The 249,741-nt window shown below is 39.6% G+C and overlaps 2 protein-coding genes across 2 annotated transcripts; one reads left to right on the top strand and one right to left on the bottom strand.

Moving 5' to 3' along the window:
* Positions 1 to 40,442: 40,442 nt before the first annotated feature.
* Positions 40,443 to 217,762, bottom strand: LOC126235699 (E3 ubiquitin-protein ligase SMURF1). Its single transcript, XM_049944453.1, has 15 exons — positions 217,480 to 217,762; positions 217,255 to 217,293; positions 217,063 to 217,171; positions 190,460 to 190,593; positions 150,659 to 150,914; positions 133,464 to 133,955; positions 124,553 to 124,752; positions 115,961 to 116,201; positions 104,981 to 105,434; positions 76,650 to 76,868; positions 76,379 to 76,557; positions 66,799 to 66,936; positions 62,263 to 62,446; positions 52,143 to 52,281; positions 40,443 to 47,994 (listed from the first exon to the last, which is right to left on the bottom strand). The coding sequence occupies exons 1-15, from the start codon at positions 217,532 to 217,534 to the stop codon at positions 47,810 to 47,812; spliced, it is 3,024 nt and encodes a 1,007-aa protein (XP_049800410.1). The 5' UTR covers positions 217,535 to 217,762; the 3' UTR covers positions 40,443 to 47,809.
* Positions 217,763 to 231,349: 13,587 nt separating this feature from the next.
* On the top strand, positions 231,350 to 235,095 carry LOC126235698 (116 kDa U5 small nuclear ribonucleoprotein component). The gene has a single exon (XM_049944452.1). The coding sequence runs from the start codon at positions 231,496 to 231,498 to the stop codon at positions 234,409 to 234,411; it is 2,916 nt and encodes a 971-aa protein (XP_049800409.1). The 5' UTR covers positions 231,350 to 231,495; the 3' UTR covers positions 234,412 to 235,095.
* Positions 235,096 to 249,741: the final 14,646 nt, after the last annotated feature.

Below are 249,741 nucleotides of genomic sequence, written 5' to 3'. Positions count from 1 at the left end.
GCACAAATGCTGCGCAGCTAGCGCCATTCGACGGCCAACACCACGGTTCCTGGTGTGTCCGCTGTGCCGTGCGTGTGATCATTGCTTGTACAGCCCTCTCGCAGTGTCCGGAGCAAGTATGGTGGGTCTGACACACCGGTGTCAATGTGTTCTTTTTTCCATTTCCAGGAGTGTATATCGTGGTACCACACACAGTTCACAAGATACTATGTCATAAACACGGAGCTGCCCTAAAAAATGCTGCATCATGCTTGAAGTTTTAACTCATTTATTCTTTATTCTTAAGACACTCCTACAGACAAGTCAACTTAAGGGCATGCCTGACAAAGTAGTTCTTTCTCAAAATTGGTTTTTAACAAAAAAACTGTTCTGGAAGATTATCTGATGATATTTGCCAGATTATAAACAAACTTAAATTCACAACTCAAATTACAACTTGTTAGTAATAAAAGAATGACTAAGCTGTCCCAAGTCTATTGGCAGACTCACCCTTCACTTTTTTTCAACACTCTTAGGTCAGCATTGACCATTGTAATGGCATTTTTTCATGGAGGGGCTCCATGATGTGATGCACGACGCTGTAGACTCTGTGGCTACTTGTGATGATACGGTTTCATCATAAGATGGTCTTTCTTCAATGGACGACGCCACAAGAGTGCCTCTAACAAAAAATCCAAACACAACAAACCCAGAATCAGTTCAGTGCTCTTGACAAACCCTAACAACATAACTTAAACTTAATTGCTTACCAAATAAGTACGATCTCTCAATTATATCAGCTATTATGGGGAAATTGTCTCACAAACTCCCAAGTTATTAACTCATATCTCTGTACCCTTACATCTGCCGCACTTGTAATTGAGTAATCATAGTAATTTGTGATTAACTTAGTGTAACGACTATAGTATAATTACGTTGTTGACCTTACATATAATTTGAATCACATCATATACAGTGAACCCATCTTATCATGATTTGCTTTCCATCCATACTTAAAAGCAATTCCAGTCGAATGTACGGTATTAGCATTAGAATCCAGCATGTGCTTACTAATTGTGTAGCAGTCCCTTAACTTTACTTTATCCATATTTTCTCAATTAATACTACAGTAACATTCTATACCAAACTATACTATTCGAAGCTATCCTATCAGTGTTGGAAATTTCCTGGGTTGGCAGTGCCTCGGACTATCTGTGGTAACAGTTTTGACAAATGGGAAGGGGAAGAGGGAAGAGCTCATGCAATGGAGCTGTTGAATGGTGGAAATGGGGAAGATAAACTGGTACCCCAAGAGGGGAAGTAAGGAAGGAAAAGAAGGTTAGAAATGCTAGGACTGAAGAAAAAGAAGATAGTCCCAAAAGATAGGTACCCTTTCCACCCCCCATTCCAGACTCCCTCCCTGGAGGTATTTCACTGGTGGGCTGGAGAATAGTGACGACCATCAGTTCTACAGAATGGACACCAGCAGCTTCATCCCCACAGACCCTGGAAAGTTTGGTCCGAGCACCATACTAGGGACAGTATAGTGATTCGACCCAAGACTTCTGACAACTTAACACTAGTTTTCTGGACATTTTTACAGTTTAGTTAGTTATAACTGGTAAATAAACCTATGCATTTTTGGTACCAGTTAACTTTTTCAATTACCATCCTCTAGAAGACTGTATATACCCAACCCTAAAGTTAAAATTCTGCAACACACACACATCCTTCCCTCCATAACACATCCTTATCACTAAATACAGGATGGTTGTTGTACATTAACCATCTGTTCTTGCTACTGTTGTCTTAACGCTGATGTCAAAATACCAATAAAAGATCAGTACCAGAACCTCATTTATATTAATCCAACAGTCTCTATACATTGTTTAATACTGAGTCAGTGAGAACTATGGATTTCAGATGTGGCATCTTCGAAATTATGTAGGGTCCTTGATACAAATGATAAGACATACTTGTTAACTTGTGGGTTAAACTCTGCTTTTGATTCTTAACTAGAAACATGTCTCCTATCCTATACTGTTTTGCAAATGCTTTCCACTTCTTTCTGTTCTCCATTTCTCTGATTAATGACTCCCTGACCACCTCCTTTGTAACTGTGTAGACACTCATTTTCTGGGGACCATTAAATATGTTTTAGCATAGATTATCCTTCCACTGGTCTTCCTATTACCTCTGTAGGAGAAATGTGAATTGTTAAATGAGATATTTTGTTTATTACCTTTTCAAATTCTCCCTATAATTCTGCCCAGCTAGAATACTTGTTCTCATAATATGTCTAGCACACGTGGTTACGCAAAAGACCCCCGTAGCGCTTACCAGTGACGGTACAGGTAACAGGAAGCACCTGTCTCTTTGCAAGAATATGACCCTATGATAAATGATGTCATAAACCCACACCACACAATGACTTTTTCAGAATGAAGTGGTGCTGGTTGATTTGCATGTGGATTTTGCGTCACCCAATGTATGGAAGTGAAACGTGGACGATAAATAGTTTAGACAAGAAGAGAATAGAAGCTTTCGAAATGTGGTGCTACAGAAGAATGCTGAAGATTAGATGGGTAGATCACTTAACTAATGAGGTTGTTGTTGTTGTTGTCTTCAGTCCTGAGACTGGTTTGATGCAGCTCTCCATGCTAATCCATCCTGTGCAAGCTCCTTCATCTCCCTGTACCTACTGCAACCTACATCCTTCTGAATCTGCTTAGTATGAGGAGGTATTGAATAGAATTGGGGATAAGAGGAGCTTGTGGCACAATTTGACTAGAAGAAGGGATCGGTTGGTAGGACATATTCTGAGACATCGAGGGATCACCAATTTAGTATTGGAGGGCAGCATGGAGGGTAAAAATCGTAGAGGGAGACCAAGAAATGAATACAATAAGCAGATTCAGAAGGATGTAGGCTGCAGTAGGTACTGGGAGTTGAAGAAGCTTGCACAAGATAGAGTAGCATGGAGAGCTGCATCAAACCAGTCTCAGGACTGAAGACCACGACCACGACCACCACCACCACCACCACAATAACAACAACAACAACGTATTCGACAGTTCTGTGTATTGACATATCCTGTCAGATGGATGTGGGCTTCATTTGTCCACAGGATCTTCCACAGCCAATCATTTTCCACTTCCATGCGAGCAAGAAATTCTAAAGAAAAGGTCTCTCTTGCTGGTAGGTCAGTAGGAAGCAACTCGTGCACATGTGTAATTTTGAATGGATAGCAAAGAAGGATGTTTCGGAGGATTTTACGCTCCGTGCTCACAGGTATGTCCAATGTTCGGACAATTCTCCGTGCACTACACGTTCGAACACCACCACTCATCTCCTCCTGCATTGCTATGGCCACTGCTTCCACTGACGGCTAATCAATTCGTTTCTTCCCTCTACCTGGTTGCACACCAAAAGAACCTGTCTTTTCGTATTTCCGAATCATATTCTCCAGACCCAGGGCTGTCATCGGACCAATGCCTTTTTTCAAATCCTTCAGCGTCCGGAACTTCCGCAGAGCGACGTGTACACAAGTCATCATTCTTGTAATACAGCTTTACAAGCAGAGTACGATCCTGCATTGAGACAATCATGGCAAACATTGCAGACGCCAAAGGAGGAAAAGATGTGTATCCGGCATGTTTATACCAACTATAATGGGTTGTGCGCATGACAGGTGTCTTCATTTACATATTCTGACACATACAGCACCATTTAGTGATCAATTTTCACACTATTTTTTTTCTTCTACCATACGTTTTCCCCCTTCTCCAATAATATTCCATTGCAATTTGATGCCATTCTGCCAGTGGTGTTATTTCTATAGCATTCTGAAAGTTTAATTATAATCACCCTGTATATAACTCTTCTAACGTAAATAAATAAAATGTACAGTCTTGTACCAGGCCACGAGAGACGTCGCAACACTACTGCTTCCGGATGTTCTCTACCCTAAACCTTACAACGTCCTCCCAGGTTGGGAGTGAAGACACACTGTAAATCTCTTCCCTCTGCCTCTATGATAAACAATATTCCAACAATGGAAAATCCAGGATGGAATGTAACAATACGAGAGAAGGAAAGTTGCTACTCACCATATAGCGGAGATGCTGAGTCGTGATAGGCACAATAAAAATATTCACACAATCATAGCTTTCAAACCATTAAGGCCTTTGTCAGCAGTACACACACACACACACACACACACACACACACACACGCACGCGCACGCACGCGCGCGCGCTTGTAAGTGCAACTTGCACACGCATCTGCAGTCTCAGAGAGCTGAAACTACACTGCGAGCAGCAGCACCAGTGCATGATGGGAGTGGCGACTGGGTCGGGTTAAGGAGGAGGCTGGGGCAGGGAGGGGGAGGGATGGTATGATGGCAGTGGCAGACAGTGAAGTGTTGCAGTTTAGACGCTGGGTAGGAGAGAAAGGGGGGAGGGGGTAAGTAGCGTAAAGGAGGGAAATAAAAGAAATTAATAAACTGGGTGTGGCAGTGAAATGATGGCTGTGTAGTGCTGGAATGGGAACAGGGAGGGGGCTGGATGGGTGAGGACAGTGACTAATGAAGGTTGAGGCCAGGAGGGTTACGGGAACATAGGATGTATTGCAAGGAAAGTTCCCACCTGTGCAATTCAGAAAAGCTGATGTTGGTGGGAAGGATCCATATGGCACAGGCTGTGAAGCAGTCATTGAGTTGGGGGTATCATGTTTGGCAACGTGTTCAGCTACAGGGTGGTCCACTGTTTTTTGTGCCACAGTTTGTCGGTGGCTATTCATGCGGACAGACAGCTTGTTGGTTGTCATGCCTACATAGAATGCTGCACAGTGGTTGCAGCTTAGCTTGTAGATCACATGACTGGTTTCACAAGTAGCCCTGCCTATGATGTGATAGGTAATGTTAGTAACCGGACTGGAGTAGGTGGTGGTAGGTGGATGTATGGGACAGGTCTTGCATCTAGGTCTATTACAGGGGTATGAGCCATGAGTTAAGGGATTGGGAGCAGGGGTTGTGTAAGGATGGATGAGTATATTGTGTAGGTTCGGTGGATGGCAGAATACCAGGGTAGGAGGGGTGGGGAGGATAGTGGGTAGGACATTTCTTCACATTTTTGCCAGCAAAAATTATTCTAGCTTCTCTATGGAACAGATCTCTTTATCTTCAAAGCTCTGTTGATAATAACTGCACTATCCCAGAAAATTAGTGCTCATGCATTCCTGATCAGTTCCGCAGCTCAGATCCAGACTGAAAGAAGAACAGTGTAAAATGACCTTGGATGGTGAAAGGAGAATGGACTGCTTCTTAGTGGTTTGCTAGTAAACAGCACTCCTAAGTAACGAGATTATACTTCCACTTGATGAATACTCCAAGATCGGTTTTGAATAAAATAGTTTGTTGTTGTTTATGAAAATTTTCAGAATAAATGAAAAATATGAGATCCTCTTTAACATCGGACCCCCGCCTTTGACAAAATCCTAACTATGTCCTTGTCCTGTGCCAACATTTTCATCTCACAATAGCACTTGGAACCAATGTCCTCAATTCTCTGCTGGGTGTATTCCAGTCTTTGCCTTCCTCTACAGTTCCTTCTAATGCATGGAAGTTATTCTGTGATGTCATGAACAGATGTCCTATTATCCTGTCCCTTCTTGTGGTCAGTGTTTTCCATATATTCCTTGTGACAATTCAGGATCTATGCTTTGATTGTGTATATATCTTTAGGTTGCTATGGATGCTGTTATTCCTTCTTCTATGGACAGAATAAAGAATATGCTCATAAGCTGTAATAACAAATAATGATAATTTACCTGTAAAAGGCATAGGAAATAGTAGAAGAAGCAAAATGTTCTCACAGGTAACAAGAAAGCAGAATTAAAGTAGAGGATATCCTGTATGTGCCTCAGCTAAGAATAGCTCTACTACTGTTAGTAGAGCTGTTCTCTACTATTTTAGTAGAGAAAGGTCATTAAATTTTATTTAACAAACAAGGCTGTTGTATTTAAAATACATCCAAAAGTTTGGCTGCTAGTGCATCATTAGCAAAGGGTATGTACCAACTAGACCAAGCAAATAATCTAATTTTTGAAACAAAATCAGTATTACAGTCAAATAGCACAGACTTGTGGCATAAAAGACTAGGTCATCTGCATTCTGAAGCTCCGCATCCATGGTGCAAAGGCCTGGCTAGTGGAATTTTATTTTCAGGAGCAGTTAATACTCCTTGTGCTATTTGCTTAGAGGGTAAACAAACAAGACTTCCTTCTTCACAATCTGACTTAAGAGCCACAGAAATTCTTGGGCTAGTTCACTCAAATTTGTGTGTGCCAATACGAATTATTTCAATTGGAGGAGCCAATACTTCCTTACTGTAATTGATGACTGCTCCAGGAAAGTATTTTATATACTCTCAGAAATAAAAATCGGGTACCACAGTAGATTCGAGACTTCAAAAATTTAGTAAAAAGGCAACTGGTAAAAGGATCTGCACTCTATGCACAGATAATCACACAGAATATTAGAACAATAAACTGATAAACTTTTTCAGACCAGTAGTTATCCAACATCAGACTGCAATGCCATGTACATCAGAACAAAACAGAGTAGTTGATCACTATAAATGTACAATAGTAGAAGGAGTAAGATACCTGCTCTTCAAAGCAAATTTGCCAAATAAATTCTGGACTGAAGCAGTCCGTGCTGCAACCTGTTTAATCAATGATCTCTGACTAAGTCACTAAAAAGCAAGACTGCAGAAGCAGCTTGGATAAACAAAAAGACAGATCTTTGACATCTCAAAATATTTGGAAGCACGGCCTGTGTTCACATTCCAAGAGTCAACCGACAAAAATGGTACAAAGAAAGTACTGAATGTATCTTGGTAGGATACTGTGAAGAATCAGAAGCACACAGGCTTTTTGAACCTAACTGCCAGAGACTCGTAAAAATGAGGGATGTTATTTTTTATGAAGTTACTTCTAAACACAGAAGGAAAAAAAAACTGTGTCACAGGAACCAAGTCAATTGTTTCTCTCACTGACAGAAAATAAGCAAAATGAATAATGACTGAATTCAAAGAATTTGAACCTGAAGCTGAGACTGTCATGTCAAGTAGTAGTTCGAGGAGTACGAGCTGCAAAGAGCAACCAAGCACTGATAATACAAATTATGATAATCAGCAACCACAGCAACTTGAGTCAATATGAAAGTCATCCAGAACTCAGAAGCCAAAGAAGCTACATGATTTTGTAACTTATCAGTCTGAACAGTCATCCAAGACTGGTTTTCTGTCACTGGAAGAAGGAACACTGTCTGACAATGCTGAAAACTGGCTGAAAGGAATACAAGAAGAGGTACAATCACATAATGAGAACCATATATGGGAGTCTGCTGTCTCACCTTCAGATCAGAAGCCAATAAATGCAAAATGGGTGTTTAAAACAAAGAAAGATTTGGATGGCCACATTGTACACTATAAAGCTTGGCTAGTAATGAATGGTTGTGCTCAAAAGCAAGGCCTGGAGTATGGTGAAACATATGCACCAGTTATAACTCATTCAGATATTTATTTGCTATAGCTGCTGTGCGCTTTCAAAAAAATAATAGTAATGATGGTGTGGTGTGTGGCCCTCCACTACGTACCCACTGACTCAGTGTAGAAATATTAAAAGTTTTGGCTGGTTTCGTTGTCTAGAGGCTGGTATACATAGTTGCCGCATTACAAGCCAAATAATACCGAGTCTACAGTATACAAGATGAATATACACATGAATCGAATGGTCGAAGGTTCCTATCTCTCAGCAATCGCGAATGTAATGTAGAAATTTATAAATAAAAGATTGCAATAAATAAAATTTGCAGGTACTATCTTAACAACTTTAAATGATGAGTATGCTAGTAGAAGTGCTTTTGAGAATGTGGTATATTTCTGCAAAACACTTATTGGTGTCGATGGTCCAGCAATTAAATAAAATATAAGTTGAATAACAGGGAAACAATAGATTCCTACTGCATGTAATTAGTTAAGAATGACAGCATAGCTCGTGAGATATTCACTTCTAAACACATACTACGTCTTCACTGCACAAGCCACGGAAATCTCACAAGTTCATAAGTCCACACTCCAAAGTATTTCTATCTCTTGCAACCACATGCAAACCGCTTCACACTCCAAGTCTCTCTCACGACCGTGCATCCCTTGCGCCATATTCCAGCACCTCCCGTGTCCTGTACCGTACTCTCCAGCACTGCCGCACTGCCAGAACCACCTCTCCATTCACTACAGTAGTTGCCTCCCTTAGTAATGAGCACTGTGATTGGCTAGAGCACTCCCACCATGTCTCCAAGCCAACGAACACTCCCAACATATTGAAACACATACCAAATACTGAATTTACATTTCAATAACTTGAAATTAAATAAATATTTCTACGGCTGGACCATAAACATGCTCTAACACACATTATTAAATCCATAAACAAATCAAATAAACCTATATCAAAGGAATAGCAAGCAATAGGTAGGCCAGTAGCCTAATGTCTCTGTGATTTCTAAAACACAGTGAATATTTAACCAATTTCTTCATGAATATTATATATCGGATATAAACAAAGACATAGATGAATCAATATATTTAGAAGCATGCTGCTACTGTATCTTCATTTAACTGTGGAGTACTTATGGCCTGACAAGATCGATAGTAATCTGCCACTTTGACCTCCAATAACTCACGTACTATTTAAGTTACATGCCTTTAATTCATATCAATTTAGATTTACACTAATAGCTTTCTAAAGACACATAGATCGATGAAATCGGATGAACTGTTTAGATTTTGGAAATTCGTTGCTGGGTGTTACTTGTATAATTTACCGTCAGATACTAAACTTTAAACTAATAAAGATATTGAAAATCTGATTGCACCATCAGAATTGTCGTGCAAATAATGGTAATATACATGTTTCTTTTTGAGGTATCATGATTCATCTGGCTACTATTAATTTCTATATGAACTGTGAAATATCTGCCATTAAGGTTTCACAAAGTCCGCTGTCTTTCTCACTCCCTACATACAAGTCTCTTTCATCAACACAGTGTCACCAAGGAATTCCCAGCCATTCGGCCGATGGACCACGTGCTGGGGCTACCCCTCTTGTAACGGCCAATATCCGGCACCACGCAGCTGGCCTGCCGAACTCCGGCTAGCCGAGCGGCCATGCCAAATCCGAACTTAGAATATTTTCAGGGTGCTACACTCGCTCGTTACCTCACACTGCTAAACCCGACCCTTACATTGATCATCTAGATGTTGTCACAGCTTATATGAAGAGATTCATGTGAAAGTTACAAAAGGCAATGAAAGATACTGCTGTTAAAAAGACTGAAGAAGGCGGTTTACAGATCAAGGTGGTTGTTGCTGGAACTTGAAATTAGACAGTGTATACTGCTGAATCCAAGCTTCACAAGATCAACAGCTGACCCTTGTGTCGCTTACAAAAATCAGGGTTCAGACATTTTAATAGCTCCTGTTTATGTGGACAATGTGCTAATTTTCAGCAACAAATCACAAGAAGTAAGTTTTCAAAAACAGTTTAACAGAAAAAATTAAGCTAAAAGATCTTGTTGAAACTACAAATTGTTCACGTATCTGAATTTCTAGGAACCACAAAGAAGGCTATCTATGGATGGAGCAGACACACTGTGAGGAGAAAATTCTCAACAGATTTCATATGATAGGGTGTATGTAAACCAATATCTATGCCCCTTGACAGTAACCAAGTGCTCACTCATGACAAGTCCAAACACAGAACAGGAACAAGAATGTTGTTGTTATTGAAGATTTAGGTTTTGGCTTATAAAAAGTAATTTTTTTCAGTTACTTTCATTCTTGACACTTTCACAAACAAGTTACACTTAGCTTCTGAGCCGCATGCGGCAACAACGTAACTATACCAGCCGTGCCTCCCACGTCACATAAGATGTTTAACCTAACTACCGCCACACACCTCGTGCCTCACACCTCGTGCGTCACACCTCTCAGGTGCTTTCTGCATACAGTGTTAACATGCTCCATGGGTCTGAACTTTTGCAGTGTTCACTGCTTCAGGTTCCATCTGTGTTGTACCAACGCACGTCTGACAACACATCCATGCCAGCCACGCACTTTTGATCTCGTATGCCGCTCACAGAGATGGGGCGCATCTGCTTGATCAATCAAGCATTGTACATCTCCGTGCCTGACACGATGGGGTTTGAGCCACACAACACCGCACTTCCACCACTGCCTCATCAGTATAGTGCATTGGCCAAGGTCTATACTCCGTACCATGTGACATCTGCACCATCCAAGTTTCATGCTTCCGCATTGCCGCCAGACAGACATTTCCAAGAAACGCAGCAACTGCATACTACATGCTGTGTTGTTCCTGCACTGGGCGCGTCAGTCAACACTGTGCCCTGGATGGTCCCACATGTACAATCCACAGACAGTCTCGACACCACCCTGCCTAATTTTAGACTGCCACCATTTTGTACCAACCTTCCAGCAGTATGGTTCACTCTATGCTAGTGCTTGATGTCTGCCCAAGGGATTGTTGATGGCAACATAAGATTTGTGATCTTACTCAGCCACCTCGGTGATGACGTGGACATAAACCGTGACCTACTCCTGGCAGCACCCGCTCACAGCAAGTACGAAACGACTAAGGCTTTGTTGCTCTGGCACCTTTCATGCTCTCCAGAACAGCAACTACAGGTAGTATTGCACAAAGAAACTTTCGGAGACAATCTGCCATCCTCACTCTGGCGACGCCTATGTGTGGAGATTGATCCTACTCTGATGCATGATTTCACACACTGGACACTGGGGCTTTTGAAACTTCCCACACACATCCACACCACAGTGCTGTCACACAAGGATGACTCCTTGATGCCAGGCTTCACCTCGCAGACCGAGTTCACACCCTGGTGCTGCATTGTACTCTCATAAGCAGCTGCTGAGCCATCAGCAAGGCCATTGCCCCATTTGGCTACGAGGCAAATGAGGCTAACCGACTACCGCCAATCCAGCACTGGGCCCCTCCCACCGCCACACCACATGACCTTCACAGTGCCAACGAACAACAATCACTAAAGGATACAGCAAATACGATCACCTCCCTGACCCGCTGCCCTGCCCCAGCACTGTTTACAGATGCCATTCCAGAGACAACGCTGTCCACTGTTCCACAGCTAATTCAGGCAGGAGGCTAGCAACTGCAGAGTGCCTTGTGCTTACCCAAACGAGTACAGAGGCTGCTTGCCCTAGATGCACCAGGCCATTCTACAAACACAAGATGCCGTAATCAATCACACCTAAACAGTTCTGCCACTTCATATCGCCCTTCTGATAGCTCACACTTATTTGTTTACAACCATCTGACACAAATCTACTTCCTTGTTAACACAGCCTCTGTCATCAGCATCCTCCCGCTATTTCGAGCACGGACTATTCTCTCATTGTCATTGCAGTTTCTGGCACCGCCTCAATCACTTTGGACTTAGGGGCGGAGAGTCACATGCACTGGGCTTTCCTCGTTGCCAAGCCAGTCCTGGGAGCAGACTTTCTGCATCACTGTCAAGTGCTTCCTGATCTCGCCTACAGTTTGTTATTATGCTGTTGCAGTCAGCAGCCAATCACTGGAGTTGTCAGCAAAGCTCTCCCCAAACACTCCCGTCTATCTCCCACCTCTTCATCACAAGGAGGTACACCACTGGACCTCCTCCTAAAGTGCTTAGCACTCTTCCGTGAACTTTGCTCTCTGATGTCCACTATTCTTTGCTACACACCACAAATGGCATCAAAAGACATGGATCTTCAGCAGTGCACTGTTGACACTGCAGCATCACTTCGCGCTTCCAAGCACAACCTTGCTGTCCTACAATGTTCGCAACAGCCACACCACACATCTGCCTCTTCAGAGGATGCCACCGTACTTCCAGAGCCTCTCTGCAAGAAATCAGAACAGGTTAGTGAAGTGCTATATCTAACTTCAGTGCATGATTCTGATGGTATATTCACCACTCCACCCAGTGAGCCTGCTCTACTAAGTGGTGTGCTTTTGGCCACAGATGTGCACCCTACTATCAGGTTCAAAAATGGCTCTGAGCACTATGGGACTCAACTGCTGTGGTCATAAGTCCCCTAGAACTTAGAACTACTTAAACCTAACTAACCTAAAGACATCACACACATCCATGCCCGAGGCAGGATTCGAACCTGCGACCGTAGCGATCGCGCGGTTCCAGACTGTAGCGCCCAGAACCGCTCGGCCACTCCGGCCGGCCTACTATCAGGAAACATGCAGTTTGTGCTGTTCACGATGGTACTGTTTCGTTGTATAAATACCACACCTGCCCCACCTGTCCGACGTAGTCCTTGACACCTCCCTCCCCACAAACTTAGAGTTATGAAGGCCACCGTAGACACGCTAATGGAGGCAAGCATTGCCCGCCCATCAGACAGTCCCTAGGTGTCTCCTATAAAGCTCAAATGTTAGCTGGCACCAAAATACTCAGCATTATTCACTACAAAACAGCATACCTCCAGATTCCCATGGCAGAAGAGGACATACTGAAGACAGTGATCACTACACTTTTGTACATGCCTCACACATTAAAAAACACCTCACAAATGTGGCAACGTTTTATTGACAAAGTTCTGTTCAGTCTACCATTTTGTTATGCCTGCATAGATGACATCCTCACATTCTTCCCATCAGCGGAAGAGCACGAGGCTTACAACAAGTCCTTGTGGGACTAGCGTCCCGTGGAGTCACCATTAACAAAGACAAATGTCAGTTACAGCAAGCCCACGTGACATTTGTCAGCCAACACGTAGACACCCTAGGCATCCCTCGACACCAGAGAAGACAGACCAGATACGACTCTTGCCACCTCTCTCCACATACCAAGGGTTATGCAGATTCTTAGGGATCATAAATTTCTACAGGAGACACATCCCACAAACAGTTGAGACTCTCCTTCCTCTGACCGAAGTACTGAACACTGCACGGGAAGAATACTGTAGTAAGATGCAGCCTCAAATGGACATATCCTACGCAACCCACTTTTGATAAAAATCAGAGATGACTTACTACGTGTGACTAAAGTGGCTCATAGTCTCTTGATGCCCAACTTATTATGACAATGGACATGAGCGACCTCACTATCAGTGCTGTTTTACGAGGAGATAGCTGGCGTTCCCTAGCCTCTGCAGTTCTCCTCTTGTAAACTTTCATACATACAGCATAAGTGGTCAACCTGTCATTGTGAGCTATTCCCATGTATATGAGGCAGTCCACTACTTCTGAGAAGAGATATAGGGCAGACCTCTCACTGTTTACATGGATAACTGTCTCCTGGTTGGCTGACATACTATGCAACCCATCTGAGGACTCCTCCCCCAGGTGTTTTCAATACCTCAATTTCACTTCACAGTTCATGAGCAACATTCGCTGCATCGAAGCCACTGACAACATTGTCGCAGACTATTTGTTGCGCATTTCCTCTTCCTCCGCCTGGCTCGATTATGACCGGATTGCCGAGGTGCAAGACTCGGATCAACAATTGCAGAACCTCCTACATGACCCAGACACAGGCCTCAAACTTAAGCAACATACCTTCCATTGCTTCACCAAACCAGTTTGGTGTGATGTGTCCCACGACTGGGTCCGACCACTTGTAGCGAAATCTTTTCATGAACAGATCTTTTGAATCTCATCAACAATTCTCACACACCCTGTGGTAGAGCCCTCTGTATCTTTAGTGGCAGAACATTTTGTGTGGCCTCATGTGTAAAAAGACTGCCACATGGTCCAGAGTGTGCATCCCATGGCAAAAGAGCAAAATAGGCCGCTGTGCTGTCACACATGTGGCCAGTGATGTGAAACTGGATGTTGTGGAATTGTAAAGAGTATTAATGTGGCAAGAACTCTAGTGACAAGGTTGTGGTCTCTGTGTTGCATGATCAAACTCAACTGAAAAAGAGATTTTCAATTTTTGAGGCAGTGCTATTGCTTCATTCTTCCGTTTCCTTACCTTTTTAACTTCTCAGTATCATCATTAATTCGCATGTATGGGATGCTTACATATTCTTGTTTCTATTTTTTTCTCATCGGATTATTGTCTTAAAGACTCTGTGACCTCCTTGTCTAATGCTAGACACATCCCTTTTGCTTTCAAATATTTGTCCCTGTTTATCCTGTACATGAATCCCTGGATCTGAGAGCTAATGTTCCTGTTACCTTTGATTTAATTACACCACTCTGTTAAGTAAACATGAGTTGCCACTACTTTATTTAATTATTAGAGATGTTTTTGTCACTTAAGTTTATTACCAACAAATTTTAATCTCCTTGAGGACTGAAAAACTTGGTCTCGTTCTTCCAGTGTCTTAACTAACACTATAAGCATGTCTCACGCTCACTCCACTGTAATCTTGTATAATTTGTCTGACATATTATTAATTGTGATAGCTACAGTAGTTAACTGTGTGCATGAGCGAGGGAAGGGGGGGGGGGGAGGAAGGGGGGGCAGAGAGAGAGAGAGAGAGAGAGAGAGAGAGAGAGAGAGAGAGAGAGAGAGAGAAAAACCACCTTTCCCATCGTAGATTTGTAGTGATGATGCAATTATGAGTTCATGGGAGGCTCAGGACTGTACATCAATTGATTAAAATGTCTATGAATTTAATCCATTTATTTATACATTGAAAGTAATCTTCCCAAACCAACTGAAACCGTCAATAACTTGCCTAAGTGGAGGTCCACCGAATGGTAGGAGCACAGTAATTTTTGTGATCAACAATCATTTCATTCATAACATACACAAGATGATGTAAATCTGCACCAGTTTCCGTGACCTTTAGTTTCAAATTTAAGCTAAGGAAACGGGACAGTAGCCCTCCTGCAGTCACAGAACTGATGCCACCCCAGGACAACCAACCTGTATGTTGGACAGGCCGAACTGTTCCTTGACAGCCATAGCAAAATCTTTGCCACCACTAGTCAAGTTGCTATAGGTAGCTTTTTCTAGTAAAGGAAGTGCAGTGTCCAAGTAACAAAACCACTGAGGGCTGCCCTCTGACTCAGTCCCAGTTCTTGCTACTTACCACTTCATGACTAGCAGTAGTTGTCACCATTTTCATGATAAATGTGTTGGTTTCCACCAGCAACCATACATTTCTATGTTCAGCTTTCATTAAGATATTTGTGGTTGAATTCTCATAGCAAATCCTACCATGATTAAGATGCAAATACTCTGTTTTCACCCTAAGAACCAGCATTACAGTTTTATCAATATAAGAACGATAATCCTTTTTATTTTACACCGTTCCTGTCTGCATGCTTGCATTATGTATCTACTCATTTGGACTGATGACTCTTGTGCCACACAGTATTGAAAGCCAGAGTTAGCCAAGGAAGCAACTGATTCCATCTCATTACATTTGTTAGGAATCCTAAATAAAGGAGATTCATCTCTGATTTGCTTATTGATACTTTCTGTAGGGACTGAACTAATTATTTCTTGTTTCTATGTGTTTTCATGCACGTTTGCCTTGGTCCACAGCAGACACGTGGATCACTGTGTAGTCCAAATTCCCCCCCCCCCCCCTTTTTTTTTTTTTTTTTTTTTTTTTAGTCCGAGCCATATTCAACAGATCGCAATCTATCAGGGACAGAACAAGAAGAGGACATTACAATACAGCAAATGTGTGCCACCACATAAGACATCCTTCTGGATTCTCTGGTGAAGATGGCCAAGGTCCAAACAAGTGGCTGAAGGTATATGAGCATATAGCCAAATTTAACAAATGGGATGACACCGTGTTTTGGCTAACGTATTTTTCTACTTGGAGGGCACTGCCAAGCAGTGGTATGAGAACAACAAGGAGAAGTTCACAAGCTGGGAAGTATTCTAGGTGGAACTGCGCAAGTATTTCGGTGACACACAATGAAAGAAGTGCAAGGTTGAAGATAAATTAAAGTGCAGGGCACAGCATCCAGGAGAAACGATAGCATCCCACATTCAAGACATCTTAGACATCTTGAGGCTGTGTAAAATAGTGGATCCTTGAATGAAGGAGGAAGCGAGTGACTGCGTGTGAGATCGCTCTCTAAGTTTTCATATATTTTTAGGTTCCAGATACATATTTTAACGGTTTTTGTGATAATATTTACTATATAAGTGACGTATTAGTGGTTTCTTCATTCAGCTCTGCCTTTCTTCTGTTGTGACGTGATATTTGTGAGTGTTTCGTATCGAGCAACTTAACCTCTTGCCTGTGTTTACATTCCGCGCTGACCAGTTGCAGCTGTAGCGGCGCATCGAAAGCTAAGTACTAATTAATTGTTTGTGCATAGTGATTTATTTAGGAACTTTAGTAGTCTTCAACCGGTGTTCGTGGTGTTTTCTGGTGAAATAATTTCAGAAGAACCTTTTGGGAACTGTTTACAGCTCGTTACTGTGTGATTAGACGTTTGATTCTCTTTCTGTATTAGTCTTTTGTTATATTCACATTTGTTGTTTATTAATACTGTTAATAATAGTAGTTACTTCCCTTGTAGAGTAAGTTTGTGATTATTGTAGTCAGGTTTTTAGCATCTTCTTATTGTAGTAGCGGAACTTAGAAAAAGTAAAATTTTACCATGAGTGAGAAGTGTGGGCTTTGCCGTAGGTTCGTGAGTAGTGGATTGCGGTGTGACACTTGTTCGAAGTATTTTCACTGGGGGGAATGCAGTGGGGAAGCCAGTGGGCATTCTGGTGCGATCCTCTCCTGGAACTGCAGGTTATGTAGCAAGAGTAAACTGATAGAGGAGCAGGAGCGTAAGATCTGTGCCCTTCAGGTGCAGTTGAAAAACGCACAGGAGGAGCTAGATAGGATGAGGAGGGAGAAGGGGGTTGGGGAATGGGAGCTGGCTGTTGGCAAGAGATCTGCTAGGAGAAGAAGATTTTCAGATAGTTTTACTATTGGTGTTTACAATAGATATGACCAACTGTCAGAGTCTAGTGGAGAGGAATCTCTAGTAGCTGTAGATGTAGGAAGTATGCAGCAGACCTCAGTAGTTACTGTGCCTAGAACAGTTGCGAAGTCGAAGAGGAAGAAGAAGGTTCTGCTGTTAGGTAGTTCACATGGCAGAGGTGTAGGCCAGTGGTTGCAGGAAGTGCTGGGAAGTGAGTACCAGGTCACCAGCATTGTGAAGCCTAATGCAGGGTTGGCTCAGGTGACTGTTAACATAGGGGGGTTATGTAGGGATTTTACTAAAGAGGATCAGGTAGTGATTGTGGGTGGGGCTGGTAATAGTATTGGTAGGGATGGGGAGTATAACATAGATGGTGACCTGGAAAAGATAGCCACTCAGACTGGCAACACGAATGTGCATTTCGTGGAACTGTTTCAGCGTCACGATCGGCCTCATCTTAATACAGCCGTCAGGCGTAATAACATGAGACTTGGGGGTGCGCTGATGACAGAAAGCATGGGTCACATTTCAGTGGTGTCGGTGGAGTCTATCAGCAGGACGGGTTTCACTAGACACGGCCTGCACCTCAACAGGTATGGGAAGGGGAGGTTGGCAAAGCTTATAGGTGACAGCATAGGTGGGGTTGGTGGGATCACTCATGGGAAAATTCCTGCAGTAGTGTGTGTTAGAGCTGCACCTTTTTTAGATTGAAGTCAGCTGATAGGTATTCCTGCTTAAGGGAAGTCTCTCTAACAAGGGAATCACTTTTGACAAAGCTTAGGTATCCGAGTAATGAGGGAATTAGTATATTTCATCAAAATATACAAGGTATTAGGGATAAAGTTAGTGAACTGCTTATAGATGTTGACTCTGAAATTATTGGTATATCTGAACACTTCTTAAATAAGGAGATAATTCAGAGGCTTCCTTTACCAGGATACAGGTTGGCTGGCTGCTTTTCGAGGAGCTCTTTGCGGTGTGGGGGAGTAGCCATGTATGTGAAAAACGGCATCGCATTTGAGTCAATTGATGTTTCAAAGTACTGCACTGAAAAGGTGTTTGAATGTTGTGCAGGTGTGGTTAAATTTAACGGAGTTAAACTTGTAACTGTTGTTATTTATAGATCCCCAGACTCCGATTTCACAGCATTTTTGCTAAAGCTAGAGGAGGTTCTTGGTACACTTTATAGGAAATACAAAAAGTTAGTTATATGTGGTGACTTCAATATTAATTGTATAAGTGATTGTGCAAGGAAGAGGATGCTGGTAGACCTCTTTAATTCATATAATCTTATGCAAACCGTATTCTTTCCAACGAGAGTGCAAGGGAACAGTAGAACAACCATAGACAACATTTTTGTTCATTCCTCATTACTAGAAGGGCATTCTGTTAGAAAAAAGGTGAATGGCCTTTCAGATCATGATGCGCAAATTTTAACTTTAAAAGATTTTTATGCTGCAACTCGTGTTAAATATAGTCATCAGCTGTTCAGGAAAGCTGATCCGGTTGCTGTAGAGACCTTTGTAAACCTTATAAAGGAACAAGAGTGGCAAGATGTTTATAGCGCTGAGACAGTAAACGATAAATATAATGCTTTTCTAAAGACCTTTCTCATGCTCTTTGAAAGTTGCTTTCCGTTACAACGTTTAAAACAGGGTACTAGCACAAACAGGCAGCCTGGGTGGCTGACTAGAGGGATAAGAATATCTTGTAGAACAAAGTGGCAATTATATCAAAACGTTAGAAACTGTCAAAATCTAAATGCAGCAGCCCATTACAAACAGTACTGTAAGGTGCTTAAAAATGTTATTAGGAAGGCAAAAAGTATGTGGTATGCAGATAGAATAGCTAAGTCTCAGGATAAAATTAAAACCATATGGTCAGTCGTAAAGGAAGTTGCTGGTCTGCAGAGACAGGTCGAGGATATAGAATCAGTGCGTAGTGGGAATGTCCGTGTTACTGATAAGTCGCATATATGTACAGTATTTAATAATCACTTTCTGAATATAGCAAGTGAACTAAATAGAAACCTAATTCCAACAGGGAATCATATAGCGCTCTTAGAAAAAAGTGTTCCGAGACTGTTACCTGAAATGCTCCTCCATGATACTGACAAGAGGGAGATTGAGTTAATAATTAAATCACTAAAGACCAAGAACTCTCATGGATATGACGGGGTATCTAGCAGAATACTGAAGTATTGTTCTATGTATGTTAGCCCAGTACTTAGCCATATCTGTAACTTTTCCTTTAGGAGTGGTCGGTTTCCTGATCGATTAAAATACTCGGTAGTGAAGCCACTTTATAAAAAGGGAGACATTGATAATGTTGACAATTTTAGACCTATTTCTATGCCATCGGTGTTTGCTAAAGTTATCGAGAAGGTTGTATATACAAGGTTACTGGAGCATTTAAATTCACATAATTTGCTGTCAAATGTTCAGTTTGGTTTTAGAAATGGTTTAACAACTGAAAATGCTATATTCTCTTTTCTATGTGAGGTTTTCGACGGATTAAATAAAAGGTTGCGAACTCTAGGTGTTTTCTTTGATTTAACGAAGGCTTTTGACTGTGTTGACCACAAAATATTACTGCAGAAGTTGGACCATTATGGAGTAAGGGGAGTAGCTTACAATTGGTTCGCCTCTTACTTTAAGAACAGAAAGCAGAGGGTAATTCTCCGCAATATTGAGAGTGGTAGTGATGTTCAGTCCCAATGGGGCACTGTTAAGTGGGGCGTTCCCCAAGGGTCGGTGCTGGGGCCACTGCTGTTTCTTATTTATATAAATGATATGCCTTCTAGTATTACAGGTGATTCAAAAATATTTCTGTTTGCTGATGACACCAGCTTGATAGTGAAGGATCTTGTGTGTAATATTGAAACAGTAACAAATAATTTAGTTCATGAAATAAGTTCGTGGCTTGTGGAAAATAATTTGATGCTAAATCACAGTAAGACTCAGTTTTTACAGTTCCTAACTCACAATTCAACAAGAACTGACATTTTAATCAGACAGAATGGGCATGTTATAAGCGAGACGGAACAGTTCAAGTTCCTAGGCGTACGGATAGATAGTAAGCTGTTGTGGAAAGCCCATGTTCAGGATCTTGTTCAGAAACTAAATGCTGCTTTATTTACCATTAGAACAGTATCTGAAATAAGTGACACTTCAACACGAAAAGTAGTCTACTTCGCATATTTTCATACGCTTATGTCGTATGGTATTATTTTTTGGGGTAATTCTTCTGATTCAAAAAGGGTATTTTTGGCTCAAAAACGGGCTGTTCGAGCTATATGTGGTGTAAGTTCGAGAACCTCTTGTCGACCCCTATTCAAAAATCTGGGAATTCTGACATTGCCCTCACAGTATATATTTTCTTTAATGTCGTTTGTTGTTAGCAATATTAGCCTATTCCCAAGAGTTAGCAGCTTTCACTCAGTTAATACTAGGCAGAAATCAAATCTGCATGTAGAATGCAGTTCCTTGACTCTTGTGCAGAAAGGAGTGCAGTATTCTGCTGCATCCATTTTCAATAAGCTACCACAAGAACTCAAAAATCTTAGCAGTAGCCCAAACTCTTTTAAGTCTAAACTGAAGAGTTTCCTCATGGCTCACTCCTTCTATTCTGTCGAGGAGCTCCTGGAAGAGCTAAAAAATTAAGCAAATTCCAGTGTTACATTGTTGATTGTCTTCATTTAAACTTATGACTTGTCACCTGAATATTTTTTTTTTTCTATATTTCATTATATCTGTTTCTAATATCGTGTTATAATTTCATGTATTGACTCGTTCCATGACCATGGAGATTTCTCCTTAATTTGGTCCCACGGAACAATAAATAAATAAATAAAATAAATAAAAAGATAAGGTTGCACCTCTCATGAAGGGTGTTGCTGAGGACATGTATCAAGCCCTACTCCTGAAGGAGGTTTCGACAGCAGACAACTTGCGGACTTTCTAAAAACTATGCAGCTTCCGACTCAGAGTTACAACATTAAAAGTTTTGGCTAGCTTTGTTGTCGAGGGACTGGGTTACATAGTTGCCTCATTACAGGCCAAACAGTGCTGAGTCTATAGTACACGATAACAATACACACATGAATTGAATGGTCGAAGGTTTCTATCACTCAGCAATTGTGAATTATGAATGTAACATATAAATTTATAAATGAAAGATTGCAATTAAATAAAATCTGCAGGTACTATCTTAATAACTTTAAATGATGAGTACGATAGTTGAAGTACTTTTGAAAATGCGATATATTTCTGAAAAACACTTATTGGTGTCGATGGTCCAGCAATTAAAAAAAATATAAGTTGAATACCAGGGAAACAATAGATTCCTACTGCACGTAATTAGTTATGAATGACAACATAGCTCACGAGATATTCACTTCTAAACGCACACTCCGTCTAAGTCTCTCCGCGACTCCGCATCTGTCGCGACCAGCACTTTCCATGTCCTCTGCCGTACTATCCTGAACTACCACGAATCCTCTCCAGAAACGAGGCTCCTCCCCAGCCTCCATAGTCTCTCTTAGCAAAGAGCACTGTGATTGGCTAGAGCACTCCTTCCATGTCTCCAAGCCAAAGTTCACCCACAAATATATTGAAACACATACCAAATACTGAATTTCCATTTAAATAACTTGAAATTAAATAAATATTCCTACGGCCGGACCATAAACACGCTATCACACACATTATTAAATACATAAACAATTAAATAAACATATATCAAAAGAAAAGAAGCAAAAGGTAGGCCAGGAGCCTAATGTCTCTGTGCTTTCTAACACACAGTAAATATTTAACCAATTTCTTCATGAATAGTATATATCAGATATAAATAAAGACATAGACGAATAAATATATTTACAAGCATGCTGCTACCATTTTTTGTGTAACTCTGGAGTACTTATGGCCTGATGCAATCGATAGTAATCGGCCACTTTGACCTCCAATAACTCGTGTACTATTCAAGTTACATGACTATAATTCATACCAATTTATATTTACACTAGTAGCTTTCTAAAGACATTGTGATTGACAAAACTGGATGAAGCATTTATATTTTGGAAATTTGTTGCTGGTGGTACTTGTATAATTTACCGTCAGATACTAAACTTTAAGCTAATAAAGATATTAAAAATCTGATTACACCATCAGAATCATCATGCAAATAATAGTAATGTTCACCCACTGCTTGAATACTGCTCACCAGTGTGGGCTCCGTACCAGATAGGTTTGATAGAAGAGATAGAGAAGATCCAACAGAGAGCAGCGCACTTCGTTACAGGATCATTTAGTAATCGCGAAAGCGTTACGAAGATGATAGATAAATTCCAATGGAAGACTCTGCAGGAGAGATGCTCAGTAGCTCAGTACGGGCTTTTGTTGAAGTTTCGAGAACATACCTTCACCGAGGAGTCAAGCAGTATATTGCTCCCTCCTATGTATCTCTCGCGAAGAGACCATGAGGATAAAATCAGAGAGATTAGAGCCCACACAGAGGCATACCGACAATCCTCCTTTCCACGAACAATACGAGACTGGAATAGAAGGGAGAACCGACAGAGGTACTCAAGGTACCCTCCGCCACACACCGTCAGGTGGCTTGCGGAGTATGGCTGTAGATGTAGATGTAGATGTTTCTTTTTGAGATATCATGAGTTATCTGGCTACTATTAATTTCTATATGAACTGTGAAATGTCTGCCATGAAGGTTTCACAAAGTACGCCATCTTTGGCACTTCCCGCAAACAAGTCTCTTTCATCAACACTGCGTCACCAAGGAATTTCCAACCATGCGGCCGATGGACCATCTTTGGCACTCCCGGCATGTCTCCTCCATCAACACAGCGTCACGATGGAATTCCCAGCCAAGCGGCTGGACCGGCCATTGTGCAGCATCACATGGTTGCTAAGCTAATGTTCAGGACCATGTGGTTGCTGTGGCTTTGATGAGCATCCTGTGCAGCCATCCCATCTCTGAACACACAATATTTCCAGGGTGCCACAACTCACCCATTACCTCACAGACTTCACAAAATGGTGCCAGTATATTGAGACAATGCATTAAAAAAGAATTACACGCAAGAAGTTTGAACGCCTTCCAAACGTCGTTTTGATGTCTGTCATGGAGGAAGAAACTGATTTCGCAAGTGTTCATGAGATAGTGAGAGAGGAAGTTCAGAAGGCACTTGTATTGCACAGTGAGCTAAAAACCGAGATGTTTCAAGAGGTCATAAGGGAGGAACTGGAACAGACATTGAACCCAATTTTGTCCTTCACTTCCCTTTAAAACGGTGAAAAGGTTGAGACCCAGGCAAAGTTACGTTCATACAATGCCGCATGAGGAACCTGTTTGGGAACCAAGGAAGACTGACATCTGGAGGATCCAGGAAAACCAACCAGTATGTTTACACTGTGGATGACTGGGACATGTGGTGCGCTATCGTTGACAAAGGCAGCGGATATTTGATAACGCCCATGCTGGAAGACAGCAGACCGATCTTAGCCGAAGCCAACTCCGGGACAATGGAGATGTGGGTGCAGGACGATGTAGGTCGCCATCGCCGCAAGCTAGCTGCTGGAGAGGATGCTCCCCACCATGCCAATCAAGGCCTCCATCACCGTTTAGAAGCTCCAGCCGATCACCTAGCCACTGCAACCTGGAAAACTAAAGGGTGCGACCTTCCTTGGAGGTGAGGCCACCAAAGAGAAAAATCCTCTGCCGTCAATCACTACAAATATGATAGGAAACTGCGTCAATATCCTCACAGATGGTCAACCAGCCCAAGCTCTTGTGGACTCTGGAGCATCATATTCAGTCATTTCAGAGAAGTACTGTCACCAGTTGCAGAAAACCATATTCGTCGACAACAAAACATCTCTCCTGAAGGTGGCTAATGGGAAATATGTAAAACCTACAGGAAGGTGTGTCATCCGTGTGGGTATAAGTGGCCATACACAGCCCTAAGTTAGATTGTGGTCACTCTAAGATTATGCTAGACGAAATGAGGTACTGTGGACAGGAAGGTGGACATCTGAGTGTGTGGAGACTGTGTGCTGGATGAAGTGATCATTCCTGCAGTCAGCACTAGAAAGGTAACTGTTGTGTGTCATGCCATGCATCAACCCATGGATCTTGTAATGGAATGTAACACAAAATACCACTGAAGAATAACTTGGTCGTCCCAGCCTCTGTTGTCTCGTTTAAGAATGGATTCGGTGCACTGTGGATAGTTAACTGTTGCCGAGAACTGCAGATCCTTCCGAGACGCATGTGCATATCAAATGCTGAGATGTTAATCTGTTAATTGCAGAACAGCTAAGCATCAGAGAAACCTCCCATACCGAGTCTGTGGGTAATATTAGCAGTACCACCACGAGGCACGATCTTCCAGCTCAACTATCACCAGATCTCAGTAAGGAACAACAGAAGAAGCTACTTGTCATTCTTCAAGAGTTCTCTGAATGCTTCAATCCACAGGTGAAGAGCAAATTAGACAAATTGATGGTGAAGCACTGGAGACCACAACCAATATGCCAGACAGCATAACGTGTGTCAGCAACGGAATGTCAAATAATTCGCGACGAGGTAGAGAAAATAATGAAGAATGACATCATTCAGCCTCACAGAGCCCATGGTCATCACTAGTGGTTGTCATCAGGAAGGAGGATGGCAGTTGGCGCTTTTGTGTAGGTTACAGGAAGCTTAATAAGATAACTAAAAAGGACATTTACTCTGTTCCACGAATTGACGATAGACTAGATTGTCTGAAAGGGGCTAAGTTTATCTTAACCATGGACATGTACTCGGGATACTGGCAAATCGAAGTAGATTAGGCTGATCTTGAGAAAACTGCATTCATTACCCCTGTGTGCCTGTGTGAGTTTAAGGTAATGCCGTTTGGTTTGTGTAATGCACCAGCAACTTTTGAACGGATGATGGATAATCTTCTAAGTCACCTGAAGTTGATGGTGTTTCTGTTGTTTGGATGACATTATAGTGTTCTCAGAGACATTTGATGAACACATAAAAAGACTGAGGGCCATTATTAAGTGTCTCCAACAAGGTGGACTGAAACTTAATCCAAGAAAGTGTCTCTTTGGAGCAAAATAAATCAAAATACTTTGACACTGTGTCAAATGAAGGTGTGTGGCCAGACCCAGAAAAGGTGAGATCTATGATGGAATTTCCTATTCCTAAAAGTATTAGAGATGTGAGAAGCTTCCTCAGATTATGTTCTTATTACCATCATTTTATCAAAGACTTTCCTATCAAAGACAGGACACTCCAAGACTTGTTAAAAGCCAATGCTAAATTTATCTGGGGTGGAGCTCGACAAGATTCTTTTGACGTGCTGCGAAAAGCTCTGACGACTGACCCTGTACTTTGTCTGTATGATGAGAGAGCACCTACAGAACTACACACAGATGCCAGCGGCTATGGGATCGGTGCTGTTCTGGTTCAAATTTCGGATGGAAAAGAGAAAGTTGTAGCCTGTTTCTAGGACTCTTACAAAAGCCAAGAGAAACTACTCAACTACAGAAAGAGAATGTCTTGCTGTGACCAGAGCCACGTGCAGATTTTGACAGTATCTCTATGGAAGGCCATTCACAGTTGTTACAGACCATCATTCACTTTGTTGGTTGACAGGTCTTAAGGATCCAACAGGACGACTCGCTAGGTGGGCACTACGTCTTCAAGAGTACGACATTACCATAGTGTCCAAAAGTGGAAGAAAACACCAAGATGCCGACTGTCTCTCAAGAAATCCTGTACAAGACTATCAAAACTTTGGTGAAGATAGTGACTGTCTCACTGCACTCCAGGATCTCTCTGCTGAGCAGAAGGAGGACGCATGGCACACCTGAGGCCGGAGATTTTGGATTTATTAAGACATACGATAGGATCCGCAAGGGAATTTTTTGGCCGGGTTTATTTAGATGTGTCCTTCAATATGTCTTGCAATGTTGAGAGTGCCAGAGGAGAAAGGCAGTGCCTCAGAAACCACCTGGTCGTCTCATACCAATTCCACCCGCCAAAACACCTTTCCAGCGTGTTGGGATTGACCTCCTCGGACGATTCCCAACGTCTGCTAGTGGCAATAGATGGATTATTGTTTGCACTGATTATCTGACACGCTATGCCATTACAGAAGCTGTGAAAACAGCCGAAGCATTCAATGTAGCCAAATTCATCATAGAAGACATTGTATTAAAACATGGTGCCCCAAGGTTGTTAATCACGGGTCGAGGGTAAGTTTTTCAATCAAATCTTGTGACAGAGAAACTGCTGGTGCAACATTACTCATCACATGACGTCTGCCTACCATTCGCAAACTAAAGGGCTTACTGAACATTTAAATTAGACCTTGGCCGACATGCTATCAATGTTCGTCAGTCTTGAGCAGAGCAACTGGAATGAGATGCTACCTTTCGTTACATTTGCCTACACCACCAAACAAGACACCACACGATTTACGCAGTTTTTCCTGGTTCACAGGTGTGAGGCGGCGACGACAATGGACACTGTGTTTCCATTACATCCTGATGACATGGACGACGACTACATTGGACAGGTGTTAACCAGAGCTGAGGAAGCTCGACAGTAAGCTTGACTCCGCACACTGCAGGCTCAAAAAACGATCGCCAAATGTACGATGCGAGCCAGTGCCCTGTTGTCTACCAGCCTGGTGCCCTCGTCTGGATCTTCACTCCCATTCAGAAGGTTGATCTCTATGAGAAGTTCCTTAGGCGCTACTTTGGACCTTATAAGGTAGTACGACAGTTGTCTGATGTTATTTATGAAGTTGAAGATTTCGACCCCAACACAAGGTGACAAAAGATCAGAGGTACAGTCGACGACCTTCAAATGAAGCCCTATAAGGATCCTGCAACCCAGGGTAAATTCGAAGCTCCAGCAACAGGCAACAAGCGGAAAGGTGACGAAGAGTGTAGCAGCAAAGGAAGTTCTAAGATTACCACCAGGGTGAACATCAGGAATCGGAGTATGCAGGAATGATGGCTCGTTCCTGGACTAGGACGACATAACACCAACACTCTGTTCTCTTAAGGAGGGGGCAATGTCGCAGAAGAAGATGAGTAACACCGTCACTGCGGTGTAGCGGTTATGATACTAGACTGTTGCATGGAGATTCATGAGTTCAAAACTTACCTGAACTGTAAAATTTTAATTTCTATATTTGGTTCGAGGACATTCTAGAAGTATCCACAAATATCAAGAATCATTGTACTGGAAGTTCTGTAACTGTGTATATACTGTATGTGTTCTGGCCGGAGGCACTTTGCTCCGTACCCTTGTATGTGCACGTGCTGAATAAACCTTCGGTAAGTGAACTCAAATCACTGTGGGAGCTATGCATATGGGTTTTGGGTCAAATGACGACAGGTGGTGATGTACAGATGTAAGTCTTCACATATGGACTGAAATGGATGTGATGCATGGTCTGGTTACTACATTGGAGGTGCTGGGGAACAACACACCCTCTCGTATCTGTATTTTGAGGGAGGCTCTGATGGACATTGGAACAGTTTGTCAAGAATTCTAATTGTGATTAGCATTACACATTCGTTTAAAATGTCACTTTTTGGATGTTTTACACCTACATGTACATCTACGTAGATACACCGCAACCCATTGTATGGTGCAAGGCAGATGGTACCCTGTACCACTTCTAGTCATTTCCTTTTCTGTTCCACTCACAAATACAGTGAGGGAAAAATGTCAATTATTTATCTCTGTATGAGCCCTAATTTCTCATATCTCATCTTCATGGCCCTCACGAGCAATGTATGTCGGCCGCAGTAGAATCATTCGGCAGTCAGCTTCAAATGTCGGTTCTCTAAATTTTCTCAATAGTGTTCTTCGAGAAGAATGTTACCTTCCCGCCAGGAATTCCCATTTGAGTTCCCGAAGCATTTCCGTAACAATTGTTTGAACCTGCCAGTAACAAATATAGCAGCCCACCTCTGAACTGCTTTGATGTCCTCCCTTCAATCTGACCTGGTGCAGATCCCAAACACTCTAGCAGAATTCAAGAACAGGTCACACCAATGATCTGTATGCAGTCTCTTTTACAGCTAAACCACATCAACTTAAAATTCACCCAATAAACATTTGCCTTTCCTAGATTGTCCTCACAAGCTCATTTCATTTCCTGTCACTTTGCAATGTTACACCCAGATATTAAAACGATGTGACTGCGTCAACCAGTACACTACTAATGCTGCATCTGAACATTAAAGGTTTGTTTTCATACTCAATCACATTAACTTACATTTTCCCCACATTTAGCGCTAGCTGCCGCTCATCACATCAGCTACAAATTTTGACTAAGTTATCTTGTATCTTCCAAAAGTCACTCAACTTTGACACCTTACTGTACACCACAGCATCATCAGCAAAAAACCGCAGATTGCTCCCCATCCTGTACACCAAATCATTCATGTATATGGAGAACAACAGTGGTCCTATCACACTTCCCTGGGGTACTCCTGACTATATCCTGTCCCCAATGAACACTTCCTGTCAAGCACAACATACTCGGTTCTATTCTTTAAGAAGTCTTTGAGCCGCTCACATATCTGTGAACTTATTCTATATGCTCGTACCTTCATTAACAGCCTGCAATACGGCATTGCGTCAAATGCTTTCCGGAAATCTGTTGCCCCCCCATCCACAGTTCACAGTATATCACATAAGAAAAGGACAAGCTGAGTTTTGCCAAGTGATGCTATTGATTCATCGATATAAGCTTCTTGTTCTCAAGAAAATTTATTATATTTGAACTGAGAATATGTTCAAGGATTCTGCAGCAAATCAAAGATTGCTTTGAAAAAACTTAAAGAATTCTTTGAGGTGACTATTCCAAATCATCAAACAGATCATTTTTCTTGCTTCCAGCCAGGGTATTCTACTACAAATGTGCAAAGCTTTTTTTTGTCATCAGTCTTCTGACTGGTTTGATGCAGCCCACCATGAATTCCTCTCCATCTCACCTGCAACCTCCTTCCCCAATTATTTATTATTTGCTGGATGTATTCCAATTTCTGTCTTCCTCTACACTTTTTGACCTCTACATCTCCCTCTAGTACCATGGAAGTCATTCCCTCACATCTTAACAGATGTCCTATCATCCCGTCCCTTCTCCTTATCAGCATTTTCCACATATTCCTTTCGTCTACGAATCTGCGCAGATCCTCCTAATTCCTACCTTACCAGTCCACCTAATTTTTAACATTTGTCTGTAGCACCACATCTCAAATACTTCAATTCTCTTCTGTTCCGGTTTTCCCAAAATCCATGTTTCACTACCACACAATGTTGTACTACAGACGTACATTCTCAGAAATTTCTTCCTCAAATTAAGGTCTATATTTGATACTGTAGGCTTCTCCTGGCTAGGAATGCCCTTTTTGCCATTGCTAGTCTGCTTTTGATGCCTTCCTTGCTCTGTCAGTCATTGTTTACTGTACTGGCCAGGTAGCAAAATTCCTTATTCTCATCTACTTCATGACCATCAATCCTGATATAAATTTCTCGCTGTTCTCATTTTTGCTACTTCTCACTACTTTTGTCTTTCTTTGATTAACTCTCAATCCATATTCTGCACTCATCAGATTGTCCATTCCATTCAGGAGATCCTGTAATTGTTCTTCACTTTCACTTAGGATAGGAACGTCATCAGTGAATCGTATCATTGATATTGTTTCACCTTGAATTTTAATTCAATTCCTGAATCTTTCTTTTATTTCCATCATTGCTTCTTCGATGTACAGACTGAACAGTAAGGGCAAAAGACTACATGCCTGTCTTACACCCTTTCTAATCCGAGCACTTTGTTCTTAGTTGCCCACTCTTCTTATTCCCTTTTCGCTCTTGTACATATTGTATATTACGTGTCTCTCCCTATAGCTTACCCCTATTTTTCTCAGAATTTCAAACATCTTGCACCATTTTACACTGTCGAATGCTTTTTCCAGGTCGACAAATGCTATGAACATGTATTGATTTTTCTTTAGTCTTGCTTCCATTTTCAACCGCAACGTCTGAAAAGCGTCTCTTGTGCCTGGGCCTTCCACCCGATTTCATCTCAGTAAATGTGAAATGCTGACTATCTTTAGTGCATCAGCCAGTAAAATTAACTAACTACTTATGTGTATTGATGAATTAGACTCATCGAACCCAGTTGATATAATCCGCCTCTCTGAATATCATGTGACCACTGGTATAGATATGTTAAACCTTACTGAATTTACGTTAGCCTCTTACTTCTGTAGATAAAATATGGAGAAAGGAGGAGTTGCCACATTTGTTAAAAACAGTTTTAAATTTAAGAATATTGACTTTAATAAATTTTACTTACAGCAACACTTAGAAGCATGTGGGACAGAGAGAGAATTTCATAATAGGTCCTTTATAATAGTAGCCATATACAGAGCACCTTCAGGAAATTTCAACCTGTTTATAAACGGCCTTGAAGATTTATTATCTCATCTAAAATTAAAAAGACAAAGAACTAGTGGTTGCTGGTGATGTCCTGAGAAACACTGTCAGTGAACAGTTACTGAAATCAGTAACATTGTCATTCAATTTAATTTCTAATGTAAATTTCCCAACCAGGGTATACAAATGTTCTAAGGCTGCCATTGATAATATCTTTATAGACAATTCTAGGCAACTAAGTCACATTACAAAACCAGTAGTAAATGGGCTATCTGACCATGACATGCAACACCTAACATTAAATTTTGAAAATTGCCAGGGTAAAACATCTATCGGAACTGAGTACAGATGGCCAATAAAACAGTCAAAACTGAGAAATTTAGGAGATTGCTCAAAGAAATTAATTGGATGGATGTTTAAAGCATCCAAGACACAAATGGAAAATACAAAACATTCATTAATAAAGTTAGCACCTTATTTGAATATTGTTTTCCCCTGAAGGTAACTCAAATTAAGCAGAAGTCTAATAAGACACCATGGATCACACAAGGTATAAAGATATCATGCGAGACAAAAAGGAAACTATATCCGCTATGTAGGGACACCTTTGATACTAGCATTATAGCTCATTACAAAAATTACTGCAAAATATTGGAGAAGGTTATCCAGAAATCTAAACACCTGCATTATGAGAAGAAGATAAATACATCCAGCAATAAAATAAAAACAATATGGGATATAGTTAAGTCAGAGACAAGTAGGACCAAAAATGAGGAGGAACAAATAGCTCTAAAAATAAAGGAAACCCTGGTAACAAACGCATGTTGTGTTGCAAACCATTTAAACAAGTATTTTGTCTCTGTTACTGATAGCATGGGGTTGTCAGGTTCAGTAAATAATGCAATGGAATATCTGAGACCAGTGCATGCAAGCAATCTCAGTAAAACGGAATTGACACTTACTTCACTCAAAGAAATAGAATACATCATAAAGTCCTTGAAATCAAGCATTCTATTGGTTATGATAACATATCAACGAAGTTATAAAAGAGTGTTCTTGTGAGCTTAGACATATCTTAAGTTGTTTGTGTACTCAATCACTTGTCACAGGAACATTCCCGGACTGGCTTAAATATGCTGAAGTTATACCTCTCCACAAGAAAGGGGACAAAGAAATGTCATCATATTACCGACCAATCTCACGTTTGCCAGCTTTTCCAAAAATCTCTGAAAAGGTTATGTTCAAGCATCTACTTAAACACCTTTGTGAAAATAACATACTGTCAAAGTCACAGTTTGGGTTTCTTAAGGGTTCTAATATTGAGAAAGCTATTTACATTTACAGAGAAAATGTCCTTAATTCTTTGGACAACAAATTAGAGGCAACTGGCATATTCTGTGACCTGTCAAAGGCGTTTGACTGTGTGAATCACAGCATTCTTTTAAGTACATTAAAATATTATGGCGTCACTGGTAGTGCTGCAAAATTGTTTCAGTCATATCTTACTAATATAAAACAAAGGGTGTCATTACGTAACACTTCGGTAGTAGGCAATCGGACATCATCTGACTGGTAAGAAATTACATGTGGTGTTCCCAAGGTTCCATACTAGGTCCACTACGGTTTCTTGTGTATATCAATGACCTGTCATCTGTTGCGTTACCAGATGCCAAGTTTGTCTTATTTGCAGATGATACAAACATTGCAATAAATAGTAAATCAAATATAAATTTAGAAAGGGCAGCTAATCAAATTTTTACTGACATTAATAAGTGGTTCATAGCCAATCCACTGTCATTAAACTTTGAAAAGACCCATTATATGCAGATCAGAACTTCCAAGAGATTCCTTCTGGTGTGTGCATAAAATATGACGACATGGAAATAGGAGAAGTTGAGAGTGTAAAATTCTTGGGATTACAACTTGATAAAAAAATTCAGTTGGGAGCAACATACTAATGAACTGCTAAAGTGCCTAAACAAATCTGTGTTTGCAATGTGAATGATGTCAGACATAGGAGATATAAATATAAACAAACTGGCATATTTTGCTCATTTTCACTCCATTATGTCATATGGTATCACATTTTGGGGTAACTCCACAAACAGAGAAAAAATTTATACAGTACAGAAGCATATAGTAAGAGTAATGAATAGTGTAAATCCAAGAACATCATGTCGAAACCTATTCAAAGAACTGGGCATATTAACGACAGCTTCTCAGTATATTTATTCCTTAATGAAGTTTGTTGTAAATAATACATCTCTTTTTCCAACTAACTGCTTAGTACACAGTATCAATACTAGGAATAAGAACAATATACAAAATGTTCAAATGTGTGTGAAATCTTATGGGACTTAACTGCTAAGGTCATCAGTCCCTAAGCTTACACACTACTCAACCTAAATTATCCCAAGGACAAACACGCACACCCATGCCCGAGGGAGGACTCGAACCTCCGCCGTGACCAGCCACACAGTACATGACTGCAGCGCCTTAGACCGCTCGGTTAATCCCGCGCGGCCAACAATATACATAAAGATCTAAAATCACTTACTCTTGCCCAGAAAGGTGTCCAGTATTCAACAACGCATATTTTCAATAAGTTACCAGCAACCATTAAGAGTTTAGTTTCAGACAAGGCACAATTTAAACATAATTTAAAAGAATTTTTGGTGGCCAACTGCTCCTATTCCGTCCATGAATGTCTCAACATCTGCAGAACATTTTAATGAAAATTTATTATACTTTAATTTTTGACAATACTTGGTTGTAACAGCAAAGTAACTACCTACTGTGTGAATAATGGATGTATGGAAAGCAGATGTAAGTCTTAAGTCTGTAAATAGTGGAAGTTTAATTTTAAATCTTGTACATAATCTGACTGTTCTTAACTGAGGATCACTGAAATGAATAATTTACTGTAATTTTTGACAATACTTGGTTGTAATAGCCAAGAAACTAGCAAATGTCTGAATGATGGATTCAACACTTTCACTGCGGCTGACACTGATAAGCGTCCTCGCTCACTGTCGGATTACTCAGTCTAGTTGCAGCGTCTAAGCTAGCATCAAAGCGTGTAAACTTTCGTTTTGTGTGGTCGGTTATCGAATGTATATTGTTCATAATGGCAGTTAATGGACCTTCCAATGTGAAAATGGGAAGGAAAAGTGTTTCGCTTACTAATTTCTACACATCCGGGCATCCCCTGGGCATCTATGATAAATGTAGACAGCTAATTCTCTCACACCAGGAGCAAACATGCTACTAAATTGACGATCTCTATCAGAGTCAATCTTAAAAATGCGCATTTGATTTAAATCCAGTTTCCTTTTTTTCCTTCTTAAGAATGTGCGTTTTTTGTTACATTATCAACAAATCACGAACATTTGAATAACGCCTGTGACCCCTACAGGAGTCAGATAGCCAACAGACTTTAAAACATGACCACAATACAGTCGAAGCTTATTTGAAGTAATGCATCTAAGGTGTCATCATTAAGACAGTATAGAACATGATCCTACAGATCTTACAAGGTCATGACGTCAACCTGTAGCTGAGGTGAGCTTAGGAGCATCGGCTCCGAGCTGTACCTGCTGTTTCAGTGCGTTACCGGCCCGCACTCGAGCGTTACGAACCTGCACTCGCACTTGCCGGGCCGCACTGGAGAATTGCGCGCTGCACCGATGCCGCAGCAAAAGTGTTAATGAAAGCAGATGTAAGTATTAAACCTGTAAATATTAGAAGTTTAAATTTAATTCATGTACATAATTTTACTGTTTATTGACTGAGGATCATTAAAATTAATGAAACTAAAGTTTTTCTAATTACATTTTTGTAATGTGTTTAACTGACATTTTCCACACCCAGGAGGATTCCCTTTTTTATGGGTCTATGGAATGAATAATAAATCTAATCTAATCTACACACCAACATGAATAGTCATTTTGTTACCACTTCCCCCAATGATTTTAGAAATTCTGATGAAATGTTATCTATCCCTTCTGCCTTATTTGATCTTTAGTTCTCCAAAGCTCTCTTAAATTCTGATTTTAGTATTAGAGTCCCTACCTCTTCTAAATAAGACTCCTCTTTCTTTTTCTATCACAGACAAATCTTTCCCCTCATAGAGGCCTTCAGTGTACTCTTTCCACCTATCCGCTCTCTCCTTTGCATTTAACAGTGGAATTCCTGTTGCACTCTTAATGTCACCACCATTGCTTTTAATGTCACCAAAGGTTGTTTTGACTTTCCTGTATGCTGAGTCTGTCCTTCCAACAATCATTTCTTTTTTGATTTCTTCACATTTTTCATGGAGCCATTTCATCTTAGCTTCCCTGCACTTCCTATTTATTTCACTCCTCTGTGACTTGTATTTCTGTATTCCTGAGTTTCCCCAGAACATTTTTGTACTTCCTCCTTTCATAAATCAACTGAAGTTTTTTTTTTTTTTTTTTTTTTTCCATTACCCATGGTTTCTTCGCAGTTACCTTCTTTGTACCTGTGTGTTTCTTTCCAACTTCTGTGATAGCCCTTTCTAGAGATATCCATTCCTTTTCAACTATACTGCCTACTGAGCTATTCCTCACTGCTGTTTCTATAGCCTTGGAGAACTTCAAACTTACCTCTTCATTCCTTAGTACTTCCATATCTCACTTCTTTCCGTATTGGTATTGATTCTTCCTGACTAATGTCTTCGATTTCGGAATCTCTGTCTGACCATGAAGTAATCTAATTGAAATCTTCCCATATCACTCAACCTTTTCTAAGTATACCTCCTCCTCTTGTGATTCTTGAACAGAGTATTGGCTATTACTAGCTGAGGGTGGCCTTAGTTGCCCGCGACTTCAGTCATGTTTGTGTGAGTTGCGTTTGACTGAGTGTGTGTGTTTGTGTTTGCCATCTAATTCTGACTAAGGCCTTACTGGCCGAAAGCTATTATTTGTGACGGTCTTCTTCTTCCCCCCCACCCCCGCCCCCCACCTATCTGCGACTCAGCATCTCCGCTACATAGTGAGTAGCAACTTTCCTTTGCAGCATACTATAACTGCCTGAAATTTATTACAGAACTCAAATCTTTCTGTTATCTCATTCGTTGTCCCAAGCCCTTATTGTCCTTGAATAATGCCCTATTTAACATATTGCTTACTATTCAAGAAAACTCACAGAAGGAATATGCAGGTCTGAATTCAGTGTACATCTGTAATCAAAGTAATTAAGCTTGAAAACGACACTACAGGCAGATGATTGTGGACGCTCTGAAGAAACCATTCTGGCATTCAGTTGAATTGATTTATGAAAACCACTGCAACTTAAAGTAGGGTGATGGGTCCTGGATCTAAGCACTACTTCCCCTAAATATAAATTAAATATTTTGAACACCGAGTTTCCTCTCTAAGTAATGTTCAATCAACATCATTTACGAGAAGTTTGAAAAGCCATTATCTTATCAAATGTATCTATCTTCAAAACCTAAAACCGCATCCTAACACTAATGAACCCGATTCACTCACTCAATTAATATTTGATAGTCTAGCATACTAGCTAACAGAGCACTGCAAATCAATGCCAAATAAGAACAGTACAGCTTCGTGGAAGTTGCCAAAGAGGACCAATCTACCTTGGCTAATAACACAGCCCCTTGCGGAGATTACATAGCCACACAGTAATGCAAATGCCACAAAGTTGCAGTGCGTACAGACTAGAAATGCTTCTGTGGGCTTTGCGCTGTATTGTGGCATAGCTAACTATCACATTTCCTTAGCCTCAGGGAAGGGGCCATGTGCCTCTTATGTGGCATTCACTAAGTGCTTGGCAGCTTGTACTTCATGGAGAGCAAGTGATGGGTAATGAATGCCAGTCACTCACCTGTCAACACAAATGCACTGCTCCGCTAAGTAATTTCAGTTTGGTTTTGTGCAATTTCTTCTCTGCAATGCAGATGGCCTTACGACCATTTATTAACTGGGACCATTGCTGACTTAAAATAAATGATACTATGTTTCTCAATGCACATGCAGAACCATAGAAAATAGTCAAAGATATAGTACAAAAATGTTAGAAAAATACTCAGATTTAAAGTAAATAACTAAACATTTGTAAAATTTATGTTTACATGCTTGAGCTAACAGCAGATTTACAGCCACACATAGTACAGTGAACAATTGTCAACTGGTCAGAACCAAGAGTTCCTTCATTACACCAATGGTGACAGAAATGGAAATGTAGAAAGTAGTACATCAAGAATACAGGAGAAAAGGAAACAAGTAGAGAAGAAATAACATTCTCACAAAAGAAAAGAACAAGGAAATAGAAACAAAAACAACAATAGTAGTAAAGAAAGGATCAATCAGTGAGCAGCAGAAGGCAGTGCCCTGTTACAAGAGGCAGAAGTGAGGGAACAAAAAAAAAAAAAAAAGATTTATAATCCTAAGAAATGTAAGTAAATCATGCAATGTTTCTGAGTACAAAATCATACAGTGAAATTCAGGAGTAACTAGATCAGCAAGTCAAGCTCAAAGTGTAACAGAAACTTTTTTAAGTTTGTACTGAAATACTATCTCACACAAAACAGCTTGTGAATGTCTAAGCATAAGTTTCAAGTTGTACATGTATTTTGGTTAAGAGATGTAAGAACACTTATGAACAGACTTCGGTTGCAAAAAACATAGGTTTTTGCTGATTCATAATAAAGACAATGTCTTTGCTGATTCATAATAAAGACAATGTCTGTTGTGCATGTGAGTACTAAGATGTAACACAGTATACATGGTTTGAATGCCAAGAAAGCTGAAAAAATATTTTCTGTCTAAAAATAAAGTTCTGTGTCTTAGTAAAACGAAGTTTAACTTCATTTAAAATTTCAGATGAACATGAAGGAGATTATTCCTTTTCACACACTTCTAGAAGATGAGATCAAAGTATATGCGAACAGAAGTTTCTTACCTGCAGACTCTTGAATAATGTTGTTCATGCAGCAAAGTTGCAGAGGCTGTCAGGGTTAAGTATCACCAAAGTCTACACTTATGATAAGGGCATACAGTATGCATGGCTCGTATAAACATCCTGCCTGCAGCCATTCATCTTGGCACACAGGGACAGCCATCAGTAAGTGCATTACAGGACTGACTGTAGAGTTTATATTAATGGCTGCTGTGCAGAAGAGAGTACTTGTCACCACAGTGAATGCAACAGTTCGGCATCTCTCAAGACAATCAGGCTTTCTCCTGGCCATTAGCACGCCAGTCGGGTACACAATGGGCAACAACTGCACATTTGATTGTTGATAAATACTGGGCGTCTGGCACTTTGGACACAGTCTTTAAGGTTGTGAATGCACTAAGCTTTTCACGAGTCACTGTATGGACGTTGCATGAAGAGTATGTCAGTTCACGGGAAAACCACAACTGGCAGAAACATTTCAATGGCAGGAATCACCATTCATTACTGTAGATTGTAATAACAGGTAAGACAGGCCACAGTGCAGCAACTGCTTACCACTTCAATGCCAGACATCACCACCACCACCACCACCACCACCACCACCACCAACAACAACAACAAAAACAACCAGTGAGCAGCCATATCATCCACAATTACCTCCTTGTTACAACAACCATCTCACAAGGTAAAGGTCCGAGATATTAGCATGGACACAAGAACAAAGCCATTAGTCATTCGGTATTCCCAAAGGCACTATTTAGGTAGCTGGTGTAAATATTTACATGGGGCTCCTGTTATATACATGATGATCTCCTACCAGTGAACGATATGGGAACCAACTCTCAGCTCATGGGCAATTTTTGTTCACCTACAGCATGAAAATGCATCAAATAAAATCATAATAGTTTGATGAACACTCCATGGACATGAAGATAGTGCCCAATGAATTTTGGTTGACCCCAACGGTACTGAGCACACCTGGGATGACACATTGAGCACAAAGTGAACACCTTGTACCAGTTCACTCGGACCAAACACCGTGATTTGTGGATGATCATGGATCAGAATGGCCCCTACACCATGCTATGATGTGTTACTAACATCATTTGCGCAGAAGAAAATGCTCCGTTTCTATGTAGGTATTTCTGATTCATTTACTCATTAGGGTAACACACACCAATGGATTCTCATATCATAAAGTAGGTGATGTCACACAGATTTTTTTTTTTTCCATTTAATGAGTGAAAATGTTGGAACCTGTAATTGTGAGAGGGTGTGAGAGGATACTTTTCCACTGAGGCCCAATTTACCTGTGAACATCTGTAGGTAGTGTGGGAAGACAGTTCTAGAATGGTCCCTTTTCAGGACTCAGATAACAAAAATGATCAGTTTGGTTGACACTGCAGACCAGGATGGTAATGTCCTAAGCATACTTCATTGCTGTCTTGTAGGTGATTCATCAGTTCTGCATATCCTAGTCTGGAGTTAACAGGAACAATAACTTACGTATGATAGTAAACGTGTAGCGGCTCAACACCGCCTCTAAGTGGTGAGGAGCAATATATCCTTCCCATACTATTGTTATGTAGACAACAATTTTTCTCACTTGTCCACTTTGAATGGTCTGCAAATCTGTCTTGGAACTAGGCTAATAAGAACGAAGCATATTAAAAATTTTGGCATAAGTAGTACTGGAATTAAAATTTAGATGTGGAAGAAATATGAAAATTCTCTTAAAATGCCCCCCCCCCCTCTCTCTCTCTCTCTCTCTCTCTCTCTCTCTCTCTCTCTCTCTCTCTCTCTGTGTGTGTGTGTGTGTGTGTGTGTGTGTCGCCCTCCCTCTCCACAACTGCAACCTAATTTTATGAGTCTCCCTGTGTTGCATAATCAAATTGTTAGTCAAGAGCGCCAAACCACAAGACTTTTGAGTAAGTTGGTGTCTGTAAGTCATTTCCTTTAGTAGAATAGATACAGAATGTGCATCACCTGTATTTTAATATCTCCACACCCTATGAATACTCCTTAGTCTGATATGTTTTTTATCAGTACGTGATGTCCCCAAATCTTTCACAAGTAAAGCCAATGTTGTAGTGTATCAATTGAGTTACACACTTAGTTGTAATCCGCTGACAAATGTGTCTTCTACAGATATGAATCTTAATAATCAAAATGGAGACCTTATAAATTTTATTCCCATTGGAATTTGGCAGTATTTTAAGTTTGAAATGGTAAGAGAATGAAAGTTTTCACTATATGCTTGCAACACTCTGCATGCTTGACCATTCTGAGGATTAGTACCTCAATTTTTCCATGTGAGCAAACTTGATGTAACAGCATTTCTAATGCTGTAGTTTACACAATGAAATTTAGAGCATTGTGTGTCAGTTTCAAACTTGAGCTTATTGTGGTGCAGGAGTAAAACAGAGAGCAAAATTTAAAATTAGAAAATCAATATATTTATATATAATAGTATTTATAAGTTATCACATTTATCAGATTTTTACTGTAATCTAAAATATCTAGCTCTGGATAATACACTATACATATTGTTTTCTTGGGCTGCTATCAGTATAGAGATTCTCAGTAAAGCAACACATTTGCTTGAATTTTTCATAATTCGTTTGCACAATGATCACACAATAACTCATTTTCTGTGGAAGCTTTCTTACTCACTATAAAAAGTTCGCTGATGTACAGCATAAAATCATTTTCTAACATCCAAACCGCAATTTTGTTTTTACAAGTGAAGGATTGCATTAAAAAAAGTTAAGCTCAATGGACCACATTGAAAATGACAGATGACAGACATGTACTGAGGAAATAAATTCTCTTTCTAAACAAACAGTTATGTAATTTGCTTCTCAAGATAACAGTACTCAAACACAACTAGTCACTGTGCTGTATCTCATGCCATCCCGAGTGAAGAACTCTTAGAAATTTAAAACTAGTAATGTATTGGGAGACAACTATTCCAAAGTTCAGCAACCTCTCCCCCCCCCCCCCCCTCCCCCCAAAAAATTTACAACAGGTTCTTGCCTTTTTTTTATATAAAAGCAAGTTTTTTAGATAACATCCTCCTCCTAAAGTTTACAAGAAAAATAAGATTCCATTATAGTTAGTAATCTCTCAAATGGTATGCAGTACACATAATTTACAAAAACTAATCCCTCATTTAAGCTTGAAAAATATCTAAGTTAATAGAGCAGAAGTAATCTGATATGAATTCTCCGAATAATTAGAGCCAACTAAGGATTATAAAGGCCTCTATTAATCCAATTATTCTGAAATCTTCTGTACACTTAAATAACACAAAGCCCAACTTTTAGGCTAAAATTTGGTGAGCTAAAGACTTCTGGACACAAGGTACAATCACTACTGATCAAATAAACCATTTCCATAGGGCAGTAGTAATCTCAAAACCTACCTTAAACAGTCACAGTTTACTTTAAAACCTCTTATGCAAGAGAGGAGATTAAATCAAGTCAAATATAAGATGTTCAAAGTCCCTCATTCAAAGCAAATGCACTACTGAATCATGGCATGTAGATAGACTGAGAAGTGGAGGAATCAGTATGTGGAAGGGAATAGATAGAGCAAGTTGTATAACATACAATGCATGATGAAAAAATAAATAAATAAATAAATAATGATGGACAAAAAAAGGATGCTGACATACCAGGGGAAATCACAAGAATGTGTCAATGAGATGCATCTAAATTATGTGTATTACGAAAGATTGTGCCTTGGAATTAAAGGGTATTAGTGCTTGCAATAATAATTCAAACTGTCCACATTTCTACATGACTGATTAATACGACACTTTGCAAATTAACAGCTTTAGTTTCCATAACAAACTATATTGCAGCACCATTCACTCACATACTTTTGTATTATTATCTGTGTGAATTGCAAAACTTGATTCTTTAAGGTGCGTTGTACAAGGCGCGACCGCAACTTGCGGCAGTGAAAAAGGGCTGACTGCTCCCTCAAGCATACAACGATGCAACCAAATTTAGTCCGCAGTCGCAGCTATTTCCCAAAGCACAGCTGTGGCACCAGTAGACAGTCGGCAATAGGATGGACAGAAATGCGACTAAATTGGATGTGACCCTGAATTACTTAGATATTTTGTTACAAGATGAAGAGAATGACACCATAGTATTATTGTCGCTCCTCAACTTTATGAAGATGATGAAGATTAATAGAATTTTTGTGGGACATGACAGTGAAGGTTGTTATAGCGTTTTTATTAACAGGCATCTTTTAAATGACAAAACCATATTCAGACTTTATTTTAGGTTACTTTACCCATATTTTGTGTCTCTCAAAAAAAAGTGCAACATGTTCAAGAAATCCATTCTGCAACTGAAAAACTCATGACGACAGTAATTTTCTTCTCCAACACACAAATTTTTGGCTAAAATTATTAAAATAATTTTTCTCTTTGTCCACGTTGTAATAGTTTAACAACCTGTAATGTTTTAGCACATCATGGAAATTATTTAACACATCATAGAAATTAAGTAATTCCTCATTTATTATTAAAAGTGAATGTCTTCAGATGGCAATTGCAACCCTACCTGCTACATGCTCACACATTTCTCCTTTAAGGTGAAGACAGTGAAATGCTTGGAAAATAGAGATTTGTTAATGCTCTTGCATATTATGTTGGTAATAACTTCTGCATAGTATTGAATCAATATGGTAAGTCCTTATTTACTCTCCCAGCATTGACATGTCTACAGCAACAGAGGTGGAGAGAACTTAATATAAATTGCATTCATTAAAATGTATGTCGTAAAAAATTAAACATTTTAATTTTATATTACAAGGAAATACATAATGCCCCTGAGATCATCAGCCTCAAATAATGTCAGTCTGTTCTGACACACTCTTAAACCTTTAGTTTTTATCTGTCATTTCATTCCTTTATTCCATAAGCTTTTTTGACTCAATCGAAAAAGTGGAGCGGGGTGTTCTCATAGCCATAGCCATAGCCATGCCCAGTAGAAATCAATTTATAAATTTCTTCTTAGGAGCCTCTAGGTATTTTGTTTTCAATTCTGCAGATGTTTTCTCCCTTTCAGTCTGTCTTTTTTTTTTCCCCCCTCCGAGCTGGAGATACATCGTTTCTTCCACCCTCATTTTCTTCCTGTTACATAACCTTGTGCCACTGGGATCAAGACCTTTGTTTGTATGCATGAAAGTTGTACGTCCATCAGAAACATATAATGGAGCTTGCAACTCTCTCATCTGAGGTGCTCCCTTAAGTGATATGGATATAACTTCTGTATTGCCTCTGGATTAAGTTACAATGTTTGAAACAATACTGTTGGTCTTTTCTTCTGACTGAAAGAGTCACATATTGGAGGCAGATCTGCAACACAATATTTCTTGTTTTAGTTCATTAAATGTATCAATAGAGTGCTTGCAGAAAGTTCCGGGAAACATTTAAATTTTGCTGAATCCACATGTGTCACCTAAGTAACAATATTTCAGTCAATTTTTTACATGATGTTATTAGAGATCTGAATTACGAGTTTATACTTAAAATTTTACTGCTCTGGCTCTAGTACTTTGGAGATTTAATGTTTTTCCATTTTGTAAACAGAGCTAAAAAATCTGTGTTTTTCTAAGTTACATGTTTTCTTTCTCTAAAACTGCTAGCTCTACTGCTACGAAATTTTTAATGCCATTTCATTACACCATAGCAATCACAAAAATAATAATACAACATTGGAAAAAAAATAGTACTGATTTGGTTACCTCTCAAATAAGATTATTTTTCCCCAATAAATTCGGTGGCAAAATGGGCAAGTCTCTTTTGCAATAACTATCACTTGGCGACATTTAGACAAATACTGACCACATATTTGTTTTTTCTGTCTCGTTTGTAATGGTTATACAGTCAAAATGGATCCAACTGGGCCAATTGGAAGTTATCATGGAACGAAACTGCCCAATTCTGCCACTGAATTTATCAGGGAAAAATTATGTTCGAGAGGCTATGAAATGAATAGTTAGTATTTGTGTGGTTTTTATGCTGCAATAAAACAGTACTAAAAATTCCATCTCCCAAGGTATTAAAGTTACAGAAGTGAAATTTAACTGAAAATTCATAATTAAGATGTCTAATAACATCACATAAAACACTGACTGAAATGCTATTGCTTTAGGAATGCATTCAGATCAATGAAATTTAGACTTGTCATTACATTTCCTGCATGCTCTTTAACAATCCAAATTTATTTTTCTTGAAGGCAAAGAAGCAGATGAAAGCAGTATGCTTAAAAATTAAGAAATTTACTTAATGTTCTCTATGTTGAACTTTACACAAGGAAACCTAGTGATCATACAATATTCATTTATTTGGTTTCTCCGAGACATTTGATCCTGTTCCAAGCATTTCTTGTCTTCTATTACTCCGACATAAGCCCCTAATGTTTCTCTCTGTGTTCTTAGGATGCCATGAAATATAGACTTACTAAAAATAATTGTGTAATAAATTAACTGTTTTTTTTTTTTCAAGTTTTTTGCAACAGGAGACTCTTATTCACCTCGCATATTTTCCTTCAGGGTCTCTAAAAAATAAATCGGCAGAATTGTGGTGGTAGTACAGTCCGCATTTGTCTACAAACTCTCTTATTTATTTCCCAGTCCCTTGAACAGAAAAACTTTTGGAACAAGCAAAGGAATTCTGGACCAAATGGCAGTTTTCCAAATGTGGAGGTGCTGGAACAAAGGGCTCTTGTACTTACAGTGCTTTAAATCTAAAGACACTGATGCTGAGTATTAACTTGTGTGAGAGTCTAATTGCAGTTATCTTTGGCTGGACATCATGCCACAACACTACTCCGTTGCATGGCTTCCATCGCAGCACTGATCACTGGTACAGTGCTGTGGTGGCATTCACACCAGTCACGCATTGCAGCCCAAACTCAAACTCAGGCAGCCGCTTTTGCCGTAGGGGATTCCTGTTGCTGTTGTCGCATACTAGACAATGTACCTTTAGTCCACACACCGTTCAATGAATGTAACAGGGTTACATTTTCTAAAACAACATTTTCTATCATTTATTTTTTACTTACAGTGGAATATTTTCAGTTTTCTAGCCTACTTATTGAAATATTGAAAGCAAATTTGGAACCATTTGTTGCCATCTTCAATACTTGCAGCACTTAGTCTTATGTATGCTAAGTGGCTGGACTAGAAACAGTCAGTCCGTATTCTGGTTTGAGTCCAAGTGTTAGACATATAAGACAGCTGCTCATAGCACCTGAGAAACAGCGTTAGCTAATTTGCCAAAATTTATGCACAAAAGTGAACTGCCATATACACTGAAGTCCCAAAACATAACTTCAATCAATCGAGCCAAGAAAACAAAAATTATATCGCATATTACTTACAAATTATTTTGACGATGACATTAATAATAGTTGTTTTTAGTGCTGCAGAAATATTAATGAATGTAAGGTACATTTTATTAGTATCACTTCTCATTATTTTTATCACGAAACTAAACCAATGTGCCCAGCTTTTCCATGTTATAACCATTTGCAATCAGAGTACTGACTGTTTCGATAAATAAAAAACTTGTCTCAATCTCCTATGTGTACAGACAAAAAAATCTAAATCTCATTTGCAGTAATAAATTTTTTTGACAGTGTAAGAATAATAGATATTTTCAACAAATTCCAAGAGGAAACTATTATGCTTCATGGAAAGTGTTACTTTATAAACAACAACAGCATATATTCCATAAAGATCATGATAAATTACTTCCTCTCATATACATAATCTGTAATAGTGGTAGAATTATTAGATGAATTTGGGTTTATACATACACATTCTTCCTGGATTCTATCCAAAAAAAAGAGTAGTACAGGGGGATGTAAATAATGCTGATATACTATACAGCCTTCACTTCACACTGCCTGATGCACAGATGTAGGTCTGTAAAAGTATTTAAGTGGCATTTCATAACGACTCCTAGACATTCTTGTTATGTCTTCTGTACTGGATTTATAAGTAAACAGCATTATACCTTTTTTTCAGTCAGCCTGTCACTGTACAACAAATTAAATGGAAGAAAATTTATGCTTACAAATTAGCTACTAAAAAGTTATCCTGCAACATCAGTGCTGCAGCAATTTGGTAGTCAAAGATTAAGCATAACAAAAAAGCTATGTTCTGCAACAAATAACAACATTTCCATGTACTTGTGGAACCAAGTACTTTATCTATTGCTGTTATAAGGAACATGCCTCTCAATACTTCTCTTATACAAAATCTAGGAAAACGCCAATTGGAAGGAGTGCTTTCTACATCTATTATTGTCTTTCTGCAACAATAACCACATTTTATCAACAACTGCTCTTCTGAGCTACTGAGTTAAGGCCTGTATAAAATATTTCAAATTTAACAGCAATAAAATATTGCACAATGCCTTCCATTCTCACAAAGCACACACAAATTTTCCTATTGCAGAGAATACAATGATATGTAGATTTTGCTACAATACATTGAAGGCATTATAGCTGTGTACAAAAATATTTTCATTATTATATAATGGTTTTACACTTCAAAAATTAGCATGTTATGCAAATTGTATATAAATCAACAGAGTATTATGAAAATATAGAAAAGGAGTGAAACAACTTCCAGTTGGTTTTGAAAACAGTTCTCTAGTTTTTAACAATTATACATTTTTCTAAAATGCATCCATGTTTCTCAAAAATACATATCTATTGGTACTGTTGTTAACAACAGGATCACAAATACCATCCACATTACAAATAAATTTTGTTTCTTGTTTCCTTTCTTTTAAAGCTATAACTTATTTGTCAGTTTCCTAGGAAACAAATTATAATAGTGACAAGGAGGTATTTTTATAGAGACCGTAAATAATGCTACGTAACTCTGTAAAATGATATACCACATAGTTACATAAAAAATGAGTATTGCAAGGTACTCAATCCTCAAAACATAAAGAATAAAAATGTCCCTGATAACTTAAATACATATGAAACAGTTGACTTTTAATTGAATGGGGCAACAGAAATAGGAAAAAGCACTATGTTCAAGATGAATATGATGGTCCTTGTTTTTATGACGACGTATACACACAGAGATGAATTTGGCCTTTATGTTCTCTGTGGTAGTTTGAGTCTGAAAATGTTGAACTTACTGTCTAATGAATGGAGCACCTAATGAAGAGTTTTTACTGAAATTTTTGGAAAGTTCTTGGAGAGTAAGAGTGCACAAACAGTTAATAAATATGGAGTTTCACTTTTTGCTCCAGTACCACGGGATTCTGTGGACTGCAACCAATAATACTGGCTTTGTTTGCACAATGATCTTATTCTCATCTGATCTAAATGACATTTTTCCACCTCATTGTGAAGAACTGCTTCCTTCTACAGTCAACATACTTTTAAATGAATAATGCTAATATTAAACTAGATCCCGGTTCTCCAAAAGCTAGCAAATCAGGAGTTCAGGCATGGAAGTCACATTATACTGGAGGGTGCTACATGAGGCATTTCCACTGCTGCCATACAAACATTTAATAAATATGAATGACATCTCTGCTGCAATCTGCAGTAATATGAAATATTAAAATACAATGGTGAACTGCTGAGAGTAAAACTGAAGCAAGAGCACATTCAGATCTGGTTTTCAGCGCGTCACTGTTTGTGAGTCATGTCGCAGCATGTGTGCATGAGAAGAGTACAATGTTAAATCAGAGAAATCCGAGCAACAAAACACTATCTACTTCAAACTGGAAAACTGATCTAATTTATAATTGCAATACCTGTTAGTTACAATTACAACAATACTGTGAAGAACCTTATCTTAAACAAATGACATAAGGCAATTATTGTTAACATAAATACTAAAGCAACACACAACATGTGCATATCTGTGGTGGTTGAATTTTGTGCTGACAGTTCAACTGCCACCTTTTTTTTAAAAAATAAAATGTGCAACATATATAATGGGCAGATTTTAAATCACACCATGAAAACAATACTAGCTTATATCTACACAGTAGACACAGGTTCAATGTTTTTAACAATTGGTTAAAAAATCTCAATAATACACCATGTGATGCATATTTTAACAACAGCATACAACAAAATAACTCTGTACAACAAGTGAATTGTATCTAAAAAGAAACTAGAGATCATACCAAAACCATATGATCCTAAATATTTCATTTCACCGGCAATGAAGCTTTGCAGTTTATCTGAATCTTTCAGAGGTGTGTCATGCAGCTTCAATGACTTGTGAGGCCTTTTGTGCAAATCAATGTGCAAACAATAAATTTGACTATTTATCTAAAAATAGTGCAAATTGACTCAACCTCTAAAATTAAGCTATTTTATGCAACACGTCATTCAACAGCAAAACCACATGTCTCTTCCACAGCCTGAGTAAGCTTTTCAAACATTTTCTGATATGATTCATAAGGAGGAATGTCAATTCTATTAAAGCATGTATGGGCTTTTGGTAGATTTTCCAAAGGTGCATCTATAACATGAATTGTAAAAAGTCTTGGACCAGCAGCACCTGTTGAACCTGGAATAACAAGAATATGTTATCAATCACAATTATATCTAGATGTGCAATATCTAAAATCAAGAGCAATGGCTTGCAATTAGTTCATATGTGAGCGACAAACACCATGTGAAATATGAATTACTTTAAAGTTCTTGTTGAAACTAAAATGTTATTTTCACATTTAAAAACTCACAGCATACGATACTGATGCCACCACAGTCACATTTATTTCGGTGTTCCTTGGAGGTAGCTTTCTTTTCTTTCTTTCTTTTTTTTAAAAAATTTATTGTGTGTCCATCATTCACTTCATTTTGCTTTTGTATTAAGACACAATAAAAATTGTTCCTTATCATCCTGTGTTGTATGTTTGAATTCCACAAACCTTAATACATTTTGGACCCAGTTTACTCACAAACTTTCAGCACAGAAATTTATTACATCTTCTGTTTGACATGTGATTTGAGTCACTTAGTGTTTCATTTTTGTGCCATGTCAGATGCAGGTATCGCAAGAAGCATCATGAAAGTCGACAGATTGAATTTCCAGCTATGGAAATTTCAAATTTGGGCTTAGTTTGATAGTTAAGACATTAGAGATGTTGTGAATGGCCTGAGAGCAAAGCATGAAAATTTGACAACTGTGGGTAAAAGACAATGCTTGTGCCACATGCTGCATTTTGATTGTGATCAACTACTTGCAACTTGAATTTTTGATAATGTTTGCTACTGCTCACGAAATGTGGGAGAAACTGTGAGTGATTCAAGAACATACATTCAAAGTGAACAAATTCTCTTTCATGCAAAACTCTCATGAGTACCAAATGAACATGAGTGATCAGATGTTGTGGCATATCAAGATCATCATGAACAATACAAGTCAACTCGAGCCATGAGTGAAACTGTGTCGGACATAGTGATCATGGCCAAGATACTTGGAAATATTCCAATGAAATTCCATGTCCTAGCCATGGTCTAGATCAGGGATCAGCAAACAATTCTAAAACTCAAAAAGCAGCTCATCTGCGAAGAAAATGGATTGAATAAGATGGGCGAGGCATACAATGTCTTGGCAGTGACATCATTTTGTGGCTGCAAAAAGAGCTTATGGCCTTGAAGAAGAAACCAAATCAGGCAAATTCAAGAGTAAATCAAACAATGGAAAATCCAGGCTGGAACGTAACAATATTATGAAAAGGAAAGTTGCCACTCACCAGGTAGCAGAGATGCTGAGTCGCAGACAGGCACAACAAAAAGACTGTCACAAATAAATATTTACTTGTGACAGAGTCTTTGTTGTGCCTACCTCGACTCAGCATCTCCGCTAGATGGTGAGTAGCAATTTTCCTTTTCATAATGTTGTTAAATTCAAGAATAAAATTTAGCTGCTGGGCCTGGAGGACGGAAGTTCATCCACCGAGAAACTGTCATTCTAAGAAGAAGAAAATAGTGAGCAAAATGGAGGTAATGTAGTAAACGTATTCATCGTTACCAATGGGGGTCATATGAGAAAGTCCTGCATAATAAAGTGATTTGCAAGAGTATGCTGAATACTAATATAAACAATGGTTGGATTACTGACAGCAGGACATCACGGCACATTATATTTCAGGGTAAATGGTCTAGTGAAATTCATGAATGTTACAATATTGCAGTTTCACTTGGAGATATTCCTAAAGGCGAAGTGAAGGGAATCGGATCAAATAAAATAAAGAAATTTGTAAATGGGCATTAGTGCGGATGAATTCATGATATGCTGTATGGCCCAAAAATAAGGAAAAATTTGTTGTCTAGTCGGTGTTTGTACAATGAAAGGTTTTGAGGTGAGCGTTGTATATGAGTTTGTACACATTTCTCGCAATGGATGGGTCCTTGCCCAAGCAATACAACAAGGAAATAAGATTTGCAGAACATTATTTGTATCAAACATCCAATGTGATGTGAATTTGTCAACAATGTATAACAAAACCTGGGTCATAAAAATGTCAAATTGATTGTCAATTTCATCAAAACAGAACTAAGTGTGCCTGATGTGACACCATTCTTTTGTGAAGAATGTCTATCTGGAAAGTCTCACTGTTTGCCTTTTAACAAGAAAATCAAAACAAGAAAGTCAGGAATTACTCCTACATTAACCGACACTTTGATACAAGCATCACCTCGTCTGAGACGATCATATCAACTCCAGAGAAAACACCTGACAACACTAATGAAAGAAATGTAAGAAATAAAATCATAATGCCAACAGACAATGAACGATAGACATCAATGGAGATGAGACCATAGATCAGAACCTGGGTATTGCGAAAGACAAGGTAGAAGCTCCCTTATTTATAAATGAAGAGTTGGAAACTAACTCCCACCCCCTACCTTCCTAATGAAAAAGAATTAGTTATGTATCATGAATAATAAGGTACACAATACTGTATGTATAATTTTCTTTGAATGAATGGCACGAACAAGGCAAAACTTTAGTACTTTTTTGCATGGAACACATTATTGTCATTCATATTAATTTATATAGGATAAATTGTTTCACTTAAGGAGTGTTTCGCATTAGGAGTAAGAGTGTGGAACGAACTATGCGTGGTTCCACTGTACTACTATACAGAGATATAATCAGGGATTAACTTCATACACTGCATATTTCTGAGTTCTGCTTAATCTGAGGTAACTTTCTGTGTTAATCTAAGGTCAAATGCTTTACACAATGGGTCATTACTGTTCACGGCGTTGTACTATGCACACTGCCTGTAGCAATCATTGACCCTGTAAAAAATGGTGATTCCAATGGACATCCACCTCTTCCTCACCCTGCTCGTATTCAGTATTGTACTGTATGTACAAATGTATTATATGACAACTGTAATAAGCCAGTGTACTTTTCTACTGAAGAAAAAATTTTTTTTCATGTAGACACAGCTTGTGAATAACTAGCATAATGCTTTCCTTATAACTTCAAAGCCAAGCAGTTTCATATAATTAAAATTTTTAATTTTAATTAGGTTTCGAAGAGTAAGTGCAATTCTGGAAAACACTATTATAACAAGAATATTTCACAAAACAACTTTTGTACATCAAAAATTGCAAGAAGATGGCTATGGAATAACATAGCTCTTCTTTGACACCATTTTATCTATTTAAACTACATCTTTACACACATTTTACTTATACTGACCATATATACTACTGTTAGTTATATAATTTTCTCTGCATGACTCAAGTAATGTATCCATGCATTGTTTGATGAACCTTTGTTCTATTTTTCAATTTTCATGTATCTCAAAAATTTGAATGTATATTAATTAATACAATGTATCTTACTGGATGTATGTATGAAATAAAATAAGGCTGTACATGAAGGGTGTATCAGTGTATATAATAACAAGGCAAAGAAACAGTTCAAACACAAGTGAAACACATACATAAAATAGAGATGTGGAGAGCAAATGATCTCTTCAGTGTGGACGAATGCCAGGTTTGAACTCTTACAGGAATTGGCAAAATGTCCAAGTAATGAGAATAACTGGCAAGGGGCACTACATTAGTAGTGTGTGGACAAATTGAGAATGTGGGTTTGACAAGAGGTGTTCTAGGGTAGACCATGCGGTTGAGATGATGGCTAAGTGGTCACAGCATCAGCCTAGTACGCAGGAGACACAGGTTCAAATCCCGGTTCAGCACAAATTTTCAACTTTCTCCACTGATTTAAATCAATGCCCACTCACAGCCAATGTATGTGATTCTTGTGCATCTAAAACATATATGTTTCAGTTTGGGAAACATTACAAAAATGTTAATAATATCTTGTTTTCATGTAAAGACACACAAGTGTTGATTTGCAAGTACATGATAAATACACAATAATTGCAAACATCCAATTGTTAGTAAAGAAATTTCATATAATAAGCACAAAAAAGGATGGCAAATGTACTCTCAGTGGGAAGCTGATGATGGCAATCATTAAACTAGGCACAAAAATGTGTCCTGTTACGTTTTGGAAATTTTGGTAAATGCAGCATCTCAAGTCCAAATAAACTGATCATAATACTAGTCTATAAACAAAAGCTTCCCAATATGATATGTGGGATGATCAAATTCCAGTTTAACCTGGTACATTTATTTGAACCAATGGGAAACTATAATGCTACTGCTTCAAGTTATTTTTACCTTGCAAAGCTTTAAATCCTTGTAAAGGAACCCTAGAACTTCCTGTTACAAACTGTAAAAGTCTTGCCCTCATTTCCTCCGAGTATTCTTCAACGATCTGCCAAAACCACTTTACAACTGGTGTTTCGGGAGTGCAATGCTGCAAAAATATGAAAAAATATGTTTCTTCAAAAATGTTTACATGTGAAAACCTCCACTTATTAATAATTACCAAAGGGTAAAAAGTCTTGACACAATACACTCATAAGCATTAGCTACTTACAAGCAGTTTATATTTGTAAAGATGAGTACTTATAAGTAACACAAATGGCTGGAAGTGTACTTGACAGATACTCAAAGTGGCTGGATTGCCAGCTATCCAAATCTATGTCATTATAGTCTGCAAATTTATTCTTGCATGCACTGGTCCCTTGTTCTAGTAGTAGTAGTAGTAGTAGTAGTAGTAGTCAAAGTATTTACAAGTTTAGACCAATTTAAAATAAGCTAATTCGTACACACACACACACACACACACACACACACACACACACACACACACACACACACACACTGGTGATCTCTGTGCCATTTTCTGTACCACAACTTTCCATTTGCTACCCTGTACAACAGAGTCAGCATCCCTCAATAATGAGTGAGAAACTGAGTCAGCATCCCTCAATAATGAGTGAGATGTTGAGCTCAGAAAGAGGAAGAGATGTTAGTGTTGTGCTATGCATAGCTTGGGGGGAAGTATTTATAGAAAACGAAAAAAGAAGGAAAGAAACAGTGTGTAGATGTTATGTGGAATGTTGGATGTTTTAAAATCATTATTATTATTATTATTATTATGAATTTGTATAACTTTTTTTTACCAAACCCCTACTCTGTTTTAGCTAAGTAATACTTCAATGTATAAAATGTATTGCATAACAGCTACTTTTTAGCTGCCTTATTTAATAAGTATTTTTGCAATTTCTTTAATCCGTTTTGGTAATTTATTGTACAGTTTTATTCATTGGTAGAAAATGCTGTTTCGAGTTTTATGTTTATTTTTTATTGGTAAATGTAAGTTGAGTCTAGCTCTTGTTCCATGGTCATTGACAGAGCTGTTTGTGTAGTAATTACCAATGTCAGTTTTAATGTGTACAACTGACTGGTAAATGTGTTCACATGGTGCAGTTAACATCCCCAGTGTTTTGAACAAATCTTTACAATGAGCTCGACTACTATTTTTGGTTATTAATGGCTCTTTTCTGGAGTTTGAAAGTGGTGTTCATATTTTCCCCAAAAAAGAATGCCATAGCTAAGTACTGAGTGTACATATGAACAGTATGTAAGTAAAAGACACTGCATGTTACACACTGATGATAGGATTCTAAGGGCATAACATGCTGATGACATTCTGTTTGGAAGTACTGTTGTGTGTCCACACCACTTCAACTGAGAATCAATAGTCATTCCTATAAATTTTGCATTTGTTACACAGTCTATAGAGGTGCCTCTATATTTAATTTAACATTGTCATTTGCCCTCTTGAAACTGAAATTCACGGCATTAGTTTTCTTTATATTCAATGTCACTTTATTTCTTATTAATCGTAAACTTCCTTGAGAGTTTCATTTGCTTTCTTCTTGAGGAGTTCTCTCGTTTTCTCAGTGACTATAATATTGATGTCACCAGTGAAGAGAATTTTTGCACAATAACACTACTGGGAAAGTCATTGATGTACATCAGGAATAGTATTGGTCCTAATATGCTACCTTGCGGAACCCCTATATTAATGTATTTTGGTCCTGATAAGTGTTTTAATACATGTTTCGATTTATTTGAAGAATGTGTTATCTCTACTCTTTGTACCCTATCTGCTAGGTATGATCAAAACTAGTCATTAGCTACCCCTCTTATTCCTAATGTTTCTAATTTATTTAATAGAACGTTGTGCTCTTATGTATCAAAGGCATTAGAAAGATCCAAAAATATGCCTATGACACACACATCTTTATCAAGAGCATCAAGTACAACTTTTGTGAATTGTATTCTTGCCACCTCAAAACCAAACTTTAATTCGATTAAAAGATTGAATTTATTCAGGTAATTCATTAATATGTGTTTCATAATTGCTTCTATCAATACCAGAGAAGGAAAGTTGCTACTCACCATATAGCAGAGATGCTGAGTTGTGATAGGCACAACAAAAAGATTAACACAATTATAGCTTTCGGCCATTAAGGCCTTTATCAGGAGTAGACACACATGCACACACATGCACATACACACTCATGCAAACGCAACTTGCACACACCTCTGCAGTCTCAGAGAACTGAAACCACAATGTGAGCAGCAGCACCAGTGCATGATGGGAGTGGCGACTGGGTGGGGGTAAGGAAGAGGCTGGGGCGGGGAGAGGGGAGGGATAGTATGGTGGGAGTGGCAGACAGTGAAGTGGTTTTCTTCCTTCTCTTGTACTGTTACATCCCATCCTGGATTTTCCATTGTTTGATAATTTCTTCCATTATTTTTGATAATGGTGACAGCAGGGAAATGGGCAGGCAATTTTCTATGTCTTCTGCATTACCTTTCTTAAGCAAAGGTACAACTCTTGCCTGTTTTAACTGCTCTGGAAATGCCCTGATGTGAAGGATTCATTATTATATTTGTTAAGGGGCCTTGTATAATCTCTATGCATTGTTTTAGTACATGCATTGGTACTTCATCTAAGCTTTAGTTTTTGAACAGTTTTATTGATTTCATTCTCTGTGGTTGGAAGCAACATCACTGTATTTAGTGCAACATTATTTACAGGTGCTATATTTGTTTTGGGGAATTTCTGCTGTAACTTCTCTTGCAATACTTGAAAAATGTTCATTTACATAGTTTGCTAAGTGTTGTACATCATTTATTACCTTGTCCCCCTCCCATAGCAGTATATTATTCTATGTTTGATGGCCTCTCCCAATTTCCTTTTTTATAACATTCCAGACTGCTTTTATTCTCTGCATTATATATTATTTTGTCGTTAAATGACTTTTTTGCAGCAATCAGCACCTTCCTATAGATCTTTTGTATCTATGATAGAAATTTAAGAATTCAGGATCATTGTGACTTTTTCATGGAATTGAGGTACTCAAGTGTTTGGGAGGACTTCTTAATAACTGCTGTTATCCATCTTTTTGTGTGATCTTTTTCGAAACCCATGCTGATTCCTACAGAGCAGATTTCTAGTCTCTAGAAAAGTCATTATACTCAAACATAATACGTGTTCCAAAATTCTAGAACTGATCGACATTAGAGATATAGGTCTATAGTTCTGCACATCTGTTCCCACATCCCTTCTTGAAAACGGGGATGACCTGTGCCCTTTTCTAATCCTTTGGAAAATGCATACTTTTGGAAATGCCTTTTCAAAGTTCAATTTAAATAATGTGGAGAATTTAGAGAATGTCTTATTCACATTGGTTTTCTTATACACTTCATCCCATCTTTGTTTTGATAGTTCTTTTGAAAAATCTTTTATTTTGATTTCTGATAGATGTCATTTGTAGGCTTGTAGTTTATGTAATTTTACTGTTGTTATTTGACAGAGATGGTCTGTTAGTCCAAGATCTTTTACATCTACATCACATTTTTCCCTGTCCATATTTGTGGCCACATGGTCAGTTACTTATGAAGTCACTGTAGTAACCTTTGTTGTTAATTTATTAAAAAAAGTGTCTACACTACCACTGGGAGATCTGTACACACACAAAATGATTAATTTCTTGGTGATATCAAGCCCTGTTAATTCAATACATGATATTTCAAAGTGTTTGTCTTCACTTACTGTACTGAGGACGTGTCTTGATTTGAACTGTGTTCCTTTCCTGATATAAATGCATTACCCCCCCCCCCCCCTCTTGAAGCAGTTCTGCAGTAAGAATTTGCCATTTTATACAATGATAATACTACATGTTGGTTTTCTGTGTCTCTACGCCAGTGCTCAGTAACACAAGCTACTGTGCAGTTCAAAGATTGGAACACAACTCCCAATAGTTGTATTTTATTTTTTATTGATTGCATGTTTTGATGGATGATTGTTAAGTCTGTGAAATGCCCCATGTTACTCTTTCCAATGGTTTGTTTTTCTTTGTGACATCTGGTATGTGTGATATTTTAAGTGTTAAAATCTGTCCTGTGAGTGGTTGTTTCAGTGTTGTTGAACTGCTGGAGATATTCTTTAGGCAGCGGAACCTGTTGTCTGGATTTATCCTAAAAAAGATCTACTTCTCCTATCCATGCCAACAGGTATTTGACCATGTGTGGCCCGAGATCCACCCCCTATACTTTCATAAATCAGCTGTTCAATCTCTCCTTCCCAGTCCTATTTAGGCCATGCCTAGTGAAATCCCATCTGTTGTTAGTCCCAATGGGCACGAGAGAAAGATGAGCATAGCTGGCTGCCCTCAAAGCCATCCCTAACCCCACACTGATTCGCCTCACAGCTCCATCAACGTGCGGTCGATCATAATGCTGGAACAGCTCAACAAAGTGTACGTTGGCGCCATGAGTCAGGAAAGTTATCTTGTCGAGGTCACCACCTATGTCATATGCCCCATCCCTGTCCAAACTGTTTCCCGCCCCACCCACTATCACTACATGGTCCTCTTTCGTAAAGTTCTTACATAAAGATCCTACGTCCTCTATCACATGACTCAGCCCTGCTTTTGGCTTGTAGATACTGGTGTCCCGGTACGCTGCCCCTAAACCTTCCTGTGACTGTGGGCCTACATCTCACCCATGGCTACTACCTAGCAGCAGCACTTTCTTCTTTCTAACATTTTGTATATTCCTAGAATTCTTGGTCTCGGTTGAAGTGTGCAGCACATTTCTTGCTCCTCATTCTACCTGAGACTCTTCTCCACTTAGCTCTGGCAATGGTAGAAACCTGTTTTTGGTGTTGTTGATAAAACTGTCAGATCACATTCTCTTTCTTTCTATCCTCTTACCAGGTGCCAGTTACCAACCAAACCCCCCCCCCCCCCACCCATCTCCCTTGATCCTTATCAGTTCCTTCCTTGCTTCCTCCAACTGTGCCTGAAGGGCACAGATTTTCCTTTTCTGTTCCCCAATCAAAATGTTCCTAGTACATACTTTGCAGTTCCAGGAGAGAGCCTCTTCTGTTCTTCCAACATTCTCCCCACTGCATCACCCCCATCACCCCCCCCCCCCCCCCAGTGAAAATATTTCCTACAAGATTGGCAACAAATCCCTATACTCACTATCCTATAACAGCTCTCACATTTCTCACTCATGGTCAGTTTTGAAAGAATAATTAAGTTTAAAGAATGTTTTAAATTTGTCAAGGATGTGAGACTGGCTGTATATAAACAAAAAAACGACACAAAGGTCTTATGTGTGGTGGTTGTTGTTGTTTTTGTACTGATTTAGAGATACAATGACAGAAGAATGAATTAGTAATTACTTTGCTTTTAGAGAATTTACGTTATCAAGCGTGTTTGGTCAGGTTTTTAAATGTTTATAACTCTGAAAATGTAGGCAGACATCGCATCTATCTAACTAGTAAACAATACCAAATGTGTTAATTAAATACGATTTAGAAACGTTTAGTTACACTTTCATTGCAACAATAGAACTGACGAAACTAGTAGCTGTTTTTGTTAAATGTATTTGGCACTATCAAGAAAACTTGAATAGAATTTTTTGTGTTATGTCACGCAAAATTTTGGTTTATGTTGCAATTATCGGAACTCCAGACAACATGAAATTTTTCAAAAATAAGCTCTATTTCCTCTTAAATAAGTTCTTTTAGCGGACGAAGAAAATACCCGTGCTCTCACTTGGTGACCATCTTGTCTACAAGTTGGTAGAAAACTGAATACTTTGGACTGCTAGCACTTTGTGGCCACTGCCAACATTAAACAGCAGCACTTTTTTAGTAGTTCTTAAATTATTTTTTCATTTCACTGTGATGTGTTCAAGTTGCTTGTGCCGTAAAGAGTGATGCAACATTTCCTAATCCATATCTGGTATCACCTAAGCCAGCCCAACATGTTGTTCATCTAGAATAAACATTTCACTTCTTCCTCCCAAGCCATTGAAAGATGTTTAAGTAAAAATGTTATTTACGTAGTTAGTATGTAGATAATTTCCAATTGTGCATGCACTGGATTGATAAATGTGCAGGTTTGGAGAAATACATGAGAGCACAGAACATCGCCAAGGTGTGGCAGTCTATCCACCTGCTGCAAAAAGGTCACTTATGCTTTGGTGTTGCAACTTGGCAGTGTCTTGAAAATCAAGGAGAAGAGGGGCAGGCAGTAATGTCAACACCTGATAAACAGTTGAAGAAATATAATGTAAAAGTCATTCTTTTCTAAGATTCTATTCAGGCATGATGTTCCGATCTACAAATTAATAAGAATTCCTTTCACCCAACATTGTAATCTCTATGTATAAAAAGCAATGTTCTGACTGATTTACAGTTCATCACCTAACCCAAACTGCTAAGGATAGAAATTTGAAAAAGGTGAGCATCTTATACTGTAGACATTGTTTAAGAAGGGATTTTTCGAAATTCCATCCCTAAGGGTCTTGAAATTTAACCTTATGGGGGTGAAATAATGGGTGAAAGCTTTTTTTTTAATATACAATTATTAAAGAACTACTTGAGTATTTTTACAGCTACATCTATGAACATTGGTATTTGACTTCTTGGTTAAAAATAAAAAATGTGTATTTCAATGCCTTTGGAAATGAACCTCTATGGAGGTGAACTTGAAGATGAGATCTTTTATGAAAATATTTTATCATGAAAGCATTTTTAAAGCTAAATCTATGAACATTTAAATTTGTCTTCTCTGTAAGAAATAAAACATACGTGTTGTCAATGTTTTTGAAAATTTAACCTCTAAGGGGGTAAAACAGAGTCAGATTGATTCACTGACTCATCATAACCCAGGCCAAACCGCTAAGGATAGAAACTTGAAGATTGGAGAGGCTGTTGAGCTTATACTGTAGGTATGTTTAAGAAAGTATTGCCAAAATTCCACTCCTAAGGGGGGTGAAATAGGGGATGGAAGGCTTTTTGAAAGTATGTCACTAATGAGGGAATTTTTAAGCTAGAACTACAAAAACTGGTATCAGGCTCCTCGGTTAGAAAATAAAAAAAATACGTTTCAGCATTTTTGGAAATTCAACCATTAAGGTGGTAAAATAGTGGGTGAAAGTATTTTTGAAACTACTAAAGGATTTTTAAGGCTACATGTAAGACAATTGGTATTTGACACTGATGGCTGACCCGCTTTAATTCTTCACTTGTTTGCTCTCGGTGTTGACGTACTGGGTTGCTACGCTGGCTGAAAAATGGGGTTTGTAATTCTGACACTGACTAGTGTAAATAATGTAGCCGACAAGTGCACAGTTGCATTTCACAGCACTTTCATTTCGCTGTTCACAATCCCCCAATAATATACAGTTATACGGCCAGTGCACTATTGTTTAGCTTTCGATAAGCCTCATTATTAGTTTGCACGCAAACCTCCACATACTGCTACAATAGTTTACTATTGAACTTCTATGAGCAGTAAAAAATATAACCACATAATTCACAGTTCTTTCGGAATAATTAGGTACGTATGGAACATACAGTCATTTTTTTAACACACGGCCTAATTTTGTAACACTTATTTCACAGTTAAGTTGAAGCATTGCTGTTGTTCTAACCAACACAGGTTTGTCGTCTGAAACTTGGCTGTAGACTAACTGTCTTGGGACCAAAAATCGGACCCTTAGATATCATCACAATCACAGGTGCTGAAACTACACATTGTTGGAAGTTTAATTTACAGAAATTCCAATTCAACTTAACTCGTTAAATTAACTGAATACATCGAAACATTGGTTCTTTTTAACAGTTTCTTTTACTAGAAGAGTTAGGCTGAATTATTTGTTTAAATGATGGAATTAACATACATATGATTATAATAGAGGGAAACATTCCACGTAGGAAAAATATATCCAAAAACAAAGATGATGTGACTTACCAAATGAAAGTGCTGGCAGGTCGACACACACACAAACAAACACAAACATACACACAGAATTCTAGCTTTCGCAACCAACGGTTGCTTCGTCAGGAAAGAGGGAAGGAGAGGGAAAGACGAAAGGATGTGGGTTTTAAGGGAGAGGGTAAAGAGTCATTCCAATCCCGGGAGCGGAAAGACTTACCTTAGGGGGAAAAAAGGACGGGTATACACTCGCACACACACACATATCCATCCACAAATATACAGACACAAACTACAGCTGCTGCCACAGAGGTTGAAATTAACATTATCGCTGGTAAGAGAACATCAATTACTTGCTTAACAGATGAAGAGTGTAATTAATCTAAAAAACTTGGATTATCTCTGATAGGGGTGCACTAGTGCATAAAGAATTTGTACAAGTGTAAGAAAAATGCAATAGTTATTAATATATTACATCTTTAAACGTAAACTGGAGGGATTATAGAGCTATTAAGTAAAGGTTTCATAACTTATAATTATTAAAAAAGATGAAATAAATATTAACAACAAACATAGAAGTGTGCTCAATAGAATGTGGGGAGCTACTTTATAACATATGCAGCAAGTATTCATCTTAACAAATGAAGAATTAGGTACATTCACTCTTTACAACTAGCAATTTCTTGCGGTTTTTGAGGTGGGTGGAATGCAATTGCTTTGATAATAAACAAACATTATAATTCAGGAGCAATAAATAGATCACTGGCGAATAACTTTTGACAACATATGCATGAATGTTACGCATAATAAAAAGGAAAACAAATGTAGAAAGAATAATACACGAGAAGGCTCTTTATTACATAGTTAAAAAGAATATAGTGTAAGAACCGTAGGTAAAAAAGAGGAACTAGGAACTGTGTTTGAAATAACTGGGTAAAGTTGATATGCTGTGGAGAAACTTCATCACTGGCAGATATATAAAGTTAAGGGTCAGAGTCCATGCATTAAGTTTAAAATTTTTAAGGTAGGGTAGATCCTGAGTTTATGTAGGTATGGGAGAGAGGAAGGGTGGGAAAATCCAGGGAAGGGATGGTATATTCGCTAGTCAGGTGTATCCACAGAAAGAATGAACTGACCCATTTTTGCACGGAACGATAAAGAAGGGGACACTCACGTCAGAAAGACAACAATGAATATACACAGTATCTGTCTGGAGGATAAGATTTAAGTGCAACTATCACAGACATAGCAAGCTATAAAGTGACTGTTAGTCACACTAATGAAGTGTTCTTCAAAGTAGAACAAGATTAATAGACTTACCTGAACAATGCCCATTTTCAGAATTTATGTTTCCATAATTGTACGACTTACCACAAATCTGAGACTTGGAACTGTGCAGATTAGTGTTTGTTAAAATGTCAGCCTGTAACTCCTTATAGTAAAGAGAGACTTAAACCTTTTCTATCTCAATAACTTTGAGAACCTTGTGCTGTTACAAAACAATGGTTTACAAACAGTGTAAAGCACATTATCTGTGGGTAAAAGCAATGTGATAATGATCGAGCATGGTTAAATAGGACAAATATCTTTCATAGATTTTCTTTACCTATGAAAATCTAACAATGTACATATGAAACTGCTGGATAAATCCTAAATATAAGTGTGTGTGTGTGGGGGGGGGGGGGGGGGGGGGCGGCACGCCTGTGCAAGCGTGTATATGTTTCACATCTCATATCATCAGGTTGACAGATCATTTGTTGAAGTAAAACACCACTTTGGCTTAGCCCAGTTACAGGAAGTGGATGTTATATTATGCTACAACTCCTTATGCTACTATTCACACTGAGAATAACTACATCTGCACTTCACAAGCCACCATACAGTGTATAGTGAAGTGTACATCATATACCTCTATCATATCCCCTTCCCCATTCCAATCAATCACAAATTGTGCAGAGAATGGATGTATTTCAAAATTAAGATCTGATAGCTCAAAAAGACCCAAACAAATATTCTTTACAGGAAGAAAATCATTATTTAAATGGAATTTGATGCATGAATTTTAACCTGCCATTCATTCTCAACTGAAACACATTATTAAGACACTTTTAAGACATCGAAAATTAGAGGAACATTACCTTTAACCTTGTGTGATTTCGCCAATCCGTAATGTCTATAGAACCGAGGCCACCAATTATCAATTCAAGTTCACGTTCATCAAATGCTCTAAGAAGATTGTTGGGTATTAATTCAGTGAAACCTTTCTGTAGAGCTAGGAACTGTTGCTCAATACCTCTCATAAATCTGTAGTTCACGTACAGCCTTGAAAAGGAACACAATTATTAGTTTCCACAGGAAGATTCACTTGCAACTTTAAAAATTAAATATCAAAACTGCAGACAGACACTAACCCACACACATTATAAACATGTATGTATATATCTATGGTCCACATCTCCTACCAAAACCACTGGACTCATTTCAGACAAACGTCTTACACATTTCAGTTCCTGTCTGGAAAGAATCACTGTGAGGGTAAGAAACCATCTATCTATCAAAGGGATAGGGGGTGAAAATGCAGTGTAGCCCACAATGTGTGAATGCCCGTGCTTCATTCATCCAGCATTTGAGAATGAGAGTACCTGATCTGATTTTAACAGGGAAGCTAAAACAGTTTAGGTTTAACCCACCACTGGCTGCACCAAAGCTGAGTTTATTGTGTGGTAGTGAGAGCACTTAGTGACTTGCAATAAACTTTACACATAATTTCAAACTTTTATGAAAGTTTTTTCTCGCTGACAACACCCACAATATAACGAAAGGGAGAAAAAAGTTTATTGCTTATGACATTTTTGCTGTTCGTGCAATAAAACTGCCACATCATGCAAGATATTTAAATTTATTTCTTTTTTGTTACTAATTACATTCACAACACATTTTGCAGACAGTGGCCACATATACCACTGGATATATCTGCAATATTGTATTACTGCATGACACACAATTCAGGTGATAGAACATTGTAAACACTGAGCCATGTACAAATACTTAAATAGATTTGAAATCTGTGTATACATGCAAAGCCATAGGTAAAAAGCTCACCCTAAACTCCTGAAACAATATCAACCAAATTTGGTACAAATCAAATAATGGAAAATTGGAAAATACAGAATGGAATTTAACAATATCATGAAAAGCATAGTTGCTACTCACCATACAGTGGAGATCTGAGTCACAAAAAGGCACAACAAGAAGACTGGGAGTAGATGGACACAGTTAGGGGAAACGAGGAGGCAGAAAGAAAGAGGGGGGTGTGGAAAGGAAAGAAAGAGGGGGAGGTGGAAAGGAAAGAATGAGGGGAGTGGAAAATAGAAGGAGAAGGAAATGGACAGAGAGAGGAAATAGGAGATCGGCAGAAGGGGGGGGGGGGGGAATCAGAGAGGGGGGAGGAGGGAGGAAGAGGTGGGCAGAGAGAGGGGAGGAGGAGATGGGGAATAAATACATACTCAGGCAATGCTGGCTTCTCAGCTAATTAAAAATAAAATGGGTGAATTAATAACTTTATCATGAAGTCTGAGCAGAGCCTTGCTTCTATTGGACAGTTTCCTACTTAACTTCAACTATGTTTCATCAATAATGGGAAATATCCAGTACTGCCAGAAGTGGCAGTGGAAAGCTAAGAAGATAAGATTACAATTCACATCAATATAAAGATGAATTATTATTAACATTTGGTAAACAAAGTTCCATAAACCAAGTCACCTTTCATAACCATGTTATAACGCTGTGGTAAAGCATATAATTGGTTCATAATTCAGTCAATTCTTCATATTACTCATGTTTATAAAACAAATAGCTTGTTCTCATTGTTTTTATGGATATTTTGGTATGTTTCAGAACAACGTGTTTCCTCATATTGAATGTCCAACGACATTAATGAGAAGGTGGCAGTCTTCTAAAGAACGTAATTATTACAATGGAAACTGACCCATTTCCTAATAGATGTTTGCTACTAACTACTTTTTTTTATTTTCTTTGTGACTTTAAACAGTTACAAATATCCACAGAAGTATATCATCATTGATGTGAATGTTTACATGATAAGACTATTGGGGATTGCAGTCAGCTGCATCATGTGTTGACTGATTATGTATCTGTATCCAAGAACAGGAACTGTAAATTTCAATAGCAAAATCATGCCTACCCTCTACTCACATCCACACAGCTTTGATTCCCATTTCACTTACATTTAGCACACTGGCAGTAATCACATTACTAATCATAGAGTTTTCTTCATGCTTACAATAACGCCAACTACATTGTCCATAAATAAAAACTATGTTATCCTTGTATGGCTCCAGGTCAACTAACTGTATCCACATCCAAGGTCAAAAATTTGTTTTGCAGGTTATTCATATCTAGAATATACTTTAATTTTCAGCACTAAACCGTAATTTCAGCACACAGTGAGAGAGATCCTGGATCTCTTTCCATGAAAGAGCCTTTCAGGATGTTTCAATATTCCTGCACTTCCAGTCATTCGAAGCAGTCTCCAATTGTGGGAAAAGAAAGTTCTCAAGCATATCAAGATACACTATGTGATCAACAGTATCCGGACACCCCCAAAAACATACGTTTTTCATATTATATGCATTGTGCTGTACTTACTGCCAGGTACTCCATATCAGCGACCTCAGTAGTCATTAGACATCGTGAGAGAGCAGAATGAGGTGCTCTGCGGAACTCATGGACTTCGAACGTGGTTAGGTGATTGGGTGTCACTTGTGTCACATGTCTGTACGTGAGAATTCCACACTCCTAAACATCCCTAGGTCCACTATTTCCAATGTGATAGTGAAGTGGAAATGTGAACGGACACACAAAGTACAAAAGCATACAGGCCGACCTCGTCTGTCGACTGACAGAGACCGCCGACAGTTGAAGATGGTCATAATAAGTAATAGCCAGACATCTATCCAGACCTTCACACAGGAATTCCAAACTGCAGCATGATCCACTGCATGTACCATGACAGTTAAGCAGGAGGTGAGAAAACTTTGATTTCACAGTCGAGTGGCTGCTCATAAGCCACACATCATGCCGGTAAATGCCAAACAATGCCTCACTTGGTGTAAGGAGCATAAACATTAGACGACTGAACAAAGTGAAAACGCTGTGTGGAGTGACGAATCATGGTACACAATGTGGCTATCTGATGGCAGGGTGTGCCAACATTAAAATCCAGAGGTGGTAGTGTTATGGTGTGGTCGTTTTTTCCATGGAGGCGGCTTGCACCCCTTATTGTTTTGCATGGCACTATCACAGCACAGGCCTACACTGAAGTTTTAAGCATGTTCTTGCTTCCCACTGTTGACAAGCAATTCACTGATGGCCATAGCATCTTTCCTGCTCATAATACACAGCCTGTGGTGGTGTGGTTACGTGACAATAACATCCCTGTAATGAACTGGCCTGCACAGAGTCCTGACCTGAATCCTATAGAACACCTTTGGGATGTTTCGGAACACCGACTTCATGCCAGGCCTCACTGACCAACATCGATACCTCTCATCAGTGCAGCACTCCATGAAGAATGGGCTGCCATTCCCCAAGAAACCTTCCAGCACCTGACACTTGATTGAATGTATGCCTGTGAGATTGGAAGCCTTCATCAAATCTAAGGGTGGGCCAACACCATACTGAATTCCAGCATTACCGATGGAGGGCACCACGAACTTTTAAGTCATTTTCAGTCAGGTGTCCGGATACTTTTGATCACATAGTGATGTGTTTCCTGAAAGAGTGTTCTAAACAAAGAAAAATGGACCACACACCTTTTCCTGTGAAACTGCACAAAACACATTAAATTTTGGAGAATCCCTTTCATGTTGTACAACTTCATGTGGTTGTTCCGTACCCCATATTCTCATATTATGACAGTTCACCTTTCCACTTAAATGGAATGTTGCCTTATCACTAAACACTAAGTGTCGAAGAAAACTGTCATTGTCCATCTTCCAAGAACGAAATTACAGAACTCCACACGTTGTTTCATTCAGATAGATTACAAGCATGCACAAATCCATCTTTACTACAGCTGAACATGCTTACAGTTGTTCTCTACTAAGTACAGAATAGTTTGATAAATTGGTAAAAGAGTATCCAAATACAGTCGCTTATGGCTGTTTCCAGTAGCAGTCAATTGCCACTCTTGCACCAAACCATATATTCTCAGCTTATGGCATTCTCTATACTTTACTACAGAACAGTAGATCGATCTTATCTTTTCTAATGTCCAACTTTTTGCTTATAAAGCCTACAGTTCTTCCTTATAGGCCTGTTAAGTATCCACTTATTCAGGTTTCTCCATCACCAAGAAACATCTGACTGCTCAAATTACAAAAACTAGAGATTTTTTAAAAACTATGTTGTTAAAAGGTTGTGTTATTTCAATAAATATTCAAATACCATAATTCTTGGCTGATGCACTGCACTTACAACTTTAATGATTGGGTCAAATTTATCACATGCACAAAAACTGCAGAAATTTACAAAATCTTCCTGCCACAGTTATTATTTCACAGCATATTAAATAAATAAAATACCCACTGAGAACATAAAGAATCTTCAGAATATAATTTTATTGTTCATGGTAAACATAACTTTCAACTTACTTTACATATTCTCGTTTGTTTTCTTCTGTTACGTTAATATCCTTTCCCCCAGGTTTCAGCTCATGCACCTTCAATACTCCAAAGCTGTTGTGCTCCACAGCAAAAGTTGTATCAATGACACCAGTGAGGCTGTTTTCCCTAACAAAATAAGGCATACAATTAACATCTTAACACAATCAGATTTATATAAAAATTAATTATCATGTAACATGTAGAATGAAATTCTGGAAATTGATCCTATGATTATGATTCTTTATGGTTTAGCAATATTAATAAAGCACCTGTGTGTGTCATTACAAATTGATATAAGGTATAACACATCTGAATTCAAGTGTGCGGACTTCTGGTCACGCCTGGTGAGTAGGGTCTCACGATTTATTATAGATAATGTGTTTTCAGAACTTCTCAAGTTGGTCCAAGGGAGGGTTTTAAGGAACTAAAAGATTTGTTGCTAAAACTACAATCAACCTGTTTGGTTCATGCAAAAGTGGAACTGGAAAACTAAATGGAATTGTTATTAGAAGAAGGGGGGGAAAAGAAGAAGAAGAAGAAGAAGAAGAAGAAGAAGAAAGTTTCCCAAAAATAATGCTGCATACAGTTCATTAGGACAATGATTCAGGGCTGCATAGCCATACTCCCCCGGCTTTTATAAGTAAAGGGAACAGAAAAAAGTGACAACTAATAATGGTGTGAAACTTCCTGCCAAACATTTTACAGCTGGTTAGGTCAAACACTCATAGCTTCCACAGTATTATATTTCAGTGGTAGTTACACTACAGATTGTCACCACTGCTGTTACTAATTGGGAAGGCCTCCAAACGTCCCGTTCCTAGCATGCATTGTCATTTACAAACAGTTTCAGTATCATTTGTCCAATTCTCATAAATATTCAGAATGTCCAGAGAATATTTTACCTTTTCTTTTTTTATTAAGTCTGACATTAAAGCAGCCTTCTTTCGAAATTACATACTGATAATTTTTAGAATATCAGTAATACACACACACACACACACACACACACACACACACACACACACACACACACACAATTACTTTCTGATAAAAGGGAACAATCTCTAGTAATTTGTCACAGTAAAGATGAATACATAATTTCTGTTAATATCTTTGAGGCTTCACTCAACATATTTGCTCTTTTTGTTTCAAATTCTTTGATTTCAGCTTGCTTTCATTTGTTTAATAATCATTCCTCCTCTTCTCTTTCACCTCCTTTCTCCTTATTTTTTTTATATCATCTTTGTATTGCATCTGTGCGCCTTGTGAAAACAGTTAAAAGCTTCTGTTGGTGTTGAAACTGACAACTCCATTTGTGCCCAAAGTGTTTCATCTCTCTCTTTGAGCAACAAGGCTTTTTTCTTTTTGCTTTACATCTATAATTTTGGAGTTTACAGAAAAGGCTCACTCAAAAGACGTATTTCAATGTGCGATTACCGTATTATAACAATTTGCAGAAAATCTCTCAAATTTGGGTACGCCTTTGAAAATAATTTGAGTATATCAAATTCAGAATTTATACAGGATTTCCACTTCTTTTGTAAGATTTTATTCCATCTTCAATTATTTTTTCTCTGCAACTCAAAAATTCAAGTCTGACACAACCTGCCTTTGAACCTGACATTCTTCTATTTGATGTCAATCTTCTCTGAGTTACTTTGTGGCTTAGTGCGACTTCAGGATTCAAGCAGGAAAATGCACATATTATGTTGTATCTGAGAGGTGATCTTTCTTGCAGCTTCTCTACTATGACAATAATGCATGTTCGCAGGCTTTCTTTTGGCAAGAATATTTCTTCAGATACATTCTTTCTTAAGTTCACATCTTGCAGCAAAAGCCAGCTTGAACTGTCTCACTCTAATTAGATTCTTTAACATTCTTCAAGTTGATTTTCATTACAGATGGGTTATGCTTTTTGAGACACCAGTTTCACAACTCTTTACATCAAAATGTTCATAAGATTATGTATTCATAATATAGAAATGGAGGCATCAGAATATCATTCTTCAAATCAAATGAAAATAGCACCAAAAAATGTGCTGTTGAACTGAAGAATTTCACTTATGGAGCTAGCAATTTGTCACTGAAAGCTTCAGCAGCATTTCTGAAACTTTATAACTGAGGAATGGTTCTCGGCATTTTTATCTCATAACACAAGTTCGAGTGCGTTCAAGACTTTTCACAGCTCTTTCAGCTGCACTGGCATTTTTGACCAATCTTCTTCCACAAAATGACATAGGAAAGGATGAAGATTCGGTTATCTCAGTGTATTGTGACCTCTGTGCAGACAAATCATGAAATAAATAATACAGGGCTCTCAAAAATGACACAGTTTCCCACTTAGTTTTGGATACATCCAGGGTTGTCACAAGCTTCCCCAAGTGAAATTCCCTGTCATTTCCCTGATTTCCAGGCAAGTTTCAGCATTTTTCCATGACAAATTTTGAGATCTCAAGGGTGAATAAAGACATTAATTGAACAAAAAATTTAGGGGCTTCTGTATTTCTAAAAGTGTGAGTAAAAACTCTAAGTATGAACATCAACGATTTGTAATGGACTATTTAGATGGAGAAAGCATGCCAAATGGTGTATGTGTTTCATTAAGACCAGTGATGTTATTTTATTTCAGTAAAACAAAACATATTTGCTGACAAAAATACACATTTCCTTAGAGTCGCAAGACATATGTTAAAAAACCTTCACTGATTTCAGAAATAACCTCAGAGAAAAGTATACCTCCTGAAAGAAATGTATAAGGCAGAGAAGAGTTGTGTAAACCAACACTACAGGTGACCGCCAATAAAATGTTTGTTCTACTATGTACGTTACTGTTAGTTGTACCCACTGTGTTATGTCTATTATTTTAGTGGTATTGTGTGTCCACCTGCTTAGATGAATGGTAATGTATTTGCCTACCACATAGCGGGCCAGGGTTTGATTCCTAGCCGAATTGGAGTTTTTCTCTGCTCGTCGACTAGGTGTTGTGCTGTCCTAATCTTCATTTTATGATCACCAACATGCAAATCGACCAATGTGGCATCACCTGCATGAAGAATTGCAACCCGGCTGCCGAACTTCCATGAATGGGGCCTCCAGCCATCAATGCCACACGATCATTTAATTTTACAGGTATCGTGTAATTTTTCTTTGGAGGTATATATGAATGCACAGCGTACAAACCACCAGCAACTGCCACAATTTTCTTCTTCTTATTGTTCATAGTTTTTAATATACAAACTACTTTCAAAGTGCCAAAATGTACTAGAATAAGTAAAATGTCTATAAAATGCCACACTGTTCAATGCACTTGCAGTGAGACAGTCGCAATTCCTGAAATCCATTGCCGATGGCCTATGGTCTATGGCCTGCTGAGGTGCACTGCAGTCCTGGGTTCATGCCATATACAAACAGGCCTGGCCTGCGGGCAGGTTGGTGAGATTAGATCCAACAGGCAGGGCCTTAACATTAGTGGGAACCGAAGGACTTCAGATCGGCAGGACCAATTCGTTAGAGATACCACCAGAAATGGCCTACAGTTTTGGCCCATCGAGGAAGTACACTCGTGTGGCCAGCTGTTCAAGAGTTACAGGCACCATGTTGATGACATGAGACCAAGGTGATCAATCCAAGCAACAGGTAACTTGTGCAAATACTCTGAGAATCAATCCTAATGAGGATAGGTAGCAAGTCACCATGAAGATGATCGCTGAGCCGCAGACAGGCACGTAGAAAAGACAATCACACACACTCAACTAAATTTTCAGCCATAGCCTTTGTCAGAAAACGAGAGCGCACACACTTTCACATAATCACTCAGACACAACTGGTGCACACATGACCGTTGCCTCTGGCCGCTGCATCAATAGTCTCTGAGAATCGGATCCAAACAAACCACTCCTCACAACTCCCTGCCACTTGTCAGTAGCTGCTAGACTAGTGGCGAGAAGTGGTGGCAGAACTGACTGCAAGCTGGAGGGAATGGTTGGGAGGGGAGGAGCAATAAGAATGAGGGAGTAGGGAAGGAGTGCACGTACTCAGCTGCCCCCAGCCAGCTACGATACACGACACCTAAGTATACAAACCATTTCATCTACTGAGATTTTTCCTGCATTTTTCAAATTTCATCTACTGAGATTTTTCCTGAATTTTTCAAATTTCCCTGATATTTCTTCTTGGAGACATGTCGACGATACGTTTATAGTGTGGCCACGTGGGAAGGATGCTCTGGATCATTTCATAGATGATTTTAATTGTCTGCATCCCACTATTAAGTTCATGATGGAAGTCGAAAAGGATGGAAAACTTCCATTTTTAGATGTCTTGGTCTACAGAACAGATGATGGGACATTAGGAAACAGTCCATGCCTACAAACCGAAATCTTTGTGCATCAAGATGTCATCCATCGTACCAACGCAAAGGGGCCCTATGTACATCGTTAAAAAGAGCTTATGCCATCTCAGATGAAGGTAGCTTGACACAAGAACTGGATCATCTAAAGCAGTGTTCAAGCAGAATGGTCATACTGACAATCAGATCAATCATGTTCAACAGATAAGACCTTTGCGGGAACCAACAGAAGATACGAGCAAATCAGTGCGGTTCCTGCCTTTCATGGGAAGCAAATCTTCAAAAATAGGAAGAATTTTACAGAGATTTTATATCAAAATTGTATTCCGTCTGCCAGCTAAGACTAGAGCACTGCTGGGCTCAGTGAAGGATGATTTGGGTTTGAGGAAGCTCAATGTCTACAAAATTCTCTGCCACTGCAGGAAAGCTTATATAGGACAAACAATTTGTACAGTCCAGGATCAATGTGTGTGGAGCACCATCACTACACATGTTTATTTCAGCCAGTAAAATTTGTGGTTATGGAACACTGTCTTACAGAAGGACATAAAATGTTGTACGATCAAGCACAAGTGGTTGCCCATGCATCAAATTATTGGGACCCCGTAGTGAAAGAAGGTATTGAAATCTGGTTATATATAAACAGAGATAAGGTGTATCCTTTAAGTAATAGCTGGAACTTTTTTGTTTGACATTGTTTCAATGATTGAAAGGTGCCAACAGTGGATGATATCGATTTATAGTTTCTGCGAGTTTTCACCACACGTCTGCTATCGTGCTTTGCACTAGAGAGCAGTTGTGTTCACGCACACATGGTGGACCTACAGGTGGTGTATATAGGAGCTGTCACTTTGTGTTTGATTTTTGTTCTGGCGAGTTAGTGCGATGTAAGATGGCGGTCAGGCGGACTGGTCAAGATGACATTATGTTCGGGCTGGAGACCTGATTTGAATATCATCAGTGTTACAACAAGCTTAATTTAATTTCAGATAATGTTGTAAATTGAAGATGAATACCTCTATAAAGTGCTTTTAGAAAACTTATTTCTTCTGTGTGATATTTCTACCACAGCAGCTGACTGGTACCTTGAGCCTGACTTGGAAGCAAAGAGTTCTCCCCACCCTCCTCACCTCTCACCTGGTGTCACAAATCACCTTCCTCCGATCCCTACCTTAGGTGACTGCTTGACAGGTATAAAACAGTTGTGAATCTCTGTGTACACATTGGATAGCCAATGGGTAATATGTTTATCACACATACCCTTCCACTGAATATTCAGATGTTATTTCAAATATTACGTACTATTTAAACAGATTATATATCTGTTGTTGTTGTGCTCTCAGTCCACAGACTGGTTTCATGCAGCTCTCCATGTTACTCTAACCTGAGCAAGCTTCTCTATCTCCAAGTAACCACTGCAACCTACATCCTTCTGACTCTGCTTAGTGTATTCATCTCTTGGTCCCCTCTGCAGTTTTTACTCTTCACGCTTCACTCCAATACAATATCCCTTGATGCCTCAGAATGTATTCTACCAACCGATCCCTTCTTCTAGTCAAGCTGGACTACAAATTCCTCTTCTCCCAATTCTATCCAGTACCTCTCAATTAGTTATGTGATCTACCCATCTAATCTTCAGCATTCTTCTGTAGCACCACATTTCGAAAGCTTCTATTCTCTTCTTGTCCAAACTATTTATCGTCCATGTTTCACTTCCATTCACGGCTACACTCCATACAAATACTTTCAGAAACGACTTCCTGACACTTAAATCTATACTTGATGTTAACAAATTTCTCTGCTTCTGAAATGCTTTCCTTGCCATTTCCAGTCTACTTTTTATGTCCTTTCAACTTCGACCATCATCATTTACTTTGCTCCCCAAATAGCAAAACTCATCTACTACTTTAAGTGCCTCACTTCCTAATCTAATTCCCTAAGCATCACCTGATTTAATTTGACTACATTCCATTATCCTCATTTTGCTTTTGTTGAGTCCATCTTACATTCTCCTTTCAAGAAATTGGCCATATCATTCACCTGCTCTTCCAAGTCCTTTGCTATCTCTGACAAAATTACAATGTCTTCAGCAACCCACAAAATTTATATTTCTTCATGATGGATTCCTAGACCAAATTTTTCTTTTTTGCTTTACTGCTTGCTCAATATACATCGGGAATAGGCTACAACCCTGTATCACTCCCTTCTCAATCACGGCTTCCCTTTTGTGCCCCTTGACTCTTATAATTGCCATTTGGTTTCGGTACAAATTGTTAATAGCCTTTTGCTCCCTGTATTTGACAATTGCCACATTCAGAATTTTAAAGAGAGTATTCCAGTCAACATTATCAAAAGCTTTCTCTAAGGCTACAAATGCTAGAAACATAGGTTTGCTTTTCCTTAATCTATCTTAGAAGATAAGTCGTAGAGTCAGTATTGCCTCATGTGTTCCAATACTTCTACAGAATCCAAATTGATCTTCCCCTACGTCAGCTTCTACCAGTTTTTCCAATCGTCTGTAAAGAATTCATGTTACTATTTTGCAACCATAACTTATTAAACTGATAGTTTGATAATTTTCACACCTGTCAACACCTGCTTTCTTTGGGATTGGAATTATTGTATTTTTCTTGAAGTCTGAGGGTATTTCGCCTGTCTCATACATCTTGCTCTCCAAATGGAAGAGTTTTGGCATGGGTGGCTGACTCAAGGCTATCAGTAGTTCTAATGGAATGTTTTCTACTCCCGGGGCCTTGTTTCGACTTAGGTTTTTCAGTGCTCTGTCAGATTTTTCATGCAGTATCGTACATCCCATTTCATCTTCATCTAAGTTCTCTTCCATTTCCATAGTACTGTCCTCAAGTACATCTCCTGTGTATAGACCCTCTATAACTCCTTCCACCTTTACGCTTTTCCTTCTTTGCTTAGAATTGGTTTTCCGTCTGACATCTTGCTAGGTCAATACAGGTGGTTTTCTTTTCTCCAAAGGTGTGTGTAATTCTCCTGTAGGCAGTATCTATCTTACCCCCTAGTGATACATGTTTCTACATCCTTGCATCTGTCCTCTAGCCATCCCTGCTTAGCCATTTTGCACTTCCTGATGATCTCATTTTTGAGATGCTTGTATTCCTTTTCTCCAGCTCATTTACTGCATTTTTGTATTTTCTCCTTTCATCAGTTAAATTTAATCTCTCTTCTGTTACCCAAAGATTTCTGCTAACCCTCATCTTTTTACCTACTTGATTCTCTGCTGCCTTCACTATTTCATCTCTGAAAGCAACCCATTCTTCTTCTACTGTATGTCTTTCCCCTGTGTTTGTCAATTGTTCCCTAAAGCTCTCTCTGAAACTCTCTACAACCTCTGATTCTTTCAGTTTTTCCAGGTTCCATCTTCTTAAGTTCCTGCCTTTTTCAGTTCTTCACTTTCAATCTACAGTTCCTAACCAATAAATTGTGGTCGGAGTTCACATCTGCCCCTGGAAATGTCTTACAATTTAAAACCTGGTTCCTAAATCTCTGTCTAACCATTATATAATCTATCTGAAACCTTCCAGTGTCTTCAGGCCTCTTCCTCATACACAACCCTTCTTTCATGATTCTTAAACCAAGTGTTAGCTACGATTAAGTTGTGCTCTGTGCAAAAATCTTACCAGGTGGCTTCCCCTTTCATTCCTTACCCAAGTCCATATTCACCTACCACTTTTCCTTCTCTCTCTTAAATTCCAGTCCCCCATAAGTATTAAATTTTCTTCTTCCTCAACTATCTGAATAATTTCTTTTAGCGCATCATGCATTTCTTCAATCTCTTCATCATCTGCAGAACTAGTACTATATAAACTTGTACTACTGTGGTAGGCATGGACTTAAGTGTCTATCTTGGCTACAGTGATGTGTTCACTATTATGTATCTATAAAGACTGAATACACCAAAAGGTTTTTTTTTTTTGAAATCAAGGTTTTTGAATAAAATAAAAGGTTTTTCCCAATTTTGAAAGTTCCTGGCTCTTCTGCATATTTCAGAATTTGGTGGACATCCTGATAATATCACTGAAAGCATTATCCAACCAACCTTGCGGCTGCCATGATAATTATTCTTGATTGCTGAGCCATCTCAATTTGTCTCTATGAATGTCATTTAAATCTCAATTGTTTCCAAGTCTTTGCACATAACAGTCAAACCAAATGTTTTCTCTGTGTCCCTAATACATACAGAGCATTAGGGGTGTAAGTGCAGGCATTTCTATCAATGGCTGAGGACAGTGTACTGGACAACATTACATCTTTATTTACTCTATTTTCTGACTAATGATTATAGCTGTTTTTAGACTGGTTAGTACCTCCAACTACTTGTAGCACAAGCAATTCACGAATGTTTATATTCCCTTGGGCAACTAAGCAACTATTCAGGTATTGAAGTGTCGACACACCTATGCAAAATTGATAGTCTATACTGACATGCATAATCTGTTTCATGGTGCAGTTCCAATTGAGCAGGAAACATCAGGTAGTAAATTATGTGATCTGTTAGCAGGAAGACTGTGAAAAAACAACTAACACACTGATGTGGGTACATACTAAGTTTTCAATTATCATGATACCTGTACCCATACCCCTAATACACTGTATTCTATACTTTCAGTACCGTATTATGTGCCCCATCCTTAACATAGGTGTGTTCAAACCCACAGAATAGGCATCACCATAATGTTCCACTTGATACATACATATCAGAAACAAATTTTTTCCTTCCTTATTGAATACCTGAGATCACTGACATAGATGTAAGCATATACACTAATCAAACAACAAACTTTGATTTTTCTCTGACCATCAACTTTTTTTTAGAACCTTTGTATATTTAGAAGTCATTCTATGTCCTACTTTTCCTCCTATGGTGCTAGTCCCAAAGAATGCAGGAGTGTCTCTTTGAAGTTTGGAAAGAGGAGGAATATATTGGTAGACTGAAACTTTACACCAATACTATAGTTTTCTCTGTATAGCTCCATCAGTATGGTGCTGCCATGAAAGGCATACAGTTCCTAGTCTTGAGCTCAACATGCAATTTTAATAAGTTAGGATGTTTCGTTAGTTTATATTCTTTTCAAATATTGACAACTGTGTATTTGTACACTACTGTAACATCAGACAAATTTCTAAATTATTTGAGGTACATTAACACATGTTCTCAAACAAAAATAATGAGAATGTTCTGGAACTTACAGCATCCATGTTAAGCTCCTATGCAGTTCAGGATCCACACCTTCAATATCATCCAGTGTTATAGGTTTATTAAGCAACATCTTATAAAATGGCATTGTAAAGCCTCCATCAATGTAATGACCATGGAAAACAGCTATCCCAATTACACGGCCCACAAAGTGAAAATATGATAAATGCTCCTGTGGAGGAAATCAAGTTACAGATTTTTGATTGTGAATTATCAACCACATTTGAGAAAACTATGTATGACATGACACTGAAAAATACTTACAGGATTAATGCTGCTATCAGGATTGATCTGCAAAGTGTAATTATCTTCACGTGAATACTGGAAAAGTCCGTACTGAGGATTCAGCATTTCATGTGACAGAAGGTACAGCCACTCACGAGCAACACCTCCATAATCTAAACCTTCTTCTCCTCTGAATTTAACCATTAGGCGTTTGCGCATATCCTTTGGTCTCATTTTCATCACTAGTCTATATGACTCCTGTTTGCAAAAGCATGTTATAAATTTAATATAGCAATAAAAAATTTTAACATTTTGAAACACAGTATAATGTGACAAAAAGTGAAAACTACGTTTTATGTGTGATCACGTAACTATTAATTCAGTAATAACTGAGCAAACGTAGTACTGAACGTTTTTATTTACAGCACATAGATAGGTAAATCTTAACTTTGATTAAATACATGAAAAGCTTCTTACTGCATCCAATAAGAAGGCCATTTCATGCAGAAGAAAAAAGAAAAGGTGGGAGGGTTTAAGAAAAAGAAGGAAGTTAGTGAAAATCTAAAATATTTAATCACAATGTCACTGTACCAAAAATTCTTCCAACCGAAATGTTTCTGTCCAAAAAAATGTTAAAAACACACACACACACACACACACACACACACACACACACACACACACACACAATGAACGGGGTAAATAATGTAACAAACGTAGCATCAAACCTGAAATAAAACATTTGCTTATGACACAAAACGGTATTAATGATGTAATGCTCAGCTCAGAGGTAACTGGTTTGAATTCTGTGGGTGGAATAAATTTTTATCAGCAGCATTTAATCTGCAAGGAGCGAGAATTATTGTTGTTGTTGCTGTTAATTTCCCGATTGCCAGGCTTTGCACAAATGTCCTGAGTTGAACTGCAAACCTCTCCACAATGTCTCGTGGAGTGAGGTCATGAGACTGTTAATGGTGATCCACCTATCTCATGGGGCAGTAAGCACCACACAGCTGATGGTGAAGAGGTTGCATTGCTTTTGAGGACACCCCATCAATTGCATTGCCAGTGAATTCTGAATTATCAGGTAGTATGCCATACCTTTTTCATGCCAAAAAATATCTGTTTCAGGGTGAGGAGCTGTGATGGCACTTGAAAAGAGTTATAAAATATTTGAAAAAATGGTTAAGTTCATAAAATATTTCAAAAAGATGACTGTGTCAAATTATTTCAATACACACATATAGCACAAATGAATTATTTTCATCTTGAATAATCCCCGACCAAAAAATCAGGTTAAGAACAAAATAAATTTCTCTAATATGATCCTCGATGGGGTACAGCAATTTTTTTCACAGAAATTTATTAATTTGGTAATTTGATAGACATAATTCAATATTGATGACTGTCATAGAACAACAAAATCTGCATCACAATTTTACACCTCATGGCATCCTACACTTCAATACTTGAAAAAGATTAACAAAATATTTTTGGATTACTGTGTCTTAAAAATCTTAGTAAAAAATGACAATTATACTATAATTTTTAATCAAGATTTTTATGATAGGTTTCCACCTCATTTTCTACCGCTTTCATGATTTGTGTACTTTAAGCATACCATGGGCACATTCTGCTGCCTTTAAATCATTTTTCTTCTTTTCTTTCAGAAAAGCTGTCTACAGTCATTTGAATTTCAGGTTATTCATCACTTTTTAAACTCGTTGACTGCACCTTATGTGGTGGGTGGGGAGGCTTGTGAGCTTTGAATGAAGCTGGGGGCTATGCCAGTGGTAGTGTAGCTACTGGTAGGATCACCCAAACTACGATGGCCTCAGCAGAGGAGCCAGATGAAAAGTGTCACCCAATACAGAGGGAGGGAAGGGGGGGGGGGATGTCTACAGACTATGTCGTCAACCTCTCTGTGGGAGATAACCCCAAAATGAAAGCCTGGTCCACCAGGTTGGGGTTGAGCACAGGGCTGATACCCTTGCCTTGTAGAAGGTCTATTATCATGAATGTGCTTACAAAGATGCATTGCACCAAGGAACAGGAATAACGATATATTGGTTTTATAGATTAGATTAGATTAGTACTTGTTCCATAGACCATGAATACAACACTTTGTAATGATGTGGAACGTGTCAGGTTAATAAAAGGTGTCTATACAAGATATTACATTAGACAAAATATTACATAACACACTTTTTTTGGGGGGTTGGGAAATTACCCACTTACTATATCCAAAAATTCATCTAATGAGTAGAAGGAGTTGCCATTAAGAAATTCTTTTAATTTCCTTTTAAATGCTATATGGCTTTCTGTCAGACTTTTGATGCTATTAGGTAAGTGACCAAAGACTTCTGTGGCAGCATAATTTACTCCCTTCTGAGCCAAAGTTAGATTTAACCTTGAGTAGTGAAGATCATCCTTTCTCCTAGTGTTGTAGCTATGTACACTGCTATTACTTTTGAATTCGTTCGGATTGTTAATAACATATTTCATAAGTGAATATATATATATTGTGAGGCCACAGTCAAGATTTCTAGCTCTTTAAATAAGTGTCTGCAGGATGATCTTGGATGAGCTCCAGCAAGTATTCTGATGACACGCTTTTGTGCAATGAACAGTCTTTTACTCAATGATGAGTTCCCCAGAATATGATGCCATACGAAAGCGGAGAATGAAAATAGGCGTGGTAAGCTAATTTACTCAGATGTATATCGCCAAAATTTGCAATGACCCTAATAGCATAAGTAGCTGAACTCAAACGTTTCAGCAGATCCTCAGTGTGTTTTTTCCAGTTCAACCCCATCAACGCATACACCTAGAAATTTTGAATATTCTACCTTAGCTACGGATTTCTGATCGAAGTCTATATTTATGAATGGTGTCATTCCATTTACTGAGTGGAAGTGTATATACTGTGTTCTGTCAAAGTTTAATGAGAGCCCATTTGCAGAGAACCACTTAATGATTTTCTGAAAAACATCGTTTACAATTTCACCAGTTAATTCTTGTCTGTCGGGTGTGATAGCTATACTTGTATCATCGGCAAAAAGTACCATCTTTGCATCTTCGTGACCTTGCGGCACCCCATTCTTGATTGTTGCCCAGTTTGAGAAATCACCAGCTTTTTGCATATTATGTGAACTGTTTATTTCAACTTTCTGCACTCTTCCAGTTAGGTATGATTTAAACCATTTGAGCACTGTCCCATTCATACCACAGTATTTGAGCTTATCTAGAAGTATTCTAATAAATTTGGTATGTGGGTAACCTGCTGCAAACAGAAGCTATGAGTAGTACTGCGGAAGAGATGTTAAGCTACAGAATGGAACTTGTTGCACTTTAGGAAATCAGGTGGAAAGGAAGAGGTGAGATTCTAAGCATAAATTCTCCCTATATTATTCAGGAACAGATGATACATGTAGATCTGGTATTGCTTTCATTCTACATGATGAAAGAAAACATACTCTGCATATCAAAGATAAATTTCATAATGTGACCGATGTACGGTAACAGAAGAATCAGACGAAGGTATGCTACATGGTTTATACGATCAACTACTACAGGAGGTTTGTAATAGAATACCTAGATATAGCTCCAAAATAGTCCTTGGTGACTATAATGCCAAACTGAACAAAGAAGAGGCTTTCAGAAATGTGTTTCTTAATGAAAGTCCGTACACTGAAACTAGTACAAAAGTATGAAGATTGCAGTTTGCTTTTGAGGCCAAGTAAAAGGCAGTAAACACCTTCTTCCCAAGGAAAAATATCTACAGAGACATGTGGAAAACATGGAAGAAATAAACCAAACCAGTAGTACATATACTGGTATCAAAGAGATGTGTACTGAGATGGAAAAAGGGGGCCACTTTCTGAGGAGATAATTCTGATACAAAATATAAGATCAAATCAAGGATTATAATTATAATGGAAAAAGAATAAAGGTAGCAAGGGCATGTGGAAGTGGAATAAAGGGAAGCCCTAAGGAGACAGAGAAGATGGAAGAGTGCTACCAAAGGAAAGAGAGCACAAAATTTTATTATAAAATTAAAGAAGGGACTCAAGAATATAGTCCAAAAATAAAAGCACTTAAGGACAGAGAGAGAGAATTTTCCACACAAATTGAGCCAATAGTGCAACGGAATTCTGGAGGGCAATTCCACCAGAAGTGAGCAGCCGCCACTCTTCTACACGGCAGATCTAGAGACAGAAGAATCCACATACAGGATGTACTGAAGGTAGTACACTGTCTAAAAAACCTACAAAGCATCAGGAACTGATGAAATTGCTGTAGAGCTGTTAAAAAATGGTGGAATTAGTCTCCATAAATGAATCCACAAACTTATCAAACTTAGGTGGAATAAGGAAAGAATCCCAGAAGGCTGGAGCTTAGGTGTAATCCAAATAATACATAAGAAAAAGACAGAAATTTAATTGTTCGAATTACTGAGGGATTACCTTGCTGAATGTAACCTGTAAGATTCTCTGTATTATTATCTACAATAGGCTATTTCCACATGCAGGAGATATTCTGGGAGAATATCAGTTGTCTTTCGGCCTAATAGGTCTACAACAGATCAGATATTTGTGCTGAAGCAAATACGTGAAAAGGCATACAAGTTTAAAATTTGGCATCGTAATCTTAAAGTAAATTTCAAGCATCCTTCAATGGTCTTGATAAGGCAGAAATGCTAGATGATTTGCCAACACTTGGTATACCAGCACGGTATGTTTCACTTATTCAAGCAACGCTGGCTGGTCCGAAGGCTGCAGAGTGAGTCAGTGGTTTAGCATTAGCAAAGCAGTCAGACAAGGGGATGCCCTTTCTGTTATGCATGTTTAATCTGACAGCTTAAGCAGCCATTTGAAAGGTTCAAATATATGGTTACATAAACACAAAGTTAACCCTGATATTTGCATATGTAGATGTAGCAATTATTAGTAGAAGTGTTTTACTAGAGAGAACAATATGAAAGCTGAAAGAAGACACAGTATTTCAGAGGCCCTACTATTAATGAAATGAAGATTAAGCATATGAATTTCATCAGGAAGGAAAATAACAACTTGTTCGATTTTGATCATGCATAGAACTTTGAATACCTGAGATCTAATATTAATATGAAAAATTCTATGTCAGCTGAAATAAAATTTTGTGTCCTAAATGGCAATAGACGCTTCCACATGTTTAAGAAATTATTGACCTCTAGGTTATTAAATCGACAGCTGAAACTGGAAATTTATAGGGTCATGATCAGGCCAATTGTAACCTACAGATGCAAAACACAGACATGAACAAATAATGTTAACAGCAGCTCAGGACATTTGAATGCAAGGTTCTGTGAATGATCTATGGGGCAGTTCAGGGCAACAATGGTTTCTGGAGATTTAAAATGAACACCTCCTACAAAGAGATGACATTGTAAGAACAATAAAAAATAGAATAGTCTGGCTTGGACATGCCTTTAGGGTGGATACTGGAAGAAGAACAAAAAATGTTTTTGAATGGAGGCCAACAGGAATAAGAGAGAGGAAAACCAAGAAAGCAGTGGGTAGGCAATGTGGATGATCATATCTAATCTCTCAGAGGCAGAGGATGGCGGAGAACTGCACTGGAGAAGGCAGAATGGAGAAAACTTGAAGAGGCTAAGATCCTCAAAGTGCAGTAACATCATGAGAAAATAATTAATATTTTTAATCTCCTCTTCAAGATGCCTTTGGTTTTGTACCTCATTTTGCTTTTCTTCTAATTTAGGTTTTCTTTCCTTTCACATTCTTCTTTACAAGCCTTATAATTTGCATTTGCTTGCTGTCCATACCTAACGAGTTGAGAGTCAATCAGCAAAAGAAGAAAATGGGGGTATTGTCCCAAATTATCACTCACAGTCAAAACACACTTTAAAATTCTTGTGGCCATCGCTGCCTTATCTTTTCCTAGTGTATGGTTTCGAACAGAATACCTTCTCTCTATATCCACATTTCCACGAGATAGTGTAAGAGAAGCCTTAACAAGTTTTGAAGCCTTTGGATATTTTAACTCTATGGATGACAAATCTATTTTTGAAATGTGCTGCTGCCAGTAATTGCAAACACCTTTGGCATCTAAAGCTGGGTAATCTTTTTCAAACTCTAGAACCTTCCACGCATCTGCTAAGCAATTTCCTGGACACTGAATGGCGTCATTTTTGCAACCTTTAACATGTCACTGCAATTTCTCCTCATTATTCTCTCATTGGAGTTTAAAAACCTAACACTTTTCAGTGGCACCCTTGATAAGCACATCTTTTCCACCCCATCTTTCCAAGCTGCAATCTAATGAGTTTCAGCATTATTTAGAAACCACAACTTGACAAGTTCTTCCAGTTTACTAAGATCTTTGGTATTTGCCCACTAATGACTAGTTTCTCAAGAGAAAGAACATTATCTCACGTAAAGAGTTCATTATGAAGAACATCAGAAATAATCTCAGTTTTTTTCAAAGTAGAAACCTTTATAACATGAGCCAAAAAGATCTGAAGTATGTTTTATATTTCAGTGTGCAACTTATGAATCAAAGGTGTTTGGCTTTGAAATGGTTGCGTGAACTTACTGAATAGTTCTGCAGATGAAATCATGAAATTAAGTTCTGCTTTCATTGGAGGTTTTTTAAAAGCACTCATAATGGCATTGTCGGATTTGGACTGAACAGTATCAGTATTCTTTTTTAGAGGTATACTAGCGGCAATGTCCCCATGTGCCTGGGATGTTTACTGTCTGCCACACGAAGTGATTGGCCCTGTACCTTGTTGATAGTCATAGCGATTGCCAGGCACATGGGAAACAGCAACTGCTTTAAGTTGAATGGCATATTTGAGTCACTGGGTGTCAACAGAACACAACAAATGAACACGTCTTCACCTGCAGCATTCACAAAAATTGGGTTGTGTTTCCAGTCTGACATTCGCAAATATACACCAATTTCAAACCAAAAGTTTAGTAATGACAATTATACCATAGATAACTCTTTGATTTCTTATAAATAAGTATGTCACTGTGTTTTTGGAGATTAGTCTTTTATTGTTTCCACTCAGTTTTCACTGTTTCAAATAGGGCTGTGTTTGAGCACAACTCAAAATGTTCAAACAGTTTATGCCACAGTTCGTAAAATATTGGGTTCTATGCAATCTTCTGATTGGCCCATGATCTAGTGACTATTGTTGGTACTATATCCACAACTGTCTTAGTGTACGTATGGCACCATGGATTTTAATAATAAAAGTAACTGTGAAAAACAGCCTAAAATACCTTCTACGCTATATGTGATTTGGAACACTGGCAACTAATGAATAAATTAAGAGTTCGCATCATGTTTCTGTCAAATTCTGGAGCTTTTGCTCATTCCGTAATCTAGTAAAATCTAATGGCACTATCTTCAAGACGGGTATTGTAGTTGTAATTTAATCTCATATTGGCATAATGATCAGTTTACCACAATATATTTCCTTTGTCAAGCATTCGATTTTTTATTAATTTTCTTCATCGTTTCATCTGAAAGCAGAAATTTGAAGTAAATCGGCCAAGAGCTTTGAAGATTACAAAATCTTACATAGACAGTGATCTTTCTCTTGTCTTGAAGGTAAAGTATGCAAAATTTCATCAATACCAGAATGAAACTGTAGACTTGTATGAATTACAAACAAATTAACAAACAAACACTCTTCCTTATATACATTGATGCCTAAGAAACTAATATTGAATACCACTTTGATGTTCCAGAATCCTGTTGGCTGAATCTCCTAAAGTAAGTCACTGTGGTCATATACATCTAAAACTTGTGATGTGGATTGTTAAAATTTAGAGCAAATTTTCCTAGCAAACAGGCCAAACATTAGCAGCTTCTTCAGAATGCACTCACACTATAGATGATTAAAAGTTTTTGGCTGCAAGCTACAGCCACAACACAGCCACAGGGAGATGACAAATTTTCTTGGAGTGGGGGCAAGAAAGATCTTTTTGTATCCTTAAGTAGGTTGTAACATCTTCATCACTTTTTATCAAGATTAGCGAGACAAATCTACACACTATGCTAGTTGTTATGTGACAGGCACAGTTCTTGTACAAGTTCAGGATTGCAATGAAAGATTTATTGCTTATGCCTCCTGAATGCACTCCAAGTCCGAAAGGAATTACTCTATAAATGAGAAAGTGTGCCTTGCAGTTGTCTGGGCTATCAGTACGATCAGACACTATTAATGCAGCAGATCGTTCACTGTTGCTAGTATTCACCATTTTTCTTTATGCTGGCTGGCAAGCCTGAAGGAACCATCAGTAGAACTGGCTGCATGGGCACTAAAGCATTGCGCTACTACATAGAAATAAATGCAAACACAAGAGTGTTGACTGCCATTTGCAGAATCCACTGGAAGAACATTTGCTGGTGATATCCCAGCCATTGCTGTAGCTAACCATTTTTTACGATGCCTTCTTTCTGTTCAACTTAGCATATGCACTTTCATACAACAGTGCATGCAGGCATGTGTATTTGTGTGCGAGTAATTTCTTTTATTTGGAGGGCATGAATAATAGCACATTGCTCCTCACGTTAGGTGGGCCTCTCTTGTGCTGCTCAGCAAACAATAACCACGTGCCGCCCACGTGTGTTTTGTTGATGTGTCATGTCTTGAGGTTATGCTTGAGGGTAATTTTTGTGCAATAATGTCTACTGACTCCCAAGAAAGCAAGCTGAACTTTAGAGATGATTACTGAGAAGAGAAGCCATGTGGTATGCTGCTTCTACATATTATTTCAATAAAAATATGAGATATGTTGCCCTGAGAGTCAAGTATTAGATAAAAGGTTTCCAATCACATTACTGTCTGAAAGTAGGGAAACAGAGGAGGAGGAGCTTTCAAATTTATGAAAAATGCATAAGAAAATTGTGGACAAATATTCTTCTTATGGTTATTTAACAGCCCAACATGAGGAATGAGGTATCACTCAAAATGGTACTGGTAGAACAGGGCAGCAAAACTTCAGTCTCAGCTAAAAAGCAGTTGCATAACAACTCAGCATTTAAAGAATGCAAAAAAAGTGTGATAAAAGGCATCCTCTGTGTGAAATGTAACTTCTGGTTACATGAAAAGTGTGTGAATGAGAATCTCAGGTTCATAAATGTTGATATTAGTTGGTCATGTCTTAACTGTGTTACTGATGAATTTGAAGATCTTCTGAATATAATAAATTCAAGAGACGAAATTATCAAGTTACTGAATAGTGACATCGAGACTCTCAGAAAAGATAGTAATCTGGAAGCAAGAAAATGCGAAACTATTAAACGAATAACTGTTTACGGATTTGCAAAAGCAGTGAAACAGTGATGGAAAATGGCCACAAAAATAGTCAAATTGAAAGTGTTAAAAGTGATATGCAAACCAAAAAACATGATGATAATTATGAGAAAGAGGTATAAAATATGTCAAACCTAGAAATAAATATAAGTGGATAGTTATGTACTAAAAATAGAGGAAGAAAGTATCAAGAAAGTAACAAACAGCACTGGAAATGACTTCTTAATAACTAGTGATGCACTAATTAAAACTGTTGCAGTACATCTGGCCACAGATAAGCACACATCAATTAAATAATCATTTCAAGAACAGACGGACAACAAGACAAAACACACTTCTGCTGGTAAATCGCAATGAAAACTGTAACAGTATTTTCATGCATGTGGGGACGAACTCACTGCAAACCAGCAGCAGAGAAAAGATCGTAAACAAGGCATGAAATCTAATCCTGACAGTGAAAAATGTACACCCAGCATCAAAGTTAATTTTAAGTGGTACTCTGCACAGAAAATTGGAAAGTGATAAATACACAGACAGAATAAACGATCGCATCAGAGAGCAATTCAACAGACTTGGTGCAGTTTTTGTGGATTCAAATAAATTTATTAGTGATAAGTGTCTACGACAAGATGGACTGCTTTTAAACAGGCGAGATTCGGCTACATTCAACATTATGTATAGTGGTATTTGTAAGATCATACTTGGTAAGGGAAACTAATATGCAGAGATGTTGTTGTTGTTGTTGTTGTTGTTGTTGTGGTCTTCAGTCATGAGACTGGTTTGATGTAGCTCTCCATACTACTCTATCCTGTGCAAGCTGCTTCATCTCCCAGTACCTACTGCAACCTACATCCTTCTGAATCTGCTTAGTGTATTCATCTCTTGGTCTCCCTCTACAATTTTTACCCTCCACGCTGCCCTCCAGTACTAAATTGGTGATCCCTTGATGCCTCAGAACATGTCCTACCAACCGATCCCTTCTTCTAGTCACGTTGTGCCACAAACTCCTCTTCTCCCCAATTCTATTCAATACCTCCTCATTAGTTGTGTGATCTTGGGTTGTAAAAATTGATAAAGTTGAAATGAAAATACACAGTGTTTCACCAACAGATATCATTAAGAATATTCAAAAAAGTAACAACACGTTCTTAATGCACCTTAACATAAATGGGTCATATTCAAACTATACAAATGGCAGAGAAACAAAACTTAATGACTTGCAAATCAAGTTGTCAGAAATACTAAATACTGAGGCTGTATGCTTGAATGTAAATACTGAGGCTGTATGCTTGAATGTAAATACTGAGGCTGTATGCTTGAATGACCACTAGCTTACAAAGGAGAGTACCAAAATCTTAAATAACCTTTATCATTTTTATGTTGCCAGCAGGTTTTGTAGGAGTAATTTAACTCAAGGAGAATTGTGCATGCTTGTGGAAAGATCAATGGAATATGAAGCAAGATAATTTTGATTCCCTTTATGCAGAATGCGTATTTGAAAGCTGCTGCTTAGAGTTATGGCAAAATGTTATTTTATGTGTGTAGAACTCCATGTGCAGAAACAAGAAAACAATTTTTGTTGAAATTCCAGTGCCTACTGCAAAAAGGTCAAAACGAAATCCAAGCAAAGAACCTTAATAACTGCTGATTTCAACATAGATTTAGCCAGTGAAACCAACAACTCAATAAAATTCCTTGATATGATTCAAGTATCGGGGTTTTGCACTTATTCCACTGATTTTAGTCAAGTAAACATAATGTCAGCAACATGTACAGATAATATTTTAACCAATTACATTTATAATGAGGCAAATAAGTTTTGTTTAGATTTAGGACTTTTTGACCATTGTGCTCTCTTTACAGAGTCACCAAAAACAATAGAAACCTGCTCCAACGAACCTACACCAAACGCCAATTCACCACAGAAAATATAAACTTATTCCATCAAAGATTAAATAAGGTGGAGTGAGCTGTAGATCATAGTATTTCATGTTTTCAAAATTTTGCTTCTTTCTTTGAAAACTTCCAACACATTTTTAATTAAACTTTCCCCCTTACTGTGCATAATAAAAATGTAGGAAATAAACTAGTGGATTAGTGGATTACTGAAGGAACAAAAATCTCTACTGCAAGAAAAAGATAGCTACATAGGGATCTATAACATAGGAACAAAAAATCTAGTGCAAGAAAAAGATAGCTACACAAGTCCTGATTTTGTTACCTACGTAAATAAATTACAAAAATATTTTTAAAAAAGTTGTAAAGGCTGCAAGAGAACGGGCAAATAATAGATTTTGGATAGTGAAAACAAATCAAATGCATTACGACCAGTGATCAAAGCTGAAACAGGTGCCACAGCTAGGGGCCATGATATTTCAGAAATCAAGATAGAGGACAAAACTACTGTAAATACTGCTCAAATTTCTGAATTATTTCATCAATTCTTTATAAATGCAAACAAATCAAACATCAATGTAGAAACGTACCAAGATACTGTAAGTTTCTTTAACACTGGGCAATTTGAAGGTGAATTTCAGTACATTTAGCAAAACTACTGTAAAAGATAGAAAATGTGATACTATCATTACAAAGTAAAACATCAGCAGTATGGGATGGGATACCAACAATAGTGTTAAAAACAGTATCTAAAATAACCGCACAGTCACTTCCTACAATAGTTAACCAGTCCCTTCCAGAAGGTTATTTTCCAGACACACATAGGCACACAGTTTAAGCCACTGTTCAAAAAAGGCACAAAAGAACTTATGGGGAACTATTGGCCAATCTCTCATCTTACATCACTATCAAAAATATTTGAAAAGGTAGTCACCATACAAATTCAAAATTTCATACAAAAATTTAAAATAACCTCAAAAAATCAGTATCGATTTCAAAAAGGCAAAACCATGGTATCTGCTATAAACCATTCAGTAGATAAAATTAGTTCCTCTCCTGACAACTTACTGCATACCACAGGAATTTATTGTGGCCTATCAAAGGCCTCTGATAGTGTGAACCACTCTTTGCTACTCTGTGAACTGGGAAAGTAGGAACTGTGGGCAATGTGGTTTAAGTCCTACCTAACCGACTGAAGACAGAGTGGTTATATCATAGAGAGGAACTTATACTTCAAAATGTAAAACCATTTCACAATGAGTACCCAAAGGTCCTGTTTCAGGTCCCATTCTGTTTCTGTTTTATGTAAATGTACTTTAGTACTGAAAGTCACTTAGTTTTATTTGTAGATAACATCTGTAATTATTGGAAGTAACAATACTGATCAAATTCACCAAACTGTATTTAAAACTTTAGAAAAATTAGATACCTAGCTGGATTTAAATGGGTTAAAATTAAACATGAAAAAGACTCAGTTAATACAGCTGAAAGCAAAACAAGCAAAATTAAATGATATTTAGATCAGTCACAAAAACTAGGATTTGCAGAAAGCTGTGTGAAATTCCTAGGAATGCAACTGGATAAAAATCTATCATGGGGCTCACATACACAGTACTATGCAAATAAGTTAAATAGCCTAGCATTTGCAATTAGGATATTACACAATGATACCAATATGGACATACGAATAATAGTATATCACATCTACTTCAAGTCAGTAATAAGATATGGAATTACATTTTTGGGGTAACTCAAACCATAAGTGTCGCATATTAAAATTTCAGAAAACCATCGTTAGAAATTTGCACAATGTAGGGCGAAAGAAATCATGTCACCCACTCCTAAAAGATCTAAGTATATCAAGTGTTCCCTCACTACACATCTATGAGCTGATTTTCTTTATTCATAGTAACCATGATTTACATGTAGCAAATCATTTTCAACATGATTACAACAGAAATAAATAAAATTTATGCTGCCCAACCACCATTTAAAATTTTATGCTCAAACTCCACAGTATATGGGTATGTAACAAAGTGAAAGGAAGAGAACTGCTCAGTATAAATTTAGAAGCACTGAAAAAAACCTTATATGAGAAATCAAATCAGTGCAGAAATGTTACTATTCAGTAGAAGAATTCATGAATGACAACCCGAAAATTTGAGTAGGAGAGAGAGTAACTACTTAGGACTGTTAATCTTTAATAGCTTGTTACTTTCAAAGAAAAATTATTAATTGCTTAATTAATTAATTATCCAGTACAGTATATTATATTAATGATATTATAAGAAAAATTCTAAACCAGTTTTTGTGTTTTGATGAGTCTCCTGTACATTTAATCAATGACTCAAAATTGTACGTTATGATACAATAAACTTCTACTTCTATTCTACTCTGATCAAAAGAAAAGAAGGAGTGGAGCTGAATGAAGTACAATGATGACACCAAAAATACAAAATGGGAAAACACAACACCTACTAGTGGATTTAGGGTCTACGGAATTTCTGAATTTGTTGAGTCTGAGGACATCAATCCTAAACAACTGTTTATAAAATTAATGACATAATGAATGTCAATTAACTTTCACATTAAGTCTAACGGTCTCAATTACATATTTTTTAGCGAAATAAACAACTCAACTAGTACAAATGATGATGATTGCCAGCTAACCAAATGTTAGTGCCAGCCTTGTCACACTAGTTTCTCAAGCAGAAAATCTGAAATCTGTCTGTCACTTGAAATTTGCAAAAAGCAAAACAACCTTGCTCTCACTTTGCATTTCTTGTACCTCTGTTATTTAGGTACTGTGTAACCCAAAGCCTTATTGTTTTCTTGCTGAGGAAAGAAATGGATGCATAGCAGACTGCTTGCACAATGAGGCAATGTGTGGATAGGAAAACACGCATGCATACACGTGTTCTTTTTACTCATTTTAGCACGTGCACTTTGTTGCCATGTGTCTATGACTGTGAATGAGGAAAGAGGCATTGTGTGGACATACTTTTACAGAAGTAAGAAGTTATCAAAAGAGAATCCAGATATATAAGTGAAATACTGTATAAAAGGAATTATGAAACAATGGATGGGCAGTGTTGCTCGCCATCTTAGACCTTTTACAGCTAGCCACACGGAAGTATCTTCAGTGCACATTGACATCAGGTCATTCAGCATTTGTGCAGACTTTGAACAAATCTGAAGCAGATGCCACTGGCTGTGTGTCTGCCAGTCTATAAGACATTGTATTAGCCACTGTAGGTTAATACCAACAACAGAGCTATTGTGCCTCAGTTACCCCTAGGATTTCTGACCAACTGTTTCAGCGATTGCTCCTTTTCACTGGATTGAAATTGACCTTTCCAAAAGGGATATCGCATGGACAAAAGGGAATACGTACATAATAGTGAAATCCAACTAACACCCACTAAAATGTCAAGCAAGACTATCACCTGCTGCAGCTCCAGGAACCTGCAAGTTTCTTGTAAAAGACATAATTTTGAATTACATCAGCATCTTCTGTAATGGTCTCCAATGACGGAAAAGTGTTTCACTGAAGACGGTTTCACAAACTAATGACTTCACCAAATGTTTTAATATGATGTCAGCAGATAAGCTCTCAATGTACGTAGACATGTACTGACAGACAGGGATGCACTACACATTTCATGCCTTTTTCTTGATACATGCTCGACAAGCTGAAATAAGAATGGATACTTTGTTTCCATCTCAACCTGATAACGAAAGTTTTTATTGAACACCTAATTACCTGAACTCAAGGAGATTGACATTTAGCATGCCTGTCGGCCTTGCACACCCAATATAAGAATTGTAAATGTTATATAGCAAACACCAACCTATAAACTACAACACAAGTGGCTTAAAATGGATTTTCACACCTATGAACAATGTAGAATTACAGAAAAATTATTAAAGCTTTACATTGGCCTGCACTGAATCCTAAGTAGACTATAAAGTCAAGGATGGCGATTTTACACGGAGGAGACCAAAGTGCACAGACACTGTCCATCTAGTTTGCGTGAGGCCCTATCATGGTCATGAGGCATAGGTCGATGATAGGGGCTTCTGATAAATGGAATGTGAAGATCTGCCCAACGATATTGAGACCTCGAATAGAACTCGATCTGAATGTAGTGACCATGAGGATGTGACAATAAGGACAAATGAAATGATCCAATAGTACTGTCATACAAAAGAGTATCAATTAGGTCCAAAATCAGTACGCTAGAGTCTACTCCAAAACAATGGTTCTAGGACTTGCTTATTTTTTTTTGGAACAATGGAATTTACTGGAACATTATCAGGGTTGCCCTAAGTTTCCCCAAGTGATGTTGTTGTGGTCTTCAGTCCTGAGACTGGTTTGATGCAGCTCTCCATGCTACTCAGTCCTGTGCAAGCTTCTTCATCTCCCAGTACCTACTGCAGCCTACATCCTCCTGAATCTGCTTAGTGTATTCATCTCTTGGTCTCCCTCTACGACTTTTACCCTCCACGCTGCCCTCCATTACTAAATTGGTGATCCCTTGATGCCTCAGAACATGTCCTACCAACCGATCCCTTCTTCTAGTCAAGTTGTGCCACACACTCCTCTTCTTCCCAATTCTGTTCAATACCTCATCATTAGTTATGTGATCTACCCATCTAATCTTCAGCATTCTTATGTAGCACCACATTTCAAAAGCTTCTATTCTCTTCTTGTCCAAACTATTTATCGTCCATGTTTCACTTCCATTCATGGCTACACTCCGTACAAATACTTTCAGAAAAGACTTCCTGACACTTTATACTTGGTGTTAACAAATTTCTCTTCTTCAGAAATGTTTTCCTTGCCATTGCCAGTCTACATTTTATATCCCCTCTACTTCGACCATCATCAGTTATTTTGCTCCCCAAATAGCAAAACTCTTTTACTACTATAAGCGTCTCATTTCCTGTCTAATTCCCTCTGCATCACCCGACTTAATTCGACTACATTCCATTATCCTCGTTTTGCTTTTGTTGATGTTCATCTTATATCCTCCTTTCAAGACATTGTCCATTCCGTTCAACTGCTCTTCCAAGTCCTTTGCTGTCTCTGACAGAATTACAATGTCATTGGCGAACCTCAAAATTTTTATTTCTTCTCCATGGATTTTAATACCTACTCCGAACATTTCTTTTGTTTCCTTTACTGCTTGCTCAATATACAGATTGAATAGCATCGGGAATAGGATACAACCCTATATCACTCCCTTCTCAATCACGGCTTCCCTTTTGTGCCCCTTGACACTCATAACAGCCATCTGCTTTGTGTACAAATTGTAAACAGTCTTTCGTTCCCTGTATTTTACCCCTGCCACCTTCAGAAATTGAAAGAGAGTATTCCAGTCAACATTGTCAAAAGTTTTCTCTGAGTTTACAAATGCTAGAAACGTAGGTTTGCCTTTCCTTAATCTATCTTCTAAGATAAGTCGTAGGGTCAGTATTGGCTTACGTGTTCCAACATTTCTACGGAATCCAAACTGATCTTCCCCGAGGTCGGCTTCTACCAGTTTTTCCATTTTTCTGTAAAAAATTCGTGCTAGTATTTTGCACCTGTGACTTATTAAACTGATAGTTCGGTAATTTTCACATCTGTCAACACCTGCTTTCCTTGGGATTGGAATTATTATATGCTTCTTGAAGTCTGAGGGAATTTCGCCTGTCTCTTACATCTTGCTCACCAGATGGTAAAGTTTTGTCAAGACTAGCTCTCCCAAGGCTGTAAGTAGTTCTAATGGAATGTCGTCTACTCCCGGGGCCTTGTTTCGACCTAGATCATTCAGTGCTCTGTCAAACTCTTCACGCAGTATCATATCTCCCATTTCATCTTCATCTACCTTCTCTTCCATTTCCATAATATTGTCCTCAAGAACATCACCTCTGTATAGGCCCTCTATATACTCCTTCCACCTTTCTGCCTTCCCTTCTTTGCTTAGAACTGGGTTGCCATCTGAGCTCTTGATATTCATACAAGTGGTTCTCTTCTCTCCAAAGGTCTCTTTAATTTTCCTGTAGGAAGTATCTATCTTACCCCTAGTGAGACAAGCCTCTACATCCTTACATTTGTCCTCTAGCCATCCCTGCTTAGCCATTTTGCACTTCCTGTCGATCTCATTTTTGAGACGTTTGTATTCCTTTTTGCCTGCTTCACTTACTGCATTTTTGTATTTTCTCCTTTCATCAATTAAATTCAGTATCTCTTCTGTTACCCAAGGATTTCTACTAGCCCTCATCTTTTTACCTACTTGATCCTCTGCTGCCTTTACTATTTCATTCCTCAAAGCTACCCATTCTTCTTCTACTGTATTTCTTTCCCCCATTCCTGTCAATTGTTCCCTTATGCTCTCCCTGAAACTCTGTAGAACCTAGTTTATCCAGGTCCCATCTCCTTCAATTCCCACCTTTTTGCAGTTTCTTCAGTTTTAATCAACAGTTCATAACCGATAGATTGTGGTCAGAGTCCACATCTGCCCCTGGAAATGTCTTACAATTTAAAATCTGGTTCCTAAATCTCTGTCTTACCATTATATAATCTATCTGAAACCTTCTAGTATCTCCATGGTTCTTCTATGTATGCAACCTTCTTTCATGATTCTTGAACCAAGTGTTAGCTATGATTAAGTTATGCTCTGTTCAAAATTCTACCAGGCGGCTTTCTCTTTCATTTCTTAGCCCCAATCCATATTCACCTACTACATTTCCTTCACTGACTATTAAATTTTCGCCTCTCTTCACTACCTGAATAATTTCTTAAGGGATATTCACTGATATTTCCCTGATTCCCAGACAGGTTTTATCATTTTTCCCTGGTAAATTTTGAGATTTCAAGGATAAGCAGGTTGACAATCTGTCTTTCCACCAGCTATGGTACAAGAAACAATAGTGCAACGAGGAAATACCTAAAAAACTTTCAAGCAGACTGCGTTTTCTGATGTGAGCAAAAATCTAAAGTACTAACATCAACATCTTTTGTAATGAACTGTTTTTAGATGCAAAAAGCAAGCAAAATGGTATATGTGCTTCATTAAGACCACTGATGTTATTTTGTTTAAAAAAAAACAACACATTTGGGGACAAAGATATGCACTTACTTGGAGTTGCAAGAAGGATTTAAAATACCTTCACTGATTTCAGAAATAACCTCAGAAAAAAGTAGGTCTCTTGAAAGCAGTGCATAAGGTAGGGAAGAATTGTGTAAACCAACACTGTAGGTGACTGCCAATAAAATGTTGGTTCTACTATGTTTGTTATTGCTGATTATTACCCACTGTGTTATATCTATTACTTTACAGGCACTGCATGATTTTGCTTCCGAGAAATATATGAGTGCACAGTGTACAAACTGCCAGCTACTGACAATTTTCTTCTTCTTATCGTCCATACTTTCTAAATTATAAACTACTTTTAAAGTGCCAAAAAGTACTAGAACAAACATAATGTCTATAAAATGCCGCACTGTACAACATGCTCGTAGTGAGAGAGTCTTAATTACTGAAATCTATCACCCATGGCCTCTGGCCTGCCAAGGAGTACCACAGTCCTGGGTCGATGGATAAACCATGAAAATCCGCTGCATCACACCACACACAGACAGACCTGGCCTGTGGGCAGATCGGTGAGACTACATCCGACGGGCAGGTGGGAACCGAAGGGCTTCAGATTGGCGAGTCCGATTCGTTAGAGATACCTGCGAAATCACCTGCGGATTTGGGCCTTCACAGAAATCCACTCATGTGACCAGCCATTCACTTGTCACAGACACCATGTTGATGAAATGGGACCATGGTGATTAATCCACGCAACAGATAACTTGCACAAATATTCTGAAAATCAATATTAATGAGGATAGGTAGCAACTCACCATAAAGATGATAGCTCAGCTGCAGCCATGCATGTAGAGAAGACGATCACACTCTCACAACAAAATTTTCGGCCACAGCCCTTGGCAGAAAACGAGAGCACACACACATTCACACAATCACTCAGACATGACTCATGCACATCTGACCGTTGTCTTCAGCCGCTGTGTCAACAATCACTGAAATCTGATCCAAACAAACCACTCCTCATGCCTCCCTGCCTCTCGTCGGCAGCTGCTAGGCTAGCAGCAATAAGCTGTGGCAGGACTGACTGCAAACTAAGGGGAGTGCTGGGAAGGGGAAAAGCAGTAGTAACAGGGGAGTAGAGAAGCAGCGCACGTACTCAGCTGCACCCAGCTATCGACGATGCACGACACCTCAGTACAGAAACCATTTCATCTACTGATACAAAAACAAGATTTTTCCAGTGTTTTTTCAAATTTCCCCAATGTGTTTTAAATGCCCTGATATTCCCTTATTTTCAGAACATGTGGCAACCCTGATTATATAAGCACTCTCCACTGAGACATGCAGTTCAACTCAATCTGAACTCATCTGTGATCTTCGTAAACATGCTTTCAGGGTGAAGAGTTACTTCTCGTTGACGACCCTGCTCTCATAACTGCTTCTTAGGCAGCATTATCCTATGCGAATAAAGAAAACTATTGTTTCAAATTGATGGTTTTTTTCTGAACAGATGCTCTTCCTTTATGAAGAAATTCTTTTCCTCAGACAGTATCATAATGTTCAAGATTAAATATGCTCTAGGGACTTTCAATAGAATGACATTAAGTTAAAGTCCTGTAATTTAATGAATCTCGTCTTTGATCCTATCTGTAAACAGGAATTGCTATGCTCTTGTGTAAGACCTTTTGCTTCGTTAGAGATTTTCAATGTATGTGAACATGTGAAGTGACTAATTCTGCAGCTTAATTAATGTTCATTATAACAGGAATTCTGTGAAGGGCTAAAGCCTCATTCATTACGAGTAGTTTTAGTACAGGGTGTATACGCAGACAAGAAAGAAGGGTGGGGGGGGGGGGGCATCCTGGATTTTTCCCAGTTAAAAATACAGTTTTCTCTAGGTGAAAATGCACTCTACTCGGGGTGAAAGTACATTTTTTTCCGTGTTAATTGATAATATAATTTCTCTCTGAGCTGTAAATCAAATAGTCCTTCGAATAGGAAAGGTTTTATACACTGGTGTAGAGCTTCCCAGCACTCCAAGCCAACAACACAATTATATAACTACCTTGAAGATCGGATAGATAAAAAATCTACTCACCAAGTGGCAGCTGAACATATACGTAAAAGACAGTTGTAATTAGTAAGTTTTTGGAGACAGTGGCTCCTTCTTCAGGTAGAAGGGTTGAAAGGGACAGAAGAAGGGTGAAGGAAAAGGACTGGAGAGGTCTAGGGAAATGGGTAGATTTCAAGAAAGTCACCCAGAACCACAGGTCAGGGAAGACTTACCATATGGGATGAGAAGGAAAGAGAAGAAAATCATCACACATTCTCACATGTAACATACTTCGTCTTGCATAAATGGAAATTTACTTTGGAAGTAACACTTCTCATACCATCATTCACAATATTTTCCCATGACCTATTAGAAACATAAACAGTTGTGACATCACACTCATTGAATGCAGTTTGTTTCTACAATGTATTGCATAGTCTTCATCCTAAAGCCTTTGACCCATTTTGCTGTCTGCACATGCCTACATGTGCACAGTGTTTTGCTGTTGTAACCAGCACATTTTACTTACAACTAAAGTTTTATTTTGGTGCCATTCTCTCATTTATGTTTTATTGTTTCAGTATTATTCTGCAGCAGTCAAATTATTTGTTAGAGTACCAGTTCTTACCACTCAAAATTACGGAAATTTGACTTAAAACTAAAACGATGAAAAATTCTGGATTTCCCAATTGTCACTGGGCGTATACACCCTTAGTAGCCTGTATGCTCATTTCACTATCTATCATTTGTGAGTGTGTGTGGTGCCACACACTGGAACAGCAGCATCCCCAGCATGAATGCGTTTTTAAATGCAGTATTTCAAGTTTTTTGTCCTCACTTTCAATATCAGACTAATCCACAAAATGTTGTTGCTGTTGTCTTCAGTCCTGAGACTGGTCTGATGCAGCTCCCCATGCTACTCTATCCTCTGCAAGCTTCTTCATGTCCCAGTACCTACTGCAACCTACATCCTTCTGAATCTGCTTAGTGTATTCATCTCTTGGTCTCCCCCTACGATTTTTACCCTCCACGCTGCCCTCCAATACTAAATTGGTGATCCCTTGATGCCTCAGAACATGTCCTACCAACCGATCCCTTCTTCTAGTCAAGTTGTGCCACAAACTCCTCTTCTTCCCAATTCTATTCAATACCTCCTCATTAGTTATGTGATCTACCCATCTAATCTTCAGCATTCTTCTGTAGCACCACATTTCGAAAGCTTCTATTCTCTTCTTGTCCAAACTATTTACCGTACATGTTTCACTTCCACACATGGCTACACTCCATACAAATACTTTCAGAAATGACTTCTTGACACTTAATACCAGATTGAAAATTTCAATTCATTCATTGTCCAAAGCATCCTACGATTTCCTAATATATCTTTTAACAGGACCTAATTGCAGAAATTGTTGAAGGTTTTAAGCAAAGCACCTTTTCCAGCTGCACAAGTTGACATTAAGTTTTTGTCTATCAATCCCACTACCGTCTCTTTTTGTAGCAAGAATGTAAAAATCTCTACTTTTGAAATATTTTCCAAATGGCATCATTAAACTATTTTGAATAGCTGCTGCATTACTATGTTATTTCATGTGTAGTTATCTGGAAAAAAAAAGTATGATGTGTTCAAGCATTAACCATAGCAGTTCTGCATTTGTTGGACTACAACTAAATGTCCATAGATTATCTATTAAGTTAGTTAGTGGCTAGCAACACTACTGCACAAAAATACTCTCCTAACTTCCTGGAAAATCTTTTTGTTGTCTTTGGTGAACACTGTCCCTGTAGTGACAGCAAGATTGCTAATCCCTACATCTTTGGCAACACAAGTACACACATTGTTCCACATAATTTCAAAATAAGTTATGTACAAGAGCTAAGGAAGAGGTAATTAACTTACAACTATCAGTAGTAAAATTTTGCGACAGGAATTCGACTGTTCTTCAGAACATAATTTCACTCTTATTCAGTTATGTAATTATGCATTCTGATAAAAGTATTTCTCCTTATAATTTTTAGTGGTAGATATAATCAAAGAAAACTATTATGAATATAGATATGGATCGGGTGTTTATAAATGAATATCGGGGTTTTAACGCTTTATAATATTTATTACATTAAACTTATTGTTATAAATGATATGTCAAATGAAAGAGCAACTCAAACAGTTTTACCAAGAACCTCACTGGCATTGTGAAGTACGCGATTGGTTGAACTTCACTGTACCCAAGTGCTGGATAGGCCGCAAGGGGCCCAATGATAGGGCTTGTTTTGCATGGCCTCTACGTTCGCCCAACCTAACGGCATGCAATTTTTTCCTTTGGGGCTTCATCAAGGATCGTGTGTACGTACCTCCGCTATCAGCAGATCTCACTGAATTAAGAAACCAGACTGAAGCTGCTGTTGCTACAATCACTGAAGACACACTTATCAATGTTTGGGAAGAACTAGGCTATAGACTTTATGTGTGCCGTGTGACAAATGGTGCTCACATTGAACATTTATAAGGTTCTTGGTAAAACTGTTTGAGTTGCTCTTTCATTTGACATATCATTTATAACTGTAAGTTTAATATAATAAATATTATAAAGTGTTAAAACCCTAATATTCATTTATAAACACTCTGTATTACATTCATCATTCTTGCCAAGTCAGCCTTTTGAGATAGTTTTATTTACTAATATCAATAATGACCACATTGTACTAGGACCCAAAAGCAGGCTGAAACCAAACATGAATAGCAGTGAAATCTTAAATTTCAGTTGGAATACATGTCACAGTTATGGGCTGGTTGTCATAGTGGGAAATTTTACTGCTACCAAAGACCTTAATAATATTACTGAAGTTATTACTAATCCAAATGCAAAATAAACGAAGTGAAAGTGGGTTAAACAAAGTCAGTGAGTGTTTTTATACACCAGCATAGAGGAGCTGTAGTGATGGAATACTTCAGAGAAAATATGCACATGAATGTCCTGATCATGGTATCATAATATGAATAGAATTAAAGTTGTCAGCTATAAATTAGGAGACTCATGTGATCAGAACAAGTGCCAAGAACAGGAATTCACGTGAGATTATTATATATTTATTTTCTGAAAATTAACTTTAACAGTTAGTTATATAGCCAACCTATGAGGATAACATCTTCAATACCATACTGACAGACAAACTTTTTGATTAGTTAACACAAAGGAGAGAACCTGCGACCATAAGGCTGCTATAGTGTCAATAGAATAGCTAAGAAATGTAAGAAAAATGTCTGGTTAGCAAGTGGGACAAGAAACATTCAACATCCAATTCAGAAACATTGTAAAAGACACCTTAAGACATAAGTACAGCATAGTTGTGAGGGGTGGAAATATCTGCCATAGTTCGACACCCATGTCACACAGTTGCTACAAAACCAATAACAACTTCATCACAGATATAAAGTCAAAGTCTTACTTACAATTAATAAATAGATCAAAGACATCTATACAATGTCTCAGTGATCATGACAGTAGTGAAACAGAGGACAAAGGAAGGCAAAATACTGAATCTGGTCTTTAAAATTGTTTCCCTTTGGAAAGTATTGTTGTTGTTTCTCTATCCAGTAACCACACAAATGTCGAAATGACAGAGAGGAGTGACTAAACTGGAAAATCAACTACAATTTTTCAATAGACTAAAGACCACTGGATTTGATGGAACACTTGCACACTTCTGTGTTGGCCTCTGTAGCAACAGTTTGCTGAAAGTTGCTTGAGCAACAAAGCATTTGAAGTGGCTTGCGAAAGGCGCATGTCAAACCTGTTTCCAAAAAGGTTTGTCGGGCCAGACATGCCTAACTATGGGGCTGCATTGCTGACAACTTGTTGCAGGAAAATAAATATGTTTTATGTTGTTGTTGATGTGGTGGTGGTAGTCTTCAGTCCAGAGACTGGTTTGATGCAGCTCTCCATGCTACTCTACTATCCTGTGAAAGCTGCTTCTTCATCACCAAGTAACTATTGCAACCTACATCCTTCTGAATCTGCTTGCTATCTCTTGGTCTCCCCCTATGATTTTTACCCTCCACACTGCCCTCAAACACTGTTTTATGATCCATTTGGAAATGCTTCCTGTAAACAGAGATATATTAAACTCAATTCATTCTATTCATCCATGAGACTGCTGCACTCAGGTTGATTCACTGTGTTCCGTCAATCCTAGAAGCTATTCAGTAAAGTTTTGTGTTGTTGTCGTCATCGCCACCGCCACAGGATAGCTTGTGCTGAGAAATAATTGTCTAGAAAAAAATTTGACATGTTGTGTCATTTCTGAGTTAATTAGCATTGAAGTTAGCCAAACAGGCCACTGCATGTGCAAATTTAACTCCTCCAACAGAGATGCTGTTGCCAAGTGTGTTCTTCGTTTGGTTTCCTAAAACTGAAGAAGAGAGCAATTAAAAAATCTGGACATGGGACAACAGCGAGGATCAAACTTGAGCCTAAGCCTGAGCAGTATTGTGTGCTGTCATCTACGTTATGAGAACGACTGACATTAATTGTATCTGCTGAGCCACTTAAATTTGCATGTGCAATGGCCGAATTGGCTAACTTCAATGCTAATTAACTTGAAAATGGTGCAATGTATTGAATTTTTTCTAACAATTATTTCTCACACAACCTACCCTGCAGCACCCTTACAAGTTTCTGAGACCATTTCTGACCATCCTGTAAAACCTGGTAGACAATGACAAAAGCACTATCAAGATGTTTGCTACTGATGCTGCTGTATATGGAAACATATCAATGCTAGAAAACTGTAGCATAATGATGAAAGAAATGCATCAGACCAACACTTTGTACAGACACTGGCAGTTGAGCCTCAATTTTCCTACAAGTATAGCTCAGGACAGTAGTACTCTAATAGATGGTTCAAATGGCTCTGAGCACTATGGGACTTAACTTCTCAGGTCATCAGTCCCCTAGAACTTAGAACTACTTAAACCTAACTAACCTAAGGACATCACACACATCCATGCCCGATGCAGGATTCAAGCCTGCGACCGTAGAGGTTGCGTGGTTCCAGACTGTAGCACCTAGAACCACTCGGCCACTCCGGGCGGCTACTCTAATAGATAATGTATCTGTACAGCAAGAGGATGTAGAACAAACACATGCTTTCCCTGTGGTAAATGGATTATCTGACCATGATCCACAACTGATTAACTTACAAAACCTAACAGGGTGTACACTTCAGAAACCATTTTACTTAATGTGAGGGTGCTCAACCCGGTATCTATAGATCACTTCAGAGAAAATGTAAACTTGGAAGATGTATATAATGAGTCAAATGCTAATGATAAATGCAGCACATTTCTTCATAAATTTATATCCCTTTTTGAACATTGTTTTCCAAAGAAAATTAAAAAATGAAACACCACGAACTTTTCAAAGAAATCTTGGATTACTACAGGTATTAAAGTGTCTTCAAAAAGAAAGCTGTATGAGACAGCAAGAACTAGTAAAGATCCAGAAGTAGTTTTACACTATAAAAATTATTGTAACATACTGAGAAAAGTTATAAGGAAATCAAGAAATATGTAAGTTAGAGAAGAAATTAACAACTCCAACAATAAAATCAAATCAATATGGAATGTTGTAAGAAGGGAGACAGGAAAAGTAACCACTGGGGTAGGTAGTATTACTGTTAAAGAGAATGAGACCATCTTAACCAACAGTACACATGTAGCCAATGTATTCAACAATCACTTATTAAGTGTAGGAGAAAAAATTGGTGAGAAGAGTTCAAAAGAAAAATCCAGGTAGTACATGGAAGAGTCAGTTTTGAAAAAATTTGGTCAGATTGAGTTTCATCTAACAACCTCTTGTGAAATAAGGAAAATTATTAAATCTTTGAAAAATAAATGTTCTGTTGGAGTAGATGACATCTCTAACAAGTTATTAAAACAATGTGGAGCAATTACAGCTGATGTTTTGACTCAAATATGCAATGCATCACTGACTCAGGGTATTTTTCCAGAGAGGTTAAAATATGCCATTGTCAGACCTCTCTACAAAAAGCGGGAAACCACAGATGTCACTACTTACTGGCCAGTATCCTTGCTTACAGCATTTTCAAGAATCTTTGAGAAAGGAATGTACTCAAGAGTGGTTAGCCATCTCAACAGTAATGGGATACTTAGTAAATCACAGTTCGGATTTCGGAAATGCTGTTCCACTGAGACAGCTATATACAATTTCACTGTCCACATAATAGAGTCTTTAAATAGTAAAACGTCAACGGTAAAAATATTCTGTGACTTATCCAAAGCATTTGATTGTGTAAATCATGACATTATGTTAGAGAAATTACAATTCTATGGTATAAATGGAACAGCATATGAGGGGTTTAAGTCACATCTACAGAACAGGAAGCAAAAAGTCTCCTTATATGCTTCAAGTGATTCAAAGGAGTTTGCCACTTCATCTAACTGGGGTGAAATTACATTACGTGTTCCACAAGGTTCGATCATGGGTCCCCTCCTGTTCTTTATATATGTGAATAACCTCCCTTCTTATGTGAAACAAGATGCTGAACTAACAGTGTTTGCTGATGATACAAGCATAATTATTAATCCAGTGAAAGAAAGTCAGACAGAAAATGATACAAATAAGGTCTTCGGAAAAGTTATAAGTTTTTGGGTGTACATATAGATGAGAATCTTAATTGGAAAATTCATATTTTGGATCTCCTAAAGCAACTAGGTTCAGCAACTTTTGCAATCAGAATAATTGCCAATTTTGAGGATGTAGAAATTAGTAAGCTAACATACTTTGCATACTTCCACTCTCTGATGTCATACGGAATAATATTCTGGGGCAACTCAACACTTAGGCAAAAGGTATTCAGTACTCAAAAGAAAGTAGTTAGAATAAAGTGTGGGATTCGTAGTCGCACTTCTTGTAGGCATCTGTTTAAAAGGTTAGGAATTCTTAGAACTGCTTCACAGTACATTTACTCAGTAATGAACGTTTTTCTCAACAACATGGACCAGTTTAAAATCAACAGCGACATTCATGATTACAATACCAGAAAAAAGAAAGACCCACACTATCCTTTACTTAACCTATCTTTGGCACAGAAAGTGGTAAAATATGCTGCTATAAAGCTTTTTTGATAAATTACCAGATGAAATAAAATGTCTAATTGACAGCAGTAATAGTTTCAAAAACAAATTGAAATCATACCTCCTTGACAACTACTCCTATAACATAGATGAATTCTTGAATATGAGTAAATAAATCTGGAGATATAATATATGCATTTTGTGCTATTTAAGGGAATGGGATAGATAATAGAAATATTTAGGTACAACACTATAATGTAAAAATCAATAAATAAATAAATTAATTAAAAAAAAAAAAACCTTGTTTCCTGTGCGCATTTCTTGTGCATTTGACACGTTCCATGTCATAACGGTTTTTCCGTGCTACTGATCAATGGAAAACATAAATATACAGAAAGATCAATTTTTGTATGATTGCAAAATCAGTGATCAATTAATAGAAATAGTCACAACCACAGAATATCTAGGTGTACGTGTCTCGAGTAAAAGAGTGGAAAACAAAAACAGATTGTAGGAAAGGCTGAAGAAATTGAGGTTAATTGGAAGAATCCTACAAAAATTTATCTTAAAACATCCTCATTCACTCAATTCTCGAGTAAGGTTCATTAGTAGGACCCTTAGTGGGTATGATTTATAGAAGACATAAAGCTCTTTTGTATATTTTGCCACGAGTTTGACTAGTAAATGCAAGAAATTCATCTAGCAAATACTTGAAAAGAATTACTGTAATCTACAGAAGGAACAGTTGTAATTTAACACCAAGTCTGATTTTCAGTGACAAGACAATGTTCCAATCTGTATAAAGGTTAAGGCTCACTTTGCCATAAGGAAGGAAGGAAGGAAGGAAGGGTAGTGTAATATTACAAATACAGGCAAAGTACATATTTTGTAACACACTACATCACACCTTACCTCAAATATTTCTGTCCGTGACACCTCTAAACGGCAGTGACCACTTTGTGGTTGAAGTGCTTGCAGTTCAGTTCTTAAAGATTTGTGCTTCGTAACCAAATCTCGTTTGTACTTTGGCAACAATTCACTGTCCAACAGTTCCCTTGGCAGTTCTCCACTTCGTACATTTAGTGACACACACACCGAAGCTGAATTTCTATTTTCACTATTATTTGCACTTCCGTCAGCACCGGCAGCAGGTTCCGTTGCACTATTGCTACTTCCTTCTCCCGAAGTTCTTGCTTCACTGTTCATTGTTGTGCTACTTCCACTGCTTGTAGGGGACAGAGAAGGCTGGCGAGATGACCCAGAAGGTGAATCTTCCCTCCCCACGGGATCTACCCGTCCACTGCTCGAATTGGAATTTGAGCTGCTTGTTGCGCCATGGGTTGGTGAAGTGTTTGAGCTTTGTTTCCTAATAAACAAACAATATATCAACACTTTTCAATAAATGGTGAAAGCATTGTGCATCTGATAAAATAAATTTCTTAAAAGTAAATGTGGAACCCCTTACATGTATGGCAACAGAAAATGTGAATTCTTATAGATAATTTGTATATCACATATTACCAGTGACTTTTCACAGTCTGGAACATTACAGATTTGGGGGGGGGGGGGGGGGGGGGAGCAATTTTGAAACTGAAACTTCCTGGCAAATTAAAACTGTGTGCTAGACCGAGACAATAACTCGGGACCTTTGCCCTTCGCGGGCAAGTGCTCTACCAACTGAGCTACCCACGCACGACTCACGCTCCGTCCTCACAGCTTTACTTCCGCCAGTACCTTGTCTCCTACATGACGTGAGTCATGTTTGGGTAGCTCAGTTGGTAAAGCACTTGCCCGTGAAAGGCAAAGATCCCAAGTACGAGTCTCAGTCCGGCACAGAGTTTTAATCTGCCAGGAAGTTTCATATCAACACACACTCTGCTGCAGAGTGAAAATTTCATTCTGGAACTTTAACAATTCATTCTTTAATAAAATGTCATGATGTTTTTTTTTCATCTAGGCAGAAGTGAGGCACTTAATATTTATTCAAGTTAAGGGATAGGAGGCCTGTACAATAACTTACCTCGTCTGTTAGGATTTAGCATCCTGCAAACAGTCATTCATGATCTTAAACCTTCGACTGCTACAGATGCGCTTGCTGCATGCCATCTAGAGTGCTACGTCATTAATGACGACTATACTATGGGCACTGACTTGTCTTAGGGCTGCTATCAGGAGTTGAGTTAATAGTGTGACCAACCTTACAGCATACAAAATATTTCTGAACACTATAGTGACCACTCTTTTCAACTGAATTTTGTCACTGACAACACAAAATGAACAGTGAATGTAAAATACATTAAGACTTATTTTTTTTTACACTGAACTACTCTGTTAATTGAATAATGCCGTAGCAAAACTGCACAGATGTTAAAGTTGCTTTTTCTTTAAGAAATAGACATTTATTAGCAATTTTTAGCATGATTTTTCAATGGCAAAAAATGATGTGTCCCTCAATTTCAGTTGTTCACTGTTCCCTGCTACCTAATTACAACACAGCTCATTCTGCACATAGTTCTTGCTTTACTGACTCGGGAAGTTACTGAGTGTGTTAATAGTACACATACAGTTTTTGTATCACTAATCGCAGGATACGGTTTTATTGAGTGCAAATTATACAATGTCAGCAATATCACTGTCACAGTGATGATGTGATCCTCAGTAAAATCTTTTTCCACTTCGTTTTTGTTGAATGAGACATTTTATGTAGCTGCACATACAATTTTTCCTTACACTGTAGCAGTTCGAGTACTTCATTACAGGGGTACACATTTATTATCTGCACATAGTAAAGTGTGACAATAGCAAAACTTCCGTAATCCTATTTAGAAACTTAAAGACTTTCAAATTTCAAATACGTTCATATGCATCAAAGATAAGGTGGCTTGTACAACTAGGTAACCCTTAAATGTTCATAATGTTACTTGGTTTTCAAAATAAATGCTCTAAAATATGATGTGTTCAACCTCTCCTGTTTGCGTATTAGCACAATAACTCAATCAAAGGCTGCTTTCAAAGCCAAGTTGTATGTGATTTGTAGCCCACAGAAGCAGCATGTGTCACTGTGTCCTGGCAGAATGAACTGGGGCAATGTTGTGAAGGCCAAACACGTCCTTAGACAGCTTACCTCGACTTTTGATACCAACAGCCTCTCATAACTTCATGAGGACATTTCTGTAGCATGCCACTGTGACAATTTGCATAATTTGTTATGACCACACCATGACACACCCAAATAAGACTCGACATTGCCTTGCACAGTGATGGCTTGTCTTCATCTTTTACATCTATGGTGCATCCACATATTTCCACTGCTTGCTGCTACATAGTGATACAGCTAACGTTCGCAGCGTGATTAGGCAGGTGGAAGAAGTCACCTGGATTGGTCTGACACAGCAACAACATTTCCGTTTCTGCCTCAGTTTGATGTGCTTTATGTGTGGGTGTGAGCAGTCACAGAGCCCCAACAGGTAACAATGTTTCTCACATTCAACAAGTTATGCAAGACATTACGAACTAACCGACGACTTATTTTCACTTCCTCTATCGCATCAGGTGTGAATGCCAGTTTTTGAACACTTCTCTCATGATCCTCAGTTATTTACAGAAGAATGATCTCTCATTTCATCCTTCGTCACTCAGACTTGTTCAACCACACTGGAAGTGTTAGCGACACCTAACCACTGTCTAATGCAATGGTGCATTGTTGCTGTACAACTTCACTGACAGCCTGGATTATTGTGGCATTGATCCCCCTCCAGTGCAGAAAATGAATTACAACACATTATTCCACTTTATCAATAGCCCGTAAAATCGTCTTTCCGATCCTCTAGCGGGATGCTGTGGAACTGTGGCACAGGGATTTCAATACTTAACACAACTGTACACATGTATGTACAAAAATTAATTACATAACATTTTTTATTGGGGTGGTTAGTTAAAGCTTTACGATTCCCCCCCCCCTATCCCGTACATTTGCTGTAGGACAAATAGTGGAGTGTTGTACGTGGTAAGGTATACAATTCACGACTCCTATCTTGAAATTCTGTAAAAGAGTCACCACAATTTTTTTACACCAAAAAATCAATCTTACTGTCATTTCTATAACAATTTTTTCCTCTTTGCAAATCGTTTAAAAGTGAAATGTACTCTGTGAAGAGCATGATAACAAAGATAGAACAATGTCCTGATGTCAGTACTAAAACATAAATAGGATTAAGAAATATCAACAGGAGACTCCAACAATAAACATCCACAAATTCTCCAATGAAATAACCAACCTCTAATGAGATACTACATAAATGAGTTAGAAATAGTGTTTTAGGTCTCAAAACATCCACAGCACAGCGGTATCTGTGTGGCTCCACATCTAAATATGTTTGGAGTATGTGTGAGCACAGCTACAGCTCTGTGGAAAAGGCTAGCTTGCAGATAAGATGACTACATCAGCTTGTTAAAGGTCCAATGCTCTCTTTTTAACACATCCACAACAGGCAGACAAGAATCAAGATGTGGCCTTGAATGAAGAATACAGACAGTTACTTCATGCAATTTAGCATTGCACATAAAATCTAAACAAAGATGGTCAAATCTCATTACTCCTACATATAAGTCCATTACCTCACCCACTCTTTCATGTTGCACAGTCTACAGATTTATCTGTTACTCCCATTTCATTTAAGATGTACTTCCACACATCATGGTGAACAATAAAACTGGTGCTTCATGAAACAATTTTCATAATATTAAATCCGTCTTATCAGAAAAGTCACAGTTACTACTAATGTTCTACATATTAATATGGTTATAGTAAGGAAACTTCCTGCAGAACATACATAATTTAGGGGTAAAGGAGACCACTCACACATTGAGTCATCAACAGACAAACACAAAAGAAGAAAACATGCTGCTTTTGGAAAAATCCTTTGAATAATTAGAGTTTCTTTGTTTCTTGTGTGTGTGCCTGTTGATGGTGAGTCAATCCTTCTGCTATTCTGCAAGTGGTCTCCTTTACTCCTAAATTATTTACATATTAACCCTTTGAGCCCCAGTGGGCACTAGTGACTTTTGCATGATATTACCAATGCTACTGCAAGACAGAGACTTCTAGTGGTACAATGAGGTACTTCTACAAATTTAGTGCACCATCTAACTTCTGCACCACTTCAGTGCAGTAATGTGTTCATACACGTATTGTAGTAGTTCTATTATATGTTTATTACCTTATATAAAAAAAAAACTTTTTTTATTTTAAATTCAGTGTATTAATGCGATCTTAGTAAATGAGTGTTTGTAAAATGATTCTTTCATATAGTGTTCATTAAAAATTCCACTTGGGACCTGTGGAAGGTACATTAGCTTATTTGTTTCAGTTGCAAATATTTGTCACGTATTATTGTTTTTCTGACATGTTCTACATCCTGGAGAACCTCCTCACTATGGATCAATTGGAATGAAAGTTAATCTAATCTAATCTAATGATAGTAGTCATTTATAGTATTCAAAGCAACAGATATAATTGTAGGAGATTCTGACATGCTTTTTATATACTTTATTTTTTTAATAGTGGCGATATTGAGGAGATAACTGACAATGAAAGTAAATATATCTAAATTATTGCAATGTAAATTTCAGTTTTTACAACTGGTTTTCTGAGTATTACCAAAATGAAACCAATGGGACAGAAGGTAATTGCGATTCAAATTTTATTAAGTTGTAACCCCACTTTTGCTTGTTATTTAGGACTATAATTTGTTTTGGGTATATGAGTTTATGGAGGTTTCAAGATGTCAGAGTGTCTCAGAAAATGCAAATTTGCTTTAAAATATATCATATGAAATGATGGGTGGTTGAAAACTATATGTCCTAGTGGTTCCAAAATGAACTTACCTCTTTAAATCAATTGATTGTTTATTTTTTGCCAGTTTCTTTCTGTATTTGGTTTATTGCTATGATGATAAAGATTAATTTTTGAAAAATTTCACACTACATTCTTAAGTGCAACCACTTCCTTAAAACACGCAATTGTTTTCTTTCTGTCAATTTCTTCTTGTATTCATGTATTGTGAAGATAAAGGTTAATTATATGAATAATTTTAAATTTTATATTTTTCACATTGTTGCTACTCAAAGATCTAATATGACCATTTTCAAATTAAAGTATACAATTAGTGTGTTCTTACAATACTTAATTATTCAGGAAGACTAAACCTTAAAAAGCCAACATGTTCCAGTCTACTTACCAAGCTGAATGAAAAATTAATCAATTGCTTGAATTGAAAGGCCACAGATCGCAACCATTAATAAATATCTTTAATTTACTTCAGTTAATTGTCACAACAACGTGATATGAAGTGTATTCAGGTTTACAGCTATGATCATTCAGAAGTAGCACAGTTATCATCTTAAACACTTAGCATTTTCACAGGAATTGAATATTCTGTGGATTCAACTGCAAGTACAAGATGAGAATATACAGGTAAAGTTTCCGCATTGAAAATTTTCATTTAATGGCCTTCTGTATTTTGTTAAGGTCAGCATAAAGACAAATCACGTCATTCGTGTGATTATTCCATTTGCCTTCAAACCATAAACCCTGTTTTAACTCTTTGTTGCCCGATGGTATGTAAAGGTACCAGTAAGTTTTTAGTCACATAAGTTTCTCACAGTTCAGTTTTGTGTGCTGAGAGCCTGTTGTTACTTTCCTGTACCTCCACTCTACTGTTTCAAAGCTGTTACTATGCAATAGCTACACCTCTCTGGCAATAAAGCTTTAAACTCCTTGTTGCTACAGTGAAAACAGAAGATTTCACATGTTTGTTTCCATACTGTTGTCTATCTTTGTGTGCAAGCTATTGAAACTTCGGTCGGATTTTCCATTGTAAGAACTTTTGTCTGTTTTTTACACTAGTTTGGAGCATTACACTATAAACAAATGACATACAATGGAAAATATAAAGTGGACTTACAAGTACCGCCAAGCTGTGAGAGCACTTTATTGTAGCTGCATGACGTAACCTCTCACATGTTGTTCGTCTAACTTTTTCTCACACACATGGACAAAAATCATAATACTGATGGTTGTTTTCGCCCTTTGACTGATGCAGAAATTGAAGAGGTTTTGTATGAGGATATTCCCACTGATACTTCATAAATAACTGGCATTGAAAATGAAGATGACGAAAATGTTAACAATTATGACAAAGCCTTTTCACGCAGGCAGATAGTGAAACAAACCCCAGTGGTTCAGATAATGATGCCTCGCAGAATATTTCACCATCTACACCTACACCTCAAAGTGAGGATCAGCCAAACTATGAAAGAAAGTGGAGAGAAAAATTCATTGAAACAAAGAATTTTGATTACACATGCGGTGAAGGTATATTCTTACACTTTCCTTCTCTCTCTCTCTCTCTCTCTCTCTCTCTCTCTCTCTCTCTCTCTCTCTCTCTCTCTCTATCTCTCCCCCCCCCCCCCCCCCCAAGCCTGCAAAATATACTTCACTACTACGTGTATTGCACTAGAAGTCTGTTCTGTCTACAACTCTCTAGCGCTATATCAATTCCCGTGTTCTTATTGCAGGTCCTGTAAAATTATTTCGAGATTGCCTCATAGCAACTGATGGTTTTATTTTTGTTATGAAGCCAATTTTAGAAGACTTAATTCTCCAGAGCATTCTTTATGCAATACAGAAGGAAAAAAATGTAAATCTGAAGGTATATGAATTGCTAGCTTTTTTGGGAATGATATCCAACTGAGACCACATTCCCAATGAAGAGCATGAAAAGTATATTTCGTCTCTTCTCTGTCTGTCTGTCTGTGTGTGTGTGTGGGGGGGGGGGGAGGGGGGCACACGTTCTTTGCATTGTTGCACACATCCACACTCTTTGTACAGTGTCGCAAGACCATATAGATGCAATTTTATTTTTATAAAGGCTTTTCTCCACCTTTTATACAAAAGTATCCCAATATTTAAATATATTGTGTAGTCATCCAAACACATTGTAAATACTGCACTAGAATTATGAAAATTTACATTTCTTCTTCAACACATCGTGCAGCACCCATTTTCATTACACTGGGTGAAGACAGAGACATAGCACAGTTAGTAATATAAGACATTACGATAAATTAGATAACATAAAGAATATCTTTGGAAGAAAGTTATCCACAGCAGAAGGAAACAGTTAGCATTGGGTCACTTACAAAGGCAAACATACTGTGCCACTCTTACACATAAACAACATGGTAGGGACAGTTTTGCTGCATTAATGATCTCAAGACTGAACATTCCGGACATTTAGAACGTTCAGTGCTGGCTCTGTAGTAGTAGAACTAATACTTCTACTAAATATCAATCAATTCCTAATTTTATTATCGAGTTATATCATGGTTACCTGGACAACAATAAAACCTGTTTCCCAACAGAAATACAAGTACAGGGCTATTACAAATGATTGAAGCGATTTCATAAATTCACTGTAGCTCCATTCATTGACATATGGTCACGACACACTACAGATACGTAGAAAAACTCAAAGTTTTGTTCGGCTGAAGCTGCACTTCAGGTTTCTGCCGCCAGAGACAAAATGGCGACAGGAGCCGAGAAAGCGTATGTAGTGCTTGAAATGCACTCACATCAGTCAGTCATAACAGTGGAACGACAGTTCAGGACGAAGTTCAACAAAGATCCACCCACTGCTAACTCCATTCGGCGATGGTATGCGAAGTTTAAAGCTTCTGGATGCCTCTGTAAGGGGAAATCAACGGGTCGACCTGCAGTGAGCGATGAAACGATTGAACGCGTGCGGGCAAGTTTCACGCGTAGCCCGCGGAAGTCGACGAATAAAGCAAGCAGGGAGCTAAACGTACCACAGCCGACGGTTTGGAAAATCTTACGGAAAAGGCTAAAGCAGAAGCCTTACCGTCTACAATTGCTACAAGCCCTGACACCCGATGACAAAGTCAAACGCTTTGAATTTTCGGCGCGGTTGCAACAGCTCGTGTAAGAGGATGCGTTCAGTGCGAAACTTGTTTTCAGTGATGAAGCAACATTTTTTCTTAATGGTGAAGTGAACAGACACAATGTGCGAATCTGGGCGGTAGAGAATCCTCAAGCATTCGTGCAGCAAATTCGCAATTCACCAAAAGTTAACGTGTTTTGTGCAATCTCACGGTTTAAAGTTTATGGCCCCTTTTTCTTCTGCGAAAAAAACGTTACAGGACACGTGTATCTGGACATGCTGGAAAATTGGCTCATGCCACAACTGGAGACTGACAGCGCCGACTTCATGTTTCAACTGGATGGTGCTCCACCACACTTCCATCATGATGTTCGGCATTTCTTAAACAGGAGATTGGAAAACCGATGGATCGGTCGTGGTGGAGATCATGATCAGCAATTCATGTCATGGCCTCCATGCTCTCCCGACTTAACCCCATGCGATTTCTTTCTGTGGGGTTATGTGAAAGATTCAGTGTTTAAACCTCCTCTACCAAGAAACGTGCCAGAACTGCGAGTTCGCATCAACGATGCTTTCGAACTCATTGATGGGGACATGCTGCGCCGAGTGTGGGAGGAACTTGATTATCGGCTTGATGTCTGCCGAATCACTAAAGGGGCACATATCGAACATTTGTGAATGCCTAAAAAAACTTTTTGAGTTTTTGTATGTGTGTGCAAAGCATTGTGAAAATATCTCAAATAATAAAGTTATTGTAGAGCTGTGAAATCGCTTCAATCATTTGTAATAACCCTGTATAATTTATGGAGTGTATAATTTTGAAGGTAAATTGCAATATCTTTTAATGTAATAAGGGACTGGTGTCAGTAAATTTAACAGAAGAGTAACTCTTGACTAAACTGTAAAGTAAAATAATAACTGTTCTGTTCTTAAATAAAAGCCGTGATCGGAAGTTACTTTTTCTTTCCACTGCATATTACTGGTAGTTACAGTAAATTCCAATTATTTTCTGAATAATTTAAATTTTGTCTCACTGTATTTTGCACATATTTCTTGTTTTCTTCGTGTATCATAATCTGAAACTGCACCAATACTATTATAGATATTTTGAGTTTAAAAGCAAACATTTCAAACTTTTTATAAAACTCTGATTCCTGTGAGTACCTGTGTTTCGTTCAGGTTATGTAAGCCTTCATATGAATAACTAACTGAATTACCAAAACTGTTGTTCTACTGGAATAGCAGCCCTTACTTTCATTCAGATATTTTGACTTATCTGAGATTTGCAAATGTTCCAAGTTTCTTTTGTCCCAGTTGCATGTTATTACACTACTTCATTACATTTCTTATTCACGTGTTATGTGAGAAGAAGGCTATAATTTTGGTAACTTGTGTAATTTTCATTCAGGTTTCATAATTTAAGAACCTTCTCCTCCTTGTTCTACTCCATCAATCTATTAGGCTTATATTTTCAGTGACAAGATTATGTGTGTTTGCCTAACCAACAGTTCATTCATACAATGTCAAATTACAGTATAGTCTTCCTCAGTTTCATGTATATTGTTCTATTTGTGATACTTTCCCTATCACTTTCCTGCTCACTCTTATAATTTCTGTCACATTCCTCTTTGTATTGTCAGCTGTCCTGTTCTCTATTACTTACCAAAATAAAATTTTAACAACAACTTTCTCCTAGCAGTTACTTCTAGGTTGAAACATATTCCAGTTTCTGCATTTCATAGTTTCCTGTTTAAAACAAATCTGCATTTCAAAGCTAAGAAATTAATGTTGTCGCCTGAACACAGAAGTCTGTCATTTCATTAGAAGAAGCCTACATCGGGAATTTCTGCACTTGTTAGGTGATGTCTGAAACTTCACAGATGAAGTTCCTAGCAAACCAGTCAGTTGAGGAGAAGCACAAAATCACTGTAACAGTTACCATCCAATACTAAGTGCTGTCAGCAGAATTCTGTTGTGTGCACACACCACAAGAGTGACCAGTAATGTGTGGGTGGCGTTCACTTTCATGTTTGAACATAAATAGTTTGATACTGCCATGAAAGTAGGCACAGTAGCAGTAGACAAAGAACGTAAACACAGACATGCGCGCACATGCACGCAAGCACGCCCCCCCCCCCCCCCTCCACACACACGTTATTTCCAATATTTAATCCCAATTAATCTGTCCCACATACATATTAAAATTGTGTGTTTGTGCACAATACAGTAAATTCTTTAACTTTTCCATGCATTTAATTCGTATGCAGATTTAGTATGAGAGCAACAGGGCACTTGTTTTATATGCACTACTGACAGTACCAAAAAATTAAGAGTCTGCATAAAATTGAATTGTTAAAAAATGGAAATAACGAGTAGAAATTACAGAAAACAGAACAATGAACAATTGCCTTTAGGAGAAGGAAAAGAAAACAATTATCCTAACCCAGTCTTTGATTAATTTGGGAAGTTTCAGGTAACGTTTAACACATAATTAGTGTTTCCACAGCATTATGCTGAAATATTTCATTTCATGCCACACTATTTCTGAAATCAATTTCTTTAAAGTTTGCCTCTTTCTTTTCAATCATTTCATGCCCTCTTTGTACAGAGGTCATTTGACACAGCACACTAGTTCAGCATCCTCAAATAGACTATGATGGCATTTATATGGAATGATTTAAGGAAACAACAGGACATTTTGAGCTATATTACAAGCTACCACTATTTCTCAACATGAATATATAAGCTCCCATTCTGACTGTGAGTTTATAAAGATCTCTCATTTGATTTACACAGTTTACCTGACACAAACATAAGAGGGAACATGATCAAACTGAACCAAGAATAACAAAAGAATCAAATGTTTCACTAATAACTGGAGAGTTGCAGCATCAAAAACAATAATCAAGATCACCACTGCAGAAAAACTTACTTAATGAGATTTGAGATTACTGCACCAGACAGCCGTGGATCAGTGAACTGAGTGGTGCGGTTATTGTGATCTACAAAATAAATACGTCCAGAACTAGTTTGCCTCATTTCCCATCCTGGTGGTAAAGGACCGAGATCTGAGCTTACAGTCAGGTCTCGTGGAATGCGTGGGTCATGCCATGTACTTATTCCAGATGGAACATGGTAGAAATACACCTGCCCTTGCTGCGTTGTTCGTAATTCTGAAAATTAATGTAATTAGTTTTTAACCAAGTTGCCACCTCGCTGCAATGAAAGTACATGTTCTATTTCTAAAGCAGTAATTTAGTTGCATCACAGGATATACATTCTTTATTGAATACATCAAATTTAGACTCAGGATAATGATTATGTTTCATGTCCAAAATTATGCAAATACCAAATCACTCCAAAATAAATATTAAAACATTACTGATAAAAGCAATATAAAATTTATACAATCAAAAAGTATCACTGTGTAGCAGAAGTTGGTGTTAATAAGAAAGAGCAAAATGGTATGTGGTTCATACACTTGGTATAACAATAGTTTAAATATCATTCTTCACTGTGGTGAAGTAACTTTTTAAAAAATGAAGTTATTCCAAATTTTGATCAATATATTTGTTTCATTGCTTATTTTTCTAGTGATGCTATTAAGCAGCACAGAACACAAATGAGAGGCTAAGTTAATGTTCCTCGTTTGTATGTATAACACTTGCATGCAGTCTCCTACCCTGCTAAGTAGGTTCCTTTTCAGAACCTAATATTACTGCTAGTTCAGTAATGTTTCTCACATACATTTGCTATCACAGAGAACATATTTAATACCAGCTAAGCCATCACTGGCCTTTCCACATAGCAGTAACATATTACAGTGTTGCAATGAGAAACCAATAGTGCTGATATGTTGCCATACTGCAAAACACAAAGTGTTCTGTGTCAGCAGAGTGATGTGTAGCATACTGGATGCCCAGGTGTTTCATTTTATGAGGCTATCCAAGTGCTCAACAGGACAAACAACTTTTATGCTTGGGGAGCATAGCCCAGCCCCCCCCCCCCCCCCCACACACACACACACATTACTTCATTACTTGTAGCTTTATATGTCAGCTTCAAGGTGAAATGACCATCATTTCATTAAAGTCATAGCTTTTGTGATGTTTCAAATATAAGCATGAAATTCAAAAATGTTGCAATGGAAGAACGGGTTGCTATGCATCTGTGTTTGATGGATATTATGCCATATATTGCTGTGTATGAAATGTAGCTACCATTTCAATTTTTTCTTTAAACTCGGGAGGGGAGCAATATCACCCTTAAGTCTAGATGAAACTGATTTTATGTAGCACATTCACTTCTGATCGCAAATGTGTGACACTGAAATATTGATAACATCCCTCATGTCATGATAGCATGCAAAGAGGAGAGTATTTTGCCATATGGTTTACATACAGAACTTTCTTATTCACGATGATATCGTAGAAGCTATAGTTTTTTCCCCCAAAATCAGCAACATAATTGTTTAAGAATCATTGACAGTTAGTGAAAGGAGCATTTACTGCTATGAAAAACATGAAGCTTTTTATGTGGGAATGACCAGCAACAAACTGTCCATTCGCATGAATGGACATAGGCAGACAGTGTTTGTTGGTAATGAGGATCACCCTGTGGCTAAACATGCCTTGGTGCACAGCCAGCACATCTTGGCACAGTGTTACACCGTCCGGGTTATCTGGATACCTGTCAGAACTCCGGAGATGGGAACTTGCCCTTCAGTATATCCTCTCTTCTCGTTACCCGCCAGGCCTCAACCTCCGCTAATTTCAAGTTGCCGCCGCTCATACCTCACCTGTCATTCAACAACATCTTTGCCTATGTACTTCCACCTCGACTGACATCTCTGCCCAAACTCTTTGCCTTTACAAATGTCTGCTTGTGTCTGTGTATGTGCGTATGGATATGTGTGTGTATGCAAGTGTATACCTGTCCTTTTCCCCCCCTAAAGTAAGTCTTTCCGCTCCCGGGATTGGAATGACTCCTTACCCTCTCCCTTAAAACCCACATCCTTTCGTCTTTCCCTCTCCTTCCCTCTTTCCTGATGAAGCAGCCGTTTGTTGTGAAAGCTAGAATTTTGTGTGTATGTTTGTGTTTTTTTGTGTGTCTATCAACCTGCCAGCGCTTTCGTTTGGTAAGTCACATCTTCTTTGTTTTTATATATATTTTTCCCACGTGGAATGTTTCCCTCTATTATATTCATATTAAAAACACAGATGATGTGACTTACCGAACGAAGTCCGTCCACATCAAACCCACCAACAAGCAACAGTACCTCCATTATGACAGCTGCCACCCATTCCACATCAAACGGTCCCTTCCCTACAGCCTAGGTCTTCGTGGCAAACGAATCTGCTCCAGTCCGGAATCCCTGAACCATTACACCCACAACCTGACAACAGCTTTCGCATCTCGCAACTACCCTCCCGACCTGGTACAGAAGCAAATAACCAGAGCCACTTCCTCATCCCCTCGAACCCAGAATCCCCCACAGAAGAACCACAAAAGTGCCCCACTTGTGACAGGATACTTTCCGGGACTGGACCAGACTCTGAATGTGGCTCTCCAGCAGGGATACGACTTCCTCAAATCCTGCCCTGAAATGAGATCCATCCTTCAGGAAATCCTCCCCACTCCACCAAGAGTGTCTTTCCGCCGTCCACCTAACCTTCGTAACCTGTTAGTTCATCCCTATGAAATCCCCAAACCACCTTCCCTACCCTCTGGCTCCTATCCTTGTAACCGCCCCCGGTGTAAAACCTGTCCCATGCACCCTCCCACCACCACCTACTCCAGTCCTGTAACCCGGAAGGTGTACACGATCAAAGGCAGAGCCACATGTGAAAGCACCCACGTGATTTACCAACTGACCTGCCTACACTGTGATGCATTCTATGTGGGAATGACCAGCAACAAACTGTCCATTCGCATGAATGGACACAGGCAGACAGTGTTTGTTGGTAATGAGGATCACCCTGTGGCTAAACATGCCTTGGTGCACGGCCAGCACATCTTGGCACAGTGTTACACCGTCCGGGTTATCTGGATACTTCCCACCAACACCAACCTATCCGAACTCCGGAGATGGGAACTTGCTCTTCAATATATCCTCTCTTCCCGTTACCCACCAGGCCTCAATCTCCGCTAATTTCAAGTTGCCGCCACTCATACCTCACCTGTCATTCAACATCATCTTTGCCTCTTCACTTCTGCCTCGACTGACATCTCTGCCCAAACTCTTTGCCTTTAAATATATCTGCTTGTGTCTGTATATGTGTGGATGGATGTGTGTGTGTGTGTGTGCGAGTGTATACCCGTCCTTTTTGCCCCCTAAGGTAAGTCTTTCCGCTCCCGGGATTGGAATGACTCCTTACCCTCTCCCTTAAAACCCACTTCCTTTCATCTTTCCCTCTCCTTCCCTCTTTCCTGACGAAGCAACCGTTTGTTGCGAAAGCTAGATTTTTGTGTGTATGTTTGTGTGTCTATCGACCTGCCAGCGCTTTTGTTTGGCAAGTCTCATCACTTTCTATATATATATATATATATATATATATATATATATATATATATATATATATATATATATATATATATATAAAGAAAGATGATGAGACTTACCAAACAAAAGCGCTGGCAGGTCGATAGACACACAAACAAACACAAATATACACACAAAATTCAAGCTTTCGCAACAAACTGTTGCCTCATCAGGAAAGAGGGAAGGAGAGGGAAAGACGAAAGGATGTGGGTTTTAAGGGAGAGGGTAAGGAGTCATTCCAATCCCGGGAGCGGAAAGACTTACCTTAGGGGGAAAAAAGGACAGGTATACACTCGCACACACACACATATCCATCCACACATACAGACACAAGCAGACATATTTGGCTGAAATGAAAATGAATATAAAAATATGTGGGGAGAGATAAAGGTGAAGTAGAAAGCAAATGGGGATCTGGTGTGAAAAGAGGCGAAAAGGGGTTGGTTGGAGCTGGGTTATGTTGATCCTGTGGTGAAATAGTGTAGGTAGAAAACGATGTGCATAAAGGTTAGGTGGTTGTGTTGCCGCCAAAACACGTTAAAGGGTGGAGAAATTCGGGAAAATTTCGAAAAAACTACGTGAGGATGTATTAAAAGTAGTGGTATGGTGGTGGCAGATTATGGAAATGAGGCTAACAATTGTCTGGTGGAGAAATAATAACGTTAAAACCTGTGGGAAGCGGCTAAAAATGATCGGTGATGTGAAAAAACGGAAATCGAAATAAAGCAAAAGTTATTAAAACTAGCCGAAAAGGTTGTTTAATAGCTGAAAGGAACTGTTTGTGAACTAGAAACGGTGGATTTTATAGCAGTAGCGGAAGAAAAAATTTTTTGGTTATGGTTTGGAAGTGGGTTACGTATTATTACGTATTGTTGAGTATATATCGGCGGGATAAAATTGTATAGTGGATTACGGTAAAAAGGAGAAGGTGAATACAAAGGGAAACTACTGGCAAAAACAGAAGGAGGAAATAAGACGACAGAAAAGACTTCGAAATGTAACAGTGACAATAACAAACGTCATTGTTGGGTTCAAATTAATGATATGAATATAACAGAGGGAAACATTCCACGTGGAAAAAATATATCTAAAAAGAAAGATGATGAGACTTACCAAACAAAAGCGCTGGCAGGTCGATAGACACACAAACAAACACAAATATACACACAAAATTCTAGCTTTCGCAACCAACGGTTGCCTCATCAGGAAAGAGGGAAGGAGAGGGAAAGATGAAAGGATGTGGGTTTTAAGGGAGAGGGTAAGGAGTCATTCCAATCCCGGGAGCGGAAAGACTTACCTTAAGGGGAAAAAAGGACAGGTATACACTCGCACACACACACATATCCATCCACACATACAGACACAAGCAGATATATATTTTTTCCACGTGGAATGTTTCCCTCTGTTATATATATATATATATATATATATATATATATATATATATATAAAATAGAGGGAAACATTCCACGTAGGAAAAATATATCAAAAAACAAAGTTGATGTGACTTACCAAATGAAAGTGCTGGCAGGTCGACAGACACACAAACAAACACAAACGTACACACAAAATTCAAGCTTTCGCAACAAACTGTTGCCTCATCAGGAAAGAGGGAAGGAGAGGGAAAGACGAAAGGATGTGGGTTTTAAGGGAGAGGGTAAGGAGTCATTCCAATCCCGGGAGTGGAAAGACTTACCTTAGGGGGAAAAAAGGACGGGCATACACTCGCACACACACACACACACACACACACACACACACACACACACACATACACACATATCCATCCACACATATACAGACACAAGCAGACATATTTAAAGACAAATAGTTTGGGCAGAGATGTCCGCCCAAACTATTTGTCTTTAAATATGTCTGCTTGTGTCTGTGTATGTGTGGATGGATATGTGTGTGTGTGCGCGAGTGTATACCCGTCCTTTTTTCCCCCTAAGGTAAGTCTTTCCGCTCCCGGGATTGGAATGACTCTTTACCCTCTCCCTTAAAACCCACATCCTTTCGTCTTTCCCTCTCCTTCCCTCTTTCCTGATGAGGCAACAGTTTGTTGCGAACGCTTGAATTTTGTGTGTATGTTTGTGTTTGTTTGTGTGTCTATCGACCTGCCAGCGCTTTCGTTTGGTAAGTCACATCATGTTTGTTTTTAGATAAATTTTTCTCAAAAATATTTAATTCACACACAACAACATGTAAAACTATGTCATCTTATTTCTAAACTCTCACACCCTTATTTATTATTGAAAATGTGTATATTATTTAAGTCTCAAGATTGCAATATAGTATTATTGTTAACAAAGTTTTATGAAAAGCGGTTCATTTTAGATATGTAGTGTTTGATTCATTTTGATCTGCATTTGGGCAAGATTTTTTATGAACATTTTTTATTAATGTAGGCCAACTGGTAATTCTTTTTAAGTAGGCAAATGTGGTGGCCACATTGATCCAGCTTTAAAAAAAAAAAAAAAAAAAAAAAAAAAAAATACCCCATTGAGCGGTTCATAACAAAGGTAAAGTTCTGGGTTTGGGTGAACAGTTCTACATCGAAAGGCTGCTTGGAGTGCATAACACTTCTTCACAGTGAAAAACTGGTAGTCACAAGTGACCCCAGGACTGGCCTGCATATGGGTGGTACAAAATGATGTCCCAACTCAGGCAGGAAACAACCAAAAGTTAGAAAATTTCATTTAAAAAGAAATCATGAAGGGGCCTCTAAAACCCCATTTGTACAGTGTGGTAAGAATGTAATAATGCCATGACTGTCACACTGAAAGGAACATTACATGGTTTCAGATTTTGTGTAGTGAAGGACACATTCTTATCCTCCACATGCTAGCATGAAGTGTGCCACGAAGTGTTCTGTAATAACATTAGAGGCAGAATATATACTGCTATGCAAAAGGATAATGGAAAAACCAGCTGTTAGCTGGTGACTATAGATACGATGCAACTTGGACCACCCATGTGAGCAGTCGCAATATTCCTTCAACTGGTGTTTTATATGGTAGTGTATCCGTGATTGGGTAAAATGTGGGAGGCTCTTGATAACTGGGAAATGTTCACTTGCACAGAAATCATCATGTACCCTTCATTGGATTTAAAGGATAAGACAGGGTTCAGACAGAGATTGATACCAATATGCACACTAGATACCACACTAAAATGAGTTGGTGTGTCACTACTTAGTAAACATAAGTCAAGGTCTCTCATCACTTGTTGCGTTAGAGTACCTCATCAGATGTTCTATTACTGCCCCACCATGGGTTGTGGACACTGAAACCACCCACAAAGAGAAAAAGTGAAGGTATACAATGGATCATGTCAGCTATCTCCTGATATGTCAGCTCCCTGTCTGATGGGGGAGGTAGACATGGCAGAGAATAAAATCAATAGTAATCCGTAAGGAACAGCCACAGCCTCTAACGCTGTATTATGTGGGAACTGATAATTAAAAATGCCCGCAAGCAACAAAGTGCAGTCACCACCTGATGCCCTCAAAGGGTCAATTCTGTTTTTCAAATAGGTACAGTGGTTATGTAAGGTAGGGTATATGTGTTGGGGGAACTAATTTCCTGAAGATCTGTATATGTTCTGGGTAAAAAGAAAGCAGGTGTCAGAATTCCACTAACTGGTAAAAATAAACATTCCAGTTCCACTGTATGTAGGGGCAATCAGGATGGTGGCAAGGAGGTGAGAAGGTGGGTCATATTTCAGCCTCTGCATGCACCACCTGCTGAGTAGGAACAATGTCACAGTGCACAACGTCAGTCTTGTGGGATAGGGGCTTACAATACAGCTGAGGCCTCCATTTACTGGAGCCACTTTTTTTCCTTGTCTTTTCTTCTCTGCTCTCTGGCTGGAGGTTATTTGGTTGTGTATCAGGAAGGAAAGAAGAATTGACTGTCTTGCAGTTCAAAGCTCATATATCAGTGGCTGTTTTGGGCCACAAGGTATCATCAGTCTACTGAGAAGATCCAGAGAGAGGTGACATGCTCCTAAATTTAATGAACTGTTTACTGAAAAAGTAGAACACAGACAACAAACAATAATCAACCACAATGTAGAACAAAAAGTGTGTCACTATTTTCTTACTGACTGTGTATATTTATGAAAGAAAAAAAAAATCAGCAATTCTGTTAAATTTTTTTGAGACATCAGTCTTCTGACTGGTTTGATTTGGGCCACCGTGACTTATCCTGTGGAACCTATTCAGCTCGGAGTTACACTTACACCCTGCACATTCTCAATTATTTGTTGGATATATTCTAGTCTCTGTCTTCCACTAAACTCTTCTGCTCTGTTTATTATTATGTTTTACCACAAGTTCTATCATCTTGTCCTGTCTTCTTGTCAGTGTTTTCCATATGTCCCTTTCTTCACCAATTCTGCTTAGAATCATTCCTTCTTTTTATCAGTCCACCTAGTTTTCAACATCCTTCTATAGCACCACATCCACACATCGATCTGCTATAGGTGATCAATTCCCTTTCCCTTACTTTACATTTTGCTCCAGCCAAGAATTTCCGTTATTGTTATACAATACTGATAAACTGTGACCAATACTGTATCCCTTATATCTTCCATATTAATTCCAATTTCTTCTTGTCTCATATCATCATTTCCACTCCTCTTTTGCACTGTGTCACCCATTTCCTCAAAGTTTGGTAGCCACACTTTCATAGCATATGTCGATAGGACCAGGGCACGATGTACAAGACTGTAATAAGCACAAAACACATGCTGCACAGCCATATACCTCTTCTTGTATTTTTAAAATGCCTTCACGGCAACAGCGTGTCATTCACCAGTCCACAATGACATCTCAACTGAACATCAATATCTGGGTCAATGGCAAAGGTTTATTGTCCAGATGGCACCACCCATTTTCTGATATCTAATAAAATATGTTATTTCCACAGTTCCCAAACCGTCCTTTTCACTGTCAGACCTGTTACTAGTTTTTCCACTTACCATATCCTGGTGGCAAGTCTCCCGGCTGACTAATATTGTGAGAACCACGACCAGCCTGTTGCAACATCAATGAATTTCTCTGTCGTGCAGATCGTCGACGATGAGCAGCTGCTTGAGCCTGACTGCCTGAAGAATTTTCACGTTCACGTCTACTGCCAGCAGCTGGCAGCTCTGTTCTTGAAGGCCGATTTTCAGCTTCACTGTGAATTAAAGACGCCATTTCATACAAAACTAGGTATCATTCAAAGCTCATCCTTTTAATACATTAAAATTTATTTTGAATGAAAATGAAACACTTACTTAACATAAATATAGTACTAATTCTTCACAGGAGAACAACATAACATGGTTCTATGAACTTACCATTTTAATGCACTTCTCAGTAGAACAATTCATATTTAAAGTTGAAAAAGAAACGAACTGTTTTGTTCTACTACTATATATCGAGCAAGTTTTCGGCTTACTGGGCCATTCTACATCCTTGGTGTAATGTTGGAAAGCAAATGTAGCTCATCTGTACATGAGATCATGAATAGAACAATTATGCAACTACTACTCAAGTGTATGAGATTCTGACCACGTTGAATTAAACTAAGACAATGAAGCAATTCAGAGTCGTGTTGCTAGCTTTATCATCAGTAGGTTTGCTTAACACACGAGTGTTACAGAAATGCTCCGTGAGCTCTAGTGGCAATCACTGGAGGGAAGACTACATTCTTTTCGCAAAACATTATTGGGAAAGTTTAGAGAACCAACACTTAAGACCGACTGCACACATTTCTATTGCCAACAACATACGTCTCACGTTAAGAACTGGAAAAGACGAGATAAGAGAAATTACAGTTTGTACAGAAGCATATAGTCAGTCTTTTTGCTGTCACTCCATTTGCGATTGGAACAGGAAAGGGAATGGCTAGCAATGGTACAAGGTACTTTCCACTAAGCACCATATGGTGGCTTGCAGAGCACGTAAGTAAGTGTAGTTGTAGATACTGAGGATCCTGCAGATGGACCAATAAGCCAAAAATTGGTTCGACATGAATATTTGTAGAACAAAATGCAGTTTGTTTTTCATCCTCAAAAACGCTTGTCATTTTTAATTACACTTCACTTCATATAATTTCTAATGTAACTGAGAGCTCAGTAACAGTAATTCCATATTGATGAGTATTTTCTAATTGGATATGTAGTATTTTGCTGGTACTGTTACATACACATTTATTTGGTTAAGTAATGTTGGTGTGGTCAGCATTTTTTTTTTTTTTAAATTTTTATTTTAAGAGGAAACTAGCAATAGCTTATGCTGCAATAAGTAACCCAGTGGCATGTGGTGTTAACACTTGCAAGCTATATCTAAATCACAAAAACCTATCTCTGAAGACATACTTGTAACTGAATTTATAACTCTGTAGATTTATTGCAAATTGTAGTTGATACATACACTTTGAAGTACTGTAATAAAAAGTTATTTGTAAAGGAATTTGGTTGATACTTAATTTAATATTAGAATCTGGCCAAATAACAGGTAGGTAACTTTCAGGGAACAGTCTATTTCAAACTGCCTAGTGATATGGACTCAGGTAATTGCTGGTTTGCTTAAGCTGTTTTGAAGTAGTGCTATTTCACGGTTACAATTTGTGCCATGCCAGGAGAGGACGACATATACCATACGGAATCTCTCTAAGAAATATATTAAAGAAAAATGCTCCCAGATGAACAAGTTTTTATTCACAGATTACACAGGTCATTCACTGTAGAGGTTCATAGACCTAGGTTGCTATCCGTGTGGACAAATGGTTTTTGACAAAGATATCAGTATCTTTTCTAACATCTTTAGCAGCACTGCAGTCATGCAATTACATATCAGGAGGATCATAGCAATGTTAGATATTTATCTTGGGAGATAATGTTCAAAACCATTTCAACTTCTCAATGGGGGATATATCTGAAAACTGGGCACATCAGGGGGATGGATGAACATCTTAGGAGATCACATTGGGTAATATAAAAGGCGTGTGCTTGGGTACTGTGTTGCTGGAAGAACACCTCTCATTTCATAAGATGGGCAACAGAAAAATTTAGATGATAAGGACATGTCCTGCAGTTTTCCAGATGGTTTTGTAAGGTCGTTGCCGGCTGTAGACCACTAGTTTCCACTCCCCAAGTACATAATACACTTTCAAACACCCATCACTGATGCGAAGGCAGAATCTTCTATCATCAAGCACAAGTTTGTGCCATTAATCTTAGCTGCATCTTTTCCTACACCATCAAAGGTGCATTGCGCATTGATGTCATGTGAGAGGAAGTTTGGCAAGCAGTAACCTTGATGAAGTCCAACTTCCACCAAATGTTTCTAGATTACCATGGAGACATTGGGTGCATGAATGGCTCTAATATGTGCTGCGATCACCACACAGTCCGTGACAGATAGTCTTATGATGTGTCTATGCAAGCATGACTTTATAGTTGCACCCACTGGAACAATAAGCTTGTCAATGTATGTTCCTAGCAAGTCATTTATTGCTGAAAAATGAAGGAACAAACCTCCTGCCAACACTGCTAGAAGTAGCTTCATGCACAACTTTACTCTACATGCCTTTTAAAACTATTTCTGTACCTATGATTCTACTGCTCATAAGGATTACACCAAACTTCTGAAGAAAATACAACACATAAGCATATATTGTTTATTCAAAAGGTGTATTTTTAGACAAAACAATACCCAGAAAGATTTCCATTACTCCAATTGCATAACCAATACCGAGTACAAGGTATGATCAAAAAGTATTGGAATTGTTTAAATTTTCCACGTTTTATATATCCAATAAAAAAATTGTTCATACACGTGTTCTTGATGTATATTTGCATTTTCAGTTGTTTTGAATATCTAATTTATTGTCAACAGTTGAACAGATCATGTGTGTTTTCAAGTGCTTGGGGAATTTTTACTTTCAAAAAAGATGGATCAGAGAATTTGAATCAAGTTTTGCTGGAAAAATGGAATAAAGTACAGCACCATATTTGAAATGTTGACTGTGGCTTTGGGCAAATCTGCTACGATTAAGAGAAGTGTTAACAAGTGGTATAAACGTTTCACAGAGAGTCGAGAAGAAGCCGAAGATGACTGCCCTGGCGACTCTAGCACATCTATTCCTGATGGGTATACTGGTAAGAAGTAGAAATCAAGGATCAACTGTCGCAATGGAAACTGCCTCAAGAGACCAAAATCGCCAAGTTCAATCACATGTAAAGGTTTTTCTCAATGTTTTCTTTGATTACAATGGATAGAGCACCATGAATTATTGCCTTATGGTCATAAGGTCAATGAGGAATGATACTTGGAACTTACACACTATCTGTGTGAAGCAATCCAAAGAAAATTACCAGAATTGTGGCAAAAGCACTAGAGGAAATTGCTTCACTATATTGTTCCTGCTCACACCACAATGCTTGTTCATGACTGATTGGCAAAAAACACAAATGTTATGTTGCCTCAGCCACAGTATTCACCGCACATGGTCCCCTGTGACACTTTTCTATTCCCAAGGCTGACAAGAAACATGAAAGGGCATTCATTTTGCCACCATTGATGAGATGAAATGGAATCGCTGAAGGAACTGAACACCATAATGAAAAGTTAATGTCAGAAGTGCTTCCAAGATTGGAAAAATCACTGGCACAAGTATGTTTTATATGATGCAGATTACTTTGAAGGGGACAAAGTTGATGTTGGGGAATGAATGAAGATTCTTGTTAAGAAAAACAAAACTTCCCATTACTTTTTGGTCACACCTCATATTTGATATCAAAAGTGTGTTACAGACTTTTTTTCTAAATATTCATTTCTCAATGCATAAGTAAACATGAATTAAAAACAAGAACTAACATTATTAGATATATGTAAAAAAGAACTTCTCCTATGAAAATATATCCTACAACTGGTCTATACACAGGTGTGCAATAAAATGTGGTACTATACTCAATGTGGTGAGACTAATAAGATTGCACATGTGGATGTGAGCAGCAGTCATAAAATAGGACAGCAAAAAATAAGGAGAAAATGAGGAGACAGAGATGGGAGAGGGAAGGAGGAAATGTAAAAGGAGGAATAAAATGTGATATGAACAGTGAGCTACAAATAGAAAGTTTGGTAGCTCAGCTTCAGAACAAAGTACTGGATGACTTTTACAGAATAAAACTTCTGTATCGATCAATAGAAACATGCAACTACCATTAAAACAAAAGGTGAGAGGGCTACTAGTAACAAGAGAAAAAAAGTGACAAAAATCGCAGGACAGCAATATGCACATATACTGATGGCGACAGTATTGCATACATGAGGTATAAAATGGCAGTGCACTGGCGGAGCTGTCATTTGTACTCAGATGATTTATGTGAAAAGGTTTCTGATACGATTATGGCCGCACAATGGGAATTAACAGATTCTGAACATGGAATGGTACCTGGAACTACACAAATGGTACATTCCATTACCGAAATCATTACAGAATTCATGAAGTAAGAGATATGCAATTGCTCCGATGTGTGTGTCTAAAATTTGAGGGGGGGAGAAAAAAAAAAAACAATAATTAAGCTATGAATATTTCAAATTGGGAAAAATTGAATGTCAGTTTTTGTGCTTGCTGTTTTGTTTCATAAAACTGCTGGTCTGTAACAGGCAAAGGCTTTTGTGTACTTATGTCTAAGGTGATTTGATAATTCGGAGTATTTTCATTTATTTAATCATGTCAGAAAACATACATCATATAATCAAAATAATGCATGGATAATTTCAATCTGGTACAACTAGCGTTAACTTTTTTCTATAAACAGACATTACATAGTAACACATATTTTATCAGGTGTGCTAAAAAGTAATGGCCCAGAATCTTTTATGTGAGAACTCAAAGTTTTAAAAAAAAAAAAAAAAAAAAAAAAAAAAAAAAAAAAAAAAAACATCAATAACATTCTATGTCTTTATTCTTCAAGTCTACATATTTATTTCTCAACATAAACACCCTGGTTATGAATATGTTTTTCCTGACAAGGGACCAGTTTGTAGAGTGTTTTCCATTTTGCCCAGCTTTCTTCATGACCAGAAGGTAAGTTCTCACATGGCACCATCCATTCTGTGTCGGTTGTGCCAGGAACTTAGTGCAAATGCTGAAGGTCGCTCAATGATGGTTTCTGTAGCGTGGAAGATTCTTTGTTTTGATTTGATTTGTGAAGCTGCTGGTGAATACCCATACAGAGAAATGGGTCTTTAGATTTATTGCTTTATTTCTTTCTAGCGGATGGTAGAGTCACAGCAGAACTGATTTGATCTCAGGCAGGCTGTGGTGATTCTACAAGTCTCAATTAGGGCAACTTCAACCCGCCTAGCATGACCGGAACTGTGTCACACAGGGCAGGCAAATTTTGCAGCAGAGTGACAGAGTGCTAAGGTTGATGTTCTCAGAACATGAGGCTGTTTTTCCAAAGTTGTACCAGCTAGTTTCCAGAGTATGTTATTTCTTGCTGATACCTTCCTTTTGGTGTTCAAACATTGATTTCTGTGAGTGCGTGTTCAATCAAGGTTGACTCCTAAATATTTGGGTGTGGTGCTGTGTTCTAATTGGGTTCTTCCCAGGTCATCTGGCCAGAGTTTGCTATTGGTGTAGATGTTAAAGAGGATGGCTGCTCAGGCGCTTCTGTATGGGAGGCCATCTTTGTGGTTCTTCCACCTATTTCTCTCACATTGTAGTCAACAAAAAAATCTGTGATTATATAGTAGGCATTCTAATATCTGAGTCAGTTTATAATTCTTTGTTATTTCACAGAGATTCTTTAACAATAAGCAGTGGTTAACTGTGTCATATGCTGCCATCAGATCAATGAAACCTACACCCATGATTTTACTGTTTTCAAAGCCATCTTCAGTATACTGCATTAGGCGTAACATTTGAGAGGTGCAGCTTTTCCCTTGTTGGAAACCTGCTTGTTCCAGTATAAGTACTGGTTCTATTATTTTGGACAGCTTGTCTAATATCATTCACTCGAGCGTTTGGTGTGTATGACGTAACAAGGAGACTGGTCTGTAGATTTTCGAATCATTTGCATCTTTACCATACTTCCAAACTACAGTGACTCCAGCCTTTCTCCATAGTTCTGGAATTTTACAGCTGACTGTGCAGTTATTTAGTAAATTAAAGCACCACTGTTTGCTGATGGTACCAAATCTTTTGAACTGTTCAATACAGATGTCATCTAGGCCTGCTGCTTTGACATGTTTATATTTGTTAAGTGCTCTATTAAAGATCTTTTATGATGAAAGGATCATGCAGGATGCTATTGTTTCGTTTCAGTTTTTTACTTTGATTTGTCTACAGTTTTCCTTGGTTTGCTGCTTTCAATGAGCTCATTTGCTATTTGGGTTGCAGATATGTTGCAAAGCACTTGAGTCTCAGAAGCATCATTGCTGAGGCGTTTTGGTAGTTTTCAAGCCTTGTGGCTATTTCTTCCCATGTTTACCTCCTCCATTAACTTAATCCACCAGGTGTGTTTGACTCAGAAATTAGGGAAATGACATGTTAACCACTTGCAATGGTTTCAGCACTAAATAGGTTCATTTCAAAATTATCTTTATATACATTGAACAGAATGCATGTTTCTGGAGTAAGTCCCTGTATGTATGTATGTATGGATATGTTTCCACAGCCTCTACAAACAGGTTTGTAATAGCAGAACCTGACAGTGTTCACTCTTTCTTCATACAATTCTGAAACAGGCTGAATTGTTTAGATTCTCTCATCTAACATAATTATGATCTCTTTTTTTAATTTGCTTTTTTGAAATTTCATCTTCACTTGAAATACACAGTTTGTAGTCTGACTGGTGATACTAACTGGCACATTATTGGATGGTGTTGTGTATGTGGAATTGGTAAACTGATTTGATGCTTTGTTGGGACAGGTTTTCACTAGCAAAAATACGGTCAGGATTGTAACCAAATTGTCATTCGCCACTGTTGAAGGATGAGGGTAGATTACTGTGTCGGATAAGTGACACTTATTATGTTCACCCATTCTAGAAGGGCCTCTCCATTTACATCATCTTCAGGGTATCCCAGACAACACTGTGGCTGTTGAAACCACGACAACAAAGTTTTCTGATTGTAGAAATTAGGAGGAGGACTGAAACAAATATCTTTCTTTGGAGGTTTGTAGATGGATGAAACTATCAAGTTATTAATTTCACCCATGAAGATTTCAATGTTACTGACACCTGTAATTGAAGTTGAGAGAATCTGAAGGTCTGTTATATCTTCCGCTATGTGTTTTCTTTTTTTCCCCTGGAGTTAATCACAAGTTCAAAATATTTTTTGTGTTGCTATGGTCAAATGTAAATATAAATGTTTTATTTGCAGAGTTGCCTAATGGTGAGTTGATTTAAAACTGAAATTTGATTGCTATAATTTGTAACAAACAGCAGGGTATCATCCATACGCACAGAAGGTGCACTCTTCTGCTTTCGAACTTGCTCATGTATTTCACTTCTTGCATGTAAGAGAAAGTTATTTATATTAAAATACCTCTGTATTAGTGTTAAAATTAAGTTAATATAAGAAAATAATACCAAGAAAACTTTCATAAGTTAAATTTGTAACTCTCAATGACAACTGAATGTCTTCCTCACTCTCCTCTACAATTTTAGTGAGATAAAAAAAGTGACATACAAAAATTATAAAAGCTAGAATTTCTTTCCTACTGGCCTAAACAAGTCTGTATGTGTAACAAACTGTAAAATATAAAATGTCTATGGTTTCAGGAAATTTCTTGATAAAGGGTTGTGCAAAATCAGAATAATTTCTGCTACTCAGATTAATGATGTTTCAATAAAATTTACAACGATATGTAGCTCCAACATAATTTTTATTGCTCATAAAGTGCTCGCCAGCATATTCTTAACAGATGAGTCCCTCTCATCGTGGGGTCTGAGTGACCTCCCTTCCTTTTCAACCTTCCTCAACCCATATCCCTCTTTCCTCCCTGAAGTGGAGAGTTTGTATAATTTTGTGTTCTTTTGTATGCTTCTATCAGCAGGGCTAAAAACTTCACACCCCGCGCGCCCAAAGATAAACCCTGGCCAGAGATCCTGTATCAAAAGCTTATCACCATATACCTAATTATTAAGTTAATGGCATAGTACACACACACACACAGTTATGTTAAATATAGCATTCATTATTACTAGTATACTTTGTAATATCTATTGCCCCTCATCCAACTTCCATTGCCACTCATACAACATCCAAATAACACAATCACACTGCGTATTTATAATTTTAAAAAAGATAGCACATATTAGTTACTTGACCTTAACTCTGAGATTACATTCTATACTTAATAGTGGTGGAAGAAGAACTGTGATCACCATTAAGGTGTTCCCTTCATCTACTGTGGTGTAAGTACATTGCAGAATAAGATAGTGTGTGTTTGTTTTGCACATTGTCAGGAAAGCAGCAGCAGCAGTAGTAGGAATAAGTCTGGTAGTAATAGTAGTAGTCACATTTTGTGACAAGGAGAGAAGAAGGAACATTACAAAAATTGGTAACATTATCTTCTGTTGTGTACCCAGCACATGACTGTGTGTCATTTGTGCAACAATGACTCATTAATTATAGTGCATGGTGATTTATTAGAAGTGACAAAGAATCCATTAATTCACCTGGTAAAACTATCTGAAATTAAAGATCAAATCTAAAATTTGGCTCAATTTCATGTATTCATTCCATGTGTCTTGGATAAGCACTATGAAGTTTTCTTTTAAAGAAACTACCAAGTACACCCATATATTTCATTAATAAGTGGAGGTGACATATGTACAGATAATGAACTTCATAACACACACAGATCAAAATGTGAAATACCTCACTGTTTTGTTTGGTTGAAAGCCTGTTATTGCTGGAACCAATGGCCTGCGTGATGCAGCAGTTCCTCGAAGAGGGAAGATGCCGTTCTGCTCCCTGTTCCCTGATTGATTCTGGCTTGGTGTCTGGTTTACTGGACTGCCAGAATTGGATCCTGCTGACGATTGTTGTTCAACGGTACCAGTAATAGGTGAACTAGTATTGGAACTTGAAGTATTTAGATGGACTAATCCACTTATTGGAGAAGCTGGCTGCGTAACATCTGGGCTGACGGGTCCACCCTCAGTTGAAGAATTTAGATGGGCTAATCCACTTGTTGGAGAAGTAGGCTGTGTAACATCTGGGCTGACAGACCCACCATCACTTGAAGAATTTGGATGGGCTAATCCACTTGTTGGAGAAGTAGGCTGTGTAACGTTTGAGCCAACAGGACCATTCTCACGCGAAGGTCTTGAAAGGACATGTGTCGGAATAATACTTGTATATTGCGGCCTATGAGGAAGGAAAACGGCATTAGTAACCACTAGTCCTAAATAAAAGAAAAACATTAATATAATCATTATTTAAATCTTAAATAAAAGATTGAACACAGAAACAATAAATTTATAGTATCTGCAACTCTATTTCATGATTTATTGCAGATTAGACACAAACTAAATTAAAATTCTCATAACGTTATCATACAAAACCTGCATTAGCAACATTTTCCATCACAAAAGGTTACCACCATCTTCTACAATACGCTATGTAGCTCTACACACACACACACACACACACACACACACACACACACACACACACACACACACACACTTATTGAGCACTTTGAAATGGTATCTTCACTTCAGCAAAAAGCTTTAATAGCAAAGGGACAGCTTTTGTAGAGGTGAAGTATATACTAAACAATACAAAATTCACACTGTAAAACTATTTTTTTTTACATGCTTCCAAGCTCTATGTTTTGTAAATACAGGATGCATAAATGAAGCAGACATACAAAATCAGCAACAAGTTTTTAAAATTCCTTCCAATGTACAGTAAATGAACACACAACCTCTGTATTACACATTATAAGCTGCTTTCCTTAATGTATGGCTCTGTTGCACATATCTAGTATAACACACTAGGTATCAACAGTTCATGTTTCATGGATATCAACAGCTCATGTTTCATCAATTTGTATACTGTTGATGTGTTATTTGTTCTCTACAATAGAATATTACTGCTCAACTGACACTGCTGGCATTACTGTGCAAATTACATGACAAGTGGAGAGCATTTTACTGTACTACAATTGAGCAGCATAGTGAACGCATTATTGTGGCCAAGATAGACATGAAGCCCACACCTACTACAGTAGTACAAGTTTATATGCCAACTAACTCTGCAGATGACGAAGAAATTGATGAAATGTATCATGAAATAAAAGAAATTATTCAGATAGTGAAGGGGGACGAAAATTTAATAGTCATGGGTGACTGGAATTCGGTAGTAGGAAAAGGAAGAGAAGGAAACGTAGTAGGTGAATATGGATTGGAGGGAAGAAATGAAAGAGGAAGCCGCCTGGTAGAATTTTGCACAGAGCGCAGCTTAATCATAGCTAACACTTGGTTCAAGAATCACGAAAGAAGGTTGTATACATGGAAGAAGCCTGGAGATATTGACAGGTTTCAGATAGATTATATAATGGTAAGACAGAGATTTAGGAACCAGGTTTTAAATTTTAAGACATTTCCAGGGGCAGATGTGGACTCTGATCACAATCTATTGGTTATGAACTGTAGATTAAAACTGAAGAAACTGCAAAAAGGTGGGAATTTAAGGAGATGGGACCTGGATAAACTGAAAGAACCAGAGGTTCTACAGAGTTTCAGGGAGAGCATAAGGGAACAATTGACAGGAACGGGGGAAAGAAATACAGTAGAAGAAGAATGGGTAGCTCTGAGGGATGAAGTAGTGAAGGCAGCAGAGGACCTAGTAGGTAAAAAGGCGAGGGCTAGTAGAAATCCTTGGGTAACGAAGAAATACTGAATTTAAAAACGAAAGGAGAATATATAAAAATGCAGTAAATAAAGCAAGCAAAAAGGAATACAAACGTCTCAAAAATGAGATCGACAGGAAGTGCAAAATGGCTAAGCAGGGATGGCTAGAGGACAAATGTAAGGATGTAGAGGCTTGTCTCACCAGGGGTAAGATAGATACTGCCTACAGGAAAATTAAAGAGACCTTTGGAGGAAAGAGAACCACTTGTATGAATATCAAGAGCTCAGATGGAAACCCAGTTCTAAGCAAAGAAGGGAAAGCAGAAAGGTGGAAGGAGTATATAGAGGGTCTATACAAGGGCGATGTACTTGAGGACAATATTATGGAAATGGAAGAGGATGTAGATGAAGATGGAATGGGAGATATGATACTGCGTGATGAGTTTGACAGAGCCCTGAGAGACCTGAGTCGAAACAAGGCCCCGGGAGTAGACAACATTCCATCAGAACTATTGACAGCCTTGGGAGAGCCAGTCCTGACAAAACTCTACCATCTGGTGAGCAAGATATACGAGACAGGCGAAGTACCCTCAGACTTCAAAAAGAATATATTATATTTCCAATCCCAAAGAAAGCAGGTGTCGACAGATGTGAAAATTACCGAACTATCAGTTTAATAAGTCACGGCTGCAAAATACTAACACGAATTCTTTACAGACGAATGGAAAAACTAGTAGAAGCCGACCTCGGGGAAGATCAGTTTGGATTCCGTAGAAAACACGTGAGGCAATATTGACCCTACGACTTATCTTAGAAGCTAGATTCTAGTGCTAGTGCTAGATGCTAGTTTCTAGCATTTGTAGACTTAGAGAAAGCTTTTGACAATGTTGACTGGAATACTCTCTTTCAAATTCTGAAGGTGACAGGGGTAAAATACGGGGAGCGAAAGGCTATTTACAACTTGTACAGAAACCAGATGGCAGTTATAAGAGTCGAGGGGCATGAAAGGGAAGCAGTGGTTGGAAAGGGAGTGAGACAGGGTTGTAGCCTCTCCCCAATGTTGTTCAATCTGTATACTGAGCAAGCAGTGAAGGAAACAAAAGAAAAATTCAGAGTAGGTATTAAAATCCATGGAGAAGATTTAAGGTACACTTGGTTACCTGATACCATTTCATTTTTGCTACCGGTATGTAGTGTTTAACAGCTGGGTCACAAAGACCCAATAATCTGTCCTCCTCCTCTGCATCTACATCTACATCCGTACTCTGCAAACCATCACAAAATGCATGGCAGAGAGTACATTCCATTTGTATCAGTTATTAGGGTTTCTTCCTGTTCCATTCACTTATCCAGTGTTTGAAAGCCTCTGTTCGTGTCATAGAGAAGGATGGTTCAAGGAAGGACATAGCTCTTAATATTTTTAGAGTTCAACTATATATAAATATGAGTGATGTTCTTGTAAGTTGATGTAACCTACATTCTTTAAACTGTCAAGGAAAGAATCTATTCCTGTGTCCAGCAGTGAATTGTGGTCAAGAACAGAACAAATTCAACTAAACATTCTTACCATAACTGACAAATTGTTTGGTCTCACCTTGTCAATACTTATCTCTAATCACCTTTACAGTGCTGCAACAGATATCTGTGTTATACTCTTGCTGTACATCAACTGTCAACACTCAGCAAATTCCTAGGAATTCGATATGCCACTGTTTTTCAAGAAGGAATGAAACACTAAGTGCCCATAACAACTACCTGAATTCGTAACTAACAGAGAACTGACTTGTCATTCGTTTTCTTTGATATTTTGTTTGGTCCCATGTTGCACACTCTTTATTAGGAAATACTTTAATGTGATCAGCAACAACACAGAAATTAACAACAACCGATTTAAACATCAATTATGTATGTATGTATGTATTGGCTTTCATTGTTATCAGTGAGCGTAATTGTACCTTATTGGAAGGATGGTAAATATTGCACTGCAGTGTTGTTAGCAAGAAGATAAAGTGTGTGTTTTACATGAAACAATGTACAGTATCAAATGCAAATGGAATTACAAAGAAAGCCCAGAACGAGGGAACACTACTAATAGGAAACCTTATCATTTGATAGTAGTACCCAATAAAAAGGTACACACATTCTGTGATATGAGAAACAATTACACAAGTGTATTAATGATGGCAACAACTCCACTAGAGATAAGTTAGAGACACACAGGCTCACGTAATAAAACTGATTTCTACATAATAAAATTGCACAGTTTTTTTAACATTTAAGGAAAGCCAACAATCATTTTCGAACTGCTGTATTAATTACATCTACCATCAATAACAAACATATTTACTAATTAAATTGAGGTAGTAGTGATCCTGGAGTGTTCAGGAAATACAGATGGAACAGATAAACTAAGGCACCCTATACAGCTCTAATTATGGAACAAGGAATGAAGAGGCCAACTGTTGATTTAAAATTTAAAAAAAAAAATCTCTCTGACCAGGTGCGAGTAGAACTCGCATACTAAGGGTTCCATATGAACTTAATTATGTATATAGACAGTTCATCCACTCTGGGAGTCGAGAATCTCAACAATTTATGCCAGTCATTGACATTGATATTGGCAAGATACTGGTCCCAGGGATTTCAAGAGTTTCAAGAATGTCTTAATTTCAACAATATAAATGTGACATTAAGTCATGCAGGAGGCAAGCAACCATTATTATAACAGTCGTCAGTAATTCTCCTTTCAGGTTGACTGGGTTGCAATAGTAAAAGTCAATCACCAGAGAAGGAGTGGCTTTATTGCTAATATGACGTGTTTCAGAATTTATCCTTCAACAGATTTCTAGGAGCAATTACTGCACGAAGAAACAGCATTTTAATTTATACACGAAATGAACATTCGCCAACTAGTCTATGAATGTCTGTTTCACATACAACTTGAAATGCCACAACTACATGCAGTAATTGCTCCTAGAAAACTGGTGATGGATAAATTCTGCAATGCTTCATATGAGCAGTAAAGTCATTCCTTGACTCGTGATTATTTTTTACCGCTGTGTTGCAGTCAGCCTGAATGCAAAACTACTGACTGTATTAATTTCAAGTTTGATGTCAGACAGCAAATGGCAAGAGAAATATTTTTTTCCATGTTATACAATTACTAATTAACAATTTCTTACTGTGAAACCTTTCTTCTTACCAAATTTCGTTATTGTAGATCAACAGGAAGTATCCTATGGGTTTTGATGAGTGACTGAGTATCAAAATATGTGACATAAATGGCCATGCCAACTGACTGCACAGACTTAGAAGATAACAATTATTATACTGCTGAGGGACCATAGACTTTAGTACGTAACATAAATTTCGAATTGATACATGTAGTTGTTCCTGAGAAAAAGGGATCTTAACAGACAAAAAACTTTTTTGTGTGGTATAATTACAGTTTTTGGATATTTTTTCCTTTGGTTGCACTGTGAAACCTTCGTTTTTGCCAAATTTGATTGATTCTAGGCCAACGGGAAGTACCCTATAGGTTTCAATGAGCAAATATCAAAATATACGACATAAATAAATGGCCATATCTTTTGAATGTTTTGACTTAGAAGCTTCAAATTTTTACACAGCCAAGAGACCATAAACCTCAGCATATTGTGTAAGTTTCAACCTGATATGTCAAGTTGAAAGGTTTTTTTAACAGTTGGACAGACAGATGAACAACAAAGCAATCCTACAAGTTTCATTTTTACCGATTGAGGCTTGGAATCCCAAAAATTATAAAATACTCACCATAAACATGAGGCAGATAGAAAGGATAAACAGTAAGAAATTTTTGGATGGAGCAATACATAAAATAAGGGAAAGGCAACCACTCTTCTATAGTGGACTTACATGTGCAGCACAAAGACACACACCATTTCTGTGCTCCACACACAAATCACTTACAGGTAAGTGATTGCTTTTTCCTTGTTTTACAAACAGTAAGAAATGTACAATATAAATGAAATTTGTGGTGGAAATGAAGGAAGAACAGTCAAAACAGAGGCAAGAAGTGTGTTGTTACATACTGGGACAAAAATAAACCAAAATTAAGAGTAGGAAAAACAGCATGCTAAATTAGCAAAGGAGGAGGAGCTGAATGCAGGAAGGTAAAAAGAAAAAGAGAACTGTGAATGCTAGTAGACACTGAATGAGTAGTGATTAAAGAGTTAATGAGGAAAAGGTGCTAACACCCCACTCTAAGACATTTGCACCCTCTACATAGGTTGAACACACATTCTTAATTGTCCAGAATTCAGCTCAGGTCACAACACTGAGGCTCTTTCCACCTTTCGAGGGAGTCTTAAACCAGTCTGTTCTACCTAGTGTCAATAGGCGGAAGGTAAAGAATTTTAGTGACCCAAATGGGGGGAAAAGGTAGGTAGGTATGAAGGTCGGCACTGTGCAGGAGTAGGGAGAGCAATTCTACGCAGATGGAGAAGAAATCTGGCCGCTAATGGTGCAACACCACAGCAACGACTACCAAAAAGTCTTGTGCACTGCTTTCTTGCAGTTGAGTATAGGCCAGCCACACTAGACCACCTCGGCCCCTGCCTACTGGAACGAGAGAGGGCCCACTCGTAATCACAGCACTGGAGGCTGCAGTTATCCCAAGACATCAGCTAACATGATAACAGGCTGCTGATATTGCCTGCTGCTTTCACCACAGGCAAATTACATAAACAAGGTATTAAGGAAGTCCTCTATGAGGCGAGTGGCAATCTATCTTTTTCATAATGTTGTAATTAAAGAACAAGAATGATTATGTTCATACAAAACTTTCCAGTCTCATTATCTGACAACTAAACACCCTAACTTCATTTTTATTCATAGCACATATGGCAGCAATTTATTAAAAATAGGTGCCATTTTCCACTTCTGCTGTAATAATTTTATTAGTTCACAACTAGTTTCAAGCTGTCAAATCATAAGTAAACACCAATAGAAGACACAAATTTAAAAGACACTACCATTTCAATACATATCTTATAGCTTTCTATCACAGAACTCCAAAAACACTTGAGAAAGTTCCTTTGCTCCGAGTAATTAAATTTTTGAATGGTGGGCTCCATGTGGTTCCCAAGTTGTGCAGCGACCGTAAACCACAAAATTACCAAATATGCAGCAACCAGCTGCAAAATCATGTTTTATTTATTCACTTTTGCAAATTGATTTCAACTGATTAACAGCCATCATCAGTGCACATCAGGGCACATATTGGTTGAAAGCACTGATGATGGCGGTTAATCAGTTGAAATCGATTTGCAAAAGTGAATAAATAAAACATGATTTTGCAGCTGGTTGCTGCATATTTGGTAATTTAATTAAATTTTACAGCAGTCTCTAACATAGTATTGAGTATCATTTAAGAGTGTGTGTGTGTGTGTGTGTGTGTGTGTGTGTGTGTGTGTGTGTGTGTGCGCGCGCGCGCGCCTCTTTCTACAGCAGTTGATTCACAGTATCAATGAGCAGTTCCCTAATAATGACTGGGCAAATAATTCCAAGTACATTGTAATGTGGGAAGTATTCAATGAGTGGACTATGTCCAAAGCATGATTCTGCTCTTTAGGATGAGTTTAATGACCTTGCTATTGATGTAAATGAACTTAGTACACCACATTCAGTACTTCAAGTTATAGAAAAAGCCATAAGAAGTTGTTACATTATAAATGGTGACCATGCCGTCAGGACTTGTCTGACTGATTAGTCATGAATATTTGGCTTGAACCTGTAGAGGAAATATCTCAAGACCAAAATATTGAACAAGAAATTACCTACATAAGTCATAATAGCAACTATTAGAAATGGGATAGAGTGAAGTAAAAATAGATGTAGTTGATGTAATGGAAAGTGCCAGGAGCCAGTTGACTGACCACTGGCAGTCAACTGACTAGTACAGATCCATAACTGATAGCTCTACGTCAACAGTTACTAAATGCCACAAGATCAATGAATTCTAAGTTGAATACTAATAAAGAATATCTAGGGTCCAAAAGAGAAACAATAAATATGACATTAGGTGATGTTGAATTAAAGATAAATACTTTGCAATCAGAAATGTATGTATTCACATCAGAGGTGAATCCAGAATCAATAAATTCGAAACAGAAATGGAGAAAGAAATAAGGACAAACACAAATACCTTTAAGACAAAGTCAAAACAGGATGTAGAACTGAATTTGTGTTCCATGAAAGAACAGGTGGAAAGCAGGTTTAAAGTAACTAAAATGCTTAACACCAAAACAGGTACAGAGGCCATCAGGAAAGACATTAAGAAAACAAATAACTGAATGACAGAACTACAGGAAAGGGTAGAGACTCAATGTTAGGGGAGAGTTAATGAACAACAAATGTGAAATCTATCAGGTGAGATCAAGTAACAGGCACTAATCTCGAATTAAATGTGAACAGGAGATATTGCCAGATTAACTTCATCTATTGGAGATGGATAGAAAATTTGATCCACAAGGAGATGTTCAGCCTATGGTATTTATACAGGATGAATCACCTACAACTTGCACCACAAATATTGCAGAAATGGAAAGTGCTGTTGATGTGTGGGTTTCACAGAATGTATTGGTAGTCAGAGCATGTATTGGTATCCAATAAACAGATTGTAATAATACTTATAAAGGGTGCATTTTGTGCAAAAGTATACTTTTTTAAATGGACCAATGCCTATTGACATTAACAAACTAAAAGTAGGATAAATTACAATGTCAGGGGTGTTTGTTGCAGGATTGTAGTGCAAGACATTTACAACATATCATATTTTGAAAAATTGCCTCACTTTGTGCCATTCAACCTGTATAGTTCCTAGGTACAATGTTGTTATGTTTCCATACAGTGTGCTTGTGTGTTCCTTGAGTGCACTGTGACTTGCTGGTCAGTCTGTGACAGTCCAAGCAGTAGGTACTGAGTGGACGTTGGCTTTACCAATGCAGTTCGTTCTTGCACAGTGCATGTGACAAGATATCCCAATAGATGTCAACCACCTCGGAAATTATTTATCAAGCTCTTCAGTTATGAGAAAGTGATAGTGTAACACATACACAATGTAACAGAAGGAAACAAGTGGTGACAGAAGACTGAGAAATTAAGTTCTTGCTGCTATTGCAGTTGATCCACAAGTTAGCTCCTGCACAATCGCACACACAAGTGGCAAGAGTCAGGCAAGCGCCCTATGCATTCTCCATTGACATAGGTTCCATCCGTACCACATCTCTCTCCATCAAGAGGTGCATGTAAACAATTACAAGAATCATGTTAACTTCTGTATATAAACATTAAGACAGGATGATCCTGATGTAACATGTATCTTGTTTAATGATGAAGCCACATTTACCAATCATGGCCAGGTAATACGCCAAAAAATGCACTATTGATCTGTTGACAACCCCATTGGCTTTGTCAGGTGGGACATCGGCATCCATGGAGTGTACACATGTTGTGTGAAATAGTGAAGCATCAGATCATGGGCCACATTTCATAGACGGAACACTGAATGCGCACAAGTGCAATAGCCTCCTAACAGACCATCTTCCATGGATGCTAGAAGATGTTCCTCTGCAGACTAGGAGGAACCTATGGTACCAACACAATGGCTGTCAAGCCCATAGTGCACGAAGTATTACAGGATGTCTTCACAAATTGTTTCCAAATTGCTGGATTTGATACAGAGAACCTGTACTTGACTGGTTCATTCCCTGGATATGATGCCAGAAGACTTTTTTCTGTGGGGAAACTTGACACATGCCGTCAAATGCCATCAACAAGGACATACCAACTACACCCGACAATATGCAATGATTTATTACTGCAGCCTGCTTGGACATCTCCACTGAAATGTTAGTATATGTGCAGCAGTCGTTCCATACCAGCATGTATTGCTGCTGCCGGTGGTTCATTCTGAACACAACCTGTGATGCTCAGTTGTCCCATAACTCATGAGAATCCACATAACTAGTGTATGCAGTTGTGCTGTTCCTTAGTGTGTGCTACCACAGATATTGTAAAAGTGTCAGTGTGGGAACTTTTCAAAATATGGTGTCTTGTAAACGACTTTCACTATAATCTAGCAACAACCACTACTGATATTCTAGCTTACCTTGCTTTTAATTTATTAATGCCAATAGCTGCTGCTCCACTTAAAAAAGTGTATGTTTGCACAAAAATACACTTTCTAAAAAGTATTATAACAATCTGTTTATTAGCTAACAACATATGCCCCTGATTACCAACCCATTCTCTGAAAAGCACAAATCAACAGCACTTTCCATTTATGCAATATTTGCAGAGCAAGTTCACTCTGTGCTTGAGCACAGGATTTGTTTGCCAGAAGAGTGCATAGAAATAGAAAAGATCAGACTACAGGAACAACACCTGGCAGGAGAGGCACAAGGATGGGCAGTCAAGGTGCTGGTCAGATGCGATACATTTGATGAATTCATGATAAGGTTTTGATCCAATTACTAGTCTATGGAGAAGCAAAGAGAGAAATGAATGGATTTTATAGATGCTTCAGAGTATAAAAGGAACTTTAGATAGGCCATGTAAGAATGTTGTGAAAGGTTGTGTAGGATATTAGAATACCTCAACCAACCTGTCAGTGAAGAAGTCATTATCTGTTGTCTATGTAAGAAGTTCCCAAGGAAGTACCGAAGAATGTGAGCATTACTGACTGCAATGCACAGCAATTTTTGAGCTGTGTAAATGAAGTCAATGGCTGGTATGGGTGAGTGCATGTTGAGTTCCAAGAGAAAGTGGAATACTGAGGAATGTTACACCTAATTATGAATACGGCATGCGAGCTACCACTACAAATCACGGACATGATGCTAGAGGTAGAGGTAGAATTGGTCTCCATCAAAATAGTAGGTCTTGCTCAGCAAATGGCAAGCAGGCTCAGAAACAGGTGACCCTGATGCAGAAACAAGGAGACAACCGCGTTTGGATCATGAAAGCTAAAGGTACGGCACGGCTTACACAGGTAGGTGGATGGGATAAACCTTGTACCTGAGTCACAAAGACAGGCAGATTGCAAAATAATATGTATCAGTATGCATGAGAAAAAGCTAATAAATACAAGCATAGAACATTTAATTCAGTAGGAAGACATTTGGACAGTTGGGCTTGACAAAGTGGAAAGACGGAATATAAGGGAGACTGAAGCACATATGACAATGGATATTGTGAACAATGAAAGGCAAATGCACCCAGGAGGAAGTTCTGCAGAACAGGGGGGTGGAGGTAAGCTGTGTACCACTGCAGACGATTTAGTGGAGAACTGAGAAGGAGAAAAGGGAGCAGAGAAGAAAGTGAAAAGGAGAAATAAGATAGACGATTCAAATTTAGGAGGAGTATATAACTGTTATGATGTTTCAAGTATTGATAAGTACGGTAGTGAGTTGGAAGAGGAATCTGAAATTGAGGATGACAAAAAGGATTTAGAGATTAGGGCCATAGTCCATAAGCTTGCAACACATCCAGAGCAGAAGAGCTTTCGAGACAGATAACTGGTAATGATGAAAGTAGGTTCAACAATATGCAACAAAAATATATATACAACCAATGGGAGATAATAATACAAATAAATACGACTGTCAGGGAGTGGAAGGATGTAGAATTAGTGAGCTACATGTCTATACAGAAAGGGAGAAAAAAGTAGCCAGCAGCTGAGGAGAAATGAATACCCAGGTGACGAGTCCAGAAATGGGACAGAAGGTTGGACATTATTTCGTAAGGGAAGAGAACTAACTAAAAGTTAACTAACTAAACCATACTTACTGTATGTTTCTGCTTCAGTCTAGACGGGTTACTTTTTTTCCAATGTTGTTTGCAAACATTGTTACTTCTTTGGTGAAAATACTGAGTAAATGTGCGAAGATGGCCTATTAAGCGGAAAACCGTTTAACACAATAAAAGTAATATTGCAGAACAAAAGCAAACTGGTGCTTTTCATTTATTATAATGTTGTTCTACCAAGAACTGATGAAAGATTCTGTTAACATGATAACTAAAAGTTTATTCATTAGTAACTAACAGAGAAATGGTGACCAGCCACATGGTAGTAAATAGTATAGAATGAAACAGTTCGCAAAAGCAGTGTGGGTTAGAAGAAAGAGAGAACGACTGAAGAGCATTTCTTGGAAGAGGTGGTAAATTCAGAAAATATAAGGATGGGGGAATCTTTCATCAAAGTGAAGATTTTTAACAGTGTAGAAAACGGACAACTGATACTGGAAAAGAAGTAAGTTCCATTTCTGAGTGTATGTATTAATAGATTAGGGAACAGGATAAAATTGTGTAAATATTTGTGATTGAAGTAAAGACAGTGGAAGCCACTGACAAACTGAGTAAACCTATTAAGAAAAAACTACATGTGGTTTTTTATATACAGCACATGTTGCCGAAACAAGAACTTTTGTCATCTCTGAGTGAACATCTGATTTTTTGTATAATTGCTTAACTAAATAATGCATAGAAATTAACAACAATGGAAAGACCTGGGTAGAATGAAACATAAAATATGGGAAAGGTGACCATTCAGCTACAAGGGTTGGAAAAAAATATGGAAACATCATGAGAAACACTTGTTCGAACATGAATGCAAATGCCAGCCAGCATGCAAGTTGTGCTGTTGTATCTGACCATGAATGGCAACTGTGCAATGTCCTCTATGGGTTGCAAGTGTCGATCATTGTCAGAACAGTGTTTTCTGTGCTTGTGAGAACATGATGTTGGAGCTATGTGAATTTGAACTTGGGCAACTTGTTGGGTGTTCATATTGCTGGTGCTTCCTTAACCAACATAGCTGAAGTACTTTGTGTTTCAAGAGACATTGTATTGAAGATTTATACTGCATACAGGGAAAGTGGAAGAATATCGCTACGTCACAACAAGGACAAAAGTGTGTCCTGAGTAATCATGACAGATGGTCACTGAAAAGAAAAGTGATGAAAATAAGGTGACACCAGCTGCAAAAAGTCACTGCAGAACTGAATCTAGCACTCACAAATCGTGCCAGCACCAAAACAACACTAAAGGAGCTCCAGAAATTGCAGGGTGAGCTGGAATTCCAAAACCATTCAACACTGGTGCAAGTACCCACAGCAAGAAAATGTGCTGAAGTCATAAAAATCTGGGATTATGGAGTAACGGAAGGAAGTCATTTAGCAGGATGACTTGTTTCACGCTGTTTCCAACTTCTGGTTGGATTTTGTATCTTCAAAGAAAAAAAAATAAGTTATTGCTTTCAGATCTAGGAGCCAATTTCCAGCAAAATAGCAACAAATGATAAGAAAATACAAAGGGTAAACTAGTGCCATATCGTAGGAAATACTATCAAATTTATGACAGAAAAGGAGATACAAAAGAAAGCTAAAAGATTTAATTGTGTTAACAGAACAATGTGTAAAACATTCAGAACTGAAGTAAGAGACGAAACGCTACCCAAGTTCCACAAAACAATGTCAGTGCAGACTACGACATTTGGGAGTGAATCACTGCCTATAACAAAAATAAATGAATAAAGAATAAAAGCACTGCACACTGGAGATATGACTACTCAGAAGTGTAGCTTGGTGCACACTGAAAGGAGGTTGGTTGCTGACATCAGTGAAGATCAGGGAGCGAAAAGGTTAAATGAGCGGACTAAGGAATGCAGGAATGACTGAATGGACAATGTCACAAGAATGGAAGATGACAGGATACATGAAATAATTATGAATTATTGCCCAGTGGGCAATATGTCTTTAAGAAGACTGAGGAAAACATGGAAAGGTCAATAATTTCAATAAAGAGGAGATGTAACAGATAAATGCCTGATACATTCTAAAAATATGATTTTTTTAAAGTAACAGTGATGTAATAAGTTTTGAAGTTAAATATAAGATCCTGGTCCAGTGTAAGAGGTGTCCTGAAAGCATTAATCTGGTCAGGTTAAAAAAATAAATAAATACAATATTTACATACACTATCATAAATATAAAAATAATTATCTAAGTACATACTCTTCCTATGATAAAGTACAATATTCAGTAAGGCTGAACTTGGACGGAGAGTCACTGAGTCAAAGACGTGATCTGCAAGCTAAATCAGTGAGTGAGCCAAGAGCACAGACAGCAGGGTGATTCCAAAGTTGCTTTGTAACCTATTAAATTCAATAGGGATCGGACAGAGATCGAGATAGGCTGCTGCGAGGCATCAGCCGATGATTGGGTCAACAGCACACTCCGAGTGTGTCAAAAGATAAGAAGTAACAATTCATTTAGTATGTAAACATTATTGAGCTTCTGAAATTTTAGGCTTTCTTTTCAGATCAAGAGCAAAAATGTACAGTGTAAACGATAACTGTTTATGAAACTTCCTGGCAGATTAAAACTGTGTGCCCGACCGAGACTCGAACTCGGGACCTTTGCCTTTCGCGGGCAAGTGCTCTACCATCTGAGCTACCGAAGCACGACTCATGCCCGGCCTCACAGCTTTACTTCTGCCAGTATCTCGTCTCCTACCTTCCAAACTTTAGCTGTGAGGCCGGGCGTGAGTCGTGCTTCGGTATCTCAGATGGTAGAGCACTTGCCCGCGAAAGGCAAAGGTCCCGAGTTCGAGTCTCGGTCGGGCACACAGTTTTAATCTGCCAGGAAGTTTCATATCAGCGCACACTCCGCTGCAGAGTGAAAATCTCATTCTGGAAACATCCCCCAGGCTGTGGCTAAGCCATGTCTCCGCAATATCCTTTCTTTCAGGAGTGCTAGTTCTGCAAGGTTCGCAGGAGAGCTTCTGTAAAGTTTGGAAGGTAGGAGACGAGATACTGGCAGAAGTAAAGCTGTGAGGCCGGACGTGAGTCGTGCTTCGGTAGCTCAGATGGTAGAGCACTTGCCCACGAAAGGCAAAGGTCCCGAGTTCGAGTCTCGGTCGGGCACACAGTTTTAATCTGCCAGGAAGTTTCATATCAGCGCACACTCCGCTGCAGAGTGAAAATCTCATTCTGATAACTGTTTACTATGTACTACAGTAGTGTCGAGGAAGTCCAGATGAAGAATTTGATATTGGACACTTGTGGTCTATCAACTTGAGAAACTACCTCAAATTAGCTAAAAAAAAAAAACCTAAATTAAGGAGCGTGCACACTGCACAAAGTCTTCAGTATTCTCTTGTTCTCTTCATGCTAACTATTAGTCCTAGAGAAAAAAATGAATAGGATCTTTCATAGGAAATTTAATGTAGTTGAATTTTGTACTAGGGTAGATTTTTGTTAAATGTCACAATTTGGAGTTTTTCAAGGAAAACATAAAAGTGGCATACAAATTATATTAAATATCCTACAAAGAAGGCTTTTTCCCCCCTCTAGGATTAGTAGTATGTGTGAACAGAACGAGAGATTACTGAAAATCCTACATGAAATGCATGTGCTGTAGCTTAGGTAATTTTCATAGTCCAGTATGAATTTGTTTCCCATATTATAGACTACAAGTGCTCTGCATCAAACATTTTCTTATCAACTTCCTCAACAACACTGTGGTACTTTGTAAACAGTTATCATTTACAGCCAGTATAAGGTGCAAAGCATTTCCTGTGTTAACGCACTGTTCTGAAGAATTTAGCTTTCTTCGTTTTCGGTTCTTTTCACTGCTAAGAAAAGCTGCACTCCCTAGAAAGATGCACAAATCAATATATGTAAATGATCAATAGCACATTTTTTTGTGGCCTGGGAAATGTTTCCTTCAGCATGTGGTGCATAGGGTGCTGTTGAAGAAGCCTGCTACAGAATCTTTGTTCTGGTCACTATTGTCACCACAGAGAGAGAGTTAGGATCAAATGAGCTAATGCTATTTTTTTTCCAAGTCTCCGACGGATTACACCTTAGAAGGATCTGGCACTTCGGATCAGTTCAGGAGTGGATCGCCCATCCCTGACAACAGCAGTGTCCAGCTGATGGGAAAAGAAAACCAGGAAAAAAGAGGCAGAAGGAATGTAGGGGCAGCAGGAAGAGTAAGGAACAGGAGGGAGGGGGGGGAGGGGGGGGGAGCAGGCAAGAGCAAAGGTTGTCCAGGAGGCACTGTGTGTGATGGGGCACCAGTACTGCTGCCAACCTGTCTCATTCCACATGCCATATCAGAATCTTGACACATTTGGGGCAACAACAGGAGAAGAACAGACACACAGGAAAAGGAGAAACAGAATGGCACAAAAGACCAGACAAAAGACAAGGAAACAGAGGAGGTGGGAACTTGGCTGCATGGAAGCAAGGCCGGAGATCTCCTAAACCTAAGCCAATGCTAACCAAGGGACTCCAATTCCACAAGGAATTCCCCCCCCCACCCAATAACTTTCCATGGTAAGTCTTCACAGTGGACCAAAATGTATTCATTAATAAAGCAGGCAAAGTACAGAAATACTCTGCACCAAGCAGACTAAATTAAAGCCCTTCTCCTGCACGCACGCACACACACACACACACACACACACACACACACACACACACACACACAAAAGCGCGCGCGCGCTTCCTACCCAAAACATAATGAAAAGTAATCTTGGTTTACAATTTCAAAGTACAATTCTCTTGGTAATTGATCTCATTCAACATGAACATGTCATTTGAAATATTTACGCAGACAACTGATCATGTACAAGGTTACAGAGCTTTATGGCATCAACTCAATGTAATTCTCGAAGTGCTTTAGAAATGTGTTATAATTTTGCTCATTTTAGTAAATCTGGTTAATATAACAGTGTCTATATCTCCCATGGTTTGATAACTGAACTGCAATTAATATTGGGTTCACGTGTTTTATTGTGATTATGTCCCATATGATTTGACCACTTTTTCACCTTCACATTTCTAAATATGAAAATACACGGGGGAAACACACACACACACACACACACACACACACACACACACACACACACACACCATGAAATACTCCTATCCTGTGATATGTAATTTCTTTATTTTTTTTTTAATGCTGAAGCATATTAGCGTGAATCTTCCACAGAGATTATTTTTGAGAGGCCCCCTGTGTCCTTGAGATTTATGTTGAAACTTGTCAAAATCAGTAGGATGTAGGATCTAGCATCACCTTTTAAATATTATACAAAATATGAGACTGGAACAGGAATTTTAATAAACAAAATTTGTCCTTGGAGACGTCAACACCAAATTACCTTGTTGGCCTAAACCACTGAGTAGTTTTGGTGTGATGATTTACGTAATAAAGCCAACCGTCGGAAGTTCTTCGCTCTTCCCATCCCTCGGGGAGGTCCTCAGGGCAACTGAGGTCTCCCAGAGGATCCACAACAGCATTGTGGCCACCACCTGCGACACCACTGTGGCCATCACGGGAGAGCAAAGAAACTACAATTTGACCTTTCACTGGATCGGGACTGTCTAAGCTTAACTTGCACAAATCCAAGCGCTGATCTGCAAAAATTATACAACACAAACATATAACTGACAATATTTAATGGCATAGTAGCATAAAGTCAGTCAAGAGTTTTATCCCATATATTACTTCATAAAGTAGGTTCTCAGCATCTTACATTGTACTACCACTGTGCTAGCTACTATAATGTGCAAGTTTTCAAAGTGAGTTTCTGCCTTTCAACGTACGATTTGAGAACTTTCAGCTGAAAATTACTTATGATGGTTAGATCTCAACTACATTACCACGACACTACAGAAATGAGATTACCTACTTTACTGTGGAACTATTTGTTATGGTGTATTATTGTAGGACCATTTCTCACCCTTAAATTGTGGCCTTGCACAGTGACAATTCATCGTAATTGATAAATGTGAGAAGCAATCGACATGAGGTTTATTACACTTGCGACTGCCCTCTTCAGAAAAAGGAGGGAGTCTACATACTGTAATATTTTGAGCAATGGAAGGGCTGAGTGCAGTACTGCTCATCCACTGGAACTGAATAGATCTATTGAGAAGAAACTTTTGATGAAATACGAGGGCGGTTCAGAAAGTAACCTCCGATTGGTCACAGTGCGGGTTGTGGGGGGAGTAGCGACGCCATCTGTGCGTTCACGCACTCAACAGGTCAGTCGGCATCAAGCCGTGGTCGAGTGAACGTCGTACCTGCGCTAGTTTAGTTTTTGTGGCAGTTTGGAATGTGTGCTGCAATAGAAAACCCCGCCAAATGTGAAGTGCGTGCTGTCATAAGGTTTTTTACAGCCAAAGGATATTCTGCAGCAGCTATTCATCGTGAGCTTTGTGCCGTGTACGGACCAAGAGTTATGAGTGAAGGAGTTGTCCGTGAATGGGTACGTTTATTTAAAAGTGGACGAGAAAACGTTCATGATGAAGAGAGGAGTGGTAGACCATCATTGGTGACTGACGAACTCGTTCAGACAGTTGATGCAAAAGTTCGTGAAAATCGACGTTTCTCAATGTCGGAGTTGTCTACTGGTTTTCCACAGATTTCTAAGACTCTCTTGTACGAGATAGTGACAGCAAGATTGGGTTACCGTAAGTTCTGTGCACGATGGGTGCCCAAAATTCTTACCGACCACCACAAAACTCAAAGAATGGCCTCTGCATTAGACTTTCTGTCACGTTATGAGGACGAAGGAGAACCATTGTTAAACAGAATCGTGACCGGTGACGAAACCTGGATTAAGTATGTGAACCCTGAGACAAAAGAACAATCAAAGATGTGGGCACATTCAAATTCGCCTACCAAACCAAGAAAAGCCTCGCAAGATTTTTCTGCCAGAAAACTGATGGCAACGGTGTTTTGGGATGCCAAAGGGGTGTTGTTGGTTGAATTCATGGAACGTGGTACGACCATTAATCAAGACGTGTACTGTGAAACAATAAAAAAGTTACGATGGGCTATACAGAACAAATGCCGTGGTATGCTGACTTCCGGTATCGTTTTTTTGCACGATAACGCCCGTCCTCACTCTGCTCGCAGAACAACGGCCCTTCTTGAGTCCTTCAAGTGGGACATTATCAACCATCCACCTTACAGCCCAGACCTGGCGCCAAGTGATTATCAACTCTTCATGCATTTGAAGAAATGGCTCGGGTCACAGCGGTTTGATGACGACGAAGAGCTCAAAGATGCGGTCACAGGCTGGCTCCAGGCACAAGCGGGTGATTTTTATGCAGAAGGAATTTCAAAGCTTGTGAAGAGATACGATAAGTGCCTCAATCGCTATGGAGACTATGTAGAAAAATAGTGCAAAGATGTAGTTGTAAGATGTATATATTAAAATATTTTTATTTAACTTGGTATATTTTTTGAAATCAACCGGAGGTTACTTTCTGAACGGCCCTCGTATTATTAAAATGAAATGACAAATAGTTCTTTAATAATGCAAGTAGTCTTATTTCTATAAGTTAAGACAGTTTTTAGTTTTAATTCATTATTAAGTACAAATATATTGTATCTTACGAAAACTATCTTCAGTAGATCAAAAGGGTGTGAACATAGTCCGACAAGAATTATAAGAACATATATTCATATATTTCATCATTAAAAGTTTGCTTAGTGACTAGTTCAATAGAATGGTGTGCAGTCTGTGCAAACCCTAACATAATTTTGTGAAGATCCTACTGAGCAAACGGAGCAATTTTCTTATTGCTTCTCACCTCAATCCTTCCCAATTCACTGAGTTTTTATAAATATGTACTAATTTAACCAAATTATATTGATATATACTGACCAGATGTACAGCTACACTCCTTCTACAAGTTAACAATTGCAAGCTTAAAGAACCTACTTTCCTTTTGTTGCACCTTTTGTGGAAGGAAGTTTTAAGTGTTAAAAGGTGCCATCAACACAAATTCTTCAAGATAGTTAACTACCTCAATTTGGCGATCACAGGGAAGTGCACTGACCACAACTTCACCTTCTGGATGATACGTAAATCTACTACAACTCTGAATTTCTTTTAAAAAACAAGTCTCCCAAGACTCATATAATGTTGCCAACAGTATCTTTTAAGTGAACAATGATGATCAAAGCATTAGCATTTTGGTAAATTGATAGTACATGTTACACATACCTCCATCTACTTTAATGATACACAATTATATAACCAGTACCTTCAGAAGGCACAATGTGTAGTACATGAAAACGTTTATATGACACACTAACCAGCTTTCAGAACTAATACGGTCTTCCTTGGAAAGGAAGGAGGACTGGTTGGGTGAGGGTAGGTCACCTAGATACCAGGGTGACAGGGATTCACCTGTAGTGAGGATAAAGGTAGCTTAATAAGGCTGTTCATGGATGATGTGTAGATGTGTAAATAGGAATTTTGCCCCACCAGAGAATTGCATTGAAATGCAGGGAGAATTGCACTTCGCGCAACACCTTTTTTCCTCTATATCCCACAAACACCACAGAAGTTATTCCCTGATGTCTTAACATGTCCTACCACCCTCTCCTTTCTTCTTGTCAGTATCTTCCAAATGCCCCTTTCTTCATCAGTTCTGCTTTTAATCACTTAATTCAGTTTCTTATTAGTCCACCTAATTTTCAACATTCTTCTACATTGAAGCACCAATGTCCTAAAAATTGATATGTTTCCACTACAGTGAGTGGATCGCCATTAAAATAAAGTTCTGGTTCCGGATGAACGGTACGACACCGTCGGAAGTGTCTAACACATGCCTTTGTGGCCAAAAACTGGAAGCCGTGGGCTAGAGCCCACGATTGTGCCTTGTGGATGGCTCCCTGTAAGTGCCGCTCAGCAACACCAGTACTGGTGGAGCAGTACGAAATGCAGAAGTTTTATGCATACAGAGAGGGTGAGACAGACAGCCCCACAGCTGCTGCTAGACCATTAATGGCTACTAAAAATAGACACACACTCAATACAGAGCCCTGTGGGACCCCATTCTCCTCAATATGGGGCGAACTATGGGATGCACCAACTTGAACACGGAAAGTAGGTAGTGACAGGAAATTCTGGATAAAAATCGGGAGCGGGCCTCGGTGACCACACTCGTATAATGTGGTGAGGATATGATGTTGCCAGGTGGTGTCATTGGTGTCGTGTGCTTTTTGTAAATCAAAAAAGACGGAAACCAGGTGTTGGCATCTGGAAAAGGCTGTTCGGATGGCAGACTCAAGGGACACAAGATTATCAGTGGTAGAGCAACCCAGGCAGAAACCGCCCTGGCACGGAGCCAATAGGCCACATGACTCCAGGACGCAACCCAACCACTGACACACCATACGTTCCAGCAGCTGACAAAGAACGTTGGCGAAGCTGATGGGCCGATAGCTATCCACATCAAGTGGGTTTTTGTCGTGTTTGAGCACTGATACGATGGTGCTCTCCAACCAGTGCAATGGAAAGACGCCATCACACCAGATCTGGTTGCGGATCCGAACTGGCCCAGGAGATGTGTTGGGGCAATGTGCAAGGGAACTGATAAGCTCCCACTCTGTAAATGGGGCATTGTAGGATTCATTGTGGCTTGTAATGAACGAAAGAACTTTCCCTTCCCTCTGTCATTTGAGAGTGCGAAAGGCTGGGGGGCTAATTCTCTGACACAGAGGCTCGAGCATAGCGCTCAGCAAAGTGCTCTGCAATCGCGTTTGCATCGATAGATAACACATCATTTATGTTAACACCAGGAACACCTGTTGGGGTCTGGTACGCAAAAACTTGTTTGATATTTGCCCAGACTTGGGAAGGTGACGTATGGCACCCAATGGTCGAGACATACCTCTCCCAACACTCCTGTTTCAGTCATTTGATAAGTTGGCGAAACAGGCACGGAGTCGTTTACAGGCTATGAGGTGCTCCAAGGAAGGGTGCCACTTATAGTGCTGTAGAGCTCGTCAATGCTCCTTAATTGCCTCAGCGACTTCTGGTGACCACCAAGGGACTGTCTTTTGACGGGGGCACTCTAATGAACAAGGTAACGCGTTTTCCGCCACAGAAACGATCGTTGTAGTTACGTGCTCAACCACCAAATCGATGTTATTGTGTGGGGCAGATTCAACGGTGACAGCAGAGGTGACGGCTTCCCAGTCCACCTTGTTTAAAGCGAATCTGAGCAGGCGTCCGTGGGCCTGACGCCAGGGCAGTGACAGGAAGATGGGGAAGTGGTCACTACCACACAGGTCATCATGTTCTCTCCAGTGGATAGATGGGAGAAGTCCTGGGCTGCAAATTGATAAATCAATGGCCGAGTAACTACCTCGAGCCACACTGAATGTCTGGCAGCCCCAGTATTTAAGAGCCAGAGGTCGAACTGAAACAGCGAAGTTTCTACAACTCTGCCTTGGCCAGTAAGCACTGTGCCACCCCACAAGGGGTTAAGGTATTAAAATCTCCCAAAAGTAGGAAAGATTTAGGGAACTGATCAATTAGTGCAGCCAATGCATTCAGGGGTACTGCATCATCTGGAGGAAGATATACATTACAGATAGTTATTTCCTGTGTCGTCCTTATCCTGACAGCCACAGCTTCAAGAGGGGTTTGAAGGGGCCCAGGTTCACTGCACACTGAGTTCAGGACATAGACACAAACTCCACCTGACACACTATTGCTATGGTTCCTGTAATATCCCTTATAGCCATGGAGGGCAGGGGTCCGCATTGCCGGGAATTAGGTTTCCTGGAGGGCAGTGCAGAAAGCAGGTGTAAAGCTTAACAGTTGCTGTAGCTCAGCCAGGTGGTGGAAAAACCCGCTGCAATTCCACTGGAGGATGACGTTATCGTGTGGCTGGGAAGTCGCGAAGCGCACAAGGAGGCAGGTTATGCCTCGGGTCACCTGCTGCCACCGATTGAGTATTTGTAGCCATTTCTATGGTGGATGAGGCATTGGTGAGATACAGGTCCGCAGGGAACTCTAAGATCTCCACCGCATCCTCAGATGCAGAACTGATAAGGAGTGGTGGTGTTGGGGCCACCAGAGGGTCCTGTTTCGTAACAGACTTCTTCTTAGTTTGCTTGCTCTCTCGCTTCTCTTTAGGGGCTTGCTGGGAAGATTTCTCCACAGCAGCTTCAGGGACAGAGGAAGACAGTGAAGCTCTTCATCTAGCAGCTTTCGGCTCCTTGAGCCACTGGCGAGTGTCCGCTGTGGCATTAGTGGAGACCTTGGGAAAGAGGGCTCCAAGGGACCCCTTCCGCACGAGAGGAGCCGGAGGCCCTTACGCACGAGAGCAGCTGGAGCCCTTCTGCACGAGAGGAGCTGGAGGAGGCTGTCGCTTCTCTGGCAGGGGGGAGGGGAACAATGTCCCCTGTGTTTGGGGGGGAGGGGGGAGCACCCTGCTCCTGAAGTAGGTGCTTTGGGAGCCACAGAGGAAGATTTGCCCCCTACCACCAAGGGGACAGATGTATTCTGGTGGTCTGGAGCGCCCACTGTTCGTGGCACAGAGTGAGGAACCACTGGCACTTGGGACGGCGATGGTGACTTAGTCGCAGCATATGTCGACGTCAACAGAATGTGGTTTAATCTTTCAAATTTACGTTTATCCTCTGTGTAAGTCAACAGATCCAGGGTCTTGTACTCCATGATTTTACGCTCCTTTTGGAGTACTGGGCAGTCTGGTGAGCAAGGGGAGTGGTACTCTCCACTGTTGGTGCAAGTGGGAGATGGCACATATGGAGTATCTGGGTGCAGTGGACATCCGCAGTCTCGACACGTGGTGCTGGAAGTGCAGCGGGAAGACGTGCCCGAACTTGCAGCACTTAAAGCACTGCATAGGGGGAAGGGACATATGGTTTAATATCACAGCGATAAACCATCACCTTGACCTTTTCGGGCAATGAATCACCATCAAAGGCCAAAATGAAGGCACCAGTAGCAATCCTGTTGTCTTTGGGTCCCCTGTAAATGTGCTCGATGAAATTAACACCTTTCCGTTCTAAATTGACGTGGAGCTCGTCGTCAGACTGCAAGAGGAGATCACGATAGAAAATGATACTCTGGACCATGTTGAGGCTTTTATGGGGATTGACAAATACAGGAATATCACCCAGTTTGTCACAGGTAAGTAACACTTGGGATTGGGCTGGGGATGCTGTCTGCATCAAGAATGCACCATATCACATTTTGGACAGCGTTGTCACTTCTCCAAACTTATACTCAAGGTGTTCAACAAAAAATTGAAGCTTTGTAGGTAGAATGGAATCCCCATCAGTTCTGCTAAAAACTAAAAACTGAGGCAAATATGGCTCTCTCCGTCCTGTAGCCCTACATTCCTCTCATGGTGTAGCAAGGGAGAAAACGATTTAGGATCATACCTGTCGGCATTGTATTCGATCTTGCCCTTCTTAGAGACTGCTGATGCCATATGGTCACCACAATGAGATGACTTAGTCCTCTTCATTGTGGGTCACCCGCCCTGATGCCACCCACACTGATTAGGGGCTCTCCCCATGGGCGCCACTCAGCCACAGCCAATGCCAGCTGGCATGACGGTTGTTGCTGGGAATCCTGATGCCCCAGGAAGATGGCAATCTACTCCTTGGCAAATGTGGGGAGTTTACAGTGCAGGCATCAACAGTGCAATCCCAGTGTTGTCAGGAGGCGACAGGTGGGAATGCCTCGGGCCTATTCTAACCCCTGGACCCACAAGGGGATGTTACAGAGGGGCTCCAGGAACATCCTTCTGAGTTTAAACACTTACGCTGGCCACCAAACTCCTCCAATATGAACATTATTGAGCATATAGGGGACGTCTTGCAATGTGCTGTTCAGAAGAGATCCCCACCACATCGTACTCGTACAGATTTATGGACTGTCCTGCAGGATTCATGGTGTCAATTCCCTCCAGCACTACTTCTGACATTAGTCGAGTCCATGCCACATCATGTTGCACCACTTCTGTGTGCTCGCGGGGGCCTTACAAGATACTAGGCCAGTTTACCAGTTTCTTTAGCTCTTCAATGTGTATCCCAGCTCAAACTATCTGATTCACTTCCTTTCTAGATTTCCATAGTCCATGATTCACTACCATACAATGCTGTGCTCCAAACATACGGCCAAAATTTCTTTCTTCAGATTATTGCTGATGTCTGATACTGGCGGACTTCTATATCTACATCTTCATCTACATTGATACTCTGCAAATCACATTTAACCCTTTAACTGCTCTGGACGTGTTAACGCACGTGCCTTTGTACGTGTCCCTGTTGTGTGCTCTGACCACGTTTACGCATGCCACTGTCGTCCTACCTGGTATTCTGAACGTGTCTATGCGTAGACACATTCAAAGTACCAAAGTGCCCGATAGATGGTTCATAAAATCACCTTCACAGTTCTGTATTATTCCAATCTCGTATAGTACATGGAAAGAACAAACACATATCTTTCCGTAGGAGTTCTGATTTCCCTTATTTTACTATGGTGATCATTTCTCCCTATGTAGGTTGGTGTCAACAAAATATTTTCACATTCGGAGGTGACAGTTGGTGATCAGAATTTCGTAGACCATTCTCCTGCAATGAGAAGTACCTCTGTTTTAATGATGTCAGCCCCAAATCCTGTATCGTTTCAGTGACACTCTCTTCCCTATTTCGCGATAATACAAAATGTGCTGCCCCTTCTTTGAACTTTTTCAATGTACTCTGCCAATCCTATCTGGTAAGAATCCCACACTGCACAGCAGTATTCTAAAATGGGACGAACAAGCGTAGTGTAGGCAGTCTCCTTCGTAGGTCTGTTACATTTTCTATGTGCCCTGCCAATAAAACACAGTCTTTGGTTAGCCTTTCCCAGAACAAGTTCTGTGTGTTCCTTCTAATTTAAGTTGTTCGTGATTCTAATTCCTAGGTATTTAGTTGAATTTACGGCCTTTAGATTTGACTGATGTATCATGTAACTGAAGTTCAACAGATTCCTTTTAGCACTCGTGTGGATGACCTCACACTTTTCATTGTTTAGGATCAATTGCCAATTTTTGCACCATACAGATATCTTTTCTAAATCTGTTTTGCAATTTGTTCTGATCTTCTGATGACTTTATTATCGATAAACGACAGCATCATCTGCAAACAACCTAAGACAACTGCTCAGATTGTCTCCCAAATTGTTTACTGTAGATAAGGAACAGCAAAGGGCCTATAACACTACCTTGGGAAATGACAGAAATCATTTCTGATTTACTCAATGACTTTCCGTCAATTACTATGAAGTGTGACGTCTCTGACAGGAAATCATGAATCCAGTCACATAACTGAGACTATATTCCTTAAGCACACAGTTTCACTACAAGCTGCTAGTGTGGCACCGTGTCAAAAGCCTTCCAGAAATCCAGAAATATGGATTCAATCTGAAATATCTTGTCAATAGCACTCAACACTTCTTGTGAGTAAAGAGCTGGTTGTATTTCACAAGAATGATGTTTTCTAAATCCATGCTGTGTGTCAGTAGACAGTTTTCTTCAAGGTAATTCATAATGTTCGAACACAATATATGTTCCAAAATCCTGCTGCATATCAACATTAACGATATGGGCCTCTAATTAAGTGGATTACTCCTACTATCTTTCCTGAATATCGGTGCAACCTGTGCAACTTCCCAGTCTTTGGGTATGGATCTTTCGTCGAGCGAACGATTGTATATGATTGTTAAGTATGGAGCTAATGCATCAGCACACTGTGAAAGGAAGCTAATTAGTATACAGCCTCGACCAGGAGACTTGCTTTTATTAAGTGATTTAAGTTGCTTCACCCCCCAAGAACCACGGACCTTGCCGTTGGTGGGGAGGCTTGCGTGCCTCAGCGATACAGATAGCCATACCGTAGGTGCAACCACAGCGGAGGGGTATCTGTTGAGAGGCCAGACAAACTTGTGGTTCCTGAAGAGGGGCAGCAGCCTTTTCATTAGTTGTAGGGGCAACAGTCTGGATGATTGACTGATCTGGCCTTGTAACACTAACCAAAACGGCCTTGCTGTGCTGGTACTGCGAACGGCTGAAAGCAAGGGGAAACTACGGCCGTAATTTTTCCCGAGGGCATGCAGCTTTACTATATGATTAAATGATGATGGCGTCCTCTTGGGTAAAATATTCCGGAGGTAAAATAGTCCCCCATTCGGATCTCCGGGCGGGGACTACTCAAGAGGACGTCATTATCAGGATAAAGAAAATTGCCGTTCTACGGATCGGAGCGTGGAATGTCAGATCCCTTAATCGGGCAGGCAGGTTAGAAAATTTAAAAAGGGAAATGGATAGGTTGAAGTTAGATATAGTGGGAATTAGTGAAGTTCGGTGGCAGGAGGAACAAGATTTTGGTCAGGTGAATACAGGGTTATAAATACAAAATCAAATAGGGGTAATGCAGGAGTCGGTTTAATAATGAATAAAAAAATAAGAGTGCGGGTAAGCTACTACAAACAGCATAGTGAACGCATTATTGTGGCAAAGATAGACATGAAGCCCACGCCTACTACAGTAGTACAAGTTTATATGCCAACTAGCTCTGCAGATGACGAAGAAATTGAAGAAATGTGTGATGAAATAAAAGAAATTATTCAGATAGTGAAGGGAGACGAAAATTTAATAGTCATGGGTGACTGGAATTCGGTAGTAGGAAAAGGGAGAGAAGGAAACGTAGTAGGTGAATATGCATTGGGGCTAAGAAATGAAAGAGGAAGCCGCCTGATAGAATTCTGCACAGAGCACAACTTAATCATAGCTAACACTTGGTTCAAGAATCGTAAAAGAAGGTTGTATACATGGAAGAAGCCTGGAGATACTGACAGGTTTCAGATAGATTACATAATGGTAAGACAGAGATTTAGGAACCAGGTTTTAAATTGTAAGACATTTCCAGGGGCAGATGTGGACTCCCATCACAATCTATTAGTTATGAACTGTAGATTAAAACTGAAGAAACTGCAAAAAGGCGGGAATTTAAGGAGATGGGACCTGGATAAACTGAAAGAACCAGAGGTTCTACAGAGTTTCAGGGAGAGCATAAGGGAACAATTGACAGGAACGGGGGAAAGAAATACAGTAGAAGAAGAATGGGTAGCTCTGAGGGATGAAGTAGTGAAGGCAGCAGAGGACCTAGTAGGTAAAAAGACGAGGGCTAGTAGAAATCCTTGGGTAACGAAGAAATACTGAATTTAATATAAAAATGCAGTAAATAAAGCAAGCAAAAAGGAATACAAACGTCTCAAAAATGAGATCGACAGGAAGTGCAAAATGGCTAAGCAGGGATGGCTAGAGGACAAATGTAAGGATGTAGAGGCTTGTCTCACCAGGGGTAAGATAGATACTGCCTACAGGAAAATTAAAGAGACCTTTGGAGGAAAGAGAACCACTTGTATGAATATCAAGAGCTCAGATGGAAACCCAGTTCTAAGCAAAGAAGGGAAAGCAGAAAGGTGGAAGGAGTATATAGAGGGTCTATACAAGGGCGATGTACTTGAGGACAATATTATGGAAATGGAAGAGGATGTAGATGAAGATGGAATGGGAGATATGATACTGTGTGATGAGTTTGACAGAGCCCTGAGAGACCTGAGTCGAAACAAGGCCCCGGGAGTAGACAACATTCCATTAGAACTATTGACAGCCTTGGGAGAGCCAGTCCTGACAAAACTCTACCATCTGGTGAGCAAGATGTATGAGACAGGCGAAATACCCTCAGACTTCAAGAAGAATATAATAATTCTGATCCCAAAGAAAGCAGGTGCTGACAGATGTTAAAATTACTGAACAATCAGTTTAATAAGTCACGGATGCAAAATACTAACGCGTATTCTCTACAGACGAATGGAAAAACTGGTAGAAGCTGACCTCGGGGAAGATCAGTTTGGATTCCGTAGAAATATTGGAACACGTGAGGCAATACTGACCCTACGACTTATTTTAGAAGCTAGATTAAGGAAAGACAAACCTACGTTACTAGCATTTGTAGACTTAGAGAAAGCTTTTGACAAAGCTTTTGACAATGTTGACTGGAATACTCTCTTTCAAATTCTGAAGGTGGCAGGGGTAAAATACAGGGAGTGAAAGGCTATTTACAGTTTGTACAGAAACCAGATGGCAGTTATAAGAGTCGAGGGACATGAAAGGGAAGCAGTGGTTGGGAAGGGAGTGAGACGGGGTTGTAGCCTATCCCCGATGTTATTCAATCTGTATATTGAGCAAGCAGTAAAGGAAACAAAAGAAAAATTCGGAGTAGGTATTAAAATCCATGGAGAAGAAATAAAAACTTTGAGGTTCGCCGATGACATTGTAATTCTGTCAGAGACAGCAAAGGACTTGGAAGAGCAGTTGAACGGAATGGACAGTGTCATGAGAGGAGGGTATAAAATGAACATCAACAAAAGCAAAACGAGGATAATGGAATGTAGTCGAATTAAGTTGGGTGATGCTGAGGGAATTAGATTAGGAAATGAGACACTTAAAGTAGTAAAGGAGTTTTGCTATTTAGGGAGTAAAATAACTGATGATGGTCGAAGTAGAGAGGATATAAAATGTAGACTGGCAATGGCAAGGAAATCGTTTCTGAAGAAGAGAAATTTGTTAACATCGAGTAACGATTTAAGTGTCAGGAAGTCGTTTCTGAAAGTATTTGCATGGAGTGTAGCCATGTATGGAAGTGAAACATGGACGATAAATAGTTTGGACAAGAAGAGAATAGAAGCTTTCGAAATGTGGTGCTACAGAAGAATGCTGAAGATTAGATGGGTAGATCATATAACTAATGTGGAGGTATTGAATAGGATTGGGGAGAAGAGAAGTTTGTGGCACAACTTGACTAGAAGAAGGGATCGGTTGGTAGGACATGTACTGAGGCATCAAGGGATCACCAATTTAGAATTGGAGGGCAGCGTGGAGGGTAAAAGTCATAGAGGGAGACCAAGAGATGAATACACTAAACAGATTCAGAAGGATGTAGGTTGCAGTAGGTACTGGGAGATGAAAAAGCTTGCACAGGATAGAGTAGCATGGAGAGCTGCATCAAACCAGTCTCAGGACTGTAGACCACAACAACAACAACAACAACAACAAGTTGCTCCACTGCTCCAAGGATATTTACTTCTACGTTACTCATGTTGGCAGCTGTTCTCGATTCGAATTCTGGAATATTTACTTTGTCTTCTTTTGTGAAGGCATTTCGGAAAGCTGAGTTTAGTAACTCTGCTTTGGCAGCACTGTCTTCAATAGTATCTCCATTACTATCGCGCAGAAAAAGCATTGTTTGTTTCTTGCCGCTAACGTACTTCACATAGAACCAGAATCTCTCTGGATTTTCTGCCAGATTTCGAGTCAAAGTTTCACTGTGGAAACTATTATAAGGATCTTGCATTGAAGTCTGCGCTAAATTTCAAGCTTCTGTAGAATATCACCATTCTTGTGGATTTTGTGTCTGTTAAAATTTGGCATGTTTGTTTCGTCGTTTCTCTTGGTAAGAAATGTCCTCTTTGCCTGTGGAAGTCTGCTTTTTGTGTCACCCTCACTTTTTCTGTCATGTCATTTTGTTTCACAGCAGCAGAATTCCTTTACTTTGTCTACTTCATGATCCCCAATTTGGATGTTAAATTTATCTCTAATCTAATTTCTGCTACACTTCATTACTTTCATCTTCCTTCAGTTCACTCTCAATCCATAGTCTGTACTCATTAGACTGTTCTCTCCATTCGACATGTCCTCGGGACGTTACCAGGCATGATTAACAGAGGACACATAAAAATCCAAAGAAGAACAGCACATTTCATTTTTGTTATGGTGAGAAGTTTTATAATTTCCTCATATTTCATGTAACTGGCAACACACTACGTGACATTCCAAAAATTGCAGTACCAGTATTCATTTCTTATGAATATTAATAAACACTAACTGCAAATAACTGTTGTGCTCTGATTAGCTTAAAGCAAATTACTGCTTACTTGCCATTTATTTGTGACAAACAGAATGCTGGTTGCATCGCTGCCCATCAAGTGTTTTTGTGAAGTAATCAGTAACAAAAGTTGTGCATGTTACAGTGTTGTGCATATATGAATGTGCACTGTGGGGAGAGTGTCAATGACAATATGAAATATAACACTTAACAGTAATTGGTGTCATTCTGGCATGTCTGTTTATGCCATTGGGTAATGTATGGATACCTATTCCAAGGCTTAGAACATTGGATTTGTTTATAAGTAACTTTTCTGCTACCAGTCACGATTTTCTTTTGTTCATATTTTACAAACCACGTTTCAGGAAATGATTTCCATTTTCAAGTGTGTCTTCTCTTTGTGCTATGCCATTTTTGCATAATCTTTTCAATGTGTGAGGTTCCGCTTAGTTTTGTTGAATTTACTGCAATATATAAAATAGGTGCAATTTTTAGTAAGTTATCGGTTTTTATATGTAGTTTTTGACGAAATTTGGGAGAACTTCTACTTACAGTTTGCTTATGGTCAATTCATGCAGAGTCTTACACATGTTAAACATCACACACAACATTCTGTTCACATTACACATTGAGAATAACTTATATGAAGAAACAGTAACAAAGATGTTTATAGAGGTATTTGACAGAAAGATGTTACATGTCTTCCCCAGGGTACGATATGCTTTTGTAAAGAAAGTATATTTTTTTAACTATGTAGATCATAATTTTCTTACATCTGTTTTACAATGGTGCTTATTTCTATTGGGACTACATTTATTGAAGTATAAGAGTTGAAGCATTTGAAGAAATTCACCAATTCACTTTCAAGTTTTCACTTAACATTTTGCCTTCATATTTTTTGTAATGTGAATATATCTCCAGTCCTTCTAAGAAATCCATTTTATGCCCTTTATTTAGTCAATGGAGTACTTTTGATGTTTTGATCTACTTTTCCAAATGGTTGTCCTGTATTATGTGTATGTGTAGCTATTGCTGATATTGTGGGTGTGTTGTGTGTGTAGGCTTTAATGTGCTCTGTGCACCTAGTGTTGAAATTTTGGCCGCTTCGTCCAAGGTAGAACATGGAACATTCCTGGCATGTTACTTTGTATATTCCAGAGTCTGAGTAGAAGTCATAAAGTGTAATCATATTATGTATTAATTTTTTCTGTAGTTTTTTGATGTAGAAAACCCAACTTTTACTCTGTGATTTTTGAAGATATTTGCAGTCTTCTTTGATATATTGCCAATGTATGGGATGCTAGATGTATATTTATTTTTGTCTTTTTCTTCTGTGGTGTACTTTGTGTTAGAATGTTTCTTCACTTTGTGTAGGACTGTGTCAACCATGAAAGCAGTATAATTATCAGCAACTGTGATCTGTTTCACTATATTTATTCTTGTTTCATTTTCTCTCTTCAAAGGTATTTTAGTTGCCCTATGTAGCATTAATCTGTATGCGCCCAGCTTATGGATATCCGGGTGACATGAGGTTGCGGGGATTGTGATGTCGGTCACTGTATTGAGAAAGAAATTCAGATCTAAATATACAACAAAAAATAGAAAAACCTAAAATCCATACATAATAAACTGAAAAACTACCAATCCGTAGTCACAAATTCAGACAAAAGCAGTACATCAGTTATTGTAAAAGAAAATAAGTACACAGACATAACAAATGAATTCTTTGATGCTAATAATATTCCATATAATAACAAAAAAGACCCAACAAAACAATTTAAAAGTAAAATTGAAGAGAAACTAAAGAACACACATTTCGTATTGACAGAAGCTGAAATGAAATATCTTATATGCACAAATCCAAAGGCATCACACTTAAAAGCACAGTCAAAGATAAAAAAAAGAGGTAATCCAATATGTCCCACAGTAAAGTCTATAAGCAGCCCACCACACAAACTGCCACAGAAACTGAATAACATACTGAGAAAAAATTATACATATGAAACAACATATTCTATAAAAGAAAAAAAACTCCCCCAAGATGCTCAGTTCTTATCACTTGACATTATCAACCTTTACTCAAACACACCCATACAAGAAACTGTAACAGTAATCCAAAAGAACCTTATGAAACATAGAAAGCTTACATACATACACACAAATTATTGAATTTATAGCACTACTCCAGCCAACTTTAAGTTACAACTACTTCACCTTTAATGGAAACATTTATAAGCAACCAGATGGCCTAGCTATCGAATCAAGTTTATTAGGTACCTCCCTGCCTAAAGAAAACTGAATTTTATAGCAGATATGTAGATGAAACACTACTGTTAGTAAAAGAGGATGCCAAAGACGTAACAGACATTCTGAATTGCTTCCATAATCCAAAAGGGAAAATTACGTGAATAGAACAAAACATGAATTACAGGAAACAATAACACATGCACATTAAAAATTTATAGGAAAAATACACTGACCGACACCACAATCCCCGAAATCTCATGTCACCCATATATCCATTAGCTGGGCGCTTACAGATTAATGCTACATAGGGCAACTAAAATACCTTTGATGAGAAAAAGTGAAACAAGAATAAATATAGTGAAACAGGTGGCAGTTGCTAATAATTATACTGCTTTCATGGTTGACACAGTCCTACACAAAGTGAAGAAACACCCTAACACAAAGTACACCACAGAAGAAAAAGACAAAAATAAGTATATGTCTAGCATCCCATACATTGGCAATATATCAAAGAAGACTGCAAATATTTTCAAAAATCACAAAGAAAAATGTTGTGTTTTCTGCATCAAATAAACTACAGAAAAAACTAATACATAATTTAAAGTGTAATCATGACTTCAGCTCAGACTCAGGAATATACAAAGCAACATGCCAGGAATGCTCCTTGTTCTACCTTGGACGAAGCGGCCAAAATTTCAACACTAGGTGTGCAGAGCACATTGAAGCCTACACACACAACACACCAACAATATCAGCAATAGCTACACATACACAGGGCAACCATTTGGAAAAGTAGATCAAAACAAAATACTCCATCGACTAAATAAAGGGCATAAAATGGATTTGTTAGAAGAACTGGAGATATATTCACATTACAGAAAATATGAAGACAAATGTTAAATGAAAAACTTTGAAGTGACTCAGTGAATTTCTTCAGATGCTTCGACAACATACTCAAATAAAAGTAGTAACACACAGAAATAAGTACCATTGTGAAACAGATGTAAGCAAATTATAATCCACATTGTTACAATAAATACCTTCTGCACAAAAGAGTATCACATTTTGTAGAAGACCTGTAACGTTGTCTCTGTCAGCTACATCTAAAAACATCTTTGTTACTGTTTTTAAGTTGTGAGTAATGTTTAACATGTGAGACACTCTGCACAAATGGACCACAAGAAAACCAAGTACAAGTTATTCCAAATTTTGCCACTAACTACATATAAAAATCTATAACTAATTGAAAAGTGCATATTTTTCATACATTGCAGTAAAGACAACAAAACAAAGCAGAACCTTACATATTGAAAAATTACATAAAAATGGCATAGTACAAAGAGAACACACTTTGAAATTGGAATCATTTCCTGAAATGTGCCATGTAAAATATGAGTAAAAGAAAATCGTAATTGATTGATTAATAAAGAGGGTTTATACAACCAAACGGTGAGGTCATCAATCCCATGATTCCAAAGTGAGTCACAAAAGAGAGAGGGTCTGCTAAAAGTGGACAGATCCAGACAGGGAAGTCAAATTATAAAATAGGCCTAATGAACATTAAACACACACAATACAGGCATACAAGGTGAGGCCAAATCTAAAAACTGGAAAAAAGGGGGGTGGACGTGGGGTCACAGACTGAGAAGACTGTAAAAGAAGTCCCAACCTCAACCAACCTGCCCCTGCTCCAAGATAAAGTAGAACCTTATGTCTGGAAATAAAAACTACTTTCATGGAGGAAACTGAGGACCAGTTCAACCATCCGTGGATCGCCTGCTGATATTAAATTTAAGGAATCAGGAAGACTATACTTAACACAAAGGGCCGAAAGAAGGGGACATGTGAGATATCATCTGTCTGGTTCCACAACCACATTGTGGGGATGGGTCATTACGTGCGAGGAAACAATGGGTGAGCCAGGTATGACCAGAGCAGTAGCGCTCCAGATGGCATTTCACTTTTGGGCAAAGAGAGATTTGACATAGATCCGCATATCCGCAGCTGGAATCATGAAAGGAAATGGGGGAGGGGGGGGTGTTAACTACCTGCTTCTCTTGCCAGTCACCTAGTTCATTCCTTGGGATACCCACATGACTTGGGACCCAGAGAAAGACAACTGAACAGGCGGCATGCTCAAGGGCAGAGAGAAGGTCATGAATAGCAGAGTGGCATTGGTCGATAGCCTGCAGGCTGCTCGTGGAGTCTGAACAAATTAAAACACTGTGGAGGGAGGACTGAGAAACAAGGAGGAGGGCCCTGTGAATGGCTAGAAGCTCTTCTGTTAACACACTACATGGTCCTGGCAATAAATGGTTTTCGAAGCCAGTAGGGGACATGAATGCATACCCCACCTTATCAATTGTCTTTGGACCATCAGTGTAAAAGATTGTGACACCCTGGACCCCTGCAGGGATGGCACATACAAGGTGCCGGAAAACCATAGGAGTGAGAGATACCTTAGGACCCTAGACCCTGGAACAGATCGGTCCAAATCTGTGATCTTGGCACCATCCAAGGGGTGGGTATGGGAAGAAAGACATGGGGTGCAGTTCAGTGAGTGGAGATGGAGATCGTGACAGAGGGAAGTGAGACGAATGCCAACTGGCAATCCCACTCGTGGGCAGGTGTTAGGAGGGAGACATCCCTCATTGCCAAAGATCACAGGATACACAGGATGGTCAGGTAATTGGCAAATGGCGATTGCATAAGAAACAAGGAGTTGACTCCGTCAGATGTGTAGAGGGGGAATCCCCACTTCTGTGAGGAGACTATCAACAGGAATAGCGTGAAAGGCACCAATAGCCAGACACACCCCACAATGATGGACAGGGTCAAGGAGTTTTGAAGTGGAAGGAGCTGCTGAGGCATAAACCTGATTACCATAATCTAGTCCGGACAAAACTAGAGCATGGTAAAGATGGAGAAGAGTGGAATGGTCTGCACCCCAAGATGTGTGGGCCAGGAGGTGGAGAGCATTAAGCTTCCACATACTTGCTGTCTTTAGGTGGCGAATGTGGGGCAGCCATGTTAGCTTGTTATCAAAAATAAGGCCCAAGAAACGGGACTGTGCTACAAAATCGAGGAGCTGGTTGCCTAAATAATGTTCTGGATTGGGGTGTACTATGGGTCGTTGACAAACATGCATAACCCACATTTTGGAGGGAGAAAACTGGAAGCCATGGGTGGAGGCCCACTGGATGGCACCTTCAAGCTGGCGCTCAGCAGATGCCATCGAGTGGGAGCTGCACCAGATGCAAAAATCATCAACGTACAATTCTGGGGTAACCAGAGGCCCACCACAGGTCACAAGCCCATTGATGGCAATGAGGAAGTGTGTGACACTTAGCAAAGAACCCTGTGGAATACCATTCTCCTGAATTTGAGTGTCACTGACTGAAGTGCCAACTCAAACCAGAAGAGCAGGTGAGAGAAAAACTTGCGAATAAAAATCTGAAGGGGACCATGGAGGCCCCAGTCATGGAGGGTAACTAAAATGTGATGGTGGCAAACCATGTCATACACCTTATGTAGGTCAAAGAAGACCGTGACAAGGTGCTGGTGGTGAGTAAAAGCCTGTCGGATGGCAGATTTCAATCGGAGTAAATGGTCAGTTGGAGATAGTCCTGCCCTGAAGCCACACTGATATGGGAACAAAAGGCCCTGAGATTCGAGTACCCAACATAATCTGAAGTTGACCACCCTTTCGGGCAGTTTACAAAGTACATTCATCAGGCTAATTGGGTGGTAGCTGTGTAGAGTCGTAGGGTTTTGCCCGTGCTTAAGGACAAATGTGGTTGAAGACCCTGAGGAACTGTTGCCTCTGGGGAACATCCAAGTGTTGGATCATCTGGTTGCGGATGGAATGCGGGCCTGGGGCTGTGTCTCGTGAAGAGCCAAGAGCCTGTACCAATTCCCATTCAGTGAAGGGTGAATTACAAGGTTCAACATGGTGCGGGATGAAACAGAGGGTGGTCTGTTCAACTTTGCATTTCTGACAGAGAAAAGTAGTACGGTAGGAAGAGGACGATGATGCCGTCGCAAAGTATGTTGTGAGGTGTTCTGCGAGGGCCAATGGATTAAGGCACAGAGCACCTTTGAGGATAACACCCTGGACAGTTGACTGTCACTGGTGGCCCAGAATACTACAGAGCTTGGACCAAACCTGCGGTGAAGAGGCATATGTCCCCAGGAAGGAAACATAGTGCTCCCATCATTCATTTTTACTCCGCATAGTAAGGTATCGAGCCTTAGCACAGAGACACTTGAAAGTGAGGAGATTGGTCTGTGAAGGGTGTCACTTAAATCGCTGCAGCGCCCGTCGGCGTAATGACATGTGCAGTGAACAGTAACAACAAAATAATGAGGCACACTGCATAGCTAGAACGCACCAGTAGACCCAGGAGAAGGCCACTGAAAGCGTGGCAGAAACGTTGGTTTTTATCCAGCAGCAGCAGTTTTATACATCATGACGCGGTACCATACCCAGAAAACCTTTATGTCAACTGACTCCGGCCATGGAAGCCTATGCAATTATATTAGCAACCTGAATGGGCAGGAAACCTACAGTAACATCTGCAAACTGGAAATGTTCAGGAAGAAGAAAGTGAAAATTCTCAACAATCTTACCTACTTGGAGAGGTGTTGGGATCACGACAATGTACCTAAATGTCTTCAGTTTAACATCAACACTGACAAAGCGGGAAGCATCTACAGGCAAGCCCGTAAATCTCTATTGAAAGAGCGTATTCGGCAGGTGCGAAGAGAACTTGACTTCAACAACAAACAGTTGCTGCAAATACATCTTCTGCTATCATCTACATCATCACCTATCGACTGGAATAACGTCGACATAATCACTCACTTGCAAGAGTATGCAACTAGTGAAACTGCTGCTATTCGTCAGAAGGGATTTGAACAGAGCAAAGACGACACAGAACACTACACCTTGACTGGATACAGCTCTAACGGTGGTGAACCTTTCATCTCAGCCCATCAGCAACACAGCCACAGAAGCACTAGCTAAAGAGCTAAACTCTACCATGACACCTGAGCGGCTTCCCATGGAAGAAATTATCAAATCCGTGGAAACAGCACTCCAGCACACAACTGCGATAGAAGCTGAGAAAATTAGGCAGGAAACCATTCGAGTTCTACTACGTACCAAGCCACCGAAACACAACCTTAGCCAAGAGGAAATGGCAGCTATCTAGGAACTGAAGAACAATGACAAAATTGTGATATTAACAGCAGACAATGGCAATGCTACAGTCAACTTAGACATCGTGAAGTACGAAGACAAGATGAAAGAATTATTAAATGATCCCATCCACACAGAACTAAGAGCGGACCCTACGGTGGAGATAATTCGAAACACGCAGGCCGCGATTAAGAACTCCAGAATTGACGCTTACACAGCCAAGGGTCTTATTCCCAGAGTACCAGTCTCTCATAGAATTTACAGTGTCCCAAAGATACATAAGGAAATTTATTCTTTGACGCCAATAATGAATTAGATCAATTCGACTACTTACACTTTGGCAAAGTATCTAGCCAGCAAATTAAGACGTCTAGTTGGCAAGACAGATTCTTGTGCAGAGAACTCGATGCACTTTATAGAATGTGTAAAGGGAGAAACAATTTTATTTCGGACATCATGGTCAGCTTTGACAAGAAGTCACTATTTATGAACATACCAGCCAGTAGATGAAACTATCCGCATCCTTCAGGAACATGTTCCACCAGACATATGCGAGCTGGCTGAGTTGTGCCCGACTTCAACGTACTTCAAATGGCAAGGAAAATACTACGAGCAGGCAGATGGCATAGCAATGGGGCCTCCCCTATCTCCGCTAGTAGCCGACATATTCATGGAAGCCTTTGAAGCAATGGCACTTGGTTCAGCTCCTTTGCGCCCACGTTGCTGGTTCAGGTACGTGGACGACACGTTCGCTATATGGCCTCATGGTGAAATGGAGCTACACAAGTTTCACGAATATTTGAACAACATGCATGGGAAGATGCAGTTCACACTCGAAGTAGAGAAGAATGGTGCAATTCCATTTCTAGATGTTAAAGTATACATGAAAACGGAGGGAACACTGGGGCCCAGAGAATATTGCAAGCCTACACATACAGATATCTACATGCCAAATCCTACCAGCACCTGGCGCAGAAGAACTCAGTCATCCATTCTTTGGCAATCCGTGCACAGTGCCTAAGTGATGCTCAAAACATAACACCTGAGTTTAAAAGGCTAAGCACAACATTTACAGGCAATGACTACAGCCATGTCGATCCACACAGCCTTTTCAACGAATACAACAAGTAAGCAAGATAAGCAAAAAATAGACAAACTGCAGTCAACAGTGCGCTTACCCTATGTGAAAAATGGTACTGACCGAATACGCGAACACCTTCGCTAGGTTGGGGTGCAGCCTGTCTTCTATAGTAGTTGCATGATCCAGGACACACTAGGCTCCACTGAGGACAACGTGGATGCATTACACACTGCAGGCGTGTACAAGGTGGAATGTGAATGTGGAGAGGCATACATCGGCGAGATTGGCAGGCCAATAGCAACAAGCATTCAGGAACACGGGCGCTATATTTGTCTAGGACAAGACAACAAATCTGCTTGTCAGAACATCAGCAAGACTGTGTAAAAGAAATAAAATTCAGTGAAGCCTGTTTGTTGACCAAGCAGCCAGTTATGACACAACGCAAAATCGGAGAGGCCATTGAAATACTTAAACACTCTAATAACATGAATAGGGATGACGGACTCAGGCTTGCCCCATCTTGGCTGCCAGCAATCAGAGCCCAACAGACTGCACTGTCAACACGAGGCCAAGCACTACTGCCGAGTAACTGCCACCGCGTGGCCGACGTCCAGCATTTGGTAAACGGCAGCCAACTTCTCATTCGACAGTGACCACCAAACATGGCACATAACACAAGATCCAATAGACAACAAAGGTTACGTTCTCCCTCCACCACAACAACCTATTAAAGTAAAGTTCCCTCTCCTTCTTCCTTAAGTAACTAATGACACGAACTATCTTTTTAAAATTTTGACGTAATGGCATGTGTAGTGAACAGTAACAACAAAATATAAGGCACACTGCATAACTAGAACACACCAGTAGACCCAGAAGAAGGCTGCTGCAACTGTGACCAAAACGTTGGTTGTTCTCCAGCAGCAGTAGTTTTTTTTACATTATGACGCAGTACCACACCCAGAAAACTTTTATGTCGACTGACTCTGGCCGCAGAAGCCTACGCAATTATATTAACACACACTTTTCTGCAGAAAACTGAAAACCATCTTTGCAGTCCACTCCTCTAACCTCTGCACTGTAAGTCGCAATTGATGAGTCACTGTTGCAACAGTGGAGGAGGAACAGAAAACAGCAAAATCATGCACAAATAAGGAGCTCTGTACAGGACTCCATATGTTAGATGTGATACTGTTTATGGCTACAGCAAAGAGTGAAACACTTGAAACAATACCCTGATCAACAGCATTCTACTGCTCAAAACAATCTGACAGCATTAGACGCAAAGACCGCATGGCAATGGGGAGGTGGCCATGGAGCCCCACTGATGCAACTGTATGAGACTACTGTGTCTCCAAGCAGTATCGTACACCTCACTGATATCAAAGAATGTGCTGATACAGTGATGTTTAATAGGAAAGCTGAATAGCCCGCTATAGTGGAGTCAGTTTGTTGACAGTGCCCCGAAATCTCTGGAACCCACACTGAGAGCGGCTTACAATGAGACCAGACGATAGTTAACCATTCGCTTCAAGGTCTTTCCCACACAACTTATTAAGGTGTGATGCCGGTAATGGCTGGGACATGGGCGGTCCTTTCCTGGTTTGAGGAGAGGTATCAGAATTGCCTCTTTTCACGAGTTGTGGAAATGACCTGTCCACCATATCAAATTAAAACATTTGAGAAGATTTCCTTTGATGCTGCTGGCAGGTCATGACCAGGTGCAGTATAAATTATCACACAATGTTGACTCCAACTCTCGCATGGAGAAAGGGCAGTTGTAAGACTCAAAATTGTAGGATCCTCTCTGCAGTCACATGGTAGTGGTGAAACACCATATGCTGGCTGGCATTGGCAATAGTTCTCAAAAAATACTGTGCCAGCGTCTGTACGATGTCTCTGGGTGCTGTTTGGAGACACCCCTGTTCCAGCGCTGCAGCTATTGGTAAATGACTGTTTACCAGAAACCCTCCTGACGGATTCCTATACTTTTGTAGAACAAGAGGTATGGCTGATGGAGTCCAAGAACACTTGTCATGACCTTTTCTTGCTGTCACTGATTATGCGTTGAGCCTCGGCTCTTGCAATCCAAAATTCTGAGAGTTTCTCTGCTGTTGGGCAGTACTTAACCCATCAAAACGCCACATGCGTGAACTGGATTGCTGAGTGGCACTCTCTGGTCCACCTAGGTAGAGGTTGACTCCTAAACTGAGGACTTTGGTACAGATAAGTTAGCAGCATGATGGCTCTCTCGTTTCAATGTGGTCCACCCATTCCTAGACACTGTCACAGTATTCAAACACAGCCAGCTGGCTGAACATTGTCCAATTAGCCCTGGTGATCATCAATTTTGGTGGCTTATGTTCAGGGATTGCTCCTCCCAATACGTGAAAGCAAAGAGGGAAGTGGTCACTGGAATGAAGGTCGTCAATCACTTCCCATTGAACAGAGTCTGCTAGGGCTGGAGAACAGTAAGAGAGAATGATGACTTTGTGAGACGTCATGAGGCTCTCCAAAAGCCAGCCCCCAGCGGAAAGTAGAAGTCAAGCCCCACAAGACATGATGCGCATTTAAGTCTCCCAGTGGCAAAAATGGTCGGGGGAGTTGTTACACAAGATCTGTGAGAGCCTCAGAGTCTGTGTTGCATCTTGCAGAGGTAAAGGTAGATACAGTACACAGGGGGAGGTAGATACAGTGCACAGGGGGTGGGGGAAGGAGACAGGGAATGGTGTGTGTGTGTGTGTGTGTGTGTGTGTGTGTGTGTGTGTGTGTTTTACTGACAAACACAGTGACCTCTCCCTTACTCCTTCCCCATCAGGTCATCATCGTGATAGAGCTTATAACCCCATAGTACAAAGTTATCCAATACTTTAAAAGAATTTCCTCCACAACTTCCTGTCTCCGTCACCTTCAACTTCGATTTTCTTGTCTAGGAAAAGAATTTCCTCCACAACTTCCTGTCTCCGTCACCTTCAACTTCGATTTTCTTGTCTAAGGAGCTCTGAAGTCACAACTGTGGAAGTGGTAGTGGAAGCCTGGAGCCGTGCGACCGCTACGGTCGCAGATTCGAATACTGCCTCGGGCATGGATGTGTGTGATGTCCTTAGGTTAGTTAGGTTTAAGTAGTTCTAAGTTCTAGGGGACTGATGACCTCAGAAGTTAAGTCCCATAGTGCTCAGAGCCATTTGAGCCAAATTCAGCCAAATTTCACTGATCAGAAAAGGGCCACCTTAAAATGTGTAATTAATGGTTTCTTGTTTCAACAATAGGATGATAACTGATCTCTATTAATAATAATATGGCAATGAAACTGTTATGGCAAGTCTCTACAGTGTAGATATTCCGAAGGGGTAGAAATCCCTTCGGAATTTAGTGAAATGGCAACTCTAAGTACCAGCAGAAAACATGGACATCGTCACATGCCTGCTGTTTAATGTAAGCAGTTTGGACTATTTTCAAATACTGAGTGTGAATGGCAGTTTTCACATTATATAATGTGTGAATGCATATTGTCTCCAAAAAGATATCTGAAATTATGAGAAAGTTTTCCTTTGGAAACTCTTCATCCAAACAACATCATTCACCCTGAAGTCACTGCAGTTTCTGATGGTCCCCTAAACATTACAAAATGTGTGACAGCATTGTTTGGATGCAGGGTTGTATTTTCTTTCATTGGTTAGCTTTAGAAGGTTTGCAGGTTTTTTTAAAAAAGAATGAAACTAAATGAGTTGCATGATGTCAACAGATATCAATTTACTGATCAGTGCATGTTAATTTTGAACACAAGTCTCAACAATAATGAAATATGAAAAAAATACAGAACATAATTGAAAAATAAGCTGTCAAAAATATCACCAAAACTGCAAAAAAAATTACACTGGTGTGCAAAACATAAGGACAAAATGAACTTTCACATGATGTATGAGTATAAAGTAACTTAGCCTGTTGAAATTTGGTGCATACATAAAAAGAGCTGCTGCAGCATAGTAATGAAAGTAACTAAAAGAAAGACACAATGAGAAACAAATATGACACTTTTCTTCAAGTACAATAATTACGTTGTAGTCGCTGCAATTTATGAGGGTCCCCTAGACATTACAAAAGGCAAGACATGGTTCTTACAATAGCGTGTGTGATCACATGGATTTGGCATATGCCAGACGTCGAACTGATGTTTCTTGTGAATAAATGCCTGAAGTTCAAAGTATTGCAATAGAAGGCCATCACAACAAGACTTGGGAGATGGGACCGTCAAAACAAGGTTTGTGATATGAATGGGCTGATGAAATCTGGAAAAAATTTATGTTCATGAAGAAGTAGAATGCGTGAACAGAGTATATGAGGACTTCAGACCAAAAATACTAAAGAAAGGCAATGTAAAACTGAGTTATGTAAAAAAGCTGCAGCATTTTTGACATGGTCAACATCAATTCACCATTATACTCTGGAGACAAAACACAGACAGGTGATTTCATCTCAAATCATACAGGTCTTTTCAACTCTTAACTCGTGGGCATGAACTCCTCTGGAACAAATATATATTAGAGTCTATATCATAAGTGTTAAGAAATAAAGATTTTTTACGTTAATTTTTGTGGATGGTATGGACCTTTGAAAAATATATACTTTCTAAATAACTCCTAAAATCTTGCAGAACAAAAAAACTAAAAATAGTGCTGGAGACCAGGCAGATGTTTTGCATTAAAGCTCCCTCTTAACGTGTTGAAATTTAGTTGACACCCGCACACTAACCTCAACTTATAAATTTAAGATGAAAATACAAAATTTAAGTTTGCTTTTCCCCTTAATTTTTTTTTCCTTATTTGGAAAGTCACAGAATGCTATCCTTTCTGTCATATTACCAGATACTACTGTTGTTGTTGTTGTTGTGGTCTTCAGTCCTGAGACTGGTTTGATGCAGCTCTCCATGCTACTCTATCCTGTGCAAGCTTCTTCATCTCCCAGTACCTACTGCAACCTACATCCTTCTGAATCTGCTTAGTGTATTGATCTCTTGGTCTCCCTCTACGATTTTTACCCTCCACACTGCCCTCCAATGCTAAATTTGTGATCCCTTGATGCCTCAAAACATGTCCTACCAACCGATCCCTTCTTCTAGTCAAGTTGTGCCACAAACTTCTCTTCTCCCCAATCCTATTCAATACCTCCTCATTAGTTACGTGATATACCCACCTTATCTTCAGCATTCTTCTGTAGCACCACATTTCGAAAGCTTCTATTCTCTTCTTGTCCAAACTATTTATCGTCCATGTTTCACTTCCATACATGGCTACACTCCATACAAATACTTTCAGAAACGACTTCCTGACACTTAAATCGTTACTCGATGTTAACAAATTTCTCTTCTTCAGAAACGATTTCCTTGCCATTGCCAGTCTACATTTTATATCCTCTCTACTTCGACCATCATCAGTTATTTTACTCCCTAAATAGCAAAACTCCTTTACTACTTTAAGTGTCTCATTTCCTAATCTAATCCCCTCAGCATCACCCGATTTAATTTGACTACATTCCATTATCCTCGTTTTGCTTTTGTTGATGTTCATCTTATATCCTCCCTTCAAGACACCATCCATTCCATTCAACTGCTCTTCCAAGTCCTTTGCTGTCTCTGACAGAATTACAATGTCATCGGCGAACCTCAAAGTTTTTACTTCTTCTCCATGGATTTTAATACCTACTCCGAATTTTTCTTCTGTTTCCTTTACTGCTTGCTCAATATACAGATTGAATAAGATCGGGGAGAGGCTACAACCCTGTCTCACTCCTTTCCCAACCACTGCTTCCCTTTCATGCCCCTCGACTCTTATAACTGATCTGGTTTCTGTACAAATTGTAAATAGCCTTTCGCTCCCTGTATTTTACCCCTGCCACCTTCAGAATTTGAAAGAGAGTATTCCAGTTAACGTTGTCAAAAGCTTTCTCTAAGTCTACAAATGCTAGAAACGTAGGTTTGCCTTTTCTTAATCTTTCTTCTAAGATAAGTCGTAAGGTTAGTATTGCCTCACGTGTTCCAACATTTCTACGGAATCCAAACTGATCTTCCCTAAGGTCCGCTTCTACCAGTTTTTCCATTCGTCTGTAAAGAATTCGCGTTAGTATTTTGCAGCTGTGACTAATTAAACTGATAGTTCGGTAATTTTCACATCTGTCAACACCTGCTTTCTTTGGGATTGGAATTATTATATTCTTCTTGAAGTCTGAGGGTATTTCGCCTGTCTCATACATCTTGCTCACCACATGGTAGAGCTTTGTCAGGACTGGCTCTCCCAAGGCTGTCAGTAGTTCCAATGGAATGTTGTCTACTCCGGGGGCCTTGTTTCAACTCAGGTCTTTCAGTGCTCTGTCAAACTCTTCACGCAGTATCGTATCTCCCATTTCATCTTCATCCTCTTCCATTTCCATAATATTGTCCTCAAGTACATCGCCCTTGTATAGACCCTCTGTATACTCCTTCCACCTTTCTGCCTTCCCTTCCTTGCTTAGAACTGGGTTGCCATCTGAGCTCTTGATATTCATACAAGTGGTTCTCTTCTCTCCAAAGGTCTCTTTAATTTTCCTGTAGGCAGTATCTATCTTACCCCTAGTGAGACAAGCCTCTACATCCTTACATTTGTCCTCTAGCCATGTCTGCTTAGCCATTTTGCACTTCCTGTCGATCTCATTTTTGAGACGTTTGTATTCCTTTTTGCCTGCTTCATTTACTGCATTTTTATATTCTCTCCTTTCATCAATTAAATTCAATATTTCTTCTGTTACCCAAGGATTTCTATTAGCCCTCGTCTTTTTACCTACTTGATCCTCTGCTGCCTTCACTACTTCATCCCTCAGAGCTACCCATTCTTCTTCTACTGTATTTCTTTCCCCCATTCCTGTCAATTGTTACCTTATGCTCTCCCTGAAACTCTCTACAACCTCTGGTTCTTTCAGTTTATCCAGGTCCCATCTCCTTAAATTCCCACCTTTTTGCAGTTTCTTCAGTTTCAATCTGCAGTTCATAACCAATAGATTGTGGTCAGAATCCACATCTGCCCCTGGAAATGTCTTACAATTTAAAACCTGGTTCCTAAATCTCTGTCTTACCATTATATAATCTATCTGATACCTTTTAGTATCTCCAGGATTCTTCCAGGTATACAACCTTCTTTTATGATTCTTGAACCAAGTGTTAGCTATGATTAAGTTATGCTCTGTGCAAAATTCTACAAGGCGGCTTCCTCTTTCATTTCTTCCCCCCAATCCATATTCACCTACTATGTTTCCTTCTCTCCCTTTTCCTACTGATGAATTCCAGTCACCCATGACTATTAAATTTTCGTCTCCCTTCACTACCTGAATAATTTCTTTTTATCTCGTCATACATTTCATCAATTTCTTCATCATCTGCAGAGCTAGTTGGCATATAAACTTGTACTACTGTAGTAGGCATGGGCTTTGTGTCTATCTTGGCCACAATAATGCGTTCACTATGCTGTTTGCAGTAGCTAACCCGCACTCCTATTTTTTATTCATTATTAAACCTACTCCTGCATTACCCCTATTTGATTTTGTATTTATAACCCTGTAATCACCTGACCAAAAGTCTTGTTCCTCCTGCCACCGAACTTCACTAATTCCCACTATATCTAACTTTAACCTATCCATTTGCCTTTTTAAATTTTCTAACCTACCTGCCCGATTAAGGGATCTGACATTCCACGCTCCGATCCGTAGAATGTCAGTTTTCTTTCTCCTGATAACGACGTCCTCTTGAGTAGTCCCTGCCCGGAGATCCGAATGGGGGACTATTTTACCTCCGGAATATTTTACCCGAGAGGACGCCATCATCATTTAACCATACAGTAAAGCTGCATGCCCTCGGGAAAAATTACAGCTGTAGTTTTGGTTAATGTTACAAGGCCAGATCAGTCAATCATCCAGACTGTTGCCCCTGCAACTACTGAAAAGGCTGCTGCCCCTCTTCAGGAACCACATGTTTGTCTGGCCTCTCAACAGATACCCCTCCGTTGTGGTTGCACCTACGGTACGGCCATCTGTATCGCTGAGGCACGCAAGCCTCCCCACCAACGGCAAGGTCCATGGTTCATGGGGGAACTGATACTACTGATGTCATTATAAACAGTTTCTTCTCTGCTCCAGCTATCTGTATTATGTAAATATTTATTATTAAAAATATGAAAAATTGCATTTTTATGAGTTTTTATGAATTACACTACTGGCCATTAAAATTGCTACACCACGAAGATGACGTGCTATAGATGTGAAATTTAACCGACAGGAATGATTAGCTTTTCAGAGAATTCACACAAGGTTGGCGCCGGTGGTGACACCTACAACGTTTTGACATGAGGAAAGTTTCCAAGCGATTTCTCATACACAAACAGCAGTCGACCGGCATTGCCTGGTGAAACGTTGTTGAGATGCCTCGTGTAAGGAGGAGAAATGCATACCATCACGTTTCCGACTTTGATAAAGGTCGGATTGTAGTCTATCACGATTGCGGTTTATCGCATCACGACATTGCTGCTTGCATTGGTCAAGATCCAATGACTGTTAGCAGAATATGGAATCGGTGGATTCAGGAGTGTAATACGGAACGCCGTGCTGGATCCCAACGGCCTCGTATCACTAGCAGTCGAGATGACAGTTATCTTATCCGCATGGCTGTAACAGAATCGTGCAGCCATGTCTCGATCCCTGAGTCAACAGATGGGGACGTTTGCAAGACAACAACCATCTGCACGAACAGTTCGACGACATTTGCAGCAGCATGGACTATCAGCTTGGAGACCATGGCTGCGGTTACCCTTGACGCTGTATCACAGACAGGAGCGCCTGCGATGGTGTACTCAACGACAAACCTGGGTGCACGAATGGCAAAACGTCATTTTTTCGGATGAATCCAGGTTCTGTTTACAGCATCATGATGGTCGCATCCATGTTTGGCGACACTGCGGTGAATGCACATTGGAAGCGTGTATTCGTCATCGCCATACTGGCGTTTCACCCGGCGTGATGGTATGGGGTGCCATTGGTTACACGACTCAGTCACCTACCTCTTGTTCGCATTGACGGCACTTTGAACAGTGGATGTTACATTTCAGATGTGTTACGACTCATGGCTTTACCCTCCATTTGATCCCTGGGAAACCCTACATTTCAGCAGGATAATGCACGACCGCAAGTTGCAGGTCCTGTACAGGCCTTTCTGGATACAGAAAATGTTCGACTGCTGCCCTGACCAGCACATTCTCCAGATCTCTCACCAACTGAAAATGTCTAGTCAATGCTGGCCGAGCAACTGGCTCGTCACAATATGCCAGTCACTAATCTCGATGAACTGTGGTATCGTGTTGAAGCTGCATGGGCAGCTGTACCTGTACACGTCATCCAAGCCCTGTTTGAATCAATGCCCAGACATATCAAGGACATTATTACGGCCAGAGGTGTTTGTTCTGTGTACTGATTTCTCAGGATCTATGCACCCAAATTGCGTGAAAATGTAATCACATGTCTGTTCTAGTATAATATACACTCCTGGAAATGGAAAAAAGAACATATTGACACCGGTGTGTCACACCCACCATACTTGTTCCGGACACTGCGAGAAGGCTGTACAAGCAATGATCACACGCACGGCACAGCGGACACACCAGGAACTGCGGTGTTGGCCGTCGAATGGCGCTAGCTGCGCAGCATTTGTGCACCGCTGCCGTCAGTGTCAGCCAGTTTGCCGTGGCATACGGAGCTCCATCGCAGTCTTTAACACTGGTAGCATGCTGCGACAGCATGGACGTGAACCGTATGTGCAGTTGACGGACTTTGAGCGAGGGCGTATAGTGGGCATGCGGGAGGCCGGGTGGACGTACCGCCGAATTGCTCAACACGTGGGGCGTGAGATCTCCACAGTACATCGATGTTGTCGCCAGTGGTCGGCGGAAGGTACACGTGCCCGTCGACCTGGGACCGGACCGCAGCGACGCACGGATGCACGCCAAGACCGTAGGATCCTACGCAGTGCCGTAGGATCCTACGCAGTGCCGTAGGGGACCGCACCGCCACTTCCCAGCAAATTAGGGACACTGTTGCTCCTGGGGTATCGGCGAGGACCATTCGCAACCGTCTCCATGAAGCTGGGCTACGGTCCCGCACACCGTTAGGCCGTCTTCCGCTCACGCCCCAACATCGTGCAGCCCGCCTCCAGTGGTGTCGCGACAGACGTGAATGGAGGGACGAATGGAGACGTGTCCTCTTCAGCGATGAGAGTCGCTTCTGCCTTGGTGCCAATGATGGTCGTATGCAAGTTTGGCGCTGTGCAGGTGAGCGCCACAATCAGGACTGCATACGACCGAGGCACACAGGGCCAACACCCGGCATCATGGTGTGGGGAGCGATCTCCTACACTGGCCGTACACCACTGGTGATCGTCGAGGGGACACTGAATAGTGCACGGTACATCCAAACCATCATCGAACCCATCATTCTACCATTCCTAGACCGGTAAGGGAACTTGCTGTTCCAACAGGACAATGCACGTCCGCATGTATCCCGTGCCACCCAACGTGCTCTAGAAGGTGTACGTCAACTACCCTGGCCAGCAAGATCTCCGGATCTGTCCCACATTGAGCATGTTTGGGACTGGATGAAGCGTCGTCACACGCGGTCTGCACGTCCAGCACGAACGCTGGTCCAACTGAGGCGCCAGGTGGAAATGGCATGGCAAGCCGTTCCACAGGACTACATCCAGCATCTCTACGATCGTCTCCATGGGAGAATAGCAGCCTGCATTGCTGTGAAAGGTGGATATACACTGTACTAGTGCCGACATTGTGCATGCTCTGTTGCCTGTGTCTATGTGCCTGTGGTTCTGTCAGTGTGATCATGTGATGTATCTGACCCCAGGAATGTGTCAATAAAGTTTCCCCTTCCTGGGACAATGAATTCATGGTGTTCTTATTTCAATTTCCAGGAGTGTATTTGTCCAATGAATACCCGTTTATTATCTGCATTTCTTCTTGGTGTAGCAATTTTAATGGCCAGTAGTGTATTTACTTGAAACCCCCCCCCCCCCATCTGAGAAGTTTTGAGAATTGCAGAAAATAATGTTTGGTTACTATGTTAGCAGTCAGTGCAAACACACTGGGCAATATTTTTCTATGTGAAGTGTTAAAAATTTTTCAACATTCTGCATATTTTGCATCACTAAATTTCTAGTGTACAACATGCAAATTGGCAACATCATTCCCAGTGATATTCTGTTTATAAAAAATGAGTGACAACTTGCACATAAACATTCTGCGTAGAGTTGTGTGTTTGGTTTGAAATTTTTGTTAGATACAGTACTGAAGGAGTGCGATGTGTGGACTATGAAAAAAGACAAGAATGTGATGTTTAAGAAAAATGAAAAACACTTCACAGTTGTTGGAAATATGCAGAAATATCTTGGACCTCAAGTAACTGTATTAGCATCACATCCAGTGTGCAGAAATTACTACACTCACAACAAGAAGAAATTTAGTGACAACCCACCTGAACGATCACAATCACCCGAATGTGAAACTAAAGAAAACACTGCAGATGTTTATATTCCGGGGTGTTAAGTTGTTGATGCATTGAATGACAGCATTTCTGTTGAAGCTCCTGTTAAACATCTACGAAAGGTCGGAAGCACAAGAAGAAAACAGTTTGCAAAAAGAGAAGTGGAAGAAATCGAAACAAGTTTTACAAAAGCAACATCTTAAACTTTGTAAAGTATATAATGTAGATGCACTTGGTGCAGAACCTGAAGACAGAGGTATGTGCACGACATGTGATGTGTGGTTTCAAAACCTAAATACTGCTATCTCAGCAGCTACCTATACTGAGAAGGTACAGTTACTGACACTGATACCATGCAGCTACTCTAAGCAACAGATACATAAGCAGTGTCACAGGAAAGATGACAGAGTTGGGTTGTTGTGGGGAAGAAGACCAGACAGCGAGGTCATCGGTCTCATCGGACTAGGGAAGGACGGGGAAGGAAGGCGACCGTGCCCCTTTGAAAGGAACCATCCCGGCATCTGCCTGGAGCGATTTAGCGAAATCACGGAAAACCTAAATCAGGATGGCCGGACGCAGGATTGAACCGTCGTCCTCCCGAATGCGAGTCCAGTGTCTAACCACTGCGCCACCTCGCTCGGTGGAAAGATGACAGACCTGATGCTTTTGGGTATATGTCAAGAGCTGAAAGATAAATGTTAGTTGCAGGAGTGTGCAATGTATCCTGGTGCTGAAGTGATGACTGTTGATGCATTACACCTTCAGGACACTGACAATGATGTAATCTATTCGTTGTAGGAAGGAAGATTAGGTTTGGTTTTGTTTTGCTTTAGGGTGCAAAAAACAACTGGGGTCATACATGCCAAATCAAAACTACAGAATACGAAGACAGAGAGGAGTTAAAAAACGACTACACGTCAGTCCCAATTGACGTAGGAGAAGACAGCTAAAAACAGGGGTGTGGCGAAAGGACTACAAAAGACACCATACAGGAACGGAGGACCAAAACTAAAAATTAAATGGCCTTCACCATATTGCTTTTGTGAATGAAAAGTAAAACACAGTCGACAGTCCGTGCATCATTTGCTAAAACGACCGATAATTTAGACGACAAACCCGGCAGGAGCACCAAGAGGAGGTCATCCGAGCCGCTGGGAGAGGCTTAATACACTGAAGGGAGGACCATTGGCAATGCCGAAGGGACACTACCTCCTGACAGACAGCAACACAGAGATCATCGAAGGGAATATAGGAACTAGTGGGCTGAGCTACGAGGACTGCAGCCTTGGCAGCAGCCTCATTTCCTAGCAGACCAACATGACCAGGAACCCACATAAACATCACAGTGGCTCCACCAAGAGCGAGCAAGTGACAGTTTTCCTGGACCTGCTGCACTAACGGATGGGCAATGTACAGCACACAAAGACTTTGAAGGGCACTGAGTGATTCTGAGCAGAGGACACAACTGAAAAGTCTGTGTCACCAGATGTACTCTGTGGCCTGAATAGGGCGAACAGCCTAGCTGTAAATACTGAGCAGTGTGCCAGAAGCCGATATCAAAAGACACGGGTGCCAATGATGAAGACACACCAGCACCCACAGTCATTCCGAGAGCCATCAATGTATACAAAGGTACTATCACAAAGTTCCATGGAAAGGTCGTGAAACTGAAGGCGATAGGGTGAGGATGGAGTAGTGTCCTTAGGAAGCGAATGAAGGGCAACGTTAACATGGGCCGCTTCACGAAGCCAAGGTGGTGAAGAGTTCACACCCACCGGGAAAGTTGCAGGTAGTGTGAAGCTGCTAAGCCGCCATAGCATGTGCTGAAAGCAGACTCCAGGAGGTATCAGAGAAGAGGGACATGCCCCACACTGGCGATCAAAGGAATCATCGACAGAGGCACAGGATGGGTGGCCACGCATGGCGGACAAACGGCATACATATCTGCTGAGGAGAAAGTCACGGTGGTAAGACAGTGGTAGTTCGGCAGCTTCAGCATCCAGACTCTCAACCGAGCTAGTGTACAAGGCGCCGGTGGCCAAATGGATGGCACGATGGTGGATAGTGTTGAGACAATGCAAGAGGGATGGACATGCAGACGCATCAACTAAGCACCGATAGTCAAGTTTCGAACGGACAAGAGACCCGTACAAACGGAGGAGGATGGTTCGATCTGCACCCCAGGAAGTACCATTGAGGACACACAGGACACTGAGGAACCGCATACAGCGGGCTGCCAGGTAAGACACATGGGAGAACCAAGAGAGCTTCCTATCAAGCATAAGCCCCAGGAATTTTGTAGTTTTGATTAATGAAAGGGCAACAGGCCCAAAATGTAAAGATGGTGAGAGAAACCATTTGCGCTGCCAGAAATTCATACAGACAGTTTTGTCAGTGGAAAAACTAAAGCCAATGCTGATGCTCCAGGAGTAAAGATGATCAAGACATCACTGAAGATGCTCTTTAGTGAGACAGGTCTGTGGAGGACTGCAATAGATGACAAAATCGTCAACAAAAAGGGAGCCAGAGATGCCCAGCGGGAGACAGGCCATTATAGGGTTAATGGCGATAGCAAAGAGGTCGACGCTCGGGACGGAACCCTGAGGCACACCAGTTTCCTGGATAAAGATGTCCAGGCAAAACAGAACCCACACACACCTTGAAAACTTGGTCTTTTAAAAATTCCTGAGGGAAACAGGGCAGGCAGCCACGGAATCCCCACATGTAAAGAGTATGGAGGATACCAGTTCTCCAGCAGCTGTCACAGGCCTACTCCAAATCGAAAATCACCCCCACAGTCTGGGATTTCCGCAAAAAAACATTCAAAACATGGGTGGACAAAGTAATGAGATGGTCAACTGCAGAACGCCGTGCTTGAAATCCACACTGTGCATTTGTTAGTAAATTGTGAGACTTAAGCCATCATACCAGCCGGACATGAATCATATGTTCTATCACCTTGCAAATGCAGTTGGTGAGAGAGATGGGGTGGTAGCAAGAAGGAAGGTTTTCGTCCTTGCCAGGCTTAGGTATGGGTATCACAGTGGCTTCACGCCAAAGTCCGGGAAATGCGCCCTCTACCCATATGCAGTTGTACATGTAAAGGAAAAACTGCTTGCTTACAAGAGAAAGGTGCTGCAACATCTGAATGTGGACAGCATCTGGCCCTGGGAGATCTTTATGAACTGAGAGCATGATCTAGCTCCCTCATAGTAAAGGCAAGATTGTAGCACTCCTGATTCGGAGAGAAGGGACGGGTATTGCCTGCGCTTCCTTTGCTTGTTTCTGATGGAGGAAGGCAGGGTGATGTGGGAAGAGCTCAAAATTTCCACAAAATGGCAGCTCAAAATGTTGGAGATAGCAACAGGGTCCACGATGACATCATCAGCAATTGTCAGGCCGGAAACTGGCAAATGGATCTTGGTCCCAGAGAGCCACCGGAAGTTGGTCCACACAACAGGGAAAGGTGTGGAACTATTTAAAGAACTAGTGAATGAAATAGAGCTAGCTTTTTTGCTATTCCGAAGAACATGACAACACTTTGCATGGATCTTTTTATAATGAACGCAGCTCGCCATCGTAGGATGATAGTTAAAAATGCAGACAGCACATATCTGCGTGAGAATTGCGGCACAACATGCCTCAGTCCACCAAGGGACTGGGAAATGGTGTGGTAAAGAGGAAGTGCAAGGAATGGAATGTTCTGCAGAAGTAAGGATAACGTTTGTGAGATATTTCACCTAGTCATCACAACTGGGGAAATCTTGTTCTTTGAAGGTCACCAGGGAGGAGTACAGCCCCCAGTCAGCCTTAATAAGCTGCCATTTTGGTGTGCACACAGGTGGGGTAGGAGTCAGCAAATGGATAGCACATGGGAAATGATTGCTCCAGTTGGTGTCAGCAAGAACGGACTACTCAAGATGTTGGGCAAGCTGGGCAGTGCAGAAGGATAGATCCAAATGCGAACAGGTGTGCAAGGAGTCTGAAATAAAAGTGGATGCTCCAGTGTTACGACAGAAGACGTTGCGTTGATTAACATGATCAGCCAAGAGGGCACCTCTCTGACAGGTTCTCTGAGAACCCCAAAGGGGATGATGCACATTTAAGTCACTACGAAGCAGAAATAGGGGAGGTAGCTGCCCAATAAGCTAAAGGAAGTTTATCCTGATGACATCAAATAATGGAGGGACATAAATTGAACAGAGGGAAAACATCAGGTGGGGTAGGAACTGCTGCGCGGCTATACAAGTTCAATGAGAAGCAGATGGAAAAAAATGAACTCTTTTCAACAATGCAGTGTTGATTGTTAGATTGTAGGCAATTTTAATTCATGGAAAGTTGTGAAGAAGTAAAATCATGACAGAAGACAATAAATTGGTTCAAATGGCTCTGAGCACTATGGGACTTAACTTCTGAGATCATCAGTCCCCTAGAACTTAGAACTACTTAAACGTAACTAACCTAAGGATATCACACACATCCATGCCCGAGGCAGGATTAGAATCGAACCTGCGACCGTCGCAGTCGCGCGGTTCCAAACTGTAGCACATAGAACCGCTCGGCCACCACGGCCGGCCAGAAGACAATAGTCATTTGCAAAATAATATCATAAAAGACATCTCATTTTATTATAAAATGCTTTCGAACAAAATTACGAATTTTTTTTCAACTCACTTATAATGTTGCAAAGTAATTATTTCAATTCTGAAGTGCCAGTTTTGCATGACATTTACTTACAATCATCTATCAATTTAAATATTTAAATGTCTATGATTTTTTTGACCTTGGGAGTACAGCTAGGTCTACCCAAAAATTATTGCACACTCTGATTGTACATTCAATAAGTACAATGACCAACTAATGTGTCATGACATTTTTTGAACATTTACGATAAATAACCAAAAAATTTCGAATTCTTTCATTTTATACATAAATATTTTAACAGTTTAAGAATTTCAAGCATTAATGTCATATCTGACAGCAGTCCTTCCACTTTCTCATTTCTCAAGTAAGTTAACATCCTGGAACTACTCATATTTTCAAAACTTAATTTTGAAATTCACAGAAAGTCACAAATTTTCATACTTTATGTTACAAAAATGGAAAAAGCTCAGAACTGTGTATGTATTAATCATGTCTCACAGCACTGGGAACAAAGTATTTACTGAAAATAAATTCAGTTCTTCTTCACTTTTGGTTTCTTTATTACATTTTTTTACAATTTTCCCTTTCCTTATAACATTTTCACAAATACTCTCATTTAAAGAGGTCTGCAACGTTTTAACAAATTATCAGAAAAATAAAAATATAGTAGTTTTGGAGAGGAATAATGTGGAACTTCAACACACATTTTTTTTCAGCATACTTTGAAATAGTGATGTGACACATTCACTCTTGACCTGTACAATTTGAGATGAAATCGCCAACTCCAAGCAGTGGGCTAGAGTATGTGGAACTACACTAAAAAGTGAAAACAATTTGATCAAAAGGAGAAGAGATAATTTTTTTTTTATTCACATATCATCATCATTATAGGCTACACAAAAAAGGTGAAACTGTAACTTGCTTTCTTGACAAGATTATTGAAAAACTTTCAAGGTGAGTTTAAGCAACAGGCCTGAATATTACCAAGTACAAAATATGTTGTTCTATCTCCGTAATAGGTCTACCTACAAATCAAACATTGGCAATCCAAAAGTTGATAGTGTGAGCAATGAAATATTTCCTCACACACCCTTCTAACATTTTAAGCAGAATATATTTTTTGCAAAAAGATGGTTCCTTTTTTTAATGCTCAATAATCAAGCATAAATCTGTTGCAAAAATGTATAGGCCTATAGAACAGATGGACAAAAAGCCAGTTTAAGGAATAGAACTGCAATCTGACATAAGAAAATCACATACCTAAATCAGTGCAGCAATGTGGGAATCTGAACCCTTACTTTTTGGTAAGAGTTTCAAGTGCTTCAAACACTGTGCCATCTCGTTCAATCACATACATGCGAGATCAATGCAAAAATTTTACTTGGTAACGAAGACATGTCAAAAATTAAAGATATCGACAACTGTTATGTTAAAATTCATCAGTTTCTGTTACTTACAGCCAGTGTCTTTCAGCCTCTGAATTGTATTTGATACAATTCTCACACCACCCAGGAATCCAGCTCCTTGTTTTTTGTGAATTTTTCTGTGGTTCCATACACTTATAGTAATACCATCATCCTTTCCAATATACCTGGAGCACCAATAATTAAATTATTAATGATATAAACAGAAATTATAAGGTCAATTTTTTTTTTCAAGAAGAAGAACCAAACGAGTACCAACTACTGAGAGTAATATAATAAAGATCCTAACTATAAATTAACTTAATGAACAAATCAATAAAAGAAATAACATTATACAGCTACAGCACTTCAAATACCTTAAAAAGAAATTAAGAAAAGCAGAGGAAAGAAAAATCAATTTTAACTATAAATACAATTAAGACACAGGAATTAAAAAAAGGAAATCATACAAAACAAAAACAGTGGCTGCAATGTTTATATTTTATTACAATGTGGAACTAACAAGCACCTGCATTTTAAACAAGTCATATGTGCACTGCACCACGATGATTCACTAAAGGCATCACCACAACTTGAGATGCAGAAGAAGAAAAAAAAAATCATTCCACAAACAGGTAAGAAACACATGCTGCATCACAAATGATAATGTCAAGTTCTCTTGTATGTCCCTTGCTCTGACAACTTACAGCTAACCTTAAACAGGGTGTTCCAGGAGGAATTATCAATATTCAAAGATGTGACAGGAACGATCATTCCAAGCAAGAAAGAATAGTAAACTTGGGCTCCAAATGCATACCTTGCGAGTTATGAGCACTACTACATCTTCAATACTATAAAACAACTATCTTCAACTGGTTGTTCTTCGCTTTCCATATTCTACGAGGCAGTAGTATGGATCAAAACAAGAAAAAATTGCCTGCTAAACATGGACTTTTTAATCCATATCTTAAGAGCTATGGGCACTTTTTTTTATTTTCACTACTATGAAACATCTCTTCTACTGAACAAGTCTTCCTCCCAAAATATGGAAAGCATATGAATGGCCACAGACGAACTGTGGCCAAGAAACAACTGGACCACCCTGTTGCTTAACACACCGCCCAAAGCGACGTCCTTCATTTCAATGACTGCTTCACAGACTGTCATCTGGATCCTTCCCACGAACACCAGCTTTTCAGATTTGCGCAGGTGGGAACTCTCTGCAATATATCCTACGTTCCTGAAACCCTCCTGGCCTCAACTGTCATTAGTCATTGTTCTTACCCATCTAGCCCCTTTCCTCTTTCCATTCGAGCACTACACAGTCCTCTTTTCCACCAATGTACTCAGTCCTTTTATTTCTCTCCATTTCCACAATCCCCCCCACCCCCTCTACCCTGGCCACCATCTAATATCCCAACTGCACTTAACTGCTCTACTCTCCACCTCATCCCTGTATGCTCCCAGCAGCACTTTACTATTCCCCATACCTACCCTGCTCTCTCTCCCCCTCCCCCTCCCCACCCCAGCCTCCTCCTCACGCCCCAACCAGTTGACTCTTCCATTGTGCGAGTGCGCTGCTACTCGTAGTCTGGCTAGAGCTGACAGAAGTTGTGGTCGTGTGTGTGTGTGTGTGTGTGTGTGTGTGTGTGTGTGTGTGTCCGTCCATCCGTGTGTGTGTGTGGGGGGGGCTTCCTTTTCATTATATTGTTAGATGTAGATTGATAATATAAACAAAACCCAGGCCAAATTTGCAACTACAAAATGTTCTCTTTTCCAAAAAACAGGCAAATAAAAGGGAAACCTTCAACTGATAGCTTACAATAGGCACTAATTTACTTATTTATGATATAATATTGCCTTAATTAACTGTTGTTAAGCAATTATACACTTATCTTTATGAGAGCTCTGAGTGCACATGAATCGTGAACCACCTGGGCCTCAGAAGATGAAGCTATCTTGCTTTCACAACGTCTTTCTAACATTGCTACTGCACCACTATGTTGATGGGTACATACTAGTGTACAGTATACTGTACAATGCTTGTGAGTATTACCCATTTGGGCTCCACATCTTCATTCTCAGACATTAATATTTGATGCTGACATTAATATTTGATGCTGACTACTTATATACTCTGCAATTTGTATCCTGTCACTTTTGCTAAAAAAAAAAATTTTCCTTTTTTAACACCCCTTGTAAACCTGTGATTATTGATGCTATCAAAGCCTTATGAGCCACGTTTCCTCTTCTAAGACCTTGCCCTCATGTGTTAGTTCTTTAACTGCCCATTTGAATTAACTTTCAAACACCACTTTCAGAACAATGTCACAAAGCTCCTGGCACCATCTCACAAAGCTCTTTCCCTGGCACCAGATTATAAGTGGATTAATTGCCCAATCTATAGCTGCCAAGTTGAAGTCTTCCCCCTATTATAATAGTATGAACAGAAAACTTATTTGTGACATTCTTCAAGTTGTCTCTGGAGTACTACAGCTTCTGATGAAGGTATTCTATAGAAGTACCCACGTACCATGTTTGACCCACCTTTGTTCCATACCTTTATCTAAACTGTTTTCCATTTGCAATACTTTCCTACATACTACACAATTATGTATAGCAATAAATACCATGTAACTGCCGATGCCTAGCCCATAGTTACTACAACCTGGTTAACTATACAAGTTTTATATTCAGAAAGATTTCGGGCTTGCAGCCGGTCGTCGTTAGCTTCCATCCACCATATTTCGACTGGACAACTGCCAGCCATCCTCAGGTGAACCACCGAAGACTGATGAAGACGCCCTCCATTCCGCATTACATAGCGTGCAGCAAGTATTCCGCGCATCGCACATGCGTCAAAATCATATTGACAGACGAACCACACCGCCCACCAGCAGCGCCCTTGCTGGTGGAACTGCAGAACTTGGCTGTCTTCGGCGTTGTCAATTGCCGCGGCCATCACAGTACTCTGACGGCCACAGCAATTGACAACACCGAAGACAGCTGAGTTCTGCAGTTCCACCAGCAAGGGCGCTGCTGCTGGCAGGCGGTGTGGTTCGTCTGTCAATATGATTTTGACGCATGCACGGAATACTCGCTGCACGCTATATATTGCGGAATGGAGGGGTCTTCGTCAGTCTTCGATGGTTCACCTGAGGATGGCTGGCAGTTGTCCAGTCGAAATATGGTGGATGGAAACTAACGACGACCGGCTGCAAGCCCGAAATCTTTCTGAATATTTAGTTCGCCGGGAAAAAATTTAAATTTCACATTATACAAGTTTTATACAGCCTTCTGCTCCTAGTATATTATGCCTGATACCTTCAGAGTGTATTCTAGTTGACCTAATTCTATAAGTGGGTTATTCCATGTGAAGCAATCACTGGGTCCTGGTTTGCCCATCTTAAATTCTGTTGAAACTTGTTCAGAATGTGCCTAAGTGAGCTGCATGAACTTTTGCCAAGTTCCAGTTCCATGCATAACCTGGTGTAGCTACTACAGCAGTTTTTACAGGGGCACTGGAAACATGATCATTTGTTAATGCATTGTCTCCCTGCTTGCCTGAAAGTTAGAGAATTTTCCTAAACATGTATTCATTATATTATCAGCTTCTGGAGTTATCAAACATAACAAAATTTGTCTATATTTGGTAACACACATCTTAAAATTCACAACATTGAAAACATCACATTTCAGAAGTGTATCAGACATCCGTATTTTCATTTTGGTGTCACTTTAGTTAAGAAGCAGAAATCTGGCTTAAATTTTCAGCACTTTTAAATAGTGTTTTATTAATTTAATGACCATAAATAATTACGTTCCTGTTTCCTTTATAAAACATGTTTGCAGCAGCACTGTTTCAAGTTTCACTGTTGTCCTGAAGTCTACTAAACAATGAATTCAGGGTTTTAAGAAAGGTTATTGTCCTATATTTGTAGCGACTTTAAACTCACTATAATTACAACAGCGGTGAAATTCTGATGTGCTGGTAAAAGAAGATCATTTAAATCCCTGACGCCTTGAAAATGTTAACAATTCTGCATAGTAGCAGATAGGCACACTTACAATTAAAGCTTTCAGGCCAGTAAGGCCTTCACCACACTGCAAGCGGCAGCACCAGTGCAGGATGAGAGTGGTGACTGGGTGGGAGTAAGGAGGAGGCTGGGGCAGGGAGGGGGAGGGATAGTATGATGGGGGTGGCAGACAGTAAAGTGCTGCACATTAGACGGAGGGCAGAGGAGCGATGGGGAGGGGGGGAGGGAAGGTAGTGTAAAACGAGAGAAATAAAAAGACTGGGTTTGACGGTGGAATGAAGGCTATGTAGTGTTGGAATGAGAATGTGTTCTATCCCAGTTCGCACCCACTAATTCCATCATCCAGTCTCATCTGCCGTCCCCCTTCTTCGCACTTATCCACCCTCAGACCTCCTACCCACAGTAATACACTTTTTTTTTTTTACTTTGCACTCATCCAGCCTCTTCCCTGTTCCCGCACTACACATCCGTCATTTCACCATCACACCCAGTCTTTATTTCTCTCCTTTTACACTACTCCTCCTCCCCCCCCCCAACCCCCACCCTCCGCTCCTCTCCTCTCCTCTGCCCTCCGTCTAACATGCAGCACTTTATTGTCCGCCACCCGCACCGTACTATCCCCCCCCCCCACCCCCCCCCCGACCCAGCCTCCTCCTTACCCCCGCCCAGTCTTTACTCCCATCATGCACTGATGCTGCTGCTCGCAGTGTGGTTAGACTGCAGTTGTGTGTGCAAGATGCCTTTGTGTGTGTGTGTGTGTGTGTGTGTGTGTGTGTGTGTGTGTGTGTGTGAGAGAGAGAGAGAGAGAGAGAGAGATCTATTGTTGACAAAGGCCTTAATGGCCAAAAGCTTTAATTGTAAGTGTCTTTTTGTTGTGCCTATTTGCGACTCAGTCTCTTGGTGAGTAGCAACTTTCCTTTTCATAATAATGTTACATTCCATCCAAGATTTTCCATTGTTTTATTTTAACAATTCTATCTGTCATTTACTGTGATCAAGCTCTGTAAAGAGCTAAAACTGGGTTTCTACATGCAAGAGAAGTATCACCACAACAAGTGGCATGACAGCTGACATGGTAGTGGCACCATGTGCTACTGTTTCCACACACACGCCTGTCAAAATTCTGTGGCACTGTTTTATCAGTATATCATCAGCAAGGATTATTCATACAGACATTGGTGTTGTCATTCAGGTTATGGCATTACTACTGAGCAAAGAATCCAATAAGAAGAAAATGAAGCATAAATGTTGGATTTGGAAGTGGATTTAATGCATTTAATGCATCAAACAGACTTATAATGGATGTAGCACTCGTACATCAATACCTATTCGTGAATTGCTTTCAAATAGCAAACGTCGATTTTGAATACTTTTGGAGCTGTGACTCAAGCTGCCCCCCCCCCCCTTCTGTGGGGTTTTAGAGCGCAAAACATCTAAGGTCATTAGCGCCCAGTAAAGAACCAGAGAATGCTGGGACCGCGAGGGGAAAAAACCGTTGTGAGGTCCAATACAAAAAGGAATAAAAACCAAATCTAACACATCAAGACGTTACTGAAGAGTATCTAAAAGATATCAACAAGAAACCGGAGTTACCAGGTAAAAATCAAATCTCTTTTGCCATATTACTGCTTTTAAAAAACTTAAAACGCGAGCAACAGCTCGCATGTCATCTGCTAAAATGTCCGGCAAAGTGGGCGGCAGCCCGACCCTGAGACGTAAGTGGCTAAAATAGGGGCAGAGGATCAGGAAATGTCTGACCGTTAATGGCTGACTACAGAAAGGACAGCTGGGTGCAGGATCGCCACTCAACAAGTTGCGGTGACTAAACCGGCAGTGCTGTATTCGCAACCGAGCTAACATTACTTCCTCATGTCGAGACGACCAGGAGGAAGTCAACCGGGCTGTTGGGAGAGGTTTCACTTCTCTCAGTTTGTTCCCATGAAAGGAGCACCAATAATCATGCCAAAGTGACGTGATACGCTGACAGAGGAAAGTACAAATACAGGGTGTATACGTTGACAAGGAAAAAAAGTCCCGGATTTTTCCCGGATCTCCCAGTTAAAAATACACTTTCTCCCAGGTGAAAATACACTTTTTCCGTGCTAAGTGACAGTATACTTTCCATCGGAACTGTAAAATTTGTCAATCATTTGAATGGTTATGGTTTTATACAGCGGCTTATATCCCGGCACTTTAGAAAACGAAACACAGGGGAAAGAAACAAGTTTTGGAATGTTCTTTGATGTGCAGCAACATGTACACTGCATATTTTTGTATTACGAAAGTATAAATTTGCATTCCACTGAACATCACATGTTACTTTCCAAAGCACTGAAATCGAGATTGTGATGCACTTTTGTAAGCCAGTGATACTTCATGTGATCTCGCCAGCCGATAACAGTGGATATTAAGAGAATAGGACACATGATATAGTCAGTCAATAGCAACATCACTGTTAAGTAGCGCAAACAACGAACAGGAAAAGTTAATGGTTTAAATTAATACACATAATGTTGCTACAAGAAAAGAAAAGAAAAGAAAAGCTTTCATATATAATATTTGTTTCCAAGATTAATAAGCTACAAGAGAAGCTAAGCTTTTACATACAATGTTGATCTTTTTTGCATGTTTTACACTTTAAGATACCTCACATAAATGTGCCAGTAAAATGTTTAATACCAGCATAAATCTCTGATCTTCTGGGCTCACAATTCTTCTGAATGGCTTGTCATCAAAGAGTTGACTTTTAAATTAGAGTCAAACACTCTGTGATTTAAGAAACTTTTTGTACATTCTCGCACACTGTTCATCTTGCGTGAAAGGAAATTTGCTTCGAAAATAACGCTTTTCAAACCACAATTCGCACTATTTTCCCGCAATTTGTTAGAAATAGATTTGTTCTAGCAGTTGCCAGGGAGCGCGAGATAAGAGGAGTCACCGCACTTGAGCAGCAACGACAACGTACGAAGCCCATATGTTCCAATGTGTAAAACATTAAAAGATCTAAAATTATGTCATAAAAGAAACAAGACATCGGAGGACGCTCCAAGAGTGTCGGAATTTTGTTAACCATACTGAAATGAATAATTCGCTTTAAAGTGCACATTCGTATATCAAGATTCACAACAAAGTAGACCTCGACCTGATATTAAGCTTTTCAGTGTGGTTTTCGGGATGTTAATTTTCTTGAAGTACCACTACTGTATTATCTCATGTTTGGTTCTTTATTATGCCATAATGCCATACGTGCTAGAAGATGAAAATGTGCACTTGAAATGCAGCGAACAGTTGAAACTAGCCAATAGTGTGGAATTAAACACTTCGTTTCAAATAAATTGGCTGCTGCAGCGGAAAAGATAAATAAAAGTTGAATTTGCTAAAGAGAAAAGCGACAAAAATAACTTCATTGTTCTGCAAGACGATTAATGCTCGACTGTCAGAAAGGGGAAATGAAATAGCATCTGAAACTAATAGCATACTTTAGCCCTCCGTAATTATGTGAATGTATTTTAATTCACCTGATAGCTCCAAGCCACAGAAATCACTCTTTTTTTCATATGACGCAAGAGCAGTAAATGAAGAGGAAACAGCAAAATCACTAAATGTAAACATGGATCACGTGGAGACTAACCCCCCCCCCCCCCCCCACTATAACTCAGGCTGCTCTGCACAACAGCCCTGGATCTACGATATTTTGAACTGGGGCAATACTAAATACTAGATGGTGGTGTCCCCCACCTCCGCCCGCCACCCTACAGCGTTTGAGATAGGACATCAAAAATTTAAAAAATAAAAAGAAGACTTTTCAAAAATATGTTCTTTTGTAGCGCAAGAAGTGTTATTTGGTCTTAAGTGTGCCAAAGTGCAGTGCCATGCCTCTTCACACAGCATTCTTCTACCGCACGTCACTGTATTTCGCACTGTGGAACTCAAACGTGTATATTTTGTAATGGATGCCATCAAACTATATTCAGGAAAGTGGAAATTAAAAAGTCCTTTTGTGTCTCTCCTGCTCCCAGTCGGTCGATTTGACATCTTGCCCCTCTTTTTTTTTTAAAAAAAAAAATACACCCTCGAAATTAATACTGGATGGGATTATTTGTAACCAGAAGAACAAGAACTCTTCACAGAATCTGGACTCTTTATTGCCTATTAGCTAATAACTTGCTGTTCTGTGGAACATAAAATTAAATATAGGATACACAAAACCAGTATAGACAAGAGACAATCAAAACAGTAAACATTTATTCAGTACTTAGCTCCCAGCATTTTTTTTCTGTCCAATTTTGCTACAGCTTTACATGGATTGCTTTCCTTTCTGCAAAAGAATCTATTATCTCATCAAAATTCATCAAACATTTTGCTACATGAAAAATCGAAATGTCGTCGTCTCATACTGAAAAAGCTGTTAATACAAATAGCACCCAAGATTGGTGTGGTTTCTCGATCTGATTACGTCTGTTTTGTCATTGTCTACTAGATAAAAGAAAATAGGCCTTTCTAATACTGCAGCAATTGTAACACACACCAAACAAGTGAGACTGTTTTGGTTATAGTGGTCATTTTTATAATATGACAGAATATTATTCGTGAAGTACCAATATGAAATGCCTATTTAACCAACTACAAGCAAAACAGTTCATGTTAGGAACTAGTTTCACATTTTATTCATATGCTCCAGTTTCTCAAGCATGAGATCGAAAAGTAATAGTACGAAATTTTTGTATAAATTTGGAATCGTCATATTCTTCCATAATTTGTGTGATGTCCCCATTTCTTCTTCTCCCTCATGCTAACGAACAATCTTCTCATCACTAATTCTGTAACTACTCCTACCACTGACAAAACTCTTTCTCCGGTTAACTCTACTAACCCTGACAGAATCACCGATTTAGTTATCCAGCAATTATTCTCCGGTTAGGTGTTATTACGTGTTCATACAACACGTTTTCCGTGCTCCTCCCAGAATAGAACTTCAGTGGTTGCTAGCCAGGGACTGTACAACTTGCCCAATTTGACCAAAAATTTTCTGTAAAAATTTCATTTTCTTGTATACACCGAGAAGGTAATACGTAATCTTTCTTACGTGTTATTCCTGTTAGTCGTCTATTGCCACTCTGGTAGTCTGAATCTATAGACTTTGCTGGTAATTATAACAACGCTGATCATTCGCATACCCAATCACTCATGTAAACAAACAACAGTTGGCATTCACCCCTCAGCTCGTATAGCCCCATCCTCTTTTGTCTGCAGAAAGTTTACTTCTAGATGGATTCCCTTGGCAAAGACAGATGGATTCCCCTGGCAAAGACATCATGTACACTATGCACGCATTCAAATATCAACTTATAATTCATTCAGAAATCAACTTGGAATGTGTTCAAAAACCAACAGGGATGCGTTTCGAAATCATCTAAGTAACCGATAGACCAACGTGCGCTAGATACTAGGCACTTTGTGAAACAAGGTTTTATTCCTCAAGAATATGAATCTGCCCCCCTACCCCCAAATTGCCATCCGGTTCAGATACCCCAGTTTGCTGCTTACATAGCGAACAGCGACTTTTCTTCTGTAGCCAGAAGCGGGAGAAGGTACTACTCATACGCGACTCAACTGCGCATGAGCCCTTTCGTAACTGCTTAAATAAATCTAATGCAAACAGTTGTGACGTCACACTCATCGGAGGTAATTTGTTGTTAAGTAGCATTGCATAGTCTTCCTAAAGCCTTTCACACATTTTGCTGTTGGTAGACACTTGTATGAGCTCTATGTGTATTTATGTGGTGCACTTCCTTTTCAATTTAAGTTTTATTCTCTCGTTCATGTTTTGTTGCTGCATTATTATTCCGGGATACAGAAATAGACATTGTTAGAGTATCGTTTCTTACAGTCAAAGTTAAAAAAAAAATAACTGAAAACTAAAACAATGAAGAATTCACGGAATTCTAAAAAATTCCCGAGTTTTTCCCGGTTTTCTCCCGGATGAAAAAATTCCTGTGTCTTTCCCGGATCTCCCAGTTGTCCCGGGTCGTATACACCCTAAAATATCTTGCGATGATGGGGTGGACTGGATCGGGATCATCTACACTCTGAAGGGCACTGAGGGAGTCAGAGCAGATCACACTGCGAGTCAGCTGGTGCCTACAGACGTAGTGAACAGCCTGATAGAGGGCAAAAAGCTCTGCTGTAAAAACTGTGCACTGGTCGAGAAGCCAGTACTGAAACTTATCAGCCCCGACGACAAAAGCATAGCCAACACTGTGGGCGGACTTCGAACCATCAGTGTACAAAAATATGCTATCAGCAAGTTGTGAGTGAAGTTCGAGAAATTTGCAGCGAGAGGTCAGCTCGGGAGTCGAATCCTTCGGGAATGAGCTGAGGTCAAAACGAACACAAACCTGTGTCTGAAGCCAAGGTGGTGAAGGGTTCTCCCCTATTCTGAAAGTGGCAGGAAGTGTGAACTGCGGCTGCTGAAGCAGGTGACGAAAGCGGACGCCGGGAGGCCGCAGAGAAGAAACGTACATCTCGTACCGGTGGTCAAGAATGTCATCCAAAAAAAGGGTCAAAGGTTGGGTAGCCTGGCATGGAAGAAAGCCGACACGCATACCTGCTGAGTAGGATGTCGTGCCGGTATGACAGTGGTAGTTCACCGGCTTCTGTGTAGAAACTCTCAACAGGGCTAGTACGAAAGGCGCCAGTGGCGAGACGGATCTCCAAATGGAGTATAGTATTTAGATGGCATAAGATAGAAGGCTGTGCAGAGGAGTAGACAACACATCCATAATCCAACTTGGAGTGGACAAGAGATCAATAGAGGTGGAGGAGGACAGTCAGACAGTCCGGTCAGCCCCCATGAGGTACCACTCAATACACGAAGGACATTGAGGGACCGGGTGCAGCATGCAGCCACGTAGGACACATGGGGACACCAACTGAGTTTCCTAATGAACATACGCCCTAAGAACTTCATTGCATCCATGAATGGGAGAGCATTCTGGCCCAGCCGCAAGAACGGTGGAAGGAACGCCCTGTACCATCAGAAGTTGATGGCTATGGCAAAGAGTACGATACTCAGTACAGAGCCCTGAGGCACCTCGTTCTCATGTGAAAAGGTATGGGATAAGGAGGAACCCACATGTACCCAGAAAACTCTGTCCATTAAAAATTCCTGGATGAAAGTGGGAAGATGACCGTGGAGGCCCCATGTGTGCATAGTACGTATAATGCCTGTGGGCCAACAGGTATCATAGGCTTTCTCCAAATCAAAGGAAATGGCCACTGTTTGTTGCTTCTGCAGAAAATTATTCATGATGAACGTCGACAGGGTGACGAGATAATCAACCACTGAGCAGCACTTTCGGAACCCACACAGAACATTAGTGACAAGATGCTGTGATTCCAGCAACCACACTAATTGACCATTGACCATGTGTTCCATCACCTTACAAATGCTGCTGGTAAGGGAAATTGGATGATAGCTGGAAGGAAGAGATTTATCTTTACCAGACTTAGGTAGGGGAACAATATTAGCTTCACGCCAAAGCGTGGGAAATACACCGTCAGTCCAAATAGGGTTGTGGGTATCGAGGAGAAAGCGTCTTCCCACAGGAGGAAGATTCTGCAGTACGAGGATGTGAATTGTATCGGGCCCAGGAGCAGAAGACCTGGATGAGGAGAGAGCATGCTCGAGCTCCCTCATAGTAAAAGGAGTATTGTAGCATTCTCAATTCAAAGAGTGAAAAGAGATTGCATGAGCCTCCTCTGCCTGTTTCTGAGGAAGGAAGGCAGGATAGTAGTGGGTGGAGCTTGAAACCTCCGCAAAGTACTGGCCCAAAGCGTTGGAAACATCGACAGGGTCGACTATGACATTTCCCGCCACAGTCAGACCAGAAATCGCGGAGTGGGCGGTAGTCCCGGAAAGCCAGCGCAGGCCACCCCAAGCGAGAGAGGACGGAGTAAATTTGTTGAACAAGCTGGTGAAGGAAACCCACCATGCTTTCTTGCTTTCCTTAATAGTGTGACGGCACTGCGCACATAGGCAGTTCACAGTCCACCGAGGGACCAGGACCCGACGGGGAGAAGTACTGGCACGAGGGATAGAGGATTTGGCAGCCGAGAGAATAACGTCCATGAGGTGCTCAACCTGATCATTGCAGCTGGGAAATGGCCGGTCATCAATGACTGCCAAGGAGGAACATTGTCTCCAGTCAGCAAGAGAGAGAATTTCCTATGAGCGGGCCGCTTTGTTGCGGTATGATTGTACAGGTGAGTCACACAAGGGAAGTGGTCACTCGAGTAAGTATCGGAAAGAGCACACCACTCGAGACGTTGAGCGAGCTGGGCGGAGCAGATCGAGGGGTCTAAGTGGGAGTAACTGTGCGTGGAATCGGAGAGAAATGTGGCTTCTCCAGTGTTAAGACACACGACATTAAGATGATTAAGAAGATCCACCAAAAGAGAACCTCTCGGGCAGGCGATAGGCGCGCCCCAAAGAGGATGATGGGCATTGGTGTCACCGAGGAGCAGAAAGGGTGGAGGAAACAGCAACAAGCTGCATCAAGTCCACTCTACTGACAGCAGAAGACGAAGGTATATATATGGTGCAGAAGGAAAAGGTACATTCAGGAAGGAAAACACAGGCAGCAACTGCTTGCAGGTGGGTGTGCAAGGCGATAGGACGATGACAAACATCATCTCGTAGAAACAGCATGACCCCACCATGAGTAGGAATCCCTGCCGTAAGGGAAAGGTCCTTCCATAGCAAAGTAAAATGGGAAAGAGCAAAATGGTCTTGAGGACATAGCTTGCCCCTTTCTTGGAGACAGACTACAAGCAGATATTGTGATCGCAAGAGCAGCTGGAGGTCCGCCCTGTTAGACTGAGGGCCATGGATATTCCATTGTAAAAGGACCATAAAATTTAGGAACACCAGAAAATGAAGAAGAAACATTCACCTCAACAGCTGCTTAGGGCAAGCCGTCAAGGGAGGATGGCCACTGGAATCCACAGGTGGAGGATATTCGTTCATCAACTCAACGGGATCAATGGAGCTTCCCCAGTGTCGGTCAGTTGAAAGGGACTGACGAGACGAAGAGGGCCGACGAGACAGAGAGGGAGAAAACTGTTTGTCTTTGGATGATTGTTTTGGCTTTTGGCAGTTGGCAGAAGAACCAGACGGCTGCAAACTCGAGGTACGCAAGAAATCTTCCTGGGAATATTCCTTTTTGAATTGACGGTTGCTGGCTGCATTGCAACCGTCTTCGCTGGTGAGGGCGAAGAACTGATAGCAGAATCTAAAACCCGGGAAGCGGGAGACAGAGTGTCAGCTTGAAGGCGAGGCAACTTTGCCACCATTGAACTCAACTGTAAGAAACAAGTTTGCGTAGCCATGTTTTTCATGGGACGGGGAGAGGCTAACACAGTGTTGTAGCTTCCAGACAAAGGAACAGTTGGTTTACGGCTCGCCAACATTTTCCTAGCAACAGGAAAAGATACCTTCTCCTTTATCCTTATCTCCTGAACGGCTCGCTCATCTTGATAGACTGGACAAGAACGAGAAGCAGCAGCATGGTCTCCATGACAATTAATGCAGAGGGAGGGGGGGAGGGAGGGGGTGGACAGGCGCCTTCATGTGCATCCCTGCTACAAGTGACACATTTGGCTGCGTTTTTACATGACGTGCTGGTATGACTGGACTGGTGGCATTTATAACACCGCAACGGATTGGGAATATAAGTACACACAGAGATGACTTCATAGCCTGCCTTTATCTTGGTAGGAGGCGTTAATCGATTGAAGGTCAGGAACAATGTGCGAGAGGGCACCAAATCGGTAGCTTCCTTTTTCATAACTCTACGAACAGCAGTAACACCCTGATCCGATAGATAGTTATTTTGTCCTCCGTGAAACCATCCAACAGCCGGATGTAGATAACACCACTGGACGAGTTAAGTGTCCTGTGAGCCTCCACTTTTATAGGATCTTCGTGGAGGATTTGGGCCTTGAGTAGTTTCTGAGCCTGGAGAGCACTATCAATTTCCAAAAGCAGAGTACCATTGCGGAGATGAGAGTATGACTTCACAGGGCCGGCAATGCCATCCACGCCTTTCTGTATAACAAAGAGGTTAACAGTAGCAAAAGTCTGGACTTCATCTAAACATGAGACTACTAGATATCGAGGCACAACATGAAGAGACATTGAGGCAGGAGCCTCAGTCTACTTTTGTTTATGGGGAACAGTCGGAGAAAAAGAAGGAAAGTCAGTCATTGGGAAGAAGTCTCCCATGACTGCCAGCGTCTCCGATGGCGTGCTCCTTCCAGCAGGGGCCCTCCAAATGGGAGCCCCCCACCTTAGGTGATTGTCCTCACCTTAGGTCACACCTCCCGAATGACTGACAGAGGGACCAATCGGCAGAGGAGGAAGGTAAGAGCTCAGGCAATCATCCCTCCCTGGGCCTGGCCTGTACCAGGGGGTACGTGCAGGCCCTACATGCCAACCTGGGGCTGGGAATTACCCGCTACCCAGTCTACTGCTACAGGGCAAATGCACGGGTGGCCATCAGGCACACACACAGGGACAAGAAGAAAGGATAAGAAGGCCACCACAGCAGAGGAAAAAAGAGAGCAGTGCAGGGAAAGAGCGATACAGGGAAAGAACAGTATAAGGGAATGAGCAGTACATGAGAGAAGAGTCCCACAAGTAAACCACCGCAAATGTGCTTCAAGAGCCCATGGAGGCATGAGAAATCTCCCCAAGAGAGGGGAAAAGGATAGAAGAAGAGAGAAGCAGCGCGGAAAGAGAAGAGGTGCTGCAGCCCCGTGGTTGCCAAGCGCGTACTCACCAAAGAGCGGTGAGCCCCCTGGAGGGGGGGGGGAGGGGGGGATGACTCAAGCTCTCTTAACTAAACTGATATTCATATTAGAGATCGTCCTGGTTCAAGTGTAACTAGAAGTGACACTTATATTTCACATTTAAGATTACAGGTAGTCTTTCCAATATTTATGCCTCATTCTTAAAAGTACAGTTTCAGAGTCCATGTGTGATGATGTGGATACTATTCATGATCCCGTAAAGACTCATCTAAAAGCTAATATTTTCACTCTTGCAGTTCACAACAGTTGAATAAATAAATATTAAGAGTTATATACTGAAGTTTGGAATTTTGCTTCGTGCAATTGCAATAGAAGACACTGTAATATAGCCCATTCAAAACTACACTTAAGGTGAAATTAAATTGCAAACCATAAATCTCTTTACTTCCTTTCTCAAATCCACAGAGCAAGTATTTTAGAGCATTGAAGTTGGCAGTACTAGAATCTGGAAGTACTGTCACTATTGCATTAATTTTCATTATTTGTAGAATTCAGTGAGGTGCTATGAGACTACAGATTACCTTCCACTAACTGCTTGAAATAATACTTGTTTACACACTCACTGATCTTATACATGTATTACATACTTTTACCACATGAATTGCCAATTATGCGCTCACAACTGTAACATCAAAATCTATAGCTACCACCAACCCGATATGTAAAACTTTAATATTATTTCCTGTTCAAATACAAAGTTGTCATGGTTCAGAGCATATATGATCTAGAACAACACACACATCATGTGTGCATGCTCGCACAGAAAAATTTATGTGCTTGTTTTTCCCGCGCGCCGTTCGAGAGTGGAACGGGAGAGAGACAGCTTGAAGGTGGTTCACTGAACCCTTTGCCAGGCACTTTATTGTGAATAGCTGAGTAATCACATACATGCAGATGTAGAAAGTTATTTGGTACTCATAAAATCATACTCCATATCATTTTGATAGTGTTACAGCTGTGCATTTACCATTCAGCATAAGGTGATCAATTTTTCATATTGGCTTGAGTATAATTTTTCACCAAACTTCCACAGCTCTCTCACTTATTGAAATTAATTCGCAGACTGTGAATTCCTTGACATCAGCTGTATTAGGTATAATCCACTACACAACAGTGACATACGAAAATTTGTTACGGACCACGACTCAAACCCGGATTTCGCATGTAGTCACCTCAAGGGGGGTTAGAATGGAAAAAAATTTTCTTTCGCATTTTCGGAATTTTACCTCATAAAATTTGCAATTTTCCAAATAAAATGATATATATTACATGTATTTCTTGAAGATCTAATAAAATCGGTAATTTTTTTATGCAGAAGGCTGCGGATTGCTGTGTTATAAAGGTTAAATTACGTGTTTGTATTGGTAGCATTGTCGAAAACAGTATCGTATTGTTTCATAGTATAAAGACACGTTGTATGTCAAAGCACTAATGTTTTTCCGAGGAAAAGTGATGAATAGATTGGTAAATCTCTCAAAAAGCCAAAACAAAGTTTTTTTTAAGAAATGTTGGTTTCATGGTTATAAATTTTCGAATAAAGGGGAACATTGTGTTCAACATGTGGTGAGTGAAGTTATAGACAATGAAATACAAGCAACAGTACCTAGAGGAACACCCATTAGTGCTTCAAAGATTAAAATAAAACACTGTGATACACAGTTTTCTCAAAACTAAAGTGATGTAAATGGTAGGTTCAGTTGTTCTGGTAGATTTACACATCCTAACAAGGGTGTTAGGTGAATGTGTATGTTGTAAAATATGTGAACGGCCAGTTAGTTTACATAAAAGCAGTGAGGTATCAAATGGACTGGCCAGGAATCTTACCATTAATTGTGCCAGTTGTAAATATACACATTCATTTTGGAATTCTGATAAGTGTAAATATAATTATTTTGAAGTAAATGTTAGGTGGTTTTATGGATTGAAAGTTATTGACAAAGGACACACTGCAGCAGAAACAATGTGTGCCATGATGAATATGCCACGCCCACCTTGTAAAATCAACAAGTATGCACGATTTATTGGAGCTGCTGTGGAATCTGTTGCATGCGAGTCAATGAAGGGTGCTGCAAATGAAGCTTTTGAAATCAATGATGGTATGACTGACATACCAGTAGCTTTTGATGGCACTTGGCAGAAGCGCGGCTACAGTCCTAAGAATTCTGTCGCTACAGTGACCAGTGTGGATACTGGAAATGTAACAGGTTTTAACCAAACACTGTTATAAGCATTTTGATGTACAAAGCCCTTGCAGAACCGTAAATATGACCTAAGTATTAAAGCTGGGATCGCATGAAGACTTTACAGAGTTGGAGTAGACATGCTTTGTCAGCTCCCCAAGATCTGTGAATAATGCATTTGAGGATGTTCAAAGCCCTGAGATATTTTACCTTCAGTTCTTTAAGGTGTGACCTCCAGGTCAGCCTCTCATCAAAAGTGAGGCCCTGATATTTCATTGTTTCCTTAAAGGTGGGAACAGTAACCCCAGATTTAACAGGTGAATTAAAAAGAGTACATGGGTGATTAAAAGCAACACAAAGAGAATTTAAAACTTATGCTGTATGACCATTCTAACCACTTGATCATCAAATTCAGTTGCCAAGCAGCTGTTGCAAGGTTGGAGAAGGCACAGAAGATGGGGAACTCACCCACAAAAAAGGAACGTTGTATGGGGCATCATACTGTGGACATAATACTGTTTATTGCCATTGCAAATGCTGTGACACTTAAATCATTCGCTTGAGGAACACCACTCCCCTGATTAAAATGGTCAGGCAGGACATTCCCAAACTTTTATCTAAAGCACCTGTCTGAGAGGAAGAATTGTATGAAAGTGGGTTGACGTCCATGGCTCCCCCACTGATAGAGTTGCATCAGAATATTATGCCTTCAGGTAGTATCATAGGCCTTTTTCAAATCAAAGATCACACCAATAAGGTGTTAATTACAGAAGAAAAGTTGTTGAACTGCTGCTTTGAGCAGTCTCAGATTATCAAGTGATACCTCCTCAAGCCGAACTGGGAGTGACTTAGTAGGGATGTTGTTTCAATAACCCACACTAGGTGCCAGTTGACCATATGTTTTATTTTACAGCTTCTGAGACTAATGCTGTGATAACAACAGCAGTCAGTTTGATCCTTCCCTGGTTTTAAAACTGGGATTACAACAGATTCTTTCCACAAGTTAGGAAAGTCTCCAGTCACATAAATTTCACTGAATAAATGAAGGAGAACTTCCTTCGACCACAAAACCAACTGTTTCAACAGGCTGTATGGTAACAGGTTGTACCAGGTGCAGTATCATGAGCTGCTGACTGTGCAGAATCCAACTACCACAGAGAAAAGGCTGGTGATATTTCTCAACTTTAGTGGAACAAAAATCAAAACCAATCTTCTTCTGTCTGCTGCAGTGGTCGTATATGCTCAAGCCACTGTCTGTGAAATGTATTGTGGCAATATTGGGAGACACCCTTGATCTCTTATAGCAGCTATTGGTGTTTGTGAGTTCCGCCTTGGGATCCCCCTGATAGCTTCCCAAACTTTACTTACACATGTGGAGCTATTGATGAAATGCAAGTACTGTTGCCAAGACCTCTGCTTATCACCTCGAATTATTCTCCTTACCTTTGACCTCAATGTTTGAAAGGTTGTAAGATTCATATCTGCAGGGCATTAATTGACACTCTGCATTGCTGCCCTCCTGTCCCTGGCTGCAAAATGGTACTCGTCATTCCACCAAGGAACAATCTGTCGCCTAGGCATTCCCTTGGATTTTGGGATGAATGCATCAGCACTTTACTCCTCCGCATGTCTTAGGAAGTGACAGCTCTAGCAACCTTCTGCACATTTATGTAAAAAATTTTGGGAAGGTGTAGATCAAACCCAGATGTGGGGACTAAACATAAGTTAATTCAAATATGTGGTGTAAAACAAAGGAGCAAACAGCAAAACGGGGAGAGCGGGAGTCACAATGGGTGAAGGGTGCAGTAGTTGTGCAGAGATGAAGAGATTCGTAAAGCATAAACTAGTGTGGATAGTTGCATCAAACCAGTAGTCAGATTGAAGAGCACAACTACTTCAAGCCGCACCCCACACCCCCTTTCCTACTGCATAAATGAGAAGCTGGTTCTTCCTGAAAGCAGTTGAGACAAGGAATCTCAGCTACACTGGAGTACAGAAATCAACTGATAATCCCTCGCTGGGAAAAGTCAGTTACACATATACAGGTGATGTGATTAGGAGCCAAGTTTCACCCAAATATTCTTTTAAATTGAGATAGAATTTGACATACGTAAAAAAGGAACCAATTTGTTTGTGACAAGACAATAATAGGACAAGGATTTATTTTTTCTGAAGAAAAAAGAAATATAATGAGGCAAGAAAAAGACATTTCAGAATTAATTAAATGCCACAGGCTTCATTCCATAGCACGTGAGTCAACTTTACGAAATATCTCCAATCTGAAGGGCATTTTGCAGAGAATTTCTCTACAGAATAAAGCTTAACTGTAAAATATTTAAACTCAATAAGAAAAAAAATTCCATGTTTTTGGAAGCATTCCAAGTGGTCTGCAAAAGTTATCCTCCAGCAAAGTTCAGTCGAAATTTAAAGAGGATTAAAATTTAAGTTGACAGTAATGTAAATTAGATATCAGTATTTGATGCACTTTTTTTCATTATTCATCTGTTACAACTTCAAGGCTCATGAGGCCAAAGTTGTGCTCCATATTCCAGACTAAGGTTTAGACATCAGACAAATGTGTGGTTCCTGAAGAGGGGCAACAGCCTTTTCAGTAGTTGCAGGGGCAAGAATCTGGATGATTGACTGATCTGGTCTTGTAACATCAACCAAAACGGCCTTGCTCTGCTGGTACAGCAAACAGCTAGAAGCAGGGAGAAACTACAGCCATAATTTTTCCCCAGGGCAGGCAGCTCTGCTGTATGGTTAAATAATGATGATGGCATCCTCTTAGCTAAATTATTCTGGAGGTAGGTAGTCCCATATTGGGATCTACGGGCGGGGACTACTCAGGAGGATGTTGTTATTAGGAGAAACAAAACTGGTATTCTACGGATCGGACCGTGGAATGCCAGATCCCTTAACTGGGCAAGTAGGTTAGAAAATTTAAAAATGGAAGTGGATGGGATAAAGTTAGATATAGTGGGAGTTAGTGAAGTTCGGCTGCAGGAGGAACAGGATTTCTGGCCAGGTGAATACAGGGTTATAAATACAAATGCAAATAGGGAATAATGAATAAGAAAATAGGAACGCGGATATGCACAGTGAGCGTATTACTGTGGCGAAGACTGACACGAAGCTCACACCTACCACAGTAGTACTATGCCATCTAGCTCTGCAGATGATGAGTTTGAGGAAAAGTATGACGAGATAAAAGAAATTATTCAGATAGTTAAGGAAGATGAAAATTTAATAGTTATGGGGGACAGGAATCTGTAAGTAAAAAAAGGAAGCGAAGGAAAAATAGTAGGTGAATGTGGATGAAAGACAACACTGCCCGATGGAATTTTGCACAGAGCATAATAGAATTATTGCCAGCACTTGGTTTAACAAGCATGAAAGAAGGCTGTACTTGTGGAAGTGACCTGGAGACACCAGAAGATTTCCGATTGTTTATATAATGGTTAGACAGGTATTTTGTAACCAGATTTTAAATTTTACGGCATTTACAGGGCCAGATGTGGATTCTGACTACAATTTATTGGTTATGAACTGTAGATTAAAACTAAAGAAATTCCAAAGCGCTACGAAATTCTGGAGATGAGACTTGTAAAAGAAGAAAGAACAAGAGGTTATTGAGAGTTTCAGAGGGAGCATTAGGCAATGATTATCAAGAACAGGGGAAAGGAATGCAGTGGCAGACAAATGGATAGCTTTGAGAAATGAAATAGTGAAGGCAGCAGATGATCAAACAGTTAAAAAGACAAGGCCTAGTAGAAACCCTTGGATAATACATGAGAGATTGAATTTAATTGATGAAAGCACAAAATAATAAAAAATGCTGTAAATGAAGCAGTCGAAAGGGAATACAAATGTTCCAAAAATGAGATTGACAGGAAATGCAAACTACCTAGGCAGGAATGGCTAGAGGACAAATGTAAGGATGTAGAAGCATATATCATGAGGGAAAAGATAGGAACTGCCTACAGGGAAAGTAAAGAGGCCTTTGGACGAAAGAGATGCAGCTGTATGAATATCAAGAGCTCAGACAGAAAACTAGTACTAAGCAAAGAAGGGAAACCTGAATAATGGAAGGAGTATACAATACAGAGGGTCTATACAAGGGAGATGCACTCAAGGACAGTATTACAGAAATGGAAGAGGACACAGACAAAAATGAGAGGGGAGATTTGATTTGCCCAAGGAGAAGACAACATTCCATCAGAACTACTAATGGCCTTGGGAGAGCCAGCCATGACAAAACTCTAACATCTGGTGTGCAAGATGTGTGAGACAGGCAAAATACTCTCAGACTTCAAGGAAAAATGTAGCAATTCCAATTAAACAAAAAAAAAAGCAGTTGCTGACAGGTGTGAAAATTATGAAACAATCAGTCAGAGTCGCAAAATACTAACATGAATTCCTTATCTAGGAATGGAAAAACTGGTAGCAGCAGTTTGGATTCCAGAGAAATGTAGGAATACACGATACAATACTGTCTTTAACGACTTCTCCTAGAAGATAGGTTAAGGAAAGGCAAATCTACTTTTATAACATTTGTAGACTTGGAGGAACCTTTTGACGATGTTGACTGGAATACTCTCTTTTAAATTCTGAAGATAGAAGGGGTAAAATACATGGAGTGAAAGGTTATTTACAACTTTTACAGAAACCAAATGGCAGTTATGAGAGCTGGGGGGGGGGGGGGGGGCATGTGAAAAGGAAGGAGTAGTTGAGAAGTAAGTGAGAGAGTTGTAGCCAATCACTAAAGTTATTCAATCTGTCTTACCACATCCTCCGTACATTCCTGATTTAGTGCCTTCAGACTTCCATCTCTTTGGGCCTCTGAAAGATGGACTACATGGTGAACATTTTCAAGACTCTAATGCTGTTGTCCAAGCTGTAAGGAAGGAGTTAGCCTCAGCTGGTTCCAGTTTTTACAAGCATAGCATGCAGGCTCTGATTCATCATTGGCAAAAGTACATAACGAATGGTGGTGACTGTGAAAACATTTCAGACCATAGCTTTACTTAGCTGTGCTGTAGTTTCCATGAATAAAAGTAGGAGGTATTACTTTCGGAACAAACCTTGTAGGTTTAAGTCCAAGGAAGTCTTTTCTGAAATTATTTGTCTGGAGTTTCACGATCTATGGAAGTGAAACATGGAAGAAAAACAGTCTAGGCAACAAGAGAACAAAAGCTTTTGAAATTTGGTGCTACAGAAGAGTGCTGAAGATTAGATGGGTAGATCACATAACTATTAAGAGATACTGAGCAGTATCAGGGTAAAAACAAATTTGTGGCAGAACCTGACTAGAAGAACACAGTCTGAGACCTCAAAGGATCACCAATTTAGTGCTGGAGGGAAATGTGGGGGATAAAAATCGTAGAGGGAGACCAAGAGGTAAATACAGTATGCAGACTCGGAAAGATGTAGGTTGCAGTGGGTATTCAGAAATGAAGAGTCTTGCTTAGGACAGAGTAGTATGGACAGCTGCATCAAACCAGTCTTTGGACTGAAGATAACAAATAACAAGGTTTACAAAAACTGCTTTCCCCATCTGCAGCTCCAGATGCTGATAGTTATGAACAAATGGAAACTGCAGAAAGTTTCAATGTAACATTGCTAAGTCTTGGTCATTTCTTCCAAAACATTGAAGTCTCAAAGTGAAATGCTCAACACTTGATAAAGAACATGATTTGTCTAGTGCAAAGAGAAATTTATAAGAAAATCTAAGTTTCTGATAGGCTTAAGATACCAACATTTATATAGCTAAACACTGATGATTGGCAATTTACTTTACTATGTTGGTTAGGAAGATGTGGTGTGTGTACTGTAAGACCTTCGGTACACACACCATCAGATTATTTGACTTGTCGCTCTAACGAAGTAGGCGAGTGTCAGCAATATGTCTAGTGGTCTTATCGTGGCGTGTTTATCTTCTGCCGTTAGGTCAGACGATAGAAATGCCACTTGCACGCTTAGAGTAGCAGATTGACAGTGACCAACTTTAAACAGAACTTGATTAATTTTCACACACATTTATTAAAATAATAACAAGCATTAACCTTACTTAACTTGGTTCTGGATGCTATTTACAATTGACAATCTGAAGTTCCTTTGGTCTTGGTACGTTAATCTTATTCTCACATATCTCTGATACTTGACAAAGTGTGTATACATTTCTCTTCATGGCGATGTACAGGAATATGGTAATCTGATTAGGCGCAGACTGAAACTTGACTATAGACTAATGCAGACTGATTAATCGGAGGTCTGTACACTCGTTATAATACCTCGAGTGTTCAGGCATCACTGCGCGAGTGTGATCAACGAGGAGAAAAGGTTCTACGTTAGCAGCAATCTCATTGGCTGCGTTACATATTAATACGAGGATCGGCGGAAGCAGAATTTGGTCCATCTCTATGACAGCGCCATCTCTTAGTGCGGAGACGGACGAGCACTGTGCCTGCGCTGTTGTGCTTAACGGGACGCGCTCTAGTGGGAAAGTTGTGTACGCGCTGACTACGCGGAACTATGTACACAACAGAAGACTTACTGGGTGAGATGAATCAAAATATGTGAGTTATTTTAAATGCTGAGATTTGCAAATGTTAATGCTTGCTTGAAACTGTTGGCCGATACAATAGGTGGCTCCTTTATTTCTACTTTCACACTGAATGGAAGAAAAACCAGTGGCGGTTCATGCAAAATTTTATCAATGCACTACAATGTGGTGGCCTATAACCCTTTGGCTTAAAACAGTAGTAATAATAACTAAATTGAATATATTAATTTTAAGTATATAAATTGAACTGTTTCAATACACATAAATTTTACAATCAATCATTTAACATTGTGAGTAATAACAAAAAAGGAGATAAATGTAGCACTCATAGTGCCAGAAGGGATGATGTCACATCAGTGCACGCGCAGTTGAAAACAACCAGCTGCATCCCTTTCCTGAGTTGATCATAGCGCAGCTGACAATTTCAGCACACAACAAGTTCCTTGTTACCAAGGAGAGAGCACTACAAAACATGGAGGAGGAGATTAGTGTTTAACGTCCCGTCGACAACGAGGTCATTAGAGACGGAGCGCAAGCTCGGGTTAGAGAAGGATGGGGAAGGAAATCGGCCGTGCCCTTTGAAAGGAACCATCCCGGCATTTGCCTGAAAGGATTTAGGGAAATCACGGAAAACCTAAATCAGGATGGCCGGAGACGGGATTGAACCGTCGTCCTCCCGAATGCTACAAAACATGTTTTCATTCATTTCATTTGCATTCAAATGAGAAATGGAGTAGTTTTAGTGTTATTTCTGGCTCGCATTCAAAGAGACATGACATAATTTGTATGATATTTACAGCATGCTGTAGCACATAAGCACATGATAACAGGCCACCAAAGGAAAAAGCTTACAGAATGGAGGTGGTTATATTACCAATATCCAGCAAGAAGAAATCCTTCTCATCTTTTCTGATAACATTAAAAGCATGGTTTTATATTTTTTCAACAACAAAGAATTAAGGTGGGATGAAAATGTGGTAAGTGGGAGCATCTCTAAAAACAGTAAAACATCCTGTTAAAGCTGTAGTCCAGTAGTCAGAATAATAACTGTGAGTACTGAACAAACAGTTTGTTAAAATTATGGCTAAGTGAAGGTTTGACAGTAGTGTTTTCAAGTGCCTTATCCTGATGGTCTCCAAAATAAATTAAATCTTTTGTAGTATACGCTGTCTGCAGACTAAAGAGCTAGTAGGCAAGTCTCCAGCTACAACAAAAGGAGAAGCAAAAGGGTTTTACTCCCAACATTATAGCTTCCCTTCCACAGTGAACCTTACAAGCCAGAGGCAACATAGTGCTCAAACGGGCCCAGATAGCATTTATTTTTCACTAAGTGTGTTGATGCTATACACAACACAAAAATTAGTAACTGGAGTAAGAAATGCATACAAACAAAATCTACCCAGTCACCACCTGCTGCCCTCTCTTGCTACTCAGTTCTATTCATTCTTTGGTCTACAGATGGAATATACGCATATGCCTGCTCTTACTAATGTAAAGAAAATAGAAGGCTGATAATACTTAGCAATATACATCAGAGTATCCACAAATATAAGTAACTTTTAGAACACTCACAAATTACTGAAGAAGTTTTGGGGAATTGATATAGCCTATATAATTTCATTGTGAAACTAAAACATTTCTCAACACACTTTCATTTGTCTAAAAAATTATTACAGTAACAGAACACTGAAAGACTGTTGCAACCTTGACCTCATATCACACAAAAATCGTAAACGGCACAGTTTTTCAGGCACAAAAACCTGCGCATCTGATCTACATCTCTTTAACATTATTACTTGTTTCAGATTTAAACTGTCTCAAATGTAGTAGAATATGTCATGGTGTTTCCTACTAATGGCGTAATAAAACCATGCCATTTTTAACTATATTGAGTTTAAATTCTGTACAGCCTAACTTAACTCCACAAGAAATATCTGCACAAAACTTCAGGTGGTGTAGGATGAAGCATGAACCAATATCTGCCACTAGCACCTTGTTGGAAACATTTATACAGATAAGATCAAATGAGCTGCAACCTAAGGCAATGAAATACCACAACTGTTCTGTAACAGGGTGGGTGCCAAATTATAACAGCATGGACAAGCCAAAAACCAGATATGTAGGTGAAGATTTTTACCATATGAAAGCATTTTAATGTGTTTCTTTAAAGAAGTGATTCATTGTAAACCACATTTATCACTTTCTCAGCAACAACGAGAATTCACATTACAAAGAAACACACACACTGGGCACTCTTTCAAATATGTTCCTTCTATACAGAATGCATTAGTCAAATATTTGTCCAAGGACCATTTTACAATAAAATACAAGAGTTGTGCACCTGATAGCTAAAGAAAACCAGTCACCTTCAGAACGAAACAACCACATTAAATTGTGCATAACAACAAAAATTCATTCTCTGATGCAAAAGTATTCAAAGCCTGAGCTAATGTCAATTGCTTCAATACTATAATGCCCTTCTCCCCTATGGTATACTGCGGGTGTGAGAAACTTGCGTAGGCCTAATGGGAATTCAAAACTTAAATGAAAATTGCATAATTTGATTGTTTCTTCTGGATACCACATTCAGTATCAGTAGTTAACAGGTACATGAAAATAATCAGACTCGCTACCTTGCATAAACATTCTTTTACAGAGAAACTGCATTTGGAGTCTATTAACACACAGTATGAAATAATGGTAATGCTTAAAAAGTATTATGCAGTGGGAATACCTTTTAACTATGATACATATTATCTTCTAATTAGGGAAAATTAAGCACACACAACTGTTTCCCAGTAATTGTACATATTGCATGACTGTTTAGCAACATAGCAACATGCTATGGTAATAACGAACTCTGCAAATAAACAATTCTATAAAACGTAAGCCACAAATGAGTAAAGAAAATAGGGCTCCAAATGAAACGCGTATTACATATGGGAAAACAAACATTCTTGTGAACATTAAATCTAGTTGATAGGCATATCAACTACCACTTACAAGTCATAATGCTGATTCCACTTAGGGTCAAGAGTGGCTTTACATGTGTCTGTTTTATGACACTGACCCGAGCCGTCGACGCTGATCTTTGCGAATGGATCGGGAAGGCCTGAAATACAATATATTACTGAGCCTACTGATGAAAACATTGTCGACTCGTCAAAACAAACACAAAAATATTTTTTAACTTACGGAACAAATCCTTTTTGGCCAAATTTCGTGCGCACAGTACTGCGAAAAGAAATCACTGTTTAAATACTCATTTTTATTACATGTTTAACATATATGAAAACGACTACTTTCCACTTGACATCTATAATCTAGGAAATGACATAACCCTCGTACTGACTGGTCTCGTATCCTTCCCTCCTACTGAGTTCCGAAACAAATATATTCCGTAATAATTGCTTTACTTACTTGTCAAACGAATTTTCATAGCACCACTTCTTTTACTCCCCCCTGGGATGGACATATTTCACTGTCATTTACATTCAGCACTTTAATTAACATACATATTATTCACTACGGCTGTTCCAGCGAGGAGTAAATAGAAATACATTATGTCAGATGTGTCGTTACATTACACATACAAAAACGCAATCTTCACCCACTTCCGCGAGAAATGACACTTTCACACGCATATTCACTAAACGCAAAGCACACCCTACCATTTCCGCACAGACATTACGTCAAAATTCTATCAAGCTACTCTTCCATTCACTAAGACCAAAGTTCGTCAAACACATTAGCATAACCAGCCAACAGTCGACAGAATATCTATCGATACATTCTCGATAGTTACGAAAGAATATAATGATTATAATCCGCAAACCTGCCTGATAGAAATAGCTTGCCCATATCTCAGATAATTGCAAATTCGGTTTGAAGTATTTTTATATTTTCCTTCTGACCTTTTGCAAACCCACATGCTCTCAGAGATACATAAAAACAGCTTACTTCGCAACCACAGAACAGTTGCAGCGAAATGCATTTACATTCTGTTTAGTAAAAAATGTCACAACTTTCGGCAATATATGATGTCAGTGTGTTATCAAAGCAATATAATATCCCCTTCCTGACTGACATATCTGTGGAGGCTCTAAACAATAATATCGCTGACGGACGATGTATATGCTCTCTCCTGGAGCCATAGTTAGTACATTCTTTGTTTCCTTATCGAACGGAGTCCATGTATTTTACTCAATGGAAATAAAACCGCGTGTACTGAACGCAGCACGGTTGGTAATAATTCACTATCATATCGCCTAGACAGTGAAAACCTCCTTACATCAGTGACCTCGAGTCTTGAATACGTGATTCGCCATCGTGATCACCCGCGTCTCGCTTACTACAACGTCACCTCGCGGAAAATTCAACGTCGCCGGTGCGAGCGCTATGGATGTGGGAAGTGATAGTGACTACTGACATAGTGAACAGAATGAAAATTTTGATCAGCATCAAATTACTAGTGTATCTTGTGTGTTGACAATGACGACTTGCAACAACAGTTACTGTATAGGTCCCCCAATAGGAACAGTACATCAGTGCTCTACATATGCTTCAACGCAGTGCCCTCATGGTATAGAAAACTTCAAAAGACAAACCGTACCTCACTCGACCAATCACATCGCCAGTGCAAGTCACACAACAACAACAATGGCCTTGCTCCCCCACATTGTCAGTAGCGCAGACCTCAATGGTAGAATTTCACCAGTCAGTGGTGATGACTATCCTGCATTTCAAGCCTCCATAGACTCACCTCAGATGGCATTCTGTATCAAAACAGAACAACAGCAACTGGCAATTAATCATGCTGCCATATTAGCATCACAACCACAGTCACCATCCCGCAGACAGCACAGAAACTAAATATCACACCATGCAACGTGCACGCAAGCTGTCAGCAAGCTGTGCACCCTCACCAGACCGAACATTAATCTCCTGCCGTTCCACGAGGATGATGCAATGTTATGACTTGCAACAGCTGAATTTTTTTTATTTTTTTTCACACCAAGACATTGCAGACGATTCAGAAAAAAATTCGTCGCTCTACTATGTCATTTAGGTGGGCGCGTTGAACTAGCAATTCACATCGTCCTGTCACTACCGCCCTCTAATAAATATGAGACAGTGAAACGAGCGGTTCTGAGAAGGCTTGTACACCCACCACAACAACAATTACATCAAGCGCTGTACGAAGCATGCCTTGACGATGACACTCTGCCACAGCTGTGGCGCCACCTCCAGGGTTTGACTGACACAGAGCTCATAAACGGTCGCACGCTGTGGACTATCTGGTTTGCAAAGTTGCTGGCTGTGGTCCAAACATCACTGACAGCCTATGAGCAACAACTGATGAAAGAAGGACTCCCACTGGCTTCAGAATACACGCCCTTGTGTGCCCCAACAACTGCAACCAGGCAGACTGCCCCACAACAACACGCCACACCACAATGTGAGTTCACCACAACCCACTAGAACACCAGCACCATTGACGTTCGGCCATCACTGTTAACAACAATGGCCGAACGAGACAACGCTGATGCTGCACGCTGGTACCACCAAACATTCAGTGATGAGGCACAAAAATGCCAATCTCCGTGCTGGCACCTAAATGCCACCAGTCGACAGGAATAGATGCACTTGCCCACCACACTACAACAAGTCGTCTTCCATGATCACTCCAACAGGAGACATTGTAGACAACACCCACTTCCTGACACAGGGTACAACATCAATTTACTCCCGTAGCACATCGCCTCAGAAAGATCCGCCTCGGAACCTCTGCACCTCCTGGCTGCCTACTACGTTCCTATACGGGTAGCTGCACCACGACCAGAACAGTGACTTTCACTGACAGAGTACAATACACTTGGACTTTCTATGTAGCCCATGTTATGCAACCAGTTCTTGGGGTGGATTTCGTGTGACACTTCAAACTTTTCCTTGACTTGGAATGGTCTGCATTGTACCACCATGACACACACAACAACATTGAAGCCGCACCTACTGATACTACAATATCAGAATGTACCGCTAACAGTGTAATGGTCCACCCCCCCCCCTCCCCCTACAATGCCAACTAATGCAACAAATCTTCGCTGCACTGGGCAAGGTGACTGGGAACCACTCACAACTCCTGTATGCACATCAAGAAAACCATTCATTGCGCCTACAACTTCAGCCACTTGCACAGGAGCTCCACATGGCCTGTGCTACAATCGGTGCAGCAGAACATTAATAAACACGCCGATCTATAGGAGCGATAGCCTCCTTGTTAGCCATGCTAGAACCATGTTCACAGCCAACATGGGTGAACTAATCGACTTTGCACTCTCCCTTGCCTGCCTCCCTTGCCCACACCAGTGTTCCCTCAATGGTTTATTCACATACCATACAGAACAGAACGGTCCATAGGATTATTACTACACCAGGACCGACAGTACAACACAAGGCACGTAGACTAGATCCTCAAAAACCCAATGCTGCAAAAGAAACAATCAATCAAATGATGTTGTATGGTGTGCTTCAACAATCTGACAGCCCATGGACTTGGCAGATAAAAGTGGTTCCAAAGGAAGATGGATCAGTCCGCATGTGTGGTGATTATTGTATATTGAACAATCAAACTGTGCATGATTCCTACCCAGTACCACACATTCAAGACTACTGACAAACTAGCAGTGCTACTATGTTTTCTGCCACTGACTGCAAAAGAAAGCGTAGTACCAGTTTCCCATGCAGCCAGAAGATATTCAAAAGACTACCCTCATCACGCATTTTGGGTTGTTCGAGTTCTTGGTAATGCCATATAGACTCAAAAATGCCTCACAGACGTGGCAACATTTCATTCGCGGTGTGCTTTCTAACATCCCCAATTGATATGCCCACATAGATGATATATTAGTGTTCCCTAAGGATAATGAAGCACTTGACAGACACCCAAAACAGTTCTCAGTACCTTAGAAGAAGCGGGTACGAAATGAACAAGGACAAACTACAGATCCGCCAGAAACAAGTCACATTTCTAGGATACACTGTCTCTGCTTCAGTAGGACGTCCGACGGACGACCGGTTGACGTTTGTGCGAAATCTACCACGGCCACAAACGTTCCACGACCTCTGCATATCTCGGCATCTTAAATATTTACTGGAGGAACATTATATATGCAGTGGACATCCAAGCTCCCGTCACTGACGCATTAAAAGACCAAACAGCCACAAACATCGCCGACTCACATGGACCAAAGATATGCAAGTGGCTTTCACATTTTCAGTTGACAGTTTGGTTTCAGCAGTGGCTTTAGCCCACCCAGTGCCGGACGAACCTCTTACAATGACTGCCAACGCCAGTGAGGTAGTAATAGGGGCGATACTCCAACAAATCATCGATGAGCAAGTTCAGCCACTCCAGTTTTTCTCCAAAAACCTCTCAAAACCCAAACACAGTATTCTGCATTTGAATGGGAACTTTTAGCAATCTATGAAGCTGTCAGCTACTTCAGTGAAGATATTGATGGACGAGTGGTTGTGATTTATACATACCATAAACCAGCAAGGATGCGATTCGACATCTTTTGACACTAGTTATTCCAAGACAATTTAGATACTTGGACTATATTTTTCAATTTGCTATGCAGTCCGCTACTTACAAGGAGCAGATAACATTGTGGTGGGCTACCTTTTTGGGTCAATGCCATATCGCTTCAAATGGACTATCTCTAAATGGCATGGGAACAAATGTTAGATCTGTCGATTACGGCGCTCGCTTCTGATCTGCCGACCAGTTTGAAGGCTGAACAGCGTCCGTTACCAGAGACAGATGCAGTTCTACTCTGTGATACTTCACTTGGAAAACGATGGCCACAGGTTCCAGCATCCTTTCGTGAAGCCGTTTTTTGGTCTTTTCGCAATCTCTCCCATCCAGGAATATGTCCCACAACGAAGCTTGTCATTGACTGCTTTGTATGGCCAAAAGTTAAAAGCGACTGCAGATTATGGACGCTCGCTTGCACTACCTGTCAACAAAGTGAAGTCGGTCGTCACATGTATCTGCCACTAGGCCACTTGACACTTCCATGAGGTCGATTTTGTCATATTCATTTGGACGTTGTTGGTTCTTTACCAGATTCAGCAGGACAAAAATACATACTCTCCATGACTGAGCTTGTGACACGATGGGTTGAGGCGATGCCAATGGCCGACATGACGGCGGAAGCCACAGCTAGGGCATTTGTGCACACATGGATCGCTCAGTTCGCTGCACACTTACGATAACGATGGACCAAGGACAACAGTTTGAAGTCTCGCTGTCTGCAGCATGTGCGGCATTGACCACTGGCGTATGATAGCTTACCATCCGCAGAGTAATGGTCTTGTCGAGAAGTGACACAGAACAATGAAAGCAGCGCTCATGTGTCACGGCGATGAATGGGCAGAAACACTCCCTTGGGTCTAGCTAGTGTTGCACTGCCAAAAGAAAGGAAACCCACAACCATTACTGGAGCTACCACAAGTGGTATGGACAAGAATTCAGCGCATTGCCATCTCATCACCACGGTCCCACACAGCACAGCCCACGTTTGTACGTAAGATGTGGGCCCAGAAGCAATTCGTCATGCCATGTGACAACACAGTCTGACCTAGGCTTACATCCACCTACAAGGGCCCATATCGAGTCATCAGCTGCAGTGACAACACCTGTCAAATCCAGATAATCAGAAAACTGACAATGGTGGCCGTCAACCATTTGAAGCCGGCAGGGACGCTGGAAGATCTCTATGATTCGATACCACTTTCATCATCACTGCCCATGTCGATGGAATGTAAACAACCGGCGTCACTCATGCAACAGCTGATGACAGTGGACAATGAAGCACCATCTCCCACCTCAGTAATCGGCCGACCATGACGCCTTCTGCAACACCTCAGGGATCACGAACTCGCATAAGCAGTGTCAGTCATTCATCACAGTGATAGTGCGTCCACCTATGCTCCAGCCTTTACGAGGGGGCTATGTGGGAACTCTGAACAATAATATCGCTGACAGACGATGTATATGCCATAGTTAGTACACTTTGTGCTTATGTGATGAATGGACGATTTGTATTGTACTAAGTGGAAATAAAACGGTGTACATGGAAAGCAGTGCTATTGGTAAAGTTGTTGCAAGATTAGATAGCGAGAACTGCTGGGACCTAAGAATTGAAGAAATGTGTACTGTCTTGCTTGTCTCTTGTTTCTTATTATCCCAGTCATAAAAAATCTGACACAGTATTTTAATTGTGAGTTTTATTAAAGGGGGTTAGGACGCCAAAGCGGCCAACTTAGAACAGGAGAGGCACCACAGGACATTTCAATTTCCACTAACCAGAATAGGTTTGAGGGCTTCCTTTACAAAATATGCACATTTGAATAACACAGAGCGAACTACAGTGATGTGCAATAGAAGAATGTTGTGTGAAGAGACATGGCACTGCACTTTGGCACACTTAAGAATAAATAATATGTCTTACAGTTCCTTGAACATACATGTTTTATATATCAAATTCTTCAGAAAGATGTGCACTACAAAATTATCATATTTTTGAAAAATGGATTTTTTAAATTTTTGACGTCCTATCTCAAACGCTCGAGGGAGGGAGGGGCACTATCAAGTTTTTGGTCCTGTTCAGAAACTTCGTAGATCCAGGGCTGCAATATCCCACAGTCTATCGTACCATGCACATACTTGAAAATGCATACGTAAATCATAACCATTTGTGGTGATGGGGCATCGCAGTGAAGGTTTAAGAGACATCACACAGTGTTCAAAGTATTTATTGTAAGACGGCAAGAACTATGCCCCATATATGAAGTCATTAAAGATCACCAAATTCACGTTGAGCGAACAGTAGGGCTGAACAAAAATGACTAACAAAGCACAATGCATCTTGTAGAGGGTATAGTATAGACATATTGGAATAACTAATGTGATGGTTTTAAAGTAATTCACGCGAAGTGAAAACTTTGTGGAAACACATCGATTTACTAGAGGCTAGTTTATCCCAAGGAAGTATTCAGAGTTGACCACGGCTGTGTGGCGGCGCGCGAAGGGAAGCGACAATTGGCAGCTTAGGGCACCTCAAACTCTGAGAAAGTGGTAACGGGTTGCGCCCTCCAGCTACCTTAAGATGAGTGACAGTGAGGGGGTCGTTGACCCCAAGCAGGTGGACCGAGAAGCAGACGGAAAATGGTACGTCTGTTGATAAATGCCCGTCGTCCCGTTTTCAGAGAAACATGCGAGAAAGCCGCGCAAAGCTGCGGTAGAGCGGTCAACAGAGGCCAAAATACGGGTGTTCGTGACTATAGCAACTTCACGCTGAATTCACGGTCCGCAGAGTCTGAAGTAAATCAGTTGAAGAGCGACAGAACGAAATACGCCGGCCTCCGATGGGAACGTAGGACGAAGGAATTTGAAGTACTCCTGGGAGTCGGAATTTCGGAAAAATTGGTGTTTTATGCAGACGCTAACCTTGATGGGTGGCCTGGGAGGAGCTCAATAGCAGAAGTTGAGAGGAAGGGAAATTTTGTGGGAATTTATTCACTTCCCAGAGCAGGCATTGGTCGGCGCTGGGAAGCGACGCATAATTAACGCGACTGGCGCTGCAATTGGCGTAAGTGATTTTGCTGGAGGGGAAACCGAGGCGAAGAGCGGACTGGCAGAAGTCTCTGTAGAGGTCTTCCGTTCCCAGCTTGCCTAGAGTGCAGACGTGACGTTCTTTACTCAGCTTGCCTGAGAGAGAGTGAGCATCTCGGCGGTTTATGACTTAGCAAACGGAACGATTGAGCTTGGATATAGAAAGTTTTCGTTCAGCTATGTACTGAGCAAGATAGCTAGGAGTGAATAGACGAGCGCAGCCTTGCAGCACCACGAGGCCGGCCGAAGTCGGCACAACGACGCCGCCCCGCCACGCTGAATTCGGTGATACTGCGCCCACTAGGCTTGAGTTAGGCCACTGATTAATTTGTTGGATCACGCCGGCAAAGTTTCCACGAGGGTTTCATAGGCCGTGTATTGACGAATTCTTCTCGCACTTCGCATTACACCTGAGTCAGTCAATAGGAATTAATTTTGATTTATCGCGGTTTACTCCACGTAAACGCAATTTATTCCCACTGCCTGTTAGGAGAGTCATGTGATGTGATGATTGAAGCTCGTGAGTTAAAATAAATTTGTGCTAATCGACTGCATCTGTTTTCAATCAAGTAGTTGAAACCCCAGATCACTTTCTTAATTAATTTTATGTTCAACATTTGCATCTGGTGTTCAATAGCTGAATATAACATCAATGTGCACCCCTTTTCTCATTAAAAAAGGGACCAATTCTGAATCAATTAATGTCAACACTGCCACCGCGTTTTAATCAGAAGTCACAGGGTCTTATTACTTTCATTGCGTTATCCGATATTGCGGCAGTTTTGCACTCTCTGTTGATGTGTTAGTTAATTAGCTGAGGTGAACACACGCCAAAACCAGATAAGTGACGGGTGGGGTGTTTTATTATATTGGGTTTACAGTAGTTAGTTTTCCTTGGTCTTAAATAAATAACAGTGCTCTATCTGGATACATTGCTTTTCAGTACTACCATAGCCCATCATCGACAGTCACGTCAGGACTGCTCGTTTTTGTTGTATTATGCGATAGCATGCTCCAAGTGACCAGCAAGCTACGCTTCTGAATACGAAACCTGTTGAGTGAAAATAGTATCATTTATATTGATTTGTAACATAGTTTTTACATTAGGGAGCGTATGCAATGCCATGAAAATAGGCAATATCTATAAACTGACACTGCATTTATCTTTATTTAGTTTCATATGGACCCTGGGAAATATGAAACGGTACATTGCAGAAAAGTTTATTTATGATTCTCCTGTAACCTGCAGATATTTAATAGAGAATCTCGTTTCCTTTTAAGAACAAAAAATAGCTAGTAAAGAGTAGAAGACCGGACCTCTTGCAGAAATACATCATATATCTACTCAATGATGTGAAGTTTTCTTCACAGGACTTCCAGTCAAATCATTGAATATGGGTCACAGAAAACTTGTATGGAATACAATATTTACATTATTTTAACGTACCAAATAAGCCACAACAGCAGTAGCGGAAGGCAAGACCACATAAACTTGCTAATAAAACGTAAAAAGTAATATTGCTGTTTCCCAACAGAGAAGAGACCAATTCCAATATTTTTGCTGTATCTGAGTCACAAACAGCAAAAATCAACACATTTACTCTTGAAGCAAAAGCAGTTACATTTACAGGAATTCCGTGTCTTGGGAAGTCGAATGAAATGTAAGAATCCGCAAATCGTTAGACTCCATACAAAATTGTTGCATATTAAGGAAATTGCCTGTCATAACCGATTTATCATATACAAACAGCAGTTGACCCGCGTTGCCTGGTGAAACGTTGTTGTGATGCCTCGTGTAAGGAGGAGAAATGCGTACGTACCATCACGTTTCCGACTTTGATAAAGGTCGGATTGTAGCCTATCGCGATTGCGCTTTATCGTATCGCGACATTGCTGCTCGCGTTGGTCGAGATCCAATGACTGTTAGCAGAATATGGAATCGGTGGGTTCAGGAGGCTAATACGGAACGCCGAGCTGGATCCCAACTGCCTCGTATCACTAGCAGTCAAGATGACATGCATCTTATCCGCATGGCTGTAACGGATCGTGCAGCCACGTGTCGATCTCTGAGTCAACAGATGGGGACGTTTGCAAGACAACAACCATCTGCACGAACAGTTCCATGACGTTTGCAGCAGCATGGACTATCAGCTCGGAGACCATGGCTGAGGTTACCCTTGACGCTGCATCACAGACAGGAGCGCCTGCGATGGTGTACTCAACGACGAACCTGGGTGCTCGAATGGCAAAACGTTGTTTTTTTGGATGAATCCAGGTTCTGTACAGCATCATGATGGTCGCATCCGTGTTTGGCGACATCGTGGTGAACGCACATTGAAAGCGTGTATTCATCATCGCCATACTGGCGTATCACCCAGCGTGATGGTATGGGGTGCCATTGGTTACATGTCTCGGTCACCTCTTGTTCACATTGACGGCACTTTGAACAGTTTTCGTTACGTTTCAGATTTGTTACGACCCATGGCTCTACCCTTCATTCGATCCCTGCGAAACCCTACATTTCAGCAGGATAATGCACGACCGCATGTTGCAGGTCCTGTACAGGCCTTTCTGGATACAGAAAATGTTCGACTGTTGCCCCAGCCAGCACATTCTCCAGATCTCTCACCAATTGAAAACGTCTGGTCAATAGTGGCCGAGCAACTGGCTCGTCACAATACGCCAGTCACTACTCTTGATGAACCGTAGTATCGTGTTGAAGCTGCACGGGCAGCTGCGCCTGTACACGTCATCCAAGCTCTGTTTGACTCAATGCCCAGCCGTATCAAGGCCGTTATTACGGCCAGAGGTGGTTGTTCTGGGTACTGATTTCTCAGGATCTATGCACCCAAATTGCGTGAAAATGTAATCACATGTCAGCTCTAGTATAATATATTTGTCCAATGAATACCCGTTTATCATCTGCATTTCTTATTGGTGTAGCAATTTTAATGGCCACTAGTGTATATGTTCCTAATGCATGAAATGTGTGTTTATATTTCCTTGATTTCAGCAGTGTAAGCTGGAATTATAGACATGTTCCGAAGTGTTTGTTCACGAATAAGTTGTAGCTTATAGCACTGAATAAGTGAGAATCGGCTGTTTATACATTTATTTCATTCATATCTATCGATGATTTACTAATGCTTATAGCGCAAGGATGTGTATATATTTCGTTAATTAAGTAGAAAAATAATTAAAAACATTAATCTTATGCCGCTTTCTCGCCGCTAGGGGCGCTAGTGTCGTTCCAACCGCTAGATGATAACAATTTTCACAGCAGTAAGTGTCGCGACTGTATATGTTAGTGACTCTTACATGACCAGAATATGTAACATGATCGGAAGTAAGCGCACAAGGGCCATTTCAGCCATCTGATAGATGTGAAACAACTTCATCAGCACCTCTCTAGGGAGTCCCTTTGTCTTATTGCCATGACAGGCACGCCACCTACGATAGAACCGCCAATAGGCGAAATAATCGTTATGGTCTCGATTAAATCCCGACCATTCTGGCAGCAAAACCACATTTTATAATTCAGAAAGTTAGAAAGTCAGTTTGCGTTGGCATAGGTGGCTATAGATGAGACTAAGTACGACTGTCATCGCAGCACTTAACGAGAACGTGGCTATAGAGGTGCAAGACATTCTGGCAGAGCTGGCGAGCTTTGGTCAGTATGTAGAGATCAAGAATGCTGTAATCGCCCACCTTCTGCAATCTGAGGCGAAAAGGCTTGAGAAATGGTTGTGTACAGAAGAGTTGGGAGACTGAGCACCTTCGGAGTTGCTTCATCACCTGCAGACTCTCACGAGCACTATCAACAAGGATATACTACAGAACATCTGGATTTCGCGCCTCCACCTGACGTGCAGAAAATATTAACGTTTCGCGCTGATGATTTTGTCGCACTCGATCAGACTGTGGACTGCATTTCAGAGATGTATCCTCTCACAAGCATCGCAGCTGTAGGCATACAGATGGACAGCACTCCTGTAGCAGGCTTGGTTCAGAAGCACAAAAATGCAACCTCCCCATGTGAAATGGGAAACACAGCAAGGAGTCAGTAATGAAGGTAATTGGCCTTCTCAGCAGGAGCCGTCACTTATTTGTTGTAGAGCAATGTGGGAAGCAGCAATCTGGTAGATATTGGAGCAGAGGTGTTGGTATATCCAGCTACTAGTCTGGTACACCACAGTTGCGATGACCACCACCTTTTCGCCACTAACAGATCTTTGATCCATGCATATAGTTTGGCAACATTGTTTCTCAGTCTAGGTCCATGAAGTCAGTTCTAGTGGCAGTTCATAGTGACAGACATGGGACACCCCATTTTCAGAGCCAATTTCGTGTCGTTTTGTAATATTCTACCATACCCTCAGCACCACTATTTCCTCAACACTACTACCTGTTTATCCAGCGATGGAAGGTTGTTGTGTCACCGGTACTGCTGTACATATTAACAAAGGTGGATCGCCGTATGTAGAACTTCTCAAGCAGTTCCCAGAACTTACCTGACATACACCCATGATGATACCTGTACAACATACCATGTTGCACTGTATACTCACTACACCAGGACCTCAGACACACAAGTCACCTCATCGATTAAGATCTGAGAAGTTAAAAGTAGTAGATAGTTAGTTAGTTATATGTTCCACCGATTAATATCATGGCAACCATATAAGTCGAGGATAGTGTAAGTCTTTCTTTCTTCTGGTAATATAATCATGACTGTCACTGTTGTTTTTCAACTGGTACATGTTGTTGAGAACAAATTTCATTATTGAGTAAATGTACTGTGATGCTGCTGTAAGAATTCTTAACCATTTAAACAGATGCCTACAATATTTGCAACTATGAGCCCCACACATTATTATATCCAGTGAATATTTTTGAATAAATGTTGAATTACCCCAAAATATTATTCTGTATGACATCAGAGAGTGAAAGTATGCAAACTGTGTTAGCTTAGTACTTTATATATCCTCAAAATTGGCAATTATTCCGATTGCAAAAGTTGCTGAACCTAGTCTCTTTAGGAGATCCAAAATATGAATTTTCTAAATAAATGAGCACCTTTTCATCTTCGCTACTTTGAAACATAACTCTTCTAATGAACAAATGCTCATAATTTTTAAGGTATGCATTTTAGAGCACATGTTTACTGGACTTTTTTTCTTGTTTTGGTCCATACTGCCACTTTCCAACATATGGGAAGCAAAGACCTTACAGTAGAAGAGATTTGTTTCACAGTATCGAGGATGAAAAATTGCTTGTAGCTTTTGAGGTATGCATTTTCGACCCTATGTTTACTGAGACTTTTTTGCTTCTAGTATCGCATACTTTCAACTGTATGCGTTTACGCCATTAATTATGATACACTCTGTATAAGGTACCGCGTTATGTATGTGAACTTCGCGAGTAAAAACAGTTAAATATCATCTTGCAAAGATCGCAATTCCCGCAAAATGGCAGTTGAGGACAGCCATGCGAGTTTAGAGCACATGACTTGAATTAACTTTCTGTGCCGTGCGGTTACGGCCAATGTGAATATACCTTGACTTGACGGTGCTGTAACGTGATGGTATCGTGACGACCAGTGTAAATTAGCCTTCAACCTTCTCTGCCAACCGATGGAATGATTCAAGTATGATCTAGGAGGGTAGACGAAAGGCATAGTTTGTTCGAACGTGCAAAACAATCTGCAGATAGCTGTACCATGTTCCCTCAATAGATGCTGCAATAGCATCTTCAGCACGTTGAACGACGCCCCAGGCATAGAGACGGAGTGCACTTGGTGTTCCTTCTTGCCCCTTCCTGCCATTTCTATAAGGAGTACCATTATCCGCCTTGTGTTTGAACTGTATACGATTATTAGGTCTTACCCCTTTGCATCTACCTTCTCTTGATACAGGGCAAAGCAGGTTTCTATAAAATAGGCGAAGTGTGTTCCACTGACTCAGTTTCACTGGAAGACAGCATCTCGAACTTGTTGGAATGGGGGATCGATAAAACACCCTGAGTCTCCTCAGGTTCCCTTCTATCCTGTAGAGGACTCCTAGATCTACCACTGACTCGTCACATGCTGTAAAGTGGATAAGTAATCTATCATCGACAGCGACTGATCCCTCATTAACGTACTTTCTTCTCTATCTTATTGCATATCGGCATTAATAATTTGTCATACGATACAGGACTAATCCAAAAATACTTCATGAAATAATTCGCGAACGTGATTCTGTTATTAATAAATAAATTAACATCAACATCTATGCGACAAGTCAGTCGTCTTTTTCAGTTATTTTCTGTTGTTACAGGTACCGTAATATAACTGTAGCACAAATTTTCTGTAGGATGACAAACTGATGTTGTCAATACGTATTGTATCGCTCACTTATGGAATGTGAGGATAAGATCAGAAGATATACTGCACACACAGAGGCAACAAAATCATTCTTCCCGTAATCCATACATGACTGCAACGAAAGAAATCTTAATAACTGATACAATGAGACGTACCGTCTGCCGGGCACCTCTGAAGTCGATATCGTCTAATTAAAGACGTCGATCTCTTGTGAGTATCTTTGACGCTATTTGTAAACAGCTTAGATCTGTGGACATTATATTGTTTGTGGGAAGTGTGTTGTGCCGGGAAGGAAGTGTTCCGTAAAACATTGGAAACGGAAACGAACGTGTTTTTATTAGTAAACGTTGTTCTCGTTTTTTATGGCTTTCTGTTAGTAACAAAATAAAAAATGGATGCTGATCTGTATGATGAATTTGGGAATTACATTGGTCCTGAATTGGAGTCTGACGAAGAGGAAGAAGAAGGGTATGGAGAGCAGAACGATGCCCAAGAGTACGATGAAGATATGGACAATGAAAGGGAAGACGACATTGACCAGGCTCCAATGGCTGTTGTTCTACATGAAGATAAACGATACTACCCGGCTGCTTTAGAAGTCTTTGGTCCGGATGTAGAAACAATTGTACAGGAAGAAGACAACCAGCCACTCGATACTCCTCTGATTGCTCCCATTAAGAAAAAGAAATTTCAGCTTAAGGAACAGGAATTGCCAGAAACAGTGTATAACATGGAATTCCTGGCAGATTTAATGGACACTTCTAGCCTTATTAGAAACGTGGCTTTGATCGGACACTTGCATCACGGGAAAACAACATTTGTTGATTGCTTGATACAGCAAACACACCCAGGCATGAGAACGCTCGAAGAAAAGAATTTGCGATATACAGATACATTGTTCACAGAACAAGAACGTGGCGTAGGCATAAAAGCGATGCCCGTAACGTTGGTACTTCCAAATATCAAGAATAAATCATATCTCGTAAATGTATATGACACGCCAGGGCACGTGAACTTTTCGGACGAAGTGACGGCCGCTCAGCGGTTGTGTGATGGTGTGGTGCTGTTTGTGGACGCTGCCGAGGGTGTCATGCTCAACACAGAGCGCCTCTTGAAGCACGCAGTGCAAGAGAAACTTGCAATAACTGTATGTATTAACAAGATAGATAGGTTAATGCTTGAATTGAAACTTCCTCCACAGGACGCATATTATAAACTACGCCACATAGTTGATGAAGTAAACGGTTTGCTGGCCTTGTACTGTGAAGATGGAAATCCAGTTGTTGTTTCTCCCATATTAGGGAATGTCTGTTTCGCCAGTTCACAATACTCTGTCTGCTTTACCCTGAAATCTTTCGCAAATATATATGCACAGACTTATCCGAATGTCAATATCACAGAATTTGCCCGTCGCTTGTGGGGAGACATTTATTTCAATAGTAAAAGCAGACGATTTACCAAAAAAGCTCCCCATAATTCATCACAACGTAGCTTTGTTGAATTTATTCTGGAACCACTTTATAAAATATTTGCACAAGTTGTTGGTGATGTTGATACTACCCTGCCAAATGTACTAGACGAGTTAAATATTAGACTTACAAAAGAGGAGATGAAAATTAACATTAGACCTCTTTTGAGGTTAATATGTAATAGATTTCTGGGTGATTTCAGTGGATTTGTGGAAATGTGTGTAGAGCACATACCTGCACCATTAGAAAATGCTCCAGCTAAAGTGAAGCATATCTACACAGGACCTTTAGATACAAGTTTAGCAGAAGACATGTGCAGTTGTAATCCTGATGGACACTTAATGGTGTATAGTACAAAAATGTACCCTACAGATGATTGTACATTTTTCCAGGTTATGGCACGTGTAATGAGCGGTACTCTTCAGGCTGGGCAAGAAGTACGTGTTCTTGGAGAAAATTACACACTTACTGATGAGGAAGATTCAAGAATTCTAACAATTGGTCGTTTGTGGATCTTTGAGGCGAGATATAAAGTGGAATTAAATCGTATTCCAGCCGGTAATTGGGTGCTTATTGAAGGCATAGACCAGCCTATAGTCAAAACAGCTACAATTACTGATCTCAGTATCACTGATGATGTTTACATCTTTCGTCCACTGAAGTTCAATACTCAGTCAGTGATCAAAATTGCTGTTGAACCTGTAAATCCTTCTGAACTACCAAAAATGCTGGATGGGTTAAGAAAAGTTAACAAATCTTATCCACTTTTGACAACAAGAGTTGAAGAGTCAGGTGAACATGTGGTACTGGGGACTGGGGAATTGTATCTTGACTGTGTCATGCATGACCTGCGAAAAATGTACTCTGAAATTGATATTAAAGTTGCAGACCCAGTTGTTGCATTTTGCGAGACAGTTGTTGAGACTTCTTCATTGAAATGCTTTGCTGAAACTCCAAACAAGAAGAATAAAATAACTATGATTGCTGAACCATTAGAAAAGGGGTTGGCAGAAGATATAGAAAATGAAGTGGTTCAGATTTCATGGAACAAGAGAAGATTAGCTGAGTTTTTTCAGACAAAATATGATTGGGATCTTTTGGCTGCTCGATCTATTTGGGCTTTTGGGCCAGATCCAATTGGTCCAAACATTCTAGTGGATGATACTTTACCATCAGAAGTTGACAAAGGCCTCTTAAATTCTGTAAAGGATTCTATTGTTCAAGGTTTTCAGTGGGGCACTAGAGAGGGCCCGTTGTGTGAGGAACCTATTCGTAATGTTAAATTCAAAATTCTGGATGCAGTTATTGCACAAGAACCCTTGCACCGTGGTGGCGGGCAGATAATACCTACTGCGCGCAGGGTGGCATACTCAGCCTTTTTGATGGCAACACCTCGTTTAATGGAGCCGTATCTCTTTGTAGAGGTTCAGGCTCCTGCAGACTGTGTCTCAGCAGTTTACACAGTACTAGCAAAGCGCAGGGGACATGTTACGCAGGATGCCCCTGTTCCAGGGTCCCCTTTGTATACAATAAAGGCATTTATACCAGCTATTGATTCATTTGGCTTTGAGACAGATCTTCGAACGCACACACAAGGGCAGGCATTTTGTTTGTCAGTTTTTCATCACTGGCAGATTGTTCCTGGTGATCCCCTTGATAAAAGTATTGTCATACGTCCTTTGGAGCCACAGCCTGCCACACATTTGGCAAGAGAGTTCATGATAAAAACACGTCGTCGTAAAGGTTTGAGTGAAGATGTATCGATTAATAAATTTTTTGATGATCCTATGTTGCTTGAACTTGCACGGCAAGATGTCATGTTGAACTATCCACTGTAAGCTTGTTCATGAGTGTTAACTATTCTATTGTTCATTCCTTTGTATATGACTTTTTGTGTTAAAGTTACAATAGGTGTGATATCAAATGTAGAATGTTATTTCTGTATGTATTGTGTGTAAGCAACAAAGACAGATATACACGTATGGTTTTTATTGCATTTTTCATAGCAGGTTACCAGTAGATGTAACCATCAGAATACACACCAGACGTTTGTTTATTATGTAGTTTGACTGTACCTTAATTTAGTTAACTCTAATGAAAAGTGCATTTAATATGGAGTGAATATTGATCTCAAAATATTCTTATTTCATGTCCAGATGTAATGATTTCACCATTGCAACCAAATTTATCTTCCTACTTAACCTAGACCTCAGGCCACTCTACAGATCATATTGTCACTACAGTCAAGAGTTTGAGGGGCACGGATACAACACTATCATCACACACTAAATGAGTTATTTTTCTATCAGAAATTGCTATTCCACTTTGAAGCTTGAGCATTGTATATTAGATATTGTTTTATATTCTCTGTTACATTGTTTCAGAGTCTTTGCAGTGTTGCATTCTGTGTAAGATGTTTGTTGTACATCAGATTATCCAGTACATTGTAAATATTTCTGTGTTACTTTTTGTAAATACTTTTTTGTATGACCATTTGTATTACATACAATATTTGTCACTGATTCAGTCTTTTAATTTGTTTCTTTTCTTTTTTCCCCTGTCTCACAGTAGAATAATTAAGATCATATATTATGTAACTTAAATATAGTTGTGGTTGATGATTTATTCAGAGTGAATTTCTTGAGGAAAATATCTCACATTTGAATATTTGATGGTTTGTGCAAAGAAAGTAACTGTCAGCGTAAACAGCCTGAGGCATAACAAGGTTGATGTAATAACTACTCATTTGTTTGAGGTAGCTGCTCGTCATCATTATGTTTTGGTGTGACTGTAGGGAGCTGCTGTGCCAAGCCAGTTTGTATAGTAGCTCACTAGAAAAGTGTAGTTACTGATTGAGATATTACACTAACATAGCTCCATGCAACACAGAGTAATTCTACAATGCATGTATGCAAAAGGATAGTGTGTACTGTTGTATTATCTATTCTTCGAGGTCTGTATTTCCTTTTAAGTTACCTACTTTATACAAGATTGGAAAATGAAGCCCAACAATTACATCTTGTCCTAGATATTAATACACACAAGATTTTGTGTACATTTACTACTTTATAATTTAAATAAAATAAAATGAGAATTATTGTATATGAACATATGCAGGAGTTCATAGACTTCAGTATCATGTTGTTCTTGTTTGGCATGGCATTAAATCTTGTGTTAGGAGGTTACACAATACAAATAAATTTATTTTGTAACTACTGAAGTATATGTTTGAGATGTACAGTTATCCTTAGTTTATGAACTGCCTGTAGTCGTATAGCTGGTTGGTAACGTGATTCATTTCACCATATAAACCAAAAGTGAATAAAGGCAATGACTACTTCCAGTTGAATAATAAGAATACAGATACACTTTATAGATGTGCAAAACAGACTTTTTTTCTGTTTGCCTTGGAATTCCTTTATCACACTGCATGTCAGTCTTTTGAAATTTCATTTTTTCATGTTAGTATTTCATAATTTTGATTGGAACTGTCTTTTAACCCGTTCGTGGTTAAATTTTATTTGAGAATTATTTCAAAAATATAGGGTAGAAAACTGCTTTGTTTCATGATACATAATACACTTTCACTACCAAAATAATTTTAAGCTTACAAATTTTGAAAATTAGTGTAATGGGACACGTGTCCCAGGAACTTAACTAGATCCAAGTTTTCATGTGCATGTAGGACTTTCAGAATTAAATTTCTAATTTTAGATCAATTCTACCAGAGTGGTGATTATGGAAAAAAAGTATAACAAAGTGTAGCAAAATGCATTTATTCTCCTGACAATGAAAAAACTGAAATGTCACACACAAGTTTTCAAAGTAACATTTGAGGATGGCTTTGATGTATCACACACCAACGTTTTCTGCATTCTATGAAGCTTCCCACTGCATACAAATTATGTACAAACCGGCAGAATTACTGAGATTTGGAATAATGTTTCAAAACGATGTCTGTGATGGCCAAGAAAATGCAATTAGTTACTTCAGACATTCTTTGACTGGAGAAGTGATGATTTGATCTGGTTTTTGTGAAACAGACACACTGTGAGCACATGCTGCCCCCTTCTTTATATCCACCCCATGATCCATAGTATTTTTCTTCAAATTGCAAAAGCAGCTCGCTATGTATTAAGCACTAGACAGATGTGAGATGTAGATATCGCAGTGCTCAACACTGCATGTTACTATAGTGGGACAAATATATCCCATCAACTGTGAAAGGGTTAACTATTTTGACATTGACAGCTAAGACATATTTCACTGTTGTAATAAGAGTGGAAGATAGTTGCTGCCTATGTTCTTAAAGCATGGCATCAGCTCAGTAACCATATTATTTGCTGTTCCCAAAACAAAGGCATGAGACACATCTGTATTCAGCTATTTATTAAGGACGATACCATCTCAAATCTTACAGGTCAAGAGTGAATGCTATTTCAAAGTTTGCTGAAAAAAAAAAAAAAAAAAATGTGTGTTGAAGTTTCACATTCTGCCTCTCCAAAACTAAAATATTTTGATCTTCTGATTATTTGTTAAAACACTACAGATCTTTCTAAATGAGAGTATTTATGAAAATGGCATAATAAGGAAAAATTGTAATAAAGAAACCAAAACTGATAGAGATCTGAATTTATTTTCAGTAAATGTGTTGTTCCCAATACTGTGAGAAATGATTAATACGTAGACACTTTTTTTGGAAAATAAACTATGAGAGTTTGTAACTTTTTACGAATTTCAAAATTATGTTTTGAAAATGTGGATAGTCACAGGGTGTCAACTGTCTTGAGGAATGATCAACTGTCTTGAGAAATGAGAAAGTGGAAGGACTGCAAACTGTCAACTATGACATAGGTGCAAGAAGTTCTTAAACTGTCAAAATATTTGTACATAAAAATGAAATAATTTGAAATTTTTTGATTATTTAGAAATTATTTCCTCCAAAACTCCATCCTTCTAAAAATTTCATGGTATGTTAGTTGGTCATTGTACTTAGGGACTGTACAATCAGAGTGGGCAATGCTTCTCTGCACAAAATGTGAGAAATGTAAACCTAGCTCTTCTCTCAAGGTCAAAACATCATGGACACTTAAATATATAAATTGATTGCTCATTTTAAATAATGTCATGCAAAACTTGTATTTCTGGATCAAAATAATTACTTTACGACATTATAAGTGAGTGGGAATACAATTCATAATTTTTTTCACAAGAATTTTATAACAAAAATGAGATATAGAATATTTATACCCATTTTTCTTTTCATGATATTATTATTGTCTTCTGTCATGATTTTACTTCTTCATGACTTTCCATGAGTTAAAATTGCCTGCAATGTAACAGTCGACACTACACTGTAGAAAAGAGTTCGTTTGTTTTTTCCCACCTGCTTCTCATTAAACTTGTATAGCCGAGCTGAATTTGCAAACAGATTTTGATGATGGGCATTTGAAAGCATTAGCAGGACTATGAGGGTGTTGTAAAAGAGACGGTTATATCTTGCAGCTCATGAGAGACACTTATTATCTGTCTCACTCACCACTGATTGTCACACACACAAGAAATGAAATGACTCACTACAATGTCTTCTAATGTATACCGTGGTCTCTGCTTTCTCACACAGTAACAGACCACTCTTCTCTCTCTCTTTTCTTTTCTTTCTTTTTTTTATTAAAAAAAAAAACAGAATTCCCTTAATGTTCTTTCATTTAGAATTAAGAGTTTCATGTTGGCGGTGTACAAATCCAGTAGCATGCCTTATAGCATCAACAGCTTCATGCTGGAGATTTGTTGCAAGATGTTGACAGAGACCTCTTACATGCACTTTCTCCATGACCTATTGCTGAAAAAATCCATTTTTTGCTCTTAATTCCTATACTACAGTGTTGAGCAAGCTCATAAAGCTGAAAGCAGTGTAATGCATCAACAGTCATCACTTCAGCACCAGGACACAATGCACACTCCTGCAACCAAAATTTATCTTGCGGCTCTTGACTTATACACAAAAGCATCGGGTCCATCTCTTTGTACTTCTTTCCTGTGACTTTGCTTATGGTGGAACAAACAAGTTTCACATTAGTGCAGTAAATACATGTGCATACTTCCTTCACTGGCTGGCATTTCATCCACTTTGATTGTAAGCAGTAGAATTTTGTGAGACCAGTTTTTGAATTCGGGTTTTCGTTTTTCATTAGGAAATATTCTTCTCTTATTGAGCTTGTCATATATCTTTTTACCTTTTCAACTTTTTCTCCATTTTCACTAACAGAGATATCAACCTGGTTAGGACTTTGCCTGCTGCTACCTTTGTCATCACTTATGTAATATTCCAAAGCAGCAGTAAGCATATCATCTGGCAACGGATGCCCACAGTAGGAATCTGGGCATTCCCAAATACCTTTCTCATTCTTTATTTTACGAGTTTTTGAAATCAGATCATTAGAGGAAGTTGGTATGTATTTCTGTATCTGATGCTTAGAGTAGTTACCTGGTATCAGTGTCACTAACCGTACCTTCTTAGTATGGGTGGCTGCTGAGGTAGAAGTATTCAGGTTTTGAAACCACACATCACATTTCGTGCACATATCTCTGTCTTCAGATTTGGCACCAAGTGCATCTACATTATACACTTCACAAAGTTTTGAAGATATTGCTTGAGTAAAGCTTGTTTCAATTTCTTGCACTGTTCTTTTTACATACTGTTTTCTTCTTGTGCTTCGTACTTTTCATGGATGTTTAAGGGGGGCTACAGAAGAAATGCTAACATTCAATGCATCAACAACTTCACGCCCAGGAATATAAACATCTGCAGCGTCTTCTTTAGTTTCACATTCAGGTGATGGTGATCGTTCTGGTGGGTTCTCACTAAATATCTTCTTCTTGTGAGTGTAGCAGTTCCTGCACAAGGGATGTGATGTTAATACCATTACTCGAGGACCAAGATATTTCTGCAATACCTCCAACATATTTCCAACAACTGTGAAGTGTTTTTCACTTTTATTAAACACCACCTTCTTGTGTCTTTTTTTCAAAGTCCACACATTTCACTCTTTCACTACTGTATTTCCTCATTGACATGTATCTAACAAAAATTTCTGACCAAACACAAAACTTCATGCAGAATGGTTTATGTGCAAATTCCCACTTGTTTGTTATAAACAGAAGAGCCCTTGAAACAGTGTTGCCAACATGCATATTTTATACTAGAAATTCATGGATGTGAAATATGCATAAGGTTGCAAAATTTTTAACACTTAACACAGAAAAATATTGCCCACTGTGTTTACACTGGCTGCTAACACATTAACCAAACAATATTTTCTGTAATTCTCAAAAGTGTTCAGATGTGGGTTTTCAAATAAATAATTCATAAAAACTTGTAAAAATTCAATTTTTTACATTTTTTGCAATGAATATTTACATAATACAGGTAGATGGAGCAGAGAAGATACTGTTAATAATTACATTAGAAGTATCTGGTAATATGACAGAAAAGATAACCAAAATGTTTTAAGTGGAAAACTTAACTTAAATTTCATATTTTTGTCTTAAATTTGTAAGTTAATGGAAGCCTAGAAGTGTGTAGGTGTCAATTAAATTTCAACACACTAAGAGGGAGCTTCAACACAAAACATCTGCCAGGCCTCCGGCACTTTTGGTTTACTAGTTTACTTTTTTGTTCTCTACTATTGTAAGAGTTATTTACTAAATATACATTTTTCAAAGGGCCGGTCCATTTACAAAAATTAAACTAAAACAAAAATACTTCATTTCTTAACACTTATTATATAGAGGTCTAATACATATTTTTTTTAGAGAAATTCATGACCACGAGTTGACATGACTTGCATGATTTGAGATGAAAGCACCTTTAATGAAAATTAAGAAAACAGTTTTCTGTTGCAAGCTCCCCAAGTCTTGTTCCATTTTACTCAGTCTCTTACATATTGTCTGTAGCTAAAAAAAAATTATTTACACAATGCTCGGAATTAATTGTGTAATGTGCAGCAGAGTGTATTGTGTAATGAAACCATAGTCACAGGCTTTGATCTTACCTCATTTCCGCCCTTCAGCTTTCCCATGGTCTATTAAAACGCTAGGTCTACTCTAGTTTCTGTGGAAAAAGTTTGTTCTCATGGTCCATGTTACTCAATAAAAGTTTAAGGTGATGATTTGTTTTATGCCACAGAAAACAGAGATTGTGGGGAAAATAGTAAAGACAATTTTCTGTGGTTAATTAGAATATGGAAATAACATTATTTTGCAGAGTAAAAAGTAGTGTTTGCAAAACAAGATAAACAAACCGAAGGTCTTATCAGTTTTAAAAAATGATATTGTTCAGCTGCCTGCATTGACGTCATGAAATTGATTATACACTCCTGGAAATGGAAAAAAGAACACATTGACACCGGTGTGTCAGACCCACCATACTTGCTCCGGACACTGCGAGAGGGCTGTACAAGCAATGATCACACGCACGGCACAGCGGACACACCAGGAACCGCGGTGTTGTCCGTCGAATGGCGCTAGCTGCGCAGCATTTGTGCACCGCCGCCGTCAGTGTCAGCCAGTTTGCCGTGGCATACAGAGCTCCATCGCAGTCTTTAACACTGGTAGCATGCCGCGACAGCGTGGACGTGAACCGTATGTGCAGTTGACGGACTTTGAGCGAGGGCGTATAGTGGGCATGCGGGAGGCCGGGTGGACGTACCGCCGAATTGCTCAACACGTGGGGCGTGAGGTCTCCACAGTACATCGATGTTGTCGCCAGTGGTCGGCGGAAGGTGCACGTGCCCGTTGACCTGGGACCGGACCGCAGCGACGCATGGATGCACGCCAAGACCGTAGGATCCTACGCAGTGCTGTAGGGGACCGCACCGCCACTTCCCAGCAAATTAGGGACACTGTTGCTCCTGGAGTATCGGCGAGGACCATTCGCAACCGTCTCCATGAAGCTGGGCTACGGTCCCGCACACCGTTAGGCCGTCTTCCGCTCACGCCCCAACATCGTGCAGCCCGCCTCCAGTGGTGTCGCGACAGGCGTGAATGGAGGGACGAATGGAGACGTGTCCTCTTCAGTGATGAGAGTCGCTTCTGCCTTGGTGCCAATGATGGTCGTATGTATGTTTGGCGCCGTGCAGGTGAGCGCCACAATCAGGACTGCATACGACTGAGGCACACAGGGCCAACACGCGGCATCATGGTGTGGGGAGCAATCTCCTACACTGGCCGTACACCACTGGTGATCGTCGAGGGGACACTGAATAGTGCACGGTACATCCAAACCGTCATCGAACCCATCGTTCTACCATTCCTAGACCGGCAAGGGAACTTGCTGTTCCAACAGGACAATGCACGTCCGCATGTATCCCGTGCCACCCAACGTGCTCTAGAAGGTGTAAGTCAACTACCCTGGCCAGCAAGATCTCCGGATCTGTCCCCCATTGAGCATGTTTGGGACTGGATGAAGCGTTGTCTCACGCGGTCTGCACGTCCAGCACGAACGCTGGTCCAACTGAGGCGCCAGGTGGAAATGGCATGGCAAGCCGTTCCACAGGACTACATCCAGCATCTCTACGATCGTCTCCATGGGAGAATAGCAGCCTGCATTGCTTCGAAAGGTGGATATACACTGTACTAGTGCCGACATTGTGCATGCTCTGTTGCCTGTGTCTATGTGCCTGTGGTTCTGTCAGTGTGATCATGTGATGTATCTGACCCCAGGAATGTGTCAATAAAGTTTCCCCTTCCTGGGACAATGAATTCACGGTGTTCTTATTTCAATTTCCAGGAGTGTAGATTTCACAGAGTATGATAAATAAAAAGGTGATCCACTGTGCTAAACTAGTGCATAAAATAGATGGACAGAATCTGCTACTAAGTGGCAGTAAATGGAAATGCATACAAAGGCATAAAATTCTACGTTTTGAAAATTGGGGCTCCAACTAGAACAGAGGAAACGGTTGAAGAGCATGTGGCTCCTATGGCGGAATCAGAATTCTACTGTCCCATGACACACATACATACATAAATAATTGATTTAAAGTACAGGAGACTAATCAATATAAATAATATAACAGTAACACATACAATGTGTCAAAAAATTCAATCTTAAATTACAAAGATTATTACAAATCTGTTTCATTACTCTACAAAGTAATTTTCATCATCATTTAAAAATTTCATTGGTCAATAATAATGTTTTTGCAATAGACTGGTACATAGTTTTATCTTCAGTAAGCCTAGTTCCATGTGAAAGTTTTATCATTTTTAATTTATTATAAATTTTCATGGCCATGTATTGAGGAGTCTGGAAGTGGAGGTTTAGTCTATAAGATGGCAACATGAAATTATATTTGTTTTGTGTGTCATACATATGTTGAAGATGGTTTTCTATAAATAAATCTGGATTGGTACAGATAAAAACAAACAGTTACAGATGCAGAAAAAGTCACCCAGAATGTCCAATCAAGGGAGACTTAAACCAGACAGAGTAAGGGGGAAAGATGTTTGTTATAAGTGGGACATCAGAAATCTTCGAAGTGCCAGGGATTCATGAATCCAAATCTGATGTGAGTGAAAATATTAATGAAAAAGAAAGACAAGGGAAGTAAATAAAACTGTGAGGAGAAGACTGGGGAATTATACATAAGTTACAGTTAGGTGGGGTGATAGGAACCAAAGATGTATTGTAGAGCAAGTTCTCATCTGCAAAGTTCTGAGGAACTTGTATTGGGATGAAGAATCCAGATTGGTCACATTGTAAAACAGGGACCATTATAACGAATATTGAATTGCAGTGCACACCATGCCTGGAGGGAATTGTATGTTGCATTTATAAACTCTCTGTTAATGTCCAATCATGCTTGTTGTTAACTTGCTGGTTGTCAAATGCTCTGCCACTTATCTCTGCTAGTTCTGAATCCTAATATTTTCATATCTCGTTAGGTGACAACAATCAGTTTTTCTGTAATATCCTGTCTTCGAGGATCTGGGATCCTGAGTGATTCTTGCTGTACCCTAAAGCCTTACTGGTACCTTTTATGCCACCCCTTTGTCTCTTCTGCCAGCAGAAGGAGTACCTATGTCCGAGAACTATATTTTTTCATCTCTGTCTGTGTTTTCATCTAGTTTTGCTGGAGAAGTGGATTTTCTGTGCCTGCATTATAACTATATTAAGTTTACTGATCACTTTCATTTCAGTGATACAGTGTGTATGACACCAAATCTCTAAAGTTTTAAGAATCAGACATTCGTTTATTAGTGACTAATAGAAGAACGCAGCAGGTGTGACAAGGCAACAAAGGCTGGGGAGAAAAAAAGAGAGAGAAATGACCTTGCTGACTAGAGGTAAAAGGGAGAAGACTGAATTAAAATGAAGGGATAAAAAACCAAAAGCAACCAATGAAGTATCATGAACAGGAGTACATATGTCTAGTGTCTAGTCAGGTAATAGTCAAAAGTGACCGCTGCATGAGTGAATGAATATCAAAAATAACAGCATTTGTATGCAGGAATGGTGGAGTAACAAGACACAGGAGCTAAGCAGCATGGTAAAGTATTGGGAAATGTAAACAGGAGAAATGCAAATTTGTAGAGAATGAAAAAGTGCAGCAGGTAAAAGAATAGCAGCACAATCAAATCTGTGGGCTTCTCTATCCACATCAGTGATAAAATGGTAGTTGTGAAAGCCTATTACTCATTTCATTAGCAAAGCCAGTCTGTCAGTACAAAATAGTGTGTTGATAGGAAAGTGCTGTAGACAGACTGAAATAAAGAGGCCATTACCAGCAAACAATGTACTATGCTCGTATCTTTCCATGAGCAACACCCAGCAAAATTGTGTCCTGGTATGAAATGGATTTTCGTCATCATTTCAACGATTTCAAGATGGCTAAGATAATGAAGAAATTAAGGCCTGTTCATGAAACTTTGTAAGTACGCTTTCTTGAGATAATTTGCATCTATTTGTAAGAGTCTGCTAGTTCAGTTTCTTCAGAATCTCTGTGACTCTCTCCCATAGATCAAATTAACCTGTCGCCATTCATGCTGCCCTTCTCTGTATATGTGCAATATCTCCTGTTCGTCCTGACTAGTGTAGGTCCCACACACTGAACAATATTCTAAGATGCGTCGCACAGGTGGTTTGTAAACAATATCCTTTGTAGATTGATTGCGTTTCCCTAGTATTCTGCCAATATAACAAGGTCTACCACCTGCTTTACTGATTACTGAACATATGTGATCATTCCATTTCATATCCCTAAAAACTTGTTACACAGAGCTTATACAGTTTTATAGAAATTGCAGCATAACACAATATGAATGACTGGAGAGGGCCTAGAATCTTGATACTCTTTAAACCAAATGGCAGCTCACTGTGTTAACCACTGCATACCTTGATAAGCTGAATATCACTGGGATGTTGGAGGTGTCCGAGAGGTTTCCCCGAAACACTATTTGTGTGTCAACAACTGTCCGCCTCGTCAACACTCAGCAGACTGAGATTGAGTTCTTTTTATCATCTTCACAATATGAGCAATTAAGTCTGCATCTTATTATTTGTAACACGTAAAGTTCCATTGACACACACAAGAGTGGTTACTGAGGCATGCCTGAACACTATAACAAAAAGGAACCTGCAGTAAGGACCAGCACCCATGTGGGGAACCACAACCATTGGAAACTGAAACCCTCAAACGACTTGTGCCATTTAGCACCACCCAGAGGCATGTGTAACTTGAGCCACACACGGCAAGCAATAGCACTTCATTGTCTTAGACATCTTGAAATCATTGAAATTATGACGAAAATCCATTTCATACCAGGACACAATTTTGCTGGGTGTTGCTCATGGAAAGATACAAACATAGTTCTTTGGTCATTAACTACAGGCCAGCAAAACACCTTTGTTTGCTGGTAATGGCCTCTTTATTTCAGTCTGTCTACAGCACTTTCCTATCAACACACTATTTTGTACTGACAGACTGGTTTTGCTAATGAAATGAGTAATAGGCTTTCACAACTACCATTTTATCACTGATGTGGATAGAGAAGCCCACAGATTTGATTGTGCTGCTATTCTTTTACCTACTGCACTTTTTCATTCTCTACAAATTTGCATTTCTCTTGTTTACATTTCCCAATACTTTACCATGCTGCTTAGCTCCTGTGTCTTGTTACTCCACCATTCCTGCATACAAATGCTGTTATTTTTAATATTCATTCACTCATGCAATGGTCACTTTTGACTATTATCTGACTAGACACTAGACATATGTACTCCTGTTCATGATACTTCATTGATTGCTTTTGGTTTTTTATCCCTTCATTTTAATTCAGTCTTCTCTCTTTTTTTCTCCCCAGCCTTTGTTGCTTTGTCACACCTTCTGCTTTCTGCTATTAATCACTAATAAATGAATGTCTGATTCTTAAAACTTTAGAGATTTGGTGTCACACACACTGTATCACTGAAATGAAAGTGATCAGTAAACTTAAAATAGTTATAATATAGGCACAGAAAATCCACTTCTCCAGCAAAACTAGATGAAAACACAGACAGAGATGAAAAAATATAGTTCTCGGACATAGGTACTCCTTCTGCTGGCAGAAGAGACAAACTGGTGGCATAAAAGGTACCAGTAAGGCTTTAGGGTACAGCAAGAATCACTCAGGATCCCAGATCCTCGAAGACAGGATATTACAGAAAAACTGATTGTTGTCACCTAACGAGATATGAAAATATTAGGATTCAGAACTAGCAGAGATAAGTGGCAGAGCATATGACAACCAGCAAGTTAATAACAAGCATGATTGGACGTTAACAGAGAGTTTATAAACACAACATACAGTTCCCTCCAGGCAGGGTGTGTACTGCAACTCAATAGTCATTATAATGATCCCTGTTTTACAATGTGTGCAATCTGGATTCTTTATCCCAATACAAGTTCCTCAGAACTTTGCAGATGAGAACTTGCTCTACAATATATCTTTGGTTCCTATCACCCCACCTAACTGTAACTTATGTATAATTCCCCAGTCTTCTCCTCACAGTTTTATTTACTTCCCTTGTCTTTCCTTTTCATTGATATTTTCGCTCACATCTGATTTGAATTAATGAATCCCTGGCACTTCGAAGATTTCTGATGCCCCACTTAAAACAAACATCTTTCCCCCTTACTCTGTCTGGTTTAAGTCTCCCTTGATTGGACATTCTGGGTGACTTTTTCTGCATCTGTAACTGTTTGTTTTTATCTGTACCAATCCAGATTTATTTATAGAAAACCATCTTCAACATATGTATGACACAAGAAACAAAGATAATTTCATGTTGCCATCTTATAGACTAAACCTCCACTTCCATACTCCTCAGTACATGGCCATGAAAATTTATAATAAATTAAAAATGATAAAACTTTCACATGGAACTAGGCTTACTGAAGATAAAACTATGTACCAGTCTATTGCAAAAACATTATTATTGACCAATGAAATTTTTAAATGATGATGAAAATTACTTTGTAGAGTAATGAAACAGATTTGTAATAATCTTTGTAATTTAAGATTGAATTTTTTGACACATTGTATGTATTACTGTTATATTATTTATATTGATTAGTCTCCTGTACTTTAAATCAATTATTTATGTATGTATGTGTGTCATGGGACAGTAGAACTCTGATTCCGCCATAGGAGCCACATGCTCTTCAACCGTTTCCTCTGTTCTAGTTGGAACCCCAATTTTCAAAACGTAGAATTTTATGCCTTTGTACGCATTTCCATTTACTGCCACTTAGTAGTAGATTCTGTCCATCTATTTTATGCACTAGTTTAGCACAGTGGATCACCTTTTTATTTATCATACTCTGTGAAATCTATAATCAATTTCATGACATCAGTGCGGGCAGCTGAACAATATCATTTTTTAAAACTGATTAGACCTGCAGTTTGTTTATCTTGTTTTGCGAACACTACTTTTTACTCTGCAAAATAATGTTATTTCCATATTCTAATTAATCACAGAAAATTGTCTTTACCATTTTCCCCACAATCTCTGTTTTCTGTGGCATAAAACAAATCTTCATCTTAAACTTTTATTGAGCAACATGGGCCATGAGAACAAACTTTTATCCGGCCGAGCGGTTAAAGGCGCTACAGTCTGGAACCGCACGACCGCTACGGTCGCAGGTTCGAATCCTGCCTCGGGCATGGATTTGTGTGATGTCCTTAGGTTAGTTAGGTTTAAGTAGTTCTAAGTTCTAGGGGACTTATGACCACAGCAGTTGAGTCCCATAGTGCTCAGAGCCATTTGAACCATTTGAACAAACTTTTTTCATAGAAACTAGAGTAGACCTAGCATTTTAATAGACCATGGGAAAGCTGAAGGGTTGACATGAACTACGATCAAAGCCTGTGACTATGGTTTCATTACACAGTACACTCTGCTGCACATTACACAATTAATTCCGAGCACTGTGTTGATTAATAATAATGATAGTGCTACACCTTGGAGATATTTGGAGAATCCCCCACCATGAAGCTGACTAAAGATGTTGTACTTCCAAATAGTTTTATGTGTTTTCTCCAGGTGAAAGATAATGTTGGCATGTGGTGCCTTATCCCACACAAGATACCGTGTTTTAAAAATATTCTATTATGGTTGTGTATAGTGTGTGAAGAGAATGGCAGCCACTGGCTCTTTGTCCTAATGATCTGAAAGAGCCTGTTGAGGTCCTCCATTAACAGAACATGTTCAATAATGGTTACTTTTAAGAAGTCTTTGATGAAGTATCCTATGGAGCTTATTTTACTACTTTCAGTTTAGTTTCTCATGTTTTTGCACTCATCCAAAAGCTGCCAATTCCATTGTTTTGTCTTAAATGATAGTGCTTGTTCACCTATGCCATATTAAAGAAATTACTCAACATTGCTACTGGGGATTCACTAGCACTCTGTGGCTGCACAAATATCTTGAACATAGTGTGATTAATGCCCTACATCATGAGGCTGTCACAGTAAGTGCAACAGGTCCTCATGCATAAGTGTAATTGACATAGACTGTGTGGTTTGTTTTATCAAACGATGGAAAATCCAGAATGGAATATAACAATATTGTGAAAAGGAAAGTTGGCACTCACCATATAGCCAAGATCCTGAGTCATTATAGGCTCAACAAAAAGACTGTCACAAATAAGCTTTTGTTTAAAACACATGACAGACAGACATATATACTCACTAATGCAACTCACAACTCACACACAGATGAGTGCAGTCTCTGGCAGCTGAAGCCACGCTGGCTTCAGCTTCAGACACTGCAGTCGTGTGTGTGTGTGTGTGTGTGTGTGTGTGTGTGTGTGTGTCTGCCATGTATTTTAGACAAATGTCTTGTTGGCCAAAAACTTATTTGTGACAGTCTTTTTATTGAGCCTATCACAACTCAGTATCTCCGCCAACTCAGTATCTCCGCTATATGGTTTGTTTTATCTTGTTTATAAATTCACAACAAGGACTTCATTTGATGGCTATAGGTGTGTACCATCTCTTGTGTGTTTATTTGTTATATGGCATATATGGAAATATGAATATTACAGTAAAAAAGGAATTTTAGATATGACACATTTCAAAAACGAAACAGAGAATTGTAAAAGACTGGTACATAGCACACAAACAACAAAGAGTAAACAAACTTTTCAACTACTTATAACTTGTTATCTAACTGACAAAATTCCGGGTCAGAACGACTGGTGTAACTTCCAAAAGGTCATTCAGTTCCCCTTGTTACACTCACAGATTACTCTTTCACAACAGGATTGATCGTTTGTCTTAACAAAGCCCTAGTTATGAAGAGACTCTGTGCCTTATGTGAGAAGTTTAGATTCTGTTCTGTCTGAGTCATTGCACAGTAATTCTGTCTGTGATAGAGGAGTTCCTCCTGTACATGACATTTAGCAAACATATCCGACTGGGTGCCCCATTGTTTTCATGAGGTACATCGGTTCCTGGTGAGACTTTCTGTTTACCTGACAAGTGGTTTTCCAGATCTGAGCATGTCTCATATGAGTGGTAGTCGGGCTTGATTGGCTGAAAGATGCAGCTTTCCACACATGAGGGCGTCTGTTCTTCAGTCATCTCTTGTGTTAATTCTCGATAGTATGGAGGATCACTGAGAT

Source organism: Schistocerca nitens, chromosome 2 (genome assembly GCF_023898315.1).
Source record: "Schistocerca nitens isolate TAMUIC-IGC-003100 chromosome 2, iqSchNite1.1, whole genome shotgun sequence".
Lineage (NCBI taxonomy): Eukaryota > Metazoa > Arthropoda > Insecta > Orthoptera > Acrididae > Schistocerca > Schistocerca nitens.
Note: the sequence above shows the minus strand (reverse complement) of the source record. Positions and strands in the feature narration are given on the sequence as shown.

Bases quoted from the DNA above. Each gene is read 5' to 3' on its own strand.
- LOC126235699 (XM_049944453.1), bottom strand. From the start codon at position 217,534: ATGTCCATCCCAGGGGGGAGTAAAAGAAGTGGTGCTATGAAAATTCGT. The intron at 217,294-217,479 runs GTAAGTAAAGCA...TTCTTTTCGCAG, and splicing joins TATGAAAATTCGTTTGACAA to TACTGTGCGCACGAAATTTG. The intron at 190,594-217,062 runs GTAAGTGGTAGT...TTGGTGCTCCAG, and splicing joins TGGAATCAGCATTATGACTT to GTATATTGGAAAGGATGATG.
- LOC126235698 (XM_049944452.1), top strand. From the start codon at position 231,496: ATGGATGCTGATCTGTATGATGAATTTGGGAATTACATTGGTCCTGAA.